This window comes from Panicum virgatum, chromosome 1N, assembly GCF_016808335.1.
Source record: "Panicum virgatum strain AP13 chromosome 1N, P.virgatum_v5, whole genome shotgun sequence".
NCBI lineage: Eukaryota > Viridiplantae > Streptophyta > Magnoliopsida > Poales > Poaceae > Panicum > Panicum virgatum.
Genome location: NC_053145.1, coordinates 63057641 through 63327004, shown reverse-complemented (window position 1 = coordinate 63327004; position 269364 = coordinate 63057641). Strand labels below are relative to the sequence as shown.

The 269364-nt window shown below is 46.7% G+C and overlaps 21 protein-coding genes, 3 long non-coding RNA genes, 1 other non-coding gene and 1 pseudogene across 41 annotated transcripts; 14 read left to right on the top strand and 12 right to left on the bottom strand.

Moving 5' to 3' along the window:
* Positions 1-15251: 15251 nt before the first annotated feature.
* LOC120657353 lies at positions 15252-18000 on the bottom strand. The gene is made up of 3 exons (XM_039935653.1): positions 17734-18000; positions 15464-16360; positions 15252-15356 (listed from the first exon to the last, which is right to left on the bottom strand). The coding sequence occupies exons 1-3, from the start codon at positions 17777-17779 to the stop codon at positions 15310-15312; spliced, it is 990 nt and encodes a 329-aa protein (XP_039791587.1). The 5' UTR covers positions 17780-18000; the 3' UTR covers positions 15252-15309.
* Positions 18001-20870: 2870 nt separating this feature from the next.
* LOC120657351 lies at positions 20871-24712 on the top strand. 8 transcript variants are annotated; one of them, XR_005668140.1, is made up of 5 exons: positions 20890-21318; positions 21494-21573; positions 21674-21804; positions 22089-22160; positions 22402-22715. XR_005668140.1 is itself a non-coding variant. In XM_039935652.1 (4 exons), exons 2-4 carry the CDS (start codon positions 23963-23965, stop codon positions 24527-24529), a joined length of 357 nt encoding a protein of 118 aa, XP_039791586.1. In that variant the 5' UTR covers positions 20871-21318; positions 23271-23962; the 3' UTR covers positions 24530-24712. The 8 variants fall into 8 exon arrangements, 1 of the variants encoding a protein (XP_039791586.1); XR_005668141.1 differs by having other exon boundaries at positions 20891-21318; positions 21494-21545; XM_039935652.1 differs by lacking the exons at positions 21494-21573; positions 21674-21804; positions 22089-22160; positions 22402-22715 and adding exons at positions 23271-23977; positions 24103-24184; positions 24270-24712 and having other exon boundaries at positions 20871-21318.
* Positions 24713-52242: 27530 nt separating this feature from the next.
* On the top strand, positions 52243-53391 carry LOC120657350 (zinc finger protein 8-like). Its single transcript, XM_039935651.1, has one exon. The coding sequence runs from the start codon at positions 52451-52453 to the stop codon at positions 53249-53251; it is 801 nt and encodes a 266-aa protein (XP_039791585.1). The 5' UTR covers positions 52243-52450; the 3' UTR covers positions 53252-53391.
* Positions 53392-67322: 13931 nt separating this feature from the next.
* LOC120657349 (kinesin-like protein KIN-7D, chloroplastic) lies at positions 67323-78992 on the top strand. The gene is made up of 23 exons (XM_039935650.1): positions 67323-67741; positions 67846-67943; positions 68948-69037; positions 69353-69405; positions 69846-69911; positions 70009-70062; positions 70180-70239; positions 71230-71308; positions 72381-72448; positions 72634-72696; positions 72863-72967; positions 73757-73861; positions 73941-74048; positions 74161-74307; positions 74484-74666; positions 74829-74984; positions 75168-75386; positions 75813-75953; positions 76032-76157; positions 76246-76296; positions 76717-76764; positions 76844-77044; positions 78015-78992. The coding sequence occupies exons 1-23, from the start codon at positions 67491-67493 to the stop codon at positions 78543-78545; spliced, it is 3003 nt and encodes a 1000-aa protein (XP_039791584.1). The 5' UTR covers positions 67323-67490; the 3' UTR covers positions 78546-78992.
* Positions 78993-79850: 858 nt separating this feature from the next.
* On the top strand, positions 79851-80729 carry LOC120657348. Its single transcript, XM_039935649.1, has one exon. The coding sequence runs from the start codon at positions 80007-80009 to the stop codon at positions 80463-80465; it is 459 nt and encodes a 152-aa protein (XP_039791583.1). The 5' UTR covers positions 79851-80006; the 3' UTR covers positions 80466-80729.
* Positions 80730-90905: 10176 nt separating this feature from the next.
* Positions 90906-93262, bottom strand: LOC120657346 (metal tolerance protein 3-like). The gene is made up of 7 exons (XM_039935646.1): positions 93005-93262; positions 92712-92902; positions 92409-92607; positions 92080-92258; positions 91786-91936; positions 91347-91480; positions 90906-91217 (listed from the first exon to the last, which is right to left on the bottom strand). Exons 1-7 carry the CDS (start codon positions 93192-93194, stop codon positions 91038-91040), a joined length of 1224 nt encoding a protein of 407 aa, XP_039791580.1. The 5' UTR covers positions 93195-93262; the 3' UTR covers positions 90906-91037.
* On the top strand, positions 93093-96456 carry LOC120657347 (DNA-3-methyladenine glycosylase-like). Of its 2 annotated transcripts, XM_039935648.1 has the most exons (7): positions 93093-93241; positions 94204-94656; positions 94856-94927; positions 95028-95151; positions 95804-95874; positions 95966-96023; positions 96111-96441. In XM_039935648.1, exons 2-7 carry the CDS (start codon positions 94252-94254, stop codon positions 96272-96274), a joined length of 894 nt encoding a protein of 297 aa, XP_039791582.1. In that variant the 5' UTR covers positions 93093-93241; positions 94204-94251; the 3' UTR covers positions 96275-96441. The 2 variants fall into 2 exon arrangements, with proteins under 2 accessions (XP_039791582.1, XP_039791581.1); XM_039935647.1 differs by lacking the exon at positions 93093-93241 and having other exon boundaries at positions 93620-94656; positions 96111-96456.
* Positions 96457-96533: 77 nt separating this feature from the next.
* On the bottom strand, positions 96534-96615 carry TRNAS-GCU. Its single transcript has one exon. It is a non-coding gene; the product is annotated as a tRNA-Ser (tRNA).
* A 5275-nt stretch (positions 96616-101890) lies between these two features.
* On the bottom strand, positions 101891-110373 carry LOC120657345. Its single transcript, XR_005668135.1, has 3 exons — positions 110071-110373; positions 102577-102722; positions 101891-102190 (listed from the first exon to the last, which is right to left on the bottom strand). It is a non-coding gene; the product is annotated as an uncharacterized LOC120657345 (long non-coding RNA).
* Positions 110374-116307: 5934 nt separating this feature from the next.
* On the top strand, positions 116308-117129 carry LOC120657344. Its single transcript, XM_039935644.1, has one exon. It carries the CDS (start codon positions 116588-116590, stop codon positions 116873-116875), a length of 288 nt encoding a protein of 95 aa, XP_039791578.1. The 5' UTR covers positions 116308-116587; the 3' UTR covers positions 116876-117129.
* A 537-nt stretch (positions 117130-117666) lies between these two features.
* LOC120657343 (thioredoxin-like 3-1, chloroplastic) lies at positions 117667-119044 on the bottom strand. The gene is made up of 5 exons (XM_039935643.1): positions 118577-119044; positions 118436-118507; positions 118202-118268; positions 118012-118029; positions 117667-117914 (listed from the first exon to the last, which is right to left on the bottom strand). Exons 1-5 carry the CDS (start codon positions 118870-118872, stop codon positions 117816-117818), a joined length of 552 nt encoding a protein of 183 aa, XP_039791577.1. The 5' UTR covers positions 118873-119044; the 3' UTR covers positions 117667-117815.
* A 10539-nt stretch (positions 119045-129583) lies between these two features.
* LOC120657341 (protein trichome birefringence-like 1) lies at positions 129584-132634 on the top strand. The gene is made up of 5 exons (XM_039935642.1): positions 129584-130987; positions 131093-131285; positions 131375-131571; positions 131689-131847; positions 131936-132634. The coding sequence occupies exons 1-5, from the start codon at positions 129729-129731 to the stop codon at positions 132276-132278; spliced, it is 2151 nt and encodes a 716-aa protein (XP_039791576.1). The 5' UTR covers positions 129584-129728; the 3' UTR covers positions 132279-132634.
* Positions 132635-141320: 8686 nt separating this feature from the next.
* On the top strand, positions 141321-143844 carry LOC120657340. The gene is made up of 3 exons (XM_039935641.1): positions 141321-141833; positions 142001-142068; positions 143046-143844. Exons 1-3 carry the CDS (start codon positions 141606-141608, stop codon positions 143497-143499), a joined length of 750 nt encoding a protein of 249 aa, XP_039791575.1. The 5' UTR covers positions 141321-141605; the 3' UTR covers positions 143500-143844.
* Positions 143845-150648: 6804 nt separating this feature from the next.
* LOC120657339 lies at positions 150649-152204 on the top strand. The gene is made up of 2 exons (XM_039935640.1): positions 150649-151353; positions 151545-152204. Exon 1 carries the CDS (start codon positions 150776-150778, stop codon positions 151346-151348), a length of 573 nt encoding a protein of 190 aa, XP_039791574.1. The 5' UTR covers positions 150649-150775; the 3' UTR covers positions 151349-151353; positions 151545-152204.
* On the bottom strand, positions 152072-160012 carry LOC120657338 (probable cyclic nucleotide-gated ion channel 20, chloroplastic). 3 transcript variants are annotated; one of them, XM_039935639.1, is made up of 15 exons: positions 159556-159817; positions 159322-159454; positions 159038-159111; positions 158216-158662; positions 157931-158116; positions 157653-157751; positions 156899-157036; positions 156025-156273; positions 155376-155621; positions 154990-155135; positions 154715-154792; positions 154082-154211; positions 153127-153373; positions 152887-153049; positions 152072-152690 (listed from the first exon to the last, which is right to left on the bottom strand). In XM_039935639.1, the coding sequence occupies exons 4-15, from the start codon at positions 158651-158653 to the stop codon at positions 152522-152524; spliced, it is 2289 nt and encodes a 762-aa protein (XP_039791573.1). In that variant the 5' UTR covers positions 158654-158662; positions 159038-159111; positions 159322-159454; positions 159556-159817; the 3' UTR covers positions 152072-152521. The 3 variants fall into 3 exon arrangements, with proteins under 3 accessions (XP_039791573.1, XP_039791571.1, XP_039791572.1); XM_039935637.1 differs by lacking the exons at positions 159322-159454; positions 159556-159817 and adding an exon at positions 159846-160012; XM_039935638.1 differs by having other exon boundaries at positions 159322-159817.
* Positions 160013-161255: 1243 nt separating this feature from the next.
* On the top strand, positions 161256-164604 carry LOC120657336 (putative D-cysteine desulfhydrase 1, mitochondrial). The gene is made up of 10 exons (XM_039935633.1): positions 161256-161549; positions 161703-161768; positions 161901-162095; positions 162171-162281; positions 162619-162710; positions 163203-163292; positions 163424-163481; positions 163551-163664; positions 163934-164031; positions 164205-164604. The coding sequence occupies exons 1-10, from the start codon at positions 161307-161309 to the stop codon at positions 164407-164409; spliced, it is 1272 nt and encodes a 423-aa protein (XP_039791567.1). The 5' UTR covers positions 161256-161306; the 3' UTR covers positions 164410-164604.
* Positions 164605-164861: 257 nt separating this feature from the next.
* Positions 164862-167868, bottom strand: LOC120657337 (universal stress protein PHOS32-like). Of its 2 annotated transcripts, XM_039935635.1 has the most exons (6): positions 167496-167868; positions 167242-167389; positions 166447-166705; positions 166202-166311; positions 165262-165380; positions 164862-165161 (listed from the first exon to the last, which is right to left on the bottom strand). In XM_039935635.1, the coding sequence occupies exons 2-6, from the start codon at positions 167248-167250 to the stop codon at positions 165071-165073; spliced, it is 588 nt and encodes a 195-aa protein (XP_039791569.1). In that variant the 5' UTR covers positions 167251-167389; positions 167496-167868; the 3' UTR covers positions 164862-165070. The 2 variants fall into 2 exon arrangements, with proteins under 2 accessions (XP_039791569.1, XP_039791570.1); XM_039935636.1 differs by having other exon boundaries at positions 166447-167867.
* An 11671-nt stretch (positions 167869-179539) lies between these two features.
* On the top strand, positions 179540-180291 carry LOC120653759 (annotated as a pseudogene).
* Positions 180292-180302: 11 nt separating this feature from the next.
* Positions 180303-183765, top strand: LOC120657335. Its single transcript, XR_005668134.1, has 3 exons — positions 180303-180445; positions 181159-181375; positions 182582-183765. It is a non-coding gene; the product is annotated as an uncharacterized LOC120657335 (long non-coding RNA).
* A 20093-nt stretch (positions 183766-203858) lies between these two features.
* LOC120657332 lies at positions 203859-206925 on the top strand. Of its 2 annotated transcripts, none has more exons than XM_039935631.1 (5): positions 203859-204189; positions 204326-204486; positions 204907-205012; positions 205776-206153; positions 206485-206925. In XM_039935631.1, exons 1-5 carry the CDS (start codon positions 203988-203990, stop codon positions 206751-206753), a joined length of 1116 nt encoding a protein of 371 aa, XP_039791565.1. In that variant the 5' UTR covers positions 203859-203987; the 3' UTR covers positions 206754-206925. The 2 variants fall into 2 exon arrangements, with proteins under 2 accessions (XP_039791565.1, XP_039791566.1); XM_039935632.1 differs by having other exon boundaries at positions 203864-204189; positions 205788-206153.
* Positions 204614-205911, bottom strand: LOC120657334. Its single transcript, XR_005668133.1, has 2 exons — positions 205764-205911; positions 204614-205291 (listed from the first exon to the last, which is right to left on the bottom strand). It is a non-coding gene; the product is annotated as an uncharacterized LOC120657334 (long non-coding RNA).
* LOC120657331 (nuclear exosome regulator NRDE2-like) lies at positions 206754-216831 on the bottom strand. Of its 4 annotated transcripts, XR_005668131.1 has the most exons (12): positions 216255-216831; positions 214654-215068; positions 214099-214434; positions 213391-214000; positions 213136-213310; positions 212158-212512; positions 211476-211586; positions 209959-210527; positions 208952-209173; positions 207825-208417; positions 207207-207730; positions 206754-207069 (listed from the first exon to the last, which is right to left on the bottom strand). XR_005668131.1 is itself a non-coding variant. In XM_039935630.1 (10 exons), the coding sequence occupies exons 1-10, from the start codon at positions 216770-216772 to the stop codon at positions 208264-208266; spliced, it is 3465 nt and encodes a 1154-aa protein (XP_039791564.1). In that variant the 5' UTR covers positions 216773-216831; the 3' UTR covers positions 206756-208263. The 4 variants fall into 4 exon arrangements, 1 of the variants encoding a protein (XP_039791564.1); XR_005668132.1 differs by having other exon boundaries at positions 206754-207558; positions 207653-208417; XR_005668130.1 differs by having other exon boundaries at positions 206754-207730.
* Positions 216832-222063: 5232 nt separating this feature from the next.
* On the bottom strand, positions 222064-226505 carry LOC120657330 (homeobox-leucine zipper protein ROC8-like). Its single transcript, XM_039935629.1, has 10 exons — positions 225773-226505; positions 225538-225655; positions 225232-225417; positions 224672-225145; positions 224408-224506; positions 224066-224278; positions 223799-223979; positions 223462-223724; positions 223278-223367; positions 222064-223164 (listed from the first exon to the last, which is right to left on the bottom strand). The coding sequence occupies exons 1-10, from the start codon at positions 225868-225870 to the stop codon at positions 222778-222780; spliced, it is 2109 nt and encodes a 702-aa protein (XP_039791563.1). The 5' UTR covers positions 225871-226505; the 3' UTR covers positions 222064-222777.
* Positions 226506-234061: 7556 nt separating this feature from the next.
* On the bottom strand, positions 234062-236602 carry LOC120657329 (N-alpha-acetyltransferase 40-like). 2 transcript variants are annotated; one of them, XM_039935627.1, is made up of 8 exons: positions 236460-236602; positions 235712-235910; positions 235514-235593; positions 235080-235409; positions 234885-234958; positions 234742-234784; positions 234575-234643; positions 234062-234390 (listed from the first exon to the last, which is right to left on the bottom strand). In XM_039935627.1, exons 1-8 carry the CDS (start codon positions 236526-236528, stop codon positions 234370-234372), a joined length of 885 nt encoding a protein of 294 aa, XP_039791561.1. In that variant the 5' UTR covers positions 236529-236602; the 3' UTR covers positions 234062-234369. The 2 variants fall into 2 exon arrangements, with proteins under 2 accessions (XP_039791561.1, XP_039791562.1); XM_039935628.1 differs by having other exon boundaries at positions 235808-235910.
* Positions 236603-243347: 6745 nt separating this feature from the next.
* Positions 243348-251166, bottom strand: LOC120657328 (putative transcription elongation factor SPT5 homolog 1). The gene is made up of 21 exons (XM_039935626.1): positions 250697-251166; positions 249616-249863; positions 249379-249522; positions 249156-249317; positions 248979-249062; positions 248590-248660; positions 248147-248504; positions 247891-248046; positions 247713-247810; positions 247576-247624; positions 247351-247503; positions 247101-247244; positions 246916-247015; positions 246603-246777; positions 246490-246531; positions 246331-246422; positions 244718-244790; positions 244500-244554; positions 244125-244392; positions 243902-244002; positions 243348-243760 (listed from the first exon to the last, which is right to left on the bottom strand). Exons 1-21 carry the CDS (start codon positions 250992-250994, stop codon positions 243518-243520), a joined length of 3114 nt encoding a protein of 1037 aa, XP_039791560.1. The 5' UTR covers positions 250995-251166; the 3' UTR covers positions 243348-243517.
* Positions 251167-252923: 1757 nt separating this feature from the next.
* On the top strand, positions 252924-256443 carry LOC120657327. The gene is made up of 8 exons (XM_039935625.1): positions 252924-253087; positions 253203-253490; positions 253586-253739; positions 253819-254757; positions 254849-255087; positions 255162-255235; positions 255491-255602; positions 256011-256443. Exons 1-5 carry the CDS (start codon positions 253076-253078, stop codon positions 254980-254982), a joined length of 1527 nt encoding a protein of 508 aa, XP_039791559.1. The 5' UTR covers positions 252924-253075; the 3' UTR covers positions 254983-255087; positions 255162-255235; positions 255491-255602; positions 256011-256443.
* Positions 256444-269364: the final 12921 nt, after the last annotated feature.

The following is a 269364-nucleotide window of genomic DNA, read 5'->3' as shown; positions in this document are numbered from 1 at the left end:
GGACATGCTACACCGACGCACGACGACTCTTCTCCTGGATCCGAGAGTGATTCAGAGGTAAACTCCACTATTGACCTACTTGATACTGAGGTTAGGGAGTTGTACGCCGCTCTCGACAACCAGAAGAGGCTGCTTAAGGAAGCAGCTAGAGAGTGTCGAAAGCTTAGGGCTGAGCTGGCTTGTGCTAGAGAGAAATCTGGTGAGGATGAGTGCGCTGGCTGCATATCTCACATGAATGATCTTATTTGCTCTCCATGCCAAGCATGATGAGAACGTCGTGAACTTAGATGTTGACAAGACTTCGCTTGCTGACGTGTCTCACGAGCTAGCTAAGGCCAAGCATGAGCTTGAACTGGTCAAGGACGCTCCCATAATTAGTGATGTGCTTGAATGCGATGAGTGTCCCATTTTTAAGTCTGGTCTAGCTTTTTTGCAGTTTAAGTTTGCCACTGTTGTTTGTGAGCTAGAGGAGCTTAGATCTAGGCCTGTTCTGCTTGGTGCTTGTAAGCTTTGTCCCACGTTTAGGTTGGAGCTAGATGAGAAGAACGCTTTGATTAAGTCTTTAGGGAAGACTAAGGTCGGAGAGTCTAGCCCATCCAGTGATTGTCATGTTTGCCCTGGTTTGATTTCTGATTTGGATAATCTTGCGGTAGAAAAAACCAACTTGGAGAATGAGAATACCTATCTTAGGGCGATTCTGAGTTGGGTTTCTAGCAGTGAGCCGCAGTTGGGCATGATGATCAAGCAGTTTAAGCGTGGTGATGGTTTTGGGGTCGGTTACACATACACGAAGTCAGACTTTGATAAGTTGTATGGTAAGATCAGCAAGGCTACTGGAGCTCCAAGTGCTCTAAACACTGCTAGCACGAGCACGCAGCCTTCGCTTGTTGACCCCGTGGATGGTGTGATTAATGAACCATCGAAAGCAGCTCCACAGAAGCAGGTTTGGGTTCCAAAGCCCAATGAGCTGAGGAATCCTCTCGATACACTCCCTGCTGCCACAGCCCAGGTTGCCCAGAAAAAAGGGGTTGCTCCTCGTCCGCAGGCGAGGCCTCCACCTCCCAAGAGAGAGGTGAGGTACCACTGTGAGTTCTGTGACAGAGATGGTCACTTGGAGGAGTTTTGCTTTAGAAGGAAACGGGCTGTGAGGCTTAAACAGGAGAGATGCAACTCGGACATGTACTCTGCTCGGGTGCATGGTCCTCCTCGGCGTGGTGGTAGGTAAGATGCTAGGGCGTGTCGTGTAGGTGGAGGACACGGAGACGGTGGAGGTTACCGTGCTCCAGTGGGTGGTCGTTTTGCCGGTCGTGCTCCTGGTCGTTCTCAGTATGGCTATGGACCACGGGACCGAGACTTTGTAGGAGGTTATGATGCACCACGCTTTTCTCGCAGTGGTGGTCGTTAGCCTCGCGGTAGACGGGACAGGGGATACGTTTTGCCTGAGTTTGCTAACCCTTCTGTAGAGCAAATGGCTCGACACTGGTTTGCTTCACACTTTGCGAACCCCAGTGTTGAGACATTTGTTCACCCTTTGTCTCATTACTGATGTGCATGTTGGAGGCTTGGAGAACAGGTGGATCATGGACTCCGGTTGTTCACGCCATATGACCGGGAATGACAAATGGTTCTCCAGCCTCACCCCAACGCGCCACAAAGAATTCATCATATTTGGGGATAATGGTAAGGTACGTGGTGTTGACGCTGTTAGAGTTTCTGATCGCTTCACCCTGAGAGAGGTTGCTTTGGTTTCGAATCTTCGCTTTAATTTGCTCTCTGTTTCGCAACTTCTTGATGAGGGGTTTGAAGTTCGCTTCAAGGAGGGTTGTTCTCGAGTTTTGGATTCCAGAGGAGACCTGGTTTGCCGGATCATTCCTTGTGACCGAGTTTTCTTGGTCGATTTCTCTGTAACTCCTTTTGGCCCCTCTTGTTGCTTGTTGGCTGGTCCTTCTTCCGATCTGTGGAAGTGGCATAGGAGACTTGGACATTTGAGCTTCGACTTGTTGTCTAGACTTAGCTCACTTGGCCTAATCCGAGGATTGCCCAAATTGAAATTTGAAAAGGACCTTGTTTGCCATCTGTGTCGCCACGGGAAGATGGTTGCCACCTCCCATCCGCCTGTTAATCAGGTGATGACCACTCACCCTGGAGAGTTGCTACACATGGACACAGTCGGTACTTCTCGGGTGATGTCGGTTGGTGGGAAGTGGTATGTTCTTGTGATCGTGGATGATTTTTCTCGCTATTCTTGGGTCTTTTTCATGAGAACCAAGGATGAGGCTTTCGAGTTTGTTCGAGACTTGATCTTGAGGTTGAAAAACGAGCTACCCCAGGCCATGAGAGCAATTCGCATTGATAATGGTACAGAATTCAAAAACGCTCGTTTTGACACCTTTTGCAGTGATCAAGGTCTTGAACAATAGTACTCTTCTCCCTACACTCCACAGCAGAATGGAGTTGTAGAATGGAAGAATCGGACGCTGGTTGAGATGGCGAGGACAATGCTCGATGAGCATAGGACTCCTCGAAAGTACTGGGCTGAGGCGGTTAATACCGCTTGCTATGTGTCCAACGTATTTTCTTGCGTGCTTTCATGCACAAGACTTCTTATGAGTTGCGATTTGGACGCCAGCCCCGTGTTGACTATCTCAGAGTTTTCGGTTGTCGGTGTTTTGTGCTGAAAGAAGGAAATCTTGATAAGTTTGAGTCTCGCTCGTCTGACGGCATTTTTCTCGGTTATGCATCTCATTCCAGAGCATACCGTGTGTTGCTTATTGATTCTAACATCGTCAGAGAGACTTGTGAAGTCACTTTCAACGAGACTGCACCGTGCAATGCTTCTGTCTTTGAAGTTGCAGGAGAAGATGAGCTCGGCACCTCCATCTTTGAAGATGAGGAGGAAGAAGCTGCGGAGGGTGATGCTGAGGCTACCACGCGTGCTAGTGGACCCAGTCACCTCCGCCACGAGCTCGGACGATGATGACGGCCCCGATCCTACTACGTCTACTTCACGGGGGCCAGTCGAGCAGGTGACTCAGCCTTCACCAGCTGCACCTGAGGAGGCACCAGTTTTGGTTGAGGAGGAGGCGACTTCAACAAGGGAAGCACCGCGACACATTCAGCGTCGTCATCCGCCTCAACAGATGCTAGGTGACCTCAACGAGAGAGTCACACGGTCCAAGGTAACAAGTATCGTTGGCTTTGCTCATTCAGCGTTTGTTGCCTCTTTTGAGCCCAAAGATATTGGACACGCTCTTTCTGATTCTAATTGGGTCAATGCCATGCATGAGGAACTCGAAAATTTTGAAAGAAACCAAGTTTGGGTTTTAGTCGAGCCTCCACCTGCTTGTAATCCCATCAGAACGAAGTGGGTTTTCAAAAACAAGCAGGGTGAGGATGGGTTGGTTGTTCGAAACAAGCCTCGTCTTGTTGACCAGGGGTTTTGCCAAAAAGAAGGGATTGATTTTGAGGAAACTTTTGACCCAGTTGCTCGTTTGGAAGCGATTCGGATTTTTCTTGCATTTGCTGCTTCTAAGGGTTTTAAAGTTTTCCAAATGGACGTTAAATCTGCCTTCTTAAATGGTTTTATCGAAGAAGAGGTTTATGTGAAACAACCCCTTTGGTTTCAAAAATCCCAAGTTTCAAACCGTGTTTATAAACTTCAGAAAGCACTTTATGGTTTGAAACAGGCACCTAGAGCTTGGTATGATAGACTGAAAACATTTTTGCTGGCTCAGGGTTTTAAAATGGGATGTGTGGATAAAACTTTGTTCCTCATGCGGTCTGGCACTAATTTTCTATTAGTTCATATATATGTGGATGATATTATCTTTGGTGGCTCTTCTCACGCTCTTGTCTCCAAGTTTTCTGAGCAGATGTCCAGGGAGTTCGAGATGAGTATGATGGGTGAGCTGCAGTTCTTCCTCGGGCTGCAGATCAAGCAAAATCCTCAGGGCACGTTCGTCCATCAAGCTAAGTACACCAGGGACTTGCTGCGGAAGTTCGACATGAGTGACTTGTCTCCTCAGCCGACTCCGATCAGTACTTCGACGGCGCTTAATGAGGACTTGGACGGCGAGGTGGTGGACCAGACGGAGTACATGAGCATGATCGGTTCTCTCCTGTACCTGACGGCGACGCGGCCGGACATTCAGTTCGGCGTCGGCCTATGTGCGAGGTACCAGGCTTCTCCGCGCACCTCCCACAGGCAGGTGGTGAAACGCATCTTCAGGTATCTGAAATTCACCCCTGAATTTGGTCTTTGGTACTCTGCGGATTCTTCTCTGGTTTTGGTGGGCTTTTCTGATGCCAATTTCGGTGGGTGTCGGTTGGATCGCAAGTCGACATCTGGCACTTGTCAATTTCTCGGTACATATTTGGTGTCTTGGTCCTCTCGCAAGCAGGCTAGCGTAGCACTTTCTTCCACAGAAGCTGAGTATGTTGCCGCTGCTAGCTGTTGCTCCCAGATACTTTGGATGAAACAAACCTTGCAGGATTATGGACTGAGTTTTGATAGGGTTCCCATCTTTGTAGACAACATGTCCGCTATTAGCATTGAAAAGAATCATGTTCTACACTCCAGAACCAAACACATAGATATCTGTCGGGTACCACAATTAGGGACACCCTAATTGGGGTACTCAGACCGCTTTAAAAACGCAAACACATGTTAAGCGACTGAGCCCACGAAAGCCCACGGCCTCCTTCCCATCCGTAAGAAAGGAAAGGACTCAAAGAAGCCCAGCGTGTGGCCCATTCGCATACCCCTCGAACACGCGGGACGATCTCCGCCTCGCTCGAGGGTCCCCGTCGAGACCCCTCGACTGCGCCCTGCACCTCCGCCTCGCTCGAGGGTAGCAAACCCACCCTCGAGCGGGTAACTCATCTCCGCCTCGCTCGAGGGTAGCGAATCTACCCTCGAGCGGGCGAATCATCTTCGTCTCGCCCGAGGATAGCAAACCTACCCTTGAGCATGCGACTCACCTCCGCCTCGCTCGAGGCCACCCCTCGGCATAAAGGACAAGCGGCCCCGCCGCTCAACCACTCGCCGTACGGGGGAATTAAAAGTCGACTACTCCTCCACGGCGCCCAGGACAGACTGTGTCAGACCGCCATTCCCACAGAAGCTGTGACAGGAGTGCCATCCATCACCTCCGGTCACTGCTCCGCCATCCCGGACGTTGTGGCGGTACTGTGGAACCTGCGACGCGGGACAAGACGCGCTCAGCATAGTTCCCGTCACTATTCTGCCAACTCTGGCCGTCCGGACTCTACCTCATCATACGCATGGCCCCGGGCCCACCTCCTGCTCGGGAGGGGGACCGGTGTCGCCACGGGCTCCTCGAGGAGGGATGTCCATCACCCGCAGCCGGAGTCCCGGACCCCCCTCGGGGGTCCGGGACCTCCACGTGTCTCCCAGACTTCCTGGTGCGCGCGCCTGCACTCCGTCCGGGGGGTTCAGGACCGCCGCGTGCCCACCCCCGCTGGTGCACGCAAGACTTTGACCTGCGGGGCCCATTGAACGCCACCGCGCCACATATGGAAGACCGTACCTCCAACAGCGACGACCATGCCGCCCGCAATGACTGGCAGGACGACGACACGATCTCCACAAGACCAAGGACGATATCCACGACAGCTGCCACGCCCAACGCCATGCCCCACAGTATACTTTCTACTGTATCCGACCACTGTACCCCGCGATTCGGGGGAAAATGACGACTTCCACGCTCCCCTACTCATGCACGCCACCCCTCCTTGTGACTATAAAAGGAGGAGGCGGGCTTCCTTTAGACGGGACGCTTCCAGACGAGATCCATCATCACTTACGCTCCGGCATCCCTATTCGCCACGTTCAACCCCTCTTCTAGCAGAGACTTGGGAGCCTTCCTCCCTCTCTCGCCTCGCTTGTACCCCCTACTACAAGTACATCGGGTGCAAGATAATACAGTGCCCTCGCACACCCCCTTTGCTGGACGTACGGCCCCGCGGCCGGAACCAGGATAAATCGTGCGTTGCTGTGTTGTCTCTTGCATCATCATCTAGGACGAGGAAACACGCGGCATTCACTAGTTGGGATCCGGCCCCTGGGTCGGGACACCGACAATATCCGGTTCCACTTCCTGCGAGATAACCATGAGAGAGGCCACATAGACTTGATCCATGTCCCTTCAGAGAGGCAAACCGCAGATATCCTAACCAAACCACTTGAGCAGGACACCTTTGCTCGCTTGCGAGGGGAGCTTGGGGTTTGTTATCCCTTTGATTGCTGACTTTTCTTTGGTTAGCTTTGTAGGGTTTATTTGTTCTTCTCTTAGTTTTCTAGGTTTGGTAGTTGCATTGTGCATATGCTTTGTACATTTCTGCATTTTGCATTGCCTCACTTGCACTAGCATTCTTGTATATATTTCTATGATCTCCTAGTGCTTACTAGTGTGAGTTTATAAATGTGATCATGTATAGCTTGCTCCACTGTGTATATGACATCATCTGAGTTAAGCTATTTTGATTTTAAAATCTAAAAACATGGTCACCGTGTCTTGGCTATTAGCATGTTAGGGCGTGTTTATATACTTTGCTATCTCATTCATGCTAGTGTATCCTTTCGTTCAGCAATTCATATTTGACATGATCTAAAATCGATAAAATTGCTTGAATTGTGCTTGAAATGGAATGGAAAGATTCAGGTGGGATTACTTGTCGCACTGATCGAGCTTTCGGGACGGCTCACTTTGCACTTGTGAGAACCCGGGCAAGGCTGTGCATGACTGAAACGAGTGCCTTAAGCTTCTGATTGCCTTTGGCATAGACTTGGTCTCATTGCTAAGTAAAGCATGACAATCTTTCAACCCCTGGCATTAAATTGCTTGATATAATGAGTTTGCAAAATCAATGTTTACAACATGCTTTGGATGTTTTTGGCTCACATGTATGAGTTTGATTAGCACTGTCTTTCATTCCCTAATTATTAGTGCTCGATCATGGGTGATGCTTTTATTTCTCCTAAACTGGAACTTCCCTAGCTCTAGACTGATTTGATATACCCTGTTGAGCTAGATGCAGGTCTTGTTTATCGATGCACATGTGCTTGTGACTAGTTGTTGCTCATATCATTGTATCCCTGAATGATTTCACTTACACCTCCTGCATTGCATTCATTGCATAGCATATGTTCAGGGGGAGTCTCAGTTTTAGGGGGAGTTTTAGGTCTGTTTAGCCTTGATGTGTGCATGTGCCAACAAGGGGGAGAAGTTTAGTGTTCGAACAAGGGGGAAAATTGTTTGATTTTTGAGAGAACCAAAAACTTGTTGAGCACAGGGCTTTGAGGGTGCATACATTTGGTGAGAGTTGCACTGGTAAGGGGGAAATGCATTCAATGGGAGTTTCTGCTTTGTTTAGCTCCTGGTTTTCCCTTCGCTTCTGGCATGACTGTGTCGAGCCCTGCCTCTGTCTTTGAGGAGTCATGCTTGTGTTTGATCGATTGCGTCGAGTCGTTGCCCTTGTCTGAGGGAATCGATCTTTGCTTGGTCAAGTGACTTGTTCTTGCTTCTTTAGAGCTTTTGTCACTTGTTCAAGTTCTCTCTTGCTTCTTTGTTCTTCACTGTTTTTGTTTCAATCTTGGTTCGTTTGTGGTGTGTTGACAATGCACTCATCAAGGGGGAGATTGAGGAATGTTGAGTACTCTATCCTGCTTGTGATGAGTGAATTGTCAACCGTGCGGTGTGATCGTGCGCTTGGTCTTTGGATTGCAGGTACACGGGCGTCAAGTGTCGACGGAGAGCTGCCGTGGAGGTGCTGTGGCCGATGGACCGTGCGGTGGACGGCAGCCAGGACCGGAGCTCGTGCCAGGCGGCAGCTGTGGCGTCCACTCCTGAATCGAGGGCGCAAGCGGCGACGGAAGGCGGGTTTCTTGGTTTGCGCCACAAAACCAAGGAGGCGGACGACGGTTGAAGACGCCAAGTCGTGGAGGCACGGGCGTCGGTTTCGGGACTGACGGAGGCGACGGGCGTCGACGGCATCTAGGGCCTCGCTGCGGGCGAGGAAGTGACGGGCGTCGGGCGGCGTCTAGGGCCGTCAGAAAGCCGAGGCGGGAACGGCGTCTAGGGCCACGGCGTGGAGGCGGGAATCTTCCCGCGCGTGGAGTTTTGGCGATTTTCTCAAAACTGGGCACCGACCTGGGTTTCGCGGACCCCCCAAAACCATGAACCGGATCTTCATCGGCATGACGGCATCACGGAGATGGCTTCGAGTCGAAGAAAGAAACTCCACCGTCGGATGAGATCGTGTACATATTTCCGGTTTTGCCCCTACGGGCGTTTTAGTGTCTAGTTTGAGTCGAGGGTATTTTGGATCCCTACGTGGGTACCTTAAATACCCCTCACCCCCCTCTCTCTTTCGCCCTCCTTTTGCCTGGACAGCACGCCATCTCCCTCTCCCTGGTGCCCTCTCTCCTCTCTGTTCCTCCTCCCTCTCTTCTCTAGAGTAGGTTTTGGAACCATGGAGTTTTGAGTTTTTGTACTGAGATTGATCGGGAAAGGAGGCCCAATCCTCCTTGTGCCCTCCGGGGTTTTGAATTCGATTCAATCTCGTACGATTTGTGCTTTGTTTTGGATGAATTCGATTTTCCTTGGACGAATCTTGAGCACGAGATGACGAGTGGTTTTCTGATGATCGAGTGACTCTTTGTAGTGATTCTAATACATCTAACCTAATGCTAATCCCCCTGGAATCACGAGTTCACTCGAATCGAAGTTCTTGGCGTTCTAAAGAAAACCCCCGTTTTTGCTCGGAATTCTTCGATTCCTCCCAAACCATGGAGTGATTCGTCGATTCCTTACGTGGACATGTTCACAAGTCATTTGTGATCATGCCTGCAAAATTTGAGCTCCTTTGGACTTGATTTGACCCTCCAATCATCGAAGTTTTCAAAGGTCGCGGGCTGGAAAAACGTTTCTGGACTCTGTGTTTCCTATCACCGGATGAACCGACGCTTTGAAGTTGTATGCGTCGGATCAACCGATGAGTAGGTTTTTCAGCTGCTAGGGTTTTGCTGTTTGGCCCGTTGCACCGGCATATAGGCTTTTTTTAATGTCGGTTAAACCGGTGACCATTAAGTCATTTTGCAGTCCCTCTGGACAACTGCACCGGCGATTGGATTAGATTTTGTTGGATTATCCGGTGTGTGCTAACACCGGTTGAACCGACGCCGTGTCAATCTCCACGCCGGATCAACCGGTGCTCGTTTCTTTCTGCTGCCGGCTCTACTCATCGGTTGAACTGACGCTGTTCAAAACTGTGCGTCGGATCAACCGGTGAGTTATACCGTGCTGGTTCTTGTGCTGTTTTTCGGTGTTTGCTTCCGCGTTGGATCTTGTTTGTTCCTAGGGATTTCTTGTGTTGGTGTAGCTCCACCATAGCTATTCCACACTATGCCTAGGACTCTATGGTTGGGCGTGTACTTCGGGACTAAGCCGATCTTTCCGATTGCGATAAATTTTAATCGGCTCCCATTCACCCCCTCTGGTCGCCTTTTCGGTCCCTCACCAGTGAAGTCTTTTCCCTACACCTACCTGGGACTGCCACTGCATACAAGGAATCTGCGGAGGGTGGATGTTCAACCTTTGCTAGACAAGGTAGCAGCAAGGCTGCCTGCATGGAAAGGAAAATTCTTGAACAGAGCTGGCCGCCTAACCTTGGTGAAGTCTGTGCTACCCAGTATCCCAACTTACTTCCTAACAGTATTTCAGCTGCAAAAGTGGGTGATCAAACAAATTGATAAGATCAGGAGAGGGTTCCTCTGGAAGGGAACTGACTCAGCAAATGGTGGGAACTGTCTTGTGCAATGGAAGAAGCTACAACGGCCGAAGAAGCTGGGCGGGTTGGGAGTTTGCGACCTTGAGAGGTTCAGCATGGCACTTAGATTACGGTGGCTGTGGTTTGAATGGAAGGAACCTGACCGACCATGGGTTGGTGGCAATCTACCGGTTAACGAAGCTGATCGTCAATTATTCAGAGCATCCACAGTGGTAACAGTTGGCAATGGGAACATGGCTGAATTCTGGGAGGCAAGCTGGTTGCAAGGAAGGGCACCACGTGACATTGCGCCCAACTTATACAAGTTAGCGTGGAGGAAGCACCTTAAAGTAAAAGACCAGTTGATAAATCAGAGTTGGACCCGGGGGCTTTGGAAGATGTCATCAGTAGAGGAAATGGCAGAGTTTGTAGGCCTCTGGGACTTAGTGCAGAACGTGCAGCTCACGTTGGAGAAGGACCAGATTGCCTGGGGATGGACGGCCGATGGTGTCTATTCGGCCAAATCAGCCTATGAAGTACAATTCCAATGATCATACTGCTCTTTCAAGCCTACTAACATCTGGAGAGCACACGCGGAAGGAAAACATAAATTTTTCACCTGGCTGCTGGTGCAAGAAAAACTCCTAACTGCAGATAAGCTGCAAGATAGGAACTGGCCGTGCAACCTAATTTGCTCACTGTGTTCAAATCAGTTAGAAACAGCAACACATCTGTGTTTACACTGCCCGTTTGCAGTGGAAGTCTGGGGCCTGGTCAGCGTTTGGACAGGGAATTTGGTGCCTGTTCCACCCCAGGGGGCATCAATCGAAGAATGGTGGTGTGAGGCCTTAGCGCAGCAGCCGAACCGAGAGATAAGGAAGGTGGCAGCGCTGCTAATGTACACAGCTTGGAATCTGTGTAAGGAGAGGAACAGAAGAATTTTTGGAGGCAAGCTCGCTGATCCAAGACGGGTGCTGCAACTCATCAAAGAGGAGGTGCCGTTGCGTTCTCGGGCCTGTGGTGCCCCGGCTGTATTCTAGTTTCCTATGTTAAGTATTGCTTTGAGTTTAGAGATATTTTTCTTTTATGTAATCACAACTTTGTAAGGCATTCTCCTCTCCTTATATGACATGGCAGTGCTCCTGCCCTAATTTTTTAATAATAAAAAAAATCAATGCTACTTGTGCTTCCTTAATTTTTAGTAGCACAACTCAGGATGGAGCGAGTAACTGTAATCGATTTGATAAATGCATCATGATTTTCTTTGGCAGAAATTAAGATTGTGCCAAACCTGTTCATATTCGGATAGGAAACAAATCAATTTTTACCTTGATCTGGCACTCTTAAGTCGATTATCTAAACAAAACGAATAAAGAAAATAATGAGTTCAAGCCTCGAATTTCCCACTATAAAACCGCCCCCACAACCCATCAGAATGCATAAGCGTAGTCAACCAAACAATTGCATCTGTAGTCAGGCCTGATACCAACCCTGACCATGAAGAGCTGCCAGTACCACGCAGCTCTGCTCTGTTTGACATTCTGATCTTTTCTATTTCTAGACTAGGATCACATCTAGTGTACGAATCGAGTACTGGGGTACAAGTTCTAGGTGTAATATCAAGTGGTTCATTCTATACCTAGTACAAGAGAGATACAGAGAAAGAGAGATAGGTGGATGAGAGACACAGACCATCCGCGGGAGTGGATGCAGAGGAGCCGTTGCCGGTGGGCGCCATCGCGTCGATGGAGCCGAGGATGGAGGCGAGGAAGTCCGGCTCTTCGAGGCACTGATCCGGCGGCTGCAGTGGACGGCGCAAGTCCCGGCGTCCTTCAGGCCTCCACCGGCACTGGCCGATGACGGGGTTGGCGGAGGAGGACGTCGTGGTCGTGGTCGCGGTGGCGGAGCTTCCCGTCGGCCTCGCGCTAACCCTAGATCGGTAGGGACTGTAGGAGAGGGTTGTGGCGGCGGTCAACTTAGGATTGCGTGCCCCGGTCCATCTCCCTGTTCTTTATAGCGCGGGCGACGGGGGCCCACCAGCCATGTTTGGCTGAACGCCCCGATCAGGGCGCAAATCAAGGGATTGGCCAGATCTTTGGATCTGGCCGTTGGAGATCAATTCCAACATTCTCCCCCTTGATCTCTCATTGTTCTTATTCTTATTATGTATCTAAGTTTATCCATCCCATGGCAGATCAGTGTATAGGGCGTGCCTTGTCATGACAATTATTACTGTCAGATTAACAGCCACAATCACCTTTCCGGTCTGAAACAGATTCTTATTCTAGGGCCCTCTTTGTCCAGGAATCATAGGCTTTCCCTTAAACCCATGCCGGCTAAGTGTTCTCTGAACACATTGGGTGGTAGGCCTTTTGTAAGCGGATCCGCTAACATCTTGTTCGTTCTGATATGTTCTAGACAAATAATTTGATCCTGGACTTGCTCCTTAACAACATAAAACTTGATGTCGATGTGTTTGGCAGCACCACTCGACTTGTTGTTATGAGCATAGAATACTGCTGGTTCGTTGTCGCAGTATAATTTCAGTGGTTTTTCTATGCTGTCGACCACTTTCAATCCGGGTACGAATTTCTTTAGCCATGTGACCTGCCCCGAGGCCTCATAACATGCCACAAATTCAGCATACATCGTGGAGGATGCTGTAACTGTCTGTTTGGAGCTTTTCCATGATATTGCTCCTTTTGCAAGAGTGAAGATGTATCCAGATGTTGACTTTCTATCATCTGCATCTCCGGCAAAATCTGAATCTGAATATCCTTCTATTTCTAAAGTTTCTGATTTTCTATATGTTAGCATGAGGTCGGTTGTGCCCCTCACATAGCGCAAAGCTTTCTTTACCATTTTCCAGTGCTCTATGCCTGGATTGCTCTGGTATCTGCCAAGTACCCCGGTAACGAAACTTAAGTCAGGGCGTGTGCACACTTGTGCATACTGTAAGCTTCCGACAGCTGAAGCATAAGGCACTGCCTTCATTTGCTCGAGCTCATACTGGTTCTTGGGACACTGATGTTTCCCGAAACTGTCGCCCTTGACTATTGGAGCAGGTGTGGGCTTGCTCGCATGCATACCGTATTTCTTTAATATCTTTTCTAAGTATGCTTTCTGTGATAATCCTAAAACCCCTCTTCTTCTATCTCGGTGAATCTCAATTCCTAAGACAAACGAAGCTTCACCAAGATCTTTCATATCAAATTTCGAGGACAAGAATTTCTTTGTCTCCAGTAGTAGATTAACATCATTGCTAGCTAGCAGAATGTCATCCACATACAAGATGAGAAAAATGAATTTTCCGTTCTTGAACTTCGCATAAATACAATTGTCCTCTTCATTTTCTTTAAATCCAAACTTTCTAATTGTTTCATCAAATTTCAAGTACCACTGCCTCGAGGCTTGCTTCAAGCCATAAATCGATTTTCTCAAGCGGCATCCTAAATTTTCTTTGCCTTCCATGACAAAACCTTTGGGCTGTGCCATGTAGACATCTTCATACAAATCCCCATTTAGAAATGCCGTTTTTTACATCCATCTGATGCAATTCTAAATCATAATGTGCCACTAAGGCCATTATTATTCTGAAAGAGTCTTTACATGAGACCGGAGAGAATGTCTCATTGTAATCTATTCCTTCTCTTTGCGTGAAGCCTTTTGCCACGAGCCGCGCTTTATATCTTTCTATATTCCCTTTGGAGTCACATTTCGTTTTGTAGACCCACTTGCAGCCTACTATTTTGGCTCCTTTGGGAATTTCTTCTAAGTCCCAAACTTTATTGGTATTCATGGATCTCATTTCATCTTCCATGGCTGCAAACCATTTGGATAAATTGGCGCTTTTCATGGCTTCTTCAAAAGAGGTGGGATCACCCTCATTCTGTATTTCTTCACTATGATAGACTTCATAGTCTTTAGAAATAGCTGGTTTTCTAGTTCTTTGTGACCTTCTCGGGGCCACTGCGAATGGTATTTCTTGCACAGGAGGCTGTTGTTGCTCCCCCTCATCCATGGCAACGGGTTCTACTTGGTCCTGAGGAACAGGGTCCTCATTTCCATTTAATGCCAAGCTAGGAGAACCAACAACAGGTGGTGGCACCTGCAGTTTCTTGCACTGCGACGTCAGGTAGACTGACAGCAGGTGTTGGCACTCCAGTTTCCTGCTCTATCGGTGCCACAAGCACAGGTAACGAGAAATAAGGCTCTTGAATCATCGGAGTGGGAATGTATACCCGCTTCTCCTCAAGGTCTATTTTTCTGGCTACTATGCTCCCCCTGATCGTCTGATCTTCTAAGAAGGCAGCGTGTCTTGTTTCTACAAACTTCGTGTGTTTGTCGGGACAATAAAAGCGATATCCCTTAGACTTTTCTGGATAGTCAATAAAATGGCAACTGACTGTCTTGGGATCTAGCTTCCCAATGTTTGGATTAAACACTTTGGCCTCAGCTGGACAGCCCCATACGCGAAAATGATTAAGCGAGGGTTCTCTTCCTGTCCATAGTTCGTACGGTGTTTTCGGCACCGATTTACTTGGCACCCGATTAAGAATGTAAATGGCGGTTTTTAACGCCTCCATCCACAAATTAATCGGTAACGTGGAGTAGCTCATCATACTTCTGACCATATCCATCAGGGTACGGTTTCTTCTTTCTGCTACTCCGTTCTGCTGAGGCTCGCCCGGTGTAGAATACTGGGCAACTATGCCATTTTCCATAAGGAACCTTGCAAAAGGTCCTGGAACTTGGCCATAGGGGGTGTGTCGACCGTAGTACTCTCCCCCACGGTCGGATCTGACTATCTTAATCTTTAAATCATGTTGGTTTTCTACTTCTGCTTTGAATATTTTGAATTTATCCAATGCTTCTGATCGTTCTTTAATTGGATAAATGTAGCCATAACGCGAGTAATCGTCTGTAAATGTTATGAAAGAAACATAACCATCTACAGTAGTGACAGGGAATGGTCCACATATATCTGTGTGAATTATTTCTAGAATTCCCGCACTTCGTTTGGCACCTTTCTTTATGTTCTTAACGAATTTTCCTTTAATGCAATCAATACATTGTTCTAAATCTGAAAATTCTAACGGTGGAAGAATTGATGCTGTCACTAAGCGCTCTATTCTCCCCCTCGAAATATGGCCTAAACGACAGTGCCATAATTTCGACGAAATTGCATTAATTCGTTTGCGTTTCTTAGTAACATTCTCATATGAGGAGGCATTTTTATTCTCAGAACATACTGCATTCACATTCTCAGATAATGAAAGCAAATATAATTTGTCTTGTCGGAAGGCAAGACCAACACATTCTGAATTAACTTGTATCTTACACTTTCCATCACCAAAATGACAAGCGATAGCGTCATCATCTAATTTAGACACACTTATTAAGTTTCGTTGCAAAGACGGTACATAAAGAACATCTCTCAAACAAAGTACAAAGCCACTATATAATTCTAAATGAAATTCTGCAATGGCTTCGACTTCAGCTTCTACACCGTTTGCAACTTTAATTCTTCTTGCGCCTCTTGGCAGGGTCCTCCTCATACTTGATCCCTGTAAAGAATTAGCAACATGAGTAGTTGCACCAGAATCAATCCACCAAGTGGATTTGTCATAACTTAAATACAGGGATTCATCTACAAAAGTAATGGTGTCCTCACCCTTTCTTAACAACTCTTTCAGGAATTCTGGGCAGTCCCTCTTGTAGTGCCCTCTCTTTTTGCACTTCAGGCACTGGTCTTGTTCAACTGGAAAATTTTCCCAGTCTTTCTGTGGAGGTGGTCTGGAAGGACCACTCTCATGCTGATTCTTGCCAGGTGGGAAAGGTCTCTTGTTATGCTGGAAGTTCTTATTCTGAAAATTCTTTTTCTTGTGTTGAACTTGAAAAGCAAGCTCACCACCATTGGAGTTCTTAAGGCGATCTTCTTCTTGAACACACATGCCAATCAGCTTGTCAATGCCCCAATCTTCTGGAAAAGCGTTATAGTTGACATGAAATGCCTCAAACGCCTTTGGTAGTGACTTGAAGACCAGCTGAACAATGAACTTTTCTGGCAAAGGCATGTCCATTGTCTTAAGCTTGTTGGCCATGTGGCTCATTTCTAAGATATGTTCTCTGATGCCACCGCCAGTGTATTTCTTGGTGATAAGCTGCTCAGCAAGAATAGCAGCATAAGCCTTGGAAGAACCAGTAAACTGACTCTTCACCTTTGCTAAATATTCTGAAGCGGTGTCACAATCTAGGATCGCCATCTTGATGGCATCTGAAGTGGAACCCTTCATGACCATAAGACACTTGCGGTTGGAATCATTCCAACGTGTCTTGTCAGCATCATATCTGGTCATAGCAGAGTCATAATTCTTCTCTCGGATAGCCCAAGCAGCAGCTTCTTCATTCTGTGCCCGTACGGGCTTTTCTGGTTCTTGTGGAGCTGGCGTTGTGATGGCCAAATCTATATTGGCCATCGCCAGAGCTATCTCCAATTTCTGGTACCATTTCCCATAGTTGTTGCCATCCAGTTCAGGAATGGCATTCACATAAGTCATAGCATTGGAGCCTGAAATTTGAATTCAAAATTTGTGAGGACAACAATAAATGCATGTATCAATTTAACGTTGGTCAAAATTAAAACATGCAATAATCTGTACATTAAATCTAAATCACCGTTGGGCAGAAAAAGATATAATGTATACAAAATTCTGAATAAAATTATAATATTGCAATATCAACTTTGGTCAGAAATTACAACATTATAATATACTGAAAATTATGAGAAATAAAATTCTATAGGCCTCTATATTAATTGTCTCGTTGGTTCAAAATAATATAGAGACAAAATAAATTCTTTGCAGCGGAAACATGTAAAATTCTAAATATTCAGAAGCATAATTCTTGTAAATTTCTGTTCTAAAAAATAATACACGTTGGTGCATTTGTTTGCAGAGATTCAAATTCTAAACAAATTCAACCAGAATTCATATTCAAATTGCTTCTGAAATAAAAGAAAAAACGAAATCTGTAACTGTTCATGCGGCCCGTGGCCTTTTTCGACCCACGGTCGCGCGCCCCCCGGCGCCTGGGCCCTTGGCCCAACAGCGGACGAACGGGCCGCCGAAACGGCCCACGTGCGCCCCCCGCCTGGGCCTCAATCGGCCCGTTCGCCGGCCTGCAGATGCAGACCGTCGGATCGGATCCGACGGCTGCCCGGCCTTCTCGCCGAATCAAAACCGGCGTCGGCGACGGGGCGCCCAAACCCTAGCGCCATTTCTTTTCTCCTCCCCCTTCTGTCTCGCGAGGAGCGGCGGCGCCGGTTTCGGCCGGCTCGAGGGAGGTCGGCAGCACGGCGGCGCCCCCCGCCGGTCCCCTCGCCGGCGCGCGCGCTCAACCGAGTGGGAGCGCGCCGCCGTCGAGCGGACTGGTGGTGGTGCACGGGCCGTGTGCCGGTTCTGCTTGGCGGACGCGGCCCCGCGCGCGGATGTGCGACGTTGAGCGGCGGCGGCCGGTTCTGCACCTTACGCGGGCGAGCCAACGGCGGCCGAGGAGGTAAGTCCCCCCCGGTTGGGTTCTTGATTCATCCGCGGGAGTTTTTCTTGGGTCTAGGGTTAGGGTTCTTGGGTTCTTGGTCGATTCGAGATCGATCTGTGTTCTGGTTCATCGATTCGTGACCGATTTAAGATCATTCATCTCCTTCTCTGTTCTGGAATCGTTGATCTGAGGATTCTTACCCCAAAAACTTCGATCTACAACTAGATCGGCGAATGATACCAATGTTTGACATTCTGATCTTTTCTATTTCTAGACTAGGATCACATCTAGTGTACGAATCGAGTACTGGGGTACAAGTTCTAGGTGTAATATCAAGTGGTTCATTCTATACCTAGTACAAGAGAGATACAGAGAAAGAGAGATAGGTGGATGAGAGACACAGACCATCCGCGGGAGTGGATGCAGAGGAGCCGTTGCCGGTGGGCGCCATCGCGTCGATGGAGCCGAGGATGGAGGCGAGGAAGTCCGGCTCTTCGAGGCACTGATCCGGCGGCTGCAGTGGACGGCGCAAGTCCCGGCGTCCTTCAGGCCTCCACCGGCACTGGCCGATGACGGGGTTGGCGGAGGAGGACGTCGTGGTCGCGGTGGCGGAGCTTCCCGTCGGCCTCGCGCTAACCCTAGATCGGTAGGGACTGTAGGAGAGGGTTGTGGCGGCGGTCAACTTAGGATTGCGTGCCCCGGTCCCTCTCCCTGTTCTTTATAGCGCGGGCGACGGGGGCCCACCAGCCATGTTTGGCTGAACGCCCCCGATCAGGGCGCAAATCAAGGGATTGGCCAGATCTTTGGATCTGGCCGTTGGAGATCAATTCCAACATGCTCCTCACAGTTGCCATGGCGCTACTGCTGTCAACAGGTAACCATCTCTAAGCAGTGCCAGAGATTTTTTCCATCACACGACCGTACCTTGCATTCATGGATTTCATGGCAATAATGTGATCTGCATTTCTCCCTGCAGGGATCTGCGCAACGCGGGCGTCAGCACCGGCGTCAGGCCTGGGCTTGGACAAGTTCCCACCAAAGCATGCGCCGGAGCCGGGCCCGGGCTTGTACTCATGCTCGAAGATCCTTTACTCGAGCGGCTGTCACGCCGAGACGTGCCTCGACAAATGCTTCAGCCAGATGAAGGGCGACGGGCTGTGCATCCACAAGGCTTGCAAGTGCTCGTACAAGTGCAAGCAGCCGCCTCTTGACATCTGATAGGCCACAAATGTAGGCGGCCGGGGTGATGTGTGAGATTGGTAGCTCATCCAAAGTATCCTAGAGTCTGTATGAAATGGACTCCGTACTCTGTCCCGAATCTGAATGAACAATAATAATAGATGAATTGTTTAGATTGCTTACGTTGCTCGCTGCTTACCAGCTACCAGCATCTTCAGTCTTGATTTGTTCGCCTGTGCTACCTGCCAGCACAAAGCTAAGCAGCAAACGGTGTGAGATACAGCAACAGAATCTTGTGCCAACGCAAAACGGGAACGTTCTCTGAATTCTGACATGGGCAACGCAAACATGAATCCGAAGAGACTTGCCAGACCGCAGGCTTTCTTTTTGTCGGGACCCAGACCAATCGGCTGCAAGTAGGCGAGCTACCGTGGATCGGTTTGAATCTTGGCGAGCAGCCGTGGGACGTGGACGGCCACCGTATTCAAGCGGAAAAGCGCGGTCGAGTTACCCCAAGGTCCGAGTTTTAACAAGCTTCAGTGAAGAAGAGGAACAGAGATTGGCCGACGCCCCAGCCCAATCAGTAATGCTTGATCTTGCAACCAGCGCATGCCAACTTCTTCTTCTTCATGTCATCATGTGCCGCCTCGTCGAGCTGGATCTTGCAACCAGCGCACGTTAAAGCTCCACTGGCGAGGGCCTACAGGTTGGTGGATTCCCGGAATTTTACAAATTACCTTATAACTGGATTGCAATTATTAGTCACAATTTGAATGCTTACACAAAGACCCCTATATATTACAAACAGGTCATTTCTTAGGCTCATTTGTTTCTCTCCCCTCTCACTGGCTCCCCCTTCTGCCTGGCCGCTGCCGCTGTCCTCCCACCTTCATTGCTAGCCGGAACAAAAATCCTTTTCATTGCGATTTTGATGTTATTTGTCCGTGAAAACAAAATAAGAGTGCAAAAAAAAAAATTCTCGAACGCGCAGGACGACTAAGTGTCGTTGTATTAATAGACAAAAAGAACGGTCCAAAATACAATGCCAAGTACACGGCTTAGGTTATTCCAAAACATCGAAGAGCTATTATTCATCGATTCTAATCGTCTTGCGAATACATGCTGGCCTACGCATTAATACATTTCCCTAATTCTTACGTTAATCTGGGCAGCCTAAACCATTTCACCAATGCTTCATTTTTTTTATGGAAACTACAGTACGGCCACCCTCAGGCCGCCTGAACTTTATTTCAAAAGAGACACAAACAATTACACCAATGCTTCACTTTTTTTTATGGAAACGACTACTGGAAACCAGAATATCCCTGTGTGTGCCGAATTTCCCTGAGGGTTTTTTCATGCACACACAAGGAAATGCACATTTCCGTGTCGATTTTGAAAGAACACAAAGGAAAATATCAAAACCCATAGGGAAATTCAACATTTCCCTGTGGGTTAGATGAAACACACAGGGAAATTAACATGGCACACAGGGAAATTTCTCATATCCCCGAGAGTTAGATAAAATACACAGAAAAATTGACATGGCACACAGGGAAATTTTTCATTTCTCCGTGGGTTAGATAAAACACACAGGGAAATTGACATGGCCCACGAGGAATTTCTCATTTCCCTGTGAGTTAGAGAAAACACACAAGGAAATTCATCAGGATTGGGAGGAAGAACGCATCAATAGTTCATCTTTCTCCTTTTAATCCAGAATAAAAATTTGTAATTGGTATATCTCTCTCATAAAATCTCAAAATTTTATGGTTCTTCTTTCTAAATTTTTCAAAAATCATGGTATTTTATTTAATAGCGTATGTTTGTATGTTAATTGCTATTTTTGGATCTTCTTTTATACGCCTTGTTTTCTCCCACATAAATGGAGAATAGAAAAATATGTTATTATATAACAATTAATAATGTAACTTAATATTTTATATTCTTATGATGAACACAAGTTTGTGTCCAAATTTGAGATGCATACGAGTTCGAAAATATTTTGAGATAGTCAAATCTCAAAGTTTAGCATGAGTTATAAGAACCTTTTTCAGAGATGTATTCATTTGTGAATAATGTATGTTGTCACTTTATCAAAATTATTTAAAAGTTTTATTATAATCTTATGGGCCTAAATTAGGTGAAAATAATTTGTGTATTTAAGATAATTTATTTTGCATATTACTTCATAATGGTGCCTTAATTAGGTGAAAATAAAAAAAAACTAAACAGGCCACAAACAGATCATTTTTCGGCCCAACCACGTAGCCTACGGCCCAGTTTTTACTGGTCGTCGATCCATCCGATCCGACGGCTGGCTGCTCTTTGAAACCCTAGTCCTCCTCCGCATCCCTTCATTGCCGCACGCCCGCACCCTATCCACACAGCACAGCTCAGCCGCCTCCATCCCATCCTCTCCCCTCCTGTGCCCGCCTCCGCCGCTCCAAGCCGCCGCCGCCGCCAGTTCCGCACCCCCGCCGGGACTCCGCGCCCCCGGCCTCACGCCCGCGATGGGCCTCCACTCTGCCGATCCCGCGCCCTCGCCGGGCTTCCACGCCAACGACGGGCCTCCGCGAAGCCCATCGATCCCGCGCCGCCGGTCCCGCGCCCCCGCCGGGCTTCCACGCCAACGATGGGCCTCCGCGCCGCCCATCCCGCGCCGCCGGTTCCGCGCTCCCGCCTGGCCTCCGCGCCGCTGGCCCCGCGCCTCAACCAGGTCTCCATGCCGCCAGCCCCGCGTCGGCCCGGAGTGGGCGAGCAGCGGCCATAGGGCACACGGAGGAGCCAAGCAGCACGACGCGAGCTAAGGTACGGCCAGGTCTTCTGCTTCCCTTCTACCTTGCTAGCAGGTGGCAACTGCGACTTGCAATATTAGTAGTTCTTGAGTACTTCAAGTTTCTTATTTATTACTGCTTGTTCTTTTAGTAGTGCATCTCGTTCTTAGATCTTGTGATTTGTTTTTGCCTGATGTGAACATGTCCAGATCTATGATTTTGGGCTGCTAGCTTGGGGAAAGCTAATTTGTTGTGCAGCCTGTAAGATGTTTCTTTTCTAGGGCCGTCTGTAAGAAGAAATTCTTTGTGCCATTCCTGCTCTTTATTTGTCAAACTTGTGATCGTGTCTAAATTGGTGCGCTTGCTGCTGTTGCTTTGTTTCCTTGTAGAGCAAAGTTCGAGGATGAGATAAAGTTAGACTTGAAGCACACTGGTGCCGGAATTCTGTGTAACTAATCTAAGCCATGCACATACAGAGAAGTGGTTGTGCTTATTGGAATTGCACCTGGCTTTATTAGAGGTACGATCTTGCAGAATTTTGTTTCTTAGTGCCAATATCCAAAAAATGTGCAAGAAGGCATGATAGAAATTGTGACTTTATGATTGAGTTGAACCTCCATTTAGCTTTAAAGAACAAAAAAATTCACTATAGGTGGAAAGAAGTTTATATATGTGTCCACGTAATGCAAGATAATAACTACAGGTCTTAGGTGAAGTCCTATGCTGTGATAAAACCAAATATTCAAGAACCAAATGATTCCACAATTCATAGCATGATCAATCTGAATTATATATGACTTGCAGGGACATTATAGGGACATATGGAAGGAAATACCAGAGCCAGTGCTACAATGTCTATCAGCTGCTTAATCAATTGTGAGTATATGTGCCTTTCCATTAATTATTTATAAGCTCCTTTTCCAACCCAGAAACCAGTAAAGGTTCAAAAAACTTTAGGGTTAACTTCTGTAAAATTTTGTTAACTGTGACAATTAGCATAAACTCCAGCTACAAAAGTGTTAGTTACAACGCAAGAAAGTGGTGATACTATTCAGTTTTCTATTGTTCAAATAGGGATAAATAACTGCAGCAACTAATCTAAGCCATGCACATGCAGGTTACTGGTTCTTCTCATGCTGCCTTGGAATCTTGCACTTGAATAGATGGTGGCACGGCAGCGAGCAAACCATGATTCTAGCAGCCACGTCAAGGCTTTTGTGGTAGATTGTTAAACTGCGGTTTTGGTTCGCTTGGTAGCTGTAATAGTTCAAGGTAGTGGTTTAAGGTGAAAGTTTACTTGCTGCATTGGAAATCCTTATGAATTGTATTGTTACCAAACATTTGGACATATATGTATGATCAAGTTGTCATGAATACACTGTTCTGTAAATTGCTCAGATTTTATTTGAATTAATGCTGCTTGCAAATGAATTTTCCTGTCGGAACTTTTCCCTGTCTTTGCAATTTATTTTCGTGTGAGTTTCGGTCGACAGGGAAATAATGGCCAGGTCTAGTCATTTGGAATTTCCCTGTGTGCTAATAATTTTCCTGTGGGTTTTTGTCAACAGGAAAATGAAGTCTAGATCTGGGGACTTCAAATTTCCCTGATGGAAGTCCACCGACAAGGAAATTGTAAAAACCCTCAGGGATAAAAAACCGACGGGCAAATTGTTATTTCTCTGCCGTTTTATCTCTGGCGGTTATTCCCTGTCGGTGTACACATAGAGAAATTATTTTTTCTTTTTCCTATCGGTTTTTTGTAATTCCATGTGGGTATGTTCGGAAATTATTTTTTCTTTTTCCTGTCGGTTTTTTTGTAATTCCGTGTGGGTATGTTCACCTTCAGGGAAATTCCAGTTTCAAGTAGTTACTACAGTACGGCCACCCTCAGGCTGCCTGAACTTTATTTCAAAAGAGAGAAACAATTACAGGATTTACATCAGAACATTAGTTCTGAAGGGGAACATACATTTTGATGTTTTACAGGGACAGGGAAGGAGTTACTCCACTCCTCAAACTTCATTTTAACGTCGAGTCTACTCTACTACACCTGAAGGAGATCATCGATCTCGACATCTGGTAGAGTCCACCCGGTACTCTACCAGGGGTGCGACCAACTGGGCTACTACCCGGTTCTCAAGTATTCCACAAAATGGAGATTAGAACAGTACTTTTGATTCGGGAATACCATGCTTCACTTAGCCTAAGCAAGAGCAGATGATGAACACCTGCTCCGAATAATTCAGATGTCATGCCCACAAGTCACAAATACAGAAAAGTTGTTCTTAAATACATAACTTGCTCTTTTGTTATTGTGCAGCTAGGTTAGCACACTGTGCTCAGTGTGCTGCATAACTTGTTCCTTTGTTTCTAGAGTCTAGACCTGAATTTGCCAGAGCACAAAAGTTCGACCTACCGAACCCCTTTCTTGTGTCTAAGATGCAGTTTGCCTGTCATGACCTCTGCTATGTTCTACAGTTGTCAATCGATGCTAGTTACTCTTCCTTAATTTTTAGTAGTACAAATCAGGATGGAGTAACTTGTAGGCTAAATATACATCATGAATTTCTTTGGCAGACATTGAAACTATGCTATACTTGCTCGTATCTGTACAAGAAGCATAACGTACTGCTGCCCATATCTTGCTGTCAGTTACTCCAAGTGATCGTCTAAACAAAATGAATAAAAAATTGGTGAGTTATTAAGTTCAGAACTTAATTTGTTCACTATAAAAACCGCCCCCACAACCCATCAGAATGCATATACGCTCGCTCGGTCCCTATCTCTACAGTAAACAATCAAATAATTGCATCTGTAGCCGGGCATCGTACGAACATCGAGCATGAGGACCTGCCACGGAGCACTGTTCCTCGCAGTTGCCATGGTGCTACTGTCAACGGGTAGCTCTCTCTTGCCACTGATCTTTCATCACACGGCAGTAGCATCTGTTCGTTGCACTAACGTGATCTGCATTTTTCCCTGCAGGGATCTGCACGGCGTGGGCGCCGGCGCCGGCGCCGGGCCTGGGCCCGGACGAGTTCCAGCTGGAGTACTCGCCGGCGCCGGGCCCGGGCCTGGACGAGCTCCCGCCGGAGTACTCATGCATGAAGACCCTCTACTCCGGCGGCTGCGACGTCAAGACGTGCCACGGCAAATGCTTGAGCCAGCTAAAGGGCGACGGGCAGTGCCTTGGCAAGGCTTGCAGATGCTCGTACTTGTGCAAGCCGCCTCCTCTTGACATCTGATACGCCACACGCAGACCGGCGCCTGGGCGGATGACATCTATAGTATCCTATATTAGAAGCTATGAAATGGACCATCTAGTACTATGTGGTGGCCGCGGCTGTTGTTGATTGCGCTGAATGAACAATAATCAATCGCAGATAAACGGGCTCGATTGCTAAAGTTACTGCTTACAGCTTCTTGAATCTTGATCTGTGCACTAGTGCATTTGTGCTTACGTGTTTCAAAAAAGGGTTTGCTTTCGGAATAGGGATGCATTCCTATCAGAGAGAGAATTCACTTGGCAACTGCTACTGCTAGACCGCACGATTTCTTTCCTGAAGAGCTGCGGTTTTTAGGAATGAAGAGCTGATACTGACGCAAAACGCCGCGAAAGAGCTGACGAGGATTCGCTGGCGTCTGAGAACAGAACAAGCGGCAGAAAGATCGTCGGGCAGAGACTTGGTTAGCGGGCAGCCGGGCGCTGTGCGCGCCATCCATGGATCTAGCAACGGGCGAGCGCCAGCCCGCGACGCGTGCTCGTGCTGCCTCGCGGAGCCATTGCCGAATGCCGACCGACTGCAAATGCCAATGCCATTCCCTCACGGTATCCATTTGTTGGTCACGTTCTCTCTCCACGTGCCGGCGGCGATGCTACGTGAGCGGTGAGCGTCTCCGATGAGCGCCGTACGCCGCTCGGAGGGATGATGCAGAAGTGATGAGCAGCCTCTCAAGTAGCGGAACAGAGACCGGTTGCCCCAGCCTACACCGTAATGCGGAATTTAGAAACGAGAAGACGGTGGAGAAACCGCCGGCCCGTGCCACCGTCATCCCTGGGCGCCGCCCCGAAGTCGTCGCATCTGGCCATGGCGCGCCCGAGGCCCGACACGCCGGCGCTGCCGCGAGAGCATGTGCTGGCCTGTGACGGACGCGTAGGGGTTCCGGAAGAGTAGCAGGACGCTTTAACCTGACGCAGGCTTGCACAGTATGCCCCGCGATGGTGCTAGCCGAGCCCGGATGCGCTCTGGCGGTTTGTCATCTTCTCTGGAACAGCACGTCCGTGAACATGATTGTGAACATGGTTATCTGTATCTCACCACCATTATTTGCGCAACGAAGCCTTCTAATTTCGCGTCTGATAATATCTTCAAGTCAAACAATGTGGTAGGAACGCGGAACGACATGAAAGATCTCAGAATTTTGATGTGGGGATGCATTCATCGCTTCTAAAGCATTCCATCTAGATCAATTCATAAGTCAATATAATGGGAAGTCTAAATTCATTTCACCAGGGACGAGCAGTGCCATGTTTCACTTCACCCAAGCTAGCAAGAGCAGATGATGAACACCTGTTTCAAAACATTCAGGTGTCTATGCTCACTAGTCACAAGCAGTATATATACCATAAAGAAGGAAAGAAGTAGAGAGTAGAGAACTAGAGATGGAGAGAGAACTAGAGATAGAGATAGAGACAGAGAGTGTATATCTTTTCTTTTTCGAACATGTGTAGTGTATGTAGACTTTCAGACGTCAGACCTACTAAGCAGCAAGCACCGCATAACCAAAAGCGAATCATAAATAAATTGAAAATAAAGAATTTAATGCATGTACATATATGCATATCCATTTAACCGAGGGCACTAGCAATGTATCCATTTAACTGAGGGCACTAGCAATGTGCACATCCTCACTATAAAACCACACCTAATGATGATCCATGAGCCAAGCACCACCGCAAACCATTAGTCTCCCAAAGAGATGAAGAGCACCCACACATCACTGTTCCTCTTGGCCGTGGTCCTTGTCGCATCGCCATCAGGTACTAGATTCAGTCATCCTAGACACACTCCGGTTTCTTGCAGAGATGCCTTTTTTTTTCAGGATCATGAGCTTTTCCCTGATCGATTGCAGGTGGTATGGCGGCCAACACTGAAGACGAGTGCTCGGTGATTATGCTGCCTCCGGGTGGGAGGTGCGTTCAGAGGGCCTGCAGCTTGCTCTGCGTTGAGAGGTTCGACGGCGGCATAGGCGTCTGCGTTGATGGCCAACGGTGCGAGTGCTCGTACCTCTACCTCTGTATGTAGCAACGGAGGAACAGTAAAAGATAGGTGTGTGCTCTATGAAGAGTAAATTGCACCCATCATATATCAACTTGTGCAGTTGTATCACTTTAGTCCAATAAATTGTAAAACGCACGAATAGATGCATGAACTTGTCAAAAGTGTGCATCTACAGTCACACGTACACCACAGAGCATATTTAGGTCACAAGCTTTAATGTGAAGAAGAGGGAGGGCCCTAATACAAAATATCTCTTGGCTGACGTTGGTCTCTGCCATGTGATGATGCTAGTACTACCCAGTTCGATCTGTCGATAGCTTGTTAAATATGATCATAAATCTGTTGTTTGCTTTTGTGGCCACTCTTGATAGTGTGACATCAAAATTTAATATTCTGAATTCTCGAGGCCTAGAATATTATAAGCAAAAGCATAATATAAGTTGAAAAAAAAACAAACAAGAATATTGCAGAACAAACACTATTGACAGCACTAGAGATTCATACCTGGTCCATTACAATCACACGAAAAAAAATATTTCAAAAAAATAAAAAAGACTCGTAATGGCCTAGGTGACTGCCTTGGTGTGTAACATATCCTATAGCAGAAATAAATTAGATACTACTGGCATTCACTTTGGCGCTATTAAAGAGTTAGTGCAAGTAAAAAGATACTAACCTCATTCATCAAATTGAAGACCATGCTCTCCAGATGTTTACTCGGATCATTTGAAGGTCACCGATCGATTAAAGGGGAATGTATATTTGTATTATGGTCCTTCCTCTTCTCCACATTAAAGTTTGTGACCTAAATTCGCTATATGGTGTATGTGTGACCGTAGATGCATACTTTTGACAAGTTCATGCATCAACTTGTGTGTTTTACAATTTGTTGGACTAAAGTGATACAACCACACAAGTTGATGTATGATGGGTACAATTTACTTCTCTATGAATGTACCTCCACGCATAAGGCTATCTAGTTTCTCTTTCTACCTGGTGTTGTGGTGGCAAAATACTGATTAAAGCTGGGCAGCTGATTTTTGGATCCAGATGTTTCCTGCCTTTGTTTACATCCATTGTCCATTTACTCCTATGACGAATCGGCGGGCGTGGGGTCAAAAACGAACTAAGCATGGAGATTTCGCAAAAAAAAAGAAAGAAAAACAGACAGATGCGTCTGCCTGCCAAATTTCTTGGCAGGTCATTCAGATAGATGTGGGGCGCTGCCTGCATGCAGGCCAAATTTCCAATGTGTGATGACATACTAATGTCCACCTGGACTCACTTGCCACCTACTTTTGTCTTCTTGGCGTCTGGAGCAAAAATAAATGAATAAATAGAAAAAAAATAAAAGTAAGCTAAAGAAGAAGGAGAAAGAAATTGGAGTTCCGAGTGGTGAAGTGAAACAGAGAAAAGAAGAGATAGAGCCATGACTCCCCAAATAACATCTAGCGACTAACGGCATTGGCCTTGTAGTAGAACGTTGTTAGAAGAACAAAAATCATAAATAAATTGCGTGTTGAGATCTGAATTGTTGTGTCACTAGTCTTTTTTTGGGTGTCTATTTCTCGCTCGTGCAAGTGCGTGCAAACTATCGTAGGCGTTCCTCACCCGTCGCCGGTTATCTTCTTCATCCAACTATCCTCCGTCCCAGCAGGTGGCTCTCGATGTTACGCCGCCCGCTCACCACCCACACCACCTTCTTCCCACCGCCCGCTGCCGGCCAACGCCCACTGTTTATCCAGCCCCGGGCCGGCGGCACTCCCATGCCGCCTCGCCCTATTATGTGAGCTATAAAAATACTCTTTTTTTGAGCAGGAGCTATAAAAATACTCTTAACATGCTGGTTGTATTTTTAGGAATGTTCAAACGTATTCATATAAAACCCTGCAAAAACAAGCTACTAGTAATTGTTATGGATTTTTAGGCGTGATGTAAAGTTTATCCAAATATAGCTCCTAATATGGATCTTGTGGATTTTTAGGCGTGATGTAAAGTTTATCCAAATATAGCTCCTAATTAACATGGATCTTATGAATTTTTAGGCGTGACGTCGTGATGTAAAGTTTATCCAAATATAGCTTCAGCACAGCCTCTCTATATATGGGATCCATGAACTTTGGTGCAGCTATAACCATCGACACAACATACTCTTCGAGTCCAAACTTTCGACATTTCTACTGTTATAGCCTGCACGATGAGGATCAGTCCGCTGTTGATTGCTGCCATCGCCCTCCTCCTAGTATCTTCAGGTACCTCGATTCTTCGGGAGTATATTTTTTATCAAAATATTGGTATTAATGACCCGCTACCATTTTATTTCGGTTGAGATTTGCAGACATGACGGTGAAGGTTTCGGCCAGACAGTACTCCTGTACCCAGGCAAGCCTTGTAATCCCCAGATGTGCAAGAAGACTTGCGCCAGTCAATACAAGAACGGCATCGGCACGTGCATGAATCCTGATGGGTGCGACTGCGAGTTCTGTCTGGGTCTCTCGACTCCGTCTACACGAAACCGGATGAACAAGTAGCTATGTGGTAGATATGGTTGATGATGTGAGCGAGTTTTCGCACCAAAGTAATTGACAGCAATAATAAAGTAATCATGTCCTCCCTCAACTCAAAATTGTAGTGCTTGTTCTGTTTGAGCAAAGCAAAAATACATATTTTTTATGATACAAGGATGGTGGCATTACTATCAGAAATATTTTCATTATGATTGATTATATACTTTAATGGGTAATGCTAATCACGTGTCCAGCTCTCCACACCACGCGTACCCGCCTTCTCGATCCTTCCATTCTTCTTTTTACTAGGACGGCCACCCGCGCATTTGCGCGGCTAGATGTTACCATCGCTAATATTATATTTTTAAATTATTTAATAATTTATATTTATTATTTGTGCGGTTTGGTATAGGTATATTGAAGGTTACACCTTTTTAATCGGCTTTCATAAAGTAATTTTTTTTCTTGACGAAAATCAAAATCTATTAAAACTATTTTGAGGATCAATAATTTGATTTTATTTTTGTACTCCTTCTAGGTTTGAATTGCGTATCATTTTGAGATAGTTCTAAGTTTGTTGTTGTATATGTTTATTAAAAATAATTAGTTTCACTAAAATGTAAATTTTTAATAGTACTAAAAGTTGTGTTTTGATGATCGTGTTAATGGCAAACAAATCATTATTCATTTGGAGGTAGTATTATTTTTGACATATTTTTGGCGTCTTTCTAGTACTCGCCTGCTGGTGATGCTGCTTCTTGTTTGCTGTTAAGAGGAGAGAGAGAGAAAAGAGAGGTTTACTCTCTCATTCCCAACTTAGTTTGTAGAATCGAAAAAGCGTGTGAATCCTATCCGCACAGACTTATAGCCTTTTTTCTCATTTTCCTTTTTTTCTTATTTTTTCTCATCCCCTTATCGTTTCCAATGGAATATGGATTTACTACAACTATTTTGTTCCTCTCTTAGCCTTGGTTACTCATTTAATCAATTCAAATATGCTGCAACTGATTTGACTAAAATAATGAGATAAACAATGGTTGACATAAGATTGTTTCTGGGTTTTTTCAGCGCCATTTATTAGTTTCGACATGACTTTTCTGGGTTTTTTCAGTGCCATTTATTAGTTTCGACATGACTTTTAACTGAAATGTTAGTAAATAGAACACATATTAACTTTGTCTGTACATATTTTGATTGTATGCTAAAAATAATATTCCCGCTCCTATAAGGTTACAATTATTCAACTAAAATGATAGTATTTCTCAATAAACTCTGAGGCTACAACTTTTCTATTTTTTCCCGCACCGCTGTGGTGTGCAAATATTTTTCTGAAACTTGTCCGGAATTTTTTTTATCAATATTTATGCTTGTAGAGAAAATAAATTAAAAATCATGATACTAATTTTTAAGAATCTCCTAGTTTACCCAACACTAGTTGTTTGGAGTCTCATTACTATGTTACATATTGGATTAATTTCTTTATAATGGCATGGTGGGTTATATTTAGTAAACACAGTGGTATTTTGGAATGATTTTTATCGTAATAGCAGTGGTAGGTAATTTTAATTTCTCTTATTTTCTCAAATTAACTTGGGAATTTTTATGGCTTGAGATCAAATGCGGAGGCTCCGTTTGTTGGCTAAATAATAAGATATCTCAGTACACTATGAGTCTACAATTTTTCTACTTTTTCGAGTGTGGTGCTATGGTGTACACATATTTTTCTGAAGCTTGTCCAGAATTTTTTTACAATGTTTATGCCTGTAGAAAAAATAAATTAAAATTAATTTTTAAGAACCTCCTAGTTTACCCAACGCTAGTTGTTTGGAGTCTCGTTACTATATAAAAAATTAGATTGATTTCTTTATAATGGCGTGGTGGGTTATATTTAGTTAGACATAGAGGTATTTTGGGTTAATTTTTATTATAATGGCAATGGTTGGATTAATTTTTTTTATAATGGCATGATGGTCAATATTTAGTCAGACACATGGGTATTTTGGGTCGTTTTTATCATAATGACAGTGGTGGGTAATTTTAATTTCTCTTATTTTCTTTAATTAACGTGGAAATTTCTATGTCTTGAGAGCGAACATGAAAACTCTGTTTGTTGGCTAAATAATAAAATAATAGTTTTTTTCTCGGCCACTAGTTTCTCCGCCACGCGTGCTCTTCTGCTCCTAGCACACATCGCCTCCCAACGCTGCAGGGCTGCAGACCCTTGCTTTTCTCTGTGTCGCGCGCTGCCCTTATCGTTGTCGACCGCGACCACAGCCGCGGCGACGAGCGCAGAGCTGGCCCTGACCGCGAGCGCGGCGACCTCATCGCTGAAGCGGCGACGCTGCATCTCGGCGGGACAGCAGGAGGTAGATCTGTCCTGGCTAGAGCTCCTCTCCCATTTGAATACAAAGCTCGGGCACTAGTGGATATGTGTCATCAAAAATTTATTTTTCAAAAATATTTTAAAAAATAAATTGATTGAATTTAAGATTCAAAATTGACCATCAGTCTGATTTTTCAATTCAACCCAAGACTTGGTGGCTACTCTAAATGGATTATTTCTGAAAGCTTCAGAACTACTCAAGCAAGAGCACCACACAGCCTCAGTGTAGCCAAGGAAGTACTCGGAAGGCAAGGTCTAGGTGAAGTACAAGGCACTCGAAGATAGCTTCGGAAGTACTCGGGAGCCTTCACTACTCGGTTACGAAGCGCTCGGAGACTTGTTGGAGATAGAACTCCGGTTACCCATAAGGAAGCTACCCGCAAGAAACAAAGTAGTTGGACTTCTACTATTACTCTACCCTGTAATCCTACTAGGACTCCTACCTTGTAACCGACTAGAATCGTACCCTCTGAAGTATTTAAAGGAGGGCTGGGTACCTTGATCGGTAGAGAGATAGCCTAAGAGAGAACCTAGAGAGACGCATCATTCATCATCTCTCAAGCAATACAAACCACATAGGACGTAGGATAATACGTATCTCTTGCGGCCCAAATATGTCTAAACCCTCGTGTTGCTTGCACCATCGTGTTCCTGATCTCAGCAATCTCCTATGCAACTAAGGCCAGTCTCAATACTTGAGTCATGAGAGTGTCATAGGTATTAAAGACTATAACACATAAGCACAATTGCTGATGTGGCAACAGAGTTACCCTCTCATGGCACGGTTGCCAAGTCATGATATGAGGATGACACTCCCCACTGAGACCGTTTTTTATCAAGTCATGACATATTTGATCACACAATTGTTGTACTATTTAATTGTGACACTCCGGCTCAGGGCTTAATAGGATTAATAGGATACTCATACCAACAAGTTGCAACTTTTTTTCCGGAAGCCGGTCTCCAAAGAACTCCGAGGTTAAGCGTGCTTGGCCCGGAGAAATTTGGGGATGGGTGACCGACCGGGAAGTTCTTCCCGGGTGCGTGTAACACCCCTCAATTAGCACTCGATTAGGAGCCTTAAACGAAGTTTGAAGATTCAAATTGAGTCAAAAATGTCAAGCACACGTGTAGCTCTCTCTGCTCTTTCTCCCGTGCATGGTCACCGTGGCCAAATCGACCACGGCGCCGCCCGCTAACGCCGTGCGCGACGCGCGTCCACGCCCATGACCACGCCTTCCTCCTTTAGGCCACGTCGCAAAACTCGTGCCGAGCCTCCACCCCCTCACCCTCCACTCTCTACTGCAGAGCCAAGGCTGAGCCCTCCCATGCCGTCCGCCATGGCCAGCAACCCCGCCAAGCTCACCTCGCCGTGGAGCACACCCGTCCACCTTTCCCCGGCTCCAATTGACCCCGGGAACGGAACCCTCTCGCCTCAGAGAAGCTCCTGAGCCCGCTCACCGCCGCCCCAAGCCACCGGCGAGCTGCCGCCGCGGCACCCATGGCCGCCGTCGCCCTGCTCACTGCGGAGCTCCCTCCTCCGGCCTTCCTCGCGCCCAACCGACCCCACAGCTAGCTCCCTCACGCTCCGCTGGTGCTCCCCGACCCGCTCGCCGACGCCCAAGCCCGCCGGAACGCCGCCGCCGCCGGCCCAGTCCGCCGGCGGCCACCCCTCTCCGCGGCGCCGCCCTCTCCGGCCATCCCAGCTCCAACCAAAGCCACCCCGAGGTAGAGCTCATCCTCCTCTTGCTTTTCCCCCACCGGGCCCTCGCCGCCGACGAGCCCAAGCGCCGGAATCCGGCCACCACCGCCTCCTCTGTTTCAAACCCCAGCCAGGGACCTCGGATTGAAATTCAAGAAAGTCCAGGGGGTTATTTGAATAGACAGTGACTCATATGAATAGTGCTTTAAGGACTCCTTTGTAATTTCTAGCTGTAAACTTTGAAATTCAATAGAAATTTGTAGAAAATTCGTAAATTAGCAAATCTAGTTGTTTTGGAATCCTTGTGAAAATCTCTATGCAGTAGAATCATAATATGCTGGTTGTTAGTTGAAACTTTTTGCTAGAAAATTTGATTTATGTTACTAGGTGCATAAAGGCTAGTTGTTTATTCTTTTTCTTAATTAATTCTTGGAGCCTTGTTATGCTCTTAAATTTTTATAGTGGTTTGTTCATGTGAGACTAGTGTTGGTATAAAAATTTCGTGGTCAGTTCTCATGAGTAACTATTTATTTGATTTAATGTTTGTTTAGTAGACTTTAATTATGGTAAATAGTTTATATTTATTATAAATCATGAAAATATTTCTGAGTGTTCTTTTTGAATATATTAGCTTGTCTATGAAGTTTGAGCACCAGTTCATGACTAGAACAGAAGTTAAAAATGAATCTTGTTAGATTGATGTTTGTTTTGTTTATTTTCTCAGAATTAATTCTGTATAGATAAAATCATGAAAAATTCACAGTAGCTAAATAATCCCTGTGTCGACCTCCTGTTAAATTTTCAGCTTCTGTTTTGCTCTGGTCTGACTTGTATAATTCAATCTTTTTCTAGGAGTTGTATGAATGAATGAATTGTTCGGATTAAATAGATGCATGAAATGACATGATTTTTACAGAATAGATTGCTCTTTGTACCTTCTGTTTAGAATAATTGTTGCTGAAATTGTTGTTGTTTATGTACTGAGTTATTTAATTATTAGCAAGCCAAGACCGCATGTTATAGGAATCAACTACTGCTTGTTTGTGCAGTTAGTGAACTTCTTTGGTGCTGATTGATCATGATGCCATGGGTAGATAGAAATGTAGTTAACTACTTTATAAATGATTGCCCATGTGATATGATTGTTTGCTACTTGTTAGACTACAACTTTATCGTGAAGGAAAAGTAATAACATCTATATTGTTGAGCAACTCAGAACTGTGCATTCATACATATGCATTGCTGCATTTCATTTAGGTACGATAGATGAACCTCGTGAGGGATGTGACATTGAAGCCGAGCCAGAAGACGGTGAATGGTGGACCCATCTAGAAGATGGATGGATGGATCCCGATGTGCATGACCGAAGGCAGGTGCTCGCCAAGCGAGTATCATCTAACTAACACTGACTCAGTGTTCATCCCAGGCAAGCCCCGGTGCACATCCGTTTATTTCAAACTATGACACCTATATTATGTTTCTATTACTTGTGCATTAGGTTCAGGAATTATTTGAAACCCTAGTTGCATGATCCCTAGGTCTCCTCGAGTTATACTAGTATGTAGAGGACGATAGAAACGCTATGCTTAATAAGTATCGATAGAAGTCGAGTGACTGCTTGTCACTCGCGAGATATAGGATGTTTAGAAGACGAGTAATTTCCAGTTACTCGCGAGATATAAGTTATATGTATAGTTATGTTATAGTATCTGAGTTATTGAAAGTGATATGGAATTGTGAGACCGGGCGGGGAATAATGATGTTTAGGTATGGCAGCAGGACATGGTTCCTGGTTGTCTTAGCCCTGCCTGTGTCGATCAAGGACCGGTCGTTGTGGCAGTGCTGATCGGGGATTGAATTGTACTAACCGCATGCCGGGAGTAGGAGGTAGTCGAAACCGGTAAGCCGAGTACTGCCTTGTTTCGAAAGTACAGAACTTCATCACCACCCCTTAGGGCGAGTCGGGTAGTCGCGGAGAATCGGGATGCATATGTTTACTTTTGGTGGTCTCACGTTGAGCCCGGCTGACTATATGTAGGTGGGGAGGTTCTGTAGTTCGAGGCGGGGAGGGGAATGGTTGGTTTGTATTGTCCGACGGGGTAAATACGTGCCGTGTTGGTTAGGTCCACCTTGCAAGGTTAAATCGGATCGATTCGCCGTGTCTCGCGGTTATGAGGACCTTGGTCTCTTTGTCACACCGTAGCAAAAATGTAGAATGTGAGTTATGTATGTTTATATAAAATATTGATCTCATTGAATTATTTTGCTGGCATCACCATGATTGCTATAGTAGGTCTATGCAAATATTAGATGAGAGTTAATTTATATAGAACCTGGAGCTAAAATAATGAAAGTAAGGAATTACTTTAGTTGCTTTTTCTGCAAAATAAACCATCAGCCAAATGCCTTGCATGTCTAGATATGTGGGCTAAGTTATATCCACTGGTCGGGTAAGTCTTGCTGAGTATTAGTATACTCAGTGTTTGTTGTTTACCCTATTTCAGGTATAGAAGCTAATCAGGATTCGCATCAGTGGGCTCGATGTGATGTCCTCACGTGTTCATAGTTATCATGTTGTTTTATTGGTTCTCAATCAAATTTCTTTCTCTCAGGTCATATTCTCTTCTGCTGCTGTCATTTATTTTATGTAAATTCTAAATTTAAAGCTGTTTTATAAATATTTATGTTATTATCTATTTTGTGAAATTATATTATGCTGGTACCGTCTGTGCTCGCCGTCGCGCGAGACTTCTGGTGTGTTTCGATCGGCCTGTGGGTTGGAAACAGGCTATCAGGTTACACTTAATTAAGCTAATGCGTCTGATGCATTCAAATGATGGCCATTACGCTTAATTAAGCCGTTTAACTTGGCGGTTCTGTCACAGTGCGCACGAGTGAGGACAAAGTGTGCAGAAAAGACTGGTGTTGGTCTGTGAGGACAGTCTATGTCCTAGAAAGTAGCCAGATGTAAGCGGGCCCGGCCTCGGGGAGGCGGGACGTTACAGAATGGTATCAGAGCTGACTCTCGTGGTTTCACGGGCACGTACGGGCGTAAGTGCGGAGGCATGAGCACGGGCGCGTGGCGGGTCAGTGCACGGGCATCTGGGATGCGCCGTTGGCACTGGACGCTCGGACGTGGCACAGGGGCTGCTGGCACTGGACGTACGGGACGTGGCCAAGAGAGGATGTTCCTGGCTTGGGATTGACCGACGAGGACATCGGTCTCTTAAGGGGGTGAGAATGTGACACCCCGGCCCAGGGCTTAATAGAATTAATAGGATACTCGTACCAACAAGTTGCAACTTCTTTTCCGGAAGCCGGTCTCCAAAGAACTCCGAGGTTAAGCGTGCTTGGCCCGGAGAAATTTGAGGATGGGTGACCGACCGGGAAGTTCTTCCCGGGTGCGCACGAGTGAGGATAAAGTGTGCAGAAAAGACTGGTGTTGGTCTGTGAGGACAGTCTATGTCCTAGAAAGCAGCCAGATGTAAGCGGGTCCGGCCTCGGGGAGGCGGGACGTTACATTAATGCTGTAAGTTGTCTATAAAATTGTACTATGACACTGTGCACTGAGAGTGGCTATGTTATTCTAGTGTCAACGTGATGTGGCACTCTTGGCAACTGTGCAATGACATTTTCCACTGAGACTGACCTGTACTACTTAAGGGTATCCCTAGGTAGACTGGTATCCCTAGGTAGACTTGTCGGTAAAACACCGACACGCCGTTGGGGAGCACCATTACTACTTTTTTCTATGGTGTTACACTAGACTTTTTGAATATTGCAATGGCTGATTCGAGATGTTAAGGTCGAGATTCATGTTGTCATAGGGGTGTTCTTCTCGCTGGTTGATTTCATGGAGGAGCTTTTTTCATATTGCACCTGTATGAATTTGAAGTTGTAGCAATCTTGTTTTGATGTTGCATGTTTTTGAATGGATGTTACAAAACAGAGCTATGATGTTGCTGTGGGAATTTGCTCTTTCACATCCAGATATCTTGATATGTTGTTTCAGTACATGTCTTTAGATGTTGCAAGCATGTATTTTTTATGTTGCAACGTAGCATTCGATAAAAAAAATTATCGAACGTCCAGGAGCTAGTAGTTTCGTACTTTAATTCCTACCATATAAATAAAATAGTAATATAGGAATTAAAGCCTTATCCTAAAGAAATGCCTTATTAAAAAAGGAGATTGGAAGACCAAGATAGTTTAGAGCACAAGTATTGTCAAAAGTCGCCGTGGAAAATCAATCACATGAATGACTCGTGAAGAAAATGTTTAGGCCGATGCAGCCACAACACCAAATTATTGGGTTGCAGTTTTAGACAGGTGGACTTTGTGATGCATCTTACATAATTTTCTATTTTAATTTTTTTATTAATACTTTAAAAATAACCACTAATCGATTTTATTTTTATGGTATGACCCTTTTGATCCCGCCATGGCCCGTGGCACGACAGGACAAAGCTGTCGCACCGTTGCATGCGACACGATAGGCCTACCACGCTGCCGCCACAGCATGTGGTAACCAGTGTGGCACTAGCTAGGCCCGAGTCTGTCACGCCACCGCATGCGGCGTGACAGACTTGTCGCACCAAACGGGATGGCACGACAAGCACGACTTAATGGTCAACGCCCAGCCCCCCCCCCCCCCCATCCCCTCCCTCTCTCGCTCTATTGGTTCTCCCAGGCCGACGCCGGCTCATCCCGCGTCGCCGCCCCAGATGCACCCCAAATCGGCCGATTTGCGGTGCGAAAGGTATGGGGTAATCAATCCCGGCCCTACCTTCAAGGAAGGTATCCCAAAAAATAACTCTATTTCATCTATGGATTTGTGTGATTTTTGCCTTGATAGGTTCCCTAGGGTTAGGTTCATGAGATGCTAGAATATTGAAGTAGCTGTATAGGCTTTCCGTAATATTAATGCAAAATAGGTGTTCTAGTCCTTCAACTTTACTCCAAGGATCAAGTCCATCCTTCACCTTTTAAAAAGACCAATTTAGTCCCTCAACTTTTGTTTTTAGATAACATTCATTCTTATATTAATGTGATGTTCCATAATATCATGAGACTAATGTGAAAAATTATCTTTAACTTTGGCTATTTCCTCTCCTTCACAATTTGCATGTTGAGCAGTGCTGCGGAAAGTTGATCAAACATGCGCTAGATGTTCTGATATGATCTGTAAATTAAATTTGAAAGAGCATTCAATAAATACGAGATACAATAAGCCAGGAGAAACAAGAGAGTATCTATAATGTTGTATCATTGATTAATTACAACAAACAATAATGGAAATTGAGTATGAGAAGAAAGAGCCAAGGGTAAAACTGACTTTTCACATTAGTCACATGTTAGTAGGAAGAGCCACATCAGCACAAGGATAAATTTGATCTAAAAATAAAAGCCCAATTTGAAAGTTGAAGGACCAACTTGACCCTCATAGCAAAGTTGAGGAACTAAGACACCTATTTTGCCTTCTTTGTATTAACTTGCAGTGTTGTTCAGAATTAATTGCATCAAAAATAAGATGCAATATGAATAAATTTTGATTTTCCTTGAGATAATAATCTTTTTCCAGAGAGAGGAACGGCTATTGGCTGAGAACCCTCCAGAAAGGATGGTTGAATTTTTAGTAGGATGTGAATCAGTCAAAATTAGCTACCATTTTTTTTTTGCAAAATTAGCTACCAATAAATTGCTATCACTTAAACTCAAAAGTAACGCCAACGTAGCTTCTATAAAACCCATGGTATATACACAATAACCCTCCATCATAAGCTAGAGAGATACCTACATGTGCATCACCAGTTCATCATCAACGACGCCGTCTTCGTAAGAAACCAGGATGAGGACCGGTCACTTGTTGCTAGTTGTCATCTCTCTCTTGGTAGTATCATCAGGTACTTTCGATCATTAATGAATTAATCCATAATTTGATAACATTTTAGAGCTCGTACTAATAGTCTTCTTACTATTTCATTTCCGTTGAGATCTATCTCCCACAGATAAGACGGTGAAGGTGTCGGCCCGATGCCCGGATCCCGACTCGGTAACTCTGAATCCAGGCAAGCCGTGTGATTTCCAGACGTGCAAGACTAATTGCGCAAGTAAATACCACGATGGCGTCGGCATCTGCTTGAATCCCAACAGATGTTACAGCGAGTACTGCCTCGATCTTCCCTCGACGACAGTCGACCCTCGCGGCCTCTCGCCTCCCCTCATCGCAAATCAGGATGAAATAGTCTATGTAGCAAGATTGAATATGTCCCGCAGCTTTTCCTCCAAAATAATGACAGTTTTTTTAGGGAACAAAATAATGACAGTTGTGTAACCTGGATTATTAGAGCATAAAAATTCATTGGTCTTTCCGAACAACTTGTAGCTGACCGAGACGCTGTAATGGGCCGATTGCGCTGCAAAGTCTAGATAATTGGGCTTACGTTAGGCCTTACGTGGTGCAGTATAACCTGGGCCTTTAGTGGTCCTTTTCTGCCAATGCGAAACACAGGGTTTGCCACAAATAAAAGCATGCCCGAACTCTGAAAACACCCCCGATGTGCGGTTGCTTTCAGCTCCATTACCCCGATACATCCAGGAGACCACGTATGCCGTATCCGATACGTATCGGATACGGATGCGCCAAGGATATGCTGGGGATATGTATCTATCGCGTATCGGTGTACTGGGCCGCAATGGGCCTTGAAACTAGGGGTGGTAATGGGCCATGGCCCTAATGATCTCTTCACAGCCCAATAAAGCCCTTAAAATTTTTAGTTCAAAAATACATATGTTTAGAGCCCGGCCCTTTTAGAGCCCGATCCTTAGATTTTCTAGTTCAAAATGTTAGGCCCTTTACCACCCCTACTTGAAACTCAGGTTTGGATACGTATCTGTTGCCGTATCAGAGAGCAGAGAGAGGAGCGTGCGGGCTCGAGATCCGCCGCCGCGGGAGGGGGGGAGGAGGGAGGAGGGAGGTGCGGGGCACCGATGCCGAGCCGAGCTCGTCGCCCGCTGAGACCGTCGAGGCCGCCGAGCTCGCCGCCCGCCGGGGAGAGCCAGAGAGGGGCTCCGGCCGCCGTCGCCCCGAATCGAGGGAGGAGGAGGGAGCAGGGCCGTCCGCCGCCCCAAATCAAGGGAGGAGGAGGGAGCAGGGCCGTCCCGCGCCTCCGCTACACCACGAGCCGCGCCTCCGCCCCGCGCCGCGGCCGCCATGGCCGCCGAGGGAGGGAGCAGGGAGGAGGGAGGGGGATCTAGCGCGACGAGGGAGGAGGGCCGCCGCGCCCCCGCCGTCGACCAGATCCGGTGGCCGCTCGCCGCACCTGCCGCGCCTGCCGCCGTCTAGCCCGGTGCCGGCGAGGGAGGCCGGAGGAGCGCCGCCGCCGGCCTGGGGAGAGTGAAGGAAGGAGAGAGAGAGTGGAGTGCGACGGGGTGGGGGGAGTGAGTGGATAAAAAATGAAGTGTATGATATGTGGGACCCGCAGTTAGTAGTTGATATGCTGGTGCCATATTTCTTATGAAATACCTAGGTAATAACATGAATTGGCTCCATTCTGGAGAAGCCATTATTATTATTGGTGGAGGAAATACTTTGTGGCGTTGCATTATTATTATTTTATTTTATTTTTTAAATAGTAAACGTATCCGCGTATCGGGTTTTTTTAGAAAATTGCCGTATCTGCCTATCCGTATTTTTCCGATACCGATACACGTATCTGTATCCGTGCAACTTAATCTTTCAGGAGTTCAGGTGCCGCAATCCCAAGGCGATTCCCCGTCTTGAGACTGCGATCTGCCAATACGCGGCAGCTTTTGCCCTCTCCTCCTGTGCGGACTGCGAATCGAGTTGGGTCACACCGTCACAGAGACGTCGCTGCCGGCTGTAACAGTAACCCGCCCCCGGCCGCGATTCTTTCGACGATCCCGGGCAAGAGCTGTGCCTTTCAGTTCCAGGTAGAAACACAAAAAACTCGAGAGTTCTTCAACGTGTGGTCGCCCAATCAGCCACGGCGTGGCGAATGCGAATTTACCCTCGGAGGTGGAGTGCTGGACGAACCTATCGGCTTCGTTCCACGTAGCTCTCCGACGTTTACGCGCGCGCGCGACGCGATGATGCCCGCGGCTTCTGAGGACCCGGGGGCGCCACCGCCACTCCGCAGGCGCGTCCGGCGCCGGGCGTCACGTCGCCGGACGGCGACGGCTGCAAAGCAGCCTGCGAGAAAGACAACCCTGCGATATTGATGATGGTCAGCCTGATGGAGATTGGAACACACAGTTCCTTCCTAATTTTTTGCCCCTCTCGCCTGGATTTTTTCCCATCTTTAGGAAAAGCTGGCGCGACAGGGCCGTGCTGCTGCTCCTGAAAAGATATGCATTCAGGTTTGTATGATCCGAGGCTGCCGTCGTATCAACGTCGGGTCACAGTGGGATCGTACGCACGCATGTGAGATTATGTGACGAACCAAACGTCCAGGGTCAGATGACTCAGATCACATGGACCATGCATGCAGACACAGGTGCTGTGGTTGGTTGGGCTGGAGCCATCTCACCAGCTGTGCACTGTGGCTTCCCTGTTCGAATGCACATCTTGTCATCAATCAAAGTGATGAGTTCGTGTTTGATGCTAATGAAGCGTAGCTTAGCCGAGGCAAGCGGCACACATAAACGTACCCATCTATCAGTTGTTGCGCCCGTGCATTATTGGCCGGCCATGTTCTCCGAAGAGGAAGCTAGCAGGTAGCAGCTTGAGTTGTTGCAGTGAAGCTAAAGGCGTCGCTCTCGTACAAAGAAAATAAGGAACTGGACATATCCTGTACTGTGCAGGAGCCAGTGGACACATATCGTGTACTGTGCAGAGGAGCTGGGCCTGACGAATGCCCATGCCAATGCTCGTATATAGCAGTTCACTGGTCTACGATTTTTTTTTAAAAAAAAAAGGTAATGACGAGTTGACGACATGAACCAGAACAGGATAAAGGTGCTGGGTGCGTGCGTGGCGACGTACCTGTACGGCATGCGTCCATCCACATTTACCTGCGCTTATTAAAACCTTGCCCATGTTATGACCATCAATGGCAGAACTCAGCTGGTTTCATTTTTCATGTCAGATATTCGGTTCCTGCTTATGATCTGTGGAAGGAACAAATGGCATGTGGACATTGAAGGTGACCTTCTACTTCGCAAATAATAAATTTTTAAAAGATTATTAACGGGTAATCAAGCAAGGAGAAGGAAATATCGAAAACGAACAGACTGTCTCTCACTTCAATTCAGCATTAGTGGTCCTGCTACGGCTAGCTACAGTGCACATGGCACACAGTGACTGATCGGCCGATTCATATTCAATCAGCCAGCAGTACATCATCAAGGAAAAAGGACACTAAATTATATACATACAGACGCAAGTTACAAGTTAGGTGCAATTTCAATATACATGATACATAAGAATGTCCTACATTTGGTACTAGAAAACAAAAGCGCCAGGAACCCGGGGGTCCCATGTACTTGCCCATTTGCTCTTTTTTGTGTGTTGTGCCATGCATGGCATGCTACACGCAGATGCAGTGCTAAGCTTTACTTCAGGACCACGTTTAAATGATGCTCAGATCGAGTGGCTGGCTATGGCTTGCTTGCTTCTGGCCCGTTCGTCTCATTGAAAAAGCAGCGTGGCAGCAGCAGTGGGACGTCATGGGCTTGTTCAGTCAGTCAGCCTACTACATGCTGCTGGCGCCGGGACACAGTAGCATGCACGGCTTTCCTACCACTCGTGGATCCGGCGAGAAGGAATTGAATCCCGCTGTGGTACTGAATCCAAGGACGATTGCCCAAATTTCAGGTCTGTATACGCGTACCCTGTCCTCCTGTTAAATTTCGGGTAGCTTTCCAGATTGATGCTGCAAAACATGAATCTATACCGCTGCCCCACCTTCGAAGAGTGCTATTCTTTCTGTTATTTACCATCACATTGGGAAACATGAATCTATTCTTTCTTTCTGCGAGATGCTGCCATGCTGGCTGGAACTGGAACTGATGGGTCAGCTTTCAACGATCCTTGGAGCATTATCTCCTCTCGGTCGGTCACGCTGGTTTTCCCGTGCACCTCAACAGCCGGCCGGGCACATAACTTCGCTGCAACGTACCGACCGGCGAGTTCACACGCCAATTTGCTCGCCACCGCATGCGGGCAGGTGCGCTGCGTACTCCCGGTCTCGCGACATCAGTTTCCCGGCCTATTAACTCGCGGTTGTTCGCGGTCGATCACGTTCACATGCTTCGGCTGACGAGCGGAACTGCCGCATGTGCTTCTGCTACGCGTACCGTACGCGTCCGCGCCCCCAACCTGCGGGTAGCTCGGGGGATTTACAGCGGCGAATCCGTGGACGGACGCACACGTACTCGTCCGCGCGCGGCCGGGCCGCCGGTGTCCTCTGGGGCAGTGCCCACGGCGCGCCTGCCACGCTGCGGCTCGCCGTGCGCGTGTCGCGCGCGCGCGGACGGGAACGTTCATCGCCGTGGGTATCTTTTTTGCCCGTCGGACGGACGGCTGGCGCGCACGGCGATGGCGATCGAGACCAAACGGATGGCTGGTTGGTGCATCGGCGCGCCAGTGCGCGCCGAGGCCGACATGTCACGCCGGGCCGCGAGGCGCGTCGCCTCCAACTTCCAATCGCGGGCGCCGACAGATGGCGCGAGGGATCGAGTGTGCGGTCGACGGATTCAAGGGAGGATGGAGCAGGTGTTGAAATGTTGAATTGGGGATGCGCGGCTCGACAGATTGGCCGTGAACGGTGGGCGTACGGTGCGCACGGTGCGGCGCCAGTGCGCAGGAGTGTGCTTGGAAGGGGAATTTACGTGAGCGCCACTGCCGCCGTGCTGCGGTCGGGACTCGGGGCAGAAGGCAGGGGACGCACCTCAGAAGTAGCTGAAGGGTAAATGAGTCCCTTGCGTTTGTTCAGAAAGTCAGAAACAGGGCATGTTCAGAATGACCGTCCGTTTACCTGTTTCGCACCGACAGGCGAGAGGGTATGCAATTCAGTTAATCTGGTCTTGATTATTTCCTACACCAGAGAGGCCGAGAGGGTATGTTTCGATCGTTTTGGTACTTTTCCATTTCGTCTAGTTTTGGGCATGCCAGCCTGAACCCCTGATGCCTGGAAATAATTGGGCATGCAATTCCAAGGGCGAAAACATACCCCTCGCTGAAAGCAACCTTCTACCCCACAACCGTGTCTTCTGTGGCTCTTCGGAACCAATCAACGGAAACATATTAATAAATATCTTCAACTCTTGCTCCACGGATCATGTGATCAGTACGGGCGCACACCACCCACCACGGTCCCTCTTTTTTTAACGAGTGTGTTTCTATTGATATAGAAGAAAAATACAAGGATATAGTCCTGGGAGATCATAACCAGAAAAAGAAAAAACACACAAACACAACGCCGGCGGGTTGGATTGGGTCACAACACGCGCCGAACACAACTCCACTAAAAAAATTCTAGCTGGTCGGATTGGGACATCGACACAAGCCACACAACACGTCTCCAAAAGACGCATGCCCGGTCGGATTGGGATGTCGACACGGACGAGATCACATCTCTGGGGCCGCGGCTGACAAACTTCTCCACCTCTAGTAGCCACCGTCGAGTACAACCTCGCACTGAAAGGGAATCAAGAAAAACAGACCGCACCGCACCAAAGAAGGCCACCGCAATGCGGGACCTACCACCGTAGTGCCGTTGCAACACCACATACCAACCAACAGGGTGAAACTACCGGATTAGGACCATACACAGAGGCTGTCTCGCCCACGGTCCCTTTCTTGAATCCTGCTTGATGAGCAGGGCAGCCAGCCAGCCAGGCTCCGAGCAAGCTGAGCTGAGCCTGAGCCTGAGCCTGATGAAGTGATGAGGAGAGGTGTGGTGAGGACTGAGCCGCTGGCGCTGAGGTGGTCCTAGGTAGTAGGATTGGAGATCTCCCTCCCGACAGCAAGATCAGGCCCATATTTATGCTTTGAGAGGAACACCACCAAAAAGCCTTTGGCAAAGCCTACCCTCCATCCCTATCTGCATTCACAGCTTGACACTGCACCTTCAGTTGTCAGCATGCATGTCCACCTCCAGATCCTCTGAGGCAAGTAGTGGTATTTTGTTTCGTTTTCCTTCAGGCAAATAATTCCTTAATCAGCAGCAGTCACGTATTCTAATCCTAGCATGTTTTGCTCAGGATTGCTAGATATATGCATAATATTTTTATAAGGATTTATTCAGTAAGTTTACCCATCAATTTGGACCTCTTTTTTTCCTCTATGAAAATGCTTGTCTGATAATGTTGATGTTCCATAGCCGTACATGTGCAAATTGGGGCACACAAAAAAGAAGGACAGGGACAAGTTCTGATCACTGAGTCCAAGGATCAATTGGGCGGGCCGGCTCCATGTTTGGTCCCAAGCAGCAGCATCCAAAGTCTCAGCTAAAAGCTAAAGGGGACAGGGAGCTCCATCAATAGAGCTGGAATTCGATGGCTGTTTTGGAGTACTGTCTCTAGCTTACTTTAATTGGAGAGGACTTTGGCATATGATGTGATAGTGACAAGTGCTTAGAAAGCTAGCATAGCATAAAAGCAGCAATACTTACGTACACACATGCATCACCGTGCGGCCAGAAAATTCAGCATCCCCTGAACATTATTTATGCCGCAGGTCGTATAATCTAGAACTAGGACGGCCACCCACCCGCGCATTTGCGCGGCTAGATGTTACCATCGCTAATGTTATATTTTTAAATTATTTAATTATTTATATTTAATATTTGTACGGTTAGGTATAAGTATATTTAAGGTTACACCTTTTTAATCGGCTTTCATAAAGTTTTTTTTTGACGAAAATCAAAATCTATTAAAGCTATTTTGATGATCAATAATTTGATTTTATTTTCGTACTCCTTCTAGGTTTGAATTGCATACCAATTTGAGATAGTTCTAAGTTTGTTGTTGTATATGTTTGTTAAAAAATATTTAGTTTCACTAAAATGTAAATTTTTAATAGTACTAAAAGTTGTGTTTTGAGGATCGTGTCAATGGCAAACATATTATTATTCATTTGGAGGTAGTATTATTTTTTACATATTTTTGGCGTCTTCTTGGTACTCACCTGCTGGTGGTGCTGCTTCTTGTTTGCTGTTAAGGGGAGAGAGAGAGAGAGACAAAAAAGAGAGGTTTACTCTCTTATTCCCAACTTAGTTCGTAGAATCGATAGAGCGTGTGAATCCTATCCGCGCTGACTTATGGTCTTTCCTTTTTCTCATTTTCCTTTTCTTTTTTTTTCTCATCCCCCTTATCGTTTCCAATGGAATATGGTTTACTACAACTATTTTGTTCCTCTCTTAGCCTTGGTTACTCATTTAATCAATTCAAATATGCTGCAACTGATTTGACTAAGACAATGAGATAAACAATGGTTGGCATAAGGTTGTTTCTAGTTTTTTCAGCGCCATTTATTAGTTTCGACATGACTTTTGACCGAAATGTTAGTAAATAGAATACATATTAACTTTGTCTGTACATATTTTGATTGTATGCTAAAAATAATATTCCTCGCTCCTATAAGGTTACAATTATTCAACTAAAATGATAGTATTTCTCAGTAAACTCTGAGGCTACAACTTTTCTATTTTTTCCAGCACCGCTGTGGTGTGCAAATATTTTTCTGAAATTTATCCGGAATTTTTTTTATCAATGTTTATGTCTGTAGAGAAAATGAATTAAAAATCATGATAGTAATTTTTAAGAATCTCCTAGCTTACCCAACACTAGTTGTTTGGAGTCTCATTACTATGTTGCATATTGGATTAATTTCTTTATAATGGCATGGTGGGTTATATTTAGTCAAACACAGTGGTATTTTGGGACAATTTTTATCGTAATAGCAGTGGTGGGTAATTTTAATTTCTCTTATTTTCTCCAATTAACTTGGGAATTTTTATGCCTTGAGGTCAAACGTGGAGGCTCCGTTTGTTGGTCAAATAATAAGATATCTCATCACACTATGAGTCTACAATTTTTTTACTTTTTCGAGCGTGGTGCTATGGTGTACAAATATTTTTCTGAAGCTTGTCCAGATTTTTTTTACAATGTTTATGCCCGTAGAAAAAATAAATTAAAATCATGATCGTAATTTTTAAGAACCTCCTAGTTTACCCAACGCTAGTTGTTTGGAGTCTCGTTAGTATGTAAAAAAATTGGATTGATTTCTTTATAATGGCGTGGTGGGTTATATTTAGTTAGACACAGAGGTATTTTGGGTTAATTTTTATCATAATGGCAATGGTTGGTTTAATTTTTTTATAATGGCATGGTGGTCTATATTTAGTCAGATACAGGGGTATTTTGGGTTATTTTTATCATAATGGCAGTGGTGGGGAATTTTAATTTTCTTATTTTCTCTTATTAACGTGGAAATTTCTATATCTTGAGAGCGAACGTGGCAGCTCCGTCTATTGGCTAAATAATAAGATAATAGATTCATCTAACTAGCAATAATATAATTCGGGCACAGACTCCTTTCCCGAAGGATCTCAGTATCTCTCTGTCCTCTTTGGAACGAGAGAGAGAGTGCGCGCGAGCGCATAGCAGCACGACTCCATGGCCACTGGCCAGCAGCCAGAAGCAACCGCAGAAGCAGTCATCGCTAATCCTACCGAAAATAACACGCATGCCAAGTCTTTCTCCGGGAATTATGACCATTACGTTGCCGATGCCGCCACTGCAGCGTCTCTCTTCCGCGCAAGTAACCCACACACAACACACACAAACAAAAGGGACGGGTGGTAGGTTTTCTGATCAGTCACTTACCCACTGTGTCAGCGGCACCACCGAATAATTGCACCCCGGACGACATGGAGCATGGATGGATCATGGAGCTATAGCTACTTGTAGCAACTAGCAACCGTACTTTTCTGTCAATCCTTTCCAACCCAGCCTGACTGACAGGCATATCTACCGGCTCCAGCAACTCCATCACACTGTCACTGTTTCGTACTGCCGCTATAAAGATCGTGTGGTCGCAGGAGGGTTATCGTCTGTAGCCTGGCGTGTGACTGCTTTAACCTCGCTCCATCTCATCTCATCTCATCTCATCTGAGCGGTTAGTGAATTTGGCGAGCCGGGCGGCCGGTCGATCTGCAGGCAAATGATGAGTCGGAGAGGAGGAGCATATGGAAGGCCCACCTCCGTCCCGGTCGAGAATATTTGGCGTCGCCTGCAAGATCTCGGGCGTGGGGCACGCGCGGCCGGCGAGGACCGGGCGATCGTGTGGCCGCGCGGCCGCCGCGACGTCGCGGCGATAGCGGCGCGCACCCGCCTCCAGGGAGCCGCCGGTCGCCGTCGTCGTCGACGCGCTTGCTGCATTAGAAGAAGCCGGCCGAGCATGCCGGCCCAGATGGCCAGATGAACGCAGCACACACGCACGCATCAGAGAACGTCCACTTGGAAGAAGATGCCGCCGCTTTCGTCTGTCGCATCGCGTTTGTGCTACCTTCGTCGCCATGCCTTTTTCCACCTTCTGTTACTACTTTTGCTGACAGCACGGACCTCCAACGTTCTCGTCCAGGGAGTTTTTTAACTGCAACTCAGAGGTTAAAAAGGGAGAGAACCTGTCAACCTGGCGGCCGGGCCGGGTGAGATCGACCGAGAGACAGATAGACCTGCACGTACCAGCAAGGAAATTAAGTGATCGATGTAGATTTATTTCACTGTTGCCATAATGGTGTACTTGTGGCGAGACACATGCATGTCCTGGTTTGATGTTGGCCAATTGTACTTATCCAGACGGGCCGAGCGTACGCAGGTTTTCAAATAACATTGCACGGCTTTACGCGCGCCATCGGACTTGAAATCGCTCGCCGTCCCATCCAGTATTAAAGCCGGCCGGGCCATGGCACGTTGAAGAGAGGAACCGGATGGGTTGATCAGGTGCGTACGAACGAGTCTGCTTAGTACGTAGCTAGCATAGCATCAATGAGCTACTTTTCATCTCTATTCGGACAGCTAGTAGATGAACAACAACGACATCTCCTTGCATCGTCCGATCCGGCTGCCTGCTGGTCGATCTGTTACATTGTACCGTCTAGTCCACTCTCCCAGCTGGTTACTCTCGACGAATTACCAGATCGATCACTTGAACAGGTAGCAAGGGGTGCGTTTTTCTCCGCCAGGAGCTAGGGTACGTGACACTCACAACTTTTTCACATGCTCCGATAGTAATGGTATGGTAGTGTCCAGCGATCCAGTGAAGAACGCCCTTTAACAGCTCATTATTATCGGACGAAAAATCACATGCAGCATGCATGGTATTCGGTAAAAGAGCTAGGCAGTTGAAAAAAAGGACTTGTTCTAAAAAAAAGGACTGCGCAAAGGAGGAGAGGAAAAGGAGCAAGCTAAGTCATGATCCCGCCGAGCATACGTACGTACTAGCTAGCTTTTGATCAAGCAATAACCAAACATGTGGATCCCAGTCCAAAGCGCCATTGATCGAGCACGTACATACTCACTGCAGCTCGTACTACTAAGCAACTAAAATTGTGATAATCTCTGCTCTCTGTCAAAAAGAAGAAGAAAAAATCGGAGGAGGGTGAAACGGACTGCCGCTGGAACTGAATTTTTTTTTTTTTTGAACTTAAAGGCAGGAGCACTACTGCATCATATAAGAAGAAGGAGAAAGCGAGTTCGTACAATAGTTGTGATTACATAAATAACTAGGAGACACACACTCTTAGGCCTAAGATACATAGGAAAACTAGATGACCTCCCGGTCCTCACATGCACAGCTACGGATATCCATTTCTTGCTTGATCAGGCTGAGAATTCGTTGCGGTGACTGCGAGATGCCGTTGAAGATGCGCCTATTTCTTTCGTTCCACACATTCTAAGTCGTGTATATGAGGATGGATGCCACGCGAGCCCTGTCATGTGCAACTGCAGCTTGCAGTGACGAATTCCACCAATCTTCTACTAATGCATTCGGTTCAGGGATACTTATCAAGCCATCCGTCCATAGATGCACCATCCACCAAACTTCTCTTGCAAAACAGCAGTGCAAGCACAAATGAGCCGCCGTCTCCTGCTCTTGTTCACACAGGCAACAGATCGGATATTCAGATTGCATTCTATGCCCTTGATAAATAAAACATCCGCTGTTTGAATCTTCTCTTGGATCAGGAGCCAAGCGAAGAAACGATGCTTGCCTTCAGTCTTCGCCTTCCAAATCGCTCTGCTGTTAAAGGTAGCGTATCTCCCTTGGAACTGTATGACATAAGCAGACTTGAAGAGTACATCTCATTGCTTGTCCACTTCCAGCTGATCTCATCCTTTTCTTCCGAGAAAATTACCTCCTGCAGCACCTCCCACATCATAATATATTCAGCCATTTCCGTTGCATTAGACATACGCCAGAGTCCTCTTGTCCAAGTTTGATTCTCAATTTCCTCTCGAACAGTTAACCCTTTCCTCCAAGCTAGCTTGTACAGATTTGGCGCCAAATCCCTCGGAGCGTGGCCATGTACCCATGAAGAATCCCAGAATTTAGCTGTTTTGCCATCACCAACACTACCGGAATTCCAAACTTTGCCGAGTGTCAGATACACTCGGCAAAGGATATATTACACTCGGCAAATCTCGGGCATGCCGTGTGGCAGATGTTTGCCGAGTGCTCGTGTCCTGGCACTCGGCAAAGCACATCTTTGCCGAGTGTCCATGTTCTGGTACTCGGCAAAGGCCAAGACACTCGGCAAATTTGGGTTTTCCGGTAGTGCAATTGTAACTGTAGTGCTACATCTGAAGAGTTGCCGATCCAATGCCAAACACGGGACATCAGCACCTACCCAAGGCCTGTCAGGATCAACCCAAGAGAACCACAGCCATCGTAAACGTAAGGCTCTACTGAATTTTTCCAGGTCCAGCACCCCTAGGCCTCCACAAGTTTTGGGGCATTTGACATTCTCCCAAGCCATAAGACACTGATGCCCTTTTGCCTCTGCTGTGCCATTATTCCACAGAAAACCCCGCCTGAGTTTATCAATTTTCTTTATAGCCCACTTCTTTGGTTCAAAGGCAGTCAGGAAGTATACTGGATATGTTTAGGACAAACTAAACAAAGTGTAATTTTTAAACTAATCTACCATGTTTATGCACCATCACCGCAAAAGGTATAAATAAATAAAGAGATAAAAACTTGCATGCACCGTCGGCCCATCCATCCATGGATCCCTTGCACTGGCACGCAGTAATCATGCAGCATGAGCAGCGGGCAGTACGCAACAACACAAGGGCGGGCAGGGGCAAGCACGTCGCCGTCCCCAGGAGGACCACCTGTGGTCTCCGCCTCCGCGTCTCTCATGTTCTAAAGAAGCCAACCTCCCATAAAGAAGCCCTCGAGCCAATCCAGAGGCCGCAGAGGAGAGCGCGGGCGGAGAGCGATGGATAGATGGAGTCGCCCAACACCCATCTCCCCAGTTGATGCCCACTGATGGCTACAGATGCACGAGACCGAGAGAAGATGAGCTAGTAGCAATTTCTTTTAACAAATTTATATTCTCTCTGCGTGTACAAATTTGTACTAGTGCCAAATTTGCCAAGAAATACCTCCATCCTCATGCTGGCTACCACACCAGCTATAGATAGCTAGCTAGCACCAGAGCAGGCCAGCCAGGGCACAACCAGCAACTGCAGCTGCATGCATCTGTACTTGGTGGTGAGAGGGAGGGTGCTTTAAGCCTAGGCCCGGTTTAGTTCCCACCCTATAAACCTCGTAAACACAAAAAAACCATTACAGCGAATGTTTCGACACATGCATGGAGTACTAAATGAAGTCTATTTATAAAACTTTTTGCATAGATGGGCTGTAAATCACGAGACGAATCTAATGAGCCTACTTAATCTATGATTTGCAACAGTGATGATACAGTAATCATCTGCTAATTATTGATTAATTATGAATTAATTAACATCATTAGATTCGTCTCGCGATTTACAACTCATCTGTGCAAAAAGTTTTGTAAATAGACTTCATTTAGTACTTCAAATTAGTAAGATTCAAAAAAAATTTGCGCTCCTCCTCCCCTCTCCGACCTCACGGCGCCCATCCCCTTAAAACTGCACCAACTCGTAGCCAAATTCTTGAGCGAGCTCACACACATACACCAATATACCAAAGCTGCTTGTCGCCTCACAACCTGCGACGGAGCCAGCAGCTCGCTAGCTAGCTGGAATTCTTGGTGGCAACAAGCCCGCAGCCGGCCATGGCCAAGTCACAGGAGGTGCGCAGCGTCGACTCGTTCTCGCAGCTGCCGTTCATCCGACCGGCCCCGGCGCCGGCGCCGCGGGACACCATCCGGTTGTTCGGCTGCGAGTTCTCCAACGACCAGAAGGTGCAGGCCAAGCAGGAGGCCATGGCCGATTCCCCGGGCGCGGCCAACGGCAGCACGGTCACGTCCGAGAGCAACGCCAAGCAGAGCGGCGGCGCCGCCGCCGCCGCGGCCGAGAGGAAGTTCGAGTGCCACTACTGCTGCCGCAACTTCCCGACGTCGCAGGCGCTGGGCGGGCACCAGAACGCGCACAAGCGCGAGCGCCAGAACGCCAAGCGGGCCCACCTCCAGGCCTCCCTCGCCATGCACCGCTACGTCCCCGGCCACATGTACGGCCTCTTCAACTACCACCACCACCTCGGCCGCTTCGACCAGCCGGCGCCGCTGCCGCCCCCGCCGCCGGCGCACTACCCGATGTGGACGAGCGCTAGCCCGCCGGGGCCGTACGGCGGAGGGCAAGGCTCCGTGTCGCAGCCAATTAACGGCAGCCCGGTGCCGGGGCTATGGAGGGTGCCGCCGCCCATGGAGAATTTTGGTATGACCGGCCGGCACGGCGCTGATACGGCCATCCTGGTCGAGCCGGCAGGGGAGGCAGCGTGCAAGGACGAGAAAGCGGTGGTGAGCTTGCTGTCCTCGTCGCCCTCGCTGTCGTCGTGCTCGTCCACGTCGCCGGAGAAGCTAGGTAGGTACGAATTGGGCCAGAAGGAGAGTGTTAGCTTGGACCTCCATTTGTAATTCTTGTGTTTAGGTTTCTTCTTGTTGGTTAGCAGTTGCAAGTGCATGTTAATTCTCATAGTTTTAAATAATCTCTACGTACCTTTTTTGCCGTACGTTTATGAAATTCAAGTTTAACTAGAGCTAGCTAGCTTATTTAAGATCTTATCAGAACTGTCTGTGTTTGGACTCTGGAGCGAGGGTGCACACAAACTACGACAGAATCTTGAAAATCTCTAAGAAATCCTTGTACAGTTTCAAAGAAAAATTCAAGAGTTCTAAACAAACTAAGCCCTTATTAATTAGTGGCATGATGCCAAGGAAAACTAGTTTGATCTAGTAGGTCTTTTTGCACGGAGAGAAGAGGGAAAATGAGGCCTAGAAAATGTAGAAGAAACGGCATCCACGGTAGATTGGAAATGTGTGGATCTGATAGCCTAAAAAAAGTATGGATCCAACACTGTCGTACATGGTCCCGTAGGCTAAGGTACACACATAATGTACATGACCTTTCTTTTTCGCACCCTGGCCCAACTATATATACGTCCGTCGTCGTCTGAATTGCTTTGTACAGAGATGGCTCTTTTTAGCATGTGCCCTGCCTGTTTCATGTACTTTCGGCTTCCTCATATAGATGTGTAATATAATTTACTAACGGCAGTTTGGCACGTGAAGGAAAAGGGCCGTCGATACTAACAGCTAACAGGGAATTTTAAAATTGGGAAAGGGGCATCTTCTTTCTGCAACAATGTACGGACAGAAAAAATCAATAAAAACATGGGAATTATTATTATTTGGTTCACTGCTCCGAACACAACATAAAGAAATGGAAAGAGACGACCAGTGCAAGTTGTTGTTTGATTTTTAGTCTTGCTGTTCTGCTTTACTGGAGTCACGTGACATCATCAATCAGTGGTTAAAGAGTATCATATATATCCCTAGACAAGGCATCAGTAGGGTAGGGTTAGCGCAGATATAGCAGAGCATGTTTACTGTAGCATTACTGTAGCAATCTAGTGTCTAATCACGTCCTAATTAGGCTCATTAGATTCGTCTCGCAATTTACAATCCATTTGTGTAATGCGATTTATTTTCCAACTATATTTAGTACACCATGCAAAACGATTTACAAAAAATTTGCATTTTGCGTTTTGGGATCTAAACACGGCCATACAAGCAAGTACTCAGTACATGTAGGCAAGATCCTGTATCACAATCATGGATTTCAACATAACAGTTGCACAGGCATCAAGACTCAAAGGCATGGCCTGCTTGCCTGTCATGCACAGCTTTAGATTGAACGAGCACAGTATTTTTCCCGGAATTCTAGCTAGCCCTCGTTTAGTTGCGCGTGTAAACATTTTAAAATAGATTCTTTTCACATTTAAAGTACTAAACATAGATTAATCACAAAACTAATTACAGAACTCGTCTGCAAACTACGAGACGAATCTAATGAGCCTAATTAATCTATCATTAGTGCACGGTTACTATAGTAATTTAGTGTCTAATTATGGCCTAATTAGACTCATTATATTCGTCTCGTAATTTACAAGCAAACTATGCAATTAGTTTTTTTTTATTTTATTTAGATTTAATACTCCATATATGTAAGATTCCTATTCGACGTGGTAGTTTTGGAATTTTGAATTTTGCAACTAAACCAGGACTCTGGTACGACTCGGTGTGTCCTAATGTCTCATGCATCGCCCCCAACAAATTGCGCAGGTTCCTGACATATTCTCTGCGGCGCCAGCTCGTCATTTTTTTCTTACTATAGTGTTCCTGACGTGTAGTGTGTCTGCACCACCACCCAAGTTACTAAACTTCCTGAAACTGAAGCACGTTACTGCTAATGCATCACTAGATCAAGGTAGCTTGGCAGCTTCTCTTCGATCAAGGATATCCGCGCGACGACATGGCAATTGCGAACGCAAATTTACACACCCAATTCCAATTGATCGATTCACCCAGCAACAAAGAAAAACTAAATTACCGCAGCTCATTCACGTGTTCCGCAATTGCAACAAAGTGGTGGCGGCATGCACTGTGCTTCTGTGTCTGTAGCATTGTGTGCAGTGGTCATCATCGTGCATGCATACCAAGATCGGGCGCTCTGAATTTTGAGTGGCCCGAAACACTTGAGAGGCGATCTGGGAAGTTCCAGGGGGACAACCGGACAAAGAAACCTCAAGCAACCAACGGACAAACCAAACGATGAGGCTGCTGCAGCACCTGCAGCTGCAGCTGCTGCTGCATAGCTACCTACTCCCTCCGTTCCAGAATATAAGTATTTGTTGACTTTTGCTGATTACGTTTGACCATTCGTCTTATTTAAAAAATTTATGAAAATATAAAAACAATTATAATATATTTAAAATATATACGATGATAAAACATATCATAACAAAATAAATAATATTTTCACAAATTTTTCGAATAAGATGTATGGTCAATCGTGAATCGCGGAAATTGATAAATATTTATATTTTGGGACGCAGAGAGTATCGAACTGGCGCGTGCATTCATGCACAGCACGGCAAGCGGAAGCTGCTGGTGGCTAGCTTCCTATGCCATCATGGTGCTATACTATGCATACACCAAGAAAGCTACAGGTCACTGAGAAGCCGTGGACGCACGCCCCGGACGCAGCGCGTGCCGTGTAGTAGTGTTCCCGCCCCGCGCAGCTCCAGCAGCAGTACCACCACACCACCGCTGCATCCAGTGGTGGTTGCCGGCCGGGCTGCCAGGGCCTGGACCAGCGCGCGCTGTACTTGGACAGCGCAAAGCCATACGCGCGCTGCGCGCAGAGATCAGATCGACCAGATCAGTAGTTAAGCTCGCACCCACCGCGCCCATGCGTCGTCATCTCGGCTGCTGGATGCATGCGGAGGCATGTGCGGTTTCAGACTTTCAGTGATCGAGATGATGATGCGTGCTGCAGTCTCGCCGTCGGGAGCGCCCAGATCTTTGTTTCTTCGTCCCGCGGTTGTTAACTTGTTATGCGTAAGAAAATGTTATGCGTTGTCGACGACCCATGGTGATCCGGTGATGGATGCGTGCATGTGCCCGGGAGGCGAGCCGTAACCGCGCCTCGGAATGCGCGTGGGCGCGGGCTCCATTGCCCGGGTCGGAGGGGGATTGATCGGTCGGCGCGGCGTGCAGTGCTCGCCGCTAGCGCCACCGCGTTCGCCCCTACAGATACAGAGCTCCCAGGCCGACATGGGCCGGCCGGCTGCGGCGCCAGCGCGCGCTCTGGGGCAGGTCGATCTGGCGAGAGGCGAGAGACCGATCGGGCGGAACCAAGTACAGCTGTAGCCTACCTACACGGTTACAGGGATTTGATAATGCGACGACGCATGCAGATGCAGTGCAGCGTCCGGACAGAGTCAGAGTGTTGCAGGGCCATGCATCTAGAGTCTGACGACAAGCAAGATGCATAAAGCCGGCCAGCTTAACCTTAAATGTACGGTCTCTGATCCCTCTCTTTTGGTAAGTGCCTCTGATCTCTTTTTGCATGCATGCATGCTGTGCATGGCACGGTTTTTGAAGGACGTGATAATGGGAGCCTGCAGCAGAGTCAGATGATGATCAGTTGTAAAGGGAGAGGGTACCACCACACCGCAGAATGCTGCAGCACGGTATGGTGACTGAAAGATTGTGCGCGCCATTTTGACGTCAACCCACCCAGAACTTTCAGTAACGAGCACAGCATTTTCAGTGCAATCTTGCAAACTGTTTGCAGAGACAACGATGTGAGAAACAAAAACTGTTTGCAAACTGATGGCATCGATCATCATTATTGCACTTAGGTTCATATGGACAATGTCCATCCATATATCTCAGAGTTGTAGGGCATATGCAGGTTGTAACTAGGCGCCCGGCTAGTCTAGTTTGAAGTAGCTCTTCAAATGGGTTCAAAACCAAACTATATCCACGCATTCATTCTCATTAGAAAAATTAATATTACCTACACCACTCCAAACCACCACCACCACAAACCAATCCAACCCAAATATTTCAGCTCATAATGTAATAACTATTAGCCAAACTATGGTTACAATCTAATAAGAACTCGTTTCTCCAAAATAAATTATATTGTAGATTTTGCCATACCGCTTTGCACAGAGTAGCTGTCAGTTATACTGAACCATCTCCAATAAATTTCGGTTAATTTTGATAAAATTTTATAGTGTGAACGCGAGGTTTTATTTCTAGGGTCCGGCTCTTGACGTGGGACCCACGTATAATTCTAGCACACTGCTTTGCATAAAGTAGCTGCTAGTTATACCGAGTCATCTCCAACAAATTTCAATCAATTTCGATAAAATTTTATAGTGTGAACGCGAGGTTTTATTTTTAGGGCCCGGTTCTTGACGTGGGACCCACGTGTAATTCTAGCCACGCTGCTTTGCACAGAGTAGCTCCTAGTCATATTGAGTCATCTCCAATAAATTTCAGTCAATTTCAATAAAATTTTATAGTGTGAACGCGAGGTTTTATTTCTAGGGTCCGGCTCTTAACGTGAGACCCACGTGTAACTCTAGCCACACTGCAAATTGCAGACAAACTACGGGCGCAAATTTCTTCCGTGTCCATTTGCAGATCATCTTCCAGGCCCAAAATGTGTACCTTAGGCCCAATCATTGCTCTAAGCGACCACCACAATGCAACGAGGTCCAAGGGGAATTCTGGCAACACGAATGGGCCAGTTCCAGCCCATTATATGCCAGTCCCACACCATGGGTTCCATTACAGTTTCAGGCAGCGGAGCACCGAGCAACCCTAAAAATAATAAATTAAAAAAAAACTGAGCACCGAGCTCAACACAATGAGAGCTCAAGCCGACGACAAATTGCTGAAGCTCTTAGACGCCACGCCACGAAAAGCTGGTGCGTTTGACATGGAAGGAGTTTCAAAAAAAAGACATGGAAGGCACGCACGGCGAGCAGGTCATCACGGCAGCACGCTACGTTTTTTCTTCGTGCCCGCGTGCATCTCACCTCACTCCCATACCGTACGTACTTCCTATCGTGCCGCGACTCTCTCGCGCGCGCACGTACGGTCTCACGGAGAACCTGCTGCGAGGTCCAGCGTACCTTTCGCCGCGTCGCGGTCGGTCGCGAACGACCTGGCTTAATTTAGTTAACTCGTATCTACTTTTGGTGGGCGTGCACATCAGGCATCAGCTTACGATCGAGATCGTGACCGCCTGACCGGAGCTAATGACCAGATGTGATTTGCTCAAATCGAATGCACACATTCAGGCTCCCACGCCCTCGGATCTGGACACGGCGATGATGGATCGCTGGAAAATCTCAAGTCCCATTCGATCGTTGTTTGGGCAGGTCACTTGCCAATGGGATCTGAATAATGTCGGTTGAGATGTGTTCAGCCATCTGTGGCCTGGCTAATCGTAGCAGCTATATTGTTCTGAAGAAGTCCTTCAATCAAGACAGCTAGGCACTTTTTTTAAGACATATAATTGAGACTGAGACAAGGAAGACCAATCACTGCCCCACTCATTTCGCATCACTTTTTTTTAGTGTCGCACGTGATGAGTGTCCCGATCAGGTAGATTTTGTTTGGCACATTACTATCTTGTACAGTGCAGTAACCAATCAGGTGTCTAGTTCATACTAGATATCACTATGAATTAAATAGCTCTGGAACTTCTACTCAAAAGAAGAAATCGACAAAATCGGGGTGTCTGTCCTTCTACTGAAGTACTGATCGAGGTCACCTTTCCTTCCAATACCTGCTCTTGCAGAGATTCAGTACAGCCCCGAAATGAGAAAAGCACTCAACAGTCAACACCCCAATCAGTATAGGGCTAGAAGCCACGATCGCGTCGCTGGAATACAGAGCAGACAATTGTCTAGTACGATGCTCACTGGCCCAGCTGAAAAACACATGTAATCTATGCAGAAGTGCACGCCTTAGTCCTCCACGTCCACTCATTTCCATCAACGAGAATCTCCTCCCATCTTTGCTCAGAGCGATTGCACCTTCAGATCTCCATCCACTCGATGACTCGGAGCTGGAAGAAGATGATGAACCTGGCAAACCTCAAGTCAAAATACTGGGGTACCGTGGCTTGTCTAATAACCGAAGCAATTATTGGCACGGTACTGTGAACCCCCGGAATTTCTATTTATCGCGCGCGCGATTTCCCTCCGTCGTATCGCAGCATCGCCCGCATGTTCATCTTCTACCTCGGGCAGGGGAGGCCGGGAGGGGCGCGCGGCCGCCGGTGAGCTAGCCAGCTAGGGAAGGGGGGAGAGGGGTCGGGAAGGGGTGGTTGGTGGGCGGAGCGGCCGCCGGCGATGTCACCGGCGGCCGGGGAGGTGGAGGGCGGCGGCGGCCTTATGATCTCGGGTTGCTGGGGGTGGGGCGGCTCCATGGCCGCTGACCATAGAGGAGGGCTTGGCGGCGGCGGCCCGGCGGCGGAGGCGGTTCGGCCGGCGGAGGGCGCGGCGGCGCGGGAGCGCCGCCGGCCGGCCGGGGCTGGACACCCGGTGGGCGGTGCTGGCGGCGGGGGCGAGGAGAAGGCGGCGGCGTGCGGCGACGAGCTCGGTTAGGGAGGGCGGCGGCGGAGGTGCCGGGGGCGGCGCCGGAGCCTGGGAGGCGGAGCACCGTCGCCCTTCTGCGATGGGATTTATTCTCATCGCAGGTGCGAGGAATAGACCTCCCCCACTGTTTGTGGCCGGTCGGGAGTGAGAGTAGACAATCGAGGATGACCGGTCACCGCCTTCACTTTTGCACCACCTTTTTTTTCGGCGCTAGCTGCACGCGACGAAGCGTCCCCATCAGGTAGATTGTGTTTGGCAACATTATCTTGTAATCAATAGGCGTCTACTAGCTCATTAGATACGGCTATGAATTAAAGAACGCTGAAGCTTCTGCTCGAAAGAGGAAATGGATGATTGCAAGTCTTCTCATCTACTGAACCAACCTTGCTGCTTCAAATGCCTGCACACGCGGAGCTGCTGCGGGGACGAATTGCCTACCACGATGCTCACGGTTCAGCAGAAAAAAAAAACGGAATCCATGTAAAGAGCACGCCAGCCCGCCACGTCCATTCATTTCCATCAACTGGAATCCATGCATCCATGGATGTCTAAACTCTAAACAGGAGTCAGAACGGAAATGGGGATTCTTCAAAAGAAAAAACAAACAGCAACGACAGCAACAGAGAGCGAGAATGAGGAGATGTGCAGTTCATACTCACGGGCTTTGACAACATTCAAGGCTTGGAGCCATGTGCCGAGCGACTAGACTATAAACCTCAGGCCGTTCAAATTGGCGTTCTAGCCTTTGTCTACTAGTCACTGGTGGTAAAAGGCCAAATGCATGTGGCACGTCTCACGTCCACACGGCGCACGCAGCCGAACTGACCTTTGCCAAGCAGCACCTAGTCAAAGGCAAGCACTGCCCAACCAACTAACCACAGATGACAGAACACAGTGCCAAGCACCGAAGCACAAAGTCCCTGCATATATGTACCTTCTTATCCTGGAAGAAAAAGGAGGCACGAGAGTCACCCTCCGTTTCAACGTATTAGCTGCTGCCACGTGTCTCAAATTTTTTTTTACCACCCTTCACGTTTTGCTGCGGTCGGGCCAATGGGCCGTTTTGTAGGCTGGTTTGGTGTTGGACTGTTCCCGCGATGGAAGCGTGTGACGTCAGTGTCTCCGTACAATTTTGTATCGCTGCCGCTTGTGTAGTATGAAGTCTGCGGTAAGGCCGTACTTAGATCCTTACGCTAAAAATTTTTAAACGAAATTTTGCTATTTTGGAGTAGTAAATAAAATATATTTATATAATTTTTTGCGTGGATGGATTGTAAATCGCAAAATCAATCTAATGAGCCTAACTAATCTATGATTAATCCACAATTAGCGAACAGTTACTGTAGCATTACTGTTGTAAATCATGGATTAAGTAGGATCATTAGATTCATCTCGCAATTTACAACCCATTCGTGCAAAAAATTTTGTAAATAAAATTCATTTAGTATTCTATGCATGTATCTAAACATTCGATGTGACGTTTTTTGGTGTAAAATTTTGGGATCTAAACAGGGTCTAAGTAGGGTAACGCGCCATGCTCTCGTGCTTCTTCACGATCTAAGTTGGCTCTTATATATATATTTAGATTAAAATTGTATAAAATTAGAGTCCAGTTTTTTTTAGAGTCTGACTCTTAGATAATCAAAGTCAAATTTAAAACCCTTCACTACCCCTAGCGGCAAGTAAGAGAGCCAGACAGGTGGTAGAAGACCTTTTACACCGCTATCATGGTATTGATTTGTCTTCGAGGCAAGTTTCAGTGTATAGTTTTATGGCATGTTTATCAAGATACAACTCTTATCTCATCTCATAAAACGCCCCCTACTCTCTCTTCATCGTAACCCTACCATATCAGCAAATTTGCAAATATGACATAAAAGTTAATGTTACATATGAAACTTCTTATGAAATTTCCACGGAAGATTGATCTAAACATCATATAATAATCAGTTGGTTATTGTCCCTATGATGCCTTGCCAGTATTTCTCACGCGGAAAAGTAATCCTTTCATGTGGGAGACCAATCATTCCTACTACGATGTTTGCATCATTTTACAAATTGAACAACATGAAGATTGACTCTAAAATATAATGCATCAACTTTAAAATAGTATATTCCAATTATGTATGTAACTACAAATAGGGAGCGTCCTGTTTATTTTTACCTTTTTATTTCTTGCTAAGAAGCAATATATGATACTACCCAAGGTGTAAGTACCCTCTACAAAGGGATCTTCAGACATAGTAAAAGTGTAAGTTATTTCATCTAAAATAAATTATGTGCATGCTCGATAGTCTTAGGTCCTGTTTGGTTACCATAAGTCAGTTCTTGACTTATGTTGGTGACTTATTTTAAGTCACTTCCCTTAAGTCACCTTCTGTTTAGTTGTAGTGACTAAAGTGCTTTAATGCTGTAAAATAAGAACTATTATGCCCCTAATGCTAATCTGGTACCCCTGGCGTAGGGGTAGGTGGGGAAAGAGACCAAATAAGTCCCTTTAAGTCACTTTAAGCTAACCATGGATTTAAGTCCCTCCAATCCATTTTTAGTCTATAAGTCAGGTCTATTTGGATCTCAACTAACTTAAATGGACTTAAAGGGGGGTGATTTATAATAAATCAGCGTAACTAAATAAGGTCTTAGTTGAATTTATATATACCTGTAACTATAATGTCATTCTTAGATTAGACCAATCTTAATCCTATCTTTCAGTTGTCATCGTAGTTTAAACCTAATTACTCTTCCTACATAACTTTACGGGCGCCGCAAAGCGCGCAGCTCATCCTAGTATATACCACAACTCCACAAGCAAGAGCAACGGCGTCCCTCCAAAGTGAGTTCGCTACAGGCAACCCAGATCATTATTACTCCCGTGGCGTTCTGATCGCTGCTGGCACTTGGCACTTGGCACGCACGCACCAGTCAGTCGCCAGTGCTCACGAGCGCGCGTCCGCGAGTGACACGCCGCAGCCAGTATGGAGTGTGGATGCATGGTTCGACTCGCTTGGCCGGCGCGCGGTCCCGGCGCCGGGGAAGGAAGCGGCCGAGCCCGTTCGCTGTCGGAAAACGACCGGGCGCGCGGATTCCGCAGCCGGACGCGCGCGCCCGCGGCGGCGGCTTCCTCCGCCGGGCCGTGTGCTGTCGCTGGCGCGGATTCGCTCTCGCTCGGCGGGTTCCGGCGCCCCGCCCGGCACGGGCCGTCGCGGGCGGAGCACGGCGACTCTGACGGCGACAGGAGATCGATCGGTAGCGCCTCGCAACGCAGAACTGACCTGTCGAGCATGCGTAGCGTACGGCGTACCCGTGTGGAGATGTGCTCTCGTAAACTTCGTTCGGTGAGTGGCTCCGTTTTCACAGACCGGGAGCTCGCATCGTTTAATTATATATTTATTGATATTTATATCACTAGCTTGCCAACAAAAAGGGAGATGCATTTACTCCTATTTGTTTGTTGCTGCTCTGGTCAGGTCTGTGGCTCAGCGCGCTCGTGCTCGATTTCAATGGGCGGTTTATGCAAAGTCAGACTCGCGAGCAATATTCTTTTACGGACGTGTCAGAAGGTCTTACGGATCACTGAAACACTAACTTTGCACTAACATGTTATCCTAAGCTACTCCATTTTTTTATATAAAAAACTCATTCTTACTCCATGGACGACCGAACTAAAACATGGTGCATTGTTCATTTCGAACGACTATTCCAGTACAGCGATGGGACCAGTAGTATGGCTGACTGATAATAGCAACCCAACGATGAACAATTTGCACATCCTTTAACTAAAGCTCCAACAAAATTCAATGATTCTTCCTGCACCTGCAAGCAAAACTTCCCTACAAAATCACTTGGATGAGGCCTACCATCGCAACCGGGCAGCCAATCGCAAGAAGACTCCCATCGACTTTGGCGAGTCAACACCTACTAACCAGTCCGCTGACCTGTCAGCATCGGGCCCGCACGGCAGTGTCGCCGCCCAGTTTGCGCCCACACCACGTCCCCCTCCCTCCGGCCTCCAGACTCAGATTGGGTGACATAGGGTTGGCATGTCACAATGTGACATTTCCAGGATCTCAGCCTTCCAAAACGAATCCAAGGGCTCCCTTTCGTTGGACCCACACGAAGTGAATATTCTCCATCTGAGCCTGACAGACGGGAGACGGAGCCGTCTGCGCTCGTCGTCGCCGCCCCCAATCCCGCGGCGCTCAGACTTGCCGATTCGGTCGCTCGCGTCCCCTGGACACCGCCGCGAGCCAGCTGGATGCTGCCGCGGGGGTGGCAGCCGGGATGCGTCGGGCCCGCCGCGGGAGGCTGCTGTCGCGCCTGGTCGCCGGCAGACCGGACCGCCGCCGTGGGAAGGCCATGCCGCCGCAGGAAGGGGCGCCATGAGGGGGGACTTCCGTGCCGCCAGCCGGCTGCGTTGCGGGGAGCATCTCCGGGGAGGCGTGCTGTAAGCATCTAGGCCCTCAAGGTATGTTTCGGTGATTAATGACAACCATTATTGTGACTAATGAGTTTGTGCAGCTTAATAGATCATTATCGCTCATTTGGTCATATGTCAAAAGAGGCCCCTCAATTTCATTATTCAAAAAGGCGATCTCGGTATTCAACTCAATTTTATGTCAAGACTAAGGATCTTTCTAGTCCTAAGTGTCATAAGGTTGAGAAGGACACTTAGGTTAGTATAGGTTTTATAGTTTTGTAGTGATCGCACTATTAAGAGGGGTTAAGGCTAAGTAACTTGAGCATGGACATGATCATTTGAAAATAGATGTACACTATGGTCACTCAGGTTTCTAGAAGTTCAAATAAGTGGTTCTCAAACTATATCTCTAGAATATTTGGATTTCATTCAAGACTCAAATCAGAAAAGACAAAATCAGAAAAAGTCTATACACCGGTTTAACCGACGCTCTCAATTTTCTATACGTCGGTTAAACGAAGTCAGCAGAGTCTGGACAAATTCAATACACCGGTTAAACCGACGTGTTTGAAATTAACGTCGGTGCATTGGTCCAGAGTTGGTTTTTCCAGGGTATTTCAAGTTCTATACACCGGTTAAACCGACGCTGTTTAAATCAAGACGTCGGTGCAATTGACCAGTGAGATGGTTTTTCAGAGGAATTCAAAAGTTGTACTCACCGGTTAAACCGACGATAGGTTTGAGTTAACGTCGGTGCAGTTGTCCAGAGACTTGGTTTTTCAGGGGATCAGTGGACAACTACACTCACCGGTTAAACCGTTGATACGTCGGTCAATCTGCCCAAGTTGTAACGGCTAGTTTTCAGAAGAGGCAGTTTACATTCACCGGTTAAACCGACGATGACAAATGGAGGGACGTCGGATTAACCGGCGATACGCAGTTTTCTGGCAGCTTTTCTCCAACGGCTCTATTTGTGTGAGCTGCCTATATATACCCCTCCAATGGGTCATTTCGCCATCTCTTGACACCAGGCAACATCCATGCACTCATACTATAGTCAAGAGCCACATTGAGCTTCATCATTCACATACTTGTGTTTTCAATCAATCAAGAAGTAAGATTAAGGACTTGAGTAGAGAGAAGCTAGTGTGCATCCGTTCTTGGTGATCGGTTCTTGCTCAAGTGAAGGCCTTAGCTTGTTACTCTTGGTGATTGGCATCACCTAGGCGATCTTGGTGATCGGGGTGTTTCTCGCGGAGCTTGCCAATGATTGTGGGAGCCCGGAGAAGAAGATTGTACGTGGCTTGAGCTCCACCACGCCGGGATGGTGAACGGAGACTCTTAGTGAGCGCCCAAGTCTCGGTGACATGGGAGGTGACAAGACTCTTAGTGAGTGTCACAACGTGGACTAGGGGTGTGTGCCAACACATCGACACCACAGGAAAAAAATCCGGTCGTCTCTTGTCCACTCTCTTTATTCAAGCATTTTCTTTCATGCAATTTACTCATGTGCTTGACTTAGAGATCATAACTTAGCTCTACCTTGCTAGGCTTTACTTTGTTTTTATCTCTCTTAGCTTGTGTAGGTAGCTTAGTTATCCGGTTGGTGAATTGGTGCCCTACTAGTATTGCATAGGTTAAGGTTGCTTTACCTTGTTTTAGAAATTGAAAAAGGCCCAATTCACCCCCCTCTTGGTCCATCGATCCTTACACGTGCGCGGGCGAGCTGCTAGCCGCCATGGGTGCCAGCCTCTCTCTCCATCCATTGATCACGTCCGGCTCCCACGCAGTGGACTCGCGGTGGACTTATGGCAGCTTCCAAGTCTGTCTACACGGAGGTGGCCACTGACCTGGAAATCCTGGTGGATCATTGCTTGTTTCGCCTCCACAAGGTAGATGCAGATTCTGTTCTTTTTAGCTACCATGTCCCCTCCACTGCACGAGTTCAGTTGGTTGATTTAGCAGCATGAATTTTGAAACACATCTGACTGATGATTTATGAAATTATCTCGGTTTCTTAGTGTTGTTCTGTTCTCTTCTCCGTTCGCCATGTGCGTTCTCGAACTCGGCAGTGTTCCCTCTGCTCTCCCAGTGCCTGCTGCTGCAGGCTCTCTGCGCGGAGTCCGACGCCGTCGAGATGCCGAGCTTCCTCGGCGGCGCTGAGGCGTTTGAGGCCTGCGCCAAGTTCTGCTACGGCATCGCCGTCACGGTCGGTGCGCACAACGTCGTGCCCCTCCGCTGCGCCGTGGCGCGCCTCGGCGTGACGGAGGCCGCCGACCGCGGCAACCTCGGCGCCAAGCTCGACGCGTTCCTCGCCTCCTGCCTCCGCCGCCGCTGGAGCAACGCGCTCGACGTGCTCCGCGCCACCGCCCACTACGCTTTTATGCGCGCGACGTCTCCGAGCTCGGCGTCGTCCTCTTCTAGCGCGTCATGGTGGCTACCGAACGTCGCCAAGCGTCCATCAACGCGGACTGGCTGGAGCCGCTGGCGCCCATGACGGCGAGCAGCTCGCCCGCACACACCTCGCCGGAGATGCTCCCCGCGCCGCTGCGGTCGCCGCATGGCGTCCCACCCGCGACGCAGCCGGCTGGACGGCGCGGACGCCCCTCCTCGTGGCGCCCCTTCCCGCGGCAGCATGGCTTCCCACTGCGGCGGTCCAGTTTGCCACGCCCAGGCGCGACGGCAGCCTCCCGCAGCGGACCCCGTGCGTCCTGGCGGCCACCCCACTCGCGGCGACATCCCACTGGCTCGCGGCAGCGTCCGGGGGATGCGAGCGCGGGCGACCGAATCGGCAAGTCGGAGCGCGTGGGATTGGGGGCGGCGACAACGAGCGCGGACGGCTCCGTCTCCGTCTGTTAGGCTCAGATGGAGAATATTCGCCTGTGTGCGGGTCCAACAAAAGGGAGCCCTTAGATTGGTTTTGGAGGGCTGACATCCAGAAAATGTCACATTGTGACATGCCAACCCTATGTCAAATCTGAGTCCCCGGCCTCCGCTACCCAGTTGGCGAACGGGAAAAAGGGTGGAGTTGGTCGCGTGCGCGCTCTCTTCCCCAACATCTTGCAGCAGCGCCCCCCCCCCCCCCCCCCCCCCCCCCCGCATCGCTTCCGACGGAAGCGAAAAGGAGAAGCCATCCGAAAGGGGGGGACGAGCCGCCCCACGAGTGAGTGACCCAGCCGGAAAGGGGGAAAAGCCCTAGAAGAAACCCGCGTAAAGGGACCGGATCCAATGGCGGGTGCCTCGTGCTGCTAGATCTCGTGCCCTGCAGGCAATGGCGACGCGGCCGGCGTCGCGGCAGCGGAAGACGGGGTCCGCATCGGCGGCGGCGGCGATGGGTTCGCATCATCAGCAGCAGCCGCAGTCGGTCTCGCCGACGTCGACCACAACCACCACCACGTCTTCGTCGCGTCTCACGCCTGTGCTCTTGCTCGACGGGCCCGCGTCCCCGCTGTTCGCCGGGTTGGACGAGGACCCGGCGCCCAAGGAGAATGTCACCGTCACCGTCCGCTTCCGTCCGCTCAGGTTCAGCTCGCATTGGCTACTGGAGTGGTGGTCCGTTTGGTTGCGGTTCGATTGGGGGAATCCGGGAATGTGGACTGATTTGAGTTTTGGTCTCGGTTGTGAAGCCCGCGGGAGATTCGGCAGGGGGAGGAGATCGCCTGGTACGCAGATGGTGACACGGTCGTGCGGAGCGAGCAGAACCCCAACGTCGCCTATGCTTACGGTATGTTTGCGGTTTTCGTGTGAATTTGTGGTTGCCGTGGCACTTGCGTGCTCCTTAATCATTGGATTTTTAGATTCATATTTGCCGCATGCGACACGCCTTTTAGTCCATACTATCAGTTTTCCCATAAGGCAGGAGCAACTTAGGTGATTCAGCTCATTCGTAGGTAAACACTGAGAATAGCCTGCCCTTGAATAGCTCAAACTTGTACCTTCAATAACTTGCCACATGCCCACATCCACTGGGAGACTTGGGCTTTGTGACAATTTGCGGCCATGCATCAGATATGGCTGTCTCAAAACTCACACTACTTCTAAGTTTTCATTCGTTCTTCTTGATATTAGTAGAATGACTGTTTTACATCGGACCATCATTTCACAAGAAATTCGTGTTGTGACGTGGTAGTTTTGTCAGCTAATGCATCGGGGGATGAATTTCGTGTACAGGTTTTGGCTCCTGCGCTTTCTCATAATCTATATGCTGGGTGACTGGGTCATAAGGTGTGGTTCTATATGGGGTACACAAAAAATAAATCTTGCCATGCTTATGACAATCCATCTTTTCTTCATCTGTATTTAAATGTATCTTAATGTTCTTACTACCTTTTTGCTGCTGAGACCTCTAGGTGCCACTTAATTATTCACTTTAGTCTCCAGAAACAATGTAAATGGACAGTGTCGCATAAGTTCAAATAATTCCAATTTACTAAATATATTTCTTTATTACACCATGCTTTGCTCTTGTGGGAGTGAGATTTGTCATTTCCAGGTTTGCGCACCAAAATTAATTGTTCCGAACAAAGAAACTTTGTAATAGTGGTGTCACATGTCTCCTATCAATATAATAAGTCATTTAAGAGAATCATGTTGCATCGCTGCATGTAGCAAGTAGAAATTATTATTTGGGCTTTAGTTCTATGGAAATAGGCTCATTTCGTAGGCTACCAATTTGCCATCATCTTAAACTCTAATTATGAACACAGGCTAATATTGTTTGTTATCCAGATCGGGTTTTTGCACCAACTACCACAACCCGTCATGTATATGATGTTGCAGCTCAACATGTCATTAGTGGTGCCATGGAGGGAGTAAACGGTAAATGATCTCCTGTTTTACTGATTGTGTTTCTTCAGTATTTATGACTGAGATCATAGCAACACACTGCTCTTTCTTATTTGGATATTCTCTTAAAATATAAAAACAAGTTGATTTCTGTTTACAGAATGTCATGTTACTATGATCTATCTGCTTCTATATATTATTGTATCATAACAATATTACATTTGGGTAACAGACAATATAATCCTTGGCTGTGTTCATTGGTTGAATGCAACAATGGATCCTGAGTTTCATTGCATGCATGTATCTTTAATTCTTAAAGTTAAATCTGCTGAACCTATGTTGTTGCAGGTACAATATTTGCATATGGTGTTACAAGCAGTGGGAAGACACACACGATGCATGTGAGAAAACTTACATCACATTAAGCTTTCATATCTTTGCTTTTGTCACAAACATTAGCTATCTCATTCTTTAGTTTACCACTGACTCTGGGTGCAGCCCAAAATTTGAATTCAGGAAAAAATGTGGGTAGCTAAAATATGACCGCAGATTATGGTTTAGTAGTGTTTTCTTTTCTGATTCAGTTATCTAAGGCTTATGTATGCCTACCAAGTCTGCCATCCCCATAAAAGGAGAGGAAATCAAATTGCTTCACTCCCTAAACTGCTGTCATGCATGGCCATAAGCAACTTTCATTTCTATGTTGAAGCATATGATTTGCAACTTACTGTTTCATCCTTATAATTTACTAGAATAGACCAATATCGAACAACATTAATTAGTTTCTTCACATTTTTAAAATGTATATTAGTATCTTGATATACTTGTTCTTTTGAGTCAGGGAGACCAAAGATCCCCGGGGATTATACCTTTGGCTGTCAAAGATGCATTTAGCATTATACAAGAGGTACTCTTTAAATACGAACCAGTCTTGTATTATGATATGGTGAAATATGCATAGACATGATGCAACCAAATCTCGTATACTACTGCTTTGTTTGTAGACACCGAATCGTGAGTTTCTCCTACGTGTGTCGTACTTGGAAATTTATAATGAGGTTTGTCAATGTAATCATTTTTGTTATCATCTTAATGTTTGTAATTTGAGGTACATATGCTAAATGGACTGTAATAGTTTATTATACTGTTCTGATTGAGGGCTCATTGGTTTGTAGGTTGTCAATGATCTACTAAACCCTGCTGGTCAGAATTTGCGAATTAGAGAGGATCCTCAGGTGCTAATATATCCACTCTTCGTCAATATAACTCTTTGTACAAAACTCGCTAAGCTTTCAAGCTATAAGAAACCAATGATTTCCCTGGTGGATGAATACTGCACCTTTTTCCGAAAATTTATACCAAGATAATAGTGCCATCCAAAGGTTCAAAGTTGCTTGTTCCCATTCGTAATGTCTTTTAACATATGCTGAAAACTGATAACCTCTAGGATCTTTGGTACTTGTACTAGGTTAAATGTAGAGTACATTCTTCCCTGGAAGTCTGGAACAGGAGTCCTTGAAACATGATATTTTATGAAGAGTTTCAACTGGTAGAATAATTAAAATCCACACCTAAATCTGTTAGCGTTTAGGATGGATGCAGTGTATTGTTTTATGACAGGAAGGTGCCACAGAAGCTAAAAGATATGTTAATAGGACTGCGAGTCGGCGATCAAACCTGTGATGTTGTATGGTGCAAAATGTTAGCCTACTAGAAGGCAACATGTTTGATAGTTAAGTGCCAGAGAAATGCGTATGTTGCATTGGATTTGTGGTCATACTAAAATGGACCGGGTCATGATAGGTTTAGGTAGTCAAATGAAGAAAAGCTTCTCACCAACACTGGTTGAGAGGGTTTGGACATGTCCAACAGAGAGTCCCCAGAAGCACCAGCACATAGCTAAATCCTAGGGCGTGACTATAATGTTAGGAAAGGTAGGGGTTGGCCGAACTTGACATGGGAGGAGGCAGTAAAAAGGAACTTCAAAGGGTGGAATATACACAGATTTTTCCTTGGATATGAGCGTGTAAAATCAGCTATTCACCTGCATGAACCATGAATGGGCATAGATCTCCTAATAATATCACTATTGTTGATTCTTTATATCTGTATCTATATTCATTTTTCTCTTCCTTTTCCCTTTTTTGTTGGTGTTGTTGCAGTGTATTGTTTTGTACAGTTTTCTGATGGTTCCTTGATCTGCAATTCTGCATTAACATTCTCAGGGAACGTTTGTTGAGGGTATCAAGGAAGAAGTTGTATTATCTCCTGCACATGCCCTGTCCCTTATTGCAGCTGGAGAAGGTGATTTCCAAAATCTTTACCTGATGATTCTGTTTCAGAATGATCTTCGTGATAGGTCTAAACTTTCTTGTGAAAAAGTGTTGTAGCATGACATTGAAATATTATAAGTAAGATTTAGGGGCAATTCTTTTCAAGTTCATGAAAAAACATCCTTTAGAGCTCTGAAACTTACTCAAAATATCTTAATACTCTGGTAAGGTGAAAAATCTATATGCCAGTTCATAGTGTAAACAAATGAGCGAAATGCCACTCTGAAATAGCCTCTTGGTTGCCATTGCAAAAAAAAAAAAATATTGAGAAAAATGCATCTAAGACGAAATACTTCACATGCAACTAAATTGTACAGCTCTGTTACAACCAGATTTTTGGCCCCTTTATTGATAAGTGACCCACCACCCAAATGATTAGCCATTTGATTTCCTGGTGAAGGAGTTGCAGAAATAGCTTGTACAGATAGCGACACTCATGAGTATAAGAATCCTAGCTTTTAAAAAATTATACATTTTTAAATAGTGACCAGGTTTGCAGTGGATCAGGTCTGCCAAGTCTTTCATGTTCTTGTTACATCCACCTTTATAATCTACTTCGTCAGCCACCTACCTAAACAAAATCAAACCTGCTGAAGGTGGTGTGGGTGTCGGCAGTGTCACAACTCACAAGAAGACAAACTAGTCGTCTAACTATTGCTTGTTTTGAATGGATGCAATGCTACCCCTCTTATACGGATGATTTGACTTGATTCGTAAGGAACTATAAGTTTCTACCTTAAGTAGGAAAACCAGATGAGTGCTTCCTAGAAGGAGGTATTTCCGAGGTCTCCCCACACTCTTAGTGACTCCAAGAAAGAAAGAAAACACCTCTAAATTAAGGTAGTTACCCCTAGCACATCGACTGCAACTCCTTATCCAATACAATTCCAAGTTCGAATTAGCCCATAACCTTCGAATATTGATGCTATGCCTGCACATACAGTGCTGTAGTTCTTAGTCTACTATTTTGTTCCACTAATTTTTTTGTTGATCTTGATCAACATATTAAGAAATACTAATTACTGTGTCCATTTTGATTGCAGAGCATAGACATGTTGGATCCACCAACTTCAATCTACTAAGTAGCAGAAGTCATACTATTTTCACACTGGTAATGATGTGTATCAATTTTGTGTAGAGTAAATTTGTGTCTATCTGCTATTTGAAGAACAATGAAGCACTAATGTTTGGTTTTGCATTGGCATATTGCAAGTCTTTAATTGTGTCTATCCTTAAATTGGAAGAGCTGTTTGATGCTAGGGATGAACTTTTATTTCTCCTTTCGTTACATGACAGACTATTGAGAGCAGCCCTTGTGGCGAGGTTAGTGAAGGGGAAGCTGTCACCTTCTCACAGCTGGTGAGTTTGTTTCCTGGTACTTTTTAGCTGTAAAATTACCACCTTAGCACTTAGTTAAATATACTAGTGCGATATTTATCCATTTCATTTTGTTTTGCATCCAACGTGTCTTGGTCCTGGCAGCCAGAGCATAAATTGATTCTTTAGTTTTATCACTCAATTGCAGAACCTCATCGATCTGGCAGGTTCGGAGAGCTCAAGGGCGGAAACCACTGGACTAAGGCGGAAAGAAGGATCTTATATCAACAAAAGCTTGCTGACTCTTGGAACGGTAGGATTAATACTAAAACCTATCATTTTGGTTGTTTGTCATCGTATTTTGATACCCAAGCATTAGCACACTCATGTTTTATCCATTCTAAACATGATCTGATATGACAGGTTGACTGACTAGATTTTTCATAAGTACATGTACTGCACAGTTGGATGATTTGAAATTTTTACATCATAGTGTGTTGGATACTTGGATCATTGATCAATGGATTCCATCTAAATATTCTGGATCCTTCGTATGGATGTGGGGCACATTTTATTTACTTTACCACAAGTTATTTTTAGGTTAGTCACATTGTTTCTGGTAGGAGCTAGGGTTCCCAAGCGAGAGAGAACACAGCGAGGAAGAAGAAGGGGCGCTGGACAGAGAGGGGGGGGGGGGGGGGGGGGGTGCGGCTAGGGCTTCCAAGGAAGCCGGCAACAGATAATTGTTGCTGCTTAATTCTCAATGACCAAATGTTTACAATCATATAAGACTCTAGGAAAGACCAATAATCTCTCTATGGGCCCTGGGCCCTTACTGGATGTGGCCTAGCCACTTGACCTGTGCCTGCTATAGGTGATGCTGGTCATAACAGTTTCAGTAAATCACATTTTTATTAGGTAAATATTAGGTAATTGGCAAATGTTTTTAAATTAAGTTTGATGAAAGAAGATTGTCATTTGAACTTATTTCTTTCCTTTACCTTCAAGAATCTAGTTAAGCAATGCTCTTGATCAGCTCTGTGTGGATATATGCTGCCTGGTATCTCAAATTATAAATGAGCCCATGGTTTGCCCACTTCAGGTGATATCAAAGCTGACTGATGGAAAGGCTACACATATTCCATATCGAGATTCAAAATTAACACGACTACTTCAGTCATCCCTCAGTGGTCAAGGGCGTGTGTCAGTAAGTTGCTCATTGCCTTCTGGGAGCTACTTGTTAATGTCATCAGGATTTCTCATAGCTCTTTTTTTTTCTTTTGCAGCTAATTTGCACAGTGACACCAGCATCAAGTAATTCTGAAGAGACCCACAATACACTAAAATTTGCGCACCGTGCGAAACGCATTGAGATCCAAGCATCACAGAACAAAGTAGGCCTAACATTTACTTGACAATAATTCTTAAGACTGTATTTTGTTACTGATTTATACGAAATGAGTCATTTCTGATATATGCTTCTGGATCTTTCTTTCTGGTTTGCAGATTATAGATGAGAAATCTTTAATAAAGAAGTACCAAACTGAGATTCGCAGATTAAAGGAAGAGCTAGAGCAGCTGAAAATGGGTATTATTACTGACACACCCTCAAAAGATACTGCGGAAGATAGTATCATCCTTTGGAAACAAAAGGTGCTACGTTTTTTTTATTTCAGTTGAACATCTGCTTACGACGTTATATTAGATTTTATTATTTTTTCTGGTGTGATGTAGATTTAATATAGATTATGTATTTATAATGCAACATATTTGCTTTGCTGGTGTATCCTCAAATCCTCCTAACTATTGTTTTTCCAACATATGAAAAGCTAGAAGATGGTAATGTCAAGCTGCAGTCTAGGCTGGAACAAGAGGAGGAAGCTAAAGCTGCTTTGCTTGCAAGGATACAGCGTCTAACAAAACTTATACTGGTTTCTACTAAGGAAACCCAGACTTCTAGATTTTCTCCACATCCTGGACCAAGACGAAGACATTCTTTTGGTGAAGAGGAGGTCTGGCTATGTATGCTTATGAAATTACTATGACTGGGGCCATTCAACTACCTTCTATATTAATTTTATCTGTCCATCCTTCTTTGGAAAAATTGGACGAATCCCTTATCAGTGTTTCTGTATAAACATGGAGTTGCTTAAGTTTGTCTGCTAACTTTGCAGCTGGCATATCTTCCATACAGAAGACGAGATATAGTGATGGATAATGAAAGCAATGAATTGCTTCTTCCTGTTGAAGGGTTTGGTGTATCACTTGAAGATTCTCCAAAGGAAGAAAAAAAGAATAGGAAAGGACTTCTCAACTGGTTCAAACTCCGGGTATGCCAGCTTTGCAAAACATTGCATCTCGGACTTAAAATATGCGCATGCCAATACTGCATTGACTCAATTTTTTCGCTGCTCTTTTACATATTTGCAAGTGGAATACCAAAGAGATTTGAATGTTGAATCCTGGTGTCAAATTAAAGAAATAATCAATCCATGTGCTATATTGATTTCCAGAAACGTGATGGAGCTTCTATTCTGACAAGTTCAGAAGGTGACAAGTCCAGTTTGACTAAATCAACCGCCCCTTCAACACCTATTGGGGAAAGTGTCAATTTTCATGCAGAACCAAGAATTTCAAATTCTTTGGCTGGTGAAAATGTATCAGCTGATCTATTTAGCATTGGCCATGGGGAATTTCCTTCTGGAAGCATTCATGGGGAAGAAATTCCTTTGGTACGTTTATTATTTTTTATTAAGACAAATATTATCAGATTGTACATGGCATTCCAGAATAAGAATTGCCACCTCATAAGTCTTCTACAGAAGAAAAGGCTTTCAGAAGTACAGTTTTGTCTTGGAGAGGCCGATTCTGGCGATTTCCCTATTACTGTTCTATATGTAGGACATATTTGTCAGGACGATAATTTTACTACCACACTAGTCGCTGTTTGTCCATTGCTGGCAGATCCTAGTTTTTGTAGGTACTGCACCGCCTTAGGAGTTTATGCATAAATTAAAAAAATGATAATATTCTTACTGGCAACATTGTGATGGTGTCCCCCTGTTCAGTATCCAATAGGATAAGAGATGTATGCCTTTTTTTATTTTGTTCCAAGAGATCCCATTACTTACATGCTGCAATATGTGATCTGGTACCAGACAAGTGGGAAAACGATAGATCATGTTGATTTATTGAGAGAACAGTTGAAGATTTTGTCAGGGGAGGTGGCACTACAAACAAGTGTTCTTAAGCGCCTTACAGAGGAGGCTGGAAGAAGCCCACAGAGTGAGAGCATTCAGGTACTCCCTTGCCTAATGTTCGTTGTGTGCTTTTACAACCTTTCCAGGACTTTAGCCTTTTACCTTTTGGTATTGAAGATGGAAATGAAGAAGACCAGTGATGAAATTAAGGGGAAGAAGCGGCAGATAGCATCTTTGGAAAGAGAGATAGCTCATGCAACATTAGGAAGTAAGGGAAAGGCTGACAAGTTAGAACTTTCACCGGTAATGTTGTATATTTGTTTTGGTTTTCTGCTATCTCTTTACTGAGCATTTCTGTATAACAATTGGATGGTTCTTATTAATTTTGCAGTCTTATCCTGAATTACTTGAGCAGCTCAATGAGAAATCATTCGAACTTGAGGTATATAGACTTTGCCTTGCTCAAGTACTTTTGGATTGTGTCCGGTGTCCCTTTCGCTGGAAGTCGGGTTGCAGTAGGTCACAGGCAGAAAAGAAATACCAATCACCTTTTTTGAGAGATAGATGACATAACACAAGCCTTTTAAGATTTTTAAAGAAATTTCTTCACTAATTTTCATGCTTGCATATCTGACATTTCACAGACACAAGACACCCCCCTTCTCAAAATTGAAAATTAATGCCTTTCAAATGGATTTAATTTGAGTTTGATCCAACACTTACTCATTGATAAATGGTTTCATTTGATTGTATAAAATGTGTGATTGTTTAGCACATTTTTAATGACCACAATAATCTTATTATATTTCATGGTCTTTTCATTCATTAGTGTTTGGTTATCATTTAAGATTTCTTATTGCAGGTTAAGGCTGCAGATAATAGAGTAATACAAGAACAGCTAAATGAGAAGGTTAGATGCCTGAGATCTTTTAGGTGAATGGTGAAATGATTAGGAGCCATTTATGACTTCTTTGATTTACTTCTCTCAGATAAGTGAATGCATGGAATTACAAGCCGAAGTTACTCATCTGAAAGAACAGCTGTCACAAGCTCTTGAAGCTAAGGATTTGCTGTCAAATAGCATGATGCAGAATAATAGAGGAGTTAACCACGCAGTTGAACGCCATGCTGATCAAGGAAGTGCTGTTCCAAGGGAGGTCTCTATGGAACCACTACAAAAACAGCAGCAGGTTTGCTTTCTTTTCTCTAGCTTCCACTTTCTTTATAATTGCTTTCTGTGTTCTAAAAGAGGTCTCTTTCTAACCACTACAAAAGCGGCATAAGGGTTATAAGCTGTACGCTAAGAAAAAAAAAGACTACAACTTAACTAGCAATTAGCCATTGTGTTAGTGCCTGGATGTATTAATGGCTTCATTGACACTCAATATTCAAAGTATACACGTGAGGACTATTAATCACAAATCATAAATGCTAAAGACTTGTTAGCAGTAAATATTCAAACTTCCATGAATGCTGCTGTTAACAAGTGGCTATATAAAAAATAGTTGGATTTAAGGTAGAAAACAAAAACCAACTCATTTTCACTGAAAATTTCTGCTGTCTTTTATTCTGTGGTGGTGAAGGTATTTGAGGCGAATGAATTTGTTCAAATAGGGCATCTTTCATCCATTTTTTGTGGTCGTACACTTCATTGCAATTGCATCCTTTACCACATTTCAAACATATATTTTTTGAAAATAGTCTCTGGTGTTCTTATTTGGGATGTTCAAATATTGTTTGCGATTTACATTCTTTATTGCATTGCTATTATTTTATGGTGTTATTCTTATTTTTACTTACTGTTGGACTGAGGATAAAAGCCCCCACCCCTCCCACTATAACACCTGGGTTTTATGGTCGGGTTGGCTAGGTGGGGCGCTCTAACTTGGTACCAGAGCCGAGGTCCTGGGTTCGATCCCTCCCGGCCACGCATTTCCGCTGCGCGATTTCCCTGGCTGCGTTTGCTGAGACCGAAGTGCTGAGACCGGACAGGTGGCACAGCCCCGCGGCTCGCCCGGCTCGCACGCAGTAGGGGGAATGTTGGACTGAGGATAAAAGCCCCCACCCCTCCCACTATAACACCTGGTTTTTATGGTCGGGTTGGCTAGGTGGGGCGCTCTAACTCTTACCTTACTTTTCCCAATTTTTTTTTGGCATTAGGGTCTTCAGTCAATTGAGGTTGATGAGCTGAAGCAAAAGGTGTCTGAACTCTTTGAAATCAAAGCTCAACTTGAGGATCGCAACCAAAAGCTACTGGAGGAAAGTACGTATGCAAAAGGCTTGGCTTCAGCTGCAGGTGTCGAATTGAAAGCATTGTCAGAAGAAGTGACCAAGCTGATGAACCAAAATGAGAAGCTTGCAACTGAGTTGGTGTCACTGAGAAGTCCAACTCCACGTAGAGTTAGCAGTGGACCAAGAGGTGCTAGGAGGGAAAGCATGAGCAGAAGACACGAGCCAGCTAGCAGAAGAGACACCAATAATGCAAGCCACGAAAGGGAAAAAGCTCTAGAGAATATGCTTATGGAGAAGGAACAGAAAGAAGCAGAGCTTCAAAGGAAAGTCGAGGAGTCAAAGCAGAAGGAAGCCTTCCTGGAAAGTGAGCTCGCCAATATGTGGGTTCTAGTAGCAAAACTGAAGAAGTCTCAAGGTTATGAACATGAGGATTCGGAAGCCAAACATAATGTCTCATGACCTGTAAGTTAGAGTAGTCAATCATGAAAAGTCTGCTTGGCTTGGGTGTGGGTTTTCTGTATGTAAGTTGCTCATATCTGGTTTTCTGTTTCTTAGTGAGAGACTGTGAGTTAGTGTCTCATTCTGTATATTCTCCGCGTGTTCAAATATGCCAGTAGTACTTTCCCTGACTAGTGTGCCTAGAGCTTTCTGTTGATGCTACAGCGGCATTTTGGGTACTTCAGGCACATAACCCGGCATTGCAGGAACATTGAACAGATATCTGGAAATCTGACGGGTTTCTCATGCCCACTCCAATATCTAACCTGTATTAGTTCTACTCATCCTGCTCTTAATATTGAAAGGATATCAAATGTGAATATATCCTTAAGAGTGAATTGCATTGTATTGTCACACTTGTTCTGATTACATCTTCAATAATGTGCATTGGCCGAATGTCTGATCTTAGTTTCCGCAAATCTTATCTGCTTCATTGTACTGAGCAGCTATGTGGTTTTTTTTCACTAGTTATGTGATGATGCAGTGCTGAAATACTACATGCTGGGCCTTGTACAGATTTCGTCATGCACCCTGTTCGGCTGTTCCTCTGTCCGTGAACTTCAAAAGATACATACAACTATATGATTTGCGTTGTACGGGCTGCATGGCGTTGAATTTGACGGTTGTCTTCCTATTAGATCTGAGTGCCCAGCCGCTTTTACAGAGTTTCATGATGTCTTCCCATGTTTTGCATTGAGATGGGTGGGCTGTTACTTTATCCTTCAGCTTCCGCTCCACTCCACTGAGGCACTGACTGACGGCTTGTATCTTCCTAATTGAATCCGACCAAATGGAAAATAGCATGCCAGTCCATATAACTCAAACCCTCAAGGTCCTCGCCGCCCGCCGTGATTCTCCAGACTTTGGCTGTCGCGGACACGTCCAGCTCCAGGGTCGCTGTTTGGAGCACCGACCCCGGGCCAGGCTTGGGGAATCAACCGCGCCGACGTGTGAGCAGCGCTTTCCGAGCCACCATCCATTCGTCCCGAACGGCCGGTTCCATCCGTCGGCGGCCGGTGAGCATGAGTGCACGCTTTCTGACGGCCAGCCCGGCTCAGTCCATCGCAGGCCTGATCGGGGGCAGGGCACGCGTCCCCGCGCGGTTGGCTCGCTGCCGCGCCGCGTTCACCCTTCACCCCCTCGTGAAGGAATGGCGGAATCCTCCCGTCCCAAGTAAAGCGCCGCTCGGTGCCTCTACCTCTGGCTCTGGCATCCTTTCCTTTCTCTTCCCTTCCTCTGCCTATATAAACCGCTCCGATCCCTTCTCAGCTTGTTCACTGGCACACCACACGAGCGCGGAAACAAATCCTCTGCAGTAACTGCAGGAGGACTGAGCCGCTGTCACGCGGGCCAGGAGATCACCTGGGCCACACGGCAGTGGTCGAGTCCCACGAGCGCACAGGAACAGCTGAGCTGAGCGACATGGCGAGCGGCGGCTACTACTACGACCAGGGCACGGCGACCTACTTGCCGGCGCCGGCGCCGAGGGCGACGTCCTTCCACCTCTGCGTGTTCCTGGCCACCGCCGCGCTGCTCGGCACCACCACGTTCTACTCGCGCTACGAGTCCGCGGTGGAGAGCCTGGTCGACCAGGTCCGGTTCGCCGTCGTGCTGTCCCCGCTGCTGCTCCTGCTAGCGGTGCAGTACTGGGCGGCCACGTCCGGGTCGCGGACGCGGGGCGGCGGGGTCTCGTCGCTGCTCCTGGGGGACCAGCCCTCCTGGTACGGCGGCGGCGGCTGGGGCCAGCAGCAGCGGGACGGCGCGGGGGCGTCGTCTCCGTGGGGGGTGGCGCTCGCGCTCACGCTCGTGCTGCTGCTCGTCTCGTACCAGTCATGCTTCCGGGACCTGTGGTTCCCGCTGGTCAGCCGCCGGCGAGTTTAGGCCAGAGGTTATCGGATGCTGCCACTTCTTGCAGCGCTGCTCGCCGGCATCCATAAATCGATAGGTACCAGGCAGATTCCGATATGACTGGAGAATTATTGGAGCTTCGAAGGACACGAGTTTGCTGTCTGGATTCTTGAAGCTGTAGTGTCAGACTGACAGTTAGCTCGGCTAGCTACTCCGGGATATGATCAACAATATGCGTGTAATTATTGCAATGATAGAATATTTAATATAATAAATTAAAGAAAGTTCGTGCATCTATCAGCCGCCCAATCGAGTACATTTCATTCTGTTTGTTTGGTTTGTCTGCCAATCAGCTAATAATATTTTTCTCTCACAATAAATCAACACCAACACCGGCCACCAGTACTTTTGCTTTATTTGATCTCCGACTTGTAAGAATTTGTGTGTGAAAAACTGAAAAAACAATTCTTTGCAAGCACTGTTATGTCCACATGTGCCCATTTGCTTCATGAACAATATATACAAAACGCATATTCCCCCGCGCGGTACCACACATCGCCGCAAATAATAAGGCCGTTAAAAAGGCGAAAAGATAAAGCCAAACAAGAGTTGTTGGCATACATTAAGGTAACCATTTGCAACCATTATATTTAACGAATCTAAATTTTAAGAAGTATAAAGAAAATGTGGAATCTGCTTAGTATTCCTGACTTTCGGCAACAAGACAAGAATCTGGCAACTTTCCTTCTCCGCTTTCGGCCACTGATGGGTGACAAAAGGAACTTTCTGAGATAATAACCGTGTGGGGCTTGATCCTTCAGCTACCCCACTGCACACATGCCGCGCGCCCAAAAGCAAAAGAAGCGACTATTCCAGATTCTTATTCGCTGTGTTCACTTGGCTGTGGCTAGTGACTGGTGCTGATTTGTTATGAGAGAACAATACCGCTGATTGGCTGGTAGCTGGTGGCTGGTGTTGATTTAGTATGAGAGAACATTACTGCTGGCTGGTTGGCTGACAAACCAAGCAAACATAGTAATTTCCTGCTACTTGCAGGTCTCCTGTCCCTTTTACGATTGTTTTCCTTACCCGTCTGCACATTATGATTGTTCACTACTCCTACGGTATAATAAAAACTCCGCCGGCCGGATCCCACCAGGAATTTTTACTAACCCAGACGTGGAGTTGGATCTAGGATCCGAGGAGTGCCACTAGAGCTATCTAGCCAATTCAACTAGATCGAGTTATGTGTCGCTCTTACCTGAGTATCAGAACTTGCATAATTATTGTATCTATACTATAAAGATCGAAAATAATTGAAATTTTTTTTCACCCAAATCGAGTCCACCATATCCTGTCGGTGTTTACCGCCAAGCCTGCTCAGGGATACCCTTAGCAGTAGGGTTTGTAGGTAGGGATCGACTACTCTAGAACTCGATGGTACAAGGAACACAAAGATTTGGACAGGTTCGGGCCGCGAGTTTGCGCAATACCCTACGTCATGTGTGGTTTATATTGCCTTAGGTGTTGATGATTGTTTGGAGGGGGGTCCCAGCCCGCCCTTATATATCCGGGGGGACAGGGTTACATGGAAAGTCCTAGCCGAATACAGTTGGAGTCCTACTACAACACAATCGGGTAGTTTCCTTTGTACTGCAGCTAGTTCTACGCCTATTCGAGTAGTTACAAAAGAGGTAAGGTACATCCATGAGCCATCCCTTACTCTAGAACATTCTATGTCTATAAGCAGTCCCGTTGTCCCGGGTCTGACAAGCCCCCGAGCTCTTCGTAGCCGAGTTCCGCAGGCGTCGAGTACTTGGCTGGGCGTCTTCGAGTTCTTCAAGTAATCAGAACCTCCTCCTGGTTGCTTCTGGTCCTTCCTTCAGATACGTCGAGTAGTCCTTCAAGTACTTCCGTTTGCTTCGAGGCTGTGAGGTGCTCAAGCCCCGAAATCTTGATCATATATGGCGCGCGAAGTACTCGCGCTCCATATGGAGTAGCCCCCGAGCCTTAGGTTGAATCGCAGAATCAGGCTGAGGGTTACTTCAGTCTTTTTCCTTCTCTATTTTCCAAAAAAATTGAAAAATAAATCTCTGATGCCTATATCCAGCAGCCCCCGAGCCTTAAATCAAAATCCCTTTTGCTGCGAGTAGCCCCCGAGCGTAGATTTGGAATTAAGGATTTAAGTGGTGGCATCAGATTTTATCCTTCAGATTATTTGCAGGATTCATCAGATCCGGAATCCGAAAAGACCTCTTTTTCGGGTAAAATCCCAAAAAAATGATGCAATTGGATCCACCACACTGATTGCACCCGAAATAATTTCAGGAATAAAACTCGGAATATACGGCTCTTTATTCAGTGCTCACATGAGACGTTACTATTTGGAGAATCTGCATTATTGTAGCTTTGACTGCGCCCATGAATGCTGTCATGAATGCGTCCGTGAAATGTGCACTGTTGATTCACGGGGTCTCCTTCAGCAAGTCTCCTTGTGGCTATAAAAGTTAGGGGAGAGGCCTTTGCCAGAAGCACCAAAGTATAGCGATTATGACTTTTTCTTGGTGTTCTTGCTCTCGCCCTCCTAAGATTTGTGTAGTTCCTTCCAACAAAAGATGCTAGAAGAGAACTTGCGAGTGACAAGAGAAGTATCCGCTGCCTCCTCCTGCATCCCTAATGCCCTTGTCGGATCCATGCAGGACATCATGTCCTTGCATCTTCCAATGAGGCAGTTTTGGGGTCGTTGGGTTGAGTCTTGTTGTGTCACATCCTTGGGGTTGTCTGTTTCTAGGTGCCCAAGAACTGACATATCTGGCGGGAAAGCTTGATCTTGCCACAAAGTGTTAAGGGAGAAAGATAAATTTCTCTACAAGATGCTACAAGAGGACTTGCGAGGTGATTACTGTAATCTGCCTCCATACTCTTGTAGCTTATCTCCCTGAATACGAATATTTTTATTCCCGAAATGGGAATAATAAGTTTGTACTTAGTCACGGCCTCGGGTCGATCTAGCTACAGCATGCTTCTCAGGATGCCAAGAAGTGTGCGTGCAGACCCGAATCATTTTGTAAAGTTATGTAAAAAGTACTCGAGTTGTAATGTCAAGTAGTTGTACTGTGTCGAGTACTTATCCTTATTTTGGAATGTAACCCCAGTTAAGGAAAAAGGGTGTCGAGTAGTTAATTAGGGATGTGAGTGTTTTCTTTTCCAGAATGTAATCTCAGAAAAAGGAATGTCTCTTTTAAATCCCGTTTTTTCCGCGATTTGCAACGGATTGTTGGTCTATTGGGTGTTTTTACCATGTTTGCCACCGTCATTATAAAATAAAATGGTGACTTAGGTTTTACCCCACCGGCCGCCACTAGTTTTTACTGCTTTATATCTGTCTTTCGCTCTCAAGCTCCCAAATCCAAAGTTCTTGCTCCTTGTCGTTCTCCATCCTTCTCTTAGGGTTTCCGCCAGTTTATGCGCGTGAAGCGATCCGTAGACTTCCGGATGGCCCCCAAGAAAGCGACCAAGGGGAAGGGTGTGGCTGCAGAGCCAACCCATGATGAGGGTTGGAACACAAGTAAGTGTTCTCAATCTGACTTAGGTTCTCTGGTGTCACAGGGTCTTTTAGTTCCCAAATCTGTTATCCAATGGCGTCTTGCCTTGGGTTCAGATCATCCATATGAAAATACGGGGGAAATTGTTGCTTTCACCTCATACTTGGAACGAGGATTGGGGTTTCCTTGCTCTTCTTTCTTTTCTGGACTCCTGCGCTACTATAGGATCCAGTTGCATCATCTGACCCCAAATTTCTTTGTCTATATTTCCATCTTCGTGCATTTATGCGAAACTTTTCTGGGCATCGAGCCCCATTTTGGACTCTTTCGCTTTCTTTTTCATTTGAAACCACAACCCAATAGATTCGTCTTAGATGTAGTAGGGGGCGCGAGTCTCCAACTTAGGGAAAGGAAGGATAGAGTATATATCCCTTATGACCTTAGTAATAAAGTAATCGAATGGAAACCCCAATTGGTTCTATATCGAGAACAAGTCGAGAAGTTTTCCATCCATTACCCACGGCCTTCCAATCCAATGGCCCGAATGGAATAAAAAATCAGCCGACGAGAGTCAGATCTCTGAACTACTCGCGCGGATTGCCATTTTAAGGCAAAGTATGTTGACTGGGGAAACAATCATGTTTGACTGGATGAAGCGAAGAATCCAGCCATTGCAGGCTCGGGAATCGCTTGGATTCCAGTATCAGGGAACAACTTATCCGTCAAGATACTCGAAGAAAGAGATCTCGGATGATGTAGTTTTTAGTCGAATGCAACGACTTCTGAAGAATGTAAATACTATCCTAGTTATTCCTGGTACATTTTCTGCTGCGAATCCACCGAAGCAGGTACTTGATAAGGGTAGCCGATTCATAGAAATCGAGTACTTTACCATAGTGTAAATCTGATAGGATTTGATTTCTGTAGGAGGACGTGGATCGCTTTAAGAGTAGTCCTTCGCTACCAGACATTTATTTGCTCTTTTGTTCTTCCAATTTCCTCAATCTGTTAATCAAATCTTAGTATGCTCATATGAGATTTCATATGAATAGTACTGATGTCCAGACTTGATTATGCAGATGAGGAAGTGTCTGGAGAAAGGAGTGGTGGGGAGCACAGCTCCACTCCAAGTGCTGATGCCCAGACCGAGCGCCTGAGGAGTACTCGGTCAGTGGCGAGGAAGCATAGCAGCTCCTCCAAAACTACTAGCGACAGGTGAATAGCTAGTTATATTTGCAATCGAGTACTTTTTAATTGTCGATTTGCAAGTTTTGATTTGTGTTTTTGCTTTTCTAAGTCCGGCGGTTAAGATGCCACGGACCTCATCAACTGGGGATGATACTGCGGTGGTACAAACTGTCCCCTCCACCACAGTGGACCCGTCAAGTGGGATTGGGACTACTCCTTCAGCGAGTAGTTTCGATATAAATAAGACCATCGATGCGGGTAAGCTGGCGGTGATTACAAAGCCTGCCCGCAAATTTGGCGTCAAGGGGTTTGCCCTCATAAGAGCTTCTACGTAAGTTCTTTAGAACTTGTATATGTAGGATCTGTTTTGAATCTAGTAGTTTGTAACTACTTTGTCTTTGCAGAGATGCGGTCCTGGGAGAGGACGTGGGAGCTGAGAGCCACTCGGCTTCTCAGCTGGAGCTGGGGAAGCCCCCGAGTACTCCCGATATGAGTGCTCGTGATGCGGAGGCTATGGTCGACTCCATACTTCTGGATTCTCCTTTACCCCATTCTGAGAGGGCCAACGAGGAGATCCCGGAAGGTGGTGGAAGCGTCAAGCTTCCGGAAGAAGGAGAAGGCGAGAAGCTTCCTGAAGGAGGCGATAATAAACAGCCTGCGGAGACCCCTGCAGGTAAGCTTGTAGTGCCTTGCAGGAAAAGTATCCTTTTATTTGCCCTTATTGTAATTTAAGTGGCATGTTCTTCCTTTAGGTTCCCAAGTCACATGGAATACTGTAGGAAAAATTGAAGAAGTGCCCAAGAGGGCTGTTACAGAGGTGGTGGCGAGTGCTTTCCAGGTCACATCGGGAAGCAATTTGCCAAGAGAGAATGTGGAGCTAGCTGTCAAGCTGCTAGAAGTAAGTAGTCGAATACTTTGAATACTTTTGGAGTAGATCGAGTAGTATTCTGATCTTTTTGTTTTGCAGGAAGCACTGGAACGAATGAGTGTCCAGTCTCTAGATGAGACAGAGCTAAATGCTCTCAAAGAGAGGGTTAAAACGCTCTCTTCTGAGAAGGCTGCTCTTGAGGGGAAGCTGAAGAAGCTTTCCCAATCAAAGAAAGGTTAGTCTTTAGCATTTGATATGCACTCGACTAGTAGATCTGCTTAGTGTTTATAAGATTTTCTTTTTATCGAGTACACAGCTTGTGCAGAATCTTTAAAGATTCAAGAAAGCTTGGTACTGGATCTAAAGATTCTTATGTACCGCAACGCAGATGAAATAGAGAAGCTTAAGAAGATCAAGGAGGACTCTGACCGTGAGGCCGCGACGGTGCTGCAACAACTCAAGACTTTGTCAGAGTCTCGAGACTCGATGCAGCGAGAACTCATGGAGCTGAGAGAAGTCAGAGATGCTGCCCTGGAGGTGACGGAGGCCATGGACATCCCACAAGAGGATGGGGACGAATCGCTCACGCTGGCTAGAAGGCTTCGCAGGGTGTCTGGAGCCTTCGAGAGGTTTGTCTCCGACATCACCCGTCAGTACGTAGGTCACATGCTTGGGCTGGTGAAGTCTTATTGGCCAACCACTCGTCTGGACGCTCCTTGGACAAGGTGCCAAGGCTGACTGTACAGAAGATCAGTTCCGTGAGTATTTGTTGGAAACCTCCGGGGTGGCTGATCAGATTGTAGAAGCCTTGAGTAGGGCAGAGTCTCCTTAAGCTTGTCTTGTAATTGAATTGGCGTGTGAGCCAGAAGTACTTTGAACAAATGTTGGATATTTGTATAATGTTAAGTACTTAGTGGTAGGATTATGGAATCCTTTATTGTGTCGAGTAGTTGTACTCAAGGGTCCTGAGTGTAGGCAGTATTGCGGCCACTCAGTTATAACAGTAGATACGATGCATTGTATCCGTAAGTGCCACGGGAGGCATTCTCGAATAGAATCGAATCTGTATGGTTATGAAACCATGGTGCTAACCGGTTAGGATTGAATCCCTCGGGATTAACCAAGTGGGAATAGCACTATGGGGGTGTTCAAAGCCGTAGCTTAGTATGGGTTTCCTTCTCAAAGGAAATGTTTTATTAGCGCGTAGCTATTGTGGACTTTATTGTCCAAATCGGGGGAGATCTTATTTAGAGTATCTAGGAGGTATAAGGGGTTTCTTGATAGATAAGAGGACAGTCAGCTCTCAACAACTACTTAGAGTACTAAGGGAAAACATGAGTTCTTTTTGTATCTCAAGCAAGCGAGTAGTACCCGTCAAGTACTCGAGTCAAAAAGACTCCGTAGCGGAGATTCCCATAGTAAACTAAGCAAGCGGGAAACTTGTGTCACCTTATTTTAGAGTATCATGAACTTACCCGTGCTCCTTAAGGGATTTTCGTAGTTGACAATTTATGATAGACCTTGTTTGGTTACCCAGATAGTATGCAGCTGTTTACGAAAATGGGCCAAACTATTCGATCGTATCGAGTAGTATGTCATTTAATGGACTGGATTGGTTTCTGGAATAGGACTGTTAGGATTGAACTCCGTTGAGTTAACCAAGACGTGAATATTCTTGAAACATCCCAAACTTACTCGAGCAGAGCGAGTAAGGTGTCCTACCTGAGGACTGGAGTAACTCTTAGGCAAGTCTGTTAGGTACTAACCCCGTCGAGTTGTCCAAGACGAAGGTGCCGAAAGAGTATCCAAGACCTATTCGAGCTAGCGAGTAGGGTGTCCTTTAACCAAGGACTGGAGTAATCCTTAAGATAGAACTGTTAGGTACAAACCCCGTCGGGTTGCCCAAGATGTAAATGTCTAAAGGATATCCAAAGCTTACTCGAGCGAGGCGAGTAAGGTGTCCCTTTAACTAGGAACTGGAGTAATCTTTAAGACAGAACTGTTAGGTACGAACCCCGTCGGGTTGCCCAAGACGTAAATGTCAGAAAGATATCCAAAACTTACTCGAGCGAGGCGAGTAAGGTGTCCCTTGAACTAGGAACTGGAGTAATCTTTAAGACAGAACTGTTAGGTACGAACCCCGTCGGGTTGCCCAAGACGTAAATGTCAGAAAGATATCCAAAACTTACTCGAGCGAGGCGAGGAAGGTGTCCTTTTAACTAAGGACTGGATTAACTCTTAGGACAAGTCTGTTAGGTACTAACCCCGTCGGGTTGCCCAAGATGAAGGTGCCAAACGAGTATCCAAAACCTACTCGGGCGGGGCAAATAGGGTGTCCTACCAGAGGACTAGAGTGTCTTTTAGGACAGAACTGTTAGATACGAACCCCGTCGAGTTGCCCAAGACGTAAATGCCCAAAAAGCACTCAAGTATGAACCGTAAAAACCGCTCGATAGCTGCTCGAGCTGAGCAAGGCTTTCGAGATGGGGTACTGATCGTGTGAGCGAGAGCCAAGTAGTCGATATATGAAAAATCAACTTTGTTTGGATTTGTCGAAATTACGATAGCTATAAAGTGACCGACTCTGACTCTTAAGACGTACCCCTTGCTCGTTTGACATGAGCAATGGTTTACATGACTCGATAAAATTTATTCGAAGAAGGAACTTAGTCGATATGATGATCGACTAAATTCAAGGTAGAACTAGTCGATGCAGAGGTCGACTAGATTTATCGGTGGTGTCTCCTTCAGGAGAGGTGCCCCAAGGGCCTTGCGGAGTGAGTCACACTGGAAGATCGTGTGAGAGCTCTTTGTGTGGATAAAGCACTTGCGTAGCAGTACTTTGTTGATCCTGTTTCCGCTCTGAGACGATTCACCTTGATGCTGGGTGCATGGTTTACCCTGAGGGCGGTTATTGATGGTTGCCGGCTTGTGCTTCTTGAAGGGAGCGGAAGCCCTTGGCGGGATGCGGTAGTTAGAAGAAGGGATGTATACCTCGACTTCCTCCCGTTCCTTTCTCCTTGAGATGATGATTTTGCGCACGTCGCGCCTAACGTTGATCACGCTGCGGAGGTCGTAGTTGGAGTAGTCGTAGTTGTCGCCTTGTTGTTCTTGTAGGGTGTTAGCGAGGCGCTGACGCCTGAACGCCCTCTTCTGGTTGAGCAGGCGACGACGTTCATAGAGATCTTCTGCTGGATGCTGTTTGTCCAGTTGGATGGTGACGGTCACCGTTGGGGGAGGGGGAGCAGGTAGATCCTCCTTGGTAGTGACTTGGGCTTCTGTGATTGTAGGAGGACTAGTTTCCATCCTGCCGGAAAGGTACTCATTGAAATCATTAGAATTGTAGTCGTCGAGGTTGAGACGCTCCGTGGGATCGCCCTCATGTTCTTCTGCGATACGAACCATGAGGATTTCATGACAGAGGTCTTGAATTTCTTGATCTTGTTTGCTTGAGGACGTGTCTAAAGGAGTGCTATGTTGGTAAGGCAGATCAGCTAGCTGTGAGGCAGAAGCGCTGGGATCTTGTGCCTTCCTGAGGTGCACTGTCCGTCCTTGCGGCGTTGCATATATAATCAGGTTAGGGAGGGAGTCTTGATCTGACTTGAGGTTCTTAGCCGAGTTGGACTCGACTTGCTTACTATACTGGATTAGGTCGTCCAGTTGTTCCTCCGGGTCGGAGGAGTACTCGGATACGGAGTCGGTTAGCCCACCGATTTTTGAGTATGTATGCTTTAGGTGAGCGAGGAGCGGTATGCCCATCTCTATACAGAGAGCGTTCTCGTTCATCCAGTGTAGCCATGATTGAGTAGGAGTTAGCCCCTCATGCTCCTTAATCCAGGGTTTGTCATAGATTGAGTCGCTGTATTGTTCTGGGGCCTTGGCTTTTTCTTTTTTAAGCTTGGCCAGTTCCCAAAGAGCGTCGGCATGCTCAGTTGGTTTGGCCATGACGTCCATGAACAGCTCGAAATTATCTGACCACTCTTCAAGATCGTCAAATGGTTCAAAGTTCTCGAGACTGTTCATGATGCGGTCAAAGTCCTGATCGAACTTGGACTCGACTGGTTTCGGAGTTCGAGTGTGAGCAGGTTTCGGTGAAGGGCTCTGAGGTATTATGGGGATAGATGGTCCTATCCAAACAAGCCGGGGGTTTGTCTTACAAGCTCCCCCGCAGATTCCTCCTCCTGATTTCTGCTCTTTGTTTTGCAGAGTGCTTTCAGCTACCTTAATGCAGTTAGCAAGTTTTGAACTTACCCGATCGATCCCTGAGAGCATGTCGCCCGACCTCTTCTGCGGCGGGTTTGGTGCGTTAGGGTTCTGCTGTAGCGCAGATGGGCTGAGAGCAGTTCTGCGAGTTTAATGCAGCCCTCGATTGATCGTGAAACTCGATCTACTCCAGCGAGTAGTTATGAGCTTTTGATCTTGGGGCGCTTGATTGTCTTCAGATGAGCCAGGTATTTTCCAAGAGTTTTGGAAAAGTAAGGCTTTTCGGAGTCAGAATTTGTGTCGAACTCGACCAAACCAAGAGTTCGGTTTTGAGTTGTCACGTTTACTGGGTTGCCCAAGTCGAGTTCAGGTAGAACTCTTTTCTCATCGAGATCCGCGGACTCGCGGATGCCGGCGAGTTGGGAGCGGATTTTCGATTTAGGCGAGTTAAGCGTGACCAGGTGGCTGGAAAAGCCTCCCGTTCCATCAGCCGTGCAAGCCCAGGAACCGAAAACGAAAGTCGTGCCTTCTGGGACGCTGTTGGCGTTGCTTGATCCGGCCATCGAATTCGTTGGTGAACTCTCCGAATCCCCTACCTGGCGCGCCAGCTGTCGGTATTTTACAGGTTATATCCTGCATTACTCCCGTAAGGCATCCGTGCAGCCCTTATTTTACAGGTGGAAAGGAAATTAAATTTTATCATTGAGTTTATCGCTGAACCCCGTTGCGTTCAAAGACGTTAAAAGACAGCATGATGCTCTTAGTTAAATCCAACATCTTACACGAGTATGTGAAAATCTCTCAAGGATCAGTAGCTGGCAGCCTGCTCCGTACTTTGTGTTCAGGCTTATGAGTGCTCTCAAAATCAATATGAACAAATGCCCGCTCAACTTCAGGCAGCTTCTCGATCTTCTCCTGCAGTGCTTCGCCGATGGTGTGTGCCTCTCGTAGCCGCATATCCTCTGAGAGTTCAATGTCAACCTACGATATTGCAAGAATATATCATACCATAGGAACAAGATCACACAACACTAATAGCAGGAGATGGGAAGGAGGGGTAGGGACACAAAAGTTTGCTAATGTTCTTCAAACGCTAAATTGTTAACTGACCTCGACGAAGTAGAGAGCTCCGAAGCTGTAAGCTCTAACAGTGTCAACCCGCTTGACTCGTGTGTCATGCTTCATGGCGAGGTAGGTCAGCATCTGCAGCATCTCTGGAGGGGCACATCGGCCCACTAGGGTAACTGGAGAAAGAAAAAACAGTCACAAGCTGTCAAGCTGATCAGGCACTCAGAGCGTAAAGCGCTACTAATGATGCATATCTTCCTCTGCTGAGTGCTGATCAATAATGATAATCTCTATAGTAACCGGCAACAGTGAGAGGATAACCAATCTTCCATCTAACTTTTAGCTTGTTTTCCTATAAAGGTTTCTTTTCTTTTCCTTTTTGAGTTTCATCAGCTATCCTAGTCTCGGTGCTCTTAAATGGGTCGAATAAGCATTTCTGGAATTTCATGACATTTGGGAATGTAAAGAGTTTTGGAAGTACCTGCATTTTCTAACACAGTTTTGGACCAGTTCACAATGGTATATACAGCAAGCACTACAGCCCCCGCAGGGTCAATCCACCATAAGAATTTGTCCCCAAGAACAGCAGCCACCAGACCGACAACATTGGTTATCACATCAAAATAGTGGTCCTGAATGACACAAGTACAGTTGAATTTGAATAACAAAGTTGATATAAAAAAAATTTATGTACCCAACAATTATTCAAAAAAAATTTTATGTACCCAACTGTCATTGTATGCTCATGTAGTATGGTCAAGGCAGATATTGATACCTTTGCATAAGCCCGGACAATGCTGTTTCCTGAACTCTTGCAGTACAGCCAGAGAGCAAGTTTCACAGCAGTTGCTGAAAGCATGATGGAGTACAACCATATTAGCTGCTCTGAGGTCATCTTCTCGCCAGGTTTATTCTCCACCAGTTGCTCAACAGCTTGGACCAAGACCTGGAAACCTAATACATTGGCGAAGAAACTCATTCTAATTATTCGACAGACACTTGAACAACATTGCATTTGTTTGACAGATAGTAAAATTTAAACATATCGAGATACAGGAGTTCAGTCTTAGAGATGGAGATCTGCCATAGCAAAGATGCCAATACCCAGAGTTGCCATGATGGCAGCAAAGACGATGATCCCAACCGGCTGAACACGCAACTTGCCAATTGGGTACTTGTAAATGTTCACTCTCTTCATCGAAAGGTGTGTGAACCAAAGGATGCCGCCGGCCATGAAATCCAGCAACGAGTCAAGCGTGGATGCTGCAATTGCCATGGACCCCGTCCTGATCGTAGCATACACCTGCCAGTTTCGAATCGCAAACGGATCAGCATACGGTCTTCGGTTCTGATCTGTACCCATGTTCTACTGTAGTAGAATTGCACAGCCTGACGCGGAGAAATTACCTTGAAAACCAGCAGCACAATATTGGCATAGTTGGAAATCTTCATGGCGAACTCGCTCTGCTTCTGCTCCTTGTCCTCAAAGGCCCCATGGTCCGACTCATCCGACTCGAATTCGCCGGGCATGCAGAGCGCCTCCACCTCCTCGAAGGTTCTCAGGGTCGCGAGCTGCTTCTCGTAGTACTCTCTCTCACCTACACCGACGCAGAGGTGAGGAATAAAACTATAAAAGCTCGCATCTCCCTGTGCCCCCACGGAAGTGGTGGCTACTGACTAGCTGCTGGTTGATCTCGCACCTTGGGAGAGGCCTTTAGCGCGGCCGAGGTCGACGTCGGCGGTGCTTTCGGGATCGAGCGCGGGGCGCACCTTGTCGGGCAGCCGCGACAGGAAGCTACTGCGCAGCGACCGAGCCGAGTCCCGGCGCCGCAGAGACGGGGGCCGGCCGCCGGCGCCTAGCAGCGGGGCCCTCCGGTCGTCGGCCTCCATAGAATCGCCGGGTCCGGCTACCTGGACTTCCTCGATTGTGTACAGCGGTATGCTTTTCGCTGACTGTCTTTGGTAAATTCGCTTTTCGTAAAAGGGCGTTTAGTTCCCAAACACAAAAATTTTTGGGTGTCACGTCAATATTTGACCAGATGTCGGGAAAGCTTTTCGAACACTAATTAAAAAACTAATTTCGGAACTCACTTGAAAACCGCGAGACGAATCTTTTGAGACCTTTGACCGCATCATTAGCACATGTGGGTTACTGTAACACTTATAGCTAATTAAGCACTAATTAGGCTCAAAAGATTCGTCTCGTCGTATGCATCCAAATTGTGTAATTAGTTTTGTTATTTAATTACATTTAGTACTTCATATATGTGTTCAAAGGAGAGTTGAAAATTTTTGGTAACTAAACGGCCTCTAAGGTTCGCTCTTTGAGGTTTTGGGTGTTTGGGAATCCAGTTGTAGTTTATCCTATTTTAGTGGTAATCTACAATGTTCTAGAAGCAAAGTCACTCAGAAGTCACAAGTGGTGTGCTCGGCATCGTTTCAGCGGCACCAAGAGGGAAACCTAGGGTAAACTGTTGATGAAACTGCCTAGCTTGGCTGATTGCTAATTGGTGAACGTTTTAACTTTAACATTAGTTTATCCAACAAAAAGATCTAGTATGTATATAAGTGTTAATATATGCTAAAATTTAGCATTTAACTTGAACTCATCCAAACATACCCCAATTCATACTCCCACTAAGCACATATCTCATCAACTAACCTGAAATAGTGAGATTTTGGGTGGATCTTCCAAGAAATTGCTTGTTCTACTTGATTCAGCTCGTAACGTCATCAACTATTTAGTAATGCTTTAGTAGTTGACAATTTTAGTGGTTCGCATGTAAGCAAACTGTATTGACTTCATCATCAATCGAAACTGGCCCAATCTTTGCTATCGACTACTGACCACATCGATTTGCCATGTCAATCAGTTTTTTTTAAAAATAAAGTCAAACAGGAATTTCGCCAGAAACCTTTACGCGGATACGCTTCGTAGCTGACATCGATGCGATCCCTCCGTCTCCGTGCCATCTCGTCCGTCAATTCCACGCACCCCCTTCTCCGCCGAACTCTGGGACTCGAACCTCAACTCTCGCCGTCGACGAACGCCGCCGGCGAGGCATCGCCGATGACCACCTCCGGCGCGCCCACGCCCCCACGCTTCAAGCGCTCCTCCCCCAGGAAGAAGTCTCAGCTAAGGAGCCGCCGCCTCGCCGCCGGAGAGGCCGAGGCTGCTGGGGCCCCGGCGTTGGCGAGAGCGCCGCTTCCCTCACCGCTGGAGGTGGACGCGGTGCCGCGTATTGGGCGCGCATTGCCGCGAGAGTTCTTCGAGGTGGATGCCCTCGACCTCGCCCCCCGCCTCCTCGGCAAGCTTCTGCGCCGCGACGAAGTCATCCTTCGCATCACCGAGGTTACTGTTCTTCAGAATCTCTGCGCTGCGCTCTTGCAAACTTGCAAGAGCGCCAACGCTACATTTCCCTATCTACTAGCTTCTCTCTTTGTTTGGCAAAATGGCGAAATGCTCTTTCTCTGTGGTACTAAATCACTGAAGAACCGAGTTATGTATGATATCCTGACGAAATTTCCTGCAACGAAAATGATTGATTCAGGTGGAGGCCTACAGGCCAAATGATTCCGCATGCCATGGCCGGTTCGGCATCACGGCGAGGACTGCTCCAGTGGTAGGATCAATGCTTCCTTGCAGCGTTCTTTTCTAAGCAGGCAAATTTGGGAGGTCTGGAATTTGGGATTGGGCTAAAATTTGTGCTCCTTTGTGTGTAGTTTGGACCGGGAGGCCATGCATATGTGTATCTATGCTATGGGCTCCACATGATGCTTAATGTTGTTGCTGACATGGAGGGTGTTGGTGCTGCTGTTTTGATCCGGTCATGTTCTCCAGTTACGGGTATGCTCCATCTTTTTTTTTATGCAGTTTGCTTGGGCCATAAGATATGCTACAATTACAGCCTCACACGCTGGCTTGTAGAATGGGAGATGTTAGGGGCTTATGACGATGTTGAAGTTCCTATATGGTTCTTGCTAAGTTGTACTTAATTGAATGTCCAGATCTGTACTAATCTGTACTTATGCTGCGGCTGTAGCTGCACAGCATAGCAGCACGATTGGCTGCAGAATCCGATGACTTGTTGGCTTTTGCAGCAACTGGCTGGCTGCAGCTGCAGTCGCAGCAATCTCCCCAGCTCGAAAGGGAAAATGGGAATTTGTACCACTGGATAGTTTTGTGGTCAGTAGGAACATAGGATTTGTTGAGCATTTTTTCCTCACTTGTCTCCCAACATTTCTTCTTCATGTTGCTCCCAATTTGGGGCAGAAAAGTAAATTAAGTCTCGTTGGTTGGGCAACTGGAGTTCAACCTTTGTCCAAAATCCAATTCTACTAACTGAACATTGTTCCCACTATAAGCTGTAGTTCCTCTACTTTTCCTTTATAAAGGTCTTTGTGTAGTTTCAGACTTTCAGCGTCTCGTGCCTTGTCAATGCAATCTTATACATAACAGTCTAAGCTGGACATAAATTGATTTCATGAAATTGTTGTAGGTCTTGAAACTATTCAGCGGCGCCGAGGTCAACAGACCGAGAAACCAATTCTACTTACAGGGCCAGGAAAGGTACGTGCCTCTTCCCTTGGTTACCCGGTTTTTGTTCTCTCATTGTCCTACACAACTGTGTGAGTATAAGATTTATGTCCACCGTATTCAGGTTGGACAAGCTCTGGGGCTATCCACTGATTGGTCGAACCATCCTCTTTACACACCCGGTATGCTTGGCCGATCTCCCAACATCACCCAGAACCGCTGGATTGGTTCATTTCGCTCACCTAGAAATGATCTGTTTACGCTCTCAGGTGGGTTGGAGGTACTGGACGGGCCAGAGCCGGAGGCCATTCTGGTTGGTCCCCGCGTGGGCATCGATTACGCATCTCCCGAGCATGTCGCAGCGCCGTGGAGGTTCGCCATTGCCGGCACTCCGTGGATCAGCGCTCCCAAAAATACCCTTCGGCCACGCTGAAGACCTGGAGGTAGTACGAGTAAAGCATGAGGATGAACAAACAGATGTCTCGCAAGAAACAGCTTGAGTACAGTTTCCTTCTCCAAAACGTTCATGTGCTTTTTTTGTTTGTTCGAAAACAAAGGATTCCTTTAATTGTACAGAAAGCAGCAAACTATCTACGAGTACCTTCCAATCGCCAATGAACGCTACACACACTGCCTTTGGAACAGCGACTACCAGGTTCAGAGACGTGTACAGAAAAAAAAATAAAAATGAACGACGCCTGAGAGATTCGAACTCTCGCGGGGAAACCCCATGTACTTAGCAGGCACACGCCTTAACCACTCGGCCAAAGCGTCGTTTGATGATTGCAACATGTATAGCCCTTCCTAGTTCATTCCGGTACCCCTTCTCGTTGTTCCGTACCAAAATGAAACCGCCACTCCGTCCCCAGCCGCGTGCCCGCGTCTCCAACGCTCCAACAACTCCAAGCCTTAACCCCATCACCCACCACGGCCTCCGCCACGCGACGATCGCCACCCCGTTCCTGCTCCCCGGCCGATCCGTGCGGCCGCAACCTGTTCCCACCTCTCCGCGGCGTAGATGGAAGGTCCCCAGCGCGTGGCGCCTTCTGCGCCGCGGAATCTGTCGGATTGCAGTCGCCGGTGAGAACTAGATAGGAGGGGACCGGGATGGCGATGTGAGGGCGCGCGTCAGAGTCGAAGTTGGTGGGCGGAAAGAGGGGAGAAACCATGCGGTGTTTGGTTAGGGCTTCCGTTGTGTTTTGGGTGCGAAAGGAGATTAGGGGAGCTGCAGGGGGCTAATCTAGCCTTCTAGGGTTCGGGTCCTCGGCGGACGTCGGGACATGGATGGGTAGCTCAAAAGCTTTGGATGCGTCGAGATTTGGTGGAATTCCTTCGCTCCACTGGCAAATGTTGGCCTCAGTCTTGTGTTCATATATTCAGACTATGAGAGGACTGAAGGTTCAGGCCTATGGGTTCGAAGGGGTGATGCACGTCTTACATATTGCAGCTAGGATTTGGTGCCTAGGAGAACTTGAGAAGGTGGTCTATTACTTGTCGCATGTTTCTTCTCGTTGCCTTTACATAGATTAAAATCATGTGCATATGCACGGTTTCATAGCTACTTGATTTCTCATTTTTCTTGCGATTTTGCAATTGACTATGCAATTGAGTTTGACTGCATTCTGAATCATCTCCTGATTGAACGAAATTGCTGGTTAGATGCGTCCTTTTTTAGCCTTGCACTAGTTTGGTTTCTTGTATCTTGCAGTTTCATGAGTTTGTTATGCTTTGTCTCATATTCTCAATTGGAACATTGATGATTAATTGTGTTCTGTCTGAAGCTAAGAAATGGGATTGCACTTTTTGGTTTGTGATGTTATCAGGATTATGGACTGGTGTCTTGTGTTGAATACATGCATTATGGTTTCAGTGGTAGCTTGTTATTATATTTTTTCTCTCGGTGCTATGTGCAACAAACGGTAACATGTCGCTTAAGTTTTCCAAAACACATGTTTGACTAAAATTGCTGATTTCATAAAATTTCCGGATTGTTTTGCTCTTTATTTTGAAAAATGACTGTGGATGGTCAATATCTCACTGTCAAATGTGACACTAAGTCTTTGCCTGCGTGTTTGTTGGCTATAACATAAACCACGGTGACATGCAAGCCTACCAATAACCTGCTCTTTAGTTAACACATATACACCTTTTCTTCTTGTAGCTGTTTAAGGAAATTTGCAACATTTTTCAATGACGAAAGTGAAATTTCTGGTTGTTGGCAATCTCTATTAAAAATTTTTAGTTGGTATTTTTTCCTGGTTGCCTTGCCAGGCCTTGTCCAGATTTGCTAGTTGGCTAGATAATCTTTAGTTTCTGTTGTACATAATATACTATTCTATCCAATTATGAACTGTATAATATATAAAATGGCAGCTGTATTTAATCCTTCTTTGATAGAATAACATGTCCCTGGGTTAACTGCTTTTGCACAACAAAATGATGGCAGCCGTTTTGTTATGTGCGGTTAATAAAATAGTGCTGTTAATGTTGAGTGGGTGGTCATGGCATTTTTGTGTTCGACTCCCATTTCAGTGCTGTGGGGCATGCCTGTACTTGGTCTTTTGTTATGATCTAAGTGATCTAGGTAGTTATCCTTGCCCGTGTAGTTATCCTGTACTTGGGCAGCCAGGGTTTCAGCCCTGGGTTCTGTAAACTCAGCATACCTAGTAGTAATAGTAGTAGCAGATCATGTAGGTATTTTATGCCAGCATATGCACATCGTATCGAATTGATCTCATAAACTATTTTGATTATCACATTGCTGCATATTAATTTGATTCTTTCTCAATTTCAAGGTCTTTTTGTAACATTTATAATATGGCATTCATGCTTTATCTTGAGAAGTGAACATATGGCAAACTTAAGCTTGTGAATTTCATTCTAATAGTTTACTCTTCATGAAAAATCCATGCCACAGTAACATAATCACGCATCTTTAAATTAGCATAGAGGTAATAAGCATACGCAGGATTATAGCTATCTGTTTTTTTTTTGTTGCTTATAGCAAGGATTGGAAGTGCATGTAAATTAGGCATTTTACTACATTTGTTAGTGCACATTTTATTATTCAAGCATCTCATATCACATGCCAAGCATGTTTAAGTATTCATGCCGTCAAAATTATGCTTAGAGCTGTAGCTTTTCATTGAACATGCAGCTTGTTAGTTTACATTCATGTATTTAAGTTTTGCTTGTTCTCAGTTAATAAAGGATTGTAGTTTTAAATGTATTAGTCTTTGAGCCAATAAATGCTGATCATAATTAATGTGTTTTATGCTATTGTCAGAATCCCCATTTGAAATGAAAAGGACTTTGTGAGCATTAATGGTGGCTAGCTCAGTAAAGCTGGGTTGCTCATTTTATCTTTGCTGATTGGCATCATGCATAAGCTACTGGAAGTGAAACAATATCTGATATACTCTTTTCTGCACCCAGTTTAGATTATGTTTTTGTATTCATGCCATTACTTAAAGATAATTTCTGTATTTTCCATAAATGGTTGGAATTTCGTGATATTTTCTGTACAAAATAACTTTTTTGTTTTAATTGAAGTGACCTTTTGTGGAAGTATATTTTTCTGGCAAAACCTTTGTGCATAGATATAAGTAAGGACTTGTGTTACCATATTCCATATAGATAATGTTTTTATTAGTGTCTATGCCATTTTTCTACTTCATCATTTCTTGTGATCTACAAATATGATCTAGGCAATTATGCAATTTGTGTATTGTAAAAGCTGTGCCTCTAAGGCAACTAAGGTAGACAATAATGCTTGTGTGCTAGCAAGCGGGGATATTGTTGGCAAAGTTTAGCATGAATTGACCTGAAATGCCTTACCTTTTTCCACTCTAGCAACGTCTTTACATCATGTGTAAATTTTGTTAACAGCAATATATCATTTGTAAAAGAGCTTCTGGTTTCAAGTTTTGCTACTGTCGGTACCCTGCAGCAGGGATACCCACTCCTACTGCAGCAAAGCAGGACTCGTGTAGTCATCTGTAACTACGCGATAAGGGGCGGAGCAGCCGGGCCCCACGGGTCAGCCTCTTGCCTCCCCGGGCCAACGGCCCCGGACCCGCTCCCCGCTCTGGGACGGGTCCGGAGACGCCACGTGTCCCTGAGGAGGGGAAGCTCCGAGCCAACAGCCGAGGCCTCAGACCCCCATAGGGGTCCGGGACCTCCCGCGTCCATACCGGACCTCCAACGCGCGTAGAACCAACATACCGCCGGGGGGTCCGGAGCCGCCATATGTCCCGCGGGCGCGGGTCTTCCGCTGGATGACTCGCCCACCCACCGCATTCAATGCGGGTGGTTGAAGCGTGCTCTGCCGCCGCGGCACGCGGGGCAGTCTTTGTCAGGCCTTACTGTAGACCGCATATTACCGAGGTACACAGTGCAGCCGCATGCGCCGCATCCGCGCAGAGCCCGTCTGCCGCATTGAATGGATACGACGGCATGGCACTTTTCCATCATACTGCCTACGCCGCAAGCTACACGTCCCGTTCAGCTACGCTGCAGCCAACGCCGCAAGCTACACTCTGACACCGTTTCGACAAGACAGGGCATGGATATGTTGGACGGAGGAATCTCACGGGCAGGCAAGGAAATCCAGGAATGACATCTCATTCGTCTGCAACGCTATAATGTATGAACAGTATGTTATTTTATACTACATCGATTGGACCCACCTGTCGGGGACCCAACGGCCATGTACGCGCCTCCCTTGAGATATAAAAGGGAGGCGCTCGCTGCACACACCAGACCTCTCAAGCTCTCTTAGATTCACGCTGGACTCAGCACTAGATCTCTCAAACTCTCTTGAGGTTAAGTAAACACAAGCAATACAACACACAATGGACGTAGGGTATTACGCTCCGGCGGCACGAACCACTCTAAACCTGCTGTGTTCATCGTGTTCTTCCAGCGAGATAGAACTAGTCCTAGCTAACCCCCGAGTACTCACTCTCTGGGTTTAGACGGGTGCACTACGCCACCCGGCCACCCGACTGTGGGTTTGCACATCACGACAGCTACCTTATCCTGAATTATGATGGACATTTGTAAAACTTGTCACAGCTTTATTCTGTTTCCCTATCAGCAACATACCATTTGTAAAAGAGCTTCTGATTTCTTTTTTTTGTTGTAGGGCTTCAAGTTTTTTTCTTTTTTGAGAATTGCCTGATATGCTCCTTGGCGCGTACGATTAGACCGCTAATGTGCCTGACACGTATTGGGACCTTAATGGGCTGCGCTTTCATTCTGCCCGCTAGAGGCATCCATAGTCAATAGGTCTGTTTTAATCAGTTCGGGCCGTTAGTCGGTCTTGTTGCATCTGTGTGGGCTGTTAGCATCAGAATGGGCTGTTAATGGGCCTCATGTATCCGTTGGGGCCAACTGCGGTACTTGTTGCGTCCATATGGGCCCTTTGTGGGCTTAGTTTTATCTGTTTAGGCCGTCAATGGGTCTAGTTTTTCCGGTATGGGCCGTTGATGGGTCTAGTTTATCTGTTTGGACCATTAATGGTTTCTTCGGTATGGGCTGTTGGTGGGCCTCCTTCCACTATTTGGGCTATAGATGGGCCTGGAAGCATATATTTGGGCCGACAGTTGGGCTGGATTCATCTGTTTGGGCTGTTAGTGGGTTTTCTGACATTTTATTGGGCTGTCGGTGGGCCTTTTATTGGTATGGGCCGTTGGTGGGCCTTTTATTGGTATGGGCCGTTGGTGGGCCTCGTTCCACCATTTGGGCCTGGTTTCATCCGTTTGGGCCTTTAGTGGGCTCATGGTCATTCTTTTGGGCTGTAGATGGGCCTTGTTCTTTTGTTAGGAAGTGGGCCTGATGGGCCACAGCCTGACATGTCTTTGGTGTTTGGTTCTTTTGTGGGCTTCAGCGCACTTTTGGGCTGTAAGTGGGTCCGTGACATCCGTTATGTGTTCTGTTGATCGTATTTGGTCCTTTTTTTTGACTCTATCGTATTTGGTCCTAACGTTGTAAAGTACGTTGACCTGGGTGTATCATATGGCTTGCGGGCCCCACGAATCCAAGCTCAGATTCTTGACAACGTATAAGCGCATAAAAAATGTCCATAGTACAACGTTAAGCAATTTTACACTCTTCCGTTAAGCCGGCTGGAACAATCTTTAAGCTATTTGCTATCTTCTGTCGAGCCTTATATAACAAAATATCTTGGTATCTGCACGTTACAAATGCCTATTCCATATGGCTCAATTGCAAATGCCCATACTATTGATGAGACGTCGGTTGTCGAGACCAATTCATACAATTCGTGGACAACAGATTCATCAGACATGTGGCTGTGTTTGTCACCTTCGAAACTCACAATCTGAACCTGTAGGATATTGCAGGAATGTCAAAACCCATACAGACATGGTTTTGCACATTGTGATTACGTTATAAATTTTGAAAAGTGTTAGCTCAATATAATGCAGAACCTTAAGAAGCTGGATCTTGAGATTGTACAGCGCCAAACGTTTTATTCAAACGTATTCAAAGTTTAGGAAAGTACTGGATGCGAATGCTTTCTAACATGTAGAAGTTTGAAAGTTAACCCAAAATATGTGGGAACAACTATTATGAACATGGCTGCTGTACAGATTATACACAGGGTAAAGCTTCATATATCAAAACAAATTTCAGAGAGGCTACTTTGTTCCGTAAAAATAAAAGGCAGAGTAATTCATGAGGGATATATGGAACGAACGAACGGAATAATACCTCAGGATCATAGCTCAGTACACAAGACAATAAGGTCGTAGGAGCACCATGTGGAAGATGATACAAAATGGTATTAGACCTTTTCAAATTTCCTACAGATCCTCACACTTTTATGATATCAACTGTCCACAACTTGTTTCTGGTACCTGAAATAGTGCAGTCATATCAGCTATTAATTAAGAAGTTTGGTCAGAAAATCCTATGATACATTTGACCAACCATATCCTCTAAAAAAACATAAATCACCATATACGTGGAAGTCAATCATTGGAATTGAATAGTGGTACAACTTGAATAATGCAAGATACATGAGCAATTTACTCCTCTTTGTATAATGAATGGGGTATCAGCATGCCAGTAGAACTAATAGTGTATCATAATGAAACCACAAGGTACAGTAACCAGTCTTGCAGCTCTAGGATTGTTTTTTAACTGACTAAACAATGTCATTGGCAGTTCAGATAACTTTAATCGTGCAAAAACAACAACAATAGTGTTTAAAGGACACAATCAATACTCAATTACTGTCAGTTAAATGATTATGTTGTAACTGATAGTTTTCCTTTTTATACTTTTTTGGACCTTTCATGGAGAAGTAGCAATGTGCAAAATAGCCGGCTATAACCTCCGTTTTCCCGCTATAGCTGATTGAGAAGGGTGACTGTAACACCATAATTTAAATTTCAGCTTTTAATAATAAATTTAATTGGCTTTATTTAATTTTTTAGGATTTAATTTGCTTAGCCTTGCATTTATAATTTATTTTTGCTTCATAAAGTAATTAAAATTTATTTTAGGGCTAACATGTTTGTGCATTCATGCTGGAGCATTGTTTTATTTGTTTGAGTGTTAGGGTTGTTTTCAAATTCGAATTTAAATTCAAATAGTTTGATTGGTTTGAGTTAGATTGAAATAGCAATTAGAAAAGGAAAAAGGAAAGAGGACCCAAACCCAAAACCCAACCCAGCCCAAACTCTTCTCTCAGCCCAACCCTCCTTCCCTCCCCAGCACGCGGCCCAGCCGGGCCTGCTCCCGCGCTCCCTCTCTCCTGGGCCGACTCCAACCCGCACGCACTCAGCCCACCTAGCGCGCAGCGGCCCAGCGTGCGCCCCCGCTTCCCCTCGGCCAGCCCGCACGCGCTCGCTCCACCCGCGCAGCGCACCGGCCCGCTTCCACCCGCGAAACCCAGCAGCGTTCTCGCTCGCGTAGGCCCACCAGCCAGCAACACACCGCGCCAGCCCGTCCAGCGCTCGCTCTCCCACAGACAGCCGTCCCCACCGGTCAGCTTCCCCGTGCTCCTCGCGCCCGCACTCAACGGCCTCCCGAATCACGGCCGGGAATCTCGGCGGGATCCCTATCCGGGGCGCAGACGCCGAGATCTCGGGCCCCCTCTTTAAACCGCCTCGCGGACCCCCTGCTCCCCATCCTCCCATCAGCGCCGCCCCAAACCCTAGCCGCCGCTGCCCTCCAAGTTCAGAGCAGAGCAGAGCGCTGTGCCGTCGTAGACTCGCCGCACCACCACATCCCAGCCACAGCAAACCGCCACGGCAGCTTCGCCGAGCCCAGGACCGCCCCAGGCCCAGCCTTTCTCGACCTGGCCCCCGCTCGGGCCGGAATTGCCCCGGAGCACCGCTGCAGGTAAATGGCCCGCCGCCCCAATTCCACACCGCCAGCGTGTTACGGCCCTCACTGACCACGTTCCACCTCCGCAGCACCACGGCGCTTCGATTCGAGGGGATCCGAAGCTCGGAGGAGCACCCCCGCACCCGGACCGCGAAGCTCCCCCCTTCGCCTCCGCTCGACCTCGCCGTCGACGTCCTCGCGCCGGTCCTTCCTTCAATCCCGACCCCCGGTGAGCCACACCCCACCTCCCCTCTCTGCTACGATGGTTGTTTTAGCCCGTAGCACACCCTAGCCACCCGAGCGCATGCACACCGGCGATGCCCCGCCGCGCACACCCGCCTCCGCCTTAGCGCTTACCACTCCGAGCCTCCCCGAACCCCACTAACCCCACAGGTGGACTACGCACGCCGCGCACTCCACCCTCGGCCAAACCACAGCCCGAACGGACTCCGGGAGCGCCGGATAGGCGAACTCCGGCGACCCCGCGGCCGTTCGCCGCCGCGCTCCGACGTGTTCCGCCGCTGCCCCGCGCACCATCCAACCCAGGCCGCAGGATCCAGATCCGACGGCCCGCGTGCATCCCGAGCCGAGTCAATCGCCCGGCGTACCGGTCAGCGCCTGGCGCTTTTGTTAAAGACCCCCGTGTTTTCCTGAATTCAACCCGCGGTCCAGTTGTACTCAAAAGTATTTCAATCCAAGCCCTGTTTTTTATGTTTAGACCCCTGAGCTTTTTAGATATAGAACCTGCCGTCCAGCTCTGGTAGTTTTATGTGTTAGACCCTAGATCCAAGGTTATTAGCACGATAAAACGTTGAAACGAATGGAGGGTAGATTTTAATGAAACGATGGACGTTTTAACGTTTAAACGTCCGTTTCACATGAACGTTTTCTCGTGAAAACGTCGTTTTCACGTCGTGAAAACGTCGTTTTCACGTCGTGAAAACGTCGTTTTAATAACAGGGCCTAGATCTATGCATTAATTACGTTTAGGCCCTCGGTTTTTACAGAAAACCCCCAGAAACTATGTTTTTCTTACAGTTAAGCCCCTAGAACTTGTTTTAGGCCTAGTTTTCGCGTTTTAACTCCGTTTTAGGTGTTCTTTATGTCCACGCGATCGTTGTAACACGTAGAATAGTTCTAGCCTAGTTTTGTTTGCTGTTTTTATGTATTGTTGTACTGTTTCTTAGTGTTAGCTCTTGTTTGCATGTATGTTTATGTTGTGTATTGTTTTTGGCCATGTGTTCGTGAATAGATGTTGATCCATCTGAGGAGCCCCAGTACCAGTACCCGGAGCAGCCATCTACAGATCAGTTTGAGCAGCAGCAGGAGCAGTTTGGGGAAGGCAAGTATAACATGAACACCACATATCACCTTTAATTACAATTTCATACTGCATTTTAATACTGTATGCCTATAAGGACGTTACTAGCCACTCTATATCCTTTATATATATCCCTTGGGTTGCATTTTTGTTAGTTGTGCTAGGTGCCACGCTATAACACACTTGGTCCTTTTTAATTAATTTGATTAATGGTATATGCAACTTAATTCTGAGAGTGGTCCGTTTGAGGGGCTCACGTCTCGTTAAAATTGGTTTTTGTTAGAAACATGGTTTAGGGGGCCAGCACGGTGCTTAGTGCTTGGTTGGCCACTCTCCATAAGGACCGGTTCATAGAGCGACAACCTGAGACAACAGCGCTACCACAAGACTGGAATGGGACGGTCTTGGCTTACTAATTAGGTCTTTTTGGTTTGGAGTAACTTACCTGCGGGGCAAAGGGTGGTAAGCTTCAATGGTCCCTGCTCCTCCGGCTTGGTTTGTGCCTGGTTTGCGCACCTGTGCTTGTACCCCCGTGAGGTGGGCCCCATCGTCACCGATCCAACTCTTCGCGGTTACGCCTTACCAACGAGATTCTTTGTAAAGGCCTCGTAGTGAGTTTGCTAGCCATCTCACCTACGGAAGTGTGATAAACAACTAGCGTAGCTCACAACTTGTGGGTAAATATGTGCAACCTCTGCATAGTGTAAAACTGGTATACTAGCCGTGCTCACGGTCATGAACGGCCCAAATCCTCCTTTTGATTAGTGGGGTTATCTTCCTTTGGTTAGGAGGGTTTCCCCGGGTGGTTAGTTTGGTTTGGTTCTCAGTAGTATCATAAATAATTCTGATTAATTACTATATAACTGGGGTATGGTAATTCATCAACTTGTAGTAAATAGCTTTAATAAAATTTTGCCAAGATTAAAAGGTAATGCAGTTGAGTCAGCCAACCTTAGAGCCTCATAGTTTGTGTTATACTTGTTGAATACAAGTTGTGTACTCACTCTTGCCTACTCTACTCTTTTTTTTTCCTCTTGGGGATACTCTACTGCTGCTCAGTTCCTGCCGACGCGAGAGAGTTCACCCGGAGCTACCAGGAGTACGAGGACATCTAGGCGTTCGTCTCCCAGTCGACGTCCCTGTGGCGCCCTGCTTCCGAGAGTTATCGTATATGTTTTACGCTTCCGCATACTCTGTATCAGACATTTTGTCATTATTGTAATAAATAACATTTGTATTCGCTTTATTATATCTTTTTACGTGATATGTGCTGTGATATACTGTTCATTCTGTTGTATATACGTGTGACTTGATCCTGGCACGTATATTATTGCTCGGTTTATGTCCTTTTATAAACCGGGTGTTACAGTGACGTACTAATGTTATTTGCTTCCATGTGCAATTTAGCCGCCATAGCTCCCGCTATTAGCTTAGCCCGCTATTTGGTAGACTTATTTGGTAGAAATATAACTTATTTGATAGACTTGCTTGCCACTCAAATATACACCTGACCTACAAAGTGCCCATAACTTTCTACCATGCACAACCAAAATTCTATGATAGCTCTTCGAGTCTTCCAAACAAGCAGATAAATTAATAGAGGGAGGAATCAAAAGGCTCAGATATGCAGTAGAGTATATGACCCAATAACAGCACAACCAGATGACTATTATACACCAATACATAACTAGCCTCATACCATGTTTAGTTTAACCTAATACAGAAAAGTAGTATATGGGCTTGGACCAATCCTACCTTTTGAAGATTTCTATAAGGGCTGGGTCGAAATATAGTTTGGACCAAACCTATCTTTTTGTACTGGTAGGTTAGAGCAGCAGCCAACACCAGTACACCAGAGCAATAAACTTCAAACTTCTGTCAGGTCATGACCCAGTAGAAACCCTTGCACCCCATCTAACCCCAGTTGCCATTCACTGCTACTATGGATAAAATAGAACCCCGAAACTAGCACACTTCCCTATTTTCCACTTTGATAAAAAAAAACAATCACATAGTTGCCATCGATGTGCCATATGTACACTCGATAATGCTTCCAAATCATCAGTCTTCCAAAAGTGAAAGTACCCTAGATTTCATCTGAATCCAGGCACTCATCTGGCCTTGGACTGGGCCTTTCTACAGAACTCAGCTAGCATACAACAAACATTTCAATAAACTTAGGCTGCATCACGCTGTTAGCACACTTTTAGCACCTGAAGTTGGAAAGCCCATCAAAAGCTCTGCTCTTAACTCTAGATATATAGCCAACATCCCAGGCCATCATTTGACTTAGAATGGAACAGTGCTACATATTAATAGAACTTTTACGGGATTGAGCAGGGTTTTGACCCATTACGGCAGTCCCAATGTGACATTAATAGTAGTTTCTATCCCTATTAAATGTGATGCCACCTAAGCAAATTGGTGAGGTGGCAGTCTAATTAAAGATGAAAGAGAGTGAAATTTGTAGAAACTGTTTCCTCCTGAAGAAACCGAGTCTTCTCTTCACCCAAGGCATGAAGAAACGATCAAATCTCCGTTGGGAAGAAACCACACGTTTCTATGGAGGGGCCCGCTCGCCCGCGCCCATCTCACTGGTCGTCGCCGCTCACGCCGGCTGTGTCCGCCCCGCTCAGCCGCGTCGGCCACGCCGGCGGTGCCGCGCCCGTGCCGCCCTGCTCATCCGCTTGCCACCAGGCGGGCTCTGCTCTACACGCTCCCCCGCCGTGTGCTTGCTAGTGCGCCTGCCGCGGTGCTTCCCCATCGCGCCGGCGCACGGTCGGGGACTTGGGGCCTTGGGGGAGCTTGCTTGCGAGCAGCTGAGCATGCGGCCCTCCATTTGCCGCACAGGCTGTGAGGCTCCTGCGCCGCCACGCTCGGTCGCGCTTGCCGCGCCGTCCGCACTCGCATGCCAGGCACGCTCGCCTGCCGGCCGTGCTCCCGCGCCGCCGCGCTCGCTTGCATGCCTTGGTACAGACTGGAGAGAGAACAAGAGGATAGAGTATCGGAGGAACGGAAGGAAGAGAAAGAAAAAAAAAGTATCATATTTATTGCGTGAAGACCTCTCCATTGTGTAGGGTAGTTTCTTGAGATGACTTTTTGATGACGTGGACACTATGGAAACCGTGCATAGTTTCTACCATTGGGACTGCCATTGGCAGTCTAACCTACAGCCATAATAAGAGCAAGCTATTGCACAACCATTGAATTGAACTTGTAAATGCTAAATGTCCACAAATAAGTTATAAGACTAAGATAATAACAGGACAAAAATATGGATGGACAAATTTTTGGTAAGCGTCAGCAGCTACCACATTATAAGGATTAAGGAATCAATAATACTGCCTCAAAAGAGTAATCAGCAAAACTACAATCAGACAAATATAGTACCTCTTGTTCAATAATAGCCCAAACTATAGTAGGTCATAACTTTGGTAGGAATTTCTGTTGATGCCAACATAGGTCTGCATAGATCACAATTCTGCCACTCACCTCATGTTCAATGACGGCAAAAAATGTAGCATTACAGATCACAAATTTGGTAGGAATTTCTGTTGGCATCAATGTAAGGCAAACAATTGCCATTATGAACACATGTACTCCACAGAAAATATGTATAGTCCAGTTCTGAGATATTGCAATTTGTTTAGGCATAAAATATGTCATCACATAAAACTCATGTAATCATTGATAATGTAAGAAGGCAGAAACAAGCAAGCCATCCTTCTACTATTCATCTAAATTGCAAGTTTATGCACTGAATAGTAATAAAACTCATCAACAAGGCCCAGGGAAATTTATCATAAAATAAGCAGTATGATTTGAGCAGCAGTTGGCACGAGTTTGACTATACCAAGGCATCATGTACAAGTTGTCTTAGAAGGCTCAATCCTGAAGGTGCATGTGAGAGATGTTTATGGCAGGAATTCAGTTTCACCGGATGCTGTCAGTCCCACTTTGCTACCATTCTTGTTTTACAGCGCTGAGCAAAGATAGAAAATCAACTAGAGTATAATACGCTACAAAAATTGCACATATAGAATTACAGATAAACCAAACCCTACTTTAACCCAATCCAGGAGAAAAATAATTTCAATAATACAAATCGAACAATTGATCGTACCAAATAGGCACGAGCACGAGGATACAGACACGCACACATCAAAACCCTGTATGTGATTTGCATACGAAATGGCACATGCACGCGAGCACCATAAACCCTAGGTTATCCGTCCCAAACAATCAAACGCAAAACACAACAATTTCTGATTCTAACAGATACAAACAAAGTCACCAGCCAAACACGGTAACCAAATCCATGAAAAAAATTGGATCAATGTGGCATCAATCCAGCAACAGATGCAAGAGATTACGAACAAGCGCATGCAAATCCTAGACCCACTAGCGTATCAAAGGCGGCCCGCACGCCTGCAGCATCAAACCCTAGATCATCTCGAACAAAATCCAAACAATCTGGGTGCCACCAACTTCAATAGCGAGAGGGGAGACGCTCCAACTCGAAGCTGGGACGAACCAGGAAGGAGAGGTACCTGATGAAGTCAACGACGGGGCCTAGGAGTCGAGGAGGGGCGAGCAGTCGAGCACCGCCATGGCGAAGACCGCGAGCGGCGCAAGCTCTACGGCTGCGGTCAGCCCCACTGCGGACGACGACGGCGAGTGAGACGGGGAAGCGGCATCTAGGGTTTCGCGAGAAGGCGTCGCCGCGCCGCCGCCGCCTCCACCTCGGCGCCTCCACACGCGGATTGGGGTTCCCCCGAGGCCCCGACGCACGGTCGAGAAGGCCAGGCGCGGAACATTCCGTGGTGGACTGGTGGGGATGATTGGCCGATTGGGCATGTCAATTGCCGCTGCCCGAAGCGTAAGCCATTATGTCAAGTGGGCCCGGAATCTAGAGAGTCAAATTGAGTAATTGACCTCATATTCTGTTTTGCGGGGCCCACCCACGCTGGCCTCATGTTCTCCTCTTGCGCTGACGTGGCGTTTATGCTAAAAAAATATGACCTGTGGCATAGCATTAGCATAGCACGGCGGAATTTGATATTCTACGGCCTTCTCCAGTGGTGGTACCGGTTTTTGAAGAAAACGTTGGCCACGCGCAAGCACTCTGCACTTGTGGATCCTACAAGCTAATCAGCCATCATAAAAAAACTTTATTGAGGTGGTCATGGGTCCCACAGTACAATAAAATAATTTCTCATTGCTCAATCGATGAGAGCCACCTCAATTTCCCTACGAGAATCCACTGCATGCAGTTTTTTTAATTGGCGAGGAACCAAAACTTACTTTGGGTGCGATTCTTTTCTTTCTCCACGAAGGTTTGCCTGCTCCAGTCGTGGCACCGATTTCTTGAACCACCACGTCAGCAGAGGGTGCGGCCACTACAGAAGGCCTACTAAAAGCTAAGTGTCACATCCCAAATAGTAAATGGACTAAAATAAAATAAAAAGTATTCAAATAGTTTGAACAAATTTCATTTGGTTTTATTTGGATCTTCTCATGATTTTGTGCATAAAAACACTTTTACAAAAAATGTTAGTAACACCATGAATTACCCAAAGAAGAATACTAGATTAATCCTGCTGTTCACCTAAAAGTCTTTGAATAAATTTAGTTTGAATTTGAACCTTGATTTGAATTCAAAAAAAAAGAGAAAAGAAGGACTTCACTTGGCATGGGCCGAAACCCAGCCCAGCCAGTCCACTCCCACTCCCTCTCCCTTCCTTTTCTTCCTATCCTGCCTGAGCCGACCGCTGGCCGCGCGGCCCAACCCGCGCGCGCCCCCTCTCCCTCCCCGTGTCGCTGCCGCACCGGGCCCACCTGTCGGCCGTCGTCTTCCTCCTCCCTCCGCCGCGCGTCGCAGCGCCCGCACCGCCGCTGCTTCGCCACACAGCTCCGCATTGCTCCGCCGCGCCTCGTTACCACGCGCACAGCGCCGCACAGTGCTCCCGTCGCCCCTGTGCGCCGCCTCGAACCCCTCTCCTTCCCCTGTGCGGCGATGGAGGCCGGCCAGCGCCATGCCGTCCAACTGCGCCGCCCGGGCGCGAAGACGCGAGCTGGTGAGGGCATTCAATGCCCGGATGAGCTCGAGCGTCGTGCGCCGCACGCAACCCATTCCTCCCCGTCCAGCTCACCACCCGCGCTCATTCCTCCCCCCTTCTCCATTCCTTTGTTTCTAGTCCAGGCCCCGAACACCTCCCCCTCCAGCGCCCAAGAGCTGCTCTGGCCTGCACTACAGCCCGAGCCGCTCCCCATTCTCCTCCTCCCGCACCACTTCCTCCTATCCCCTTTCCACTAGCCACATCGCTGCCGCCGCTTTCTTCCTCGGAGCCGGCGAGCCCCGGCGGGTTGCGACAAGAGCTCAGGGGGCCTCCCCCGCCTAAGAGCTGTTGCCCACAACCCGTAGGACCCCGCCGACCTCCGTGCGCGCCGCTTCCTCCCCTTCCGAGCCCCTGCCACCGCCCGCCACCACTCGCCGTCACGCGCCGCCGCGTTCCCCTAACCCTAGCCGCCCTCCACCCAGATTAGCTGCTCCACAGGCTCCCTCTCGCCGTGGTAAGCTTCCCCGGACTCGGGCGAGGCCAAATCGGCCCGGCCGCGTAGCCCTATCTCCGGCCGCCGCTCTGCTCGCCGCCGGCGAGGCTCCGGTGACCCTTGGGTCCCGAGCCGCAGCTCAGCCGGTAGCGCGTGAGCTCGCGCACACGCACGTGCAGCTACCGCGGCGCAATCGCACTTGCAGCGCTCGAATCTCCGGCACGATCGACGGCCCTGCTCTGTTTTGAGCAGGGTGACGTCACGCCGACGTCAGCAGTCTCCTTTTTCTAAAGAAAAAAATAAATCTTGTATACATGCCTTTATACACTGAAATACACTGTACCGTGGGGCCCAGATGTCAGTGAAACCAACTTTTCTTATAAGAATTTTCAGTAAGAAAATAAATGAAGAAAAACAAGAAAAATCTAGGGCTCATCAGAATAGTGACTTTTCATCTTTTAATCCTGATTTTTAAACTTCAAACTTGCATAACTTCTTCGTTTTAACTCCAAATTTAGTGATTCTTTTTCCTAAAAATTTCTAAAATCATGCTCTATCATTTTGTGAACTTGTTTTGGTTCTTACTTGTGGTTTTTACTGGGTTCATGCATGTGTTTTTTGCCGTCCGTTCCGAGTAGCCGAAGAGTCCGCCATAGTTGAGCCGGAGCCCGAACCAGGCGTAGAACCAGCGCACGAGTACGAGACCGAGCAGAAGCAAGGCAAGCACCTCCTTGATCATTCTTGCTCCTATTTAAATTCCTAAGCCTAAAAGTACATGCATGCGGTGATGATTTTATGAGTCCAAATGTTATTTTATGTCGGGTAGACACGTCCTACTTTAATGCATTTATCATCCTTGATCTGTTGTACCCTTTTACTCCTTGTCACCTTAAGGTTATGGGTTGTTCGATTAGCTTGGAGTCATATGCTTACTTGGCTTAGTTTTTCGCGCGGTAGTTATTTAGCATCACATGTGTTTGGTGTTTTTACAGAAAATATACATCTATACAGTTACTTTCAAAGGATAAAAACTCTATGGTAGACACGGGTGAAAATATGGTCTAGAGGTCGTGTTGGTATGAGGATGAATAAAATAATATGGATGAAGGAAAAAAAATGGATGATGGTTATGACTTGGTTCCATATGCGTTCATTTAAGGTCTTACTCACCCGTGTCAAATTAAGGACCGGTAATTGGCATTATTCTGGTCAAGTATTACAGTGCAACCAAACGTGCCTAAGTGGGTATGGCTCTAGCTTATTAAGTCAGTTGGCTCGAGAGGATGCTGCCGCCCGAGAACTCGAGGGGTTCGTCGATGTCGGGGTAGCTAACCCGGTCAGATGTACGGAGCCGCGATACTCCGGCCAAGGCCCGTATAAACAATTCCTTTGTCATGTTAGCTTGCCGACACATCAAAGGAATTGTGTATACGCGCCTTGGCCCCGCGTTGGCATCAAAGCAAAACATGCCGTGTGGGTAAAGTGTACGGCCTCTGCAGAGTATAAAACTATTCGAATAGCTGCGCTCACGGTCAGGAGCGCTTTAGCTAGTCGCCGGTTTTAGAATTTTGATTGAAAAACTTGGTATGGGAATTGTTTGACAACACACGCACCGGTTCGAAGGTTGTTGGACCGATATAGTTGGTCGAAGGATCGCAAAACGGGAAATAGGGAGTCATGTTTGGTAAAGTCGGTCTAATTTATTTAAAACAAATTTTTTTGCAAAATATACGTATGCAGTCTCACTAAATAAAAAATTTGCAGTCTAGTGCTAGTGAACCTGTCAGCCTTCCTTATTTAGCCATGCATATATTATAGAATTTTTCTATACACCCGAAGTCTTGCGAGTACAAATTTTGTACTCACCCTTGTTGCTAAATTATATTATCCAGAGTATGAAGATGAAATGCCTCCTGAGATCCAGTTTCTTGCTTCCGGATTCGGAGACCCCGACTTCGGTTCCTTCTGAGCGTATGTCCAGTCAGTTGCCTGCGGGTAGTTGGATCTGCTAGTCTTCTACCTAAATAATAGACCCACGGGTGTGTTTTAGTTCCGCTACGATAAAATTACTGTAATATATTTGTACTCGTACTTTGGTTTATATCCTGATGTAATAAAGTTGTGTATAGTTTGTAATATCATGCTGTTGTGCGTACTTGCGTATTGATCATGGGACAAGTACAGTGAGCACAACTGGATTTCGGGTATTCAACGCCCGGGTCCTGACATTAAGTCTCCGGGATATGGAAAGGCCATTGCTAATTAGCGCGTGCGCGTCGGGAAGCAAACCAACAAACGATTCTCGGACAGGTCGACTTTTCTTTTCAGTTGCCGATATCATTCCGTTTCAAACTACTCCCTAGCCTATTTCCTTTCCGCCCCTCGGTGCACAATTGATCTGCCAATCGCCCCTGCTCTGCTAATCGGCGAGCATCCCTGACACCATCTGATTTTCATTTTTTAAAATTTCTTTATCCATCATTTTCTATTTTTAGAAAGTTATAACTTCTTCCACATAACTATTATATGATAATTTTTCAGCATAACCGTCGGATGATAATTTTTCAGCATAACCGTTGGATGATAATTTTTCAGCACATCTTTTATGATATATATAACTTTTACTTCATTATTTTTCCAAACAACTTTTATAGGGTAATTTTTTAACACAACTTTCACGACGTATACAATTTTTATGCATAACTTTTTTAGTTTGCTTACTAAAGGATAATTTTGAACACAATTTTCATGTGAATGTTATCAGAAAAACTTCTCATACAACTTTGATATATAAGTTCGCCATATAGTATGTAAAAAATACAACTTCTCAAGATAAATTTTTGGTATATTTTATACGAAATAGTTGTCAAATAAACATCTGAAAAACACAAATAAAGGTAAACGAAAAAATAAACAGAAAGAGAATACTAGATGTAAATGTAAATGTAAAGGGAAAAAGTTTAGAAAGGAAAAGAAGGAAGTAATTAATATCTGGGCACATCACATATGTGAGAAGGTAGTTGGATGTTAAGAAGAGGTACTTCACGTGAAAAAATGAAAAGAAAAAAAAACAGCTGTAGGACCCACGCATATGGAAGGTCAGTAGTGAATCAGTGACTGCGCGCAGCCCAAATCGATCGCTGGGAAGCTTGCTAGAGCTCGCTTGCTGGATTGGATTTCCGATCTGGAAATCGGTTGGTTAATCCCACGATATTCACACGACTCACGTGATGAGCACTAGTACGACTACGCCTGGTGACCGGCCGCGCCGCAACGGATCGAGCCGCTACGTCCCCGCACTTGCTTGTAGCGTTTTCTGCTGGCACGTCTCGCGAGAAGTCAAGCAATCAAATGGGCATGGCCCGCGCGCAACAGTTTGGGCACACTGGCACGTTCGTTGGGCTTTGCAAACCGCGTGAGGCCGCCGATCCCAGGATACACGGCGGGCTTGAGCTGGCGTATCCAGCCAGGCAAGGCGGTGCCGGTGCCGGTGCCGCTTTTCTTGGGCAGGCAGAGAAGTCGAGGCCACGTTCTTGCTGATACAACCCGTTGAAAATACGAGCAAATCAAAGTGGCACATGGAATTCCAAGTCCAAGAACGTTCTCACGACTACGAGGTTTTTCTTCGAACGAATCGTTGAGTTCTAGAAGTAGGGGGGAATGCGAGATGTGTATTTTCTTATTTTTCCGATTACGCACATTAGTAAATATGAATCGGAGTATCTCGAAATATATCGACGTCCATCGTTTCCTCGCTGGATCTAGACTGGTCTTTGATCGAAATATTTGCTTGTCATGTCCTGCGGCGACAATGAGCAGCGAGTCACGGTGACAACACATAAACACACAAAAAAAGAGGGGGTGTTAATTGATGTGTTCTTTTCTATCCTTCCAAGATTAACCAAAGCCTTGTGCCCTAAGTCATGTGCTTAATCTGATTGGTTACGTCTGTTTATATGAAACTTCTTCCGCAAAAGGAAACTTCTTCTAGCTGGAGAGAATAAGGATGCCATGTCACCTCCCACTTTTCTTCAATCACATCTTAGCCGCCACGTCCAAGTACTAATAAATGCATGGAGGCCTTGCCCATACGTTGACAGATGTCAGGTCAAACCGCTCTGGAAAGCAAAGATGTTCACACGGCCGGCAATTGGGCAAGCAGAAAACGTGAACAGTTACGAGCATGGACCTCTTCTTCCTTGCAGAGCAAACTAAAATACTAGTATATCCCAGCTTCACCAAACGAAGATACCTACGAAACCCACAACACTTCACGGCTTGCGTGTGCGGCCATGGAAAAACAGCTTGCAAGCTGCAGCTGCAAGAGCACATGCCGCAAACCCACAACTCCACAAGCCAAGTGGCTCTATATAAAGCGAGCAAGCTGGAGAGGGCTACCGCCACTGCACAACCGTGACATCTCAGCATCTCAAGCTCGTACGCGCATCCACACGCCTCTCCATCCCCTTTGCCAACAACCTCTGCTCTCCTCTCGCCGCCGACCGACCGTTAGCCATGGACGCCGCCTTCCTCTCGCTCTCGCCGGAGCTCCGCGACGCGCTCGTCAAGGTCGCCGTGTTCGTGCTCGTCCAGGGGCTGGTCTACCTCATCCTCCGCAGCTCGTCCAACGTCTTCTCCAAGGATGGCGGGCTCAGGTCCCTCAGCTTACGGCCGATGCGGTCCATGAGCATCAGGCGCGTGCTGGCGCCGCTCTCCGACGTCCCCGTCGGCACCGACGAGCCCTCGACGTCGCCGTCGCTGTCGTCCGCGGCGTCGCGCCGCAGGGTTAGCCGTGAGGATTGAGATGCCCCCCGAGCGGGTGGTGCGTCTCGAAGGCAAGCTAGGTAGTTTGGTCGTTCTGAATTGTAATTGGTTTGTGATATGATTGATGATGGAAATAGTATATTCTATCGGAGTTCTTTTTTGAAGAAATAGCATTTGAGTTCTGATGTACAGTAAGTGGGATAGATGGAATACTGTAGATATATCGATTGAAAAGAATCGGAAGACTGGATTATTTGATTCTTTACAACAAGATTGCTCTTTCTTCTTGTGAATACTCTGCTTGTTGGCTCTTGTTGCCTTGTTGGAAATGATCCAGAAGAACAACTAAATTGGAATTGGAAGACTGGATTATTGGAACATAGAACGGGACTTGACCAGCTCTGCTATGATAAATAAAGAGCTTAAATATTGATTAGTACAACTTAATGTCTTGAGATGTTCTGACATTTCTCGTTTATAGTATCAGCGTCAATGGCACGCCTAGGGTATTTGATCACCTCACCTGTTCTTCTGGGTCATTTCTCTAACCTCATCCTCTTAAGCATATGGCCTCTAGTGCTTCTGCTTTCCCTTCTCCGTACTTCGATAACTGGTTAAGAATGTTACACTTGGATCAAATTTTAGATTTTATCTAATTCAAATGGTATAAAATGAGAACGTTGAGGATTGAACAGTGGAATTGGGTAAGGAGAAAGAAATTAGATAAAATGATGTCCCTGTGTTCCATCTTTCTGTGAATATAGTTGCTGGCTTCTGTGTTATAGGCAGAATATTTGTACCTTTGAGCAATCCAATTGGAGATCAAAACAGTGTTAACCAGCTCTGCTGTGATAAGGAGCTGAAATATAGATTTATTGATTTGATTGCTGACTTAGCATATGAAGAGATCAGCTGACATCTCTATATATACATTTTGCAGTACAATATCAATTGCACTGCTTGGGCCTTGGGTGTTTAGTTACTTGTTCTTCTGGATCATTTCTCTAACCTCATCCATCACAAGCCAAGCTTTATGGCCTCCTATTACCTCTGCTTTCCATTCTCCATCTTTCCATAACTGGATATCAATAAGTAGTTTATGATCAACAATTCAACGTTTTATGATTCCAATCATATAGGAATGGGAGTGCAATGATTGAATAATATGGTGGTACCTGAATAGTGGGCATTTTCTGAAGTTACACGTACAGGCCAATGGGGAAGCAGCATGCACAGCACAGAGAAAGATAAAAGAATCAGCCGCTTTCAGAGTCAATTCTTCTAAAGCAAAGGAACCAGAAATCTTCAGAGTCATTCTAAATCAATTACAATCTTGTGAAGAAATACTAGAATTTGCTGACTTACAGTTATATTCCCTCTTTTTACCACTGCTTGTGGAACTTTATTGACATCAACAAAGTAAAACCTGACTCTGCCACAGAAATTTGATGCAAGATTTAATCCAACAAATCATTAACACATTCCACAATATGTAAGGAGTATATTCAGAGCTTGGCATCAGTTACAGAATAACAGATCAATATACAGAATTGGAACTTGTGCCAATCTAACATTCCGCTGTGGTGAATTTACACTAACCCTGGATATTCTCCTGCTATCTTCTCAATTCTAGGCTTCAGGTAAATGCATTTCCGACACCAACTAGCCATCCTGGCAACAATAAACAATATCTCAGACTCAAACCTTGAAAAAAATAAATTATGATGCCAGTAGTCGTACCAGTCAATTATGATGGCCTGGTTGTTCTCGACGGACCACCTGAGCGCGTCGTCAAGCTTCTTCATGCTGTCGATCTCCTCCATCTCCACCGGCTTGGACACGTCCCAGAAGTAGGCCGCCGCCCTGACCCTCTCCCCGCGCTCCCTCCTCCTCCCCCTCCCGCCGCCGTTCCACACCCACAGGGCCCGCCCGGCCGCCTCGCCGCCGACGGTCGAGCAAGCGGCTGACGAGTGCGGGTGCGGCGACGCGGCCTCCCGCACGCAGAGCGCGCGGGGGCTCGGCGCGAGGAGCGCCATTGGCTCCGCTTGCGGGCTTGCGGCGGCGGTCAGGATTCAGAGATGGGGCTTCGGCGGAGCAGAGGAATGGGTATATGCGTCGAATCGGGGAACGCGAGGTGGCGACGGGAGGCGAGTGCTGATCGGAGTGTTGGGATCGGAAGCGGGAGCTTATCCGTAGTGAGAATGAGGAGATCCGAGTTGGGCGCGGGGACGGGGGCGTGGGGTCAAAAGCGTCGGCGTCTGGGCCCAGCGGTCTCGAGATCTTTCGCGTGCTGATCTTTTTTTGGTGGGACTGGTTCGAGCGGAATATTATATGTGGGCCGAAGGCCCTCTAATAAAAGCTCCCGCAGATAGAGAAGGCGTTCGTTTGCCCTTGCTCTTCGGCCCGAATTGCTCTCTGGTCCTTGCCAGCGTCGGTGAGGCCCCAGAATGAGAAGGTGTTCGTTGTAGCCATGTAGGCTTTTTCTTCCAGCCCGGCTGCTGCGTACCAAGTCCCTAAAATTCACTCCAACCGAAGTCGAACACAGGATCTAAAAAGTGCTATTGAAGCCATCTAACTAAGGTCCTTGTTTGGGGAGCTTAAACTTCTCCAAAAACCCTCCCTAGAAAAGCTCACCTTGATTCTCCAACTTGACGCTTCCTGGAAAAGCTCTCAACGCTTTCGTAAGTCATTTGGCGTTCAGCTTCTATGGTCGGGGCGGTGGCGGTCAGGTGGCTGGGGCGGCACGCACAAACAAGAGGGGAGGGGTAGCAACAACCGGCGCGGAGAGGAGATGAGGGGCGGCGCCTGTCGTCGGGAAGGTGTAGCCGCGGATCTGAGGGCCGGAGTGAAGGAGGGACCTTGGGGGCAGCGCCGGCCATCGACGTCGTGGGAGAGAGCTCCGGGATGCGGAGGACCTCGAAGGAGGGAGATCGAGGGGTACCGGCCGTCATCCGTCAAGAGAGGGAGCTCGGGGCGGCGCCGACCGTCGAGGGAGGGAGCTCGAGGCGTTGCCGGCGAGGGGGAGGGAACCACGACGGAGGCCGGCAAGGGGAGGACTCAGGGGGGCGGCAACCGGTGAGGGGCCTGGGCGCGGCCGGCGGAGAGGGGGGCAGGGTGGAGGTCGGCAGGTGAGCGGTCGGCATGGAGGGGGAAAGGTGGCGAAGGCCAAAAGCTCGGAAATCAGGTCCTGACTAGTTTCTCGGCTTACAATGGTGGCTTTTGGAGCTTTTCGCTGGTGGGAGAAGTAAGAGCATCTCCAGCAATAGTCCCTAAATCAGACCCTCTAAATGTTAAATGGGGTTTTTTTCTATTTTTTAGGGATTTCTAAATTTGTTTCAACTCCAGCAATAGCTCTCAATTCCAATATATAATAGAGGGCTCCCTAGAGACCCTCTAGAAATGGAGGGTGGAGAAGGGATTTTGGAGGCCTCCCCAAAATAAAGGGTGAAGTAGAGAGTCTGCTGGAGTGCAATTTTTTGGTTTAGCCCTCTAAACTTAGAATAGAGGGCTGTTTAGAGAGTCTGCTGGAGTTGCTCCGTCTAGAAGAGCTTTTAGCTTTTCCAGCTGGTTCAAATAGCAGAAGCTGCAGAAAGCTCCCCAAACAGAGCAAGTCATCTAGAGACTCGTTCGCGCTGCGTAACAGTCCATATCCATATAGGCCGTGTTCAGTTACAAAAATCCAAATTCCAAATTTTTTTTCCGGCACCTGCATGGAGACTTAAATCTAGACGAAATAAAAAACGCATTGCGACTGCTGTCTGTAAATGGCGAGACGAATCTAATGAACCTAATTATGCTGTAATTAGATGCTAAATTGCTACAGTAAAGCTACAGTAAATAACCTCTAATGACCGATTAATTAGGCTCGTTAGATTCGTCTCGCGATTTACAGACGAGTTCTGTAATTATTTTTGTAATTAGTCTATATTTAGTACTTCAAATATAGAAAGATGCTTTTTCAAAAAATTTACGGCCTGCAACCAAACACGGCCATACTTTGCATTGCTGCCAGCATTCCTTACCTGGCTTTACTGGTCCTTTGTGTTGTGGTCCCGCGCAACGGTAACGAAAGCTCCAAAGCTACAAACCCTTGCTTAAGGCGTACTCCACGGATCTTTCGAGTACTTCGCAACTTTCATGTCTCATCTGAGCTTTGGGAAGGATACGCTTGCATCGCATGGTTCTGATCATTACATTGTACACTGATAGATTAGGATGTACCTAATAGGTCATATCTATGTTTAATCTACATATATAGGTATGATGCCATGCAATCATTTTTCGTTTTCAACAAGATTATATTACGAGTAAAAGCTATGCGTGAATCTAATTAGCACGACAACAAAATGATTTGGTTCAATAGGATCCACGCACCAGCATACAATCACTTTGTTCGTTGTTTGGCTCCTCCAGCTAGCCAACAGTATTTTTCTCTCACATCGCTCTAGCACCAGCCTCCAGCCACCAGCCAGCCAACAGTATTTTTCTCCCATACCACTCCAACACCAGCCACCAGCACCAGCACAGCGAACAGAGTGAATTGCTCCATGCACGATCGTAGTAGCGGTGATGATGATGCTATGGTACGGTATATCTCGACATTGTCGCATGCTACTTGAAGTAATTGTTCTGCCCGGCGCATCACCTAGGTCGAGGCCACGGTCTGCGCCGGCGGCTGAGTCAACGTCACCCTTACCGCAAGTTCGGCAGGCTCCCCAACCTGACACCGAACATGATGTATCTGCGGTTGACATGGAGAGGGTTTGCTTCGATGTTTGTACATCGATTGCAGCCCTGAACTCCCCCCATCTCGGCGCAATGTCAACACCTCTCGAGGGCCCCTCCCCTCGCTCCTGTTTCATATCCATGCCGATGCCTGCACGCCGGTCCGGCAGGTCGTCGCCAATTTTGCATTGGATATTTGCAGGGAGGCTTCCCCGCCCGTGGTCGCTACCCCACCACCTCGCCGTCGTGCGCGTTCTCCACCAAAAACAGTGGCCATCCGGCGCAGCGAGCGGCTCGCAAGAAAGTCCAGGCACCGGCCCACCAAGCCCGCAATCCAAGCGCAAAACGTCCTCATGAGGCGCCTCGGCTTGGCTTCCACTAATGCTGCTCCGGATACTTCTTCGTACCAACAATTTGTGGATACTTTCTCAGGCACCCTCTCCGTGTCGCAATGTGAGGCCCTTGATGTGCTACTGCCAAACTCCGCACCAATGGTGGTAGCTGATGAGTCGGAGCCACTAAATATCTAGTGCTGTTGCTTTCCTTGGTCGCAAAATTGTTCTCAATGAATTGTGAAAACTTGTTAATCTGGAATGCCCGAGGTTTAAATTCACGGGCTAGACGCTCGGTGGTCAGGGAGCTGGTTGCGCAAGAGAGATTTTCTCTTGTTACCTTGCAGGAAACAAAACTTGATGACTGTCCGGCTTCGCTTGTCTTGGAACTGCTCGGCGCTGGTTTTGACTTCTTTCACCTCCCTGCTTCTCATACACGTGGTGGTATTCTCTTTGCTTGGCACAGAGACGTCTGGATGTGCACTACCCCCATCCTCTGTGACTTCTCACTGACAGTGAAGCTTGTCAATGGCGCCTCTAATGATGAGTGGTGGGTAACCTGTGTATATGGGCCCCAAAGTGACAGCGACAAAATTGCTTTTCTAGATGAGCTACGTGCTATCAGAGATGGCTGCAGTGGTCCTTGGTTGTTGTGTGGTGATTTCAACCTGATCTATAAAGCTGAAGACAAAAATAATTCCATTCTCAATCGTAGAATGATGGGTCGCTTCCGCAGGTTTATCGATGACACTGAATTGCAGGAGCTACACTTGAATGGTCGGCGCTTCACATGGAGTAATGAAAGGGACAACCCAACGCTCGAGCGCCTTGACAGGGTGTTTGCATCTTAGGATTGGATGCTTTTATACCCGAATCACGTCCTCTCCGCTCTTGCATCCGAGTGTTCAGATCATGCCCCGCTTCGCCTCTCAACTGCAACACCCCTACATTGTTTCAAGCGGTTTCATTTTGAAAATATTTGGCCCAAGTTTGATGGGTTCATGCAAGTGGTCGAGGAGGCGTGGAATTGCCCATGGAGGGACGCAGATGCCTTCCGCATTTTAGACTACAAACTACGCAACACTGCTAAAGCTCTAAAGCTTTGAAGAGTTGGAGCGCCAAGCATGCTGGCTCGGTACGCTTGCAATTGGCGATCGCCAAGGAGCTAGTACTCCGTTTTGACTGTGCCCAAGATTTTAGGCCGCTTGCCCCTCATGAGCAGAGATTACGCCGGAAAGCTAAGCTCAATTGCCTTGGTTTGGCATCGTTGCTGCGCACAATCACAAGGCAGCGTTCTCGTCTAACTTTTCTAGTAGAGGGTGACGCTAATACAAGATTCTTCCACCTGCAAGCGTGTCACCGTAACCGGAAGAGTGCAGTGGGGAACATTTTGGTTGATGACATGGTCCTGATCTAGGACGAGGAGAAGGCAGGTGCTTTCTTCAAGCACTATGATGACCTGCTGGGTACTTGTGACCACAATCCTCTCAAGCTAGACCTTGATTAGCTTGATCTGCCAAAGAAAGACTTATCAGGGATTGATGTTTGCTTTAGTGAAGAGGAGATTTGGCAAACAATTAAAGAGATCCCACTGGACAAGGCCCCTGGTCCTGACGGCTTCACAGGGTTATTCTACAGAACAACATGGTCGATCATCAAGGAGGACATTATCAGGGCCTTTCAGGCACTCTGGTCGCTTGATGGAAGAAGCTTGTACTTAGTAAACCAGGCTTACATGATACTCTTGAGGAAAAAGAAAGATGCATCTGTTTTAAATGATTTCAGGCCAATCAGTCTAATTCATAGCTTTGCCAAGCTATTTGCAAAAGTGCTAGCCAGACGACTATCTCCACATATGAATGACTTGGTTCGTCTCAGTCAGAGTGCATTCATCTCAAGTCGTCTCATTCATGAAAACTTTAAAGCGGTGCAGTTAACAGCTTCTATTCTACATCAGAAACGCATTCCGAGTGCTCTTTTCAAAGTGGATATTGCCAAAGCCTTTGATTCGGTTAATTGGAGCTTCCTCTTGGCAATTCTCAGGCATATGGGGTTTCCTAGGAGATGGATCAATTGGATTTCATTGTTGTTGTCGACTACCAGCACAAAGATTATTCTAAACGGGCAGCCCGGAAAACGCATCATTCACGTGAGAGGGTTACGTCAAGGGGACCCTCCTCACCGTTACTATTTGTATTGGCAATGGAGCCTTTAAATGCCCTATTCCGGCTGGCCATCAGCAAGCAAGTATTCAACTCTATGGGAACCGCTAACATCCCTGAGCGCATTTTTCTGTACGCTGATGACGTGATCCTTTTTTCCTCTCCGGCTGAGCAGGATCTGGTCGTTGTGGGAACAATTCTCAGCATGTTCGCTGCGGCCTCGGGACTTCATATCAATCCCAACAAATGTGCTATAACTCCTATTCAGTGCAGTTTGTTGGAGACGGCCTCACTCATGAAGTTCCTGCCAGGGGGCCTGCAAGCATTTCCAATTCGCTACCTAGGTATACCCCTGTCCATTTATAAATCGAGAAAGTGTGATCTCCAGCACTTGGTCGACAAGGTCGTTGCAGGTCTGCCGACCTGGAAAGCGGGGCTCTTAACAAAGGCGGGGCGTACAGTTTTAGTGAAGACCAAGATGTCAGCAATTCCAGTGTACACGGCCATTGCAATCTCGATTTCACCTTGGGTTCTAAAATGCATCGACAAGCGTCGTCGCGCCTTTCTTTGGAAAGGCACTGACTCAGTGTCAGGTGGGCACTGCGTCCTTGCTTGGCCTAAGGTTTGTCGCCCTCCAGACCTGGGCGGGCTTGGGATACCCGACCTACAAATCCAAGGTTATGCGCTTCGTATGCGTTGGCTTTGGGCCAAACGCACTGATCCAAATCGGCTTTGGTCTGCTCTCCCCGATCGCGCTGAGAGCATAGTCCTGGACATGTTCAATGCTTCCATCTCAATACAAATTGGCAATGGTCAACGTTCCTACTTATGGACAGACCGTTGGATCCAAGGTCGCAGCATCAAAGACCTTGCACCCGCTTTGCTAGCTGCAGTCCGCCCAAGAGCCCAACGACAGCGAACTGTGGCTGAAGGCTTGTCGAACAGAGCTTGGGTCAGGGACATCACTGGCGCTCTCACTGTCCAGGTGATCATTGAGTACCTGCAAATTTGGAACCTAGTCGAGAACCAAGCGATAAATGATCTTGCCGAGGATAGGTTCATTTGGAAGTGGACTGCTGATCATTGTTTCACCACAGCCTCAGCTTATAGAGCTTTCTTCATTGGCTAGCATCCAATACCTGGAGCCAAGCTGCTCAGGAAAACAAAAGCGCCTGGTCGTTGCAAGTTTTTTGTTTGGCTTGTGCTACACGATCGTTGTTGGACAGATGCAAGGCGGAAGCGTCATAACTTGCAGGATGATGACTCTTGCGGTGCATGTTTCCAGCTCTCTGAAACCATCTCGCACATTCTTGTTGGCTGCGTTTATGCCCGGGAGGTTTGGTCCAATTTACTTCGCAGATGGAACTGGCTTAGGTTGGCCGTTGGGTTGTCAACTCACTTGGAGTTTACTGATTGGTGGTCGTGGTCAAGGAAGCAAGTGCATGGAGACGACAGAAAAGCTTTCGACACTCTGCTCGTGTTAGTTGTCTGGCTACTTTGGAAAGAAAGGAACAATCGCATCTTCCAAAATTCTAACATGCTAGCTTCTGATTTGGTACTGAGGATAATTGAGGAAGTCAAGGCTTGGGCTTATGCAGGTTTTAGGCATCTTCAGAAGTTTTTCCCGGATGCTCTTAGCTTAAGGTCGCAAAATTTGTTGCATGTAATAGCTTAATCACTTGGACTATGACTTGGTTAAAGGAGCTCGCCATCGCGAGTTCCTTTGAACCTACTGTATTCTCTTTTCCTCCTTTTAATGAAATACGTGCTTAGGCACGGTCGCGAAAAACTGTCGCATGGGCCCATTTGCCATTGATAGAGTGATTCCAGATCCGAACCAATCCGATCTTTCCACGTCGAAACTTACTATTATGATCATTGCTTTCAACTGGATCTCTATCCAGATAGACCAGACCGTAGTGATCGACCAACCTCTTCGGCCGGCTAGTGGACCTTTCCGCATGTGGCCGTCGCGCGTGGCGAACATGATAAGTCAAAAGGAGCAGGGAAACAGACTGGTTTACCAAAGCAACAAAGAGGTGGTTCGCAAGTGCAGGCTGCAGCATCGACACGACGGGTTCCTCTGAGCCAAACCAAGTGAACTGAGACCTAACCAACCCCTCTTCATATCTTCTCTTTCAGAGTCGAGTTCGCAACAATATCTTCTCTCACGCAGGTATGTATGGATGCATTCCCTGTAGCACCATTTCTGAATGTGTTAGGCTCAGCTTCACTATTTGGCAACCCCCACCTACTTTTTGCCGGGATCTTTCCCTCGCTTTCCTGCTTGCCGCGCCGATTATATTAGCAGCGACTAATCTGGATTATTTATAGAGTTAGCATCGATCCGATCAGTCAACAAGGATCGGATCGGAGCTTATTATTATATTATTAGGCTGCTCCCCGGCTAATTCCTTTTGATAACACTCACCTACCTGGCCACAGTTTAAAATGAGATAAACCAATCCTATATATGTTTTGGAGTTAGGCAGGGATGCAGAAAGCTGCCTCCTCCTTCAATCATATTTTGCAACCTGTTGCAGTTGCAGGGTTTCGGCTTGTGCGGATGGTCCAGCTGCATAGAAATTGCCAATAACCTCGTATAGCCTGCATGCACCACTGACCTAGCTTTGCATACACAATTATATATATGCAAAGTTTATAGCAGCTAGAGACCAGTTCAGATTCAGACCAGACATACGCATGGAGTAGTTTTTTTTTTGCCTAAATTTAACTGACACACTTGCCGTATCTCTCTAAATTATCTGCTTCACCTAGTTGCTCTCTCTGTCCTGCAAACTTGCATATTACTAGTAAGGGGAATAAAAGGAATTTTCTTTTTTTAGATCTGTAGTACTCCAGATTTGGTGTGGACGGCCCGGATCGAAACTGCTCTCACTCAGCTGATCTGTCCACTCCAGTTAATTAGATCACTAAGGGTGTCCGCAATGGTTAGCTATTTAGTTAGCTAGATCTGATGTGGCAACAAAAAAGTAGGAGAGAGAGTAGTCACCAGCAACGAGCAAATAGCTAATTTATTTCACGTAGTTCAAGAACATGTGAGAAGAGCATGTGAGTCCAATAGTATAAAGTAATATTTTTTTTTCTCTCTCACTTCCACATCAACAAACTAAATAGCTAGTACTAACTATTACCATTGCGGACGCCATAAATCCTGCTGTTCGTTTGTTTATTGCTGTTTAGGAAAGCCTGCTGTATAGGTGCCGCTGCCCGGACAGGTTAAGAAATGATGCTGCCGTTGCTCGGACGAATGGCAAACGGCGTCGTCGGCGTGTGTCGGAAGTCGGAACGCAACGATGGGACACGGCCAGGTGTGCCGTACGGACTTGGAAGGCAGGGTCGCACTGGTACGGGGTAGAAGCACACGATAGGCGTGTGGCGAGTGCCAAACCGTAAAAAGAGCACTTCCATACGTGCACAAACACCCACAGCCACTAGCCTACAGAGGGGAAGTCAATTGTGCAGGCTTGCGTAGTTTGGCTAAAAGAAATGAGTTTGTCACTACATGTCTACATCCCCTGTTTTTTTTTTTTGTAAAGATTATGTAGGAACTACGAAGCACCCAAATATATAACGATCTTAGACCAATTTTCATAGGTTCCGTGAAAAGGAAAAAAGTTCACTTTACACTCTCAAACAATCACAAAAGTTATATTTTCAACTTTTAACTACAAAACCCGTAACAAGGTATATCCAACTGTCGAAATTAGACAAATTTAGTCTTTTGGATGGTTTCAAAGGTAGTTTTGTATTTTTCTTAAAATAGAAAAAACCAGTTAGATATAAAAAAATCAAAACTGATTTATTTTAAATTATAAAATTCTGAAACTAGTACCAAAGTCTTTCTCAAAATGTAACCTATTCACGGACTCGTGAACAAGCCCACTTGCATCCTTAATTAGCATCAAGTCAAGAGAAACTTGAAATCAATTGCCTAGCGGTTCTTATCTTTTGAGTGTTGGCAGCCATTATAACTTGGCGTTCACAAAACCTATAGAACCAAACGTGTGACGTTTAAAGATTCCTAAAGATCATTAGCTTCAACAACAAAAAGGGTCTATTTGCGGACTCACGAATAAGCTCACTTGCTTCCCTAAACCTAATAACCAATTCTCTAAAAATCCTATGTCTTTTGACTTTTAGAATAATGAATACTTCCAAAAGATTATGCAAGCAACTATTTGCGGACAAAGCTGCTTGCCTCCGTAAACATATCAATCAGTTCCATGTTGATTCATGCCGGTACAAGTGTACAACCTGATTCCTGAATACCTGATGCTAGTTTAGTATGGCAATTTTACCCGCGGGTTCTGAGAACAATCCTACCTTCATTCTTGCTTGATTAAATCGCTAGATGTATTGTACCATGCTAATGCTATATAATAATGTTGTTTTACTCTTCAAAAATCAAAATTGATTGATAGTTGTTTGTCTCAGCTTAAATTTAATTTGGATCTAGGAGCTCACATGCACAAGGTCTAAACTGAAAGAAGACATTGGCTATCTGTAATCTGTAGTTTGCACATAATGATTCTGGTCACTAATTCTGTGCATAGCTTGTATAATATCTGTCATATCCATTCTATCAACTATTGTTTTGAAATTAGAGCTCTAAACTCTAAATAACTATGACCAGATGTTCGCCAATACTCTGTAGTATGCTAATTCTTATTGTCACATTTGTTTATGAGCTTAATGTGTTCTGTCTCTCACTTTCTCTTACCTTTGTAGCCTAATAATTGTTTTTGTTTTACTGACTGATATTAGTATTGTGTTAAAGATTTGTGATTATATACTTTTATCAGGATCATTACTTAAGTATCCACTAAAATATATCCATGTAATGTTGTCTGTCTCCAGCTGTGTAGGGAGTCAGATGTCAACTATACCATCTGAGGCTATGGCAGGAGAGTGGGTTAGTCAATGCACATGGCAACAAATGGGTATGCAAAGAGGACTTGGAGATCTTTGAGCATCAAGTAGCATGGATAGCATCAAATAGCTATGTGTCACACCTTATTCATCCCATTTGATGTAATGCATGTTGAATTGAGGTTAATTGATAGTATAATGAATAACTCTTCTATTATTGTCGTTTTGCATTCTTTTTTTTTGTTAGAATTTTATTTGATTTTTCAGTAGTAATAAGGAGTATGCAGTAGCAGCGAGTAATATATGAACAACATAAGTTTTGCTGACCTTGCATATCGTCGTGCGGATGGAATTTAGCATACATTAGTGGACAGCCACAAACCCGCTTAATTAGTTTGAGGTAAGTTTTTTTAATTGAGGAAAATTGAGTTTGAGGAAAGTTTAGTGGGCGAGTGGACAGCCACAACCCCGCCTCGCCTGCAGTTTGAGATGCTACAAATTAAAACCCACGAACCAAACGCGTGTTGTTTTAAAATCCCAAAGATCTCGCAGGTGGTTAGTTTCGCTGCCAACCCGCACCACGCCGCCTCCGCCACCTCCCTACAAAAGCCATTACGGCAGTAGCAAGCAGCAGATCGATCGCCACGCACGGCGCGCTCCCTCCTCCCCACCCCGGGCACCGTATGCGCGGCTAGGCCTCCGCCCGGCCGCCTCGCCTCCTCTAAACCCTAACCAACTCCCACCGCGCCCCCGCTCGCCTGCCCGCGCGTGCCGCCAGGGATGAAGGGCGCGTGGAGGCAGAGCGGCGGCGTGGCGGCCGTGGCCGACCACCTCGGCCACCTCGGGGGAGCAGGGCTCGTCGGGCGCGCGCGGCCGGCCAGGCTCTGCCTCTACGGCCTCGCGCTCACCTTCGCCGGGTTCGCGGTCTTCCTCGCCTTGGCGCCCTCCCTCCCCGCGCTACCGGCCTCGTCGCCGGCCGCGGTGTGGTTCGACGGCCTGATCGCCTCCGCGTCGCCGTACCGTGCGCAGGTCTCGGTGCCTCCCAGTGGCGTCGCAGTGAGGCGTGGCGGGCCGAGCGGTGGCGGGTTCGCGGCGAGCGGTCCGCAAGCGGGGGGCAGCATCTCCAGTGCGGTTCAGCCGGGCGAGCGGTTGGGAAGCGGAGGCGGAGTTCCGTCCAGCAGTGGGGGCGGAGCTTCCAGCGTGGATCACGCGCCGGTGCCTGGCGATGCTGCTGCAGCGGTGCCGAACGCCGCGCCGCCCGATGATCATGTGCAAGGCGTTGCCGAGGCCAAACATTCCACCAGGACCACCGCCACAGCCGAGCCGCCTGGACCTGGACTTCCGAGCGGCGGTTCAGCCCAGGATAGTACAACGGCGAAGAGAGGCGTGCCTGTTCGGATCAACGGCTCCGACGCGAACGCGAGTTCCGTGGATTCCGGAGATGGCAGCGGGATGAAAGCCAGTGCAAGGAATGCCGCCGGCTTAACACACCAGTTAGGAGGAAGCCGAACTTCAGCTTTTGGCAATGGTACTGCTGTTCCATTCAGTAATCAGACTACAAGTCCAGTTGCAGCGGCCAAGGATGGTAATGGAACTGCATCTCCTGCAGACAATAACCAGACTCTGCCGATTCAGTCTCCTGCAGATAATAACAAGAACCATGCTAGAGGTTCAGCTGCTTCTGATGGAAGCAGCAGTTCAGAGAATAAGCAGATCGAATCAACTGGTCATCCTCAGGGAAGTACTAGTCCGGCGAAGGATCAATCTGCACAAGTGATTACCCCAATAGCCAATAACAACAGTACTGTGCTGGTGAAAGCGGCTGCTACTGCCGGCCGACGCAAGAAGGTTGACTGGATTGAGAACATGGCCAGCTGCGACATGTTGTACGGGAATTGGGTTCGAGATGACTCGTACCCTCTGTACCCTGCGGGATCATGTCCTCACATCGATGAATCCTTCAACTGCCATCTCAACGGCCGGCCTGACAAAGCTTACCAGAGGCTACGGTGGCAACCCAGCGCATGCAGAATCCCAAGGTGAGAAAAAGTTTCCTTGAACAACTGTCCATTTTTGGTGAATTCAGAAGTTAGTTATTGGGGACTTGGCGAGTGACAAATACAATTATCTGTTTCTTATGTTAGATTGAACCCAGCTGATATGTTGGAGCGGCTGAGGGGAAAGAGACTGGTGTTTGTCGGTGACTCACTCAACAGGAACATGTGGGAATCCTTGATTTGTATCCTGAGGAATTCTGTCAAAGACAAGAGCAAGGTTTTTGAGGTTTCCGGCAGGAGGCAATTCAAGGCTGAGGGTTCTTACTCGTTCTTGTTCCAGGTAGATATACCTAATCCAGTTTTCGTTATCTCTACCTCTGCTAGTTTCAGCAACAAATTCTTATGCGCAAAACGTCTTGCTTTTTATAGGACTACAATTGCACCGTGGAGTTCTTCCGCTCCCCTTTCCTTGTTCAGGAATGGGAGATGCCAATCAGAAATGGAAAGGGTACCAGGGAAACTCTCAGGCTTGACATAATCGATCGACCGTTTCCGAGGTACAAGAATGCAGATATCATTATCTTCAATACTGGTCACTGGTGGACACATGACAAAACTTCTCTAGGGTGAGCACAACAAAGCCCTGCCTGAATCGCTGAACATCTACAGTTCATACATCCTGCATTTCATTTGCAGTTCATACCTTTCATTGTTCTGAGTATTTTCAAAATGTGGTGATACAGGAAAGATTACTATCAAGAGGGCAACCGCGTATATAGTGAGCTGGATGTCCATGATGCCTATCGAAGAGCTCTCAACACCTGGGCCAAGTGGGTTGATTCCAATGTAAATCCAAAGGAAACCACTGTGTTTTTCAGAGGCTACTCAGCATCCCATTTCAGGTACACGGTGCTAGTTCTGAATCCTTGCAGTTTCAGCATGATGTGCTATATGAGTAGCTGTTCTTTAATAACTACTTCTGTTATGCAGCGGGGGTCAATGGAATTCAGGCGGCAGTTGTGACAGGGAAACTGAGCCAATAACGAATGAGAAGTACCTCACACGATACCCAACAAAGATGAGCATTTTGGAGGAGGTGCTCCATGGGATGAAAACACCAGTTGTGTACCTGAACATAACAAGGATGACTGACTACAGGAAGGAGGCACACCCTTCAGTCTATCGGAAGCAGAAGTTGACTGACGAGGAGAGGAAATCGCCTGAGTTATACCAGGACTGCAGCCACTGGTGCCTTCCTGGAGTACCTGACTCCTGGAACGAGCTTCTCTACGCACAGATTTTGGTGAAACAGCGCCATACGATGCAACAATAAAGGCACGTGTGGATTGTTCTTGTACATGAACTGTTGTAGTCGGACGGCGAGTTGCATAGGATCCACACGAATCGATAAAAGGAAAGCTGGTATAACCGAAATCAAGAATTTTGGAATCCTTGCATAGAGTAAAGCAGGCAGTTTGTCAGATCTTTAGCTCTGAAAACCAACACAAAATATGTACAGGCTCAATAGGATTATAGAGTGTAAACTTCATGTCTAGTCATTAACAAATAATAAGAAAAAATAGAAGAGACAGTGCATTAGATTCATAGGAGGATCTTCTTCTGTTAGACTTTTGTCTCTATGTGTAGTAATATACTATTCCATATAGTATTCTGAATTCATTTTTGGTATACTTACTGAATAATATGTAAAGTGGTTGTAATCGACGTTTGTTCAAGAAAACTTTATGACCCCTCATTGGAGCTGTGCATTGGGTTCAGCACGAATTCGATTTTTTTTTGAACGAACCGCACAAGATAGTGCGAGTTTCATTGATATAGCAGAGGAAAAAATACAAGTCTATAGCCCTGAGAGGCCATAGCCAGGAAAACAAAAAGAAATTGAAAAAAGAAGAATCGCCCGGTTGGATTGGGACGTCAACACAGGAACCACAAACGCACCTCACCCGGTTGGATTGGGTCATCAACGCGAGGAGAAACTCGAAACGACCTCGAGAGGCCCTGACCGGTTGGATTAGAGCGCGGTCAAGACCACTCCTCTAAGCAATGCTGGCCGAGCTAAGCCAAGACGGTGCGACAAGCAACCTTCTCCTGCACGTGAAGTCGCCACCAAGGCACGATGTAGCGAAAATGGCCTCTCATGCCATATTTCAATATAATGTTTTGGTGATTGATGACACACACAACACTTGGACTAATATGATTATTAAGATGACCATTCTCAGGCTTTTAGGTTCAAGTGATGACAAAGAGAAGATAGGCGTAGCAAGGCCCGAAGGGCCGCCCCTATGGTGGTTCCGCTAACCGATTAGCGGACGGGGGTCGAGGGGGAGCCGCCCCTCGCGGGTCTCAGGGCAGCGCCCTGAAACCTCTACGGTCCAAGTGACAAGAATTGAAGAGACCGTGAAGAAATCAAATCAAACCGAACAAGACAGAGACAATTTGCTATCACCGGTTAAACCGATGATGAGCCAATTGTACTCATCGGTGCAATGACTTGAAGTGAAGACAAATCAGCAGAGTACACTAGTTGAACCGACGTTGGTTTTGAGAGCGTCGGTGCAGTTGTCCAGAGACTCCATTTTTGGGGGTTTCTGAGATTACATGCACCGGTTGAACCGACGTTAGTTTTGAGAGCGTCGGTCGATTGAAGATTACATGCACCGGTTGAACCGACGTCAGTTTTGAGAGCGTCGGTCGATTGATCAAGTAGCCGTTGGAAGACTGTAACGGCTAGTAGAAGGGAAAGTACACTCACCGGTTAATCCGGTGTTGGCAAAACTGGAGCGTCGGTTTAACCGGCGTTAAGGAATTTTGTCAGCTTTTCCCAACGGCTCTTTTGGGGTGTGTGGGCTATATATACCCCCAAGGCCGGGTCATTTGAGGTTGCTGGAGACTAAGAAAGCATACTACACTTGAAGAACACATCCAACCACCATAGAGCTTCATTGTACATCATATAGGCTTAAGCACACTTATGAGAGTGCTTAGTGCTTGTAATAGGGATTAGTTCTTGCGAGAGCTCCCTTGAGAGAAGTCTTGCTGCGGCAAGCAATCCTTGTGATCCGTCGTGTGACCCTCCGACTTGGTGTGGAGTGGCAACGACACTTTGTGCGGGGGAAGAGGAGACCCCCTCCTTGGTGGAGAAGCTCCGTAGTGGATTTCGGCTGGGTGACCGAGAGAGACAGTGGCGGTGCACGAGACTCGGTGTCTTGTGGGCACTTGCCTTTGCTTGCCGGCATCGCCTTGGTGGCGTAGTGCAAGACGATGATCGGAAGAGCCTCGGTGTCCCGTGGACGTAGGCGTTTGTGCCAAATCACGTTACATGACCGTGTCTACTCGGGAGTTTGCATCCCTCTTGCACTTACATTTTTACTTACCATATTACGTTTCCGCATTTACTTTATCTTGCGTACCTTTAGTTTCCTAGTTAATTTGTTTAGAATTGGCTATAGGTTGCAAGTATTTTGAGGTAAGTAGAGAGTAGCAAAGATAAACCTTAGTCATAACTAGCATATATAGGACGTGTTAGGTTTATCTTATGCAAGTAGTTTGAGCCCTAGGTTAAAAAGCGATTAGCGACCCTATTCACCCCCTCCCCCTCTAGGGTCGGACACCCCGGTGATCCTTACACACGATCCAACACCGATTGAAAAATAAGAGAAACAGACAGCCCTGCACCGAGCAAGCCACCGCCAAGCAGGACCTGACGCCATAGTGCCACTGCAACGGAATCCACCGTCCGACGGAGTGGAAACCACCGAATCTAGACCTCTCGCTGGCTGCCTCGCAGTCGCCATCGCAAAAACACAATGCACGGGGGCCTCACCTCGCCCGCCGTTGGACGCCACCTCTCGTCGCCACGCCGAAGACACCGTACGCGGGGGCCTCGCCACGTCCGCCTCAGTACTCCATGTCACAGATTCGTCTAAAGAATTGCCGTTGGTAAGATGAACAAAGTTGCCCTGTTTCCCAGATCTCCATCAAATTGCCGAACCGCGCCCCGCCAATCGACAACAACTCGTTGCACTGCACACGCATGTAGCTTCCGCCATCATGGCCGCAAACCAAAGTTGTCGCTTGCGCCATCTTTTGACGATGAACGACGCCGGAGTGACTACAGCATAGCTGAGCCACCCGCCGCAATCCGCTGCAAGCCAAATTGTCCCACGTTGCCGTTGCCGCAAGCGCCGCCTTCAGACGTTGTGCCACACCGAACTGACAGTCGCTAAGCCACGCCAGCCGCCGTGACCCGCTGCCTGGAGCCAAACAAACAACCATGAAGCAACCTCTGGACGTCGCCAAAACAGCGAGATGCCAACTCGTGAGCTTGGCAACCCCCTTGAGCTCAACCTCCTGCACATCGCCGTTACCACCCTCAGCCGCCGATTCTAGACTGTGTTGGGTCTCAAGGAGCAACGCCTCCAAGGAGGTCACGACGCCAATGGCACCGCCGTTGTCCGTCCAGGAATTGGACTAGGCTTTCGCCCAGAGATCCCCAAACAAAGGTGGGTGGAGCTCGAAAATGACACCCCCAACGGAGAGAACGACACCCGAAGGCGCCATCGCCGTCAGCATGACTGGCGGCCAGGACTTTCGCCCAGACCATCCAGACCCAAGGCACAGCACGTGCCCAGCCCGGAATGCGCACCGAGGGCGCCACCGCCGTGGTGACATCCCATCTTGCACCTGAAGGAAGCCATCCAGACGCCACCTTTGCCGACCCAAGCTCAAGTCGTCACCGCCGGAAGGCCTCATGCGCTCGTCACCCTATGCCGGCTGAGGCCACAGATCCAGTGCCGCGGACACCGGAACCGGCCTCCACGACGCCTGCACGAGGCCACCGCCGAGCCCGCGCGTCCTCCATGACGCCCGCTCCCGGCCAGCACCGGGCCCGTGTCATCGGCGCCCGTCCCGCGCACCAGGCAGTCGGATCCGGCACCGCCTTCGCGCACGCGCGGGAGGTGTCCCCGTGCAAGAACTCCGCCGGCGCCGCGAGTACCAGCACGAACGCAGAGCCCCCGCCACCGGGGCCACGGCCCACACGCACGGCCACCACCACAACCCCCTTCTGCACGACGCCCCTGCTGCCGTCCCACTCCGCCATGGAGCTCCACGCACACCAGCGCGACGACCGGCGCCTCCGCCTCCCGCCGCCGCCTGCTCCCGACTCCCTGCTCCGCCATGGCTCCCTGCGGCCCCCATCCTTCCCCGCCCAGTGGCACGCGGACGCCCGGCGCACCGCCCCTCGCCGCGCAGACGCCGGGCCGCCGCCCGCCATCGCCGTCCGCACGCAGCCACCCCCATGGCCGCAGATCCACACAACGGGGTGGCAGATCGGGCCACGGGAGCGAAGGATCCGGCCGCCGCGCCCCCAGAGGAGCCCCGCAGACCAGCCTCGCCCGCATCGGCGAGCGCCCCCACATCGCAGCCGCCGACCCACAGGGCACCTCCACCGCCGGCCGCAGTCCCCCGCCAGACCCGCGCACGGCTCAGAGAGTCCCCGCCGCCGCCCTCCTTGGGAGCCGCACGGACTTCCGGCAGCTCCCTCCGGCGACGGCGAGGAGGAGAGGAGTGGAAAGTGGGGGTCATGCTGCCGGGGACTCGGTGGCCGCCCGAGTCGCCCGAGCGGGGGACGACGCGGGGGCTTGATGTCTCTTTTGGTGTTGTTTGCTGCGTGCTTTTTTCCTGGAAGCAAATTGTGGCACGCACGTATTCGATTGATTCTCCTGGAAATAAGAAGAAACTAATGTAAGATTGTGAAAGTACTTTGCAAAATGAAGTAAATCAGATCGTACGTCAACATATTCTTTTAAAAGGGAAACCTTGAACACCAGGCCCAAAGTATTACCAAATTGTGAAGGGAAGAATTTAAGTCGGGGGATGGAGATGAAGATACAGAGATGTATTAATCTTTTTTGTTGCTTAGTGAAATTCTGCTATGCTCTTAATTATCCCACTCTGATTGGGCACTGTCTAATATCACACTACTAACGCTGAGGATCGAACAATCATGGACTTTCTTTTTTAAAAAAACTAACAGTTAGCATATGTATAAAAGGTTGGTACCTCCCAGCTGGATGTAGTGCTGCACTGCACTCTGCTGCAGCTTCCATCGAGATGGGCAGTAACTTGATGTTCATAAATCAGAACACTGTATCATCCAAGGAGGTTGTCGGAGATGCTAAAGTACATCGATAATCGTCAGGAACTAATCCGGGCTAGTCAAGGATCCAGCATTCCAGCTTGGCCCGACCGATGTGTTTGCCACTTGCTGACTTGCGCGCGCGCCAGGAACTCTTTCCGATCCGGGCCGCACTCGGCTACTCTACTCTACGCATGCCGAGCAGATCAGAGGAGATCAGCCTGAACCCTCTAGTACCTGCAGACCACTGGCCTACGGATTATGGCAGCTGCCACAGTACAACTCGCTGTCGTCCTCCATCGGCAGCAGGGTTTTACATTTGCTGCCAACATTGATCAGGAAGCAGGCGCCGCCCACTTGGCCGGGTATGTTGCGTTGTTTACCCTGAACTCGATTGCAATGCATGGACCATCTCCCTGGTCCTTCCTCTCCCTTGTCTTGTGGGAATGTGGCATCACATTGCCCCCCCTTCTCTCCCCTCTAAACACAGGATCCTACACCAAGGACCTGTACATGGGTCACACACCTTCCCTGGCATGGTGGTTTCTGATCTGGCACAGCGTGTTGACATCTTTCAGTAGCTACTTTGTGCTGCTGCATGGGCTTGGAACTTTTTATATCCGCGGCACATGAGGACGGGAGAAGAGTCCATAATCTAGATAGTGTACCTTCTGCCCACCATTGCCGCTGGGCATTCACAGAACCATCCATCTGATGGTCCATACTCCAAGGCCATCCCGGCAGGTTTAGCTTAGCCATTAACCCTGTCTGCTGAATTTCTTCTGATAGGAATAGGACACGCATCATGTGGAGTGCATGGAGGCCACCCCATGGATCATGACATAATTACAGGAACCGAACCCGCCCCACATTCCCATGCCGGCTAATTGTCCCCAAGACCCGCAGATGAATGGATCTGTGCTCTAGTATACATACTGTCTTAAAATTTTCTGAAACCCATGAGGCCAATCACTATGAGGCACTCGCCCATCCGAAACTGCGTCCGGCCTCGAGGAGCAGAGCAATCGAGCGTTGCCCTCCGGCCGCCGCTGTTACTGTTATAGTAAGACAGCGACAGATAAGGTAAAAAAAAAACATACCTAGTGCAAATCACAACTTCGTGAAAACTCGTGCAAACCACAGTAAAAAAAAGTTATCTAAATTCATCAAAAAAATCACACATGTAGATAATATGATAATATACAATTTTATAAAATATCTTGTCCAAACTCGACTTTATTTGTGATATATAAAAATAACAAATTTAAAGCCATAAAGTTGTCCAAATGATTTGTTAGAAATTTATTGTTTTTATATCTCACAAACGAAGTCGAGTTTGGACAAGATATTTTACAAAATTATGTATCATCATATCATCTACATGTGTGATTTTTTGATGAATTTATACGACTTTTTTATTGTGATTTACATGGATTTTCACGAAAGCCATGTGGTTTGCACTAGATACGTTAAAAAAAAAAGACAGCGACAGATCAACGAGCTTGGTTTGACCGTCAACTTCTTGGGCCCAATGGACTTCGACGGTCGACCCATGTAGCCCGGTGTCAGCCTGAGCCCGCAGTGGTTTTTCCTCCACTCTAAAAAAAATCGTTCATTTCCTTAAAAACAACTAGCTTTCTTACAATGGGCTATGACAGCCTTGTACCGGCGCTGGTACGTGTAGCACTAGCACATCTGGCAAAAGATCTTTGGGTAGTTAGCTGGTAACCCGCTAGAGCACAACTAGCTGTTCTCATGGTAACTCATCCGTTACCATTATGCCACGCCATGCACTGGCGGACCCAAAGGGTGGTAAGGGTATGCCGTGGCATACCCTAAGCGGGTATGCCGTGGCATACCCTAAGCCAGCCTTTTTTTACTCTAATGACTTTTTTAATTTAGATTTGATCAAATTCAAATTGCAACTTAACAATTATATTGGTGATAGTAGACATGGGAACAACTTCAAATGTCTGACCAATCATGGTTATCTCTCAGTTAAGCTAGTTCAAACTGAGAGAAATAAGATTTATGATATGATTTATAATCTTTTAAAATTGATCATTGATTTTAGCAAAAAATAAGCTAAGAAATAAGATGAGAGATAGTCTTTTGGATGATTATCTACACACATTCATCAAGCGAGATATCTTCTTCGAGTGGATGAAGATGATATAATTAATACTTCATGGACTTTAATGTTGAAGCATAAATGAATTGTCCACCTCTTCCCATCAACTTAAGGTTTTGAGTTGAATTGGTTGGTACATGCAACTCAATATGGTATCAGGGCCAGATGTCCCTGTCGGTGTTTTACTGACAAGCTCTCCGAGGTATATTTCGAGGAGATTGTTTGTAGGCACGGACTCGTCGAGATCAGAACGCGATGGTGCAATGAACACAAAGATTTAGACAGATTCAGACCGTCATACCATACGTTCTGTGTGGTCGTTTGTATTGGCTTAGGTGTTGAGATGTTTTGGAATGATCCCTACCCGCTCTTATATAGTCTGGGAGGACAGGGTTATATGGAAAGTAATAACCGAGTACTACTAGAGTCCTACTACAACGAGGTCGAGTAGTTTCCATGTACATCAACTAGTTTCCATGTACATCAACTAGTCCTACTGCCGTACGAGTAGTTACAAGAGAGGTAAGGTGTATCCATGTGCTATTCCTTACTCTAGAATATTTCATGTATGTGAGCAGTCCCGCTGTTCTGGGTCTGACAGTCTCGAGTTCAAACCTCAACAGGTGCGATTAAATAAAATAATTGCAACCGACTCTTATTTTCACGTTTGAGGCATAGCAGAGCCTACACGCGAGGGAGAGTGTTAAAGTATAAGTGAAACTCCCACCTCTTCCCATCAATTTAAGCTTTTGGGTTGAATTGATTGATGCATACAACTTAATAGTTAACAAGCGTAAGCCTGATAAGAAGAAATTAGGTAATCTCTTTGAACTATTATAGGTTTGTAAGCTTATTTTATGTTTTTCTAGGACTCGTGCTTCTACTACTTATATTGTAATCTATGTAAGTATTGAATCTAAGTGCTTATATACCGAATTGCTCGTGGAATTTTTTGTTGTGTATCGATTTTTTTAGATTATACCGAATACCGAATTATATGTTGAAGTTTTGACATGACATACCCTAAGTTCCAATCCTAGGTCCGCCACTGACGCCATGCTGGTTCAAAAGCTGGACACACGCCTCAACCGTTGTCCCCCATGTTAATTTTTACCAAAAATGCTATTTATGCGGTCAAGCATCAAGATACTTTTCTAGTTGCCAACCACCCCCATATTTCTATATAGTTGTTTAATAATCTGCCACTGTTTAATATTGGAAAATGGCAAGATATTATTCTAGTCTTCCAGCCATCCTCATACTTATGTATAGTTGCTTTATCTGCCCACCGTTTAATTTTGTAAAATGAGAACAAAAAACAAAGAAAGGATATCATGCAATTGTTACTTATAGGTTGGTTTTGATCATTTGATCCTACACAAGCAACATCTCTGATGTTTGATTTATTAGCTCTCACTGACCGCACATCCTTGACTTTTGATTGATACACGTTGTCTCCAAAATAATATAGCTTCATTGTGCAATCATCTTTGTATTTCTACAAATTTCTTTAATTGCTATCGAACCGTTAAAATATGTTTAGATCATTAAAACATGCTACGAGTTATTCTATTTTCGTGCCAAAATGCTATATATATATATCATCTTTCTATCTCTATAACTCAAGGGCTTTTGCCGTGTTGAACACGAAACCTATTGAAATCCTTATATAACCTTTTTTTAGCACCATCTCGAATCTCATGCTAATTTTGCACTCTTGAATCTTGATTTCCGATGAATCGTAAAACCTTTTGATGTTTCACGCCTAAATGCTATGTTTGCCACCTTTCGCTATTCATGCCGTGTCGAGCATGAAACATCTTAAAAATTCAGGTACTCCTTCAAATCTCTCTTGAGCCATTAAACCTCAAACTTGGAGAGATATTTGATAGATCATATGTATACTCTAAGAACCGCTCGAGTTGCGCAAATACACATTGCTTGTAAGCCTAGCAATACTTCCTCTCGGACAAATCTCACCTGCCTTGGCGCCCATCCCATCCCCCATAGAAGTATAGTACAGTGCACATGGTATATTTGCATGCAAAAACAAAGGATCCCACCACTGAACCCCTCACGCCGTCCGCTCCCTCCTCTCTCCTCGAAGATATCTTCTGCACTGCATCCGGGCACCGTCTCTCCTCCCTCTGCCATGCCAAAACCGACCCAGAAAGTCAGCCGAGTGCCGGAGTGAAACTGCACCAGTCCATTGTATTTACTGGCTTCCCATAAATAAATGCAATGCCTCTCCATGAGCAAGAGCCAACCAAAACCAAGGAACCAACACACAAAGCCCCCCTCCTTTAATTTGCACCCTCCCCAAATCTTCCACTGCCCTCTCTCTCTCGTCCTCCGTCCGTCCATCCATGAGGATCAGGAGGCGGCCTCCGGGCCAGCCTCTCGCCTACCTGCTGCCCTCAGATCCGCCCGCGCCACAGCCACCGCGGGGCGCGTCGGGGGATCACCAGGACCGCCCAGCCGGGGACAAGAGAGAGGAGGAGGGGTTGCACTTGCACCCGAGCGCGGCCGCGGATCTCGGGGACGACCGCTCCTCGGCGGCGAGGCGCCCGGCATTGCTGCCATTGCTGCCGCAGGTACGGGTGCTGATAGCTCCATGTTCTTGATTCTAATCTGCGTATTGATTCCTACACGAGGGAATTCGTTAGCACGCTTCTGCTGGGAAAGTTGCCTTCTGTTGCACCTCTCCGGGTGGATGCCCAGATCTAGCTAACCCCATGTTCTTGGATTACTGCTTCTGCAGGACGGTGCGGTGGAACGCGGCAGGGGCCTGGGTGCACAACAACAGGGGCCTGCAGATGGCCACAGGAGGTATGTGATGAACTGCTTCCTGAAACCGCAACAGCAGAAAAAACAAGAAGCGCTGCCTGCTTGTTCCGTGCCATCCATTTCTTGGGTGAGCAAGCGATGGCTGTGGCCGTGGGGAATTATAAAATGGAAAAGGGAAAGCATCCAACGCCCTTTCTTATTTGCAGGGCTTGGGTTCACTGTTTCATACTAGTCTAGTGGGCAATGCCAGCTTGACACATGAGACACGTCAGTCCAATCGATGGGCACCCCCAACCTCCTTGCCAGACAAACCCCTCATGTACCCATGTAGTGTAGAGACACTGCTGCTGCCACCCCTATATCCATGCATACCACATCGATCCAGTGCACCCTCCCTCTTTTGCCATTTTGATCATCAGAGGATTCCTTGCTTGATCGCCCTGTAACTAGATGTGATGGATCATACTTTTTTGTTTGATCTGGTTGCTGTTTGCCTTTTCCTCTTGCATCGTTCATGTTCTTTTCGATCTGGATGAGTGCAACTCGGTGCTTTGGGAAACATGGACCATGTGCGGTTGTGCGTGCGCATCATGAACAATTCGGCTCACTTGTACATCGCGCTTTGTTTCTGTTCGGCGTTAGTGCTTCGCATCCGGGCCTGCTTGGGATTGCATCGATGCACTCAGATGAAGCGAAAGATCAGAAGAGGGGCCTGCTGACCTGCACCTTAGCATTTACTCAAAGGCCAAGAATAGGTTATGTGATCTCCACTGTCTCCACCATGATGGGTTGCACTTGCACCGTGCAGTGCTATTGATCGGCAAGGGTGGATGTCGACCATGGTTTCCTAATAAATACCATTCATTAGTTTAGTCTCAGTAGGATTATCTATGATCGGTGTGTTGCAATGTTGTGATCTAGCTATCCATCCTTAGCTGTGCTTACTTTATGAAGTGCTACTTCTTTGGTCAACTTGATTGCATCCCGTCTAACCATGTGTTACAATTGTGCGCTTGAAGCCTAGAGAATGGTCGTCACCGAGTGCTGGAGTCTGTGATGAAGGCCGGAGAGCGTCTCGATCCCAGCAACGGCGGCGACAGGTTAGCCTTGGCAATAGTGACATCAACAACAACAATGGTCGCGTACGGGACGAAGCCTCAACAGATGAAGGATGTCGGCGGCGGCGGCAGCAGCAAGAAGTCGCGGGTCCCGGGTGTGCTGCTGGAGGGGTCACGGTGCAGCCGGAAGAACGGGCGCGGGTGGCGCTGCAGCCAGCCGACGATGGTGGGCTACGCCCTCTGCCAGTACCACCTCGGCAAGGGCCGGATGCGGAGCGCGGCGGCGGCGGCCGCCGCGCGCGTCGCCGCTGGGCAGCTCGGCCGCACCGAGAACGGGAAGAGAGGGCCCGCCACCGCCACCGCCGCGCCGCCCAGGGCCGCCGACGTGCCGCCGGCGAGCGTGCAGCACTGGTAGGCGCGCGCACGGCTGCTGGCTGGCGGAGATCGATGGGACCGTAAGATTCTTGGACATCGTGGTGGGGTTGCACATAATCTGGTGGCGACTGAATTCTTTGTTGCGTTCCCATTCCCAAACTTGCAAATGCTGTGGTGCCGTACCCCGTGGGGAAAAGTTTTCGCGGCGGATTGTGCTCGTCGACTCGTCGTTATACCGAGCTTAGTTTCTTCCATGCTCCTTGCATATATGCGTCCGCGATTGCACCACCAGTTGCAGTAGTAGAGCCTAGAGGTGCACTCCTGCGACTCCGATCCATTGCTACTGTGGCTGGTGCAGCTTTCGCTTGCGGTTCCTGGTGCATCATCAGTATTCAGTCAGCATTCGCCGGTGCTGCTTTACTTTCTCTAAAAAAAATATACTATATTGTTCTCTAAAATGCCAGTGCTTATGCAACCGTGCATCAAACAAACAGTGCATTGAGAACATTATCTCCTGTCAAATTACTTCATATCACCTGAAAAGCTGGAACAGCGATCCGCACAAGGTCTGACGCGACATAAGGCTGCCACGGACATAGGAAGGTGTCAGTGTCATGGCAAGGCTCCCGCTGAAGTACCCTACCCAGCTCAACGTGCCACACTTTCAGGCATAATGGCATATGATCCTAATTAGTGCTCCTAATAACATTTTTTCCTGACAATATGTTTAGGTTCATCAACGCATAATGGCATAGGATCCGGGCAGCGCATGCACACACATGTCGGCAGGGCCTCGTCTTCACGAGGGGAGGAAAAAAAGGGGAGAGAGTATACATAGGGTTGGATGAAAAAAAAAAAGAGTCTGTTAGGTGCTTTTGGATGGTAGCACGTAGAGGAGATCCGGCTGAGCTAGCGGATCTCATAGCTGCATGTGGGCCGGGTGTGAGCCGCTGTACCAGTGCAAATAGCTTGCCTTGTGCTGCATGGCTTGTAGCTGGAGGCAACGAGCGCGAGCGGAGCACGAAGGGTCGCTGGTGCAGACAAAGCAAGTGTCCGGGTGGAGGAGAGAACCCATGTGGCCCCGTCGGCGCTCTGTTTTGCTGCTTATTAGATTGGCTGAGAGGCTTTTAAGTCAAACCCCGTCAGTCAGTGGACATTGCATCGTCTCGCGCACAATAAACTACACGGCTCAATCCCTAACCCCTACCTTGTGGCCAATCAGTGTAAAGACCAATATAATCACCGTCCGCGAATCAGGACAAGTTCCACTTAGCAAATGATAGTGCGTTGTTCCTAGTAGGGTCGTTATACGCCTACCTTAATAAGAAACCAAGGAATTTTCTCACACCGAACTGTTTAATGCCAAAATAAATTGAGGAATTGTTTAGGATAGGCCGTGTTTGTAACAGAAGCATGCCGGCAAGAGCGGGAGGGTGGACGCACGCGATCACGGTGGAAGACACGAGTTTTGGTGCTGCGGAGCGGCAGCGTTTTCAGTTGTTCATTGCTGAATTTAAAGCCTAGTTACAGAACTAATCGCGGCACGTTCGTGCACACGATGTGCCATCCCACACCGCTGGGACGTGCCGCGCAACGCGCGCACGGCGCTGAACGCGCGCATGGTGACCACGGTGAGCCGCTACATGCGCGCTAGCTACAACTAACAGAAGCTAAAAGTTATGAGCATTAACTATGTACAAGATCCGGCAACAGGCTTATCTAACAAATCACCCCCTAAGACCTGTTGCCGTTGGAGAGAAGCTTGGTGAGGCCGATCTTGGTGTGCAACTCGTCGTGCTTGAGTCGACCGAGAGCCTTGGTGAAAATGTCACCTAGCTGTTCTGCCGTTCCGATGAACTGGATGTTGATCAGGTCTCGCTCAGCACACTCCCGGACGTAGTGGTACTTGACATCGATGTGCTTCGTCCGATCATGGTGTACTGGGTTCTTGATGAGGGAGATGGCGGATTTGTTGTCCACCCGTAGCACTGGCGCGCCAGCCTCGACGTCGAGCAGGTCCGCGAGGAGACGCGCTAGCCAGACACCCTGGCACGTTGCAGTCGCCGCCGCAATGTACTCCGCCTCGCACGATGACAGGGCCACCACCTTCTGCTTGCATGATTGCCAGGAGATGGGCCCGTCGCCGAGGAAGAAAATGACCCCACCGGTGCTCTTGCGATCATTGACGTCGCCGGCGAGGTCACTGTCGCTGTACCCGTGAAGCTGCGGTGGCAACTTTCTCTTGCCGCGCTTGTAGTGAATCCCCAGGGCTGCCGTTCCAGCGATGTAGCGCAGTATGCGCTTTACAGTAGCCTGGTGCTCCTCCGTTGGCGGCTCCATGAACCTGCTCACATAGCCGACGCTGAACGAGATGTCCGGTCGCGTATGCAGCAGGTACCTGAGTCCTCCGACGATGCGCCGGTAGGCCGTGGCGTCAACAGGTGGAGCCGTACTTTCCTTGAGCAGCTTGAGCCGAGACTCCATCAGCGTCGAGCTTGGATTGCAGCCGATCATGTCGGCCCTCTCCAGAAGCTTATGCGCGTAGCGCTCCTGGGAGATAGTGATCCCATATGACCCCTGACACACTTCGATGCCGAGGTAGTATGAGAGTGTGCCAAGATCGCTCATCTGGAATTGCTTCTTCATGTCCTTCTTGAACTCCTTGAGCTCCACTTCGTCGCCGCCGGTGATGATCAGATCGTCGACGTAGATGCCGACCATCAGTCGGTTCTGGGCTTTGCTGCACATGTAGACGCCGTGTTCGTTCTCACTGCGCTTGAAACCGAGGGAGAGCAGTGTGGCGCCCAGTTTGGTGTTCCACGCGCAGGGAGCTTGCCGTAGTCCATACAACGCCTTGTGTAGGCGCAATACCTCGCCGGGGCGGTTCTTGTCGACGAAACCGGGCGGCTGGGCGACGTACACCTCCTCCTAGAGGTCTCCGTTGAGGAACGTCGATTTCACATCCATGTGATGTACCGGCCAACTCCAGTGCGCAGCAATGGCGAGCATGAGGCGCACGGACTCGAGGCGCGCCGCCGGCGCGAACACCTCCTCGAAGTCCACCCCCTGGCGCTGGACGTACCCCTTGGACACCAAGCGCGCCTTGTGACGGACGATGGCGCCCCGCTGGTCACGTTTCACCTTGTAGACCCACTTGAGGCCTATTGCACAGTGACCAGCGGGGAGCTCGGTGAGGCTCCAAGTCCCGTTGGCGATGATGGCGTCCATCTCCTCCTTCATGGCGCGCTTCCACTCTGGGGCGTGCTCGGCCTCCTTGAATGACGCTGGCTCCTCGGCAGTGACTGCATGGAGCTCGTCAAACTCAAGTTCACGAGGCGCATACCCAGGGTGTTCACCGCCGGCGAGGATGTTGTCGACGCATCGGTAGCGCTGGGGCACGGAGTCGTCCACGTCCGCGTTGAGCGCGTCGTCGAACGTTGGCGGCGTGGCGAACTCGACACCGTCTTGTGGTGATGGCGAGGCTCGTCTGTTGCCACGCCAGGAGTGTGCGCCAGAGTCATGGAGGGAGCCGTAGCATGAACCGGTGAGGACAGTGGTGGAGATGCTGGTGCAGGGCTCGGTGAGAACGGCGTTGCAGCGGGCTCCGGCACCCTGGTCACCACGGGCAGGGTCAGGTACTCCACGCTGAACGGCTCAGCGTTCTGGGCCGGTGTCGCTACGGACTCCTAGTTCCAGCTCGCATTCTCGTCGAAAACGACGTCACGTGACACGTGCACACGTCTGGCCACCGGGTCGTAGAGGCGGTACGCCTTGCTCCCGGACTCGTAGCCGAGCAGGACCATCGGAGTGGAGCGATCAGCTAGCTTCTTCAGGTGAGGGCGCACGTCCTTGACATGGCCGATGCAGCCGAACGTCCTAAGATGATGGACGGACGGCTGCTCACCGTACCATGCCTTGTATGGCGTCACCGCGTTCAGCGCCTTCGTGGGGGAGCGATTCAGGAGATAGACCGCAGTATGCACGGCCTCCCCCCAAAATCACCCCGGCACCCCTTTGGCCTTCATCATGCTGCGTGCAGTGGTGACCACGGTTTGATTGCGGCGCTCTACGACCCCGTTCTGTTGGGGCGAGTAGGGAGCCGTCGGCTGTCGGTGAACGCCGTGGTCCGCCATGTACTCGCCGAACTCGATCGACGTGAACTCGCCGCCCCGGTCCGTGCGCAGCGCCTTTAACTTGCGCCCGCTCTCCACCTCAGCACGAGCCTTGAAGTGCTTGATGGCTGCAGCTGCTTCGCTCTTGCTCGCGATCAATGTGAGCCACATGAATCGACTCATGTCGTCGATCAGCAGAAGAAAGTACCTCTTGACCCCCGGAGTAGTGGGTTCGATGGGACCGCAGATGTCGCCATGGACAAGCTCCAGGAGCTCCTCGGCTCGGTAGGCGGCTTGCTGCGGGAATGGAGCCCTCTTCTGCTTCCCAACCAGGCACGCGTCGCAGAGCTGGTTCACGCGATCAACGGGAGGAAGACCGCGAACCATGGACTCCCGCGAGAGTCGGCGGAGTGCCTGGAAGTTGAGGTGCCCGTAGCACGCGTGCCAGAGCCAGCCCGGCTCGCTGCTGCACGCCGCCAGGCACACCGGGCGGGCGATGTGGAGGTCGAGGTGATAAAGCTGGTTGGCCGACCCTGTGACCTTCGCGAGGAGTCAGCGGTCATGGTCGTAGAGGCGCAGAACGCCATCCTCGATGACGACCTTCATCCCGGCGTCGATCAACTGCCCAATGCTGACGATGTTGGCAGTGAGACGCGGGATGTAGTAGACGCCGGGAGTGCATGGTGTTCGCCGGACTTGCACGCGAACAGCACCGTGCCGCGCCCCTCGATGTTCACCAGTGAACCATCGCCGAAGCGCATGGTTCCGCACACGGCAGGGTCAAGCTCGGCGAACGCGCTCCGATCACCTGTCATGTGGTTAGTAGCCCCGGTGTCGAGGACCCAGGAGCCCCCCGCGTCTTCTTCCTGCCCGTCACGCTGGAAGAGCACCTTGGCCTCCACAAGGTCGACGCGGCGCGAGGTAGGGTTCGGTGATGGAGCAGCCGGCGCGGGTTCGAGGATGTCTCCCGCCACCAGTTCCACCACGGCCAGCATGAGTGCTGGGTCCTCCTCGTCGGTCTGCGCCTGCGCGACATGGGCTGCTGCCTTCTTCTTGCCGCGGCAGTCCTTGGCCCAGTGGCCAGTCTTGCCGCAGTTCTTGCAGCGGTCGCCGGGTGGTGGCCTCCTGCCACCGGAGTTCCCGGCGCCAGCGCTTTGGCCGTCGCGGCCATCGTGCGATGAGGAGCCTCCACCACCACGGCCGCGTCCACGCCCTCGGCGTTTCCCGTGACTGCTGGATCCCGCGTTGCCGCCGGAGTTCTCCTCGTCACGGCGTGCCTTGCGGCGGGCCTCCCAGTCCTCCGCGCACAGCATCAGGCGCCCCATGGCGTCCGTGATCTGCTTGGGCTTGGCATGTTCCTCGAACACACGGAGGCGCCCGATCACTTCCTCGATCGTGACGGTGTTCAAGTTGAGGAACATCTCAAGCGATACGGCAGCCTGGCTCAGCTTCTCAGGGACCACCTGCAGCAACTTCTTCACTACCTCAGAGTCGGAGATGTTGTCGCCGAGAGATCGGAGGTTGGTGGCGAGCGCGGTGATGCGGACGCCGAACTCGTTGACGGTCTCCCCCTCCTGGAAGGAGATAGCGCCGAACTCCTGGCGGAGCTGCTGCGCGCTGGCATCGCGCGCGCGCTCGTCGCCGATCCGTAGGGCCTTGACTGCGTCCCACGCCTGCTTCACTGTCTTCTTGACGGCCAGGGTGCTCCAGAGTTCCGAGGGAACCGAGCGCAGGAGCCCCGCCATCGCCTGCCGGTCGTCGTGGTCGTCGATCTCGCCGCCGTCGTCGTCAACGTCGTAGCGGACCACGTCCCAGACCCCAAGGGTCTGGAAATTGACCTTCATCACCAACGCCCACTCCGGGTAATTAGTCCGGTGAGCATCGGCCACGCGACATTAGCGGATGGGCGCTCGATGACCCGCTCGACAACGCGCTACCCGGCGTCCCGGGTGCGTGAGCGGCTGCTGCGGGAGCGGCCGCGACGTTGCGATGGAGAAGGCGAGGGAGCTTTCTTCTTCTTGTCGCCAGAGCCATCACCTTCAGGCGGCGGCTTCTTCGGCGGCGGCTGCGACATGGCGACGACGAACCTTGGCTCTGATGCCAATTGACAAAAGCACGCCGGCAAGAGCGGGAGGGTGGACGCACGCGATCACGGTGGAAGACACGAGTTTTGGTGCTGCGAAGCGGCAGCATTTTCAGTTGTTCATTGCTGAATTTAAAGCCTAGTTACAGAACTAACCGCAGCACGTTCGTGCACACGATGTGCCATCCCACACCGCTGGGACGTGCCGCGTAACGCGCGCACGGCGCGGAACACGCGCATGGTGACTACGGTGAGCCGCTGCATGCGCGCTAGCTACAACTAACAGAAGCTAAAAGTTAGGAGCACTAACTATGTACAAGATCCGGCAACAGGCTTATCTAATAGTTTGGTCGGGGCTAAAAAAATTTCGCGAAAACTTTTTGCATCTTTGACCACTAATTGAGAGTATTAAATAAAGTCTAATTACAAAACCACCTGCAGGACCCCTGGTAAATTCGCGAGACCAATCTAATGAGGCATTTGATCGCACGATTAGAGAATTGTTACTATAGCATTACTGTATCAATTATCAATTAATTACCGTCATTAGATTCGTCTCGAAAAGTTACACCCATCCCTAAAAGAGTTTTACAAATAGACTTCATTTAGTACTCCATGCGGATATTCGTCTTTTTGTGTAATTTTGACGTGATGTCTAACCAAACGCGGCCATACAAGATTTTTTTTGAAAGAAATTTATAGGAATTTCGCTGAGCTCACAGCTCAGAGAGGAATTCGAGCATTTCAAAATTTTAAGTAGAAGTGCAAATTGGTGATCTTTTAAGTGCACCTTCAAACTTTTTAAATTCAAAGTTTGTCCTAATTTTTTAAATTGAGGTCTTATTTTGAAGATATAGTACAAAATTTTGAACTAAAGAGGTTGAAAATGTATTTAAGAATTACCAATTAACACCTCTAATTTTGAGTGATTTTGACCGGGGGCATCTCATGTTACACCGGGCCAAAATATCTCACACGTTGCCATCCTCCCAGAGGAAAGCTCAGGAATTCAGGATAAGGCATCACAGCCTCTTTCTTCTCGTCTTCATACGTACGGCCCGTCGACCACCCGCAGTGCATCACCCCGGAGTGGACACCGCCACCACCACGCCAAGGAAGCCATGGATCTCCTGCTCCTCCCGTGTCGCGCCGCCAGCGCGCGCCCGCTACTTCCACCAACCAGCCCCAGCGCCCTTCGCCGCGCCGGCACCGCCAGGCCGGCGGCCAGCTCCAGCAACGTCGAGGTCATCGACGCCACGCCGACGTCCACGCGGGGCAGTCAGTGGCGGGCGGGCGGGCTTGGGCTGGAGCTGTCGGAGGAGATGCGGCGCGAGATGATGTGGCGGATGCTGGCGCCCCCCGCGGCAGCGGTCGCGGCGGACGCGGCGTTCCTGAGGCTGCTCGACCGCGCGGCGCCCGGGGACGCGCCGGCCTGGGCGGCCGCCGCGGGCTCGGCCCTGCTGTTCGTGGCGGGGCTGCTCGGGGTCCACTACGGGTTCCTGTCGTCGAGGTGGGACGCAGCGGAAAGGGGATCCGTCCTGGGATGGGACCTCGCCGTTCGGCACTGGGAAGTCCTGTCCATGGCTAAGGAACACTCTTCTTCGGTGGACAAGGAGGAGGACGAGGACGACGACGACGAGGAGTACGAAGACGAAGAGGAGTACGAGGAAGAGTATGAAGTAGATGACGATTAATTAAGGTGTAGATGTGTGAATAATAAGGTTTCAAATTTCACTTGAGTAATTTTAGTTTCTACTGTTACCTTGGTGACGTTGGCTGATGCAACGGAGGAACATGTTATCTGAACATCTGATTCCAATCTTGGCAATAGGAGTACATGACATGTGAACTGCCTAGGCTCCATTCTGAATGCTTGCAAATGACATATAGGTTCATTGTTGGGGGTTTCCTGCGCTGTGCTTCATCGCCAATCTCGGATGTGTCTCCAAGGTCAGACATATCGCGTTCCTGCTGTTCGGCGTCCTCCTCGGCGTGCCGTACGGGGTGTTCTCGGCGCGCTTCGACCCGGCGGTGGAGGGCTCGTGGCTTGGGTGGGAGGAGTTTGTCAAGAACATCCGCCAGGTCGTGCTCCAAGTCGGCGCCGGCCACAGCCGGAGCAAGAAGTAGGTAGATACTGCTGCTTGGGTAGGAACACCCAACACCTCAACGAGATAAGATGGGCAGATCGGAACAATTTCAGAGAATTTACTGGGATTTCATACGAACGTCCCGTAGTGATCTCGTAGGAAGTTTACAGGAATTGGTTTAGTTCCCACATAATTCAGGGGTTAAAAAAAAATTGAGTTCGCAAAGGGAGCTAGTAGTACTAGCGTTTGTTGGGGCCTGGGTGGGAGGAATCAGCCTGAGTCGTGACTGACTGACCTTGGTTCTATATGGTCAGTTTGATTTGGCCAAGATGTAAAATGTAAATTTGTAGAATGCCACAGAAACTAGCTGCATGGTTGCATATCTCGTGTAATTACAGGCGTGAAACATTGTGTGGCTCTTTAATTCGAGCTTCCTCTAAGTAATCCAGGATGGCACTTTCAACATGTAAGGCGAGCGTACTGAGAGCAGAAACGCAGCTAAGGTTTCATGCCATTAACGAAACAATTATGCACGAAAGAACTATTCTCATTATATACACGAGCAAAGTTCTACATCCTATGAAGTGCCTAAAGTATGAAGCTATTGTATGAGAGAACACCAAAATCAAAAATAGTAGCCCCATGCGTCATTCCACCAAGTGGACAGACTCAATATAGTAGTCCCATGCGTCATTCCGCCAAGTGGACAGACTCAATTTCAAGGGCTCTAGAAGCTGTAGATGCAGAGCACTGAAAAGTTAGCACCTAGTTAGGTCAAGATCATCCCCACTGTCCGGGTCGAAATGAATCATGGGCCGTGATCGAATACGGGGGGTAAGACTCCTCGTTCAGCCTTGACTGCTCAGCTCGCTTCAGTCGCCTTTTCCGGTACCTCCAAGCAACCTGAATACGAGTTGCAGCAATGGTTCGCCAGTAAGGGGATTCATACCTGTTGCACGCAGAGGTTCAAACATCATTCGACACAGTAATTCCAAAGGGTTGGATTAAATAGTCTCAGATCAGCATGATTAAACTAGTGAACTTCGTAATATTTTGCCATGAATTATCAAAAAGACCTTAAGAAGTGCCCCAACTCTTCTGGTGAGCAGGAATGATAAAAAAAAAGTAAACAAAAATGTGGCTACCTGATTGCTCCCTGCACTCGTGGATTACGTAAAAATCGTGCAAATTGTGAGGTGACTTCTTCGAGATCACTTGCTCTGAGTACAAAAGCTTCGACGTTTGTCGAACATCTTACTGTACGTATAGCAACCAACCGCATGCCATGGAATTTGATTTTAGCACTATCTGAAACAGCAGTAGTACATGTGACGAGTCAATTTATTAAAATCTAAAGAAAAACAACAGACAGCCTGGGAGCATACCTCTATTCACGGATGAGTGTTCCAAGTACCATGTGAGGAGCTCCTCTCCACAAACATCTCCATCATGTAACTGGGCCTTGCTTCCATCTGCACTGACGCTTTCCAGCTTACCTCTCACTATGAAGACCATCTTGTCAACAGTACCACCTTGATAAAGAATGTCACTTCCACTAATATATAAGTTTTGTCTTAATTTGTCGCAGATAGCATCCAAGATAGGCCAATCCATCAAAGTGAACAACCGGACCTGCAAATAAAAAGATAAAGTTAATCAATGCTTAATTGAAGCTAGTCAGAGTTACCTTTACTGAATTCATTTCTATAGCACAATGCACAAATCATGTGAATGAAGTGAGCGTACATCATGAATGAGAAAATACTAGTATCTTTCTTCTCTTATTTCTTCCAGTTTGTTGTTGCTATTGCTTACTCCCTCCTTTTCTTTATGCAAGGCGTATTAGCATTTAAAAAGGTCCTTGGAAACAAACTTTCACCATTAATTTCTCTTAGAATTGCCAACTGCTACAATCATATTTAAAATATGTGAAACATGACTATTCGTACAACTATTAGACACTTTACACATGCACTGATGCACATACTTTTATTAATTGTTGGTCAAACTTACAAAGTTACTTTTTCAAATCCTATTACGCCCTACATGAAGAAAAGGAGGGAGCATTTGGGAGTGCTGAACCATAAGCTACAATTTGGCTGTGGTCCTACATCAATTCCAACTCTTCTTCCCTGGAGATTAACTTCTTTTCCAGTCTTTCTCCTCATATGACAGTTTCATTTACCAATTTCCATGAGTTAAAGATCAAAACAGTAGTGGTCAAGATTCTAGAATAGTAGGATGTGATATAAGCGCAAAACTAGATACAAGCACGGTAGATGAAAGAATGGATGGGAGTAGGTCTTGTTGTAATAGTTGTTTGTCACCTTACACACTAACCTTATTAAGGAATCTAAAGAAATGACGACGTATGTCCCTCTGAATATCTTCAGGTAAATTACTCAAAAGCTCCTCTTCGTTCACTCCTTGAGTAGCTGCCCAGGTGAACCTTTCTGCTCGTCTAACTCTCCTACACATATATATTAAAAAAATTACAACTTCTGCAATCTTCTACAGTAAGAATAGAATAACTGCTTATTATTTCATTGAAACATTTTGGTATCTAGTTCAAATTTTGATTAAACTAAATGCTAACTATTTGTATATAAATACCTCAATGCAAACAGGCCCTCATGATTATGACACTCACACAACATTACAAACCACATTCAGATTTTCTTTAACAAACATCACATTTAGTTTCAATTGTAAACTAATAAAATAATTGTTTTGTTTTGTTAATACTATGTCTGACAATATAGCATACACCTGTTTTCCTGAATACAAGATAAGATTTGCTTCACAAATTTTATCTAATTTTAAAAGTCAACCATGAAACACAACCAGATCAATATTATTGCTTGACAGCAACCAGCAAATGGTTACAGCAAAGGTAGAAATACAACAAGCTTTTTTTTTAGGGGGGAGGGGGGAGTGCAGTAAAGATTTGCTTTATAAGTTCTGTAGAGAAACCTTCTCAAATCTTCAGGCAACCGCCTATGGCTCATCCACTTTTCAACATCACGGCGCCTAAGTTGCATTTCCAATCTCCTGTGAGAAGAGGAAGGTGCAAAATGTTCACACCTCAAGATAGTTAAAATTTAAAACTGATTGAACTACCATGCATAACATATAGATTTCCTCAGCCAAGGGGTGCCAGAATCCTGTTTGGCCTCTAAGTAGCATCGCCAGTGCATGACTGTACAAGCATATAGCGTGATAGATAGGCCAGCAGTATAACCACATACCGTCTTCCAAGAGCTTGGAGAAAGTTTTGCATGTTTCCGATAAGTAATGCGAAAAGCAACAGTCCCAAACCAATAATAGCCATTGTGAACAGAACTTCCCATGCGAAATAACTTGGGACAAGGTTGCCAGCTAAGGTACTTATTTGCTGAAATCAAACCATAAGGTGTGAGAAAACAACTTATTTGCTGAAATCAAACCATAAGGTAAGAGAAACACACTAGTAAAATTATAATGCATGTGAATAGAGTAAAATGTCATTAGCTAATAGCTAGCATGGCTGATAAGACCTTAAACTTAGAAGGATCAGGCAGAACAGTCTCATATTTTGGAAGCAACAAACAGATACCCAAGAAGCAGAAAAGCACAAGCAGATGACAGCGAATACCTGAAACCCCCAAAATAATGAATATATATACCGTTTAACAGCACTGTCTTCTGTAGTTAGCAAAACAGCCTGCCCATAAATTCCATATTGGAAAGTAGCATCATTTCCAGTGTTAAAACAAGCTGCTGCACCCGAGTCATTGGACCACTGCTGTCTATACAGTCCACTCCCTCCACAGTTTATAAAAGTATCACAATAAGGAATGGATGATGCAGAACATGCATCTCGTAGACATTGGTTAACCCTCTGTGAGAGAATAAAAAGAAAAAGAAAAGAATATGATTCATCAGGACTTACAATATCAGTTAAAATTAAGTGGTTTCTGAATAAGTCAAACCATATAAATTTGCAACAAAACATTACCAAATAAGTTGTGCTTAAATATACATATTGAGCACATTGCAGATTAACTTAAGTGGGTGTTTAGAACAGCATATTTTCCACCTTTAAACTCAACATTAATCAGATCATGTACAATTAAAAGAAACTTGAGGTGCCTTTCGAACTGTTCCATGAAATATTTGTAAAAGGCATATTCCTTAGTAGTGAATAGGATTGTTGGTATGATTATCCAAATTGGAACATTTGAATCAAAATTGTGTACTACTAAACTTTGTACACCACCTCAATAAAAAAATACTTGACTAACCTGTAAGCCAAAGAGATACCAACATGAACCAACAACATGTCCCGCCAAAACAAACATTAGAAGGTTGATCACAAAATTGGCCCATGCTGACTCGAATATGAATCCATTGGCAGACTGACCATCAAGTAGTGGTACAAATCTGATGATACGAGGCACGTATTGAAGAAGAACAGTGGCACGCAATAAATTCTTAGCATAGTTTGCACCTGATAACCCAACATATTTTGGGATAACTAGCAGTATCATCACCTTTGATCAAGAAACAAACAAAAATATTAGCAAAGAACATAAAGACTGCAACTAAGATGACAATGTGTCAAACTTTTTTAACTGCATGTGGTTGTTGTTAACTACATTGAAAAACAACAGGTCGTCACTCATCAGTTTAGAGTTAGACAAGTAGCTTTGGAACAAGTTAGATAAACAGCAGTCATGCAAGTAGCAGATGAAGTGCTACACGGGCAAACAAGGTTCATGGATGCAAAGCTGCAAAAGGTGAGGACACAGCAAGTTATTGTCATCCGTGCCAACGTGTGGTTAGATGTAAGTACGACTCAATGGACATCGACTCTTCCCAGATGCTCACAAATCACAAGTTTAGGAATCAAAAGAAATCATGGCATGCCTTGGTATATACAATGCACCAAAACAGCAATTTATTTTCATTTATATTTCTTGTTGGCCCTAAATATGTTGGAAACTGATCATACCTTAGAGATATAAAAGAAAACCCAATTAAACAAAAAGAGCTCTATAATAGATATAACTTTAAATACTGTTTCAGTAAAATAAGATGTCTGAACTCATAAAGTACAAAGAATGAAGCTCGATTTCTAAAACAAGAGAATTACCGTGAGGGAGAGGTATATCTTACCTGAGGGAGTGGAAGCACAACGAAAAAATCAAGTAAAAAGTAACCATGAAGATAATGGACAGCAACTTTCTTTGGCTCATCAACCAAATCTCCAGCTCCCACCACTCGTGACTCGGGGGCAACATAAGCCAATCTGAACTGAAAGACAATATCTAATTATATTCATGAATAAACTTATAAATAGTCGCATAAGTATGCTGGTCAATTTTCAGTTGACATGACATATATTTGATTGTACAACTGAACAAATCCATTATTATCTATTGCAGCGGACAAACTCCAAGACGTATGAAATAAACATCATACAGTAACAGAGAGTAGCATGATAAATCAACTAACAAGCGAAGTTTATCAACATTAAGCTAACGCTCGGTAAATCAATCAATCCTTTAAGGCAACTAGCACATTGATGTAATTACATTAATATCAGGATAAGTATGCAGCATTCCTGCAAGGAAAACTAGTTGCCTCAATGCAAATCAACCATAGAAAGTTGTTCTGGACAGTGCAATGCGGGTATTTCCAAAACTATCTGATAGAAGATTTGTTTTAAACCAAATTCAGACGTTATTCACACAGAAGTATGCTGAACGAACGATTAATGAAGAATGAACATAACAATGTTAAATTTGCATCTCAAATCATTGATAAATCACGAGCTTTCCATCTTCTACCAACTTGTTTACGAGAGATTTTTTTTTTTTACAAAATGTAGAGACCTTATCTGGATGAGCAGAAGGGATGTTGCACTTACCTGAAGCAGCATGTGCAAGAAATAAATAGCATCAGTCACACTTCTTACAACCGCAAGTGCCGTAGCAAAATTCCAGTTTAAAACTATGCATTTATTATCCTGCACTTGATGAAAATGAAAGAAGGAATATTGTGGTCATCTCTAATTAAAATTACAGCAAGAGTGACTAAGAAAATGCAGAATTTGAATGCATATAAGAAGCATGAACACAGATCTATACAACAACATAGCCTTTATGAACACAGATCTATCATTCATTGAAAACTTGTCGGTATTACCTGCTCTACTGATAATAGGAAGAAGAATAGTGGATCAATGAAAATGGCAATCAGGCATGATATCACAAAGAATTGATTCCACTGCTGAACAACCTTTGCATGTGGGTTCATAATTGGAATGTTTGACAGAATCTTCTCGATCTTTTTCTTCCATCCACCAACATGACCAGAAATAGTATTATGAAGCTTCAAGGGAACAAAGGAAAAGCATGTTAGTACCACAGACAACAGGTTTAAGAGCTACTATAGCAACTTTAGAACAAATGGCATATTTCAAGGACATACCTTATTGTCTAAAGCATTTGAGCCTCTGTGGAAATGTCTTTTGTTTTTACAAGCAGGAGGGCAATTGACACAATCAGGATTATCGCATTGCCCCAAAGGTCCAGACATCAGTAAGTGTTCGTTCTTTGGAACTTGTCCACTGTAAGACCACCTATTTCCTCCAGTTTCTTCTGGCATGATAGCATGTGGCTTGCTGACTGGTTTTCCCTGTGAAGGTCTAGGCAGCCTATCTGGCGTGTCTCTACTTGTAAACGGAATGCCCGATGTCATCTGAGTTGGCGGCTGAATGAATAGTGGGCCAGTATGGGGTACAAAGGTGTCTTCTTCATATTCATCATCCCTTACTGGCATACACATTGAAGTACTTCTTAGAGGAAATCTTGGAAGCTCAACATTTCGTAGCAACATAGGAACATCATCTCTCTCCTGATCAGTCATTTTGTAACCCTGCAACCAACATCCATTGCCTCAGCACATCACTTTCGATTAACTGAATATAATCCATGGCAAGCAAGCAATTTATGTATCCTTTTATACACAAAAGATGCTATTGGTTGGATTCCAATGGATATTCAGGCTAGCCGAAATTTATTGGTTGAATCAAGTGGGTTAAGCAGGAAAAACTGTGAAAAGACAACAGAATATGGGTATTGTGTCCAGGGTCAGCGTATCGGGTAGAAATAAGAACATAGAATTCTTAGCTTGGAATGGAACACAAACTGCTCAAACAACAAGAAATGAACCCTCAATAACAGAATTTGCACAATATCAACCAAACAAATAACCAGGTTAGCGTTAATACTCAGCTGTGCTGAAACCTACCCGTATATCTGACAGCAACAACAACCGAATCACGAACACACTATCAGGGTCTTCATTTCAATCTCTATTGCTCCCTGCAGACAAAATAACATCAGAAAAGGGTAAGAAGAGATACAGAGAACAATTGCATCTCGTAATGTGAACATTACTCGAAGCAAGTGCCAATCAAAACGTGAGTACAAACGCAAGCATCTTCACTGCGAGAATGTTTGTCAGCTAAATGAGATTATCGATCAAGAGAACCTAACAGGTGCTACTAACATCTAACGAAGGTTTTTGCTTACTTGTAACATCCGACTAAGAGACAGGATCAGGAACGGAACCAATTCGTTGGCCTTTGAGATGCCTTCGCGCAAACAGAGAGCGCATCAATGAAATCAAATGAGCTAATCCACGCCTACTGGAAGCGATTAGCCCCTGTAAACCCCAGAAGAGAAGATCACGGAAAATTAAAGCCGTGAGACGCGCAAATAAAATCCCAATAAAGCAACAGCGGAAGGGAGAATCAGCGTTCGTACTTCGGCATCTCAACCTCCCCTGCTGAGATTTGGTAAATGCGAGAAAAAGGACAGGAAATCCATCCAAAACGCGGAAACCGCGGCGCCTTCAGGAAAATGCTGGAAACTACCCCAAAAGTTACTTCACCCCCGCATGGAGTGAGCCTCGGAAACCCGCAAAGCACTCCCAAAATCGCACAAAAATAAGCAGAAAATCAACCCCCCGTCGTCAGCGCATGCATTAAACAACTCTTCCTACCACATCTTCCGAGACGCGCGCAGAAATAGGAAAGGATGGCGGCGCGGCTAACCTGAACTGTTCCTCACGAGGCGAGGAGAGTGCTCGGGTCAGCAGGAGCAGCAAATCGCTTTCGAGTTGTTCGATTCGGACAGCGGATGAGAGCGAGCTCTCTCTCGCTCTTTTGATTTTTTTATTTACTCCGTTTTGGTGGCTTCGCTGCTAAGCACAGACGATGGAGCCGAGAGGAGGAGGCGTGCCGGGTTCGTGGGCTTTTGCTCTCACTGACAACAGGGCACGAGGGGTGTGTGGCTTGGTGGGGCCGTATAGTCAGTTTCTGGTGGAGCCGTGGAGGTGTGAACGCGTTGAGCTGGAAGCGTCGCTAGCGGCGCATCGCACGGCGCCACCTGGTGGGAAGTGGTGGGGCTACCCGGTCGACGCGCCGCCGGTCCACCTCTGGTCGTCTCGGGAAGACATGTTTTTTTCGCCATCGTCATTTTTCTTCTTCTCCAGATGCAATGTATACTAGTACTTTCGCATTTGTTTACTGCGCGCTGAATGAATTCAAATTTGTTTATAAGGAAAGAGTTTCATCTCGTTTGATTTGTTTCAGAATCCTTCGTCACATGCCCTGTTGTCAATTTATCTGATGTCGTCAATTCCTCGGATAGACTTTTGCTAGTCTCAATTGACCAAAATGCTGCCTCCAGCTGTGTTCGCACGGCATACATATATATTTGACGAAACAAATGCAATTGACAAAAATTACAGATGTCCCCCTAGTGGACCTTTTCCTACCTAGCAATTGACAAAACGGGGGCATCATGTTTTGCTTGATTGTCAAAACTAATATGTCCTTTTGAGGACAAAGAGTGGTAATTTCGTGTTCAATTACGATGCTTAACGATTCATGGTCATTTCAAGAGAGGAAAAGACGACTTCACGTCTCTTGAAAAGTCCTCGAGCAGTTAGTATGCTCCACACGTGAAGTGCCTAATAAGATGAAAATCACATTTACTAAAATTGCGAACTTTCATAAACGGCACTAGGGATTGTCATGTGACATGCTAGCAGGAGGTACTCAGACTCGAGGTCCATTGAAATCGAAAAACAAAATATTCAAAATGTTTTTTTTGAAATGAAAGCAGAGTACTACTATGTGGTACTAGGAGGTATTCAAAAATGTTCAGGAACTACAACTTCACTCATCATGACAAAATATCCAACATGTGATGGAGCCACGCATATCGCATGAATTGGGAAATTTTGTTCGTCACTGAGCCGGGAGAGCTTTTTCTTTTCTGAAAATTGGCGAAATTATTGTATCTTTTTGTGAGAAATGAGGAAAATTCTTACCGGAAAACTCACGTCCACGCTTACGAGCAGGTCCATTTATGATATCAAAGCCCAGTTCCGTAGGCGTAGCTGGGCCGGATACAAGTCGGTTTTCTGGGCAGCGAGGCCGTGATCTCGGTGCGCTGGGGCAGGTCCGCCTTTCTGCCGGCCCCGCACTCTCGCGGAAACGACGATTTCCATGGTCCTTGCTCGGTTCCTTCGGCCGGCCCTCCCCGTCACTTCCACTCTCCCACTCCTCTGCCGCTTGGCCGCCGTGCGCCACCGGAGTCTGGTCGCCCTCGCCGGGATGGCCGCAGTCCCCGCCACCCTGTCCGCCTCCGCGGCTCAGATCGGGGGCTTTCTCTCGAAGAAGCCTTACGCGCCGCCGTCCTGGGCCACGCACCTCTCCCCCATGCCTTCCCATACCTTCTCGCTCGGCCATGTAAGCTTCCCCATCGATCCTACCTCACTACCGACCGCTACCTGCTTTATCCATTACTTCAGATTAGTTCAAATTGATTGGAGTTCAGTGTTCAAGTTGATCACTTTCCTGCGACTCACTGACTAAATAGATTATTCTTTCTAATCAAAACAGTTCCCAACACCGATTCACAAGTGGAATCTCCCCAATTTGCCGGAAGGCACGGAAGTATGGATCAAGGTGCAACAAAAGGGCAGCCAACCAATCACCCTGCCCTGTTCCCTTTACAATTTAGTGGAAATATGCAATTTACCTTAATTTGTCAGTGACATTTTTTTATTCTAACACGAGACTTTTGGGGGGAGTTTGTAGCGAGACGATTTATCCGGCATGCAGTTGAGTGGAAACAAGGTACGGAAGCTGGAGTTTCTGATGGCAGATGCCCTAGCGCAAGGCGCAGACTGCGTTATCACTGTTGGTGGTATCCAAAGCAACCATTGCCGTGCCACAGCAGTGGCTGCTAAGTACCTCAATCTTGATTGCTACCTGATACTACGTACCTCCAAGGTGATTTCTGTGTGCCTGTGAGGTGAAATATGTAAAATGCTGTCGCATAAATTGGTCTTGGTGGGACATTTTCAGCTTCTCGTGGATAAAGACCCTGGTTTGGTTGGCAATCTCCTTGTCGAGAGACTGGTGGGTGCACACATTGATCTTGTATCAAAAGAAGAGTATGGAAAAATTGGCAGTGTGGTAAGCTCGTCTCCAACTTTTATTCCGTTGCTGCCATGACCTGTTTCATATTTCTTCCTGGCCATATGTAGCTAATGTTCCACAGTAAATGTTACTGCTTGTCATTCATGCTCGAGTAGCCACCTTTCTAGAAATAGATCAGTTACCTCTGTGGTAGCATAACCCTTCCGGCTACATGATTTAATAGGCTCCACCTCCAACATCTTGATTCTAATCCCTATTTCCCCCCCTGTCTTTAGCTAAACCAAAATGTGCTCTTATATACTATGTACCAGCACTTATCCTAGTTTGTGTTTGCTTTGGAAATTTCTAACCACGTCATGTTTTATTTTTGTAGGCTTTAGCTGACTTGCTGAAGAAAAAGCTGTCGGAAGAAGGGAGGAAACCTTATGTGATTCCTGTCGGCGGATCAAACTCACTGGGAACATGGTATTATCATATACTCGATGTTAAGTGCAATCCATGATAGGAATTACATATTGGAGTTCATAGTATATTTTGAAGTTTCCTCAGGGGGATAACCTTGATGGATTTGTTTGTTGTCCTGTCCATTTGAAAAACAGTGCTTGTTGCTATGCTTGCTAAAATGGACATTATTAGAACCTTTGTTACAAATAGCTGTTGGACTTTATATTACTCAAGTACTCAGGGAGATGTCTAGGAGCTGAACCGTATTGATATCATATAAGGTAATCGCTGTGTAACATGTCGTATTATGCCTGGCTAGTGAAAAGTAGGACATTGCCTTGCGTTGATTAATATGTAACATAACATGTTTCATGGGTCCAGAATAAACTATCAAGCTAACAAGAATACAAAATTAAACGCTATAAAGGGTGGTCTAGCATACCATCTCAGGAATTCATTCAAATAAATTTAGTTTATAAACGGAACTTGATAATTATTAGTCTTACTGTTCAGGGGATATATTGAGGCGATAAGGGAGATCGAGCTGCAAATTCAGCAATCTGTTGATGCTCAGTTTGATGATATTGTTGTTGCATGTGGCAGGTATTTGATTAACACACTGTCTGTTACATTTATGTGTAATTTTGTGCATGCCAATTTGTATTCTGTCATGCCTAGATTCTGAAAGTTGCAAGGCATCACTTTATGGTTGGATGATATTTACCTTCATGCAGTGGTGGAACAATTGCTGGTCTTGCTTTAGGATCAAGATTGAGCAGCTTAAAGGCAAAAGTACGATCTACCCTTCTTTTTTGTGTATCCTGTTGAAGTTCCCAGACTAACCATGTGCTTCTAAGATAGGTCCATGCATTCTCTGTTTGTGATGATCCTGAATACTTCTATGACTATGTTCAAGGCCTGATTGATGGACTTCAATCTGGTTTGGACTCACATGATATAGTCAGCATCGAAAATGTAAGTATGCTTATGAGCTTTCATTGTTTATCAGTAATGTTCTTGGTGTGTCAACTCCAAAAAAGATCATCTGCAATGTCACATTGCACCAGCATCACATGCTCCAATTTGTGACCTTGTTCACATGTACATGATTGGTCTGCAACTCATTTGCTCATTTCATAATTGAACTTTTAAAGTTCAGCTTTAATCAATCAACCCATCTTCTTCACAAATTGGTAGAGCCAGTGAAACATTTAACTTCCTCAATTTCAACTTCTACTTGACAGGCTAAAGGATTAGGTTATGCCATGAACACAGCCGAGGAGCTTAAGTTTGTCAAAGACATAGCTGCAGCAACAGGCATTGTCCTTGATCCAGTCTACAGGTGCAATACATTCCCTGTTCTGCGTTAATGAAATAGATTTGGCATGGTATGCATCATTTGATAGTCTTCGCTAGGCATATGGTATACAAGTTTTATTCTGTAGAGCTAATGCTGAAAAATCCTTTTGATTCTTTCTTTCCCAATGAGCATGTGCATGGTTCATTTTACTGCAGTGGGAAGGCGGCATATGGATTGCTAAAAGACATGGCTGACAATCCAGCCAAGTGGAAGGGGCGGAAAATTTTGTTTGTCCATACAGGTGGTCTCCTTGGGTTGTTTGATAAGGCTGATCAGTTGTCAGCTCTGGCTGGGAGTTGGCGCAGAATGGATCTCGAAGATTCTATAGCACGCAAAGATGGCACTGGTAAGATGTTCTGATCAATATGGTCCAAAAGCTTCCATGATGGTTTAGTCTTCTGGACACCATATTCATCATAGAATATTTACTCTTACATTTGTGCAAGAAAATACAGAATAGACGGTTCGCATGGTGTAGAGCATTGATGAAACTTAAGAATAAAGCAAATCTTTCTGCTATTTGGAAATAAATATTTCAATGTTGATGTTTGGACATCTCTTCTGCCTTTCCCTTTTTGTTATCAGAGCTTGTTGTTAGTTCTTAGTTGTAAGAACTTCTTGGAAATGCCATTCTATTACTGTATTACAAGGACCTGCTAGGCCTACCCGCTCTTTAGTGCTGTCAATAAAATAACTACCAAGTATCAACCAATAAGTCTCCCCTTATTTGCTCCCTTGTCATGCAAAAAGAGATTCCTTGTCAAGTTGTCATGCACTATATAAAAGCATTTTCACTACATAGGCACGTTAAGTAAGTTTCTAGATAATTGCTTATATATCTTTCATGAAAAACAGCAGAAATGTACAGAGGGAAATTTATTGATATCATAACTGGACATTTCAAGTAATAATACTGAAGCTAATAGCCAGGGCCAAACATCACCATCCTTTCAAACAACCTCAACTCAGATATACCAAATGTGCCCTGCATTACAAGAGCCCCAACTTTAAGCAAAAAAGATCAGGCACTTGACATAGTTGGTCCACGCACCACTGTAACCGGGCATGTTGCATTGTTGACTACATAGTTGCTGACACTTCCAAGGAGAGCCCTGCATTGAGATACAATGAGATGCGACATATGAAGAAGCTGTGTTAGCTAAAGACTAGGCACTTGTTGTTGATAGAGGAGAGGTTTAGATATATCTTAACCTTTTCAGTGGCCCTAAGCCCCTGCAACCAAGCACAAATAAGTCCGCCTTGAGGTCATCTACTGCCTCGCAGAGTTTCTCCCTTGCATCGCCCCAGTAAATTTTTGCTAGCACTTCCACCTGATCAAGGTTGACACGGAGGTGACTTTTCACTAAACAGCATATTTGGACTCAATACTATTTTTTCATTGCATTGAAGAAAAATATTATTGTAGATAGTTGGAGCTATGGATGGCGGAACTTCAAGAGTAGTTTTACAATGTTTAGTTGTTTGCCTTAGCCTTCAAAAAATATAAGCCGTTGACAAGGCTGCGCGAATAACATCAAGAGAAAGTAACGGAGACTATTGACTGTGCATATAATGTTTTCATATGTATCGAGGTCATCGCCCTTACTAATTCTGCTGGTTGTTTTACGGTCGGTAAATGTTCAGCCCATGGTTTTGCGGTTTGCATAGGCATGCACACTACTAACCTAATACTAGACAGTAATGTCTCAAGATGTTCATTTTTAGCGTGAGATCTAGGCAATCTATGGTAAAAAAAAAATCACATAAAGCAGTTACCGTAAAATCAATGCTGATTGATCAGACTTCTGGTGATATAAACACATATGAGAATTTGAGTGAAATTCTTTTGAGTTTATGAACACGATTCTAGTGACATCCTAACTATATTATTCAGTTATGTAGAAAACTATCTTCTATTCAAGCAAAGATTAAGGCACGGCCAGGCTCTTTGCTACTGTTTTTTTTTTAAAGTTTGGGGGTCATATATGTACGCAACCATATATTTTCCTTTTCTAGTCTAATTATCAAGCAGAAGTGCAAAACCCTTGAAAATAAGTGAAGAGCTGCACGGCTACCACATTAGCGCAAGTGATTCTCCTATATATAACAGATGATTCGGCGAACAATTCAGTAGCCGTTGTAGAGCTATTACCTGCTTAGCCTTGGATGCAGCTTGCAGGATCTCCAGTACCTCCTTATCAGGGTTCAGCCCATACCTCGCCTGCACGTTCATCTCCATGAACTCCGGCAGAGGAATCAAAGCTTCAGTTTACCCAAAAAGAAAAAAGAAAACCCCAGAAGTGATGGTGCTATCAGTACAACAATCTTTGCGATCAAGAAGAATCCAAAGTCCAAACTAAGAGAGCGCACTGCTAATCCAATGATCTTTTTACTTACGTGAGCCGGTGTTCTTCCAGAGCTCCTTGTGGCTGGCGTCCGCCCCCTTGGGGAGGACATGGACGAGGATGATCCGGTCGCCGGCCTTCACCAGGTTGTCGACCGCCCACCTCGCCGCGGCCTTGCTCGACGGCGAGTAGTCCATGCCCATGCCAATGGTTCGCTTCCCAGCGGCCATGTCTCTCTCTCTCAGTCCGAGCCTAAACGCCGATGAGTTTCTTGTGCAGTCGCCGGGGAAGGGTGAACGAAGGTTGTGAAGCTGGGAGGGAAGAAAGTTGGCGCAGGGTGGTGGAGGGCAGGAGGGGCAGAGCTATATGTAATGCTTCTGGGAAGAGTTCGGTTTGTGCTCCGAGTACAGTTTTATGGTTGCCGGACTGGAGCCAAATATCCCCAACTGACAGCGAGCTCTCGTAGCCTAGGTTGGCTTTATTCCTTGATCGAGTAGGTTTCTGACGGTCGAGAGGTCAGTGCCAGCTGGGCTGGGCATCTGTAATCCATATATGATGCGAATAAAACCTCCAGAAGGCTCTCTACTTGTCTAGAAAGCCAAAGAACGAATACTAGTAGCTAGTCTAATCTAAGATTAGTAAAAGCTCGGGCTGTGATCTGACCCAAGGCCATTTGCTGCTGGGGCTAATTAGGCGTGGCTCCAGGTGTAATTTTCGCCATCGCTCATGAGTTGTCAGTTACCACACCACGAAAGTCTCTTTCCGGTGGGCAAATCACATGGAATTCCGAATATAAGAAGTGGTCTCGAAAATGGAAACTGTCACTTGCGTAACAGGTACAGTTTACCTCATTCATTCATGTTGAACCGGCGCAACTCCATCGCTGGTTGCTGCTGAGGTTGGCTGAAGCAAAACTGTGTGCTGGTGGACGGGTTTCCAAGCTGGTGGTGCTGGGAATCGTATGCCCGGTCTTCTTTACCCTCCCTAGCTGGCCCCTACACGGAAAAGGTCGCTAGCCCAATCATATAGTTCTTTTTCAAGAAGGGCGCGCGACATATAAACATGACGGAACGCTCGCTAATCCAAGGATTGGGAAATCACCAGCCACCAGGGCATGGCGCCAATGGGTACTGAATAATCATGTCAACGCAACACTAGGGCCCTGTTTGGCAGGGCTCCACGAGCGGCTCCGGCCGGAGCCCAGCCAAACGCCCATTTTTGCTGCTAATCCAGACCAGAAGCCAGACTTGGAGCCTCCAGCGGCTTCCATACGGGAGGCGGAGCCCCGTTTTCGTGGCTCTGAGCGGCTCCGCCCCCCTTCGTCCAGAATGCCCCTCGCTCGAGGGCGGGCCCCGAGCGGCCGGCGGCGGTGGAGGGACCGCGCGAGGCGGGGTTGGAGCGGCCGGCAGCGGTGGACGGAGCGCGCGCCGAGGCGGCCGGCGGCGTGGAGAAGGGCAGCGGCGGAGGCAGTACGACTGAGGTAGGGCTGAGCGGGGGCGGCGGCGGAGGGAGCGCGCGGCCCAGGCGGCGCCCGAGGGGCCGGTGGCGGCGGGAGGAGCGCGCGCCCGAGGCGGCCGGCGGCGTGGAGAAGGGTGGCGGCGGAGGAGCGCGACCGAGGCGGGGCCGAGCGGGGGCGGCGGCGGAAGGAGCGCGCGGCCCAGGCGGGGTCCGAGCGGCTGGCGGCGGCGGAAGGAGCGCGCGCCCGAGGCGGCCGGTGGCGTGGAGAAGGACGGTGGCGGAGGCAGCGCGCGTCCCAGGCGGGGCCGAGCGGCCAGCGGCGGCGAAGGGGTCGAGGCGGGGCCGAGGCGGTCGGTGGCGTGGAGGAGAGGCGCTTGAGGTCCGAGCGGATAAGGAGGAGGAGAGGAAAAAAAGAAAAAATGAGAGAAAAAAAGAGAGGAATAAATAAGAAGGGAAAAAAAAGAAAAAAGAAAAAAAATACAAGGAGGGGTAATTTAGATATTTTACTACTTCAATCCAACAGGTGAAGCCGTTTTTCCAAACGCTTCTCAAAATGGCTCCAGCTCCACCAGAGAAGCTGCTCCACCAGAGGAGCCAGAGCCGGAGCTGTTTTCGGAGGAGCCGGAGCCTTATCAAACAGACCCTAGAACAACTAGAACAAGCAATCAACAGTGAGCGGGCCCATCTCCATCGCTGCGTTCCTGTGTGGCCCGGCCCTTTGCTTGCGCTACCCACGCTGCCCAACGTAAACTCTGCGTTCCGGCTCGAATCATCGGCAGCTCAAAAATAAAAACAGGTGAAGAACACGTACGGTTTCGAGGGATGAAAACAGTCAGGAATCGTATTAAGAAAAACGGTGACGATCGGATCGGAATTTTCCCATATTTACAAAATTATAAAATCAAATACAGTAAAAATCGACTATAAAATTAATTTAAAATAATATTTTTTATATTTAAAATGATTGGAAACAAAACAATATCATAATATAAAAAACGGTATTTCCATCCCACTTTCACCCCATTCCATGTCGGATCGCCACCGTTCTCCCCCATGCGCGGCGGCCGGCAGGCCCAGGCGCCATCAGCAGGCCACAAGGCCTACAAACACAGCGAGACGTTGCGCCCCGGCCCACGAGCCCATTTGGACCGCAGAAGGGAACGACCTGTCTGGACTCGAGGGGGGACCGGCAGACACAATGGGCCTCTAGCCCTCCACATAAGACCCATCCAACGTTCCACGGCGGCCCAGCGCCGAGCCCGTTTTGAGTGCTGGCTGCCTCCCGCCGGCGCGGTCACCCGTTTCGCTTCGCCGCGCGCCCGCGCCGGTGTTCGTCGCGCAACTACCGTCGTCTGTCCGCCGAGTCCTTCAAGGCCAGTAGGGGACGTCTATTCCTAACGCGTGCGACTAGCGGCGCTGCCATCGCAGAAGCCTCTTGGCCGCTGCGCCCCCGCCTCCTCCCCTGGCTCCGGCGCCGCCGCCCTCCGCCGCCGCCGACACTAATCAGTTCGAATTCGCGCTCCCCTGCTAGGTGCCTGGCCCACCACTTGTCTCCCCGCCGCCCCTGGCCGGCGGCGTCCCCACCGCCGACCGCCACCGCCCGCAACCCGCCTCCGCCGCCTGGCTTCCCTACCACCCCACCCCCTCTTCAAAGGTCGGTGGTGACCACCGGACCCCAGCAACCCGGACCCCGAAGGCCCAACCTCCGGCCGCCGCCGCCGCCTGCTCGAGGAAAATGAACAGCGGCCTTCTTCTGCAACCCGCACGACCCTATTCACGCGCGCGATAAATAGATTCCCCGAGTCAGTAAGCAACCCCCTCTGTACGCAATGTATATTCTGTTTTCTACGCCTACACACGCAGTAAGTCTCCGGAACATCTCACTCAAGTCCACTGCAACCGCGCACACACCTTTGCTTAATTGCTTTGTACTGTACGACGGAATCAACGAGTCGCATACATGTAGCCTACATTTTCAGCGAGCACGTAGTGCTTGAACTTCCTGGGACGTCCTTCGCCTTCCAAGACTCGTTCTGTCGGTGCAAGAGTGTGCAAAGAAGAACAGGTACTGAGTTAAGCTAGCGGCGAGCAATTGTCCCTGGGGACCACACGTTTCCAGTTCAAGATCCTGGAAGCTGGACTAGCTCTTCACTGAATGTTCATGTGGATTCTCGCCAACCTTTCCTAGTAAAATCTCGTACAATTACTAACCCAAGTGTCAAGGGATACTCGTAAGTGAATTTACTACATCCTATAAGGCTATAAAAAGGCGCAAACATGCCTGCACCAGAAGAGCCAAGCCTGCCTGCTCTGTTATACTCTCTGCAGGTTCAGTTGCGCTTCATCAACTGTGTTTACTACTTTGGTCGTTTGATCATAGCTCATGCCATGCTGTTTTCTTTACAGGAACATATTCTTGGAACATTTCAGCATGTGTTGTCCAGCGATCTTTCGTACAAGGATGGGAGACTCTAAGCGTAACAAGGTGAAGAAGAGCATCTGGCAGCTCCTCTGCGGCTGCTCATCACCCCAGACGAATGATTGATTCAGAGTCAAATGCATGAGAGCTCGATCATTTGATATTGCAAGATCCTTTTGTGTAGACCAATCAGTAGTTGTTTCTTGGCAGGTACTTATCAGCTGTTTTATTCATGTAATGAGTGGGCCCTCAGCTATTTGATTCAATTTGTTTGTGGTCCTTTTCGTTGTACTTTGTGTTGTGCATCTCTGTTTTGAAAAAAAGGGAGGATGTAACAGTCACGTGTTGTTTCATATATTGGGGAAAAAATCGTGTTTGGTTATCAAGGGGTGGTATGTCCCCTTGCAACTATTTGTGGCCGTCAAAACGTACGTAAATACGTGAACGATTATCTTACTTCAAATATTTCAGTATCAGCAGGACCAGTTGGCTAAAGCCAAAAAAAAGGGAAATAAAAATTAAAGGAGCACCTGAACCATTCCAGGCAAAAGCGGTCCAAATTAATACGCTTCAGCAATGGGAACTTTATTACCTGATCAGAGTTCAGAACGCGGAAAAAAAGTCTCTGTTTCCGCGTAATATACGCAGTCCTGCTCATGCTTCATGCATGACGACCAGCAAAGCGTCAGGTTGCTAGCACTCGCACACTCACACTAGCACTCCTGAACTTGCCGTCAGGTCAAGTCGTGCTTCAAGTTGAAGCCTTTCAGAGTATGAAAACTTGAAACTTCTATGACAGCAATTTGCACGCACTTTTGTGACTAGCTTGTCCAGTGCAAAGTGCAAACGCTTTGCATCGCAAGCAGCTCTCCTTTCAACTTTCAGGGCCAACTCGAATATCTTTCACTGAACATTCTCTGGCAATTCAAACCGATTATCGTAATTGCAGTCTCACAGTACAGTGTTTAAGCATGACCTGGTCCACATTCAATTTTTTTTCTCTCCCCCATATACGTGCGAGCCAAGTTCCCTTGGTAGTCTGACTGACTGAGTCAGTGAGTCTACAAGTGCTCTAAACAGCGAGATGCTCGGCAACCCTACAGGTACAGAAGCATCAACCATTGAAGGAACAAAGATTAATTGTCGTCTGTGGTCAAAGTATCCAACATTCCCATGACGACCCTGCAGCTGCAGGCCCGGAGAGCAACCTCTTTGGCAGCCACTAATATAAATAGGCTTCAGGAGCGCTGCTGGATTGCATCAAGGGCGACAGCACCCAGCTTTGTCTTGCTCAGTTGAAGCGTAAGTGCTCTATAGTTTCAGGTTTCGCCTTCCATTGTGTTCGCCCAAGGGAAGGAGGAAGGATGCAGGCCGACCACAACGGTGTGAAGAAGAGCATGCTGGCTCTGCTCTGCAGCTGCTTTTCTTCATCCAAGACGGACGATTGACGTGGATCGACTCCGACAGTAGTATCTGACGATGCTTACTCAGGCTTCTCTTCCGTACAGAAATCAGAGTAGTATTAGATAAATTCATATAGCTAGTGTGCATGATGTGTTGTTCAGCATAGTGTAGTATCTGCAATAAAATTAGCTGGCGTAGTTGGCCGGCCGTTAGTGTGTACTGTGTAGTAGTACATTGGTAGTGATCGTGTGTCCTACTGTCCTCCATTTTATTTGTATATCTTTTGATAAGCACAAAGACAACAAGACTGCAACTTTCGAGGGGGCGCTTGTGGCGACATCTCGATTCTTGAAGCGGGTAGTCAAGGATTTTTTTACCTAGGCACATGGGTGGTGGTTTAGTCTTATCATTAGTTTGTCCGTTTGGCTCTGAATATTTTTAGACTTTGACTTCTTGAAATCAATAAAATTTCCCTTTTCAAAAAAAAACAAGACTGCAAGATGACTTGCACGAATGGAGTAATTTCGAACTGTCACTCTTGCCCGCTCCTGATCCCGCCGCACAACTAATTAAACGACCATTCCGACTCGAATCGTCGGGAAAACCAGGCGAAACTCGCAGTTCCTGGCCATTCCCGGGCAGTTACTCTCACCGTCTGGCCGTCTGGGCGTCCTCCCACGGCGTGGCCTCCATTCACCGAGCCCACGAATCTTCGATTCCACGACTGGCTCACGGCGCTGAGCCGCTGACCGCGTTGGCCGCACCGCAGCTCGCAGATGCCGGCGTGCGCGCGCGCCCCGGCCCAGCGCCCCGGCCATGCATGTCGTTCTCCACCGCATGGCCATGGCCTCCTCCACCTTCCAGGACGCCGGCGTCGTCAACAAGCCCAGCGGAGAAAGGAAACGGCCGGAACGTCGCGCGAGTACGATCAACGGGGTGGACAATAAATGAAATACCGTCCTCCCCTGGACGGTCTTCCATTTACCGTCCACCCTGTTCGTTGAGGCCCGCCGCCGTCGACCTCTCACCTTGCTGCCTGCAAGCTGGAGAGGCAGCCACCACGCTCTCCGCCGACTCCTTGCGCTCCAGGGGACCACCCCAATCCCACATACCCTGCTCTGTCGTCCTCGTGCACGGCCATGGCAAACCCGCCGTCTCCGCAGTTCAACCCGCGGCAGCGCGCCGAAATTCGTCGCCTCTCCGTCCCACATCTCAAACCTGACCTCGCCGCGAGGTTCTCCGGGACAATGCGAACTCGCCGGGCTGCAATCCTACGCCACCCCGCTGGAGTTACCGCCGGACAGAGCCCCGCGCTGTCCACTGTATTATGATTGAATTTTAAACGATATGAACCAGTCGCCATCAGCTTACGATTACATTCAAACTTGCAGGGCTAAACATTTTTGGGCGTCCAAGACTCGCTGTATGAATTCAGTTTCAGGGCGTGGAATGCACGAAGATTCAGTTAAGCTAATTGCGAGCTTTCGCAATTGTCACTGAATTTTCTGTGAGAGGACTGCACATTTCCGGTTCAAGTCCAGGAAGCTGGACTCGTTCTTCAGTGAATTTTCATTCGGTTCTCGCGAACTTTACCAAGTAAAATGCCATACTGTACTAAGCCAAGGTGGTCGGGATAGATACTCTTCAGCGAACTTGCTACATGTGGGACGCCTATAAAGGGAGCAGCAAGCTTGCAGCGAAGGCACACCTTGCTCACTGCTCGATCAGTTTCAGAGGAGCTTCTATTTCAGGTATCGTCTTGCTCTAGAGGTGCACTAAGCATACGCATGCTTCTATTCTCGTCTCAGCTGGTTTCACTTGTTTTAGTTGCAGTACTTGGAGATGGGATGGCCAAAGTTTTCTGAGCTAATGTTGTCATGCATGTAAAGAAACTAAAGATGAGACATGCTATTTTCAGGAACATCTTATTGGAGAGCTTTGAACTTGCTGAGCTCAGCACGATCTCTTGGGGGAAGGATGGCAAAGCGTAACGGCGTGAAGAAAAGCATTTGGGATTTTCTCTGCGGCTGCTCATCGCCCAGGACGACTTGATCGATTCAGAGTTAAATGCACGAGAGGTTGAGGACGATAGCTACCAAATTCTTTTGTATGTAGGTCGTCAGGATCTGTTTCATGGAAGACGATGCATATGTTGCTAGTTGTCAGTTTATTTCGTTGCTTAATTCGATTTGTGTCTGGTTCTGTTAGGTTTTGCTCTTGAGGACATCTCTACTGTAAGTGTCATGTAAAATATATCCTGGAATAAAGTCTTCCATGTTTGGTTTATCATGAGTGGGTCCTAAGAATAAGGCATCGTTTCATATGACAAAACCGATAATGTCATGTCAGCCAAAGGGGTTCCAATATTAACTACTCTGTTATATTAAGTAGTACTACATCAGATGATCTCCGAAGGGTTGCAGCTGCAGGTTCAGAAAATTAGTTCTAGATGTGGTAAACACACCCCCAATCGATAGCATTATTATTACTCCCTTTATTTTTTCTGAACTCTGAAGAGGTACTTTTCTTCACCAGCAAATTCTCTGAAAACGTTGCCAGAGAGCCGGAAGTACAGGTTCTCAAGCTTTCACGAGCTAGTGTTCATGAGAGATGTTTCATGCCATTTTCTCTACACATGCTTGGAGACCAACCCTTCTCTCCGCACATAGACGAGTCACTACTAGAATCCCAAGGTTTCCCTAGAGTTTTTATCTTTCCCTACAAAATTGTAGAGTGTCCTAGGGAAACTTTATTTCCCTACAATGAAATTTTAGAACAGTAGGGAATCTACCCATTCCCTAGGAATCTGATGCATTTCTAGGGAAAACGAGGAAACAGTCTGCCATGCTGGCACCATGATGGCAGGTATCCCTACGAATTTATACCGAACCGTAGGAAAACAGGTTGTACCGCAAAAATTTCGCTGCACCAAATTTTGGATCCCATGCGCGCGTGCCTGTAAAAGAGCGGTGCCTCCTTCCTTTTCCCGGGGCTTTTACATTTTTACCATTATAACAAATGTCGCTCATCAGATTATCACTCTTAGAATGACACCTACATCTATATCAGCGGAGAGAAGTTTAAGTTACTTTTTTACCACATTTGCTGATGTGGTAGCCACGGCAGCAGGCCACGCGAGCGCCGAGTCAGCAGTGTGCCAACGTCGTGCTCCCGCCGTTACTGCACGCTGGGCCCGACTCCCGCCTGGGTACGCCCGACCCTCCGACAGAACACCTCGACAGCAAAAACACCGCCGCCAAATAAGCGCCCTACTCCGCCTCCGGCGCCGGCTACCTCTGCCCCTCGCCGCGCGGGTCTCCTCCTCCTCCTCTTTCCTCCAGCACTCCATTTTCGCGCCGCGTCAGAGGCCCCAACCGCCACCGCAGCCCCCACCCCCGGCCCATGACCCCGCCCCCAGAAAGACGCTCCCCGTCGCGGCCGCCGCCGCACTCGAGTCCGACCTCCTCGCCGTCGTCGCCGAGGACCGCTCGGACGACGCGTGGATCGTGTTCAAGTCCCTGGCCGCGTCCTCTAGCCCGCCCTCGCCCCAAGCCGCTGCCGCGCTCGTCTCCCACCTTGCCGGCGCCTTTGCGGCGTTCCTGAAGGTGTTCGACGAAGCCTGCAAGCTCGTGGTGGAGGAGAAGGCTCCTGCTGAGGCGGCGGCAATGCGCCCTGATCTCGCCGGTGGCCGGTGGCCGGGCCGAGGAGCCACGCCCGGGATCCGGCCAGGCGCACCCCTCCCTCTCCCTTCCCTCTCGCGCGGGCGACGGCCGGCGCGCGACGGCTGGTGCGCGCCAGAGACCGCGGCGGCCTGCGCACCGCGGCGGTGAGCCAGCGGCGGGCGTGTGCGGGGGCCGCGGCGGCGACGCAGGCGCAGACGCTATGGCGGCGTGGCCCACGCCGGCGCTCGCGGGCAGGATGCGGAGCAGGCGCGCGGCGGCGGGCTCGAACAGGAGCGGCGCCCTGTAGCTAGCGGCGAGCTCGGCACGCGCGCCCTGCAGCTGGCGGCGAGGACCTCCTCCACGGCGGCCATGGCGAGGCGAGGCGGCCTCCTCCTCCCTCCCCATCTGGCGGCCTCCGCGCTCCGCCCCTGCCGCCCGTGGCCATGGCGGCTCGGCACGGTGGCCTTGGCGGCGCGGCACGATGGACTTGGCCTCCGGATCCAGGCGCGCGGCGGCGTCCATGGCCTCCGCCCTTCTTGTATGCTACGGGTTGATGAGCTAGATACATTGCTTGATGCTCTGGGATTCAGCAAGAAGGGATTTTTCAAGAATCTGGTTAGCGGGTACCTAAAATCAAGCACAGGGTCCAGCGTGCAGTAACGGCGGGAGCACGACGTTGGCACACTGCTGACTCGGCGCTCGCGTGGCCTGCTGCCGTGGCTACCACATCAGCAAATGTGGTAAAAAAGTAACTTAAACTTCTCTCCGCTGGTATAGATGTAGGTGTCATTCTAAGAGTGATAATCTGATGAGCGACATCCGTTATAATGGTAAAAATGTAAAAACCCCCCTTTTCCCAAATCCGCGTCTCCCTCCCCTCCCTCTCCAAATCAATCTCCCCAAAAGATTGCTGCTTCGACGGGAAGGAGCTGGTCAAGGTCACCCGGAGCCACTCGCAGGGTTGGGCGAGTCGGCGGCGCCGGCGGCGCCACCAGAGTCATCCCCGGCGTTCTCGGCGGCGACGTTGTGGTCACAGTCGCCGGCATGAATCTCGCCGAGGAGACACACCCACCGCCGCGCTCGTCCGCATCGACGCCACCCTCGAGGCCAACGTGCAGCTCCGCCGGCACTGTACGGCGCACAACTTCACCAAGTCTACCGGGGTGCACAAGATCCACGGTCTCTGCTTCATCAGTAGCGGCAACAAGGACAGGAACTCCCAAGATCAAGGTCCAGGCCAACTTCAACTGATTCTCATGCGACAGGTACTTTTCCCGTGATGACTTCCCCCAAATATGTTCACTTCCATCCGTTCCCCTCCAGAACCCCAAGCTCTCGTCAAATTAGTTCATGATTGCAAAAATTATCGGTGCTTATCTTTCATTTTGTAGTATACCCTTATTTGATTTCCCCTGCTGACAGGAACTAGCACTCAGATGACTGTGAGGTGACAAACAGATTTAATTTGTTGGTTCTATTTTTCCTGTGCTTGTTGAATTTTCTTGACATGTACCTTTTGGCCTGCACTAATCTAAACTTCATTTGTTAATCTGGCTGCAGGATAGTTTTGCCACTTCTATTGCGTAAAGGTGCACCGGTGACTCCTATACTGATGGAAGCTTGCAAGCTACCATGGCGACAATTTGCTTTTGTCGTGGTCTTAGTGGACGATGCATAGTATAGAGTTGTGTGTGTTTTCTAGGTGGCGACATGAAAGAAGCTAGCACATGTAACAAACGTATCTTGAATTCTTGATAATTTTAGTTGAATAAAATCAATTTTTTCATGGTTAGTTTCTTTCATATAAACTGCAATGGCGACAAAATATATAAAATAAACATATATAAAACAATAAATCTCAATTCAAGAAATAATAAGAAAAGAATCATGACAAAGTGTTCCCTAGGCTTACAGTTTTGTAGGGAAATAAACTTTCCACGTAAGAAGTCTTGCCACGTGAACAGGTTCCCTACAACTCAAAAGTCTTAGGGAAAGCTTCTTTTCCCTACACTTCCATCACAAAACCGTAGGGCACATTGTCTTTTCCGTCGAAATAGTCCCTAAGAAGCTTTCCCTACCAAAATTACTAAGGAAAATGTTTTCCTATGGTTTTTCCTCCTTTCCCTAGGATTTAGAACCGTAAGGGAACATGTGTTTTCTAGTAGTGAGTACTCTGTTTTCTGTTCCTCTCTCTTGATGAAGGTAAACGATGCTCCAAATACTCCTACACGGTGCAGCATGCATGTACGCAATATGCTTTGGAGTTTGGAAGAATAATCGATCAGAGGCGGTTGAACCATTCCAAGCTGGCCAGGTAAACGGCCCCCTACACTTTTTATGCTTCAGTCAAGGACGCTCAAGGGAGCATCTTTTCCGTTGAACGGCCGAGTCCCAGTTAACGCGTAGCAGGATGCAGCCGTGTTGCTTGCATGCCGACCAATGAAGGCATCAAATCAAACCTAGCGGATGATCGATTTCAAACCCCACACAGCAGTCAGTCAGTGTCAGTCAAGCTAGCACTCTCAACATCAATTGTGTTCGGCTGGTGGGTAGGGCTCCAGCCCTACAGTAATTCCCTCTCACACCACTCCAACTCCAGCCTCCAGCCATCAGCCAAGTAACAGTGTTTTTCTCTCACACCACTCCAGCTCCAGCCTCTAGCTCCAGCCTGCCGAACACGGTGATCTTCTGCTCAAGGGTGTGTTTAGTTCCCACAAAATTTCCATCACATCCATCACATCTCCTATCACATCGAAACATTAAATATAGCAAATAACCCATACATGGAGTACTAAATGTAGTTAAATAAAAAAACTAATTGCATAGTTTTGATGTACGTTGCGAGACGAATCTTTTGAGCCTAGTTAGGTCATGGTAGGACAATATTTACCACAAACAAACGAAAAGTGCTACAGTGTGCTACAGTGAATTTTTCTCCCCTTTCTCCCTCATCTAAACACAGCCCAAGTCGTGCATCTGGAGTTGCAGAATATGCATGAGTTTTCGGACGAATTATAGTAGTACACTTGTAAGTAAGACTGTGTGGTCCAGAGTAAGCCTTGCGTAGGAAGCAGGTCCCTGTTTAGCTTCGAGGGGCAACTACTTGAGTGTACTTACACACCGCGTCTTTCAGTGAACATTCTATGACAACACAGTACAGGGTTCAAGTGTGACATGGTGTAGCATGCATGTGTGTTTTTCATGTACTTTTCCTTGTACGCGCATGACAAGTTCCCTTGGTCATATGTACTCATGTGGCGGTAGTGCGCAATAGTATGGACAGTGACATGTGGAGCTAGCTTCTCCCTGAAGAGCAATGCGGCATCAACTACTAAGAAAAGAGTGCTCATTTCTTTTGAATCAATATTCATAAATACTTGCATTGTAGGAACCGCTCTTGGCTGTCAAAGTGTCAATTCACATCTTCACTGGACCGGACTTCATCTTCATTCTTCGCTGAACAGTCTTGCGGTTTTCCATCTCTTTTCCTAAGCCTTACCGTAAACTCTCATACTCTTCGAGACTAACCTGTAGGATCCTTTATAAAAAGGACCCCATGAGTGCTGCCTGTCTGCACCGAAGGCACCCACTACCCAGCAACCAGCATCCTGCGTCAGTTTAAGCAGTGTTTTCAGCATCTCCCACGGTGTCGCTGTCAAGTTCTTCTTCTAAGTGAAAGATGCCGGACCACAACAAGGTGAAGAAGGGCATGTGGGATCTGATATTCGGCTGCTTTTCGTCATCCAAGACCAAAGATTGAGAGATGGATCAAAACTCCACTGAATCCAAGGGTGTGTCTCCAGCTCATCTACCTCATGGAAATTAGTAGTTAGGTTCATATGTATGTTCATGTGATAGTGTGATGCATCATGCATGTGTTGTTCAATGTAAAATGTGTAGTAGTAAGCCGGATGTTGTTGGCCTTGCATTGTCGGTCGCCAAGCAGTTTGTTCATGTGCCCTCCTCATTTGATTTGTAATATTGCAGATGTGTATGCTGTTAAAGATTTGTAACGGTCGCTCTGTGGACTACATGTCATGTAAATGGCCCTTAAATTGAAAGGAAATCGAATATTTGCTTCATTTTTTTTTGAGGGAACGCTTCATTTCGTTTAAGACAGCATAGAAAGATGTAGTGGGCTAGTTTGTAGCGCTTAAGGCCCAATATGCCCAAGGGCCCATACCCCTTCGGTGGCGGCGTCATCTTCCTGCGGCAGTGCACACGCCGACACAGGCATCGAGCGGTGCTCGCCGCCGGGGAAGGCCGGGGGAGGGTCTCGCCGTCCGATGCCCTACCTCTCCCTGTTGGGATCCTTCACTGGAACCAGCCACGCCATCGCCGCCCCCAGCCGCGATCCGGACCACCAGTGCACCACCACTGGCCAACGCCGCGTGACTCTACAGTAACACTCCTCTCCCACCTCCGAAACCCCCGATCTCCGGCAACCGGCAATGTCGCTCCACCAGCGGCCACACCAGAAGCCGGCCGCCGGCCGCCGGCGACTCCCTCCCCGTCCCCCCCCCCCACCCTCCCCCCCCCCCCCCCCCCCCCCCCCCCCCCCCCGCCACCGCCCCATCCCGCCCGCTCCCCCTCCTCACGATCCCCTACCTCTTCTCCCTCCTCGCGCTCCTCCTGTTCGCCGCCCTCCTCCTACCCTGGGGACCTGGGGCCCCATCCGCACCTCATCAGTCCCCGCCTCCCGATGGCGCGCCTACACGCTCCAGGAGGCCGCGGCCTTTGCCGCCGCCAACGGCACCGTGCTCCTCGCCGCGGTCTCTGGACCGGTGGACCTATCTCCCTTCCTCTCCAACTGGCTCATCAGCGTCCGCCGCGCGGACCAGGTGCTCGTCATCGCCGAGGATTACGAAACACTCGACCGCATCAACGCCGCACCCCCCCCCCCCCCCCCCCCCCCCCCCCCGCCGTCGCACCCGGCGCTCAGGCCGCCCGCAAGTTTGGATCCCAGGTGCCAAATCCCTCCCTCCCAGCTGTTAGATGAAATTCCCTCATGCGAGTAACTTTGGCTATCTTGTCTATCTGTGACTGCCGGGGTTCTTCAACTTCACCTCGCGCCGGCCGCGGCATCTGCTACAGATTCTTGAGCTTGGGTACAGTGTCATTTACAATGATGTCGGCATGGTGTGGCCAGGGTTCACCAAACCGGCCGGAACCGGTCCGGTTACCGCGGTTACCGGTCTAACCGGCCCGGGCCGGTTCCGGTTCCGGCCGGTTTTAAACCGGCCCAAATTCAAATTTTAAATTTGAATTCTAAAAAATGGAAAAATTCCAAAAAAATCTTAAAAATACTTCAAGTTGCGACGAATTTAATGATGTCAAATTTTTTCAAATATTCGTTCATTTAGTATACTTTGCGAGCATTTGAAGTTAAACAAAAAAACGTGCATACAAAAGTATACAAATACAATGTAAAAGTAGTACAAAAAATGGTTGGAGGGTTCATTTAGGCTAAAACATGTTATACAAACATTCATTTAGTATACTTTGCGGATATTTGAATTTAAACAAAAAAGAAAAAAAATTGAATTTAGCGGGTTACCAGTCAAACCGACCGGTTACCAGTCAAACCGACCGGTAACCGGTCAAACCGGACCGGTAAACCGGTCTAACCGGCCGGTTAGCCGTTCGAAACCGGTATAACTGCGGGTTTTGAATTCAAATTTGAGTTTGATCGGTTTTTACCGGTAACCGGTCAAACCGGACCGGTTAGCCGGAACCGGGCGCCGGCGGTTCGGTCCAAACGGTCGGATAAAAAAACCCTGGGTGTGGCTCGCCGACCCATTCCTCGAATTGTGGGTTGCAGGTGAAACCACTCGACCATTCACATGAGCTGCCACCACCGGGAAAGAAAGGACGGACATATATTTGCAGCTGCATGATCTTCCTCCGGCCAACGGAAGGTGCCAAGCTGTTGTTAAGGAAGTGGATCGAGGAGCTGAAGGAGCAGCCATGGTCCAAGCAGAGGAAGTCAAATGATCAGCCAGCTTTCAACTGGGCCTTTGAACAAGACTGCTGGGCAGGTTTGTTTCTCCCAATTTTCTTCTCTTACAATGCAAGGCGACAGAGGAAAGGCTGTCCAAGCATATGTTGTGCATTCTATTCTTGAGCTAAACATATATTTGGAGCTGTTTTCATTTTTCTTTTTTGGATGATTTTGGAGCACTTGGTTGATCTGATCATATGTATCTGGTTGAACAAATTACTGGTGTGCGGTTAATTTGTATATTCATAATGCTCAATGAAAGAGCGTGTACTGAATAAGGAAAGCTGTGCGTTTGATGGGGTGAGTGTTAGCACCATGGGGGCTGCTCCATCACTAGGTCAGGCCAGGGGCTCAGGGCTTAGCTGTGAACTGTTTCAGGATCTAGCATAACCAGCCTACTTTGGTATTAGGGTGAGCCGTTGGTAGAGGATGAGTGGACGTATGGACTTAAATGCATATGACGTTGCTTGTTGTTTCTTGTTTGTTTATTTGAACAGAAAGAAACAAATCATTGGTGCCATTTTGGACTAGGTGAAAGACTTGTTGAACCTAATTTTTAAACAATGCTGACTACTTGCCTAATTCGCCCAGAACATTGTTAAGAAAAGTGCTGCTTTTGTTTTTTCCTTTTAAGAAGGAATATTATGCGACAATTTGATATGGCAGTTTATTATTGTCAAAGTTTCAGTAATTGAAAGTACATTTATGGCTATGTCTTTAGCCCTCTCCGACTTGGGCATTCATTTTTGTTTCTCGGCACCTCAGTTTGTCAAAGTTTGGAGCTGGTTTCAGGATCTAGCATAACCAGCCTACTTTGGTATTAGGATATGCATTTGGAGAGGGTGTATGACGTGTGGGCTTAACTGATCAGATCAAGTCTTTAAATGCACATGACCTTGCTCTGTTGTTTCTTCTTTATTTATTTGAACAGAAAGAAATTGAAATCATTGTTGTCATTTTGAAGTTTGAACTAACGTGAAAGACTTGTTGAACCTTTGTTTTTAGAAACAAACTACTTGCCAAATTGGTCTAGAACATTGTTAAGAAGTGCACTGACCTTCTTTTCTTTTAAAAAGAAGCACTGTGACAATTTGATATGGCAGAATCTTAAGAATGATCATGATATTGGTTTAAGGCTTCTGCTTCCTCTGTTTTTCATATGGATGTCATTCAGATGTTTGTAGTCAAGCTTCTAAAAAAACTTGACAAAATGCTTTAATTTAATATTTTATATTATTTACAGGAACATAATTAGAAAAGATGAGTTCAACAAAAGCTTTATTGAAGACTGCCAGTGTAAGTAAGAGAACATAGGGAGTAACTTCTTTTTTGTTTTTTGAACAAACCGACAGGAACGCTGCCAAATCATAGGGAGTAACTTCTAAGGTACTATATTTTGTAGGATCTCTTTAATAGGCATATATAGGTTATACTAGTCTGTGTTCTTACTTTATTTTATATAGTGGACTGCAGTGCCTTTCTGTTGAAAGGTCTGAACAATAAAAATCTGTATGTCTTCTGGCAACAACCTTGCTGCATTTGCATCAAAAAGAAAACCAAAGAAAAAAATGCTGCATTCTAATTTCTCATTTCTAGTTTTCTTTCTGTTTCTGAAAGTATAGTTATGGATGCCGTAAAGATACTGAAATATGTACATAAGAATATGACACATAGCTAAGGAATTTTTTCTATTTTGTTTGTTTGTCGTACTTCTATGAATAATTGCCTTCAACTATTAACAGGAGATATGCATGCAGTTTGACGTGTACCTCCTTCCTCAGTCTGCATTTCCAACCGGAGGCCTATATTTCAAGAATAAAACATGAGTCAAGGAGACGAAGGCCAAGCATGCCATCATACATAATAACTATGTCACTGGGTTTGAGAAGAAGATAAAATGGTTCCATGATCATGGGCTGTGGTTGGTAGATGAGCACAACCACGAGTCACTGCTTGGCAGGATATGAGCATACTATCAAAGGGCTTAAGCACATCTCTCCTCACGATAGCATCACAATTTTGTAGCTGCAATTTGACTCTCGAGGCCAGTTTCTGCGGGGACAAACATTGGATAATGTTCGGTCCACCACTCCACCATGCAAGACGCAGCACCGGAAGATCAAATCCTTATGCAGAAGATATTTTTTTGCTAACCTCTTGTTTGATCCGTAATGTCAAGCCCTTGTAGAAGTTTCATTTCCCGTGAAGTGATGATGATTACTGTTTCTATTGTATTTGCTCGTATTGAAAATGGTATGTTGAGGGAAACAGTAAGACGTTAAGAGCGTCGTGAACAGATCTGTTGGTAGTGCATTGGTTGACTCACTTTCTGTATAGCAATAGCATAGACTCTTTTAGCCTTAGCCTGTATCATAATCACTGAATGTAAGTTAATCTTTTCAGCTATATATATAGAGGTTGAGCTAATCTGTAAACTGGTCTGGCCTGGCCAAAGGTCAAGATTTTGTGGGGCCCACCGGGAAAGCCCTCACCGTCCACAGAATTGCGTCGCAGTAGACTCGTAGAAGCAGTTGCAAGTAGGGGTTTAAATTGGTAACCCTTAAATGCACTTCCAATTCTGTTTAATTCAAAAAAATTTACTAATTTTCTAAAATGAGATCTAATTTTGGAGAAGTAGTACAAAATTTTGAACTAAAGAGGGTTGAAGGTGCATCTAAAGATCACTAATTGTTGACACCCCTAGTTGCAGGATTCTAATTTCGAATGCAAGCTTAGCAGCCGTACGAAAGTTAACCAACATCTAGGCACTTTCTGGGAAGAGGAACGTGCAGTGCGCCGTGCACAGCGATCGTAATGGTGGAGTACTCTAATAAGATCGTGCGCAGATTCAGAAGTTGAGATATGATGCCCTCCTGATGACCCGTCCAAATGCTCCATCATGCTTGTTCAGAGAGGAGAGAGCCCGTTTCATTTGGATGTTTGCTCTCTGCGACATGTGGCGAAGCCTCACGCAAAAACACGAGAATTTACCGTGCATTTGTGAAAAGCTCCTTGATTGGTTCGATCGAGCCGGCACTTCCTTTCCAAAAAGACACCGTACGGCTCTGTGAATGTGATCTCCCACGCCGTCGGCACGCCACCCCAGTGCTACGCATTTCTCCTGCTTGTACCCCGAAACAGGCGTGAAATGCCTCCACATTTGTGGTAAAAGCGAAACCCTTGTATAAATATGGCATCCGTGCAAGGTATAAGCTAAGTGTCACGACCCCAAGTTTAAACCGGACAGTCCGGTTTCACGCTCGGACGGTCCGCCGTTCCCCTGTTCTGGTGGGCAGCGTACGCATCGCGGGTGCCGCGTGTCAGCCTCGTCCCCGACCAACCTCGTGCCACGTGCCGGCGATCCTCGTTCCGCGCGCGTCCTCATCCACCCGCTCGCCCTCTCCTCCAGTTAGAGCGCACGATCCCTTCTCCCCCAAACCCTAGCTCTGCTCCCCACCTCCATTGCCGCCGCCGCCAGGAGCTCCGCCGTCGCCGTCGATTCGTCGTCTCCGGTCGGACTCTCCTCGATTCCTCGCGCAGGGACCTTCTCCACACCCTCCTCGGCCGATTCCGAGCCTCACCCGGCCTCCTTCCCCTCCCTGCAGGGCCCCCTGCGAGCTCCTCCGCCCGCCGCCGCCCCTCTCCGTCGCGCCGCCACCTCGTCGCCGTTCCCCGCCGTCCAAGTCGCCGGTGAGGTTCGCCGTCATCTCCTCCAACCCATGCGCGCCTCCCCTGCCCTTCTCCGGCCCTGCCTCACCGCGCCGCCTTGCGCCGCCGCCGTCGCCGCGCACGGGTCCAGGCCCCGGCTTGCCTTGACTCGGCCTGGGTGGGCCGTTGGCCCGTGGGCCCCGCCTGTCAGCCTCTGGGCTCGTCGGCTGTGGGTGGATCTAGTGTTTTAGGGCCTTTTATTGATGCTGTGATCTTGTAAAATGTGTGTAAATTCGTGTATAGCTCCGAAAAATATTAAACTTGTTTTGATAGCTTTGTTTTCTTGTCTAGATTCTGTGGTAATTTTTCTAGATTTGTTCAGTTAAGTTTGCATGCCTTTTCTGAATTTACTAGTATAGGATAGCTGAAACTTGTAACATTAATAGTTAATTCTAGGAAAATGCTTTTGATGCAAATCCAATTTTCATGAGTTCCTTATAATGTCCTCTGCATGCTCAATTTAATTTGTGATTTATGCTTGCTGTATAAGTTTATTTGCTAAATCTTGCTCTAGCTTTTTTGTTCGCGTGTACAATAGTGATCGTCTGTCGTCGCATGTGTTGCGTTCATGTGCCTTTGCTTAGTGTTTCATTCATAGCATGTCATTTTCATGTCACCGCATCATTTCATGCATAGCATTTCTTGCACAAGCAGGGCATCATGCTAATTCTGGCATCTCATTCATGTATTATAGTGACTGAACTGCCGGAGAACGAGCCCGTTGAGCCTGCCGAGTCCGTTGAGCCTGAACCCGGAGTCCAGTTCGTGGTTGAGCCCGAAGCTATCCAAGGCAAGCAGCTAAGCATAATTCCTTGCACCCATTTAATTTGATTAGTTTAGTTATCTCACTTGGATATTGTTGGGCTATATATATACTATGTACGTATTGCATTCTTGTACCCACTTTAGTGCATTATCCTTCCTTGATTCATTTATCCATATCCTTGGCACCAGTTAGACAGCTAATTACTCAATTTGACTATATGCTTAGCCCCGCTTAGAGTACTTATATTACTTGCTAGAAAGGAATGGCTGGAATATCACACTTACCTGATTATCCTTGATCGCACTTGAACAACTGGGGCAAGTGGAATGTAGTATCGAGGTTCGAGCGGAATGGTAAGTGCCTAGAGAATGAAGTCACATGGGCATAGTCCGCTTGGACCGATTAAGGACCGTCCGTGGATGATGTCGGTTTTGAGCACTTTTTCGTGCTACCACATATCCAATATAATGGTACAGATGAGCCAATTACCTTCTTTGACTTGATCATTGATGTGCAGTCCTAAATACGTGGCTAAGGGCTATGCAGTGAGGCTTAGAGGTGTCCCCGGGTGGATCTATGTGTAGAAAAGTTTAGAGATGTCCCCGGTGGAAACTAAGTCTCTACTCATAAGCTAGGTGTAAGGTTCAATGATCGAGCCTTATTGGGAACGGTTGACGCGAGTACCCCCTTATCTAACTTTGGCCGGTTGGGTGAGTCGCATGGTCCTTGCGTCGTGTGGGTAAAGTAGTACACCCTTGCAAGGTTATAATCAATTCGAACTGCCGCGCTCTCGGTTATGAGCACGCTCTTTATCCCATGAACTCCTCGTAGAAATGCAGACATGTGGGAAAGGATTTTAGTATCTTGGGAATAACTATGTTATCCTTAGTATGTTCCACTAAAAGTTAATGGGGTCGGGCAACATTAATTAATTTGCTAGGTGATAGCCTAGAGAGCTCATGCTTATGCAATAATTACTTAACCTTAAAGCTTTTACTTGAGCCTCTGCATGATCTTTGTTTATTTAATCGCATAAGTCTTGCTAGTAACTTTGTACTCAGGGTGCTTCTAACCCTAGTTGCAGGTGAACCGGAAGTGGTGTTCGGCCACTTCTACCCCGCCGATCCAGGTATGGGGGAGGAGTAGGTCGTTGAGACTGGGATGGTGTCCTTGAGCAAGACATCATCATCGTAGTAGGTTTTTATCGTAACCGAACTCTGTGAGAGTATGTAAATACAATAAATTTTAAGTTCCTATTTAATATGTCTTTCGTGAGCCCAAGGCTTGTAATGGAAGTTAGCTGAACCCTCCTATATTGAACTTGTAATATTAAGTTACGAACTATGGTAATGTAAAACTGCTCTTTGTGGTTCATCGGCGATGTATTCGACTGTAAACGGTATGTGCATATGCTGGATCCTGGACGAATATTGGAGCACATACCGGGACTACCGGATTTGATATTATTTTGGATGAATGACATGTCGGTTATTCGTGTCTCTAGATGTGGGGTGACACGTGGCACGCTCTCTGGCAAGTACGTGTTAACTCTCATCTGGATGATAATGACCGGTGGTTCATTTAAAATAGTATCAAATTGGACGGTTCTCACAACGGGTATCAGAGCTGAGGTTCCATGAAGTGAATTTAAAATTTGCTTAGTAGGTTGAGAGTAAAGTAAAACTTGATTACTTGCACTAATGCCTACTTTTGTTAAAACTTGAACTTAAGATAAAATGCTACCTTTCTTCCTTTGTCTTAGAGCTAATTCTCCCTTATTGCTTCACTTGTTTAATTAAGATATGCTTAACTCCTCTTGTCTTCATGGGTAGCGGGCGCATAGGAAAACTCTTTCACCTGCTGGAAACCTTTTGCACTTTTTTTCGGGGTTGAGAGGGTGGGAATCACCCATTGTCCTAGGTGCTAGTAGGAGGGTTGTAGCGCTGCTGGGCAATGTGGTTGTTTCGGATCATGAATGAGTGCTAGAACATTAAAGTGTGCTCACGATGTGAGGAGACGACATGTTGCATTCATACCTTGCATGCATGCATTCATACCTGCATATACTCTTTTGGTCCCCCAAATCTGCACCCAATCACTCTTTTGTGCGGCTGATCAGATTTTGCTCATCTCGTTCTTGTTGATCTTAGTAGACCAAATCTGTCTTTCCGCTTAAAACTATTATTCCGTGATCGATCATGTGTTAAATTTCTATCTACGTATTATCTTTTCATCCCTCCTAGTGTATCATTCTCTATCATGTATTCCCTATCGCTAACCTATTTTGTTTAATAACAGGATGGTGTTGCGCTCGGGGACGGATAGGGATGGTGCTAGTGGATCGGGTGGCAACAACAACAACAACAACAACGATGCCCCCTTCCTAATCCTCCTATTCACCCAACCCTCGCAGACGTTCTGGCTCGACAAACTAAACTTATAGCGAACATAGTTAATTAAATGGACAATGCTGTCAATCATGGTCCAAGGGTTGAGCCTCAAGTGAATAGGTTCGGGGATTTCTTCCGCACCAACCCACCTATTTTTCGTGGTTCCGAGGATCCTCTTGATGTAGATTTCCGGCTCAATGTCATTGAAGAGAAATTGGGTCTTATTGAGTGTGAGCCACATGAGAAGGTTCTATTTGCTGCTCATCAACTGCATGATGCCCCTGGGGTTTGGTGGCGGAACTTCAAGGCTTCTCGCTATGCAGATCACCGTTTCACATGGGAGGAATTCCGGACAGCTTTTCGCTCCTTCCATATCCCCAAGGGTATAATGGATATTAAGAAGAAGGAATTTCTGAACCTTACTCAAGGAAGTCGTAATGTGATGGTATATGTCAATGCCTTTAATACCCTTTCCCAGTATGCACCTGAAGAAGTGGCCATAGATGCCAAGAAGCAAGAACGCTTGTATGATGGGTTCTCTGAAGAGTTGCAAGACAAGCTTTCCACTACCAAGTTTGAAGACTTCAATGACTTGGTGAATGTTGCTATCAGAGCCGAGCATAAGATGAAGAATTTTGAAGCAAAGAACAAGCGTCCTGCTCCTACCTCTGCGGGCGGTAGCTCCTCACGTCCACGTCTGGGGCCATCTCCTCTTCCACCTCGGGCGCCTGGTGCTCAAACTCCCCGTCCTATGTGGATTGTGCGCCACCCTCAACCTCCTCAAGGACAAGCTCCTAGGCCGGTCAATGCCAACTGGAGCAACCCAAGTGTTGCCGCAAAGAGGCTGTGCTATAATTGCGGTGGCGTAGGCCACTTCTCCAGGGATTGTCCCTCTTCGAGGTGTGGTGGTGCCTTCAATGCACCCAGGCCTAATAACCCTCTACCTCCAGCACCACGTTAAGAAGCTAAGCCACAACAAGCTCCTAAACGTGGCCGCCTCAACTACACCACCGCCGAAAAAATTCCGGAGAATGCCGAAGTCCTTATGGGTATGCTCATAATCAATTCTCACCATGCTATGGTTCTTTTTGATTCTGGGGCAACCTTTTTATTCATCAGCAAGAAATTTATACCGCAAAGTAAGTTTGATATGCAAAACCTACTAGTGCCATACCATATAGAATCACCGGGTGGAGAAATCATTGACAGACACTTTGTTAATGAGGTTCCAATTCTCATTGAGGGAGTTACTTTTCGGGCCAATTTTCTCATCCTAGACAAGCTGGGGTTAGATGTGATTCTTGGAATGAATTGATTGGGAAGGTATGATGGAATTATTAAATATGGGCCTTGCACCATCGATCTTTTGCATCCCTCCGGGAATAGAGTTCTACTCTCTCTTGCCAAGATGGAATCTGGTTTATATGCTTTGCTGAGTACTAAAGCTACAGCATTGGAAGATATTCCTGTGGTATGTGAATATCCAGATGTCTTTCCGGAAGAATTACCGGGTATGCCTCCTGATCGTGAGGTGGAGTTCGTTATAGAGCTCATGCCCGGGACGGCTCCTATTTCTAAACAGCCTTACTGAATGCCTCCCAATGAGTTGAGGGAATTGAAGAATCAACTCAATACTTTATTGGACAAGGGCTTTATTCGTCCGAGCTCCTCTCCATAGGGATGCCCGGCTCTCTTTGTGAAGAAGAAAGATGGTAGTTTGTGGATGTGTGTTGATTACCGTCCGTTGAATGAGGTCACCGTCAAGAATAAATATCCTCTTTCTCGAATTGATATCTTGTTTGATCAACTCTCGGGAGCTCGTTATTTCTCTAAGATTGATTTAAGGTTGGGTTATCATCAAATCAAAATTCGAACTGAGGACATTCCAAAAACGGCTTTTTCTACTAGATATGGCCTCTATGAATTCACTGTCATGTCTTTCGGCCTCACCAATGCACCGGCCTATTTCATGTATTTGATGAATAGTATCTTCATGGAGGAACTTGAAGTCTTCGTGATCATCTTCATCGATGATATTCTTATTTATTCCAAGACCCAAGAAGATCATGCTCGTCATATTCATATCGTCATCCAAAAGCTTAGAGAGCATTGTCTTTATGCCAAGTTCAGCAAATATGAATTTTGGCTTAAAAAAGTATATTTTCTTGGTCATATTCTTTCTAAGGATGGTATTGTTGTGGATCCTAGCAAGGTGCAAGATGTTCTCGATTGGAAGCAAGCTCAGAATATCTCTGAGATTTGGAGTTTTCTTGGACTTGCGGGATATTACCGCCGGTTCATTGAGAACTTTTCAAAAATTGCAAAGCCTATGACCGAGTTACTGAAAAATGGGGTCAAGTTTGAGTGGTCCCAAGCTTGTGAAGAAGCCTTCCAAACTCTCAAGGATCGTCTTACTACCGCTCCTGTTCTCGCTCAGCCAAATATTCACAAGAGCTTTGATGTCTATTGCGATGCTTCTCGCATCGGTCTGGGTTGTGTCCTTATGCAAGAAGGCCGAGTAGTGGCCTATGCTTCTCGACAACTCAAGCGACATGAAGAAAATTATCCTATACATGATTTAGAGCTTGCGGCTGTTGTCCATGCTCTCAAAATATGGCGTCACTATCTGCTTGGCAATTATTGCAACATCTATACTGATCACAAGAGCCTCAAGTACATTTTCACTCAATCTGATCTCAACATGAGGCAACATCGATGGCTTAAACTGATCAAGGATTATGATCTTGAAGTGCATTATCATCCTGGTAAGGAAAATGTCATCGCTGATGCACTAAGTCGGAAGGTTCAATGTAATTGCTTGACCATAGCCCCTCCTCTGTATACTCTCTGTGATGATCTCCGAAAACTCGGAATTTCTATGGTCAAGAAAGGCTATCTTGCTACTCTCACGGTTAAATCCGACCTTTATGATCAAATTAAGGAAGCCCAAAAGAAGAATAAGGGTATGGCTCGAATTCGAGAATTAATGAAGGAGAGCAAAGCTCGGTGCTTCTCTACTGATGATCAAGGAGTTTTATTCTTTGGAAAGCATATTGTGGTGCCTAAGAATCATAATCTCAGACGGCTTATTCTGGAGGAAGCTCATAGTTCTCAATTCTCTATTCATCCAGGCAGTACCAAAATGTATCAAGATCTCAAGCAAAGATTTTGGTGGACTCGCATGAAGCGAGAAATCGCTCGGTATGTCTCTGAGTGTGATGTTTGTCAAAGGGTTAAGGCCGAGCATCTCAAACCGGCTGGTACCCTTCAACCTTTACCCATTCCATCATGAAAGTGGGAAGAAATTGGAATGGATTTTATCACCGGGTTACCAAGATCTTCTCAAGGATATGATTCGATATGGGTAATCGTTGATCGTTTAACAAAGTCGGCTCATTTTCTTCCGGTTAAGACCACTTACCTCGCCAAGTAATATGCAGAGTTGTACCTTACTCGCATTGTCTGTCTTCATGGTGTTCCTAAGAAAATTGTCTCTAACCGTGGTCCTCAGTTTGTTGCTCGCTTTTGGAGAAATCTTCATGAAGCCATGGGAACCGATCTCACTAATAGTACTGCTTATCATCCTCAAACCGACGGTCAAGCTGAAAGAGTCAATCAAATCCTAGAAGACATGCTTCGAGCTTGTGCTCTCATATATGAGAAGAAATGGGTTACTTGCTTGTCATTTGCAGAATTTTCCTACAACAATAGTTACCAAGCAAGTATCAAAATGTCCCCCTTTGAACCCTTATATGAAAGACGGTGTAGGACTCCTATTAATTGGTCTGAATCTGGAGAAAGGCCTTTCTTTGGGCCGGATTTGGTAAACGATGCCGAGGAGCAAATCAGAATTATTCGTGAGAATCTTCGAATCGCCCAATCTTGTCAGAAGACTTATGCCGATCGTCGCCGTCGTGAACTTCATCTCAAGATTGGCGATCATCTCTATCTCAAGGTTTCACCATTTAAAGGCACTCGTCGTTTTCAAGTCAGAGGAAAGTTAGCACCTCATTATGTGGGACCCTTTCGGATCATCAAGAAGGTTGGAACAGTGGCTTATCAATTGGAACTTCCTCAATCACTCTCCGCCGTGCACAATATTTTTCATATCTCTCAATTGAAGAAATGTCATCGTGTTCCAACTGACGCCATCGACCTTGAGTCACTTGATCTTCAACCGGGCCTTACCTACGAAGAACACCCTATTGCTATTCTTGACCGAGATGAAAGAAAGGTAAAGCGTAGCATGGTAAAATTTGTCAAGGTTCAATGGAGTAATCATACTGAGGATGAAGCCACTTGGGAACGTGAAGATCGACTACGTCAAGAATACCCTGAATTCTTTTCCGATGAGTAAGTTTTCTCTCTACCACCCCCACTTTCTTAATGAGATTTATCTTTCTGAATATTGTTATATGTGTACACAATCCCCATCACGAAGACTCTAGGAATGTCTCATCATGCCACGTCACCCCTGCCTTTATATATCAGTTCTTAGATAATTATCTTCTCTAGGTGAATATGGCCCCAATCCACCTGCAGTTTTATCTTTCCCCTCTTGCTCAACCAAATCTCGGGACGAGATTTTTCTAAGGGGGGGAGAGTTGTTACGACCCCAAGTTTAAATCAGACGGTCCGGTTTCACGCTCGGACAGTCCGCCATTCCCCTGTACTGGTGGGCAGCGTACGCATCGCGGGTGCCGCGTGTCAGCCTCGTCGCCGACCAACCTCGTGCCACGTGCCGTCGATCCTCGTTCCACGCATCTCCTCATCCACCCGCTCGCCCTCTCCTCCAGTTAGAGCGCCCGATCCCTTCTCCCCCAAACCCTAGCTCTGCTCCCCACCTCCATTGTCGCCGCCGCCAGGAGCTCCGCCGTCGCCGTCGATTTGTCGTCTCCGGTCGGCCTCTCCTCGATTCCTCGCGCAGGGACCTTCTCCACACCCTCCTCGGCCGATTCCGAGCCTCACCCGGCCTCCTTCTCCTCTCTGCAGGGCCCCCGGCGAGCTCCTCCGCCCGCCGCTGCCCCTCTCCGTCGTGCCGCCACCTCGTCGTCGTTCCTCGCCGTCCAAGTCCCCGGTGAGGTTCGCCGCCATCTCCTCCAACCCGTGCGCGCCTCCCCTGCCTTTCTCCGGCCCTGCCTCACCGCGCCACCTTGCACCGCCGCTGCCGTCGCCGCGCGCGCGCCGCGCCCACGCGTGGGTCAAGGCCCCGGCTTGCCTTGACCCGACCTGGGTGGGCCGCTGGCCCGTGGGTCCTGCCTGTCAGCCTCTAGGCTCGCCGGCTGTGGGTGGATCTAGTGTTTTAGGGTTTTTTGTTGATGTTGTGATCTTCTAAAATGTGTGTAAATTCGTATATAGCTCCAAAAAATATGAAACTTATTTTGTTAGCTTTGTTTTCTTGTCTAGATTCTGTGATAATTTTCCTAGATTTGTTCAGTTAAGTTTGCATGTCTTTTCTGAATTTACTAGTATAGGATAGCTGAAACTTGTAACATTAATAGTTAATTCCAGGAAAATGCTTTTGATGCAAATCCAATTTTCATGAGTTTCTTGTAATGTCCTCTGCATGCTCAATTTAATTTGTGATTTATGCTTGCTGTATAAGTTTATTTGCTAAATCTTGCTCTAGCTTTTCTGTTCGCGTGTACAATAGTGATCGTCTGTCGTCGCATGTGTTGCGTTCATGTGCCTTTGCTTAGTGTTTCATTCATAGCATGTCATTTTCATGTCACCGCATCATTTCATGCATAGCATTTCTCGCACAAGCAGGGCATCATGCTAATTCTGGCATCCCATTCATGTATTATAGTGACTGAACCGCCGGAGAAAGAGCCCTTTGAGCCTGCCGAGTCCGTTGAGACTGAACCCGGAGTCTAGTTCGTGGTCGAGCCCGAAGCTATCCAAGGCAAGCAGCTAAGCATAATTCTTTGCACCCATTTAATTTGATTAGTTTAGTTATCTCACTTGAGTATTGTTGGGCTATATATATACTATGTACGTATTGCATTCTTGTACTCACTTTAGTGCATTATCCTTCCTTGATTCGTTTATCCATATCCTTGGCACCAGTTAGACACCTAATTACTCAATTTGACTATATGCTTAGCCCCGCTTAGAGTACTTATATTACTTGCTAGAAAGGAATGGCTGGAATATCACACTTACCTGATTATCCTTGATCGCACTTGAACAACTGGGGCAAGTGGAATGTAGTATCAAGGTTCGAGCGGAATGTTAAGGGCCTAGAGAATGAAGTCACATGGGCATAGTCCGCTTGGACCGATTAAGGACTGTCCGTGGATGACGTCGGTTTTGAGCACTTTTTCGTGCTACCACATATCCAATATAATGGTACGGATGAGCCAGTTACCTTCTTTGACTTGATCATTGATGTGCAGTCCTAGATACGTGGCTAAGGGCTATGCAAAGAGGATTAGAGGTGTCCCCGGGTGGACCTATGTGTAGGAAAGTTTAGAGATGTCCCCGGTGGAAACTAAATCTCTACTCATAAGCTAGGTGTGAGGTTCAATGATTGAGCCTTGTTGGGAACGGTTGACGCGAGTACCCCCTTATCTAACTTTGGCCGGTTGGGTGAGTCGCATAATCCTTGCATCGTGTGGGTAAAGTAGTACATCCTTGCAAGGTTATAATCAATTCGAACTGCCGCGCTCTCGGTTATGAGCACGCTCTTTATCCCATGAACTCCTCGTAGAAATGCGGACATGTGGGAAAGGATTTTAGTATCTTGGGAATAACTATGTTATTCTTAGTATGTTCCACTAAAAGTTAATGGGGGTCGGGCAACATTAATTAATTTGCTAGGTGATAGCCTAGAGAGCTCATGCTTATGCAATAATTACTTAACCTTAAAGCTTTTATTTGAGTCTTTGCATGATCCTTGTTTATTTAATCGCGTAAGTTTTGCGATTACCTTTGTACTCAGGGTGCTTCTATCCCTAGTTGCAGGTGAACCGGAAGTGGTAACACGTGGCATGCTCTTCGGCAAATACGTGTTAATTCTCATCTGGATGATAATGACCGGCAGTTCGTTTAAAATAACATCAAATTGGGCGGTTCTCACACTAAACTGGTGTAGAGAGAGCAAGCAGCTCGAGTCACATCAAGCTGCTTGCGTTGGTTGCCCAATAAAAAAGTTCGTTGGCGATGGAGGGAGCTCAGGGACCGCGGCGCGGGGGAAACGAGGCCACGAGGGACAGGCCGAGCAACCCGGCGCCGAAACGCGGCGGGGTTATGAAGGGGATCTTCAAGTTCTGCTGCTTCTGCTGTGCTTCTGCATGACGATTGGCTCGTGGTTGATGCATTATATTGCTTGGTACAAGTTGATCGTCCTTCGACTGCATTTTCAGCAAGTAGTACTGTAGTAGAGTGTTATCTTGTAGTACAGGAGTACGTTGTGTGTATGTGTGGGTGTGTCTGTACTACCTTTTCTCTTTGTAAACGTGTTTGTGGATTAATAATACCTTTTCACGGGTAAGTGTAAAATGGGCAGTTCATGTTATTTTTTGAAATATTACTGTTCATGTTATGATTTGGTAATATTGGTCTACCGTTTGATAGAAGAAAAAAATTGGTCCGACTTCACACTCAACTCACACGGCACACTGCGCACTTCCAATAAAAAAAGGCAAAATAGACATTTTAGTCCCTCAACTTTGATATGAGGGTCAAGCTCATCCCTCAACTTTCAATATAGTCCCTCAACTTTTGTTTTTGGGACAAACGTATCCTTGTGCTATATATATTGCATAATAATATGAGATTTATGCAAGAAGTCCTCTTTACCATTCTCTTCTTCCCCTTCTTTAAATTCCTCAACAGTTTATTGTTACTAAAAAATATTTAGCAAATGCAAGCAAATCAGTCTAGTAGCATGAGCATCACTACGCTTAGGAGCTAACATCACAAGTGTTAAATTTGGAATACATAGTTTTATTTATCCATGCATCACATCGTATTGCGGTTGCATGAAGAGTGCAAATTAAAGAGGAGGAGGAGAAGGTATGGGTAAAAAGGATTTTTTGCATTTATCTCATGTTATTATGGAGTATAATATCAGCATAAGGGCAAGTATGATCCTAAAATAAAAGTTGAGGGACTATATTGGCTAATTTGAAAGTTGAGGGACGAATTTGACCTTTACAATAAAGTTCAGGACCAAAATAGCTATTTTGCAAAAAAAAAAAAAAAACACTCAGCACACTCGACGTCCGTGCCTGTCGCCTGTCGTAGTCAGGAGGGCCAAAATACGAAACGAGCGGGCCGCTTGTCCCCAGCCGCGCCGCAGCAAACGCACGCGATCGGTGGCGGTGTCCGCAGCCCATCATGGCTCTGGAGCGCTGGGCCGTAGATACAGTTTCGCAGGCTTCTTGGCAGTGGGCTGCAGGCTGCAGCGCTGTTAGGAGGTTCGGCGCGTTTGTCAATTGTCACCATTAGAGCGTGGTGATGTTGTCCGAAGCGCCAATCAGAAGTCCGGTTACTCCTGACTCCGCTTCTCCGGCCAATGTTCCGCCACCGCCGCCGCGCCAGCCTTGACTTCTTACAACAACGGATTGCCCGACTCGAAGAAGAAGTAGAAGAAGAAGACGCATCTCCGGTCCTCCGTCGGTCCGATTGGAGGCCGTGCGTGCTCCTCCCTCTTCCAACATTGTGCTTGCTGATCCTGATGACGACGACGCCGCCGCCGCCGAACTCGCTGCTCAACAGGGTACGTTCATGATTCATCATTGCCTGTCTCTCCATTGATCTTCTATGAAAGTAATAGAGCGTCTCTCCATTGATCTGCTATGAAAGTAATAGAGCGTGTTAATCAGGTGCTTTTGTTTCTATTATATCGTCGATCAGCTGCTGATCTGCTGATCCGTCAAATTATATTTTCACCGCGTGCAATTCTTTTCCACCGAACCGAAGTGCTGCCCGATCGGGACGTGCGCCAGCTTTCTGCTCCGGGGCCGAAAATCGTGTGGTGCGCCCATACACAGCCGTGGACCCAGAAGAGCTCAAATCAGCTGGGATGAGACGCGACCGTGACGAGGCCTGCGACCCATCACAAACCGGGGTTGCGCGCTGGCGCGAGACCGAGACTTACTGACCAAGCCTGTCGCTTTGGCGCTTTGCTCGTCTTTACGAATCTTTACCCAACAGAACAAGATCCTAGGGATCATAATCATACAACCACCCGTTACCCACTCTTTACCAAAAGACCGACCCCTTGCCTGTCGATTTGAACGGCATGAGCAAAGGAGCCGGGACAAAAGTTCAGCTTAGATCCTTCGCCGAATCATTTCGGACGACGCCATGAACAAGCAGTGCAAGCTTGAACCGATGCATCAACAGTGCTACATGCCGGCGTTCTTCTGTTCCGGTCGAATAGCTGAAACCAAGGGTGTGTTTAGTTGTGAAAAAGTTTGGATTTTGACACTGTAGCACATTTCGTTGTTACTTGACAAATAATAAATTATAGACTAATTAGACTTAAAAGATTCATCTCGTGTTAATCAGTTAGACTGTGTAATTAGTTATTTTTTTAACCGCATTTAATACTTCATGTATATATATCCAAAAATTTGATGTGACGAATACTGTGCAAACTTTTTTGGAAACTAAACATGGCCAAGACAGCCAAGCCACCGCAACTGTCGCGTTTGCAGGCCCGGGGGTTCAGACTTCAGACGTTCAGTTTTCACCACGGCTAGGCACTACTGTCAGCAGTGAAACGACGAATCCTGTCCTAGACATGAGTACCACGAATTTTCACCGCTTTTTCAGGAAAAGCCGAAATCCGCATGCAGTCTGAACCCCCGGGCCTGCAAACGCTCCTGCAGGCGACAGTTGCGCCTGCAAACGTTCAGTTTTCACCACGGCTAGGCACTACTGTCAATGAATTCAGCAAGCTTTACCTCTCTGCTAGCTCTGCGTACACCGTAACCTGCCGCCCTACGCGCTGTCCATGGCCAGAGACCCCGGTGCCGGTCCATGTACGATTTCGTGCGTGCTACACCACCGCCTGCCCCTCTGGCTTCAAGGAGCGGTGGCGCAGAATGTTGCGCGGCGAGCCATCAAAGATGCGCACCGGAAAGGAAACCAAAGATGTTACGCTTGTGCTGTAAAAGGACGCGGCAGCGGCGTAATGGTTCTCCAGTGGGACTGTGGGGGTGCCGAGGAGGACCTCCAATCTTCGTGATCAGGGATTCAGGGGTGCCAACGGTGAACAACAGTGGCAGAGACCTTCAGTTCGTCAGGAGGGCCGGATCGGATGAAATGCTGTGGGTCTCCCTCGCTGTAGTTTCTGCTCCAACAACAATTGATTTTGAGTAGTAGCTAGGCTTGGGCAATAACTGACCGTCGAGTTCGAAATTTTGTTTGCACGCAAGCTTACTGCTGAAACTGAACTACTCTACACTCTGTCCACAGAGTTGTAGTTTGTGATCCTCGGGCATCAGATGTTTTAATCTGAAATTTCAGGTTCCTTCCGATTTGCATACTGAATGTCTTGTCAGTAAGTCATCAGATAGCCAATGCAATACGTGCACCGGCTATCAGTAGAAAGCAAATGGCTGTGTTAAACCATGTCACTGTACAACAAACAATACTGCAGCCTGATAGAATAGCAGTACCGGTGCCTGATTACTTAATGCAGCAGTGGCAATACGGCGGATTAGGTCGCTAGGCGCACAGTTCTTTCGGCCAGTGTCATCGCGCACATGGTTTGCCGCTGGCGAGGCTTGAGGGCTTGCGGCTCTGCGCGCTCGGAAAGTCGCGCGTTCTACTGCTCTTGGCAAAAAGCGCTTGGAAGGTAAAAGTCGCCAATAATTCCATGCTAGCAGCTACTATCCGATTCTAATTACACATGGATTGCATTATCGGGAACGGGAAGCAGTAAAACTGATCTGCTCTATATCGGGAAGCAGTGTAGCTACTATCCGATTCCACGCTAGTTCGCTTAGTTTGTCGCTAATCAGTCAGAAGTATTTTTCTCTTATATCAACTCAGCACCAGTCACTAGTCAACCAGTAGTATTTTTCTCTCGTAATAAATCCGCACCAGCTATCTGCTACAACCCAGCTAACAGAGTGCAACCTTCTAATTAAGCAGCAGACCACTGGCCTCGCCTCGCGGTTTGCGTAACCATGGCTCCTGTGTAGTATAGAATATAGATCAATTGTTGGCTCTCCAACATCACATCACAAAAAGGTGCATCTACATAGAGCTAATCTTTTTAGGTACTAAGTATTCATTAAATGGCAAACCAAATGACTCACTAACCAGCTGTAACCACCAAGTTTGCACTTGGGGACAAATCCACTTGGAACATAAGTACATGAATCATCAGCATCGACACAGGGCGCAAGAACGCCTTTCCTAGCCGCGCTACCGCCATCCCTTCTTGGCATAGGATAGGACGCTACACCACACACAATACATAGGACGGCCTTGCAATGCAAGGTGTGTCAACCAATCATTCCAAGAGCAGGTAATTATTTACACAGCATGGAACCTTTCAAGGAACGATGTCACCGCTTCTTTGACAGCAGAGCGATGTCACAAGATCAGTTGGTGAGCATCATTAAGAGAGACATTGCCAACTACAGAGCAGCCCATACCAACAGTGGGGGTCAATTGAGTTCCTTTCCCTGTACATATAGGGGTAGTTTTAGGACTCGTTTGGCATAGCTTCACCTTCTTCTAAAATAGCTTCTGAAGCAGCTTTGTTGGTGAAGCAGCTTCTCTGGTAAAGCTGGAGCTGTTTTGAAAATCGTTTGGCAAAAGAGTTTATTCCTGTTTTTCTTGAATGGATTGGAAATGTCAAATGTTTGGATACATGCTACAGTACCATTCGCTAATTATATGTTAATCATAGATTAATTATGCTCATTAGATTCGTCTCGCAATTTACAACTTATCCGTGTAAAAAAATTTATAAATATATTTTATTTAATACTATTAAATAGCAAGATTCTCTTTTAAAAAATCTAGCAAAGTTTCCTAAACACAGCCTAATAATCATTACTTTAGTGGGGGAAGTTACGCTGGAGAAGCATGTCGAAGCTAGGATTCCAGACTTCACCTTCCCAGTGCATTTTGGAGGTTGCTTCAACATTAGCTTCTTGCATGAAGCTATGGCCAAAAAAAGTATTTGGCACAGCTTCGGCTGAAGCTGCCCACGAAGCACTTCACATAGCTATGCCAAACGAGCCCTCAGTCAGTAGTTAGTAGTTTTGGCTGTGTTTAGTTCCCCCGAAATTACTGTAGGCGGGTGAAAAACACTGTAGCGTACTGTAGCATGTTTCGTTTGTTTGTGGTAGATATTGTCCTACCATGACCTAACTAGGCTCAAAAGATTCGTCTCGCAACGTACATCAAAACTATGCAATTAGTTTTTTTATTTACCTACATTTAGTACTCCATGCATGGGTCATTTGCTATATTTAATGTTTTGATGTGATGGAGATGTGATGTTTTTGTGGGGTTTTTGGGGAACTAAACAGGGCCTTTCTTCAGTTTTCGCTTTAGCCAAATGCTGATGCGTGTAACTGTAACTTTTATCTCTTCTACTATTAACGAATACTATTAAGAGCTCCTGCCACTAATTGCGCAAAAAAGAGCTGGACTGAATGCCACGGTAAAGTAAGTCCCCAATCCAATGGCCAATGTTACAGGACTGAAGGACAGGTAAAAAAAAATTAAACAAAACAAGATGGAATGGTCAGCGTCGCAGAAGGCTAGAGATAGAGCAGGTGTCATGCTTGCAGTATGCACAAAAGTATACTACCTATGGCGCTGCAATCGCGAACAGCAACAGCTACTGCACTGTCACCACGCATGATAGTGCGTGGAAGCAGCTCCCAATGCAAGGAGTGGCAATTTTTATCTTGCTGTTGCATTGACCGTTCACGGAAAAGAACGGGCAAGTAAAGACGAGAAGAAGTACTAGCACTCCACTGAAAAAGATAAGATCATAAGAGGTCACGCCCAAGCCCACCATAAAATTGTCTCTAAACTCATGGGTTTACGCAAAAAAAGAGTCGTATCAGGTTACAGATACACGTCAGTTTTAAGTACTCGTTAGCTGCCTTTCTTGACCCCCTTTAGGGAGCTCATTTCTGTTCCAGGTCAGTTTGATCTCACTTTTAGACCGTGTGTGCTTTATCGATCAATCTGCATGTATCTCTCGATGCAAGATACACATCGGGAGATGTTTGTATGATGAGGACTTTAGTTTGTCGGGATTTACAAAATTTAGGATACTTCTTCTCTTATTCTATTGATACATATTGCAGACAATCAATGATAATTTTGGTACAGGGTGTTTTCGACAGAGAAGTTCAGAAAACAGACAGTGAGTTCAGATTCAGAAAACTAGTTCTTTGGGATTCATATTCTTGTGTTCATACACTAACATATTTTGAAATTAAACCTCATATATAGAGTCATCCCTAGATTTTCAAAGCAATGATGATCCGGTACTTGGTACCACTGTCTCTATGATCCGAGCAATCTCCACAACGCTGCCATTTCTGTGCTCATCGTCCTTTGGCCACTATGATTGGTGATCAGAGTTGGTGTAACAAGTACATGGACAGTGGCGGAGGGCCCAGTGTGGCGAGGTGTGGCTCTTGCCATACCTCGACCCAGTACTGCCTCGGCCCGGCCCATAGTGGGAAACTGGAAATATACATCAGCCCTCCGCCCCTCCGGCCCCGACGCGCCTGCCGCACCCGACGCCCTTGCCCAGATCGAGATCCCGGCTCCCTGCAGCGGCGCCGTCGCCCTCCGCCCCTCCGGCCCCGACGCGCCCGGCCTGGGCACCTCGCTGCCTCCCCGGCTCCAGTACTGCCCGGCTCGGCCTTCACTCCAGTCTTCCGCAGTTCTGCCCTACCTTCCGCAAGGTGTGTTCGCGCTTAGTTCCGAAAACTATGTCCTCTACAGCCACCATTTGTGCTGACTTGATGCTCGGGCAGGGGCAGGACGACTTCGTGCTCGGGAAGAAGCTTGGGGAGGGTGCGTTCGGGGTTGTGTGCAAGGCGTCACTCGCGAGTTTGGTCCAATTGTTAATTTGATGCGTACTTTACGTGTTTTTCTTCATTTAAGATACTTCTAAATCATATTTTTATTGTGAACCTTTCTTTCCGTATAATATTTGAACATAATCTAGTAATCCACCGCCACACCTAAAATTTTCGCCGTCCTCCGCCACTGTACATGGAGCCTATTATCAAGAAAAAAATAAGTACATGGAGCCATAATAAGCTCTGCTGTTCAACAAAGGTGGCAGCAATATGGCTAAGGGGCCACCGGGCAATATTATCCTGCACCTGCAGTGATACGGGAGAGAAACAGGGGACGAGAAATATTTTGGGCCTCGTCCGAAGATTTTCATTAAAGGATGCTAACAGCAAGTATTATAGGAATACATGGACACGTCATAAATTTCTTTACTGGTAGAGAGAGAAAAGGAGAGAGAAGAGGGAACGGACGTTTTGCACACCGCCGGGCTGAAACACGGAACACGAGAAAAAGAAGCTCACTCCCAGTCTGCTGCCAGCGAGAAAGCTGGCGTTTTATTCAATCTTGGGATCCTCTGTGTCACCTCGTCTCGTTTTCTGGCATTCGTGCTTCATGTTTACAGAGATATACTTCACAGTAGATCGTGGATACATGGCAGCATTAAATATTTGATGCTCTCATGCAGCCATCCTAATAGCTGTGATGGCTATGTGATGACTTTATATGATATGGCATACTCATTTAGCCGGCTAACGGGCTAAATTATAAACCATGCTCTAAAGCTACTGCCTCACTGGTGCTGTCCCCGTCTGCGGCACAAGGATACCAACAAAACATCAACAGGAAGCTACTAGTACTCCACTAGCAAGGAGTACTGTACTTCGTAGCAACTTTCCTTTTACCCGTTCCCTTTTTTTAACCACGTCCTCATGGCTCACATTGCACTGAAAATACTTCATGAAAACAAATTGTATGGCGAGCATGTAATCCTCGTGGTGTAACAAACTCTATTTCTTCTACTTAATGTAAATATGTGCATCTTTCTTAAAGATGCGCAATCGAGAGAGAGAGAGAAAAAAGAACTTCACGAAAACTGGTAGGTGATAACACAAACTATTAAGCTAGGAGCTCTCTTAAGCTAAACAGGAACATCTTACCACCGTGCGCACAGTATCACTACCCCATGTGGAACACATTGTTTAGGGGCGGCAGCTACCCATGATTAATTTTTACAGAATTGATATACTGTCATCTTTGAGCAAATGTGGAGACATCCTTTGATCGGGTTTATATATGGTAAATTTAGTATATTTTTTCGCAACCTAAGTACATATTTCATTAAGAGGAGGGTAAATCTAGTATATTCAAAGTCTCTCTGCACTTGATGCATGTTACTGCAACATTCTCCGAGGACGATGGAAAGGCTAGAGCAATCAAACTCAAACATAACGACTCACGAGAAAGGCCCCAAGCAGTGACAAGCCCCGGCAACCGCAACTTTTCCCTTTGCTCTTTCGTTGCTATTCCTTTTTTTTATTTTTTTACTACTTCTTTTTCCATTGACTGCTAGTTGCACTGCTTGCTTCTCTCCTCTAGTCCTCTCCTGATGTGAAAAAAAAGAAAAATGTTTGAGCAAGACCTTGGTCCATTTCCATCCACCCAATTCGACGCAACTTTTGGTGCTCCGCCAAAAGGGCCTCCTATTTAAGAGGGCTAGAGGACACGCACTCCCAGCACACCACACCCAACCCAACCCATCCATGACAAGCCATCTCAGTCCAGAGCTTCACTGCCAGCAACACGCCATGGCCCTAGACAGCTACTCGTACGACCGTTGCGTGTTCCCTCCGCTCCAGGATTGGGATTGGGACTGGGATTGGGACGAGCTGGACACCCTTGGAGGAGTTGCTGCAGCTGGAGGCGCCGCCGTCCAGGAGGCCGCCGTCTTCTTCCCGGCGACGCGTAAGACCCGCATGCATGCTCGCTACTACTCTCATGAGCTTGGCCTGCTAGCTAGGGCATAGTAGCTAGTAGAGACAGAGCTAGAGCAGCGTGAGCTGAAGTGGCCGGCCGGCTTCCGGCGTTGTGCTGCCTGCAGCAGGTGTGGAGTCGCCGGCCTCGTCTGAGGCGTCCAGTGGCTACCTGCAAGACGCCGTCGCCCACTGGAGCGGCCGCTGCAACAAGCGGCCGAGGATGGAGGCGACGCCTCCGCCTCGACGTCCGGCGACCGTCGGCGAGGACCTGCAGTGCCTTGTTGAGGTACGCTGCTCGTAACATGGATGTAGACAGTACGGGTTAATTAATTACTCCTTATAAGAGATGATGATGATTCGTATTGACAATGAAAGAGTTAGTGATTACTTGAGCTCTCAAACTCAATGAATAATGAAACTTTGGCAACTCACAGAGAAGCTATGCGCGTAGGCTGTTGTTCTTTATTTTGTTGCCAATAGCAAATGCAAATGCAATGCAGGTCCATGACCATCTTCTAGTACTCTAGTTACAGTGTCGATATCGATTCACCAAACGAAGCGAAAAGGCTGTAGCTTCGCCGTCGCGCCGAGCGATAAACAAACAAAAGAGTTGGCGCAGTCATGTCTCGTCGCAGTGGCGCCCTTGTCTTCTTCCTCTTTTCTAACTTGTAGCGTTGTCGCTTGTCCGGTTGTTCTCGGCCTGCAGAGCTTCTTGGATTCTAAGGCCGACGGAGGCGGCGGCGACGGAGATCTCCGGCAGGATTTGAATACCACGATCCCGGAGACGGAGATATGCTGCAGTTTTGTCTCAGGTGATTCGACACGTCCTTTTCAATACGCGCACGTTGCCACATCAATCACTCCTGCTTATAGTTACCCGTCCACTTAACAGTACTGCTCATCAGAGTTAATCAGCAATCGTTTGTTAGTACTCCGATGCTGTCAGAAGATAGCAGAGGAAGCAGACAGCGCGAGTAGGCAACAACAGCTACGGACAAAATAGTGGTTACTAGTACTTGCTCTCGCCAGTTCTGAAAGATCACTGAAACTGGTAGACTGATAGACCATTAGTCGCTGAATTCGCTGGGCTGCTGCAGAGAGAGATTAAAATATTAAATGCCGCGTAGCGAAGGTGTTTGTTAGGCCATAGTCGCAGACTCGCAGTACCATGCATCTCCCATGTTGAAAATAGTTGAGGCCGTGTGTTAGTTCCGTTGCAAATTTTTTTCAAAAGAATTTTACTAATTTGAAATACTAAATAAAGTCTATTTATAATTGTTTTGTACAGATGGGTTGTAAATCGCGAGACGAATCTAATGATACTAATTAATCTATAATTAATAAATAATTAGCGGATGATTACTGTAGCATTACTGTTGCAAATCATGGGTTAAATAGCCTCATTAGATTCATCTCGCGATTTACAGTCCATCCATGCAAAAAGTTTTGTAAATAGATTTCACTTAGTACTCCATACATTGTGTCGAAATATTTGATGTGATGTTTTTTTTTTTTGGATATTTACGGGATCGGATCTAAACAGGTCTGAGCATGATAACTCACTCCAGTTTAAAGTCGGACGTGCAGGGGACGACGGGGCAGGTGCGTCGGGCAGGGAGGAGCAGCAGCGGCGGCCGCAGAGGGCCCCGAGCACGCAGGTGCTGCCAGCGCCAGCGCCAGCGGCGCGGCGCGGAGGAGAGGAGGCGGCCGCGGTAGTCCCCCCTTCTCCTCGTCCTCGCTTCCCCGCCACCGTGCGGGGCGCTGCTCCCCTGCAAAAGACGACTGCAGGGGCGGGGACGGGGGCGCCCCACCGCGCGGCAGCGCGACGCGACGATCGCTCGCGGCCGCGGCCCGTCGTCGGCTGCTGCGAGCCCTCCCGTGCGGGGGCGGGGGCGGGGGCGGAGGCGGCCGCCACGACGGCGCCCGCCTCTGCTTGTCCCTCGCTGCTGGCAGGTGGGTCGGGTAGCTGACCGGTGGGCAGCCATTTACTTCGCCCGCGCATGTGTGCGCTGCTGAGACACTGACAGCCACTGGTGCGCCGGGTACAGGCTACAGAGCAGCAGTTGCAGCCGCAGCAAAGATTGTGATTTTTTGAACGTATTGGCATCCGGCCAAACTAGCTGCTTATGGGCAGGCTTTCAGCTAATCTGCAGTAGATTTTACAGTTTGGCTTTCACTTCAGCTTACAGTTCCTGAAAGCCAAACAAACAGATAGCTTATGGAGTGCTGTAACTATATTTGTTTTGAGGGTATTAAAAAGTTTTTTTTCGAATATCTTTTTCAGAAGAGAAGAGAGGAGTTGGAGTGCTGTACCCATTTGCTGTCGTCAAGCCGCTTGGGTTAGACGATGGCCGCATGACGACGCTGGACGACGTCAACCAGAGGATCCTGAAGAGACCGGCCAGACCGGTTCGGCACCCCGTTGGCCCGTTCGCGTGCGGACCCGCCGTGACGGCTCACGGCATAGGCCTCTCCGGCAAGGCAGTAGTTAGCCTGACGAAGATCAGAACGGGAGGAAAGGGCACAATAACCGTCATCAGAACAAGAGGCTGATGGATGGGAATTGGGATCAACCATTTCATTTCGTTCTAGGAAACTGAACCAAGTTGTCATCATGTCTGCTGTTCAGGATAGTCATGTTAGAGGAGTGGCTACTGTTGTAAATACAGCCTCGGGTTTCAATTCAAGGCCTCTGCTATGTCTACTTTGACAAGCTAAAAATCTACTGTAACTGTTCATACGCTGAAGCTTAAACTGACAGGTGGCAAACTTGAACTTTGACAGTTTGCCCCGCAGTACCGTTGAGTCATGAGCATACCTTCGTCCCCGAACTTGTGTCTCCATGATTCCATGCAGTCAACAACCCAACCTGTCAGGCAATCAAATCAAATTTGAACGAAACGTATGTCCATAAATCATGATACAGCATCCTGGGTGATCATCGCATTACTAACAGGGCATGAGGCAAACCAGGATAAGAGACAGATTAACCAGATGCAGGCTGACCTCTACCAGGTGGTGAATAAGCCTGGCACGCGCATAATGATCCACCAACATGTCCCATATCACTTAGCACTGTACCTGAAGCAGCACTTCATCCACCAAGCACACATGAACAGCGATGGCTCGAGACATGTGGTCAGAACTCGAGCATCAACCGTTATGAAATGAAGAGCCAATGCAGTACGCAGTCAAAACACAGCTAACAACTTTGCTCACTGAGACAGTGGAGTTGATCCAACCGGCATAATCTTTGGGGAATACATAGTCCACTTTGTGTTGCCACTTTTTTTTGTCCCTCAAGTATAGTAGTCTGTAAATCTTTTGACTTTGCAGTATAACTTTTAAACTTGAGGACCTAAAGAAAAATAGACCATAGTAATTATTTATTGCCATGTATGTGCAGGACTCCCCTTCTTGCTTTCAACAATACGCCAGGTGGAGTTACATACTAGAATCCTTTACGCCAGGTGGAGTTACATACTAGAATCCTTTCTTTGAACAGTCAATTACACTCCAAGAGCCGTAATCTGCTTCACCAGAAGAACCATGAGAGGGAACCAAATCCTAGGGGAAAAAGGAAGCTAGAAAAACATGCTCGCTTGAGACAGCATGAATGCTTGCCTGAAGCTGTAGTTTTACAAATAGTTAGCAAAAGGATCCGCCGCTTTTGCTGTTTTAGTTCTCCAAGTCTTCCATAGTGCCAAACTTATGCTGGCTGTGCCATTGTTTCTTCACAAGAATTGCACTACCGTTCTAGATTCATCTTGTCTAGGGCCCAATGAAGACCCTTCTGTACTTCCAATAAGAATGTGTCAAATCAGATAACCGGAGTGACAAGCAACAAGGTCCATACTGACGGAAGAAATACTAAAAACATGGTCATATTTGGCAAGGTAGTCAATCCAAAGGCACGCTGATCATTGTACAATGCATCCATCTTGAACACTGCAACGTAAAACCAATCTCTGTTGAAACCCTGTAAGATAATGATCGCCGATAATGTCATGTGAAGCAGTCCTGGAAATCTTGCTAGTTTGCTACAAACCAGGGAAACATTTAATCATGTGTCTGTTTCATCTTGCAAGAGTATCTCATAGATGTCAGTGCGGATATTTAATTCCTTGTCACGCATCACTTCCTGGAGATCTGATAACTCTTTCAGTGTAAGAACCGAGCTCAACTTTTGGAACCCGTCAAGCCATAACCTTTTAGACCTGAAAATTTTAAGTATCGATCAAAGAAACAGTCAATGTAAACTAAAATGAAAAACAAAAACTATCCTTTTGAGTCTTAAGGTAATTAAACAAAACATAAAAGTAATAGTCAATACTAGAGGACTCCAAAACAATTTGAAACATGCATGAAACTAAATGCACTTGGTGTCAAAAGGTTTTCTCCAAGTCACATGGGAAGCAAGGAAGGCAAAAGCCCAAAGTTGTTCCTACCAAACAGTTCATAAGCTGTTTAGGTGTTGTGGCAACATAAAGTAACAGTGACAGCATGTTCTTCTCATAGAGGAACATCATTGAAAGAGCACTTGTACTTGAATGGATATCAACAGTTGAAAAAGGAAACATAAACCTCTAATAAGATCCATTTTTCAATGTTAAGCATCAGAAGAAATTATAAATCAACTGCCATAACAATAAAATATGTTTGTTTCAAATTGACTACATAAAGATGATACACAGACTGTAAGAAAAGACACTTATATAGCCACACTACACCATTACATGTAAGTGTCATACCACGGACAAGCATGTATAGCTCTGAAGAATACACGCCGTGCTGCAGAAGCATTGCAGGCCTTCTCTGCCTCATAAGCTAAATAACAGCGCCACAACAGAACAGATTTCTGCAACTTATCATCAGCTAGAGCTCTTTCAAACAGACTGTGTATTCTATTGTCAGATCCTGCTTTATTCCATTCGAAGGACAAAGCAAAGAGCAAGGTAATAATAGAAGGGTCCCTGTTGCATCCAAATACAAAAAGCTAAATCAATAGGCAGGTATGCAGCACCACCTATGCTTCAAGATGTTTGGTGAAAACAAAAAGCGTGCACCCACGAAAGCTGAATACAGAAAACAAAGCTATGCATGCACAGCGAGGTCAAATATACTTACATTTAAGAAAAATAGCATAAATGAAGTACTATTACAGGTGGGCTATGACTATAACTATAAGGCATAAACATTTACAGCAGCAATGGCATTCAATCAAAGTATTATACAAATATTTTAAATTCCAATCTGAAAACATAAGGCATAATCAGAGAAGAATGCACTCTGAAAAAAAGTTCGAACTTGGAATTTTCTTGGAACGGAAGAGCATGTTCAACTTTATTTGCAATATTTTTGCCGTGAAAGAAAAGAAACTGGAAAATTTAAGGCAGCAATAAAGATGGTATCCCCTCCATTCTCTTTTGATAGTCCTATTTCCAAAACTCAAATATTCACAAATGATAGTCCTATTTGCTATTGATAAGGATCATAGCAATAAATAGCACCAGTAACGAGGAGTTTCTAGCAAAGACATTGGAGGACTAGCAAAAAACCTTGTGTTACATTAATTACATGATAAGCAAGGTTGCTTTTCCTTGGTCATTGTGTCAAGGTGAAATAGGACTATCAATAGAGAACGGAGGGAGCAGTAAAAAGAAAACAAAGAAAGAGAACATTACTACATTAGGCATTCTGAAAAGAACTTGGAACAAAGATGTAAAAAGAATTGTCATGGAAAAAGGTGCAGTTTCACCTTTGACTGCATTTGTCAAGTGTGAGACGGAGATTATTCGATACACTGTAAAGAGAGCTCAGGATTAACATGGCTGAGTATGATTTTGGATTGTACGGATACTTTTGCACTCCTTGTGATACGCTTGGCCAGACCCTTGAGAGACTCAATTGGTTAAGATTTTTCTGAAGCAATTTGATGTAGTAAACCCACAAATCCTCAAACTCCGACTTATGGCTGCTATCTGAACATAACATTTCCTCTATCACTTCAAGACCCGAAGAATAACCGGATGTCATACTTTCAAACAAAGAAGCTGAACATATCAGAGCAACAGATTCTTCTTTTATACCACCAGAAGCAAATGCAGATCGTAAGCTTCTAATCTGCTCCTTGAAACCTTGGCGAGCCCTCAAGACCTGAGGCCTTGAAATAGGGTCAATGAAAGGAGCATATTTTACATTACTCCCTAAGCAGGATAGAATGTAAATTGCACGATTCATTGAGTCAGGGTTGTTTCTTGAAGTGGACCCTGTTATCTCCATCTCAGCATACCAAAGATAAAGGATGGGAACCTTCTTCCTAAGATCCTGCTCAGCGAAGGCAATGGCCATCAAACACGCATAAGATGAAAGCACAATTTTCTTAGTATAAAGCAAACTATTTTACTGAAAATAAAGTGAGTTAGCCCTGAAACAAAATCTGGAACCAATAATTTGATAATTTGGATAGCCACATGCTGACAGCATTAACTCCCTAAGTAAGAACATGAACTGTACAGCAAAACAAACATGCACTTGCATCAAACTAATTTGACTTCCTCCAGACAAAATTACTTGTTTTAGCAAATAGAACAACAGATTAGTTAGTGCTTTGTTTTTTGGGATAAAGTTTGCTCATTTTTTTCTTAAACATGCAGGAGAGCTGCAAAGAAGACAAAGCTTGCTCATCTCGGTTGCATACCCATCTCTCCGATCCAACTACCAATAAACTCTACAATATTGCTAATAAAGTGACATTTGGTGGGGAAAAAAAAGTTACCTTGTAGCATCCAGGACAACATAATTCGCAAAACAAAACAAAATTCCTAAGGCCACTCTCAATGCAAAGTTTCATATTTTGTTTCCAAGAATGCCACATAAGCAAGAGCGCATTTAGTTCATGGATGAAATAGCTCACACAATGCATTGTTTTATCTTTTGTGTTTCCAAGGCTACATGCAAGATACAAACTATCTTGGAAACAGTGTATACATGGTTTCATTCCCATGAAACTAGTTTCTTCTCTCACCTCATAAATAGTGTGCCATGTCATCTCAATTGCTTACATGGAAGCTCATTTATTTTTCATGAAACTGTCATTGAGAATGGTTTAAGTGGCCATGCATGGTTAACAACAGACACCCACGATTGTAAACATGTACTCAAGAAACAGTTATGGTACACCAGCAGCATTGCACATTACAAGTACAAAGTTCTGTGTTAATTGATATTGACCATGCAAGCTTACTTAAAAACACATATACTTCACAATTTTACCTCAGTAGTTGCTTCTGTGGATAATAATGCCATGTCAAATATCTTCCTTGCTTGTTCAATGTTCCCATGCATAGCCTCAGTTCGTCCATATATCCCACAAAGCAAAAAATCCTGCCAAACAAAACAATTACAGTAATAAATTTTACACAACCAGCCATTACAGGGATCATGTGATTTTATCCTAAACCAAAGCATCTTGGTTCAGTTTTTCTTTCAAACACACAGAATGCTCCAAGCAAAATAGTACTAGCAATCACATGTGAGTGCAACTTTTCTTTTCAGAAATACAAAATTAACACCATGTATAGAATTGGAAAGATGCACCTAAAGAATTATTAGTATGTTTACATTTTAAAGAAGATGAAGACTGGATTGAACCACTCATGAATATTGTGAAATTGCTTATATTGGATCGACGAATTCTGCCACGAATCTCCAAATGGCTTGGCTTGTTTCTTGTTTCCAATTTCCAAAATGTAGGCTACATCCAGCCCAACAAATGATGCAGATTACTTAATACTATCACATTATAAATTAATTAACAATCAAAGGCTAACCGAAAAAGACAAGACACTGTTTTTATTGTCTTCTGTGCAAACTAATTGCCTGTGCATTAGCACCTGATTTTTAGCATGTTAAGCTCCTCAACAAAGTAATGTAAACAGCAAAAGAACAACCATACCTGTCTGTCTTTCTTCAACAGATTTTTGGCCAAAGCCCGCGATGTATTAGCTGTCGAGGAAGAATTTTGTTGAGCAGTATACATTTCGGTGGTAACAAGAATAGCTTCCTCCAAGACATGATTACGTGGGAAAACATCAAGCAAAAGCAGTATCGCATTTCTGAGAAACTTCACCAGGCCAGGCCTTTGAGAAAGATCATGCATGCTTCCTAATAACGATTCCAATCTACAACTATATGAATCTTGATTCTTGTTTACAATGTCTGATACAGCACTTAGATCTTCAAGAATGTCATCTGAAATCATCTCTAAACTCAAAATTCTATCAAACCAACTCGAACTGTTTGTAGATGTCCTGGAATTATAAGAATCCGTGGTGAGGTCATTGGACTATAATATGTCAAAGTTCAGAATTGGGGAACAATTACAAAGGCAGTTGTTGGCTTTGTATGTCACTACATTAGAATGCCATGTTTGCAAAAAAAAAAAACAGCGCCAATTAACACTTTACTGTGTCATTTTCCTGATCTACATAACAAACAATCCAGCACATGACATGACAAAAACAATTAGCAGGGGCCAATGAATAGACTAAATTGCTGTGAATACCTTTAATACTAGATCATAGACTAAAAAATGTGAATACCTAGAAGGAATTAAGTATCTTTTCATTAAGAAGAACAATGACAAATCCAATTCGATGCGGACCCAAACCTGGGTGGTGGAGCTAAGACCTCCCACTAACCGAGCACAAAGAATGGCTCCAACCATAAATCTCCCAGGGCTTTTAAAGACTGGTTTTGACAACAGAAATTGAGTTACATGCATGATGCATGCACCATGTTATGGATCAAAGGCATCTATATGGTTATTAAAATTCAGGTATGAACACATCTCCGGTGGAAGAATGTATTAGCTAATTTCTTCTTGTGTGAGGAGGATGATCATTGCATATCAACAAGGAAGTAAGAACAATACCATTTTGAAATTTTGCCACCATAAAAATCAATAAATTGGCAAATCAGAGAAAAGCGAGCCTCCTCTGAAGATAAGGAGAACAGGAACTCAGTTACATCCTCAAACAAGATTACTCGAGAAAGCTGATCATTGTCTTCTCCAGATGGAGCATCACCAGAATCAAGTGATCTTATTCCTATAAATAGCATGCAGTGTTAGCATTGAGTTAACTAAACAAAAAGAAATCCAGCAATAATTGAAACGGGGTCACATTACCAGATTTTTCATGAAGAGGCAACCATTGTTCATTGTCTCTTGACAACTCCATAGTAGCCCATCTATTCCAAGTTTCTGCATCTTTAACTTCGCTATTAGACTCTGCATCTACATCGATACCAAGCTTTTTCAGCAAGGATTCAACATCATCTTGTGCAGGTGCATCTTCAGCATCAAGGTCTTCTGCATCATTTCCATCAGTTGATGGTTCCACTGATTCGTTTGTGTCAGTGTTTTCAACAGAAGGATCAAACCAGCCACTCCAGCCTCCTGTTTCGGTCTCTTGTGGACTTTCTTGTGCAACCAAGTTTTGTCTACTCTCCTCATCTTTAGCTAACCATGCAGACCATCCAAGAGCTCCATCTTCCCCTATTCTGGCACCACAACTGTTCCAAAAGTGTTCAAAGAGCCTTTGCTTACTACTTGTGGTAAGATACAAGGGAGGGGAGAATAAGCTAAACTCCATTTGTGCCTGAAATAGCCCAGTTGCTAGTTCTCGATGTCCTGTCTGCCACTCAAATCGGCACAGATTCACAAATATATCCACTAAACCCAATTCTAGCTGAGCTAAGGAAGAAGATGGTGACTTGGGATCCATGTTTTCATTAACCTGTGTGAAAAAATAAGAAAAAACATTAACAATATTTCAGAGTTCATAGGGTTCTGGGAAACAGAACAATTATTTAGAGAGAACCACTGAAGTTAAACCTGCCTACATAGCTTGGCGCATGCTGCAGATAGAGCCTGTACAGCATACACATAGGAATTCCGTATTTCAGAAACTTTGAATCTGGAGAACTCCCCTTGACATACAAGCAGGTACTGTTTCCACAACTTACAACTATCTGGGTGCTTTGTAAGTACTTGCTCCCATTTACCCAAGAGATTCTCAGTGCTGTCCCTCTCGCCATATGACTTCAGAAGGCAAAGCAACAATTCCTCATTATCTGGATTAAGCTCCACAGCCTTCTCCAATATGCTAATTTTCCTTTCAGTAGTTTGCAAACGAGCAGCCTTTTGTGGCTGAGTACTAGCAACTTTGTCCTGCAATTCACAGCAGAGAAAATTACAAAACAGAAGAGCGAAAGATTGACTGAAACAAAACTCTAGTGGTGAATCTGAATTTTAGAATGCCATTTTAAGGCCAAACTATTTGTCTCAGCATGAATGGAAAAAAAAAACTGGCAACAGTACTTGGATACAGTAAGCATAGTTTGTTTAAAGAGATATCACATATATAAAAAGCATAGAAATTCATAATACCTGAAATTGAGCAAAGGCCAACCAAACTTTTTCATCGTTAGGACATTCCCGAGTCATCTTATTAAATTCCCTTGTCCTCCGAAGTATTTCATCTTCCCAAGATTCCTCCAGCTCCTGTTCCACAGTTGTCCTTTTCACAGGAAGTGATTGTGCATCTAACGGCACAAAATCTTCAGCAAGCATTGCAGAGGTATCTCCCTTAGATAATTTCAGGTGTTTGAAACCCTTATTTCTTTCAAAAACTGCATGTTTTGCCGAATAGTAACGACCCCCAGCTCTTACTTTATTCTCCAGTCCATCCAAATCTGAATCCAAATCAATATGTGATGAACCAAACCTCCGGTTAAAAAACATAGTCTGATTCAAACCACGTGCCTCCAGCATGCTCTGAGATCTGTAACGGGCAACATCCATTCTGCAGATTTCCTTGAGGTGTTAGACTTCAGTAAATAGAACAGCACATCAACATGTGCTACCAATACAAGTTCAAGTAATTGACATTAATGTTATGCATCTGCCATCAGTGCTAGCAATCCCAACTATGGCTGAGCATATTTATCAACCCAATAAGGGTGTTGAATAATGTGCTGATTTGGATAATTGGATATCAGTATATCACAACTCTTAAGTTTTGTTTGCAAACAGACAAGGAATGAGAACCTGGCGCGTCATTTGGAGATAGAAGGTACAAGGAAAATACCTCCATTAAAAAAAAGAAAAAAAAACTACACGTGCCATTCGCTAAATTTACGATATTTTCTCACACCTACAGAAAACAGCAGCTAGCTATATATAGTAGTGTTGCAGTTGAGCAAATCGACTGTCACAGTAGTTAAAATAATTTATTGTATGCATATTATATAGTTAAAAGAATTTACAGTATTCGTGTTTCTGTGATAAAATGTCAAGTTCAGTTACTCAGTATCAACATGCTGTAGTGTTACCAAGGATCAAGACATGGCAAGTCACATTATTATATTGATTCACTAGCATTTGAAATAACCTTATTTTGGAAAATTCTTCAACATCAACATCAACAAAGCCTTTTAATTCCAAGCTTTTGGAACATTCTAGATGTAACAAATACAAGTAGGAAATTTGCAACGATTGTATATAATGACCATAGTTTAACTCAAAAACTATATATCAAAATGCCGGCCCAACCCACCATTTAACTCTGGATTGGACTAAACAGGTAACAGGTAGATAAGATACAAGCTATCATACTAGGTTTAGTGGAGGCTGGTGAACATTCCCAGAACTTTACGAGCATAACTAGGCCAATGAAATTCGGACAACTTGATTAGCCTAGCCCAGGTCGTGCTTCTACTTGCTGATATCTTTTTCACATAATACTGATGTTGAGAACTTATATTCCACACTAGAATAATCCAGCTAACAGTTTGCACACCTTGCCATCATGTAATCTAACACAGTTATTCCGTACAACTACAAACAAAATGTCACTGATAAATAGCTTCAGCAAACGAACAGCACGACAAAATTAGCCACGAATTCAGCAGTTCAGCACCATAGATTTGCTTAGGAACAAGCAATTGGAACAGTATAGCTGCATTGATAGTTCATGATCAAAACTTCACCTGTAGAGGGATCCAAACGCCAGGTTATCATGGTCGCCCTTTGCGTCGACGTAGTAATCCTTGACTGGCTTCGTCTCAGACCCGGCCCAAGCGCGAACCCCGGCCTTCCGCGACGCCGATGCCCCATCATACCGGTCCTTCTCCCGTCCCCGTTTCCTCCTACCCCGCTCCTTCCTCCGCGACCCCCTCTCCTCGTCGGAGTCCGTTTCCGAAGGCACCAGCTCGTACTTTGCAGGGGCCGGCGCCGGCGGCGCGTCATCGTCGGACGAGGGGCTTAGCGGCGTCGGGAGCGAAGAGGCGGTAGTAGCCGGGATGTTCAGGGAGGAGGCATCGAAGGAGAAGCTAGGGTTGGAGAGCCACTGAGATTCGGCAGTGGGCGCGGAGGAGGTGGACGCGGCGAGGGGGAAAAGTGGGAATAGAGAAGATGATGCCGTGGACGGGTGCGACTCGTGTCCTTCGCCGGCGGCGGGGAATACGGCCGTGGTGACCGGCGGCGAAGGTTCCGGCGAGGGCTCCATGGCGGGTGCGAGCTGACGACAGAGAGAGAGGAAGGGGGAGGATGACAAGTGACGGTGGAGCCCGCAATTCAGTATACGGGCTTCTTTTTACTTCATGTATGGGCCGATGATCAATGATTATTGCTTGGGTCCATAGAGGTTTGGTGAGTGGGCCGGTATGAAATTATTCAAAAAAAATAGTGGGCCGGTATGAGCGGGCTGTGAAAACTCCATAGCCACAGCTGACATTATAGATTTGGCCCTTTAGATAAGGAAGCTTTCCTCAAAAAAAAAAACTAAGGAAGCTAAAGTCTAGTATCTTTCTCTAAAGTACTTGCATTACTTTAAACAAACGGACTTACATTATGCTAAAAAATATAGAAATCTTAATTAAAATGTTGAAATTAGGGGGTATTCTTATTCCTTTCACATCATTACTCAACAATTGTTCTGTGAAACGGATTTTTCATTCCAAGTTACCTAGAACTTATGGCTACTTGGCGGCAATCTGGCCATCACTCTTCCAGGTTTTAGACAAAGAAAAAAAACACTCTGCGAGTTTGATGGACATTGAGTGAGGAAGAAAAAAATAAAGAAGAATCTTGCAGGAACAGATTATTTCCCATCAAGGGAGCCTTTATCCCATTGAAAAACAAGGTCACTATCATCGATGTTAGTTACTGCAAACACGTTGTTAGTTGCATTAATGGTCAAAAGCCAGGGACGTTACTATTGTATCTTTTTTTTTATAAGCTCCAGAGACGTTACTATCATCATAAGTCTTTCATTCACTCATTTCAGTGGGGGCATGGGAATAAGTTCATCCTTCCGATTTTCCTTTTTCTTTTTCAGTTTTGTTGGATTTGATGGAAACCCCCGACATGTTTCAGGATATGTAGTCATCTCTTATTAAAAATCTGATCATTGACTAAACTTAAAACTTGTCGCAGCAGCATCAATATAATCGAGTGCTGCTCGGCTAGTAACGGCAAATGTGACTCCACAATTTATTTTGTGGTCCGTACTCTAATATCAGCATTCACCCCTGGCCCTCATTTCTCTGGAGCATGATGACTGAGACCTTGCAGGGGCTAGCTGTAATGCGTGTCTTAAATTAACAACACTGGAGCCATCACACAGAGGTCATAAATGCCTCAAACCGCATTAGTTCGCATAACTACCCTGGAATCTATGGAGCTGCCTCTGCCTGTTTCAAGTGATTTCACCTAAGTTTTTGGCAGTTACAGTTGATTGGTTCGTGTATATATATGCCGGCTGGATCTCAGCTTGCACCTTGTGTTCAGTTGTTCATTCTTCTGTACTAATTGCTGTTAACTTCGCTGGTGGTTGTAGGTTGTTGGGTGTTCTCCTTGTTTAGTTGCAAAGTTCAAAATTCCAAAAAAAAAAATCGGCACCTGCATGGAGATTTAAATCTAGACGAAATAAAAAAACGCATTGCACAGTTTGCTTGTAAATCGCGAGACGAATCTAATGAACCTAATTAGGCAGTAAACACTCTCTAATGACGGATTAATTAGGCTCATTAGATTCGTCTCGCTATTTACAGACGAGTTTTGTAATTAATTTTATAATTAATCTATATTTAGTACTTCAAATGTAGAAAGATTTTTTTTCAAAAATTTTAAAGACGGCAACTAAACAAAGCCCAGTTGGCACGCACCTCAATGACATGTGTCATGTGTGTCTTGAAATGACAGCGACAGAAAGGTCTTCCTGAGGAAGGAGGACAAGACAATATGGCCCTTGTTTAATTGCATCCAAAATTCTAAAACTTTATAAGATTTCTCATCACATCAAATCTTTGAATGCATGCATGAAGTATTAAATATAACTAAATAAATAACTAATTACACAGTTTGTCTGTAATTTGCGAGACGAATCTTCTGAGCCTAATTAACTCATGATCGGATAATAATTACCAGATACAAACGAAAAATACTACAGTATCAAAATTCCAAAAGTTTTTACAACTAAACAAGGGCCAGGTCACCCTCTGCCTTCCTTCCTTCCCCATCAGTCGTGCATGTTTACACATGACATGATTCTTCTGAAAAATCAATGCATCATTGAAGCAGTTTTTTCTCCCCAAATCCAGAACAGAAGAGCCAGGAAGTCTCCGGCAGCTCCGCGCCACTATCTCGTGAGCCCGCCGGCGTCTGGTCCTGTCGCTGACTTGCGTCGCCCGCGATCGCCTGAAAAGGGAAGGGAAATGGCCCGATCGAAGCTTGTGAAACGGGTAACCTACCTGAGCCCGCGGTCCGACACGGGCACCTTTACCTTTTTCCGTGCTGAGATATTGTCGACCTGCGAGGGAGATTCACCGGTCACCGTCGGATCGCTTTGCAGGCCGCGCGGAGCCTGCTGCGACTGCCGCAGCGCCATTAACGCGGACGCAGGACGTCGAGTGAGCTCTAAACCCTATCATGGAGTAATTAACCGATCGAGGGCCAGGCCAGGCTGCATCCGCGCGCATGCCCTCCCTGCAAGATGTTGGCGACGCTCGCCGGCAGGCAGGCCCGGACCGGACCGGAGGCCGGGGAGGACGCGTCGAGCTCATCGGCCGCGCCGGCCGGTTGGTTGCCCTCCTTGCGTGGCCATGGCGATCTAGCTGGGGGAGTTGAGTGGCTCGCCTCGCATGGCTATTGGCCTGTGGATCACGGCTTACTAAATGCCTAATTGACTCTGAAGTGTACTGAGTAATGCGGTATCCAGCCGTGTCGAGTTCATCGGCCGGGACCAGCATGCATGTACACTTCGATCATTTCTTGGCTTGTTGCATGATCATTACTTGCAGATTGCGTTGGATGGGTCCAAACCAGCTAGCTTCCTGTCAGGGTAGCTGAAGGCCTGGATGATCATGATAATGGTCTTTCTCTCTTCTCTCCCCCTCTTCCTTCTCTGCCCTCCGAAGAGGCAGGTTTAATCATGAGTTTTCAGCTGTCGCCGTCACTGTTTGGACATGCCATTACACTGCATGCAATGGCAGTGTGGCTGTTTTAAAGGCCCTGCATGTTATTTAAAGCTGGCTCCATTTTGAACAACCCCAAACCTTGGCAGAGCTCGGCTGCATGCAGCATGATTAAAAAAAGAAATAAAGAAGGATCAGAAAAAAAGAAGAAGATCCAAGCATTGTAAATAAATCAATTAGCCAAGCATGTCGTGTGGCATGGCACTTGCTACTTCCAGAGCTCTGAAACTCCGACTCAATAAACGTCGCTTTCGCGTAATAAACTGCGTGCATCATGCCCTTGTTGGCGAACTACGAGTGACCTGCGTCTCCGCGCATCCGACGATCCCGTTTTCTCTGAATTCTTTTGATCGGGTTTTCTCTGAATCTATCTATTATTATTATTTTATTATTTAATCAACAAACGGAACCTCCACGTTCGCTCTCAAGACTTAAAAATTCCCACATTAATCGGAGAAAAATAGAAAAATAAAAATTACCCACTAGTGCCATTATTAAAAATTAAATATAAAATACTATTTAGCTATGTATTAGATACAAACATATAATATTAATAAAAACTAAAGCTAACTACAATCAATTAAAATAAAATAAAATAAAAATAAGAATAATTATATGCATACTATTATTAAAGCTCAAGCCTCCACGTTCACTCTCAAGGCCTATAAATTCCCACGTTAATCGGAGAAAAATAGAAAAATTACTCAATACTGCTATTATGATAAAAATTAGCCTAAATACCCCAGTGACTACACAAAAATCACCCACCAATGCCATTATTAAAAATTAAATATAAAATACTATTTAGCTATGCATCAGATACAAACATATAATATTAATAAAAACTAAAGCTAACTACAATCAATCAAAATAAAATGAAAATAAGAATAATTATATGCATAATATTATTAAAGCTCAACATATCAAATTTTTATTATAGGTAGATCATATTTGAATTGTTTTAACCAACAATAAGACATAATTTATGATAATAAACAGAATGATAGGATGATGCATAGTAAAAAATAATATAATTTTTAAATAAAGATACAACGACATGTAAATTTTTAAATTTTCTATACTAGCCACGCAAATACGCGGGCTATACGCCTAGTTCTAATAGTACCAGCTTTTTTTAGGGGTATTCTAATACCAGATGGTGTTCCGTTCAGACTCGAAACCAGCAAAGACCTTGGGCCCAGGCTGGACCGGGCCCGAGAATATTTGCAGGCTCGCATCGAGCTCAGCCCAGACCCAGCCCAGGCCCAGGTCATGTATATTTTCATTTTTATTTTCACCTCGCACGGGCCTGGACGCCAGGAAACCAGAAGCGCGCGATCGCCGTCTCATCCCATCGCGTCCTGCGATCGAACGAGCACGACCCGGCCGATGGAGAGAAAAAAAAACCGCAGGCATTGAAGGCGGCGGGCTGGCCAACAACAATTCCAGCTCCCGAACGCCGAAAATATGGGATCGATGGTGACAAGTTAGGGCCTGCTGGATCGGCGCTGTTCGCACCAGCATGGCAAATTCATTGCGCCATTCAATACGGGGAGCGCCGCCGTGCGGGCTCACACATGCTCGCGGTCCGGGAGGCGCATGGCGGACGAGAGCTACGGGCTACGGCTCGCTCGCATCGCAGCCGCGGGCGAGGAGCTGCCTGGAGTGCGCGCACGGCGGCACGGCCCAGCTGCGGCTCCATCCTGAGGAAGGGAGGGAGGGGCTCCATGTCATAGGGTCTTGTTCTTTCTCTAACCAGAATTACCCGTCGAATGAACAGTTGCTTTCGCATGGAAAGGCATGGAACAGCAAGCTACCCACGCGTGCATCCATGGCTGAAATTCCGGGGCGGGGCGGGCCGTGGGTGTGGGGAACGCTAGCTAGGGTTACGGGCTGGCTCTCTCTGCTCCCTCTCGCTGTAGCGTCGCTTAATTCTGCCAGGGGAATGGCAACTCATACAGTACTCCATGCAACCACCCGTATTGATAGGGAGCAATTGAAAGGGGGACGGGGAGGGGGGAAGCCATGGATGGATGCAAAAACATATGCTTGCATCGCAGCGTCGCAATTGAATTCAGTGGCGTGGCGGACCCTACTTATTACAGCCTGCGCCCAACAGGCAGCCTCTTAATGCTGGAGCCTGAACACCACGTAGTACGCCTTCATTTTGTATCGCATCGCGGACAGGTAATACTACATGCAATGGGCTGAGGTGGACACCCAGCCCAGCCAGCAGGTGGCAAGAGTAACTACTACAACTGGTGGGAAGAGGAGCAGGAGTGGTAGCGCACATCACAACAGCCTGTTCAGAGATCGACAAGCCTGCTCAGAAATTGACAGGCCTGTTCACAAATGGGGGAAATAAAGAACAAGAAGAAACAATCAGAGAGCACTGAATGATAGTGATACTTCCCTTAGTTTATACTGCTAACTTTACTGGGGAAAAAAATAGAGAGATTCAATGTTCACTGAAGGCTTAACACCATTAGACAGAAGTCAATACCCGAACCATTCATCATCCTCTGCTGCGGCTACAAACTAGAGTAATGGGAGCGGTGCAAATGGATGGCAAAAACTATGGGGGTGAGAGGGAGAGAAAGAGAAGCAGAACAGCTGACGGCAGCAAGAGGAATGAGGCGAGCATGGTGCGTTCTTGACTCCGTTTCATGCAAAGCCTCGCAAAGCTTCAAACCCTGTAACGCAGAGAAGACTCACTGGACACCTAGAGGGGGGCATAGAGCAAGAGGAAAAGTTACCATGCATGCATGGATGGCAGAGGGAGAAGGAGAGTTGAATCAATGATGGTAGAGCTGGCTGAGCCGCCCCGCCCCGGCTCCATGAATGGGCAGCAAGCAAGCATTGAAGCCCCCCCCCCAACCAACCAAGAGCGCAGCTCCGTCGCGAACCAAACGCCTTGAAGGAGAATTCACTCCTCGCAGTCGCAGGCAGGCGGCCGGGGGTCGGGGTGGGAGGCCAGGCCAGGCAGGGGGGGCAAGGGCAACGCATGCATGCACGCATCAATTCCATGGATCCACCATCAATGGCTGGCACAATTCAAGGCCGCCTTAATTTGCTCCACCGTGGTGCTGATGAGGCTGTTGACCGTGGCCACCGACTCGGCGTTCAGCTTCGACGACGGCAGGCTGCTCACCAGGATCTGGAACGCCACCGTCACCAGCGACCCCGCCGGCGGGGACCCCCCCAGCGGGCCGGCGGCGCTCGACGACGACGGCGCCGCGCCCGCCCGTCCGTCGGGCAGGATGGTGAAGCCCGACGGCAGCAGCGGGATCGCCGACGGGTCCTCGCCGCTCATCACCACGTTGGCCGCCGGGATGTCGATCGGCGCGTACACCACCAGCGACCCCGACGCGTCGGTGCAGCTCTCCTGCAGGATCAGCATGCTGTTCTGGCTCGCGTTCAGGCCCTACAAAAAGCACACATCGCGGATTACTTTTTTTTTGGTTCCATCGGGACATAAACACGTGCACGTCCTTTCCAAACAGTAATTCCCGGCGCGATCGACGCCTCCTTCCTTACTCGTAGCAAGGAGATGCAGTTCCCAGGGTGCGAGCCGTTGGGGATGCGCGACACCTCCTGCACCGGGTTGCCGTGCGACAGCACGTCCCACTGCACGCACGCATCGTCGTATTCTCAGCTAGGTAAATAATTAAATTAGGGGAACCCGTACGTACACCGCAGCTATATGAAACGATTAGGGGACCTGAGAGCGCGTGTTCTCGTCGCAGATGAAGGCGAACACCCGGTCGCAGGGCACGGGCAGCCAGATGGACGTGGCGGCGCTGAGCACCACGCCGCTGGGCTGCCCCGGGTCCGTGCTGCGGTGCACCATCACGCGCACGCCCACGTCGTTGGGGCCCGACAGCGTCGTCCACCGGTGCAGCTGCGACGCGCTCAGGCTCGCGCAGAAGCCGCTCACCATCCGCTGCGACAGCTTCATCATGCTCCGGTTCCCTTCCGGCGTCACTGCAACACAAACTCTTTAGCCGCCGGCCGGAAATCCTCGTACCACGCCGACACAGCAACGCCGACCGACTTACCTCCGGCGATGTCTCTGGGCGGCATCCCGGCCGTGGCGAGGCACGCGCAGCGCTCGCACGCCCTCTGCAGCGCGGCGAGCCACCGGTGCGCCCCGAACGCGGCGCCGCTCAGGATTCGGTCGCGGTAGAGGAGGTGGATGGGGACCCTGTCCTCGACCTCCATGTGCTCCACCCATGTCACCTGCGTCCGCTCGCCAAGGTTACGTACGCGCGGCGGCAACAACCGACGCACATGGCGACACACGGGCCCCGGCGGGGGATGCTCACCTTGGAGTAGCCGTTGGCCATATCGGCGATGAGGCAGCCCGAGGGGAGGCGGCACGAGCGCGGCGGCGCGCCGAACCGGGCGTCGCGCGGCTGCAGGTCCACCGAGACGTCGGCGATCGCCCACAGCCCGTGCTCGATCTGCCGGCAGTAGCGGAGGAAGCACAGCTCGCGCGTCGGGACGACCGGCGACATCACGTGCAGCTCCTCGTACATCTGCACACACACACACACACACACACACACACAGTCACACATGCACACACAGAGGAATGAGGAATCGGTCGTGTGGTCAAAAGCGGACGCGACGCGCCGTGCAGAGAACGATCGACGGAGATGGCCTACCAGAACCAGCGACTCGCTCCGCCCGGCCATGCCGTTCACGAGGACGTCGATCGTACGGGCGTTGGACACGATGGCGGGGAAGAACTCCGTCCACTTGCTCTGCGAAAGGAAACACACGGTGAGTTAGTGACCGTGTGCTCGTCACACTTACGATTACGACCGATGCGGTAGGTGAAGAACGTACAGGAGTAGTAATAACAAAGATAATAAAAGTAGTATCAGTACTGTCACGTAACGACTTGAAAGGGGAAAAAACTTAATTACCGAGTCCATGAACATGTCGACGAGGCCGATGGCGCTCATGAAGACGAGGCCCGAGTCGCGGGACCCCTCGACGTGCACGTCGGGGCCGCGGAACGAGCTCCCGGGCTTGGAGAAGATGCTGTCGTACGTGTCGACGTTGAGCACCTCGCGCCCGTCGGGGCCGCCGGTCCGGGCCCAGAGCTGCTCGCCGGCCTGCGCCATCCGGATGAGCTCGTCCATGGCGCGCGTCGCCATCTCGGCCATCATGGGCCGCTCCATCTCGGGCACCGCCGTCGGGAGGTGGAACGCCGGGTGGTGGTACCCCGAGGAGCCGCCGCTGAGGAGGTCCAGGTCCAGCGACGGCCCCAGCGCCAGGCTGCCGAGCCCGCCGACGGACAGCTCCAGCGACGACGACATGGACAGCGGCTGCACCGGCGGCAGCTGCGTGAAGGGCCGCCCCAGGTACTTGGACGTCAGGCTCGACACCCGGTCAAGCTGCAACGTGAAACGCGCGCCGTGTGAGACAGGCCGACGAGAATGCAATGCAAGCAATGTGCGTGGCCGGGGTGAATAATGCTTGCCTCCTCCTTGAGGCGCGCGTTCTCCATGCGCAGCTTCTGCTCGTCGAAGTAGTCGTCGGCGACGGGCGGGCCGCCGCAGGTGGGGCAGATGACGTTGCGGAGCGCCTCGCGCATGGCGATGTTCTCGCACCGGATCTTGTCGTTCTCCGCGCGGAGGAAGCAGTTGTCCTGCCGCTCGTGCTGCGCCTGCGAACCCGGCCAAGCAAACCATCGACACCCCAAATAAATGGCCGTCGCGTCTCGAACAGGAGAACCAGCTGATGATGATCAGAAAAAAAATAACAGTAGGGTGGGTGGGGGTAGTACCTTCATCTGCGTCCGGCGATTCTGGAACCAGAACTTGATCTGGCGGGGCTCCAGCCCCAGCTCCCTGCTCAGCTGCATCCGCTGGTTCTCGTCCGGGTGCGGGCACTCCTTGAACATCCTGCGCGCACGACCGCCATTCGATGAGCGAAGAAAGAAGGAATCCCACAAAACGAACGAACGAACTGCAACGAGATGAGGGAGGAAAGGGGGAATGAAATCGGCGGGGGGCACGTACGCCTCGAGCTGCTGAATCTGGCGCGGGGTGTGGCGGTGGTATCTCTTCTTCCGGTGCTGGCCGTCGGAGCCGTCCATGACGTCGTCGCCGAAGTCCATCGCGTCGCGGCGCGCGCACGCCTCGCCCTCGCCTCGGACGGCGGCTTGCTTCGAGCGCAATCCGGGGAGGAGGGAGCTGCTCGGACTCGGCTGGGCTAGTCGACTACTAGTACCACGCCACGAGGGGGGGGGGGGGTAGCTAATAGCTATAGGTTCCACTCCTAGCGCTATATAGCCTCGCTCCTATGCAAGAAATAGTGGCGCAGCAGCGGGGGTACGAGCAGTAATCCCGCTGGTCCTCACGAAGCAGCGCACTACAGCTCAGGAGGGGGGGGGGGGGGGGGGGGGGGGAGGCGCCTCGCTCGCTCGCTCGCTCGCCAGGAAGAAGAAAGAGAAACGGACGCACGCACCCTTGTTATATCGATCGACCATCGATCAGGCCGGCCTCCGCTTGTTCCTCCTGGGCTGGCGCCATTAATTCCCTTCCACCCTTAACTCCCGCGCCTAGCTTCTCTCTCTCTTCTCTCTCTGACGAGAGTGGACTGAGGCAGACAACAGGGAGAGAGGAGACCTCGCTCGCCCTCGCTCCCTGCGGCCTGGGTTGGCGTCGCTGCGCTTGCGCGTGGAACGGGGGGAGTGATCAGTGGGGGCGACGAGACGACGAGGCCGGAGAGGAAAGAGGAGGAGAAGAGCGGTAGGCGGGGCGGAGTAATAACCGAATTAAGAGCCGGAGGAGTATTTAAAAGGGCCCCACCCGCTCGGTTCGAGGCCGGCCCTACTGTTGCTTTCTTGGGTTTGGGTGGGAACAGCTGGAGCCATTTAAGGCCCAAACGGGTCGGGCCTGTTGACTTTTCTCGCCCACGCCCACCCGCGCCAAGGACGCTCCACCTCTCTTCCACTGTTTGCCCATGGCGCCTCACAGTATCTTTTGTGTTGGCTATGCTCCAAAACTGGCTGTCTTGCGTTCATACAGGCAGCAGCTCAAGGATCATGTGTGGCTGGAAAAGATTTGGCATCGAATAAACTCCAAGGCATAATGAGAGAATAATTTGCACATTTCTCTAATTAATTTGCTGTTACCAGAAGGTATTCATTGCTCACATCAGATTTTGATTCTGAGCGAGGCAGTATGTGAAGGAAAGTGCAGTTTAATTTCTTTTCAAGAAAGTAAAAAAATTAAAATTATCCCAAACGAAAGTGACACGAAATTGTACTATAGATAATAAAATCCCATGACATGAGAGTGTATGGTTGTCCATAACAACTACTCTTTCTGTGACTGAACAATATCCAATACTAATAAAGTACTGGAATACCTGTAGTTTTCACCTGAATCATCTGAAATTATTAGTGGTAGCAGTCTTATAAATGATCCAAAATATTTCATTTCAGTATGATCTGTTCCATTTTCTTGCCCGGGCGCACATTGCCTTGGACATTTGGACAGGTCACAGGTCACAAACAGGCCGGATCCTGAACCCGGATCCGACACCGCTGTAACCCGACCTGGAAAGGGACGAAGCAGCATTAAATCGTTGGTGGATTCCCAAATGTGATAATGGTATCGGGATCCAAAACCAAAAGATCAAACTCAAGACTTCCTTCTACGGGGTTGGGCTGGGTTGGATCCATCCATGGGCAGACCAAGCAAGCCGGCATGTTGGCACTTCCATGGCCTCAGGCTGTTTCCAGCAAAGACCCAAGGCGAATGCGAAAAACACCGCGTATCCACACCTTGGCCCACCACAGACGCTGCGGAGAGAAGACACCCTTTCCAGCAGCGCACAGATGCGGACGCGTAAAGGGGCACGGATAAGACGTTCGCATCCGCAAACCGTGATCTAACAGGCATGCGCAAAATACTGTGGGTCCTGGTACTGTCAACTTTTTTCACTGCGCAGAGAAAAAATAGGGAGTTGCGGGACGGAGAGAGAAACCGTAGGAATCCGCATCCTCTCTCCTCGTCCCCAGCTTTGCGCATCCGCATTGGAGACCTACTGAATTGGTGAACAGTAGCACTCTGTGATCTATTTTACGCATATGCAGTGGGATAGGAGACCCGCTGGAAACAGCCTCGCCATTTGGTGCATCAGACTGCACGCGCGTGCATGGCTATGGCAGACCAGCTCAAGGTCCAAACTTGGGTGCACCAACCCATGCAAAAAATTCAGGTGCTTCCAAGGCCTAAGATTCTAAAATCTCGGCCGTAGATCCGTTAAAAAAATTGTTGCAAAAGTTTGAACTCTGGCCATATTTTTTGGAAGTCTGTTTCCTAAGCCAGAGCACTTGATTCTTGCTTTGCTCCCCGTGGGGAGGCGTTCCGGATTGACCACTCTTTCAGTGGTAGTCAGGGTTAACCATTTCGTTTTCGTTGCAAATCCCGGTGTTTAGCGGAAACGAAATTTCGTTCCGAAATTTCGGTAAATTTCGGCGAATTTCGGTGACTTTTGGCCGAAATTTTTTGAATTTTGAATTTTCAAACGAAATTTTCCGAAAAATACCGAATTTTTTTTCCCCGGTAAGTAGCGAAAACGAAATTTTTCGCCGGATTTCGGCGAAATTTCAAACCCTGGTGGTAGTAGAATCACACCCTTTTTTATGACCCCCTAGAAGTGACACTGAAACATCAGAGGCGAAGGCCGATGTGATCTGCATTGACTTTGAACGGGTATAAATAAATAGGCGACGTACGGCGTGACAAGCCACACTGACTTGATTCGAAAAAATAAAAACGAGTAATCATATGCATTGATAGGAGAAGCATGCCGGTAAATTCGTGGTATTCAAGTGTTTGGATGTCCTTTTCAAGTTTTCATTTCCGGAGGTTCATGAATTGATAGATGGAAGCCCGGGATGGATCGAGTTCCCTTAATTGTTCTGCTGGCCTTTGGTGGGAGAAAGCTCATTTTTACCAGAAAGAGGATTGTCCTGCAAAAGTTCAGTCCGGGGGAAGTTTAATACTACTGGTGACACTCCATTACTCCTCGTCCCCGGCCGGCCTCCAATTGCTTTTTGTAAATTTATGAAAATCATTCCGTTTTTATAATCGTGCATGTTAAGCAAATGTCACTCAAAAAGAGCAGATGTATACCATCTGGAACTTACATAATCAAGAATTCTGTAGTCTTTAGTATGAAAAGTAGTAGTATCTAATATTCTATGGCTTGCTTGATCATTAGCTTAGTAATGTTGAAAGTGGAATAAGAAAAAAGGGCGCTGGTTTATTCTTTGATACTATTTGCTAGCTCAGTCCTCAACAGTCTTTTTTCCTCTAAGGTCCGTTCAGAGTTCAGACAGTTTTTCATTTGCAGGACGCCACGCTGCATGTACGAGTATTAAAAACTTCTGAAGAGAGGTCAGCTCCGGTACGCAGAGAGAGCAAGTGCGAGGGGATGCCAGGCCAGGAGGGGGAAAAAAACCGGAGTTGCTGGTGAGGAAGATACTCTACATTGAATAGCTATTTCTGGTTTCCATTTACTCCAATTCATGGCCCCTCTTAAATGTTCTTGCTCTCTCATCCTGTGCATATCGATTGAATTCATTTGGCCGAGTTCTTGAATTGGTGGATGTATGTATTTATCACGAATCATATCTTTGATGCAATCTTTACATGACAAAGTCCTTGATTTTTCTGTAAAGGATTTTGAATCCATGACAATCCCTTCGCATTTGGCTCACCCATCAGCATTTCCTCGCGTGTTATACGACTGCAATGGCTCGCTCCACAAAGCGGAGACGCGTTGGTGCATCGAGCCTCAGCACGGAGTTTTTTTCCCCTTCTTGTCCACAACCACACAGAATGCCCTCACAGTCACAGGTGGTCGTGAGATGAGATCACGCGGCCAAAGACCAGCTCCCCAAGGACGTTCCACGGCTGATTGCTTTATGATTCGCCTCGTTGTTTCCATTGATTTCCAGGGCTCCTCCCCAGACAGTACCCCAGGAAAGGAACCCAAACAGCAAGGCATAAATAAATGATGAAACCCATCGATTGGCCTGTCCTCGCCGGTGGTACGCGCTAACGCGCCCGCCTCCGGCCTCGCCGTACGCCGTCGCCCCCGCCCCCCGGTCCATCCCGTTGACCTTTATGGGCCGGCGGTCGAGCGGACGGGCCTGAGTTGCATGCGCAAGCAGACCGAGCTACAATTTTGGGCTTCTTTTTGGAAGGAGGTCTTGGGCTTATTTTGCTTGAAAGGAAAAGAGGAAATGCACTAGTGGCGTAAAGCTAGTGCATTTCCCGAATCATAACGTCTTTGTGATGGGTGTGGATCATAGTTTGCGGAGAAAATTGCATATTTGGAATTCTAAACATCAGGTTTCACAGTTTTACCATTACTAGTATTGATTTTGTAAAAAAAAATATTGTCATTACGACTTTGTGCTAGTAAGCCTTTCGCTTTAAAAACATACTCCTCTCTGCAAAGACGGAGATTGTTCATTTAGATTGTAGTAAAGTTCATCTAATCAAAGTAATATCAAATATTAAAAAATAATTGCATTAAGAAGGCATGGGCTCCATTAAATGTTTAAGTAGTAGATGTTACTTTTCTGGTTCTAATGCATCTGCATTTATTAAGGATCTAAGGAACTAAATAAATAAACAGTGCAGTCTTCAATCACAACTACTAATAAACAGTGCAGTCTTCAATCACAACTACTGTAGTTAGGCACTGTTTGGTTCATGGGACTAATGCATTAGTCCCTGCACTTTAGTCCCTAAGAATATAACCAGGAGGGACTAAAAGGGTCTAAAAGTGCATGTTGGGACTAAAATCCATTAGACCCTCTTGGAGGTATTTATTGGGACTAAAGGTCTACTAAAAGTCTACTTTTCCAACCGCTACCCCGCTATCTCGACCCGCACCTGCCCCTGTAGGGGTAATATGATCTTTTGTACAGTTCATTTAATGACCATTAGTCCCTGGTTACAAATAGGAAGGGACTAAATTTTTTAGTCGAGGGACTAAAATTAGTCATAGGACTAAAGGAACTAGATATGACCTTAATTAGAGGTAATATAGTTATTTTCTACTACTAGTGATATGTCTAAAATTTTCTAAATGAACCGTCTTCGTGAGACACAATAGTAGATAGAATGGAAGGATAGACCAACACTGTCATCAGCGCTCGTTCACGTTTCATTCCTGGGATCTTTTTTTTTTTTTGGATGCTCTAGACAGCCGCAGCTTTTGCATTAGCACGTCCACACGATCGCTGGGAGAAAAGATGAATAAGACCAGAGAAAGCGCCTGGCGCTCGCTTTGGTTGAGCTCGTCGTCATCCTTTGGATTCGTATAAGAGGAAAGCAAGCCACGACACAGAGCGGTGGCTCACGACGCTTAGACGCACGCACAACAACCGTGCAATGGCCTTGCGATCGAGCCGCATCGTGTTTCCTCTCCCGAGCGAGGCCTTTTGGGTTCCTTGCTCAGTTGGCAATGGCAATCTGGATCAGACACTACTACGTCATCAGGCGTTACGGCTTTTCTGCCGCGCGGCGCCACTGTCAGCGTCACCCACCACCCCATGCGTGATCAGGCTGTCTGCATGATGCTCGTGCTACACATTTGCATCCCCAGATGATTTCTAACTTTCCAAGTTCTTCACACCTATAAACAGTATGATCAGACATCAGGATATGACAGTGAGGTATCTGTGAGACAAACTGTCGACTGCGAGATGACGCAGGAGGGCGAGAGCAACAAGAAGCCCCTCCGGTGCACGTTCGCCGGCGGCGACGGGCGCGGCGGCTTCACGGGTGAGCAGCTCAGGTACCCCTGCAAGCTGAGGCAGCACATCTGCGCCAAGTGCGGGATGCACCGCGGCGAGCACAACAGGCCCTACGCGGGCGTCAGGGACGACCTCCTGCTCCCGCGCAAGCGCTGCGCGTTCAGGAGGCTGGGAGAGTGCCAGCTGCTCGGCCTCAAGGGCGGGGAGGAGGAGGAGGAGGAGGAGGAGGAGGAGGAGGCGCTGCCGCTGGAGGAGGGGCAGGTGCTTTTGACCAGCAGCGCGATCACCAAGGGGAAGAGGGGGTCCAGGAGAAAGCGCGCGGACCTGCTGTGCTGTGACCTCTCAAACTTGAACGAGTAGTGCAATTGTGTTTTGCACTTGTGCTTCCCAGTATTGGTAGCTGTATTGTTAATCATCGGAGAGAGGAGTTTCTCTTGATGCTGCTAGCTACTGGTTTGTTAATTATCTAGAAAAGAATTACTGCTCTGTTATATCTAATCTGCTTCCTCTTTACTTATATTTGACCTCTCCTAACCCTTTCAGAAAATTGGAAAACATTGCCACAAATCCTCAAAGTTTGCACGGCAATCTAATGCAACACAGCCTAAGTGTTGCCAAATGTCTTGCAAAACGAGCGGCCATGCATCAGCATTTTCATATCGGGAGTATGTATGAACCCAAAGAGAGAAATTTTAGAGGACAAGAGAAAATGTAGAATATACTAATATAGTAATACAACACGACAATGGCCATGTTTGGAGCACATATAGATAGAGTTTCTTTATAAGAAAAATGATATACTCGCACCTCAAATGTAATTTTAGTCGTATATATTCCACAACTAGAAAACGCATGTTCCCCTACGGTTCTAAATCCTAGGGAAAGGAGGAAAAACCATAGGGAAACATTTTCCTTAGTAATTTTAGTAGGGAAAGCTTCCTAGGGACTATTTCGACGGGAAAGACAATCACTGTGTTCGGCAGGTTGGAGCTGGAGGCTGGAGTGGTGTGAGAGAAAAACACTGTTACCTGACTGGTGGCTGGAGGCTGGAGCGATGTGAGAGGGAAATACTGTAGCGCTGGAGGCTACACCACCAGCCGAACGCAGTGAATGTGCCCTACGGTTTTTGTGATGGAACTGTAGGGAAAAGAAGCTTTCCCTAGGACTTTTGAGTTGTAGGGAACCTGTTCACGTGGCAAGACTTCTTACGTGGAAAGTTTATTTCCCTACAAAACTGTAAGCCTAGGGAACACTTTGTCATGATTCTTTTCTTATTATTTCTTGAATTGAGATTTATTGTTTTATATATGTTTATTTTATATATTTTGTTGCCATTGCAGTTTATATGAAAGAAACTAACCATGAAAAAATTGATTTTATTCAACTGAAATTATCAAGAATTCAAGATACGTTTGTTACATCTTACATGTGCTAGCTTCTTTCATGTGGCCACCTAGAAAACACACACAACTCTATACTATGCATCATCCACTAAGACCACGACAAAAGCAAATTGTCGCCATGGTAGCTTGCAAGCTTCCATCAGTATAGGAGTCACCGGTGCACCTTTACGCAATAGAAGTGGCAAAACTATCCTGCAGCCAGATTAACAAATGAAGTTTAGATTAGTGCAGGCCAAAAGGTACATGTCAAGAAAATTCAACAAGCACAGGAAAAATATAACCAACAAATTAAATCTGTTTGTCACCTCACAGTCATCTGAGTGCTAGTTCCTGTCAGCAGGGGAAATCAAATAAGGGTATACCACAAAATGAAAGATAAGCACCAATAATTTTTGCAATCAGGAACTAATTTGACGAGAGCCTGGGGTTCTGGAGGGGAACGGATGGAAGCGAACATATTTGGGGGAAGTCATCACGGGAAAAGTACCTGTCGCATGAGAATCAGTTGAAGTTGGCCTGGACCTTGATCTTGGGAGTTCCTGTCCTTGTTGCCGCTGTTGTGCGCCGTACAGCGCCGGCGGAGCTGCACGTTGGCCTCGAGGGTGGCATCGATGCGGACGAGCGCGGCGGTGGGTGTGTCTCCTCGGCGAGATTCATGCCGGCGACTGTGACCACAACGTCGCCGCCGAGAACGCCGGGGATGACTCTGGTGGCGCCGCTGACTCGCCCAACCCTGCGAGTGGCTCCGGGTGACCTTGACCAGCTCCTTCCCGTCGAAGCAGCAATCTTTTGGGGAGATTGATTTGGAGAGGGAGGGGAGGGAGACGCGGATTTGGGAAAAGGAAGGAGGCACTGCTCTTTTACAGGCACACGCGCATGGGATTCAAAATTTGGTGCAGCGAAATTTTTGCGGTACAACCTGTTTTCCTATGGTTCGGTATAAATTCGTAGGGATACCTGCCATCATGGTGCCAGCATGGCAGACTGTTTCCTCGTTTTCCCTAGAAATGCATCAGATTCCTAGGGAATGGGTAGATTCCCTACGGTTCTAAAATTTCATTGTAGGGAAATAAAGTTTCCCTAGGACACTCTACAATTTTGTAGGGAAAGATAAAAACTCTAGGGAAACCTTGGGATTCTAGTAGTGTTCAGAGAAATTTTACAATGATTGAATTCATCGTAACTATTACAAGCTTACATCAAGTTGAGCAGAGTTGTTAACTGCTAAGCATCCAGCTGGACACAATTCACTAATAAGAAAGATACCGACACATAGGATGGAAATTGTGAACTTGGCGAAGCGTGCCACACTGTGAATTTTAATTGCAGTAACAGGGCCGCATGACAATATGTCATGTAAACTTGTGGCTTAGCTACAGATCATGCTATGGGGACTGTGGCCACGCCCATCCTGAGAATTTTGACTTCAGAGTTCTTCGTTGCCATCCTGCAAACGTTTGCTGAAATGACAATCAGCAGTTCTAGAGAGAACGCTACCACCACATCTTACTTTTGTGAACTACATAGAGCAGATACTAGTACAGCCAGTTAATGTAGTGCAAACTAGTGGTGAATAAGTATCAGATCTGGAAAATCTTATGCAACAGTAGCGACAAACTTATGCTTCGTACCTCTAATTTAGACTTAGCTTCCGAGTCAAATGTCTTGCACAATATCTCATAGCTTTTTTCAAGTCCTATCTGTGAAAAATGAAGAGATCCATGTAACCACCATAAGAGTCGCAATTGTTTTTATGGTTATAAGAAAAAAAAAGTTATAGGTAAAGTGGTACTCATGCCTGAGGATCCACTCGTGATGGTGAGGTACTGGATATTACATATCTGGACAGGAGAAAGAATTAGACTAAAAGTGAAGTGGTGCCCACAAGATTTGGCAACCAGAAGGTAAAAATACAACTTAATGTACAGTATATAATCTTACCTCAACTTAGTATAGAAAGCCATAGCTTGAGTATTAGCTTTCTGAACTGTTAGCATCACAGCTCCCATTTGGTTCTGCATACATGTGGTGGAATGTCAGGACAGCTATTGAACTAAAACATGCAACTGGGAATCAAGAATCATATCCAGAGTATTGGAATAATAAATAGCTAGGACTACGAATTGACCATATTACCGTGCAAGCTATCTGTTCAATTAACTGCATCATAAACTTTCCCAGCCCCTTGCCGTGGGCAGAAGTCTCCATTTGTAGCTCATACACATAGACAACAGGTAGCTCGTCTTCCAGAACAAACCTATAGTGTACAAAACCAACCAAGTGACCTTCATTACATGGTGTGTGGTTATGTTCCACCCCTTCACCTTGATTCATGGAACATTCAGTAGTGAACCCGTTTGAATATTGCTTGATAAAGATATATCGCGCTTCCGGGGCCACCATTTCTTGGCGCTTAATTTTCTCTTCTGAAGGCCATTCTGGTCCATAGGGTTCCTCCATGTTAACCTAAATTTATTTGCTAGAATTACATCCAGAGTAGGAACATGTAAAAGCAAAATTGCAAAATGCTGCGCTAAGAACAGAATACAATGAAAGCAAATGCATATAACCTTTAGAAGATTTTGGATGTACTTCCTCGTTGGTAGTGTAAGTTTATCCCCACGTCCAGACTCCAAGTAGACTGAAAGGCCTATAGATCAGGATAGATCCAGGAAAATGAGTTTGATATCTCAGCCCCAGAATAACAGAGCATAACTGACTGAAAAGCAATGGACAAAATTTGCATTCAATTTTGTTTTGCTGACTACCTGAAAAAGATAGGTGTTCTAAGTCATACCATGACATTGGTACTTCTACAGGTCCAAATTTCCTTTTATTATGGTAAAAAGGAACAATGTAGTTACCATTTCTTTGAAATTTATGGAAGGCAGGGAATTGCACTAGATGGTCCTTCACAGCTATAGCTTTCCTTATAAGTTCATCGATTGCCTTCTTCCTCTCCAATACCTAGCCAAGAGCATAGAATTACCTTTGTGAGCCCCAAACTCCCTTACATCTATTAGTTCTCTTCAAAAGCTGATTATGACACCAAGCATCACCAAGTGCTTATTGTACTGTCAGTGCGAAGAAACAACACTGAATGATGAATGTGACGACACACAAGTTCAGCAGGACAACACCATGGTTAATTGGTGCGTTAAAAGTTGATCCAGCACGTCCATTCCACACAATGACTAATTGATCTCAAGCAGCAAATATATCCTGCGTAGGAATCTAGGCAATTTCCAGATTTCTCGGGCTTTATCAAACATTGGGTGTGAAGTCTAGTACCCGGACAAAATCTGGCAAGACCCCTTGGACCTTGGTATAAAGGTAACAAATAAATTTTAGGAACACACACACCAAATTTCCACTATTAGATTGCCCGTGCCCATAGCAAGCGCAACTATGCATCAATGGGTAGGAACAGACAATCGAATAGGCAGGGAAAAAGGAGCTGGGTGATTGCATCCCGACTAATGAGAAAAGGATTTGGGGGAGAGAAAAAAGATGGACCTCCTTTCTACTTGTCGTCCTCCCCGCTCCGCTGCTGATCCGGGGCCTCTTCTTCTCCGCCGTCGCCATTACCGTCGCCTCCAAGCTCCGTGACTCCGTTTGAGAAGGCGACGCGGACGGGAAAGAAGACGGCTGGGCCTTTTTCTGTGAAATCTCTTTTTCGTAGTGGGCCCGTACAAAGGAAACGGCTGGCCTATGGGAGCCTTCCAGCCTAGTTCTGTGAAACTTTCTTTGTAATGGGCCTTTACAACGGGCCGTTCCGAAATTGCTGTTCAGTTTGGTAATAGGCCTTTGCAAGGTTGGGTCTCTTGGGATGGGCTGATACTGTGGGTAGGTTTTGATTTCGGTCTAATCCAATTTAAAGAAGAAAAAAAGTTTTTTTTTTGTCTATCTCAACTTTGGACCGAATTATGGATAATGAAATCGTCGTTCAGCCTTCTCAGACTTTTGAAACTGTTCACATAACCTCCCCGAGTGGTTTGAGGCTAAGGTGGCAGCGGTTTTTCTCCTTTTCTTTTATTTTTATTTTGATTGAATATTTGAAAAATCACAGGAAATCTCAAAAAGTTATAAACTAAAAAAATTCAATTTTATTGAACTCCACCTAAGTAAATCTACACAATGAAAATATTATATGGTATACTTTAGTACAAATATTTTGCTGTAGCTTTAGATATATATTTTTTTTTAGTTAATTTATAGCTATAGTCTCTGTCATCCAATTATGATGAAATTTTAGGGTGGGCTAATCATTATGTGATTGATATGTAGTAAAACTTTTATGCTTATTGGATCATTATGATTGAGTTATTGATTTATCTATATTTATCTATATATTCGTCTAGATTTATCTAGGTTTATATAGATAAAGATATAGCTCAGTCAAACATAATCCAATAATTATAAAATTTTTACTATAGCTCAATCATATAATAATTAGCCTACCATCAAAATTTTACCATAATTGGATGACATAAACTGTAGCTATAAATTAGTTAGAGAAAAATGTATATCTAAAACTACAACAACAAATTTATACTAAAGTGTACCATATAATATGTTCATTGCACAGATATACTCATGTGGAGTCCAATAAAATTTATCTTTTAATTTTATAATTTTTGTGATGTACTATGATTTTTCAAAGACTCAGTCAAAATAAACATAAAAAAGGAGAAAAACCGTTGCCACCTTAGTCTCAAACCGCTCAAAGAGGTTATGTGAACGGTTTCATGAAGTTTGAGGAGGCTGGATGTAACGCCCACGTTTTTCAATCCATAACAAGTCACCCTCTAAACCACTCGTGGATTTGCAAAACCTTTTTTCGCCGACCGTACCCTCCCTCTTTTTCCTCGCCGTCGTCCCATCCTGCGCCGCTCGGCTGCCTGTCGCCCGCGCGCGACCACCGACCGCGAATCCCGCCGGCGTGCTCTCTCTCTCTCCCTCCCTCCCTTTTTCTTTTTCTTCATTTTCTTTTCCCTTTTTTCTTTTTTTCTTTTCCCTCTTCCTTCCTTCTCCCTCTTCCTGCTTCTCTCCTCTCCCGCACGCGCGGCGCGCCGAGCGCGCCTAGCCCACGCGCCCCGCCTTCCCTGCCCACGCGCGCACGCCCCCTGGCCCGTGCACCCATCCGCGCCGAGCACCCCCCCTGGGCCATGCGCACGCGCGCGCGCACGCACTGCCACTGCCTCCCTCTGCTCGAGCCGCGCACGCCGCGACACCCGCTCGCCCGCACGCGTCTGTGCCACGCCATGGCCGCCTGCCCACGCGCCGCGCGCGCGTCCTGTGCGCCGCACGCGTTCCACGCGATCCCGAAGCTCACCGCGCCGCCCGCTGGTCAGCACCACCACCGCCTTCCTGTGCCCGCTTTCGCCGCCGGCCGTTCCTGTGTCCTGTGCTCGCACAGCGCCCACGTGCCCCATGCGGTTGTAGTGCCCGGCGCGCCGCTCGGCCCTGTCCGAGCCGTCTCGTCGTCCCTGTGCCGCATTCCACCGCCTTTCCTCGCCTATAAATAGGCCTCCTCCATGCCCTCTACCTCCACAAGCTACGCCGCCACCGCAGCTCCTGCTCCCCGGTCTGCAGCGCCGCCTCCACACCTGCCACCGCCGCCTCCCGCTGGCCCTAGCCGCGCCACCCTCTCGAGCCGCCTCCTCCCAAGGTGAGCAGGGGGATGGATTCCCCACGTCTCCCTCTCCCTTCTCCCCACAGACGCTCGCCCGGAACCGCCCCTTCCCACGCTGCCCATGGCTGCGGCCTGGCCGCCGCGGCCATGGCCGTCGCACCCCTCCTTGCGGGCCCCCTCCTTCGAAATTAGGGAGGGGAATCGATTCCCCGCGCTGCCCTGCCCCTTTTCCCCTCCTCCCTGGCCGCCGCCATGCCCTAGGGCCGCGGGCCCATGGCCGCCGGCGCCCCTGACCCCCCCTCCTCTGTTCTGCTCGGGAGGGAGGAGGAAGAAGGGCGCTTTTGCCCAAAAGCCCCTCCCCTTCCCTCTATTCTCTTAAGAGCCCTTTCCCTTTATAACCCTTTTCCAAATAAAACCCTCTTCGTCTTTAAATATTCCAAATCCACCCTTCCACCATTCAAGATAATCACCATGTGGTCCCTCCACATTTCCAGAGTAGCCCGGATGTTTTTCCAAAATTATAATCAAGTCCTTTCACTCTCAAAACTAATTACAAATAAGCCCCTGGATCCTTATTTAACCCTAGACCCCCCTCCGACCTATCATTTCATGCGCCAAAAATCCTCCAATCACCCCGAAACATTACCACGCCATTCCTAATACAGTTTTGGTCGTGCCATTAGAGAATCACCCGAAAATATTACTCCTATCCCCATATCTTAATTGTTTCCGATTCGAGCTCAGCGATAAAACTTTTATTTCTTTTTCTTGATTGTGTGCTTGTTTGTGTGCGTCGTAGATCACAGTGTGAACGAGGGAGAACCCGTCGACGAGCAGTACTGCGAGCAAGTAAACGAGGACCAGTACCACGACCCCGAACCCGAAGGACAGTACCTCGATCAGGACTTCCCGGAAGGCTTTGAGAACGGCAAGTTCAATCCCGCCCTTTGATGCATGTTTTGTCCCAGTTTTTATAAACACAACCTATTGGCCTGTTTTACAAAACTGCATATGTTTTGCATGCTTGAAACATGGTTGGATAGCCACCCCTTAATTTGTTACAACCATTCCTTGACCACCTAGATTACTGTATGAATGTGATCGGTTTGGACGTTAATCGCTGCTAGAACGCTTAGGACATTAAACACGATACAACTTGTTTTATAAAAAGAAAACATGTGAGTGTGTGTGGGAAGGGAAAATGTGAAATTTTCGAAAGATGGGTTTAGACGGGATGGATGGCATTTCTGTGTGAATTGCCGAACGGTGTGCTCGTACCTGTGTGGTTGAGCAAGGAAGGGAGATATCCATTTTGTCACAATTAAGGACCGAGTTGGTGTGTCATCTTTACTAACTCCACTATCGTGCAAATCACTCGACCGTTGTATGGGCAACGACTTAGCATAAACCCCAAGTTAGTCTGATAGCCATCATGAGAGCTGGGAGCAATGTGTGATCAATGAGAAGGGACAAGCTCTGTGTGACTTATGCCCCGGTTAAACCTCGGTGATAGGTCGACGACTCCTTGGTGGATCCCGTGGTGGCTAGTCAGGTCTAGCTAACGTGGGTAATGGCTTTGTTGGGATCTGCACCGACACTAAGGTGATCATGCTGTGGTACCCTGCTTGTGGGTAAAGTTGCACACCTCTGCAGAGTTAAAATATATTCGAATAGCCGTGCCTACGGTACTGGGCGAGTTACGGTTTGGTCACACAACTAGTATTTCTTCTGGGAATGGATGGGTTGGCGTGAGTTGTTTTGGAAAAGTGTCCGGCAGTTGTGCCGTGTGCTACGGCGGATGAGGAGTCCGGTAGCAATTTAAAACTTAGATCCTGTGTGGATCAACCCTACGTATTACTCAGTACAAGATAATGACTTTTGAAAACCCCTTTCGTTCAAATAAACCATGCATAAAAATTAGCTTTCCGTAAATTAAACCCTAGCCTTATCCTTGATTTATCCCGTATATTATATTTTGTTCATACCCCCTCCGTGGGTGTGGTTGGACTTGCTGAGTACGTTTGTACTCACCCCTTTTTTAATTTTTACAGAGGAAGATCCAGACTTTGTTCTCGAAGACGTTGAGTAGCGGTTCCGTCCTGCACCCAACCTTGTCTGTGGATACGGTCACCCGCAGGAAGCTCCGTATGGCGTAAGACTCTGATGACCTCTCCGTAGTCAATGTCGTTGTGTGGGTTTTAGTTGTTATCCTCGCGATAGTGGCGCTTCACTGCCCATTACCGCGTAGAGTTGTACGGTGATGTACCATCTGATGTAATAAATGTGTTATCAGCCTCTTGGGACTGATGTTGTATCACATTTAAGTCTTCTCTTATGAGGGGATGCTTCACTGGACAGACGATTTTTTTGTCCAGAGAGGAAAAATAGATTCGGTTCAAAGTTGAGGAAGGCAAAAATGACTTTTTCCTTTAAAAAAGTGTAAAATGTTTGGTTCCAGGTTGAACCGAACCAAGTTTATATTGATGAACCGAACCAAGTTTATATTAGGTTAGGTTCAAGAAAAATTATATTAGGTTCCCAAACTTCCTTACATGTAGAGTATCCACTTATTACACACTGCGAACTTTTAGACTTGCAGTGCTAAAGATCAAGTGTCGGTGCCTGGACCAAAATCTTGGTTTAATAGTTTTGAGGTCAGCAATAATTACGTGTATTCTAGCGTATCGCCATGAAATTAAATATGCTCAAGGCTGGCTGGAAAACTTGAGCGAAAATGTATACCCTCTAGATGAAGAAAGAGAAGGAAGGAATGGTTACTTTGTCCACCATATATCTCTGCGGCGGCAACGCGATTTGTGGTGTTCACTTACTGGTCTTGACGTTTCAACGATCCCGTCAGTCGGGCCGCCGCCGAATTCGACACCCAACAGGTAAATAATCCTATAAGAAACCCCGGAATTGCGTGCGGCTCCTAAGTCGTGAGAAGAGACCGGAAGACCAAATGAGCACCACCTCGCAGCCGCAATTGCGGCTCTAAAACGCGCGCACGTATAAAATACTTCGTAGAAATTGCGGGAGGCACCGCCATCCAGTCGGTAAATAGCCATGACATGTTGGAGAGGCCCCATGTCATCAGTCTGCTGAAATGTTCGCGACCTCGCAAGACAACGCCGCTTAATTTTGCTTTGAGAAGGCGACCGACGCGACTGAGGTGTGGTTTGGCCAACTCCTGCGCCCCCGCTCTTGGCTTGTCCTGGTGCTGCATCTGCGTGGCAAGGAAAGGAAGCTCCGAAGAACCATCCTGCTAGACTCTTGTTCGATTAGATATGAATTCATTTCAGGCTGGGAATGACTAAAATTAAGAGATATATTTAGAGATCGAGATTCATTTCGGGTCGGAAACTAATTGCAATAAAATAGTTTTATAATAGCTATTAGAAAACATGGAATCAATCCATAAGTCTAGAGGTGTAGAATTAATCCAATTTCTTGTTGTACCTATTAGGAATCTATTTTGTTGCAATTAGTTTTTAACATGGAATGAATTTCGGTCTCTTGTTACATTTCTTATTGTTTCTATCATTCCCAGTCTGGAATGGATCCATATCTACCAAACAAGCTCTAATGCTAATGCCAAACCAAACATAAGAATGGAAATGCGACAGAATGAAGTCGACTACTGTTATACTACTGCTGAGTTCTCCGTTTTATTTCTGCAACAAGGGATTTTCTTCAGCAGAGACACTCCCTTTTCTGCCGTGGAAGGCCCAGTAAGTGCACGTGCCTCTCTAAACCCGCCGCACCTTCTGACTAATCGCTAGCAACCAGCCTTTTTTTTTTCTTTTCGAAACGAAACCAGCCCTTGCGCGTCCTGCGAGGCCGTGAGCACTATAAAGGTCTTCACCGGCCGGCCACGAAAAACCATCCATCCAAAGGCATTCGTGAATCGTCTCTGTAGGACGACTGAGCTGCTCCAGACTCACATCAGCTCCCCACTTCGCACCTCCGATGGCTCAGGCGCCTCAGGGCCATGGGAATGCTGTCACCAAGGAGGCCACCGCGTCGGAGCCAGAAATGGAACAGGTCGCCGTCCCGGCCACCGGGCCTGATGACGCCGGCCGCGGCCGGCTGCTGCGCGGATCCGCGCTCCTCCTGATGCTCTTCGGCGCGACCGTGATAATCGGCGCCAAGGCGCCGGTGCCACTGCCTCGCCTGTTTTTCGCGTTGCTGGTGTGGCTCGTCGGGTGCCTGTCGCTGTACATGCCACAGGCCTGACGGACGCACACGCCATCTGTAATGTAAACTAGCCGCTGAATCAGAACAGGACACCCTTTTGCATGTAGAATTTCACCCTCCCTGCAGTTGGTATGTATGGCCGTTTCAGGTATCTATTACTTGGAGTACTGGTAACTTGGTGTAAATTTTGCTTTTACTGTCGTCTTGATGTTAATGTATAAAAACTTTGGCCCTTTTCCAAAAAAAAAGATGTGTAAATTTTGGGGGGTAAAAGTAACGGATCAATAGCTTCTTCTTCTGTTATGCTTTGATCTTAAAGTAAGTCGATGGCTTTTATTGAAGCATAGGAGTCTATTATTGACAAACTGAAAGCGCACGCCAAAGAGAACTGCCAAATAAAAGTCTTCGTTAAAAGAAATGGCAAACTGAGTAACTACGGAATTATCTCAGCAAACATGAACTGTCAAACCTCCCCACGACATGTTAGGCAGCAGGAGGAGCAAAATCGACCGGGGAATCCAGTTTCAGTATGTTTTAGCCTTTTCAGTAGGTTTGCGTCGACTTCAGCTTAATGATCTTAGTAATGTTTCCCTTTTTCTCCCTTTTCTTCTTTCTCCGTCTAATAATACATCTGGCAAAGCTCTTGCCGTCCTTTTCCAGAAAAAAGTACATTTTTGGTACTCATGTTCATGGGGTAATAAAATACGCCAAGTTAGATTGGGTACTAAACTAAGAAGCGTCCTCAAGCAGCCACTTTACCAAGAATCACCATGTCAACTATTTGCACGTTTAAGCTACCTTCCACCCTCACGATGCCATCAGACCCATCAATTCCAACTAGTTTCCCCGTGACTCCACGCATGGAGCCGTTCATTATCTTGAGCTTCTCGTTTTTCTTCGGTCTGACCACCTCTAGCTCGTTTGCAGTTGCAATCAGTTCATCTCCGTTGCCCTGCGACCCAAGGGCAACACGACACGAACCATCCTGCGAGTCCAGATTTTCAGCAATGTTAGCATTGCAACTCACTTGGGACAAAAGGCTATGTTGTTGTTGTTGTTGTTGTTAGCACTGCAAAGTCAATGAAAACGTTGGGGCAACAAAGTTCAGTCAACTAAGACATGTTACCGGGAGCACTTCCTTCACAACAGCGTCTGTGACCTCATCCCCTCCCCTGGAGACGCTCACCAAAACATCTGGCAGAAGCCAGTTGCCCTCAGCCTCCCCACCTGCAAGCATTTCAAGAAGATTGATCTTTTGTTTCTCTGTGCCCGTTTGATCCAATCCAGAGCTCCAGACTGCAAAATAATTTTCACTGCAAATGCGACAGTACAGAAGACCAAGGACGAACCTATTACAGGAGACATGGAATCCATTCCTGCATATCCTGGAGTCATCGGCTGGCCACCTGGAGTACCAGGCAAATAGGACGCAGCAGACACTGGGGTCGTCGGTTGCACAATGGGCGTTGAAGGTGCACACGTGCTTTGAGCATTTCCTGAAGTATCACCCCAACCTGTTGCGCACGTGCTTTGAGCTTTTCCTGAAGCATCACCCCAACCAGCCCACCCTGATCCAGGACTGGGAGCTTCATAAGGTCTAGCTTGTGGAGTTCCAGGCTGAAAAGGAAAAGAAAACCAAAGATGCAGAAGCATAATCAACTGCCAGCCAAAAGTTTATTGATATTATAACATCATAATGAACAAGCAAGAAGCAGCGCATTAACCTGGTAATATGGACTACTAGCACAATTGGACGGATCTCCATCTTCCCAGTTGTCCCTGTAATAAATAATTCAAAAAGTCAGCACCCAATATATACAGGTTACTGCTTAAAAGTTGAGATGATTTATGATCTTGAGCTGATTTATTTCTAGCTCAACTATCAGCTTCTATAGATAATGTGCACCAAAACAATTTATTCTACAAAAAAGAGCGCGCATACCTTGGAGGGGGGCTCATTGGCACCCAGGCTCGATTAGGCATTGGAGTCCTCATTCCATCACGAATTGGGGTCGCTGTAGAAATAATATAATTATTGCCAGATAAGTTAAAATAAGAAACCTTATTGAAGAAAAATAAAAGAAACAATACATAATCCAAAAAAGATAGAAACTACACATATATGTCGTTTTATCCAATTGTGGGATGAAAATGGCACCGAATACAAAGAGTGCATAAGTTCAAGTGGTAGGAAATAAATAAAAGTGGTTGCCTCCATACAGATCAAATAATACACGTACTCAGATTCGCCTCTAGTTTTCCTAGCTTTACAGCAGTATAAACAGTACATGTAGAGGCCCAGAGAAAGTGATGATGCAAGTAAGAGCTGCCACCAAACAACTACCGCAAAATATAAATTATTGGCGCTTCTTAGCAACATATGTGAAAATCTTGTGGATCATCATGTTCATGTCCAACACAGCAAATGTTCATAAAGAATACTAATTATAGAGTAAAATGCACCACCGGTCCTTAAACTTTCCCCGTTGTGTCATCCCGGTCCACGAACTTTCAAAGTATGTCATTACCATCCCTAAACTCAGTTTGGGTCTCTAATCCCACCATAATGGGTCCAGCTGACCTCATCTTTATGCAAATAGCCCCTGCTCTTTTTTTCCTCACCATCAAGCATCGATAGATCTATTCCCCGTTGAGAAAAATAATCGATCTCTGGTCAAAATAAAAAAGAAGCGATCTGTTCGGCACGTGAGAAACTAGCCCTCCTGCGAGAAGCGATTGCTTCGGTTGCCGCCGCCATCGCTTTGTCTCCTCCACGCACCTGGCGAGAAGCATTGCGTGCGCGCCTGGTGATAAGAGAGCGCATCTGGTAGGTGACCATGGCGGCGCAATTGCGCGGCAAAGGGCATCCTGCGTCGGTCTATAGTGAGTTCCTCCATCCCTAATCATGTTGTGTACGTGCGATGGTTCCGTGCGATGGTTCCGTGCGATGAGCGTTAGGGTTACTTGAACCAGAGCACAAATAGATGGGGATGAATTGAAGGGCTGCTAAACTATTTAGGTGCCAATTTTTTCTATCAACAGGTTGGGTAGCATGGTTTTCATGATTCAAAATTCATTGTATATTTCTATCAACTGCACGCACGGGCGGCCATGACACGGGTAGGCAGGGCGCCAGAGCGCGCGCACGTTTGCCCGTCGCCCGTCGCCGTGGCAAGTGGCATGGGAGCGGGGCAGCAGAAACAGGCGAGCGACGACGCAGACGCGTGCTGCGACGTCACGGCACCGGCCGGCGTACGTGCAATTCTATTTTTTTTTTTGACCGGAGATCGATTCTTTTTTTGAACGGGTACTGATCGATGCTTGATGGTGAGGAAAAAAAGAGCAGGGGGCTATTTGCATATAGATGAGGTCAGCTGGACCCATTATGGGGGGATTAGAGACCCGAATTGAGTTTAGGGATGGTAATGACATACTTTGAAAGTTCGTGGACCGGGATGACACAGCGGGGAAAGTTTAAGGACCGGTGGTCCATTTTACTCCTAATTATATTTTAGCAATCTTAAATGAACCATAGTAAAGCATGTAAAAACACACCTCCAGGATCCCGCATCGGAGTCTGAATAGGATGTAGTGGTGTTTGAGATGGAAGCACAGGTGTTTCAACACCCCTTGAATAATGGATTTCACTGATAATGTAACTTGTTAGCAAATGAAACTAAACAAATACAGATGACAAACAAGAAGAAAATTTACCGAAATGGTGTTGCAACAGCAGCTGTGTCACCAACATCCTCTCTTAACTATATATTTGCATAAATTAGAACTAAAATAAGAGGCATAACAGCAAGAACATTTACAATAAAAACTTACCTGTGACAATTTTCATCAGCGAATCAAGCTCAATACGCACAAGTGCACCAGTTACTTCTTTCACACGGCCACGATATCCTTTGTATGGGCCAGATTTGATTTTGATACATCTATTGACAAAGGCATCATTCCCTCTGCCACCACCACCCCTCCCTCCAAACCTTCCACCAGCTGCATTACATAGAAGGGGTGCATTATTGTATGAGCATAAGCATAGAGAAAATGGCTGGATTTGCCTAAGTAATACAGTCGATTAAAGAGGATACTGCAACTCAAACAATGAATATTTCAAACTAAACATATTCTTACAATTCATGTGAGGTCCTCTTGGGGGCAGCCTCCCTGGAGACTCTGAAATCCTTGCTGGATAGCTAAAAGCGCGAAAATTTGGATCAGCTGTATCCATTGCCTGCAGGGTATTATAAGCAAATGAGGTCAGACACATTATTCACAGTTATTAATCAAGATAATCTAGTCTATATATCGGCATATACATTCCCACTGTGGCTGCTGGCTGAGCCCCCAACAAGGACACAAGATTGTGATTTTGCACAGATAAATCCTGAATGTTCAAGATGGTGGCGATCATAGATAAAAAGTATGCCTCTGTGTATATGTTGCACAGGACCTTGCTTTCCCTGTCATGACAAGAAAAAATGTGGATAGATGTATAAAAATATTCAAAATAAACAAAAGTTCTTATAGAAACAACTGAAAATATAGATCATGTGAATTTAGACACACCTTACATGCTCCTTCAACAACCCACACAATATCTTTAGTTGACACAATATTATTGGATCGGTCTTTAGCAGATGTGCGTCGATCAATCTTACTCTTTACTTCTCTCAGTTTTACAAGGACCAATTCAGGTTTATCAGGCACTCCCTTCAGAATCTAATCATATATTAAAGGTCAATAACATAAAAATTAACATCCACGAAAAATAGATAAAAAGTATCAGCTTGCCTGAAATCCTTCACTCTCCACACGTATAATTATCCCAAATGATAAGTTGCTGAGAAGTGAAGGGGAAGGATAAGTTAGTCCATATACATTCATACATAAATCAGGAGAAGAATCGTTCACTCCTAATTTGAGCTTACTTAAGAAGAACAAGGTCATGCAATTCATAATCACCAATTCTTGTAATCCCTGTGGTGACCTCAGAACTCTCCACAACATGGTCTGCAAACACGCGGATCTGTAGTCACACGATGTTACGAAGAAAAAAAGAGTTTGCACTACTCAAATACTAATACGCCTGACACAAAAATATCTCACATGTTCTTTGGTAGTGTCTGATAAAATGATTAAAACATGCCCTTCCACTTTGACAACCATGCCTGTTGCGCCTTCTTGAACTCCAGATACGACTTTTACATGGTATCCAGGATTGAAATATTTACAGAGATCCTTTTCACTGAAGGCAAGCGTTCTCTAGGTTATGAGGAGTTCATCAGTTGTTAAGGTAATTTTGATAAAATAATTTATAATTAAATTGAATATAAAATAGTAACTTTAGTTTGCGAGTGACTACCGGAAGCCCAGGTAGTTTTGGTTGAATGTGAACTGTACCATCCTCCACCTTCTCAACAGAGCCCTTTAAGTTTTTGAGATCACCTTTAATAACAATTACAGCATCACCTTTCATGAAGTGGCCTTTTTTCCTATCTGAAAACAGAGTGGACAAGCTAGCCACATCCTCATTCAGGTCATCACCAGGTCTTTTGAACTTCTCCAATTCATCAAATGAGGGCTGAATATTCTGTGTTCTAATTGATTTCATAGAGAATGTTTTGTACAGGAAGCCATCTTTGAACATAAAACTGTCGACAACATCAAAGTATTCACCAGAATCTCTATTCCTCCTCCTGTCGACACGAATGTGCATCTCCCTGTTTCATTTGTATTAGCAAACAGCAGCAAAAAAAAAGAAATACAAAAAAAAACATTAGGTGACAAAAAGGATAAAAAAAGTACCTCGCCTCATCAACACTAAAGAACCTTGGTGGGGTAACAAATGACTTCTTCTTAGCAACCTCATTCCCATTCTGAAAACACCACCAAAGCAAGCAATTCAGCACCAGAGGGAACATGACAAAAAAATGCATATTTTTCCGTAAGATAGGTTATAAGAATATCCTTTAGATATATAAAGAGGCCACAGTAAAATTCCGAACACTATTTGCAAAAAAAATAATCAGTGCATCTCATAGGAAAACCCTGCAATCATGATGTGCCAAAATGATATAATCATGTAAAACCTAACAAAGTTTGCTCGGTTCACTCAAGACAAGATCAGACATGTAAACGTCTTATTGAACAGTAACAACAAACGTCAGATCTTTAGCCAGTAAGAACGAACTTACCAGTTTATTTGCCAGCGCTTGTAAATCTATTCTCGGAATGAGCTTAACAGTCACCTTTTGGCGCACATTGTCAACATCAACAACCTGAAGGTGGTCAAATCAATATGAGGAGAAGGTATGTTAGGACCGGATGTGGAGAAGGTATGTCAGGACTGGATGCAGCAAAAGTGACCCTACCTTAGCAAGATCACCCTTATATACACCTAGCTTCATCCGAACCCACGAGTCCCTTGAAAGATCAACAGATTTGCTCTCAACAGATAGGACATCGGCCATTTCTCTTATAGGAACCAAAATTATTTTTGCTGAAGCAATGATATTCCTCAAACCTTTGCAAGCCTGAAATTAAATTCACTAAAAACCTGAACCAAAACGGATAAAAATGTCAAGCACCACTTACCTCTCTGACATGGGCTTCTTTCTCTGCTTCAATGTAAATGAAATTCTTTAGGTGTTCTAATGCAACAACAGTTTTTATCTGGAGGTCTGGCCTATCAATGAACTTCTGCATTAGACAAACCGCTGTCTCCCGCTCATGTCCAATCTGAAGTCATAAATAGATATCAGTGGTGTTCAAATGTACAAAGAATAAATGGTGGAGAAATCTCAATTCCACTAGAAATTGCAGCTATCCTACCGCACATTTGACCATCCAAAGCTTTGGATCCTTCACTGAGGGTAAGAGAGCTTGCTGTTCAACTTCAGTTACTTCCTCGTCATAGTCAGAATGGGACGTTGTCCCACATCTAGATCTTTCTCGTAAACGCCTCAAATACTCTTGTAAAGCTTCTTCGTCTTCCATCATAGAGCTAGAATGAGGCATAGGCCTCTGTCTGACATCATTGCCACAGATGTCATCATCATCCTGAGTATCATCAATAAAGTCTGATAAAAGAAAAAGGCACACAAGTCAGCACTTAAACAGTCATGCTAAACTGCACTGTGTTTTATTTTCTAACAGGAAAATCACTGCAATTTAGTGAGCAATTAAGTACATTCACATTGCACAACTGAGCGAAATCTGTTTAGAACAAAAAAGAAGAGCAACCAGAGAATAATAAATACAACAACCACATTCCTAGTGAATATGATTCTCCAAGTCATCATAATGACGATGTAAAAAGATTTGCACAGTGCCATTCTAGCTCTGGTATATACTTTCTACTGGGTGTACAACCACTCAAGCATCTCGCGGGTAGGTGAAGCCATAATATCTACATATGACAAGATTTATGGAGCAGGAACTAGGTGTTCTTTTTTTCCCCAGAAGATCTCCAGTTCAATACAAATCCCCGAAATAAATTCAACTTTGCCCCCTGAAGTTCCTTGAGGGCTCGCAGAAGGAAAATAAAGGCTGAAGGCTCTGAAGAACCATGACTACGTAACGCGACTAAAATACCTTTATGAAACATATACAATCACAAGCCTTAAAACAGCACAGGATCAAGCCAGAAAAAAGGCAAGTAGATAATTCACCAACATCACCATTTTGATTGTACTGACATGTGTCAACTCATAATGCAATCAAAGGTTCCGATTATTAGTTCGGTCCAGAGTAGAAGCCAGTTATAAAATTGTCCCCTATGCTACAGCATTTGAAGGCCAAGGGTGCAAACTTTGGTAATTTCACAGTAACTTCCGCAAATTAAGATCTGGGGAAGACCAACTGAACGATTCTACCACTTGGAACGAGATCGATTGGGCAATCAGCGACTCACCGGGCTCGCCAGCGGAACCATCGTCGTCGACATCGTCGTCATCGTCGACCTGGGCCATGTCGTCAATCAGGATCGACGACCGCATCCTCTTGGAGCCACGCCCAGGGCCGCCGCCCCCGTAGTCGTCGTCCTCGCTGGCCGCATCGTCGATGTAGCTCTCGACGCCGCGCGAGCGCTTCCCGCGGCCCCCGCCGCGCGATCGCTTCCCGCCCCTCTCCTTCTCGTCGTCCTCCTCGTCCTCTTCCTCTTCCATGTCGTATTCCTCCTCCTCCTCCTCATCGTGGATGCGACGAGGCATAGTGGCGGCGGCGAGGCTAGGGTTTCGAGCCCTCCTCGCGGGTCGAAAAAACTCGGCGGGGTGGAGCGTCGGGGCTTGGCGCGGACGCGCTGTGGCACAAAACCCTCGAGAGCCTGAGTTGCGGCCTCGGCGATGGTTGGGTGCGAAGGCGAGCGGGGCAGATGCGGAAGCGGCTGTACGGTTGCCGGAAGAGGGTATTTAAGGGCTGGAAGACTGGAACCGACTTATCATAATCCAGAGCGTTTGGTTGGGCGGGGCCGATGCGGTTTCCTTTGGACTGGACTTGCCGTTTGCCCGGAACGGGATCACGGCGGTCCAACGAGTTGCAGCCCATTCTGTTGAGTAACTGGGCTGCTACTGCACAATGATGTGGTCGACGGCCCATCTGTCGTCCAACCCTCTGGTCCAGCCCGTTTAGACGGTAAATATTAGAAGTCACATACGTGACTAGCAGAAAAAACTATCATATAAAGTGGAATAACTTTTAGTTGCAATTTTTTTATTACAGAATAAATCTTTTGTGTTAGAACAAAGAAATTATTCCGATAATAAATTCGACTAGATCACATACGTGCTAGTTTGTTTGTCCAAATTTAGAGCCAAAACACAAAATCCTCAAAGAGCCTGTTGCTGCAACACCTTTGCTATCCCGTTTTGGCCGTCTCGGCATATCCCGTTGATGCACACCGCGGATATGCTTTTCGAATACGCCATGTGGAGAATGCAAAGACAGGGCCCAATCAAGTCTACGCATTAGCAGCGGCCGAACAGCACTAACATGTCAGTACGGACCACAATAATAATTAATAAGCCACTTGGCCCTTTTTATGTAGGCAAGACAAGGGAAAAAGGCTCAATTGTCCTATGAGCCTCGATCATTGCTGTTTTTTAGGATGTTCAATCATTCTGTTGGCAGGCGACCAAAAATGCACTACGGCGTGCCGTTCGAGCCGGTTCGCCCCTATGGGCATGCGGAACAAGGGATTGTTTAAACTACTTGCAAAATTCTTCAAAGAAAGCTAAAAATTCTCGGAAGAACGTATCGGATCAAATTTTCCATAAAGCCATTTGCGTTGGTCAGTAATGACGGAGGCAGAAATAACCAGCAGGAGGGGCCGCTTCTTCTTCTTTAGATGTGCAAATTGATGATTTTTAGATGCACCTTCAATTCTTTTTAGTTTAAAACTTTATACTAATTTTTTAAAATAAAATCTAATTTCGAAGAAGTAGTACAAAACTTTAAAACTAAAATAAAGTTAGAGGTACACCTTAGTGTCACAAATTGACACCACTACTTTTCTTCCTCCGCCCACCCCTTCTCTCCTTCTTCCTCCTCCTCAAATTGCGAGGGGAGCTCCGTAGAAATCACCACTGCCTGATCTCAACTGTCGAGAAAAAAAGTCAAATATTCCATCCAGACACTTAGGCCCCGTTTAGTTGGTGAATTTTTTTGAATTCGGGAACTGTAGCACTTTTGTTGTTATTTGACAATTAATATCTAATCATGGACTAATTAGGCTTAAAAGATTCATCTCGTCATTTACAGTTAAACTGCATAATTAATTATTTTTTCAACTATATTTAATATTTCATGCATGTGTTCGAAGATTTGATGTGACGGGGAATCTTGAAAAATTTTGGAAACTAAACATGGCCTTATTTGTACGTGACTTTTTTAGGATTATCTGCGATCTAAACTTCCATACCGCGTGAGAGCCTGTTCGGCTGGTAGAATGAATAGTGCTCGGCTGGTAGGATGAATAGTATTCTGTGAGAGGGAATAAGCCGTAATAAGCCAGCCGAGCATTGGCTCTGAGCTGTTTGTCCTAGCTCATGTAAGCTAGACTATGACTTTGGCACAAAATTTTGGGATCGATTTGCTTGATGATAGCAAATTTTGATTTGTATTTATCATGAACTAAACTAGTTTTTTCTTTCATTTTAAATGCAGGGATTTGCAGTCATATCTTGCAGAGCTGACAATATTTCTGTGCCCTCATACCAAGAAGTTCCTCATATTGCTTGACAACCACCCATGGCTGCTAGATCAGGATACAAAACCAGCTCATCTTTGGCAGTTGATGGTTACTAAGGTCCATTATTTTCACTGCTTATGCACCACTTTGCATATTACAGTATCTCCTTCTTTCTTTCTTTAATTTCACTACACTTTGGTAACAACCTGGTTCTTGCTATCTTATGCTCCAGTCAAGGTTTTCCCCTTTCGCGAATTCAAGGACTAGGAGAAAGAGAGATGAAACTGATGGAAAGCTTGTATTCTCAACAAGCCCAATATCTGCTCCCCATTTGCCAAATAAATCGTCCAGATGGTATTCCTTGATTGATGAGGCCATGCGGGAAAAGAAACTTCAAGTAAATAAGTTGAAGGATGCTCGCATACTGAATAGGGAGCGGCATCAAACTTTATATGGTTTTATCATTTTTGAGGTAGACTGGGCTGATGTGCGTGGTATCAATTATCTAAATGAACTTCAGGTATGGTCTATCAATGTTGATGATCCTACAATTGTAGATGACATTGATGAATTTAAAGTGATGGCACAAGCTCATTTCGTTTAGTATCATTGTAGACCGATACATCTATGGCTGTGGAGTCCAAAATTATGAAGAGATGGGAATTTGATAGTGTCAAGCAGGCTTCATCATTGGTCACTTCTTGGTTCTCAGGAAATCACTTTGAATGTCAGCTCCTGCAAGAGTATTTGGACAACATCTCTTCTAACGGTAAAAATATTTATAGTAACCCTTCTCTTCTTCCTTGCTTTAGCTTATAGTACTAACCATTTATGTGCTTGCTGTATAGGTGATGTATTCTATGATGCTCAGAATGATTTCTTAACAACTGAATGTGAGAATTCACTGAGTGATAGTGATGATTCTGGGCATGTCCAAATATTCAGAGAGTCATCAAGTTTCTTAGACTCATCTTACATGCCACCTCCTTGCTCTGGGCCTTACAAGCGAAGAAAAATAGCAAAATTTGATGATGGAAGTAGTGTGCCTGAAGAATCATACTCAGAAATTGTGACCTCACCAAAATATTCATCATCGTCATGTTCACCATGTGGCAGTGATAATGAAAGTGCTAAGCCTCTGTTAGAGACTAGCACGTATAAGGATGTGCTGGTCTGCTTCCGCTTTGATGATCATGACCTCCCGTTTGGACTGAAAGAAGTTATACTGTCTGATGTGAGGTTGTTAACATTACTCGAGTATGGCCTTCCTTCATGGGTTATATTTCTTCAGTCATATCCAGTGTTTTGCAAGATATACCGCCCGTGGATGTGCCCTCTTGCCAGAGCATTATATGTCTTGATGTCATTAATTACTGTTCTGATAGGATTTTATGACCTTTACAAGAATGTTCCCATGTTGAAGGCAACTGCATCAAGATTGTTTGGCCCTTTCTTTGATTGGATAGAAACATGGGAAATGATATCAAGACTTAAGTATCTAGGAACTATGCTTTTCCTGCATAACTTCCAGCAGGCTTTTACATGGTCTCTTAAAATTGTGCGTTCTGTTAAGTCTACTTTTAGTGTTTTGACGAAGCCAATTGCGGGACCTATTATGGAGGTTCTTGAATTTACTTTGCCAATGTGGAACATTTGTGCTGAGACGGTAGGATATTTGGGTCCAGTTGTCATGGTATCACTGGAGACATCTTGGAGTGTAGTTTTCGGTACAATGCAGATGATCATCTGGCCATTTTGGTTTGTCTTCGGTACTGCAGTTACCATTGGTATTGTTGCTTTAACCTCTCAAGTCATCTATTTCATTTTCCTCCAACTTTTGATCTTGATATCTTGCTATTTTTGTTTCCTTGTGGCCAGTAAATGCAGTTCTGTACCCTGCAATTTGGCTCCTTGGAGAGATACTAGCTGCACCTTTCCGACTAGTGCTTTGGCTGTCAAGTTTTGTTGTGGTCCTTTTTGTTGATATTTTCAGTGTTCTAAGGCAGAGCTAGTCAACATTAAGTGCATTATATCAAGCAGGATCTGTACCCAGATCAGCTGTGCTTACATCAGATAACAGCATCTGGGGGTCACTCTGGAAAGATCTTCTGTATCAGGTATCAAAAGATCGTTGACATAGCCAAAACTAACATTGAACTATCATATAACTTACTTTGACCCTTTTTTTCAGATTTTCCGTGCAATATGGAGCATTTTGTATGGTTTTGTTGCCTTCTTTTCAACTTGTAATAGGCACCGGCTGAGGTATTTTTTCGTCCCACGTCTATATGCAGTGCTACAGTTTAGTAAGATAAGAAAATTATCAGAATGATCAAGAAGCCTCAGTTTACAGTTGAGCTCAGAACTGTCCTTCAAAATGGTTTTGATTTTCTGTCAGTTTGTGCTGAATTTTAAGTGACCCTTACCCCCACTGTAATATAGTCAAGTGGCCCTAATGGAATTTCAATGTCATGTGTTTGCATTATGATTCTAGGTGCTAATACTACTGCTTCTCTGCAGCATTTACAACCACATTCAGGTGTTTCTCCAGCGCCTCTCTCGTGTCTCAACTAGAGTACCATATGCCACCTCCCGTGAAGGAGCTCGGAAGTATAGTAGCCAGAATCATCCTGTAAGTACTTGCACATTCAATACTTCAGCAGGCTGTTTGTCTTGTGTTCACTCAAAATTACTTATGAATTCATAGAAGTATGACCTTATCTCGGAATTAGCATTATTCATTTATGCTGTGATAGCACCTACACCTTTTCATTAAACCTATACTTCTACTTTATTATAAAAGAGTATAAAAGTCACGGTCCAGTTGTGCAAGGACATTTAACTGTGTATTAGTAAGAGGACATGTATTGAGAACTCTGATAAAGTCAGTTTTCTACTCTGATGTAACTAGAACTAACTTCAATGTTTGTTTATCCTAACATCTGCATTCTACATAAATACATGACATGGATGAGGATTCAGATTCTCTTTTGCTTTCCTTTCACTTCTCTGAATTTGTTCATGGTGTGCTTCTGTGCAGAGAAGGAAGACTAAAACGAGATAACAATGGAATTGCAGCTTAACAAACTAACTCAGGGAAAATCCTCAAAAGGCAAAGGGAAAACAATGTAAACCGAACATAATATGGAGAGAGAGTAATAAGTAACTGACTTTATCAGGGCCTTCGAAAAACATAAAAACTCTTGGAAGAGTCAAATTCAGAAGTTGTGCTAACGCTGAAAGTTCCATAACATAGCCCTAACCAGCAGTTTCCTTGTGTACAAAGTACCGGCAAAGCAGTGAAGCAAAAAAACTGCAAACTGTACATACGCAGATCACCTTACTGCTTTTCGTTGTAATAGGTTGTATAATATGCTTGTGCATATCCTCTTGTAATCCTCCTCTAAACAGCAATTTTGTATATTGTCTTTGAGTTGAGTATCTGTTCAGTGTTAAGTTTCCTTTTCAAAAAATGCGCCATTCTTTCATCTTACTGAACATCAACGTTACTGTACATGTGAAATCAGCACTGCTGACAGCTTATCTGCATAAACCTTTCCTTCGCACTGGTATGCATCGTCCTCCTTGGTGCTACCGCTCAACGATCTATAGTTTAAAATGGATGAAGTATCTACTAGCATATACGGAGGAGGTTTTATGAACGTATTTTGAATCGAAGGGAGAAAGTTAGCGTTCTCAGCCTTTACCATTGCCGATGACACTCCAATTCAGCCGCTAGGCTTTTATTGTAAGAGAAAAATACTGATTGGTTGCTGATGCTGATTTGATGTGAGAGAAAAACACTGCTAGCTGGCTTGTCAGCCAGCTGAACAGAGATTTTGTGCTCCCATCCTGCGTTGAAATCCATTTCTTTTGCAACGATTGGAAGAGAGAAGAATATGGAGGGGGTGAGATCTTTCAAAATACTTCTTATCTCATTTCCTTCACCCAGATAACGTCTATTCTTCTCCTGCGTCATGTATTGCCTAGCTGCGCATGGGGACGGAGCCACGGAGGAGTAGGCCCAGCCTGCCACGCATGTTGCGTGCTGCTGCCTCCTCGCCCATCAGGGCATTCAGGCATCACCCACGGGCATTGTGACGACCCTGGGATCGCCACGGATAATTGGAGGGTTTTGCCGGCGATTGGCACACGACGGCGAGAACGGCGCCGCCGTCTCGAGCAGGGAAGGAGGAATGAATTATGGTTTTAGTTTGTAATTGCTTGTCTCCTCCACAGGATTCTCACGTTTACATAAGGTTACCTCCTTCATAGGATTACACGGCCCATTAGGCCCATACGGCGCGCAGGCCTCATAATGACACATGGCCCAGGTCATGACATCCCCCCGATCTTAAGTTGCAGCTTGTCCTCAAGGTGCTGGAGATGACTGGTTCGACAGATGATGCAGGTTCTCCCACCGTGCCCACTCATCTGGCCATGGATGCCACTGCACCAGAGCCTGAGGAATAACAGCATGACCCACTTTTTTGAGGCACAGGTCGCGTACCTGAGGAGTGGTGGAAGACAGATCCATGGTTAAATAGTGGAGTTGCTCATCTTTGGAGACGTGGACTTCCGGGGGCAAGGCCTTCTTCAGTTGGGAGACATGCACAACTGGGTGAATATGGGAAGATGGAGGCAATTGAAGTTTGTAAGCAACTTTACCCACTCGCTGGAGGACTAAATATGGACCAAAGTACTTGAAACTGAGCTTGTGGTTGGATCTGTGTTGAACTGACTGCTGAACATAGGGCTGTAGCTTCAAATAAACCCAATCCCCTACTGCAAATTCATGTTCCACCCTGTGTTTGTCTGCTTGGTCTTTCATACGTTGCTGTGCTCGGAGGAGGTGTTGCTGTATGATGTCTGTCATTGCTGACCGTTCATTAAACCATTCTTGGAGATCAGTCACAGATGAGGCGTCAGCTGGGACAATGCCAAAGTGCTTGGGAGGGTGGCCATACAACACTTCAAATGGAGTCTTGCCAAGAGCAGAGTGGTATGTGGTGTTGTACCAGTATTCAGCTAGTGAGATCCACTGACACCATTTGGAAGGACACGTGTGAACTAAGCAGCGAAGGTAAGTTTCCAAGCATTGGTTAAGTCTCTCGGTCTGGCCATCAGTTTGGGGATGGTAGGAGGAGCTCATGTTAAGAGTTGTGTCAGTGATACGAAATAGTTCTTTCCACAGGGAACTGGTAAAGACTCGATCTCTGTCAGATATAATCATTGTGGGTAGGCCGTGGAGTTTATAGACATGGTTGAGGAAAAGCTGTGCTACAGTTAAGGATGTATATGGGTGGGACAAGGGTATGAAATGTGCATATTTGGAAAATTTGTCAATGACTACTAGGATTGTGTCACATGATTTAGACTTGGGTAATCCTTCTATGAAATCTAGACTGATTGTATGCCAAGCTTGAAGTGGGATAGGAAGAGGTTGTAGTAAGCCAGGTAATCTACAATGTTCAGTTTTGGCTTGACTGCATACCTGACATTTGGAAACATACTGCTGGATGTCCTTTTTCATGTTGGGCTAGGAGAATAGCGATTTCACCTTATGGTATGTAGCAGTGATGCCACTATGGCCCCCAAGTCCACTAGCATGTAAAGCCAGTAGGATAGCTTGCTTGGCTTCTTCATGATTGCCCAGCCAAATTCTACCATGATGTTTGATAAGGCCATCTACCAATGTAAATCCCTTGTCATTACTTCCTGTCAATGCCAACTCTGTGAGGAGCTGCTTAGATTGTTGGTCTTGCTGATAGCCCTCCACTATGATTTCAAACCATCTAGGTGTGCTCACTGATATTGCCTGCAGATGTTCAGCAGGAGTTTGTCTGGACAAGGCATCAGCTGCCTTGTTGTCCAAGCCCTTCTTGTAAGCAATCTTATATTGAAGCCCCAAGAGTTTGATAAAAGCCTTTTGCTGCATACTTTGGTGTATTTTCTGTTCCCCCAGGTGGATCAAAGCTCGCTGATCAGTCAAGATGATGAATTCTTGGTGTTGGAGATATGGTTTCCACTTGTTGACAGCCATAATGAGTGCCAAACACTCCTTCTCATATGTGGATAATGCCTGAGCCTTAAGCTCCAATGCCTTGCTCAAATATGCTATAGGATGACCGTGCTGCATGAGAACCGCCCCAATTCCTGTTGCTGATGCATCAGTTTCGACAGTAAAAGGGTTGGAGAAATCTGGCAGTGCCAGGACTGGAGCAGAAATCAAGGACTGCTTGAGGGCCTCAAAACTTTCCTGATGTTGTGGGGTCCAAAGGAACTGGGTGTTCTTCTTGAGTAACTGAGTGAGGGGTCGACTGTTGAGACCATAATTTTTGATGAACTTCCTATAATAGCCAGACAACCCAAGGAAACCTCTGAGTTGCTTCAGATCAGTTGGAATTGGCCAATCAGCAACTGCCTGTATCTTGGTTGGATCTGTAGAGATTTCTCCAATGATGTGGCCTAAATATTCTAGTGATTGTAGAGCAAACGAGCATTTGTATCTTTTTAGAAGGAACTGGTTGTCTTGCAAAATCTAGAACACTTGCTGAAGATGGGCCACATGTTCAGTCAGGGAACTGCTGTAGACTAAAATATCATCCACAAACACTAGGACAAATTTCCTCAACATAGGTGCAAAGATGGTGTTCATGATGTGTTGAAATGTTGCTGGGGCACTTGTCAGGCCAAAAGGCATTACCCTGAATTCCCAGTGTCCATTATGGGTCATGAAGGCCGTTTTATGTTCATCAGCAGGCAGTATTCTAACTTGATGGTAGCCCGATCTCATGTCCAATTTGGTGAACCAACTAGCTCGCCTTAACTCATCCAGTAACTCATCCACTATTGGCAAAGGGTATTTATTTTTGACTGTCACTGAATTGAGTTGTCTGTAATCAATGCAAAATCTCCAAGAGCCATCTTTTTTCTTGACAAGAAGGACTGGGGAAGAGAAGGGACTTGTACTCGGTTGGATTACTCCATTTAGCAGCATCTCTTTAACCTGTCTTTCGATCTCATCCTTCTGTGTGGGAGAGTATTGATAGGGTTTCACATTTACCTGCTGGGCTCCTGGCACCAGGTCAATTTTGTGATCCAAAGATCTGTGGGGAGGAAGATCAGTTGAATCTTTGAACAGATTAGCATTCTCCTGGAGCAATTGATGGACTGGCTCAGGCACAGTGGATGTTTGGGTCTGCAGTGGAGCTGACTGCAGTGGAGATAGCTGCACTAACTGTGCTACACCTCCCTTTCTCAACAGGCCTTGTAACTTCCTTGGTTTGAGTGGGGGGCATTTAGACAGACAGTCCTTGATGCCTGTGAGTGTGATTCTTTGGCCCTTATGATTGAACCTCATCTTTTCATTTTTCCAATGAATCCACATAGGATTGTACTGTTCTAACCAGTCCATTCCAAGCACCAAATCATAGCCCTTGATGTCCAAAACTCGTGCATTTGTAGATAAAGTATGGCCCTGAGTCCACCAAGTGACATCTGCCACCATAGTACTACTGGTCAACCTATTGCCATTAGCCATAGTGACTTGAACCTCTTGGGTTGGTTGTTGTTGGTACTGTAATTTCTCAGCTGCCTGAGTGTTGATGAAAGTGCTTGAGCTGCATGAGTCCACCAGAATTAGCACCTCCTGCTTGTGAATGAAGCCTTGTGAAAGGACCTTAATCGCGTAATGTCGCCTAGAGGGCGGGGGGGGGGGGGGTGAATAGGCGATTAAAACTAACCCTGCAGATTAAAACACATAAAACAAGTGTCAGCCACCAACCGGTCAGACCGGTCCTAGACTTGGAAACAGGAAGCCAATACTTAGACCGGTTGAGTAGACCGGTCAGACCGGTCCTACGCAAAACCTGCACAAACAAGGTTAATTCCCCCTTTACGAGCTCTAGCACAAATGCAACTTGGTGTGGTGCTTCTGTAGGTGCTTACAAATATATTTCTTAACCCTGCACACACAGAAACAACAAAACCAAGTAGATCGAAGCGGAAGCACAAATAAAACTAGAGTACAGAGTGTGAGGCAAACCAAATGAAGATAATGCAGATGAGACACAGAGATTTGTTTCACCGAAGTTCGGATTCACCACGGTCACCACGTGTGAATCCTACTCTCCGTTGAGGAAGCTTATGACGACCACAAGGTCAAGCTATCTCCTCCTTTTCAATATATGATCATGTGCCCTCTTCACACACGATCGCTGCTGCAACAAACTTGCTGCTGCTCACCACAAGCTTAGGAGCTAGCCGGCGACACCTAGCTGTCTAGGAGGCTTCACCTCCAAGAGTAACAAATGCTTCAATCGAGTTTGCGACGCAACCGCAAGTGCTCAAGCTAGGGCTTATGCTCTCACTGCTCAAATTGCTCTCTTAGCAAAGGTTTCACTCAACCCAACTCAAGGATCTAGTCTTGATTCAATCAAATCTCACAAAGAGAGGTTGGGGAGGACTTCTCAAGTGCTCTCATGGGTCAGAGATGGCTCTGGAATGTAATGGCATCAGCACCCACGAATGGGTGAGGGTGTGGGGTATAAATACCCCTCTCTCAAAAACTAGCCGTTGCTCTGTTAGAGTCAGACCGGTCCCCCAGACCGGTCAGACCGGTCGGTTCAAATAAACTAGCCGTTGGACCCAACCGGTCAGACCGGTCGGCTGGACCGGTCAGACCGGTCACATTAAGTTTTCTGCTCCCAAGTGTTTCTCTCTGATTTTTCTCACATGGGATAGCTATGAGCACTTTTGGTAATGTCAAACCACTGATGTTGCATCCCCCTTGATAGTACGACATCCTATGCTCAAGTTCACATAAAATGACATACACAACACTTGAGCTTTCATGTCTTGATCAAGCCGAACTTCTTCAATCAATATCTTGAGGTTGACAACATCCACAATTTCAGTGAGCATGCCTGCTTGAGTTAGTGACTTTGAATCATTCTTCATATAAGAATGAAATCCATCTTTGATTCACAAGTCACATCCATTTACCAAATAATGACACTCTTCAATATAGAGCTCTCCATGACTCTAGGATCTCCGGTATTTTGACCCGTATCGGTTTCCTTGCTCCCCCCAAGCCAACGCTTGCGTAGCCTCTTGAAACATGCCTTTCGGTCCTCTCTACCTTCATCCTAACCATCCATTTTGGGCTTCACATTGATTTGTTTTATGCATGAAATCTTCTTTATCAAAATAAATTCACCATTTAATTTCATATGCAAGCTTTCCAGTTTGAGACAACATATGCACATCAACTCATGTCTCATTCACTTTTCTCTTGCTTGCTTCCCTTGACAATAATATTCATCTCATATGACAAGTCATCCCAACTTGAGACTATGCAATAATATATTATGTCTCATTCACACAACCTTTGCTTGTCATATGAATCTCATCACAAGTTGAACAAGCCTTTTATAGATATTGGAGCCTTCATGTCAACCATGAATACCTTTCTCTCAATTTTCTTTTACAACTTTGCTTGCCACTTTGAGTCCCACATAAACTAACAATCTTCGACATAATATTAGAGCCTTCATATCATACATGAATACCTTGCTCTTCCATTTTTCTTTCTCATTCTAGCTTGTCACATACAATGATTACCAATTGGGACATACACAATTGCTTGCAATACATGAGCTATATCATTTCACAAATTAAATACCTGCTCATAATCTCACGCAAACAAGTTAGTCCTTTAATCGTGTTGTCAATCAATACACCAAAACCCACTAGGGGCCTAGATGCTCTTTCAATCTCCCCCTTTTTGGTGATTGATGATAAACGATTAAAGCTTTCAAAGGATATTCAATAATGCTTTTGAATTCTCAGATTTAATTTGAGCTCCCTCTTAATTTGTGCAAGTGAATGGAATTCAACACATTTGGCCTCACATGCCAATTTGCACAAATCAAAGAAAAATGAAACTCCCCCTAAATCTCAGTATCTGTGGGGTGCAAAAAGTGTATGTGTGCCTACACAAAAATTCTACACGTGATGCATATGACAAGATAAATCACTTCAGCTCAAAGAAGAGAAAATGGCTCTGTCTGGTGCCGACCGGTCAGACCGGTCGCACAGACCGGTCAGACCAGTCTGCCCCAGACAGCCAGTCAAAAACCACAATACATCAATCAATTGCATCACACTATCACAAATTCTCCTAGATAATATAAATAAGGTTCATTACACCCAGTAGCACACATTACAAGTCCTCAAGTCCACAAACGACAGATATAGAATTATTACGGTTTCAGAGTTTACAAAAATACAAACCGGTCGGTCACAAACAGATCAACACTCTGAACTGAGACTCTCTTTTCTCCCCCTTTGTCTCCTGCTCCAAGCTTTAATCCTGTTCTTCTCCCCCTTTGTCATCTATCACCATAAAGGGTCTGGGAGAAAAGTTCTAACTCGTCTTCTACTGTCCATTGCCGCCACCACTTCCATTGCCACCCGAAGGAGATTGTCCATTCCAAACATGAGTGTCAAAATATGGTGCAAACAGTGCATCAGAAAGACGTGCAGCGGTTAACTCTCCTGCAGAAAGACCATGAGGCGCAGCCTGAGTACCGTGCAACGGTGCCATCATCGAGGAGGCTGATCCAAAGCTACTACTGCCAAATAATGGTGGAGGAGGTGGAGCATAGAATGGTGCAGTTGCTGATGATGCTCCTGGTCCATAAGAATCCGGCTGCGGAGGCGGGGGATCATATGAAGAGCCACCAGCATCCGGATAGAAGATATGACCATACTGCTCAAAGTACCCGGAATCAGCATATCCCTGCATCATTTCTTCCACAGAAGGAATCACTGGCTCTGGTGGTGTAGGAGAGATAGGTGAGCGAGGTGGCTGAAGATTCATTGCATTGTGCATCATTTTCACTAAATCCCTTTCTTTCTAGCTCGCCTTCCATTGCCTCTGCTGCTCTACCTCAATATCTCTTTGGCTCTTGCACATCCCCACAAATAAGTTAAACAATTTCTTAATGGGAGAGGTGGAGCCGTGCCTGTGTCTGTGCTGCTCAGACCGGGACCGGTCAGACCGGTCCTGGGCACCGGTCAGACCGGTCCCAGTAGGTCCAGCAGGGGATGGCTGCTGCTGCTGCGGTGTGTGCTGCTCTCCCTCTTCTTCTTCTATATTCATATCATCATCAGCTTCTGAGTATCTCTGTGGTGATGGCTCCCTCCTATGCTTAGGCATCTTGGGACGAAAAGACTCATGTTTTACATCCGTTTGATATTTAGTCTTTGTCGCCTTTTCAATCAATTCCATCAAATAAGGAGCATAGGCACAGATCTTCAATGGGTTCTCAGAGATATACTTGATTTCCTCCCATATATAGTCAGCCACACTGAAATCTCCTCCATTTGGCCCAAAGCATGCCAGCAAATTCTTTGCATGGAGAGATATGTCTGATGGATTTCCACCTCTCTGAGATATGGTGTTTCTGAGCAACCGGTTTAGAATGGAGTAAAAAGTGTACAGCCCGGTCGCTTTCCCCGCATTTCCTGTCTCAGTCCTAGGATACATGAATTTCATGTCCTCATTCGGGAGAACCACCTGATTATGAATCTTGGGCCTGTTTGCATAACGCCTATCAAGTCCAAGCACATGAATGAACTGAGCAAATGTGGCTCTATAGTAGTTTCCCTCGGTCATCCATAATATAGCCCTTTCATCCTTTAAATATCCAAAATGTACAGTGGCATAAAACTGGGCAATGAGCTCTTTGTTCCAATCCTTCTGAAATCCCATGAGATTCTTGACATGTTTGCTCTCACATGCATCAATAATTTGCTGGAACAAAGGATCATTGGACTTTTCCACACTCCTCCAGTCCACACACTGTGCCTCAATGGCAATCTTCCTATCCCTCAGAATCACAGACTCATAAAAGTCCTGCTGTTACAAAGTGTGAAATCTAGGACCAGTGGAGGTCTTTGGCTCTGGATAGGGATCAATGCTTCTCCACCTTTTCACCTCCCTTGTCATTCCCTTTCCATAATAATCAACACATTTCTTGGAGCCAAGTCTGACAGGCTTCTGTATAATAGGATAAGTGAGATTTTCTTCCCTTTCCTCACTTTCCTCTTCTTCTTCATCATCATCATCATCAGCAGTCTCTTCTTCTTCCTCTCTGCTGTTTTTCTGCATTGGAGCCTTCTGTAACACCCCTGTGTTAATCATGCTCACTAATCACGATTTATCTCGCTAATCGTGGACTCAATTCGTCATTAGCGCTAATTGCGTTCGCTTAGTAAACATCTACTTAGCCGTTTTCGATCTCATTTTTATCATCGATCCGAGCTCCAAATCAACTTTCACCCAAAACGAAAGTTGTAGATCTTCTTTTCCTCTACAACTTTTATTTTGGCCAAATTTCATGTTTCCATATGAAATTTGGAGTTTCAGCTAGTCGATTTCGAGTTAAAATCTTTCAAACGAAGAAACAGTGGATCTCCTGTGCTAGACGCGGTGTTGTTCGCCGGCCATACCGGCAACTGTGGCCGTCGGCGCGCCGCTTCCACGCGTCAGCAATCGCGCCTTAGCGCCGCTCTTCTCCTCTCGGGCAGGCCTCGAAGCTTCCCGTCCAGCGCAGTCCTTTCCTCTTCCTTCGAGCTCACGTGCACGGCAAGCCGAAGCGAGCAGAGCTCGTCGCGCCGGCCGTCGTTCATCGCTCCGCCGCCATTCCTCGCGCCCTGACCCTCCCGAACCTCGAGCCACTTAGCCCTCCACCTCCTTCGCCGTCGCCGAGCTCGGCCGAGCCACACCCCGGCCGAAATCGACCTGCAGACCGCCGTCCACCATTGAAGCTCCGCCCCGAGCTTCGCCCCTCACGTCGACGACCCCTCCCGGCCATCCTCCGCCCCAAATCGAGCCGTGGTGAGCTCCCCCGCAACCCTCTCCTACTCCCCGACCCTCTCCCTGCCCGAATTCGCGGCCGCCGCCGCCGTTTTGCCCCGCGCTACCGTGGACGCGCCGCCGCCCCCACTGCGCACGCCGCCAGCCCTCCCTGCACGGGGCCACGCGCCGCCGTCGCGCGCCCCGAGGCCGCCCGGCCATGCTGGGGCTCATGCCGCCCGCCTCCGCCGCCGGCCGGCCTGGGCCAGGCCGGAACGCGGCCGCCGCCGCGGGCCGCCGTGGGCCGCCCTACGCCCCTACGCGCGCGCGCCTGCCCCACCACCCTGCGCTGGCCGCGGCCGAGCCGCGCCGCTCCGTCGGCCGGCCCGTGCGGAGAAAACAGAGGAGGGGGAGGCAGCTGGGCCGGCGCCCACTGCCATGTGGGGCCCGGCTGTCAGCTCCCCCCCTTAATGTTCTTCCTTTCTTTATTTTGGCTGCAACTTTGAAAATCCATAGAAATTCACAGAAAAATCCTAAAAATGCAAAGTAAATTTTGTTAGGTTGCTAAAACTGAGATATTTAGAAGAAAAATACCCATGTATGTCAAATGTCAGTTTTAGCCCTGCTAAATTTTACTTTGTGTTTGAACTTGTCTATTTTGTATCTGCTGTTCTGTTGATCTAAAAATTCTGAAAATATTTTAGTAGCCTCATCTTATCATGTGTAGTCCACTATAAAATTTTCAGATGCATGGCCTATGTGCTTGGTTGTAGATCTGCTAGTGTTGTTTTCCTTTTCTAGGGCTAAAAAATGTTTTTCTATTGTTGGAAAAATTTGTGAGGCATGCTTTACTAATTTCACATTACGCTGATTAATTGTGTTGCTAGATCATGTATGCAAGTTAGGGTTTTGCTTATAGTTTGCCCCTAGCCATGCTCTTTTCTTTATTTAAATGTTGTTAGTTATTTGTTTCATGCATGTGTAATCTCATCAAAGCAAGAGTCTGTTTTAATCCCTGCTACCCAAGCAAATTTAGTAGTTTTGTGGTTGAAGGAAACACTTCAGGCTAATTTGAGTTGATCTTTTCATCGCATTAAGTGCTCATGCATTGCACTGTGTTCTAATTGTGCATGGCATATTTTTATTCGTGTAGACGCCGCGAACGAAGTCGCCTGCGAGTTGATCGCTGAGCCGGTCCAGGAGCCACGAGCAGAAGAGCCGCAGAAGGACGCCGTTGAGCCCACTCCAGAGGTTTTCGTTAACCCCGCTGACCTTCAAGGCAAGCCCCGGAGCATAACCATAATTTTAAATTATTCAATGTTTATCTAAGTATTGTGCATTTATGTTCTAGGAGTTGAATGGAACCATAGTATGCATGTTTTCCCTAGGTACCGTTGGCCTATACTAGTATGCAAGTATCGTTAGCAATGCTTTGCTAAATAGGATTTCGGTAGAAGTCGAGTGATTACTGTCACTCGCGAGATTAGGATCTTGATCCCTTAGCTTTTGCTTTGATTTGAGTTGATGAGTAAAGGGAATTGGAGACCGGGCGGAAATGAGTAGGAGTATTGGTATGGAATAGATGAGAAAATGAGCTTCCGCCTGTGTCGATTGAGGACCGTACCGTGGTTGGCCCTGATGACCGAGCTTGAATAGTACTAACCACATGCCGGAAGTAGGAGGTAGTCGAAACCGGTAAGCTAATTACCTGATTTGCAACGATACTTTGAATCGCGACCTGCTACTCTGGGAGTGGAATGATGGCGGGTGTTGGATAGTATGTCGCCTCCGGGTTCTCCGGGAGTTCGCCGTGAGGGACCCTTCACCCGGGTTTTGGCAGGCGTGATTCAGACGTCGGGGTGATGATGGGAACAGTTGACGTGTGTAGCCCGACGTGGTTTACGCGTGTCGTGTGAGTTAGGTCCACCTTGCAAGGTTAAATCGGATCGATTCGCCGTCTCTCTCGGTTAAGAGAACCTTGGTCACTGCGTCACATCGTAGTAAGAAGTGGAATCAGTATTGAAAGGTAACGATGGAATGTTGTATCTGTCTTTCTGTTGTCGGTCGAAACCCACCGGCGAGCAGCGACGGGCAACACGAAGAGCCGGGAGGTCGCCGGGGCACTGGCAGGCACTGCTCCCTCGTCGACGGCCCGCAATTCCGTCACGCGCCGGAGAATGTGTGGAAAGCCGGGCGTGCCACCTGACCTATACCCGATCAGGAGGGTGCGAACGTGCTCCAAACAGTTTCCTGCATACAAAGACACGTATAAATATAAGTCCGAGCCGTGGTCGGCTCCCCGGGACGACTCTTGCATCGGCTGTATGTATTCTGACACAGTCTCTCCTCGCTTCTGCCTGACTTGGGCGAGGTCGGCAATTCCAGCTTCAGCAGCCTCCGAATGGTATTGGGTATGGAATTGATCTTAAAGCTGCCTCCAAGTTCGGATCGAATCCGGAGCCAGTGATGCATACCATCCAAAAGCTGGGCCTGTAAGGGATTGGCCGAAGAACCGGACCCTCAATGGATCTGATACTGAGATCATCCCAAGCTGCGTCAAGTATCGGCTCACGTGCTCGATGGAGCTAGCTCCTTCTGACCCGTTGAACTTGGTGAACTCAGGAAGCCGATACTTGGGTGGTAGTGGGATCAAGTCATAGTCACTTGGATACGGCTTAGAATAGCCGATCGCTTTCCTCTTGGGCAGGATGCCGAACTGGTCTCTCAGTATCGCACTGACCTGCTGCACACTAAGAACTCCTGGGGCCAATGGCTCAGCACTCGGCCCAGTAGCGTACTTTGCCAGCCACGCTTATTTTTCTGCGTCTGCTCCAGAAGCTCCTGGGTTCACCATCAGCACCGAGTGTGCTGGACTGACACTGTCAGGAATGTAGGCGCACTGTGTAGCCGTGCGGAATCTCCTTGGGTGGCTCGGTGAGGAACTGGCCTTCTCCAGGATCACCGCCGATCTTGTGGACGACGTAGATCGGCGAGCTCTGTGGTCTGGGAGCTGCAAATGAGAATGGCAGTTGCGGCCTAGAATGCAGTGCAGCTTCCTCTGTGTGACTCCCCAGGGTTGGCCCCGATGGAGAGTACTGGTTCTTGATTATCTCCTGGATGACGCGATGCGCCAGGCGCTCGAGTTCGTTCATCAGGCTCTGAGAGTGCCGATGAAGCGCATGAGCCACCATGTAGTTCATCTCCTGACGCAGGGCTCTTGTGCGCTCTTCAGATGGTACAGACAGATCTACATTGTCAAGAGCGCCTTCTGGTGAGAACCCCTTCCACCTGATGCCATGGTTGCGGGTTTTCTCAAAAGAGCCGATGAGATCGGCTTCCAGCAGAGCTTTGATCTCATCATACTTCTTCTTGTGTTCACGAGGAAGCTCTTCATACGTGACGGGCTTGGGAGCGGGTTCTTGATCTTGAGCTCCAGTCATTGTGGCAGTGGATGTTGTTGCTGAGAAGTGTCCCACCGAGTGTGCCAGAATGTGTTGTCGGTCGAAACCCACCGGCGAGCAGCGACGAG

Bases quoted from the DNA above. Each gene is read 5' to 3' on its own strand.
- LOC120657338 (XM_039935637.1), bottom strand. From the start codon at position 158,653: ATGACTGATCAGGAGAGAGATGATGTTCCTATGTTGCTACGAAATGTT. The intron at 157,037-157,652 runs GTAAGTGCAACA...ATTGTCTTTCAG, and splicing joins TCTTGCACATGCTGCTTCAG to TTCAGATTGGCTTATGTTGC. The intron at 155,136-155,375 runs GTATTCGCTGTC...GTTTGATTTCAG, and splicing joins CATTATTTTGGGGGTTTCAG to CAAATAAGTACCTTAGCTGG.
- LOC120657328 (XM_039935626.1), bottom strand. From the start codon at position 250,994: ATGCCTCGTCGCATCCACGATGAGGAGGAGGAGGAGGAATACGACATG. The intron at 248,047-248,146 runs GTAGTCACTCGC...CTCATAACCTAG, and splicing joins CAAAACTACCTGGGCTTCCG to AGAACGCTTGCCTTCAGTGA. The intron at 246,423-246,489 runs GTAAATTTTCTT...TTACATTATCAG, and splicing joins GCTGTTGCAACACCATTTCG to TGAAATCCATTATTCAAGGG.
- LOC120657332 (XM_039935631.1), top strand. From the start codon at position 203,988: ATGACAAGCCATCTCAGTCCAGAGCTTCACTGCCAGCAACACGCCATG. The intron at 204,190-204,325 runs GTAAGACCCGCA...TGCTGCCTGCAG, and splicing joins CGTCTTCTTCCCGGCGACGC to CAGGTGTGGAGTCGCCGGCC. The intron at 204,487-204,906 runs GTACGCTGCTCG...CTCGGCCTGCAG, and splicing joins ACCTGCAGTGCCTTGTTGAG to AGCTTCTTGGATTCTAAGGC.
- LOC120657337 (XM_039935635.1), bottom strand. The intron at 166,312-166,446 runs GTAAGTAAAAAG...GGTAAACTGAAG, and splicing joins CTGGAAGAACACCGGCTCAC to CTTTGATTCCTCTGCCGGAG. The intron at 165,381-166,201 runs GTAATAGCTCTA...AACCTTGATCAG, and splicing joins CTGCATCCAAGGCTAAGCAG to GTGGAAGTGCTAGCAAAAAT.
- LOC120657341 (XM_039935642.1), top strand. From the start codon at position 129,729: ATGAAGGGCGCGTGGAGGCAGAGCGGCGGCGTGGCGGCCGTGGCCGAC. The intron at 130,988-131,092 runs GTGAGAAAAAGT...TTCTTATGTTAG, and splicing joins AGCGCATGCAGAATCCCAAG to ATTGAACCCAGCTGATATGT. The intron at 131,572-131,688 runs GTGAGCACAACA...GTGGTGATACAG, and splicing joins CATGACAAAACTTCTCTAGG to GAAAGATTACTATCAAGAGG.
- LOC120657351 (XM_039935652.1), top strand. The intron at 24,185-24,269 runs GTAGCTCTCTCT...TTTTCCCTGCAG, and splicing joins CATGGTGCTACTGTCAACGG to GGATCTGCACGGCGTGGGCG.
- LOC120657353 (XM_039935653.1), bottom strand. From the start codon at position 17,779: ATGGCGCCCACCGGCAACGGCTCCTCTGCATCCACTCCCGCGGATG. The intron at 16,361-17,733 runs GTCTGTGTCTCT...TTCAAATTTCAG, and splicing joins TGCATCCACTCCCGCGGATG to GCTCCAATGCTATGACTTAT. The intron at 15,357-15,463 runs GTGAGGACACCA...AATTCTTTACAG, and splicing joins GAAAGAGTTGTTAAGAAAGG to GGATCAAGTATGAGGAGGAC.
- LOC120657327 (XM_039935625.1), top strand. The intron at 253,740-253,818 runs GTAAAAATATTT...CTTGCTGTATAG, and splicing joins GGACAACATCTCTTCTAACG to GTGATGTATTCTATGATGCT. The intron at 254,758-254,848 runs GTATTGTTGCTT...CCTTGTGGCCAG, and splicing joins CGGTACTGCAGTTACCATTG to TAAATGCAGTTCTGTACCCT.
- LOC120657339 (XM_039935640.1), top strand. From the start codon at position 150,776: ATGGATCTCCTGCTCCTCCCGTGTCGCGCCGCCAGCGCGCGCCCGCTA.
- LOC120657350 (XM_039935651.1), top strand. From the start codon at position 52,451: ATGGCCAAGTCACAGGAGGTGCGCAGCGTCGACTCGTTCTCGCAGCTG.
- LOC120657349 (XM_039935650.1), top strand. From the start codon at position 67,491: ATGGCGACGCGGCCGGCGTCGCGGCAGCGGAAGACGGGGTCCGCATCG. The intron at 69,912-70,008 runs GTACTCTTTAAA...CTTTGTTTGTAG, and splicing joins CATTTAGCATTATACAAGAG to ACACCGAATCGTGAGTTTCT. The intron at 72,968-73,756 runs GTAGGATTAATA...TGCCCACTTCAG, and splicing joins GCTTGCTGACTCTTGGAACG to GTGATATCAAAGCTGACTGA.
- LOC120657348 (XM_039935649.1), top strand. From the start codon at position 80,007: ATGGCGAGCGGCGGCTACTACTACGACCAGGGCACGGCGACCTACTTG.
- LOC120657340 (XM_039935641.1), top strand. From the start codon at position 141,606: ATGAGGATCAGGAGGCGGCCTCCGGGCCAGCCTCTCGCCTACCTGCTG. The intron at 141,834-142,000 runs GTACGGGTGCTG...CTGCTTCTGCAG, and splicing joins TGCTGCCATTGCTGCCGCAG to GACGGTGCGGTGGAACGCGG. The intron at 142,069-143,045 runs GTATGTGATGAA...GTGCGCTTGAAG, and splicing joins CCTGCAGATGGCCACAGGAG to CCTAGAGAATGGTCGTCACC.
- LOC120657346 (XM_039935646.1), bottom strand. From the start codon at position 93,194: ATGGAGGCCGACGACCGGAGGGCCCCGCTGCTAGGCGCCGGCGGCCGG. The intron at 91,937-92,079 runs GTATCAATATCT...TGTGTCATTCAG, and splicing joins TTGTCCGGGCTTATGCAAAG to GACCACTATTTTGATGTGAT. The intron at 91,218-91,346 runs GTCAGTTAACAA...GCAATATCGTAG, and splicing joins GAGCTCTCTACTTCGTCGAG to GTTGACATTGAACTCTCAGA.
- LOC120657330 (XM_039935629.1), bottom strand. From the start codon at position 225,870: ATGGACTTCGGCGACGACGTCATGGACGGCTCCGACGGCCAGCACCGG. The intron at 223,980-224,065 runs GTGAGCATCCCC...GAGCGGACGCAG, and splicing joins TGGCCAACGGCTACTCCAAG to GTGACATGGGTGGAGCACAT. The intron at 223,725-223,798 runs GTAAGTCGGTCG...TTTGTGTTGCAG, and splicing joins GCCCAGAGACATCGCCGGAG to TGACGCCGGAAGGGAACCGG.
- LOC120657343 (XM_039935643.1), bottom strand. From the start codon at position 118,872: ATGGCGCTCCTCGCGCCGAGCCCCCGCGCGCTCTGCGTGCGGGAGGCC. The intron at 118,508-118,576 runs GTACGACTACTG...TATTGTTGCCAG, and splicing joins CAGGCCATCATAATTGACTG to GATGGCTAGTTGGTGTCGGA. The intron at 118,269-118,435 runs GTTAGTGTAAAT...TTTCTGTGGCAG, and splicing joins ATAGCAGGAGAATATCCAGG to AGTCAGGTTTTACTTTGTTG.
- LOC120657344 (XM_039935644.1), top strand. From the start codon at position 116,588: ATGGACGCCGCCTTCCTCTCGCTCTCGCCGGAGCTCCGCGACGCGCTC.
- LOC120657329 (XM_039935627.1), bottom strand. From the start codon at position 236,528: ATGGCGACGGCGGAGAAGAAGAGGCCCCGGATCAGCAGCGGAGCGGGG. The intron at 235,911-236,459 runs GTCCATCTTTTT...GCTCTTGGCTAG, and splicing joins GGACGACAAGTAGAAAGGAG to GTATTGGAGAGGAAGAAGGC. The intron at 234,644-234,741 runs GCATGAGTACCA...CATTTTTCACAG, and splicing joins CATCACGAGTGGATCCTCAG to ATAGGACTTGAAAAAAGCTA.
- LOC120657331 (XM_039935630.1), bottom strand. From the start codon at position 216,772: ATGGAGCCCTCGCCGGAACCTTCGCCGCCGGTCACCACGGCCGTATTC. The intron at 213,311-213,390 runs GTAATGTGACCC...TGCTATTTATAG, and splicing joins GCCTCTTCATGAAAAATCTG to GAATAAGATCACTTGATTCT. The intron at 212,513-213,135 runs GTATTGTTCTTA...TTATAATTCCAG, and splicing joins GGTGGCAAAATTTCAAAATG to GACATCTACAAACAGTTCGA.
- LOC120657347 (XM_039935647.1), top strand. From the start codon at position 94,252: ATGCGATCCCTCCGTCTCCGTGCCATCTCGTCCGTCAATTCCACGCAC. The intron at 94,657-94,855 runs GTTACTGTTCTT...TGATTGATTCAG, and splicing joins TCATCCTTCGCATCACCGAG to GTGGAGGCCTACAGGCCAAA. The intron at 95,875-95,965 runs GTACGTGCCTCT...CACCGTATTCAG, and splicing joins TACTTACAGGGCCAGGAAAG to GTTGGACAAGCTCTGGGGCT.
- LOC120657336 (XM_039935633.1), top strand. From the start codon at position 161,307: ATGGTCCTTGCTCGGTTCCTTCGGCCGGCCCTCCCCGTCACTTCCACT. The intron at 162,282-162,618 runs GTAAGCTCGTCT...TTATTTTTGTAG, and splicing joins ATGGAAAAATTGGCAGTGTG to GCTTTAGCTGACTTGCTGAA. The intron at 163,293-163,423 runs GTATTTGATTAA...ACCTTCATGCAG, and splicing joins ATTGTTGTTGCATGTGGCAG to TGGTGGAACAATTGCTGGTC.